Genomic DNA, 288,358 nt, shown 5'->3' with positions numbered 1-288,358 from the left:
TCTTCACATCCCTGATGCTTATCAAGGAGACTGGCATATAATAGATAATTATTATCCAGTCTTGCATTCATCAGATATCTAATCCTTTACATATAAAAATGTTCAATAGTTAACAATCCTTCCTCAACTTGTTTGACTTTTTTTCATGGTATAATAACTAATATAATTTTGTAAACCTAGTACTAGGCACACCAAATGAAAAAATCAATAGTTACATTTATATGGTGCTTCAGAGTCCACAAAATGCTAACATTGCCTTATTCTCAGCTTTAGGCACAATAAAATGATAAATTTGTATGTCTCTTTATGCCTATAATAGTGAGTTCACATAGTAGGCAACTGATATTAATAATCCATTCATTTAACAAGCATTTAAACCCTCAGTTTGTATAACTATTTATACTACCTTTCTCATATGGGTCAAGCACACAATGAGAATTTTGTAGAGACCATGCCTGTCTCACATAAGTTTTGTTCACATAGAAAACATCTAATGTCTTATATTTATACAGCACTTTTTTTTTTTTTTTTTTTTTTTTTTGTGGTACGCGGGCCTCTCAGTGTTGTGGCCTCTCCCATTGCAGAGCACAGGCTCTGGACGCACAGGCTTAGCGGCCATGGCTCACGGGCCCAGCCACTCCACGGCATGTGGGATCTTCCCGGACCGGGGCACGAACCTGCGTCCCCTGCATCGGCAGGCGGACTCTCAACCACTGCACCACCAGGGAAGCCCCTATACAGCACTTTATAGTTAGAAAGCTCAATCTCATTCATTACATTTTCCTGCTACCAGGGAAAATATACTGGTAATAATTTAATTTGATATCACCAGTAAAGTCTTTATTGATTAAAATAAGCAAGATCTAATTCTTACATCTAAATAGTATAGGACATAAACCTCCCTCTTATTACTTGGGAGGATTATCTTGGATTTCATAGTACCTGAAACAATAGCTGGTACATATAAGGCACTTAATACTTATTCATTCATTCATAAACATATAGCCCATTGGTATTTATACAGTGCTTTAGTACAAAGCACTTTAATATGTACTGCCTATCTAAAATTTTTTATTGTTCTATAATGAGAACATTTTTTTCCCTTTGACATCTGTAGTGCCTAGCATGGTATCTGGCACATTATAAGTGATCACAATAGCTTAAATCCCCTGTATTTCCAGTGTATTTTATAGTTTAAAAGCAGTTTTTATGTTTTCTCTTCTGCGACTTGGAATACTGTATTTTTACTCAAAATCACCATAGCCACAGAAACACAATGGCCAGAAATACATGAATTATTCATTTATCAAACACTTAATTCCTAATATCTGTACAGTATTACTTACTTTTGACAAAGCACTTTATTCATGCTTCTTTTATTCCTTGTATCTACAGTGCCTAGAATGTATATACTATGTAATCAATGTTCATTCATCAACTCTGAAACTTGTCTTTAAAGTGCTTTATAGTTTACAACTCATATTCACATATTTTTCTTCAGATCACCTAGATATAATCATAATCATTGCATCTTTAGTGTCTAACACAGGGACAGGCACACAGAAGGAAATTAATATTGTTCAGCATACAGTCCCTGGCAATTACATCAGGGGTGATAAACTGTGGCCCACCAACCAAATTCACTTGCTTTTTTTAAAAAAAAATCAACAGAGACCAAATGGCCCGTAAAGCCTACAATATTTACCATCCGACCCTTTCAGAAAGGGTGTGATGACCCCGATTTACATAATGCTTCACAACTGACAGTGCGTTTTCAAATGTTAGCTGTGCATGGATGCCAATACACCATTAATGAGAATGCCTTGCTTTTTTTCTGTGTTTTACAGTGCTTTCATATATATACTCAATCATTAAAATTATCTTTCCTCATGGTAAGAGGAAAAAAATCAAGGAAGGGATTAAACCTCCTAAATATTCCCAACTTCTCTCACCTTTATGCCTAGAGGTAGGTATTAAACCCAGGGGCAGGATTGGTACAGTTCACCACATTATTAGGCCACTACTATGAGCAGGGAGTTCAGGCTGCCTCCTTGGGGCCTCACTCTTTCCCAGGCCCAATCCTCCTTTTTCGTAACTATCAGTAGGAACCCCAAACCTCAGGAATCCTGCTCACCCAAGCTCAAAGAAGTAATATGTTGCTGGCTGGTGCTTCTCAGCAAGCTGGCACATCTGTGTATTTCTTGTCTAGTTCTTCTCATTGGCCTGAAGCATCTCTTCGCATTTTCTCTAGATAGCGTGGCACTTTTTTTCTACTCAGTAACCTGATGCTTTCCTTCTCTCATCAGCCTAAAGCTTCTGAGGAAAGAGGGGACTGAAATATAATGTCACTTATGTGTCCCTCTCAAGTGGAGAGGAGGTGAAGAGAAATGGAAATTTGCAAAACACCAAAAACTTAATAAATGGCTTAAAACTGTGATTAAAAACTGGCTTAAGACTGGCCCAGGCATAATATTACTGATCTAAAGGTGTGTTTCTTTAAAGTAGCAGCAACATCAAAAAGGACATCTCAAAAGAAATGGGTTTAAATGGAGATACGAGAACAGGAAAGAGAGAACTGAAAATGTCCAAGAGTAGGGAGGAGAACAATAGAAAAGAGCTGCAGTTTAGGCTTCTCATCTTGGAATTTCCTTTGGTCTTTGGGCTTCTATCCTTCCTGGATTCTGGGTCATGGGCCTCCAGCTTCCCGCCTAATTTAGTCTGGAGATATCTGTCTCTCTTGGGCCTTCTGTCTATATAGACAGGCTTGAGTCCTGGGTCTTTATGTGTGCTTGGGCCCTTCCATTTTTGGGTCATAGGTCTTCAAGCCAAGGCTTTTCATCCCATCCTGGGTCTTTGGCCTTCTGTCTCACTGAGACTTGAGTCTTCCGTCCAACTCCAGTCTAGACCCTTGGGCCTTTTATTGGTCTTAGATCATCTCACAGGCGGCCTGGCATACGGAACAGCTCTTCAATGCTTATATTTTGATAGCTGACACTCTTCACCTATTAGGAAGGGGTTAGGAGGCCCCTTTGTTACAAACACACACACACACAAAAGCATGCACACACACATGCACAAAAAATATGCAAGGAGAGAGGACTGCATGAAATCAAAGTGGGGGAGACATAGACTCAAGAAGAGACTGAAATACTCAAAGGTAAGTAGAAAGGCAAAAGCAGAGAAGAAATAAGAGAACACAGAGATGAATGCTGACATGGAAAATCACAAAGAACAAAGAGACACTGGGGCACACAAAGCAGGAAAAAAAGAGAAAATGGCCCAAGAGAGGCAGAAAGAATATGTAGAAAAGAGCAATGCAAGATAAAGAGTAGAAAGAGCAGAAAGGTGGCCAGTATCAGAAAAGGTGAAATGTCAAACCAACAAGGGGAGGGGGTGACAAACAGTTCACAAAGAGAAAAAGAAGAGAGGTAGGCATAGCAAGAAATGAGCAAAAGGCACACAGCATGTGACTCAAGAGACACAAAGAGAAGAGCAGTGAAACAAGAGCCAGATCTAGGAGAGCAAGGAGAATCAGTAACAAAATGAAAAAGCTAGAGAGAAACATCTAAGACAAGACACAGACCACTCAGGTACAAAAAAGAAAATGAGAGAAAGATATACAGAGAAGAAACTAGTAAGAGAATCACGGAAATGGGTAAGACACACTTTAGTTAGAGGAGAAAGACCAAAGACATTCAAAGAAGAAATAGATAAGCAAACAAATACACACTTATGAGTTTAAAAGATAAGCAAAGGCAGACATTCAGTGGAAGAAGGTAAGAAATAGAAGAGACAAAATACAGTGAGGAGCATGGTAGGCACAAGAAGCATCACAAAGAGAAGACAACAAAAGAAAACAAAAAAGTGCATTAATAATTGCAATAATCTATTATTAGTGCCAATACTATTTATATTACCACTAACAATAATAATTATAATAACAGTACAATAACAACAACAATCACCACCAACAGATACTCTTCTACTTAAACTTTTAACTTAGGAATTTCTTACATAGGACCAAACCACACCAACTCTGTGCCACTAGATGGTATTAGTGGTCAGTTGTATTGTGTCAAATGAACTTATGAAACTTCTTAGGTTACCTTTAACCTACCATGTGCTAGGCACTGTACTAAGCTCTTTATATACATGATTTCATTTAACCTTCACAGACAAGTCTAATCAGAATCGAAATTGCCAAAGGCTGTTCACCTAATGAGTGGCAGAGGATTTAAACACAATATGTGCCTCTTAACATTCTGTTACAACCGTTTCCTAGGATTTCCAGTAGAGCCAAACGAGGTGCCACAGATGAGTGAATATTATAATAAAGGGTCCTTAGAGAGCACCTAGTTAACCCTCTCATTTTATATCTTCACCTTTCCCCATCCCTTATAAAACTGACTTGATTTTCACACCGTTCACAATTATAATGGCAGCTCCAGGGACTGGGTTTTCCATAACACTAAACCTTAACTGCAGATTCTCTCAAAAGAAGAGGTGAGAAAGGCCCACCCTTTCAGCAAAAAACAAAAACATTTTTGGTTTAAGTTTCTATATGTTTAGGCCTCTAAGGGTGGCAAAAGTTTTATGCAGTGAAGATAAAGAACAGACAAGGTAAAACTAAATTACGCTGTGACACAACTGGTAGACAGACTATATCATCTTTGAGTTGCTTCAGGGAAACCAATTGGTAAATAGATTACTGGTCATCCTCCCATCTCACATTCAGCTCCCCTTGCACATTAGATCACCATACCCCATCCCATACAAACCTCCAACAAACAGCTATTAGCTCTAAAGTGATCCTCACAGGATTACGCCACCACCAACTTACTTCATTCTGCTATTCTAAAATCCTAGAGTGCCAGGCATGTTGATCTTCCTTTGGTGTGTTCAAATGTCTTGCTCTTTGCACTGCTTCTGGGAAAGATAATGATTGCACAGATATGAAGGGAACAATCAGGAGCTACAAAAAACGAGAAGGAAACCATGTAAATGCCATAAAGAAGTATTACTGTGCTAGAGTTATGGGAAGATTCAAATTAATGAGCTATAGAAACTATCTCTACGGAGCTTAGAAAAGTATAAAGTTGAAGCTTTTATGTCTTTAGAGATAAAACTAACACAACTGCCTCATTCAACAGAATCGGAAACTATGGCATAAATAGGAAAATGTCTTGCCTAATAACACTTGGTGAGCCACTGGAAACAACACCATCAATCACAGCCTTATTCCTTTAGTTGGATAGTAATCTGTACAAAGCCTGTACAATCAGGACTTACTACACTGAACAGTTACCTCTATCTCCCAACCTACATCCCCCTAACCACCCTCTCTCATCACTGACCTAGAATACGCAGGGTGCTAGTTCTTTAGATCCAGCCTGACGATAGATAACTTGGTGCCACTTCTAGTCACATTCCCAGTCATAGTTGTGAAGCTTCTGTCAATTAGCAGGCACAGCATAAAAAGACACAACTCTTATCTTCTCAAACAGTTTGTTTTTTGTTTTGTCCAACAGCTATCCCAAGGCATCTTGAAGTATGTAAATGACTGGCAAAGTTCTCCAACAGGGCCTCAAGGGAGACTTTGGAGACCAGAGGGTCCAGAATGATGATCTGCCCATGATCAATGTCACAGATGTGGCAGTTGTTGTCCATGTTCTCCTAAAAGAAAGAAAATTTAGCTGAAACCCTCTACCACATACTACAGTCCCACCCCAAACACCCTAACTCATACAGCCTGCTATTCTCTTCACATCATCATTTTCACCCATGTCACACCCAGTTGCTTCCCAGGTTAATTAGGAAGCAGTTTTTACCAAAGCAGACATAGTTGACAATGATGAAAATAATCTAAATGGAAAGCTAAGTGCAATGAATACTAAAAAACAAGAAATTAAAGACTATGTATTATGCTTTTAGGGACAGCTTACCCACCTCTGGATGTGTGGTGGTTGTCTTGAGATTTCGTCCTCCTAACTGGGCCCAGGAAAGAATCTTGGTAGAACCTCCTGGCCTAGGGTTGTTGCTCAGTGATAGTGAGCTTTTCCCTTGGAGGATCCTCATGCCCCATCTCCACCTAGGGATCGTCAAAGGGAATGGGTCATTAACACTGTAAAGCAACAAGCCTATTCTTCTGAGGAAGATCTGGAGAAGAGATAAAAGAAAAATAAATTACTTAAATGCAGTACACTGGGAAAGTCTGTCCCAATGAGTAACTAGGGGTTAAATTAAACTATGTCTACCATTTTCTTCAGATGGATTGAGGACTGGAGATTTAGAACTATGTAGAACTCTATTTTCTAGCTACCAGTCTAACAACATGCAAATTCTTCTACTCATTCAAGCTCCATTCCTTGTACTTCCCCTCATCTCCAAGAGCAATTTAGAGCTGAATAATTACCAAAATTCCCGTATTGTGTTTTAGTCGCCAGTCTCCACTGACGAACAGTCTTCTAGAGAGTGTGGATTTTTAATGTCCTGGTATTCTCATAAAATACAATGGAGGTCAAGAAATTAAGGGGCTGAAAATAATAAAAGGAGAAGTTAAAGCTTTCTCAACCAAGAGAGCCATCAAGACACTTTAGAAAAGCTCCAGTGTGGTCTGACTGTATGAGTTCTGTAAGAATTCTTCTTCACATTGCCTCAGGCTTCTTTTATAAAGTACTATCTATCTTAAGAACTGAGCAATCTATCTCAACCAAAGTGCCTCTCCCTCACCTAGTTTTGTAGCATTCCCCTCTTTTAATTCGTGTATTAAGTAGTAAGATGCTGGAGCATTGCCAAGGTAAACAGAACTGTTTTCTACTCAGTCTACATGGTATATTTCTTGAACAGCTTATAAAAATGAGGCACCACCAAAGTGCCAGGATATTCAGAAAAATCAAGAATGGCTACAGGTGTATAAAACCCCAGTTATTACAACAACTAAGCAAATCTATGCAAAAGGAAAAACTAGGTACAGTAGGCTAGGGGTCCAATAAGTAGCTTACACAGGCCCTTGGGTCTCTGTTATTCTACCCTTATACCCAAAAAGAAAAAAAAATAAAAACTGTGTAGAAATTGATGAAAATTGGTCCATGTTCTGCTTTAAAAAGAGAAGTGCAGGAAGTTAAAGCCCTTAAACCCAAAGACAGAATCCACACAATAATAAGCTCCTTACACTACCTTTTTCTCCAGGGAGCCGGCAAGACATCCTCTTAGACTGGTTGGAGCTTATCCAGATTCTCAAAAGGAAAGACCTGTTGAATGTTGGTCCATGTTCTGCTTTAAAAAGAGAAGTGCAGGAAGTTAAAGCCCTTAAACCCAAAGACAGAATCCACACAATAATAAGCTCCTTACACTACCTTTTTCTCCAGGGAGCCGGCAAGCCATCCTCTTAGACTGGTTGGAGCTTATCCAGATTCTCAAAAGGAAAGACCTGTTGAATGTAGAGCTTCTTAAAGCTGCTTGCAGTTCCTCAGGTCTCACATGCTCAGAATGTCCTTGAGAAGAAAGACAGGGCTCAGTAAGATACCAAAACTGCTGAGGAAACCTCAACAACAATAAAACAAAACAAAGCCATTAAGAAGCATTAACCTGAAGCATTAGATATAGGTGTCTCCTGTCTCTCCTCTCTAGCCTGTTGTCTCCTTAAGGTCCTGTAATGGCAAGCACTGGCAGTATCACAGAAGGATTAGGCAAGTATAGAAAAAGAACTAAATGAAAATATGGGTCAAACCAATAGCCACCTTAAGGGCTGACTAAATTTGTGGCCTAAAGATGCTTAAAATACTTCAAGATACAAGGTAGTAGAGCAATTTCTACTACTGCCTGGAAGTACAATTGCCTTGACCATTTTTAATAATTGGCTACCTGCCCTTACTATAGGATAGGAGCTCACTGAAACAGGTCTAAGTCAGGTTTGCAATCTTGAAAGCACTTTTTATGTTATGGTATGGTGTGGAAAGCACAAGGTATGGCTTCCAGATCCCTGATCAAGAATTACCATATTATAAGGACCTTTATGTCAATATCAAACAAATCCTAGTCTGTGAAAGATCACTTATTCAACTCTATTCTCTAGATAAGATGTCCAATAAAGCCAAACTGGTATTCTATGATGTTCCCAATATGAGAACAAGCTTCAAAGTCTTTTGGTAACATCCTTCTCCATCCTTACTTAACCTAAGATTAGATACTTCATTGCTAAGTAAAGACTTCTAGTTAAACATGGCAGTTCATACATATTTATATATATCTACTCTGGCTCCTTCTTGAAACTCCATTAATGATAGTTAAGTGGACAATCCATATGCAATCAAATTTACCCAGAGAATCTTAAAATTAATGAATCCAAGCTCAAATTCATTTATACACTGCTTAGTTAAGGTACCTAAAAGGAAACAACTATTCAGTCTCTCCAGGTCTTCTGAACCACTCTGAAGCATATTTACTGAGTATGGCTACTTTAGCATCAAAGCCCTCTAGTTTTGTTAAATTTAGCATGTCAGCTAAGTTTCATACAAATACTTGAGATCCAACTTGAGTTGGATTTTGAAAGACAGACACCAGTGTAAAGTGCTAATTGTCTGTAGCCAAAAATATGGTAGCGGGAAAATAGTTTTCTTCCAAATGAGTCCTTAAGACTTGAGGCAGAAGAAGGCATTAATCCTGTTTAACCATAAACAATTATACTCTTTGCCATCAGAGCTTATAAGGTTTGGGGAAACAGTTAGTTAAGTTCAGATATCAGTTTCCTTCTCTTTAAGCTGGTAAAAATATTTTCCCAGGATGCTTTCACATATAATATTTTAGCAGCCACCACAAATCAACTTTTAATTCTTTACTTCAAGTTGCAAACTCCCATCCAGGTGTACATTTGATGATCAGGGCCCAGCTACCATGAAAAGAAACTATATCATAGCAGCCCTGGGTCTTAAGATCTTCTATAATTTAGGGAGGTGGTTAGAGAAATGTATAGATAAGCTACAGAAAGATAGTAGAAAAGCTCAAGGGGGATATAGGAAAAGACACACAAAACCAGGGTGAGAAAACTCTCTCTAATCCTATATATTAAGGTTCTATAAGGAGGAAAATCAGAAATCACAATAACCATTTAGAGAAATGCCAAAAAAATTTAAGTGCTTCCTTTCTTGATCCTTTGAAAATGATAAAGTGTAATTTTCAGGGGTTGAGGTATTTAATTCAAGTCCCTGTCTTAATTCATCAGCAGTCCTTGACACTGAAGTTGAGATGGATGGTGATTTGATCCAAAGTCAGAGCCAGGACCAAAAGCTGTGTTCTTATTCTCGGTTCAGAACTTTTTTCATAATCTTGCCAGCATCTCACTCCTTCTGCCCCCAAACCCAAGAAAAAGAATAGTGATTCACTCCATCCAAGAAAACTAGTGCTTCATTAAAATGCATTTGTAAAAAGCAAGGAATACTGGAGTAGTGCCTGTAAGCCCTCAGCTTACACAGCTCCTGACCCAACTGATCAAGGTGCTCCCTAGGCACACCTTGCATTTACCCCTTGCTATCACTTTGCTTAGTAAGAGTGTTTTTCCCCCACTCTTCTTCCTCTATGTCCCACAGAATTTCCCAAACTTTTTACGGTACTCATCAAATTGCCCAACACCATAATGATTTGTTCATTTCTGTATCCTCCATGAGATAGCAAATTCCTGGACAGGAACTATGTCTTTGGTTTTACTATTTATTCCAGTGCCTGGTCCAATAAATATTTGTTGCACGAGGATTATCTCAAGTTTGAAGATGCCCACATTCCCAGAGCATCTCTTTCTACAACTGCTAGAGATTTTATTTCAAGCAATGAACTGAAATACAACTCCAAGATTAACCTTTGGATGCTGTCTAGGGCAGGCTTCAATCCACCTAAAATCGATCCATCCTTCCTCTTGAGTGGGGGTACCAGCTCAGAATTCATCCCTTTAAAAGAAATTCCAATAAATATAGTTGTATATTAATATTGAATGATAATTTGATTAGCAGCAATAACAGATTTCATAAGCATAGACCAGTGTTTCTCAAATTGGGGTGATAAGATCCCTGGGGGTTTATGGATATATTTTCATGGATCCCCAAGTTCTACATAAATTATTTTAAAAATTATATGTCTTTGACAAAGATATCTTGAAATTGGAAAACATGTTTATATTGCAAATAACTTTAAGTCAGTGTTCCTCAAAATACATATTCTTTAGGATCTCAAAAAAAAATTGTTTCTTTAAAAGGTGTTGAATCCTGACAAGTTACTTCAGTTTGAGAAACAATGGCATAGACCACGTTTCCAAGAAGGCTCAGGACCATCCGTATATTACCTCCAGTCGGTCAGAAAAATAATGTCTTTAGGCATTGGCAGGGGGAAAACAAGCTGTGAGGAAATACGGATATGAATTAAAATGGGCAGTAAGAAGCCCAATTCATTAATATGATTCTTCTTGCTCCTGCTGGGATACATGTATATGCACAAAAAAATGCTTCAAATTTGATGTTAATATTTTTCAGCTGGATCTTTGTGTTTGTTTAACATCAAAGAGGCTAAGCTTTTTCGCTTACCAAAGTATCTGTTGAAAAAGGTGAGGGGGGAAGAACATTATATCAACTTCATCATCAAGTAGACGAGGTCATGGTTTTCTTATAAAACATACTTCTCCATTGCCCTCTTGCCAAACAGGTTCCACAAATATCTCAAACTAAAAAGACATTGCTACTCTCATCTGTTCTTGGGCAGAGATCTAGCATATCAGATTTATACCCCCAATACCTAGAGCTTGAAAAGCATAAGCTTCAAACAATTAACAATCAACAATTTGTCAGCCTTGGCATATAGCCAAACACACTGGCTAGGCCTTATCTCTAATCACTTTCCATGCCTCCAAAAGAGGTAAAAACCAAATGACATTAAAATAAACCAATTGTACTACCCAGATGGCTGCAATATTAATCACGTCCTGGACCAAAGACAAAAAGTTAACCCACCTCCTTTAAGTTTATCCTATTGACTTCAAACCCTAGTGTGCTCCCTTTTTAAAGCTCTATAACTTATAATTCACACAAGACAGCACTTGATTATCATATCCTAGAGTTATTTCAAGTGTGCTTATATTAGCTCCTTTAACAAGACAACCATCTTGAGGATGAGATTATATAGGACTATATCATTTCTACCCCTCACTTCAGTGTAACCGAGCATAGGGCCAGATACACAATACTAACTCTGTAATTTTGTTTGTTAACTCATATGGTGATATATAAATTGCAGATGAGGTAGAAACATGGAAGGAGACTTATAGGACCCTCTGACTTTTCTATGGGTAGCATCTAAAAGAAAGAAAACGGAACAAGGAAAAGATTACTTAATAACTACAAAGTAGTACTTACAGTATTCTAAAGAGCCAGAGACTTCTTACAGCTGTCCAAGAAGCTAGTAGTGCAAACAGCACCCTGAGATGGGCGAATCTTTTGACATCCTTCTCAGAGAAGAGTATCCTTTCTCAATGATTACAAAGAACTGCTGTAGTGATAACTAGTTATTTGATCCAGCAGTTCCATATTAAATACTTCTCTGCCACCAAACACCCTGTACACTAGAGCTGGAATATTATTCATTTTTACCAGGCAGCTATCTCACTGTTGAAATTTATATCCGAAAGAATGATTAGATCTTGCCTTATTTTTCTTTTCATATAAAATGGGGAAACTGGTTCCATCATTTCTAAGTCCTCACTTCAATGTGGTGCTTTAGGCTACTTTAAATTAGCAGAATTAAACAGGGGGCATTTTATGTAATAGATTAATCAAATAAATTGATCTATGGTTATCAAAAGCACCTCAGCATATGTTCTCTCATTTTACCCTTTTACAGCAATCTTCTTGAAATAAGTAGGGGCTGGTTGGAGCTCCAGATGAAAAAATTTAAGGATTAGGAGGTTTAGGTAGTTTTTCTGAAAGTGAAAATTGTTAAAGCCCAAACAAGGAATGGTTTGAAAATGGTAGTAGAGCCCAAAGATACTGGTCTTAAGAGTTCCACTCTAGAACTCCTTTGATCATACTAAATATCAAAGTCACAGTGGTCTATCCACAGACCCACCACCCTTAGTAAAATGAGAGACACTGGTCATCAGGTACATGGTATAAATAGGTTTTTAGACTTCAAAATTTCAATGACCAGGTTATCAATTCTACCTTGCAATCTTCCTTACAACATAAAAAATTAACAGCAACTTTTTGGTTGTATTTTGGCAGTTGACACTATACAATGGCAATATACAAGAAGGGAGGAGAGATTCTTAGCCAGGCAATCTGCTTTGAAAGGAAGAATGCACAGATAGTGCTAAACTTCCTTCCTGGGGAGACAATTTTCAATTGATACTTATGTATAATGAAAACCCAAAATAAAGGGTAGCAATCCAGTTCCCTTGGGTCTGACTTGCCTTGGGCATTTTGCCTAGTAAAGCAGTAAGAGGGGGGCAGTAATGGTTCCTGTCCCCAGAATGTGAAAATAATTGGAACTGGGATCATTAACAAATGCAGGAAAAGGAGTGAAGGCCCAGCCACCTAGTTCAGGCCTGCTTCTGGTAGTCAATACTGCACAAACACAGCATCAAAGTGGTAGGGAGATCTGGGGCTGATGGGCTAAAAAATGGGACGATTAATACTGTGTTAATAACACCGAAGTGGTTGTGGGAGGTCAGCACTACTCAGAAGTAATGCAAAGAAGGCAGTGGAAGGGTCTATGTCTAATGGGCTGGACCAAAGAAAGTGCAACCAAGGTATTACAGAAATTCAAAATGGGCAAAACAATGACATCTGAGATTGTTAACGTTTTAAGTCCAAGAGAAAAGCATTTTGCTCAGTCAACATTTCCCAGCAATAATGCAAAAGGGGCAGGGCAGGAGCAGGATGGGCAAGAGACCACAATCTTATCTGGACACATGGACACCTGAAATTGTGAGCATTAATATTCCATAAGAAGGGTCCAAGGGCAGGCAAGGGGTCTGGAGAGGGAAGATAATGGCAAGACTATGACTACTTGGACTTTGATACACTGGAGCCAATGCAAAAGGAGTGGGAGTATGGGTCACTGTTTGATGGACAAGTTCACAGCATACTGCAGTGTTTATACTTTATTATGCCATGGGAAGCTGGAGCTGGGAATGCTTGCCTAACAAAGCCAGGGAGGAAAAACCCATTGCTAATTGCCATTGTGCTCATCAGCAGTCCCAGTAGAAGTTTTGTGTCATTAGCAGCCCCTGCAGTAATGCAAAGACAGTGCAAGGGGATGATATCCTACTCTAATAAGAAGGGAGAATAGATAATTGCAAATATTCACGTTATCAGTCCAAAAAAGGGGCCTTAGTCAGTACCCCTGAGGTATACAGTGAGGGTACAGGGGTCCTATCTAATGATCATACTTTTGATATGTTATTGGTGTGTATTAATTGTCCAAGAGCTGAGGTCATGATAGTTAGCTGAGGGGATATGACATTAGTCTACTGATAAAGACAACAATTTCAATTATGTATATTAACGGTCCACTAGAAGGGACCTTGGGGGAAAACAGTATCCCCTGCAGTATTACAAAGGAGATAAAATAGTCCTAGAAGTAACAGGGTTGTGGAAAACTGCAATTCTGCACATTAACTGTCCAAATAGAAAGGTCTTGGTGGTGGGCACAACCTACTGGAAGGCATAGGAAATGGGGTGGGGGGAGGAGGGGATCCTTGTCTACTGCCCAAAAACCAAATGCAATTATGCACATTAACAGGCCAAGGAATGGGGATTTAGGGGTCAGCAACCCTGATATACTGCAAATGGAGGGCAACAGGATAAGATGAACTAAGTTGCAATTATGTACATTAATGTCGAAGGGACATGGTGTGGTCAATTAAAATCGTATACCTTGTACAAATATAAGGATCTTAAAGTAGCGGGCATTCCCTGCTAAAAGGCAAAGGGAGTGGGGAGATAGGTGTCCCCATCTACTCTACAGGAACATGCACAAATGCAATTATGCACAATAACAAGCCATAAAAAGAGGCCTTAGTGATCAGTACCCCTGCTGTACTACAAAAGGGGTCTGAGAGGATAGGATCTTATCCATATGGGATGAGCCATGTGCAATTATGCACATTAATGTCCAAGGTGACTGGTTGTGGTCAGTTACAGTTGTGCACCTTGACTGTCCAATTTAACAGTCTTGTGGAGGGGGCACTTCCTGCTGGAAGGACAGGGAATGGAGAAGTGTCCTTGTCTAGTGCACAGGAACCCAGACAAATACAATAACAGGACAAGAAATGGGACCTTAGGGGTCAAAATCTTTGTGGTACTTCAAAGGGGTTTGAAGGGGAAGGATCCTAATGTAATTGTCATTACACGTATTTGAGAAAGGGGCCTTAAGTGGACAGTACCCCATGCAGTAAAACAAAGAGAGTGTGAAAAGAGTCAGGGACACAAGTTAACTCAAAGGACCATGGACAATTGTAATTACACATAGTCACAGTCCCAAAACAAGGGCTTTAAGGTAGTAAGTAACCTGTGCTTCAATAAGTGGAGTCCTCATCTAAAAAGCACAGTTGTGGACAACTGAGAATGTGTACAAGACAACTAAGATTGTGCACATTAACTGCAGTAGTGTATAAGATCTTGAGTAGTAGGCACTTCCTTCTGGAATATAAATAGAATGGGGAGGGTCCTTACCTGGTGTACAGGTACAGGAGCAAATGTAAGTATACACATTAGCAGTCCAAGAAAACGAATCTTGGCTAGTCAGAAGCCCCCGCAGTAACGTAAATGGGGCAAGGAAATGGGATCCTAATCTAACAGAAGGGAGCATGGGTTACTGAAATTATGCACATTTAAACTCTAGAGGAAAAGCAGCCACAGTTGATCAGGACCACTGATGCAAAGGAGGTGAAATGGGATGGGATCCTAGTGTAATTTTGCACATTAACTGTCCAAAAGAGAAACTAGTCAGTAGTCCCTCCTATAATACTAAGAACTCAAGATATTAGCTTGTCACGAGGGCACATGCACAATGAGTCCCAAGAGAAGGACTCTGAGTCACTAACATCTCCTGATATAATACAGAAAGGGAGGGATATTAGCTTAAAGAGAGGGGCCTTGCACACTGGAATTTTGCATGTAAATACTCCCAGAAAAAGTAACGGAGGTAATTAATACATCTTCTTATAAAACAAAGAGAGTACAAGGGACTTAAGTGAAAGATTTATTTGTGGTCAATTACCATGGTTCACTTTATTCTAGTACAAAGGTCTTGAGTAAAGGGCATCATCCACCACTGAATACAAGGGAAATTAGTGAGGTCTTTATATACTGCAGAGGAAGAAGGACAAATGCAATTGTGCATTAACAGTGAAAAGAAGGGGCCTTGGTGTTCAGGACCCTATGCTGTAATGCTGACAGGGTGTGAGAGGATGGGATGCACAACAATAGTCCCAAGTACCCTCTGTGGTAAGGCGAAGAGAGTAGAAAGGGACTGGAAACTAGACTAACAGAAAGGACCGTAGTTGCAGTTAAGCATCTTAAAAGTCCCCCAAACGCTCCCATGTAATGCAAAGGGAGTAGGAGGTAACAGGATCCTAGACCAACAGAAGGGAACACAGGTGCAATTACCATCATGACAGTCCCAAATGCCCTCCCAGGTAACGTAAAGGGAGTCATGGGATCCGAAACTAACAAAAGGGACCACATGTACATTTAAACACATTCACAGTTCCAAGTACCTTCTGTGGTAATGCAAACAAAGCTGGGGGGCATGGACCCCAAGCTAAGAGAAGGGACCACAGCTGCAATTAAACACTTTAGTAGGCCTAAGTGCCCTCTGCTGTAATGCAAAGGGAGTAAGAGGGCATGGGAAGTGAGACTAACAGAAGGGACCACAGATGCAATTAAGCACTTCAACAGTCCCAAATACACTCCTAGGTAATGTTAAGGGAGTTAGAGGGCATGGAATCCTAGATTAACAAAACGGATTACAGCTGCATTTAAGCACCTTTCTGTCCTAATACCAACAAGTAATACAAATGAGTAGAAAGGGATGAGATCCTAGAATTACAGAAGGGACCACAGCCCAAAACGAGCACAGTGACAGTCCCAAATATGTTCCCAAGTTACTTGAGGGAATTGGAGTGCTTGAGAAAGTACACTTAACAGATGGGACTACAGCTGCCACTAACCACTTTAAAGGTCTCAAATACCTCTGCAGTCATGCAAAAGGAGATAGGTGGGAATGGGATCCTAGGTTAACATAAGGGATTGTACCTGCATTTAATTAGCACATTAACAGTCCCTTGTAGCCCCTGTGGAAACGCAAATCAAGTAGGAGGGGATGGGATCCCAGACTAACAGAAGGGACAGGAGTCCAATTAAAATAGTCCCAAGTGCCCTCTGCAGAAATGCAAAGGGAGTTAGGTGGGAATGGGATCCTAGGTTAAAAAAAAGGACTGTACCTGCATTCAAGCACAGTAACAGTCCCTTGTACACTGTGGTAATGCAAATCAAGGAGGGAGAGGGAATCTAGACCAACAGAAGGGACAGCAGCTTCAATGAAGCCCATTAAGAGTCCCAAGTACCCTTTGCAGTGATGAAAAGGGAGTTAGGTGGGAATGTACTTCAAGGTTAACATAAGGGACTGTACCTGCATTTAAGCGCATTGAAAGTCCCTTGTAGCCTCTGGGATGATGCAAAGGGAGTTACGTGGGAATGGGATCCCACCTTACAAAGGGACTGTAACTGCATTTAAGCACATTAACAGTCCTTTGTACCCTCTTTTATAATGCAAATTGAGTAGAAGGGCATGGGAATCTAGACGGACAGATGAGACTGTATAGGCAGGTAAACGCATTAACAGTCCCAAGTAGGCTCTGCAAGTCATGCAAAGGGAGTTAGGTGGGAATGGGATCATAGGTAACATAAGGGACTGTAGTGTCATTTAAGCACATTAAAAGTCCCTTGTACACTCTGTGGTAATGTAAATCAAGTAGGAGGGAATGGGATTCTAGACTAAGAGAAACCGTAGTTGCATTACAGCTTGTTAACAGTCCCAATTACCATCTGCAGTCATGAAAAGGGAGTTAGGTGTGATTTCGGGGTTAACTCAAGGCACTGTACCTGCATTTAAACACATTAGCAGTCCCTGGTAGCCTCTTTGGTAATGCAAATGGAGGCAGGTGGAAATGGGATCCTTGAAATCTACCTGCATTTAATCACCATAACAGTCCCTTGTACCCTCCGTGGTAATATAAATCCTGTAGCAGGGGATGGGATCCTAGACTAAGGGACTGTGGTTTCAGTAAAGCCCATTAATAGTCCCAAATACCCTCTGCAGTCATGCGAAGGGAGTTAGGTGGGAACAAGATCCTAGGTTAACATAAGGGACTGTAGCTGCATTTAAGCACTTCAACAGTACTTTGTAGCCTCTGTGGTAGTGCAAAAGGAGTTAGGTGGAAATGGGATCCTGGTTATCATAAGGGACTGTAGATCCATTTAAGTACATTAACCATCCCTTCTACCCTCTCTGGTAATGCAAATCAAGAAGGAAGGGAACGGATCCTAGACTAACAGAAAGGACTGTAGCTGCAATCAATTGCATTTAAAGTCCCAAGTATTCTCTGCAGTCATACAAAGGGAGTTAGTTGGGGGTGGGATCCAAGATTACCATAAGGGACGATAATTGCATTTAAGCACGTTAACAGTCCCTTGTACAGTCAGTGGTAATGCAAAGGGGGTTAGTTGGGAATGGGATCCTAGGTGAAACAATAAAGGGGACTATACCTGCATTTAAGCACATTAACAGTCCCTTGTATCCTCTGTGGTAATGTAAATCTGTAGGAGGGGATGGGAATCTAGACTAAGAGAAGGGACTGTAGCTGTGATTAAGCCCATTAACAGTCCCAAGTACCCTCTGCAGTCATGAAAAGGGAGTTAGGTAGGAATGGGTTCCTAGCTAAAAAAAATAAAAATAAAAGGGACTGTAGCTGCATTTAAGCACATTAACAGTCCATTATACCCCCTTTGGTAATGCAAATCGAGGTCAGCCTGGGAATCTAGACTAATAGAAGGGAAGGCAGTGCAATTAAGCCCATTAACAAGTCCCATGTAGGCTCTGCATTAATGAAAAGGGAGTTAGGTGGGAATGGGATCCTAGGTTAACATAAGGGACTGTAGTTGCATTTAAGCACATTAATAGTTATACAGTTTGTGGTAATGCAAACCGTGTAAGAGAGGATGGGAATGTACACTAACAGAAGGGAATGTAGCTACAGTAAGCTCGTTAACAGTCCCAAGTACCCTCTGCAGTCAGGAACGGGAGTTAGGTGGAAATGGAATCTTAGGTTACATAAGGGACTGTAGCTCCATTTAAGCACATAAACAATCCATTGTACTCCCTTTGGTAATGCAGATTGAGTAGGAGGGCATGGGAATCTGGACTAACAGAAGGGGCTGTAGCTCTAATTGGGCCCATTAACAGTCCCAAGTACCCTCTGCAGTCGTGAAAAGAGAGTTAGGTGGGGATGGGATCCTAGGTTAACATAAGAAGCTGTAGCTGTTTTTAAGCCCATTAACAGTCCCTTGTAGAGCCTGTGGTAATGCAAATCATGTAGGAGTGGATGGGAATCTAGGGTAACAGAAGGGACTGTAGCTGCAATAAAGCCCATTAACAATCCCAAGTACCCTCTGCAGTCATGAAAAGAGAGTGAGGTGGGAATGGAATCCTAGGTTAAAAGCAGGGGGTGGAGATTGCACTTGCATTTAAAAGCACATTAACAGTCCCTTGTGTCCTCTTTGGTAATCTAAAGGGAATTAGGAGGTAATTAGCTCTAATGGGATCCTAGGCTAAGATAAGGGACAGTAGTACAATTAAGCCCATTAGCAAGTTCTATGTAGGCTCTGCAGTAATGAAGAGGGAGATAGTTGGGGATGGGATCCTAGGTTAATATAAGTGACTGTAGCTGCTTTTAAGCACAGTAACAGTCCCTTGTACCCTCTGTGGTAATGCAAAGGGAGTTAGGTGAGAATAGGATCTTACCTTAAAAAAGCGACTGTTTCTACATTTAAGCATATTAACAGTTCCTTGTATCCTCTTTGGTAACCTAAAAGGAATTAGGTAGGGATGGGATTCTAGACTAACGGAAGGGACAGTAGTGCAACTAAGGCCATTAACAAGTTCTATGTAGGCTCTGCAATAATGGAAGGGAGATAATTAGGAATGGGATCCTAGGTTAAGACAGGGGACTGTAGCTGCATGTAAGCCCATTAAAAGTCCCAAGTATCTTCTGCAGTCATTAAAAGGGAGTTAAGTGGGAATAAGGTCCTAGATAAACATAAGGGACTGTAGCTGCTTTTAAGCACAGTAACAGTCCCTTGTACCCTCTGTGGTAGTGCAAGGGAGTTAGGTGGGAATGGAATCATAGGTAAACATAAGAGACTGTAGATGCATTTAACCACAGTAACAGTCTCTCCTATACTCTGGGGTAATGCAAACTGAGTACGAGGGATGGGATTCTAGATGAACAGAAGGGACAGCAGTGCAATAAAGCCCATTAACAAGTCCATGTAGGCTCTGCAGTAATGAAAAGGGAGTTAGGTGGCAATGGGATCCTAGAGTAACCTAAAGGACTGTAGCTCTATTTAAGCACATTAGCAGTCCCTGTACTCTCTGTGTTAATGCAAATGGAGTAGGATGAAACAGATTCTAGACTAACAGAAGGGACTGTACCTGCAACAAAGCCCATTAACAGTCCCAAGTACTCTCTGCAATCACGAAAAGGGAGTTAAGTGGGGATGGGATCGTAGGTAATTGCATTTAAGCACATTAACATTCCCTTGTATCCCCTTTGGTAATGCAAATGGAGTAGGAGGGCATGGGAATCTCTAATAACAGAAGGGATTATGACTCTAATTGAGCCCATTAACACCCCCAAGTACCCTCTGCAGTCATTCAAAGAGGTTTAAATGGGAATGGGATCATAGGCAAACATGAGAGACTGTAGATGCATTTAAGGATGTTAACAGTCTCTACACTCTGGGGTAATGCAAATCAAGTAAGAGGGATGGGCTCCTAGACTAATAGGAGGGACAGCTGTGCAATTAAGCCCATTAACAAGTCCCATATAGGCTCTGCATTAATGAAAAGGGAGTTAGGTGGCAATGGGATCCTAGGTTAACATAAGGGACTATAGCTCCATTTAAGCACATAACAGTCCCAGTTACCCTATGTGGTAATACAAATCCAGTAAGAAGGAAACTGATTCTAGATTAACAGAAGGGACTGTAGCTGCAGTAAAGCCCATTAACAGTCCCAAGTACCCTCTTCAGTCATTGAAAGGGAGTCAGGCAGGAATAGGGTCCTAGATAAACATAAGGGACTGTAGCTGCTTTTAAGCACAGTAACAGTCCCTTGTACCCTCTGTGGTAGTGCAAGGGAGTTAGGTGGGAATGGGATCATAGGTAAACATGAGACTGTAGATGCATTTAAGCACAGTAATAGTCTCTTGTACACTCTGGGATAATGCAAATTGAGTAGGTGGGATGGACTCCTAGATTAACAGAAGGGACAGCAGTGCCATTAAGCCCATTAACAAGTCCATGTAGGCTCTGCAGTAATGAAAAGGGAGTTAGGTGGCAATGGGATCCTAGATTAACATAAAGGACTGTAGCTTTATTTAAGCACATTAGCAGTCCTTTGTGCCTTCTGTGTTAATGTAAATCGTGTAGGAGTGAATGGGAATCTAGACTAACAGAAGGGACTGTAGCTGCAATAAAACCCATTAACAGTCCCAAGTACCCTCTGAAGTCATGAAAAGAGAGTGAGGTGGGAATGGAATCCTAGGTTAAAAAACGGGGAGGGGGGGATTGTACATGCATTTAAAAGTACATTAACAGTCCCTTGTGTCCTCTTTGGTAATCTAAAGGGAATTAGGAGGGGATGGGATTCTAGGCTAAGATAAGGGACAGTGGTACAATTAAGACCATTAGCAAGTTCTATGTAGGCTCTGAAGTAATGAAAAGGGAGGTAGTTGGGGATGGGATCCAAGTTTAACATAAGGGACTGCAGCTGCATTTAAGCACATTAATAGTCCCTGTACCCTCTGTGGTAATGCAAATCCAGTCAGAAGGAAACTGCTTCTACATTAACAGAAGGGACTGTATCTGCAATAAAGCCCATTAACAGTCCATTGTCCCCCTTTTGGTAATGCAAATAGAGTAGGAGGGCATGGGACTCTACTAACAGAAGGGACTGTAGCTCTAATTGAGCCTATTAACAGTCCCAAGTACCCTCTGCAGTCATGCAAAGGAATTTAGACAGGAATGGGGTCATAGGTAAACATAAGAGACTATAGATGCATTTAAGCACAGTAACAGTCTCTCATACATTTTTGGGGTAACGCAAATTGAGTAGGAGGGATGGGATTCCAGACTAACAGAAGGGACAGCAGTACAATTAAGCCCATTAACAAGTCCATGTAGGCTCTGTATTAATGCAAAATAAGTTGGGGAAGATGGGTTCCTAGGTTAACATAAGGGACTGTAGCTCCACTTAAGCACATTAACAGTCCCTTGTGCCCTTTGTGATAATGCAAATCGAGTAGGAATGGAATGGATTCTAGAGTGACAAAAGGAACTGTAGCTGCAATAAAGCTCATTAACAGTTCCAAGTACCCTCCGCAGTACCCTCCTCACTCAAGGGGAGTTAGGTGGGGATGGGTTCCTAGGTTAACATAAGGGACTGTAGCCATATAAGTCCATTATCAGTCCCTCGTACTGCCTGTAGTAATGTAAATCATCTAGGAGGGGAATGGGTGCTAGACTAACAGAGGGGTCTGTAGCTGCAATCAAGCCCATTAACTGCCGGAAGTATCCTCTGCTGTAATACAAAGGCAGTTAGTTGGGGATGGGATTCTAGTTTAAAGAAAGGAGTCATTGGGACTGCAATTTTGCATGTGAACAGTGTCAGGAAATGGCCTTAAATAATTAGCACCTTTCAGAAGTAAAGATGGTGCAGGGTTCCTGATACAAAAGGCTCAGGTGTAATCAATTAGGTTTGTGCACATAAAATGTCCTAGTGCAGAGTTCTTAAATAGTAAGGGTCCTCTGCTGGAATACAAAGCAGGTGGGTGTGACTAATTCACAGGACATTGACAAATGAAACTATGAACATTATCAATTCAAGAGAAGGTTCCTTGAGAGTTTGACCCATCTACCATGCAAATGGGATACAGTGGCCCATTAAAATGGACAGGACTCTGGACAACTGCAACTGTGCAAATTAACTGTCCAAAAGCTGAGTTCTTGAATAATCTGCACAACCTAGCAGTATTCTACCGAGTGTGAGATTTCATTTCTTATTGCATGGGACCATAGATATATTCAATTATGAACATCAATTGTTTAATAAGAGAAGGGACTTTGGGTAATCAGAACTCCTCAGAAGAAATGGCACAGAAGTAAGGGATATCCTAGACTAATGGGTGGCACCATGGGAAATGAGGATTTTACATATTAATGCAAAGTGATAGGTAGTCCGAACTGCCTAGGAGCAATGAAGAGCATGGGTGGGTCTTACCTGTTAGGCAGGACCATGACTAACAGTGATTGTACCCATTAATATGCCAAAGTAAAGGACTTTGAGGATGAGCACTTCTGCTGTAGTGCAAAAAAGTTGCAAAGGACTTGTGTAATGAACGATTGGGATTGTCTAAATCCCTTTGCATGACTGCAGAGTGTACTTGGGACTGTTAATAGGCTCAATTATTATCTCATTAATAATTCAAGGAAGATGGTCTCAGGTAGTCAGCACTGCCTAATAGCAATGCGAATGGGATGGAGGGTCATTGATTAATGGGGAAGACGATGTACAGTTTGGTACTTTAATTGTCCAAGAACAGCAGGACTCCCGAAAAGCAGAGCAAAATTGGTAGGATGCCTTTGTTTAATGGACAAGGCTATGACAATTGGGACTGAGCACATTAACTGTGGAACAAAAAATCTGGGTTTTCTGTGCCCCCTGCTGAATACAAAAGGGTTTTTGACTGGGATCTAATCCAATGGGCAGGATTATGAACAATTAGAATTTCACTCAGTGAAAGAGTTTAGGTGGTCAGCACAGTATATATGCACTGTCCAGAAAACTGGGATTGTGACTACTGCAGCAATGACAGAGGAATGGTTTCTCCTTCCTTAAGGACAGGGGATTGAGAAGATTGAGTAACTAGACTTATGAAAGCTCTCAATTAATTAACATTTCCTAATATTAATGCAAAGGGTGTGTGGATTCTTTGTTCTAACATGGGACAATGGACAAAAGGGATTCTGTACATTAATTGAAAACAGTGACTCGGGTAGTCAGCATTCAAGATCTGCAATGCTAGAGGCAGACAGGGTATCCCAGTCTACTGGGTGAGCCACGGACAACTTATTTTTAGCATTGAATCAATGCAAATTTCACGGGCTTTAGGGAGAAACAGGACTGAGGCTGGGCTGGGGCTGGGGCTGGGGCTGGGGCTGGGGCTGGGGCTGGGGTTGGGGCAGGGGCAGGGGCTGGGGCTGGGGCAGGGGCTGGGGCTGGGGCTGGGGCCGGGGCTGGGGCTGGGGCTGGGGCCAGAAAGGGGGTTGCTGGGAACAGGGCTGGGGTGGAGCTAGAGGCTGTGGAGTCAAGGAAACACAGAAAATTGAAATTATGAGCAATAATACTCCAATATAATAAGTTCGAATAGAAGAAGCAAGTCCACAGCAATTCAAGTTTCCTGCATATAGGTGGATCATTAGTCAATTCGTGCAGCATTAAGGGTGGGAACAAAGCAAGGCCTGGACCAGAGTGGACCTTCAAATATTCCTTTTTACATTCAGTCATAACGTTAAGTTTTAAATTAACTACTTCTGTGCTATAAGACTCTTCAAAAATCCAAAGGGAAGTAGTTTATTAAGTCAGCCCCAAAGTAAAAAATAGTAAAAAATTTAAAATGGCTTATTATTTTACTTTGAATATCTAAAGACAATAAAAGTTTAAGTAATTTGTAGAAAAAGAAACTGAAAACTTTAAGGAATTTTAAGGGAACCCAAACATGTAAACCAATTAAATGTAACTGAAATGAAGTCTACAAATAAAGCCCCTAAATACATTTCCATAGTAGTCCCTTAAGGTTTAAATCGAACACTAGCAAACCACATAATCAAACTATGTATGACTGACATCCAAGAAACAAATAGAAATCAAAATCCGACCCCAGCATTAGCCACGGGGTTGGTGTTCCTCTTGAGGAAGGCAGGGATTCCTCTTCTGCCACCTGTTGGCCAACGATCATCTGCGATCCATTCTGGTCCTTGCCACGACTCACCGCCATTTTCACACTTGGCAGGCATGGAGCACTGCCCCTGGCCAAAGTGCAGAAGAGCAGAGGCGGGGTTGGCGGGGGCGGGTAGTACACTAGCCTTAGGCCACGGCACCAATGCAGAGGAATGGCGTGAAGTTCAGCCCGAACAACCTAATATCCTGCACTGCAAGTGGCAATGCTGGAGGGGAGGGAGCAAGTGAAAGGGGAGGGAGGTGGAAAGGCCAAATGTCCTTGGAAAGACCTTGGTACCACCCACTGGGAGTAGTACAAACGTGGCCCGTCCTGACTGGCTGAATAGAGACGGTAGCGAGGTGCTATGCTAACTCGGTCTAATTCCATCCTCCACTAACTGGCTGCGACCAATTCCACCGTCCTTTCTGATTGGGTGGGTCATGCGGCAATCCAACACTGCCAACCCCTCCTCTTTCACTTTTTCGCGGCAAAGCCCGCCATCTTTAACAATGCGGCAGGCCCTCCTGGTGCAAAGCCCGCCAAGAATGTAACGGTCGCTAACCCCTGCCATGACGTCCACGTGACAAACTGCCATGATAACCACATGACAAGGTCAGCCATATTGTCCCTGCAGCAAAACCTGTCAGGAAATGCACACGGCAAAGACAAAGGCCCGCCATGTTTTAGACTGCGGCAAGTACTTAAGCCGCCATCTTTTACTATGTAACAGAATATTTCCACCGCCATGCTGCACACTAGAACAAAGACACCCATGATGTGGCTTCCCGCCACTGGAGCACTGCGGCAAAATGGATCCGCCATTTTGAACACTCTAACAAAGCAGAGAGCCATGCTAAGCAATGCTGCAAAGTCAAAATCGCCATTTTGAACCCTGCGCCTAGGTCCTCGCCCTCTCATTTTCGATTAGTCTTTTGTAATGTGACACAGGATGATCCTGTTTTTCCACCATGATACCACAATTCATGCAAAACTCCTAACATGACCCAAATCAGCTCATTCAAAACACTTAACTCATGCAATGCATATCATTTCCTCTGCCTGTCCCACTATTCATCTTACCTTCCTGGTTTATACTTAGCACAAACAACTAGCCCTCAGCCAAGCTGGGCGGCAGTTCTAAAGTGGCCGCCATCTTTCCTCCCCAGCCTAACCAACCCCCTAGCCTAACTGCAAAGTCATCTCCCAGCCAAAGCCGTAGGTCCACTCACACAACACCAAACGATTAGCAGCAACATTTTGTAGACATTCCAGATAGTACAACGAACCACAAAACCCAACACTTTTCCATCCATAAAAAGCCCCGATGGGCGATGAAAAAAAAAAATCTAAGCAGGTATCCGCGGCCCCGATGGGCAAGGAAAAAAAAAATTAAAGCAGGTATCCGTGGCCCCGATGGGAAGGAAAAAAAAAAAATCAAAGCAGGTATCCAAGGCCCCGATGGGCCAAAAAATAAATTTAAAAAAAAAAGGCAGGTATCCATTGCCCCGTTGGGCCAGAGGGCTGGGGAGAGAGAGGGTACACAGCAGGTATCCGAGGCCCCGATGGGCTAAGGGGAAAAAAAAAATAAAAGCAGGTATCCGCAGCCCCGATGGGCAAAAAAATAACAATATTAAAACCAGGTATCCACAGCCCCGATGGGCAAAATATAGAAAAGGGGGAGAAAAAGAAAACTAAACCACAAAAAAACAGAGGAGTCAATCAAAAATCATTCCAAAGAAAAATTCCTTTAAAATGGAAAACTGCCTAAAAATATCCCAAATATCTGTAAAATAGCGAGGTGTCAAGAAAATACTAGGAGAATTTTCAGATTTTTAAAAATATTTTATGAATTTTTGGTGAATTTTTTTAAAAGAAATACGCCATAAGGCATGGTTGGGGGCTGGAAAATGTTCCAGAAAGAACCACACGGGCAAAGAGATCCAATATGAGCAAGCTTCTACCCCGGGAAAAGAAGAAATATGGCGGTCGCAGCAAAGTGCAGCGCTTTAAGAAGTGAGAGGGAGGGGACTGAGGGCGGAGGGAGTAGAAGAGGAGTGGCCTAGAAGATTGAAAGCCAGACATATTTGTAGTTTAGCCAGCTCAAAAATTTACCCAGTAACAAGAAAAAGAGAGATTTCAAAAATAAAACGGCAACATACTAAAAAGAACATTAGACTGGAGGTAGGCTTCATTTCTAGTCTAGGAGCCACGACTTCAAAGGGTTTTCAATGGGTTCGCATCTGTAAAATAGGGACGTTGAGTAAATCAAATTAGATAACTGATGTTAAAATTCTCCACAAACAGTATAGCAAATGAAAAGGTTTTACTTTAATTTGGTTTTGAAATAGGAGGAAAGGGGAAGTGGAGCTTTGATATGTTAATAAAGTATTCAAATACCTCATTTAGTCAGAATGTATAACTGCCCCACCAAACGTTTGAACCAAAGAAGCTAGGAAGGGGCAATACATTAAGGTTAGAACCCTCTTCAAGGGACTTTCCCTTCCGTTATCTAATGTGATAGTGAAGGTTTACTCGAAAAAGAGACCCATAAAGGTTACACGATGTGCTCAGAGTCACACCATGATTCTGAGTCAGTGTATTTTCTACTCCAGCACTCTGCCTGTGTGGCCCCTGATAATAGAAGACTGGAAGTGCTTCTAAGTGAACAAGAGAGAGGAAGGAAAAGATATTGAACAGAATGCCGATTTAGCCCCTAAATAATCTATATTATTTGCAATTTTTTAACTGTGAAACCTTAATCTTTAGTATTTTTCTACTTCCTCCATGAACCTAATGACCCCCACAATGAAGCAGTCATAAGAGTAGAGTAGAGAAGTTCACCCGCTGCCAGTAACTGGTAGGAAAATGTTCATATAAAAGCCAAAGCTTCCCCCAGAAAGCTGGCTATTTAGGTGAGAAGCAATTAATCTCCTAAACCATCCTATACGGTTTATCAGAGAAACAATAGAGAAACTGAGGGAGACGATGGAAACTAAGTATTTCTCACAACTCCTAGAAAATCAAAGGATACATTGCCCTCCCAGTGGCTGAACTGGAAAGTGTAACTATTAACCCAAATAGTATCAGGTAAGGATGCCCTCCAGTCTCCAAATAAGTAATAAAGTATGCAAAATTTTCTTCCTTAAAGGACACACTCCATCTTCTAAGTGCTCTTGGTTCACACAAAAAGGTAATCTGACTTATTCCAAATGAAGGATATTGCATTGTAAAAGTAGTATAATTTTCCATAGGACCTTTCCTCAACACTCAAAAAATTAAACTATGAAGCAAACACCTACAAACAAATTTGTTATGCTTTCCAGATTTGGGGAAGGAAATGGGATTCATATATATATATATATATATATATATAAAATATATATTTCTGAAAGTCTTTAAAATTTCACCCTAATTTAGTCTTTCACAAGTTTCTAATGTGACAAATAGAGGAAAAGAAGTCTTTTGTTGCATAGAGCGGTAAATTGAGATTGAGGGATGTTGTTTTCTTTGCTTTTGGTTTAAAAACTAGTGGCAGCAAGAGGATCCCACAGTAGAGGTCCTTGGACTCAGATAATTTTGGTTGCACTTTAGTAAAATATCTCTGTTGAGAAGACTGCCTTGCATGTCAAATCTCTCTAGTGAGAATTGTGGAATTTAAATGGAGTTTAAAATTACTGTAGTGATCACAGTATATTTGAAAAATAACCATACCCGTAAAAGGCAGTAAATAGTGACAAACATTTTGATATCATTTCAGTCAGCAGGAAAAAAAAATGATTATATAAGTGGTTGTTATGTAAGAACTACTGTGATCTCAGCCTAGACTAACCAGCAAGACCTAAAAAGCAAGTCAACTATCGCCAGCAGCAACACTATCAGGTCCTAAGCTCCTTCTCTATAGGCCACAAACTAATAGTATCACCAAGAATCTGATCCCACTATAGAATTTAACCTGTTTCAGCTTATTTTGTCTTTAGCACAGGGTACCAATTATTAGGGTAACTAGGCCTGTCCAATAGAATTTTCTACAATCGTGGAAATGTTCTATACTTTTTAGACCTTGGGTTAGGGAAAATTTTCTAAAATAAGACTCAAAGTGCATCCACTACTAAAAAATTGATAAATTTGAATTTTTGAAATCAAAATATTTTGTTTCACAAAAACACCTTAAAAGGTGAAAAGACAAGTTATAAACTGGTTGTTCCGGGGTTCTGCAGCCAGGCTCTGGTTCTGGGAGGGTGGCCAGACTAGCAGATTACTCCCATTGGCTGTCATAGTAATCTTTCATGGGATCGGGTGAGATTGGGCCGCCAAAATGGTGTTGACATGTTGATTTGGGGTGACTCTCACTCACATCAGACACAGAACATTTTAAGGCTCTAGGCTACCAAGGTCCACTGCCAAGACTTGAGCTAAAAGAACTGCAGAGGATACAAACATTCCAAAGAGCCATTGCATTGGAAATGGTAACAGCGTTGCTACCTTTTTCTAGTAATGGAAGACATGAAATTAGCCAGGTATGGTGCATTTGACAATAAAGAACATGAAGAAATGGTTTCCAGACCTAAAAATGAAGAGATGGTACTCAGACATTATGGAGAATTTCCACATGAACTGTTAAATAAACAAGTGTATAAGTACCTCTTCTCTACCCATCATTCTAAATCTTCATTGCTAAATCACTACACCTCTCATGGGTCCATGACATTTATAGAAAGGGACTACTTATATAGAAAGGCACGCCCCCGAAATGTGAGCCTAGGACCCAGCATGTCCTGCAGCAGCCCTGCATTCTCCTGCTGTTTATCATGTTCAGGCTTTACTTATCCCTTTCCTGCTTCCCCCTCCCTCACTTCAGCCCTCAGTCCTCCACTTCACATTCCTCCTTTCACAACCTGGCTTTGCCTTCACTTCTGCTTGGTTTCATTTTATAAATATGTTGGGATCAAGGTGTGGAAACTGAGACACTAGAAGGAAAAGTGACTTGCTCAAAATTAATTAGTCAGATTTGGACCGAAATGGCATGTTCCCGACATACTTTCTGTGGCCATAACCTAGCTGTGTCCACGCACTCTACTTTGGGCTCCCAAAGTATGTATGCATGACATACAGCAGGAATTATATGAGGGGAAGGAATCAAGTCCTCTTCTTAAGACTCCGCTTATTTTACTTCTTAACCTATAGTTCCTCTCCCCTGCTCCAATAGTTCAAAAACAAACCAAAAAAAAGGCATGAACTACCTGATCTAGCCACCAGATGGCAGCATGGAATAATCAAAGAAACACTGAGTCGCCTGGGGGAAAAGAGTCAACGTCTTATACCAAGCTCGACTAGGGTCTGAGTCAAAGGGGCAAACGTCTTATAGACGTTCAGCATCAGAGGAAAGAGTGAAAGAAAAGTACTCAACTCCCTCTAATTTGAACAGCCCACCTTAGTGGGAGTTTGTCCTTGGCTTCGACACAGTGCCATTTAAAGAAGACTTTGATACAGCATTCCGAGTCGAATTAGCAGGCTGGTGGGTGCAGTGAAAAGCAGTTAAAGGAACCAGGACATATTATGGAGAAGGGAATACTTGGGGAAGGGCTCTTTACAGCTCATAAGGACTGTCTGCAGTGGGAGAAAGATGATTCATCTTGTTGTGTGTAGCTCTAGGATATCTGAATAAGGACGTCTGAATACTCTGAGCTGTCCAAAGATGGAACAGACGACTTCCAGAATTGGTGAGATGCCAATCCCTGAAGGTATAGAAGCCAATAGTGGATTTTGTGGGGATGCTATGGAGAGAATCCTCAGATAGAAAAGTTGGGCCACATGCCCTGAGGATCTTTTAATTAGCTCAAGATCCTACTAACCTCATCAGAGTATTTGGGACATTCCTCAAATGTCAAAGTTACACATGTCAAATCTCAGTGAATGTATACTTAGTAATTGTGTATTTCATCGTAGGTATACTTTACATCAGAGTTTAAAATACTAAAAGGAATATTGAACTCTGTTAATGATATACATATGGAAGTGTCAGAGGGTTTATGGAAGTCTGCAATTTATTTTGAAATGCATCAAAACATAAGATGAGTTAATGGATTGATAGAGGGATTCATAGATAAATGGTTATATGATTAAAAACAAGTATGAAACATGTCTGTGGTAGAATCTACGTGGTAGGTCTTCACTGTACTACTCTTTTATCTTTGCTATGTGATTGAAAGTTTTCATAATCAAAATAAAATGTTGGGGGGAGGGATGACATCACTAAGAATGAAGGAGAGGAAGCTCCAGGGATTCATCCATCCACTAAAGCTACCACCATTAGGCTGGGAAAAACGATCAGAATCAACTTTTTCAGAACTCTGAGATCTAATAAAAAACTAAGAGCAACTAGAGGAGTGCTTAATGAAGAAAGATTGCTAAAGAAAAATACAGTAAGAGAGCATTATGGCATCTTTGGTTACCCACCTACCACTCCCCATTTCTCAGCGGGGCATCTTCTGTGGGGGTGGCAGCATTCACAACTATTGTGTCAGAAGGGAGAAAATAGACCTTGTTTTATAATTTTTAAAAACCTTATAGACATTGCTACAGCCTAACAGAAATAAAAAGACCTTACTTTTTTATGTTTGTAAGATTATAATAAGTGATCACTATTATCATATAATAATGCAATCACTATGGTTACATAGTAATAAGTGATTATTATGAACAACTGAAGACCAAAAATGTAGATAACCCAGATGAAATGGGCAAATTCCAAGAAACACACAAGCTACCAAATCTGGCTCAAGAGGAGATAGAAAACCTTAACAAACCTATACCAAGTAAGGCAATTAAATCAGTAATGTCAAACCTTCCAACAAAGCAAACTCCAGGACCAGATGGCTTCACTAGTGAAATCTACCAAAAGTTTGAAGAAGAATTAACACCAGTTAAAAGAGAAGGAAATATCTCCTGTCTCATTCCATGACACCAAAGCTAGACAGACCCTACAAAAGGCTACAGACCAATATTCCTTATGTACAAAAATGCAAAAATTCTCAACAAAATACTAGCAAACTGAATCCAGCAACATATTAAAAGGATTACAACCACAACCAACCAGAATTTATCCCAGGAATGCAAGAGCGGCTCAACATAGGAATATGAATCTATGTAATACATCACATTGATGGAATGAAGGAAACAACATGATCATCTTAATTGATGCAGAAAAAGCATTTGATAAAATCCAATGCTTTATCATTATAAAAAGTCAGCAAACTAAGAATAGAAAGGAACTTCCTCAACATCATAAAGGGCTTTTTTTTTTAAACTCAGCTAATATCAGACTCAGTGGTGAAATTCTGAAAGCTTTTGCCCTAAGATCAAGAACGAGACAAGGATGCTCACTTCCACCTCTGCTACTCAACATTGTCCTGGAAGTTCTAACCAGAGCATTTAGGCAAGAAAAAGATATAAGGGGGCTTCCCTGGTGGCGCAGTGGTTGAGAGTCCGCCTGCCGATGCAGGGGACACGGGTTCATGCCCCGGTCCGGGAAGATCCCACATGCCGCGGACCGGCTAGGCCCGTGAGACATGGCTGCTGAGCCTGCGTGTCCGGAGCCTGTGCTCTGCAATGGGAGAGGCCACAACAGTGAGAGGCCCGCGTACCAAAAAAAAAAAAAAAAAAAAAAAGATATAAGGGACATCCAAACTGGAAAAGTAGAAGTAAGCTTATTTCTATTCATAGGTGATACAATCTTTTATACATATATATACATAAAGTCATAAAACATTCGGAAAAATAGTGTTAGTACTAATAACTGACTTCAGCAATAGTGCAGGGTACAAAATCAGTTGTGTTTCTATACACTGGCAATGAACAATTTCAGAAGGAAATTAAAAATATTATTCACGATAGCCAAAAGGGAGAAATCTCCATACTGTTTTCCATAGTGGCTGCACCAATTTACATTCCTACCAACAGTGTACTAGGGTTCCCTTTTCTCCATATCCTTGCCAACACTTGTCATTTGTTGTCTTTCTGATAATAGCCATCTGACAGTTGTGAGGTGATATCTCATTGTTGTTTTGATTTGCATTTCTCTGGTGATTAGCCACATTGAGCATCTTTTCATGTGCCTGTTGACCATCTGTATGTTTTCTTTGGAAAAATGTCTATTTGGGTCTTCTGCCCTTTTTTTTTTTTTTTTTTTTTTAGTGGGTCTCTCACTGTTGTGGCCTCTCCCGTTGCAGAGCACAGGCTCCGGATGTGCAGGCTCAGTGGCCATGGCTCACGGGCCCAGCCGTTCCGCGGCATGTGGTATCTTCCCGGACCGGGGCACGAACCAGTGTCCCGTGCATCGGCAGGCGGACTCTCAACCACTGCGCCACCAGGGAAGGCCCTTCTGCCCATTTTTGATATGGTTGTTTGTTTTTTTGATATTGAGTTGTATGAGCTGTTTATTTATTTTTGATATTAATCCATTATCGGACATATGATTTGTAAATATTTTCTCTCATTTAGTAGGTTGTCTTTTTGATTTGCTGATGGTTTCCTTTGCTGTGCAAAAGCCTGTAAATTTAGTTAGGTCTCATTTGTTTACTTTTGCTTTTATTTCCTTTGCCTAAGGAGATAGATACAAAAAATATATTGTTAAGACTTCTGTCAAAGACTCTACTGCCTATGTTTTCTTCTAGGAGTTTTATGGTTTCCAGCCTTACATTTAAGTATTTAATCCATTTTGAGTTCTTTCTTGTATATGGTATGAGGAAAATGTTCTAATTTCATTCTTATACATGTAGCTCTTCAATCCCTGGGATCATCTTGAGGAAAAGAAGAGGAACCCAAACAAAATCTCAGGAGCAAGTTCATTTATTTGACTTTAAAAGTAAATGAATAAGATGGAGAGGAGGAAAAAAAGACCTAAAGACCAATAATGGGGTAATCCCTAAATTACTAAGCAACAGTGACAATTTTAGGGAACCCAATTCTACCTTTTCTGAGCTAAGGGCAGATGTAGTCTGATGAAGAGGCATCCGGTGGTATGAAGGGATGGATCTTCTCAGAGAGTTTCTGCTTCCATAAGAAATAATCAATGAGAGCAGAAAACCACAAACTTTGAAATCAAGAAGTTCAGTAATATAGGAAGAGAAAGAAAAAAAATGCTCTAATTCTCAGCCCACCACTTCTGACTCTTCAAGTATGGGTAGAAGATGCCCTGCCCTTAGAGGTCAGTGCCTGCTTGTACGTTGGGAGACTTGAGGTGAGAAAGGAACCAACAGGAACCAATGTTTTTCTGCATTGCCCTCATTGCTGCTGTTCACACTGTTATTACTGCCTCCTGATCCCCACTGACCTGAGCACTGTGGTTGGCCCTGTCACCAAGCTGAATATGCCTGTGGTCCTCTTCCTGACATAGCTTCTGGAAGGTATGATACATACTCCCTGGCAGAGAGCTTGCTATCCAAGTCACTGGAAACCTGCACAATGTCTTCTGATGACGGGGGGTGGTTCCATAGCAGGTCATCCTTGTTGGCTACCAGCAGCATGGGGATGTTGAGACTCATGTCAATCAAGGAACAGGAGGTACATGAGGTGGTAGATTTATAGTCAGTGACAGAGTAGACACAAACAAAGCCACCAGTCTATGAGAAGGAACAATTGATTTGCTCCAGGAAGATGACACCGTTACTGTTCTCCTGCATAAATAGAAGAAGGTGAGAGTGAGAAGTAGAATGAAATATGGTTGAGCTCCAGATAGTTCGGTTTGTACGGGGAAACCCGAGGGCAGCACAATACTGGCCTGGAGCTCTTATAGGCAAAAGTGTCCAAATACCTGAGTTGGAAAAATTCAGCTGAAGGTAGGGGCAACCTGGGTGGAAATAGTGGGGGGAATAAAATCTGTTGATAGGACAAAGCTGAGTTTACCCTTACCATATTGAAGAAGAAAAACGTCTTACATGTCCATATTCATGTTCTTGCTTACTCTCCACTTCCAAATTCCTTGGCTGAGGAAGATTAGAGGTTGCCACTCGGAACAAACACTGAACAACTTCTCTGAAAAGTCCTTAAGGCTACATTTGCTAATGGAGTATTTTCCACCACTAATACTCTGATCAGCTGTGCATCGTTTTGGAAGTTCTTGGGGCCAATCTCAAGTGTAAATCTCTATTCAAAGACTGCCAAGATCCGTCTAACTCATTTTCTCTTGTTTTGGTTCTTGGGAAAACAGGTGAATAGAGATTCATTTTTTAAAAAATTTTATTTTATTTACTTTTTATACAGCAGGGAGATTCATTTTTGAGTGTGCCATCAAGAACAGAATTCTGAGATGCCAGCTCTTAAGCACACACACGCACACACGAACACATACTTCTGAGCTGCAGTAGCTCAAATGTGCAGTGCTTGGGACTAAAACCTTAGGGCTTCTCCTTCAACACTTATCTCTCCTTGCTCCCCACCTCCCTTCCCACTCCTTGACACTCACCTCAGCACTTGCTTCTATCGTTCTACCCTGATACTTGGATCCTGCTCATGCTCCACACTTGCACCCACACTCACCTACCCCTTATGCTCACTCACTCCTCTTTTCTTTCCTATCTTTTTTCTCTCATCCATTACTTTCCCCCACTGCACAATCCCAAATCTCTAGCCTTATGTGGGAGCTGAACTGAGTAGCAATTTTCTTCTTCATCAGGAAAAGATCAATCCAAGAAGAAGGATAAACACAATTCAAACTCAGTCTCCTTTCCTTTTATCTTCTCTCCTCTGCATTCCTTCTCCAGGTCTCATTTACAAGTGGCATTATTTGTTAAAATCAAGGTTGTGGCATTAAAGACTAAGGAACAAGGAATTCCCTGGCAGTCCCGTGGTTAGGACTCCGTGCTTTCACTGCCAAGGATGCAGGTTTGATCCCTGGTTGGGGAACTAAATCAAAAAAAAAAAAAGACTAAGGAACAATCAAAGGTCTTCTGATGAAAATTATGAGCCATCCACTCAAGCCAAGTGAAGAAATAGCTGGAGAAATAGAAGTTAAGGATAATAGAACAAACACTCAGACATGCATCTCAGTCCTTTTTTTTTTTTTTTTTTTTTTTTTTTTTTTTTTTTTGTGGTACGCGGGCCTCTCACTGTTGTGGCCTCTCCCGTTGCGGAGCACAGGCTCCGGACGTGCAGGCTCAGCGGCCATGGCTCACGGGCCCCCAGCCGCTCCGTGGCATGTGGGATCCTCCCGAACCAGGGCACGAACCCGCGTCCCCTGCATCGGCAGGCAGACTCTCAACCACTGCGCCACCAGGGAAGCCCAAATAAATAAATTTTTAAATGAGTAAATTAGGAAGTAAGCCTGGAGGGAAGTGTGATGTGAATTGCGATTCGGTAGGAAGTGCAATCTCATCCTGTGTCTATAGACAATATACTGAAACTTTCTGGGAGGTTATTTTGTCTTTCATAAAATGAGGTGAACCATTTTTAAAAATAGATTTCAGATATTTAATGACTAAAGACTTTCAGAGCAGCCTCAGAACTAATTATAAAATGAACAAGCTATTATTCATTTTCCTAGATGTTTCTGAAATATCTTTGAATATTTAGCATTATTTTGAGCAGGATGCTGTGTATTAGTTTTATACATTTGACAGGAAATTAAATTTATTAATCAAATGTATTTACATTCATTTTTTCCACTAAATCTTACTTACAGTGATTCAACTCTAGAAGAATTATCTAAAGGAATTTTCTCAAGATGACTGAGACATTATGAGTCTCTGAAATACGATGTCTTGAAAGTCTTAGTGTTAAATATAATACCATTCTTATAGCAAATGCCCAAGAAATAGATGCTTTAATTATTATATAACATTGGTGGGACAACTGGCCATGAGTTTAACTGGATGGTGTAAACAGAATTTGTTTTCATAGGCAGTTAGTTGATCAATGTGGAAATAAACACTAAAATACTTGAATGAAAAGAACCCATCTGATTTTCTTGGCATTACATGGATTCTATGTGGTTTTGGAGGTCTCTCAAAGTGTTCTGATTTTATTTTTCCAAGTAATGGAGAAACTGACTTCTTGGGGTGAAAATACACACACAAATCTGAAGGCCTTATTCAGAAATGTGGGAGGTGTACCATTTTTACACTTTGTGAGATAGGCATAAGGAATAAACAATGCCAAGGAAGTTTCAAACAGGAAATATCTCCTCTTCTCCATCTAGAATCTCTGGACTTGCTGCTCAGTACTCAGCCTTAATATTGAGGTATCTGGGCCTATATATGTGGCTTTCGACTCACTATCTCACTTTTAGTAGTTTCAGAAACAATTGTTCTTTAAGGGACCTGTCCATTAAATACCTAGGGAATCAAACCATGGCAGAGTCCTCCTCCCAGGTTGCCACTGGGAAGCGCTTCTCCTTCATTGTATCGGGCATTTGGGACGTTGACAGGGAAATGACTCTCTTTCATTTAAAACATCAGATTGGACCCATTTCTGAAAGTTACTATGATAGCAGCACAAGTTTTAAATTTCTATTAAAGTTATTTTCTTTCTAGAAATAAGCTTTTTAAGATCTAGGCTTCGTCTTTCCTGATGGATGGAAGTGGAGAATCAAGAAATGACATGGCCTTAAGCCAGTATAGCCTCCTCAGGACAGCCTGGCCAGATGTACTATAGAGACAGGCTTATTCTTCTGAGAGAAAAGTTTGATCCTGCTGTGGTTTTTCCATCTAAAATAGCTACCTAGAGTGAGTATTTCATGAGCAGTGGGTATATTCTTCTCTAAGAGGCCTCGGTGTCCTTTAGAAAGTCATTTCTGGGACTTCCCTGTGGTCCAGTGGTAAAGAATCCACCTTCCAATGCAGGGGACACGGGTTCCATCCCTGGTGGGGGAACTAAGATCCCACATGCTGCGGGGCAACTAAGCACACACGCCACAATTACTGAGCTCGTGTGCCTCAACAAGAGAGCCCGCATGCCGCAAACTACAGAGCCCATGCACTCTGGAGCCTGCGCACCACAACTAGAGAAGAGGAAATCCACAAGCTACAGCTAGAGAGAAGCCCACGCACAGCAATGAAGAGCCTGCACGTCGCAGTGAAATTTCCCGCATGCCTCAGCATAGATCCCACATGTCGTAACTAAGACCCGACACAGCCAAACAAAACAATAAAATAAATAAAATAAAATAAAATAAAATAAGTCATTTCCCACCACTCTCACTCCCTCTCCTGACTCTGATCAGTAGATTAACCAAGTTTTAACTGAGTACTGAGCCAGGCTACATTATGAGAAATACAGAGATTTAAAAATTTAGACTCTTAATCCCCTTAGGATCTTATGGGGAGAAAAGACTAAAGTGAATATAAAAAAAAGAGGTTCCATGAAAAGCAGTTGTATTCCAAGGGTGAAATGAGTTGTACTGATCATCAGTGCTACAGTTCAGAGAAGGGAAAGACTGCTGTGGTCACAAACGTTTTCAAGATGCAAGTCTTGAAGGATGGGTAAAATTTAGAGTGGTGAAGAATAAGGAGTGGGAGACAAGGACAGCCCAGGCAAAAGTAAGATACATAGAATGGGTATGACAGGATACTGTGTAAATTGGTTTTGGTGAAGTGGAGAGAGAGTAAAAAGAGATGAGACTGGAACACACATAGGTACACAGAGGTGGTTTGACCTCTAGGCTAAAGAGCTTAGACTTTATTCAGGAAGCAATGGCAGTTGTTTGGTATTTACAGCCTAGATTGCACTGTTGCTTCTATTGATATATGTTCTGGCTCCTCTACTGAACTCTAAGCTACTTTAAAGTGAGAATGGTATCCTATCTCTTTATAACTCCAGAGTGCTTAGCAGTGTAAATAAAAGGACGAGAAATATGAAGGAGGAGTTGGTAGTTGGTTTATTAGTTGAATTCCTGATTTTGCTTGTGCCATATGTTAAATTAGGTATGTGAGACAGAAATAGGTCCAACTATCCACTCAAAAATTCAGGGTAAGTGAAAAACAACTGAAAAATTGAGTTGAACTTTGAGTGAGAGCAAGAGCAAGAGCAAGAGCAAGGGCAAGAGAGAGACAGAGAGAGAGATCCCTTGCCTTCGTATGAAATCAAAGCCTCTTCAGGGAATGACAAGTATCCTTAAGGAATTCAAACTTTGCTCTCAAGTCCCTAACTAAAGATCTTATGACTTGTTATTCTTGGGCATTTGTGAACTGTTATGTGAAGCCATTGTAGGGCAAGGAGCCTTCCTGCAACCTCTGAAATCATATTTTGTACAGTCTCTAACTTACAAATGCTTGATTCACAAATGACACTTTCATAAAGTCGTCTACTGCCATCTCTGCCCTTCCTTTCTTTTATCTCTCTCCCTCTTCTCCAAGGCTCCTGATGCCACTGGCAGTTGAGCCATAAAGAAGAAAATAAAGTGAATTTGCAGAAAATCTGTGGGAGGAGGGAACAAAGCTGTGATAAATAAGAACAACTTAGGGGACATGAAGAGGGTAGGAGTAAGTTCCCAAATAGGTCCTACCTGACTTCATGATGGCCCTCTGCCCCAAAATACCTTTCACCAAATGGCCTGAATTTTTCTCATAAATTTGTTATACTGCCTGAAAATAAACTATATGGAAATGTGTTTAGATTAATAAGCACCTTCTTTCTATGTATACAAATATCTCTAGGAGGATTAGGGCAGCCACTTGACCTTTACTTACTAGTATTGCTACGCCAAATAAAGGCCCATTGCATACAAGCTAATAATCAGCTTACTTTTCCCCATGACATGTAAATGTTAGGATCTAAGGGACTGGGACTTTGGGTTCTGGTAGAGAGGGTAGGTCACTCTGTGAGGCCTAGCAGACTTCAGTGGCATGATAGAGAGAATTCTAAGATGGCTTCCTAAGATTCCTGGGTTCCTGGTGTACACACACCTTCTGCCAGTTATTCAATCAAATACTAATATAAGTACTGCTGTAAATGGATTTTGTAGATGAAATTAAGGTCCTAAAGCACTTGACCATAAAATAGAGAGATTATCTAGTTGGGCCTGATTTAATCAATGGGTTCTTTAAAAGTAGAATATCTTTTCCAACTAGTGGCAGAACAAGAAGTCAGAGAACTGAAGTACTAGTGGGATTTGATGCATTGAGAAGTTTTCTGTTGTTGGTTTGAAAATGGAAGAGGATATGTGGAAAGGATTGTGAGCAGTCTCTTGGAGCCGAGAGTGGCTCCTGTTTGATGGCTTGCAAGAAAACAGGGACCTCAGTCTTACATATGCAAGGCATTGAATTTTGTCAACAATCTGAGTAAGCTTGCAAGAAGGCCCTGAGCTCCAGATGAGAACTGCAGCCCTGGGCAATAACTTCATTTTAACGTTGTGAGCCCTGAGCAGAGGATCCAGCTAAGCTATACCAGACGCCTGACCCACAGGAACGGTGAGTTAATAAATGGATGTAATTAATATTTTAAGCCACTATGTTTGTGTTATTTTGTTGTGTGGCAAAAGTACATATGTGATCTCCTAGGATGAGCCTGTGGGTTTTGGCACTCAAGAGTCTGGGGGGAGGGGCTCTATAAAGCAAGGGGCTACAAAAAGCAACCTATTTGAATATTTTGCCGATGGACTGGCTCTCTGCTTAAGAAAGGGAAGGTAACTCTCTTCCTTTCCTCCCCCTATACTCCATCCCATGAACAACAGGACCTTCTTCTTCTAATACCTAAGGCTCAGATCGGTTATATTATTTTTATGGTTCAGTTTTCCAAAAGTTAAATAGATTTCTACAGTCTGGCCTGATAACTTAACTATTATGTATAATGTTGTTTCTATGGGAAAATGCATTCTGAGTTCCCAAGAACTTAAAAGCAAGCCTTTGAAGCAAAACCCATTCATTCTGAAAACAGACTGTACTCATTTTAATAGAATATAAAGCCTTAAGCTAAAAGAAAATATCTATATCTATATCTATCTGTAGAGTTCCAGGTACCTGAGAGCTGGTATTTGGGAGGGTGAAGGGACCAGTTTCTTAGCAAAGCCATATATATCATAGTATATCATGGATCTAGATCCTAGTTGCCTGTGTTTAAACACTATCTCTGTCACTTGTTAGTCGTGTGACCTTGGGGGAAGTTGCTTAACCTCTGGTTTCCATCTATAAAATGTGATAATAGTACCAATCTCATAGGATTGCTGCACAAATAAAAGAGCAAATATATGTAAAGCTCTTAAACTAATCCCTGGCGTACTACATAAGCGTTAGTTATTACTGTTATAAATCCTCAGAAACGTTTTTATAGTCTCTTTTGCCCCTCAGCTTCCTTAGCCTTACCAGCTAATGTAATTCAGTGAATCTCTAAAACTTTAGCTATTTTAGCATCCAGGCATTTACAGTCTTGGAATATAAGGGGCATCCTTATACCATACCAGCCAAAGTTTCTCTAGTCTAAGGCCAAATCCTATCTAACTCAATAGAAGCTCAACACCTTTTTGTGTGGTCACTGAGGAAGAACAATTCTTGTGTGTTTGTTTGTTTTAAGTAGAAGAGTGCAAAGATTAGGAGAGTGAACCTGGAGGTGAGTTTTAAAATCTCAGTCTCGAGGGTGTGCCTAGAATCTAAGTTCAGAGTATGAAGGTGATCTGATTGGGAAGCCTGAGATCTGAGTGAGGTTATTATGACTAAACTTAGAATTTTGCTTTTCAATCTTTGGTCAAAGCTTTTGAACCTAAAATTCAAATTGCATAGCCTATTTGAGTCATACTGCAGCATTCTGGCATATCAAAAACAAATAGCCATCCTTGGCACAGAAGGGTCCAGTTTTAAGAATAGCAAAAGATAACTTAGGCTTATTAAGAAGCCAAAAAAGGCATTGGGGCAGCACATAGCTATTTATTTATTTATCTAAATATTTATTTATTTATTTATTTTAGGCTGCATTAGGTCTTCATTGCTGCACGTGGCCTTTCTCTAGTTGCTGAGAGTTGGGGTCACTTGTCGTTGCAGTGCGTGTGCTTCTCACTGCGGTGCCTTCTCTTGTTGTGGAGCATGGGCTCTAGGTGCATGGGCTTCAGTAGTTGTGGCATGTGGGTTCAGTAGTTTTAGCTCAAGGGCTCTAGAGCACAGGCTCAGTAGTTGTGGTATACGGTCTTAGTTGCTCTGTGGCATGTGGGATCTTCCCAAACCAGGGATTGAACCTGTGTCCCCTGCATTGGCAGGCAGATTCTTAACCACTGCGCCACCAGGGAAGTCCAGCACATAGCTCTTTTTTTTTTTTTTTTTTTTTTTGTGGTACACGGGCCTCTCACTGCTGTGGCCTCTCCTGTTGCGGAGCACAGGCTCCGGACGCGCAGGCTCAGCGGCCATGGCTCACGGGCCCAGCCGCCCCATGGCATGTCGGATCTTCCCGGACCAGGGCACGAACCCGTGTCCCCTGCATCGGCAGGCGGACTCTCAACCACTGCACCACCAGGGAAGCCAGCTCTTTCTATAAATATTTTTATGAGGTAAATGCAAATAAATCAGAAACATGTTTTGGATTTCCTTGAAATTACATAGAGTGTAACAGGCAGAGAGATTCAGTTCACATTTGCATAGATTGAGGTGTTTGTTTAGAGATGATCAATAATGCCATTCATTAGTCTACTTGGCAAAGAGCAAGAGGCTGGCACAGAATTCATGAAGGGGAACTCTAGTATATCCCAGTACAATGTGTATATATCTTTTGGCTAAGGACCTGTTCACTCCTGCCTCCCTCATCCTTTTCTAGTGTTGGCTAAGGCTTTGGGAGTATCTGTGAGAGCAGATTTTGAGGGTGTGAAGGAAGATAGAAAATTAAACTCATTCAGTCACTCCTCTTATAGCTCCAGTACAATGACCTGAGGAGAGTAGACAGGGCTCTGTGTGCAAGAATTGCAGGATATAGTGAAAAGATCATGAAACCTGGATTCTCGTCTTGACTACCGTTCAGCTTAACCTCATTTTTTTCATGTGTAAAATGAGAATACCAATCTCTGTTCTGAAAAACTCAGAGGGTTGTTGTGAAGATCAAGCAAGATCATGGGTGAGAAGGTGCTTTGTAAACTATAAAGCACTGTGCAAACCCTAATACTTTCCTTCCTCTGTGCACTATCTCATGCCTTTATCACAGTACTTGGCACTATACAAAATCAGGTCTTTACTGGTCTATCTCACCTACCAGATTGTGAAGTCATTGAAAGCATGGAACCTATCTGTTTTGTTCACTGCTGTACTCCTGTACCTACCCCAGAGCCTGACACAGAGTAGGTATTCAATAAATATTAGATAAGTTAATCATAGGAAATTTATATTAAAAAGGCACAATTTGCTTCTATTGCCCTCAATTTTTTTTCTTGACTTCTCTCATCCCCAGTTCCCTCTTTGTTTCAGAGCCCTAATGTCTCACACTTTCCCATTAAAAAATGTTCTGGGGAAAAGAACCAATAACTTCACTTACAAGATGCGAATGGTGGACACTACTTACTGGGATATTCTCTGCTCCTCTTTCTCTTGGGAAATTAGCATTCTAATAGGAATTAAAACCTCAGGGTAAAGTAATAATTTCTAATGGTTGGAATTTCAGGGATCAGTAGCTTTAGGGCAATGCATGATTTAATGCAAGAATGTCAGAGCCAGGATTAGGATAAGGTATGGCACTTGCCTTTGATGTAAAATTTAAGAAAGCATCAAAAACTCAGTAATAAAGATAAATAATATTTTAATGTATTTGTTTACTTTTTTACAGCTTTATTTTAAATTTAAAGTGCACAATAAAATGGTTTTTAGTATATTTACAGAGTTGTACAACCACCACCATAATATATTTTTACGGCATTTTCATCACCCCAAAAAGAAACCTTGTACCCATTAGGAGTCAGTCCCCACTCCCCTCAACTTCAACCCCTTTCCTCCCAGTTTTAGGCAACCACAAAGCTATTTTCTGTCTCTATGGATTTGTCTATTCTAGACACTTCATGTGAGTAAAATTATACAATATGGGTATTTTTGTGATTGGCTTCTTTAGTATAATGTTTTCAAGGTTCATCCATTCTATGGATATACTACATTCCGTTTATCCATTCATGAGTTGATGGACATTTGAGTTATTTCTACTTTTTGGCTGTTATGAATAATGCAGTTATGAACACGTTTTTGTGTGGACATATGTTTTGTCTTGGGCATATACTTAGGGGTGGAAGTGTTGGGTCATATGGTAATGTTAGGTTGAACTTTTTGAGGAACTGCCAAACTATCCCTCACTGTACATTCCCACCAACAATATATGAGAGTTCCAATTTTTCTACAATCTTACAAACACTTGTCTTTTTTATTACAGTCATCCTTAGTGGACATGAAGTTGTAAATGCAATATTTAAAAAAAATTAAAGTTAGTGCAATAGACCCATGATGAACAGAATACTGAAATTTTAAGTAAAGACAGAAACCGGCAGTGCTGTACTGAGCCATATTAGAGCCTGAAGCAAAAGAAAATATGTGTGCTCAAATATACATATTTCTATATATTTTTAATGCTAATGAAAAAATCAACTTTGAAAGTATGTTTTATGAATGTAAAACTTTATCAACAGATATGAATTTTCTTTCTGAATTTGAAAATAAATGTAAAAAAAGGAAATAAATTGTAAATGTTCAAATCACCAGATGAGAGCATCAATTATTGTGGAGAAAATGCATATCAAATAGAAATTGAGGAAATTATAGATGGCCTAATTTCACATTTGAAGTGGAAATATGAAAAATTAAGTGAAGTACCCTCACAGTTTTCATTTTTAAGAAGAGAAAAATTATTTTCTATGAATACTTCTGACTTACACAAAGCATCCAATGACTTGGCTCATAACTGTTCTGATGACTTAAATCCTGTAGAAATTTCATCTGAAATAGTTAAGTAGCATGCAAAAGGAGAAAACTATCAACAACTGACTCAAGAAGAAATAAAAAAACCTGAATAGACCTTTAAAAGTGAAGAGAGAGAATTAGTAATCAAAGAAAAGCTCATAAAAAGAAGCCCAGGCCTAGGTGGCTTCACTGGTCAATTGTATTAAATGTTTAAAGAATTAACAGTCCTTCACAAACTCTTCCAAAAAACAGGAGAGGAAGGAACAATTTTCACCTCATTCTCTGAGGCCAGAATTACCCTGATAGCAAAACCAGGTAATAACATGTGAAATGGAAACTACTGACCAATATCTCTTAAGAATATAGACACAAAAGTCTTCCACAAAATACTACCAAACTGAACCTGGAAATATAAAAAGAATTATATGTCATGATCAAGTGGGATTTATTGCAGGAATGCTAAGTTGGTTCAACATAGGAAAATCAATCACCCTATTAATAGAAAAAGCACAAAAAAAACATGATCATCTCAATAAATGTAGAAAAACACCTTTAACAAAATCCAAACTCTTTTATGAAAGAAAACACCTAACTAGGAATAGAAGGGAACTTACCCAAACTGAAAAAGGGCATCTTTGGTAGGCTGAATAATGGTCCTTGTCCTAATTCCCATAACCTGTAAACATGTTATTTCACATGGTAAAAGAGACTTTCCAGATGTGATTAAGATCTTGAGATGGGGAGATTATGCTGGATTATTCAGATGAGCCCAGTGTGATCACAAGGTTCCTTATAAGAGGGAAGCAGGGGATCAGAGTCAAAGAGAGAAGATGAGAGGCCAGAAGCAGAGGTGAGAGATTAGAGATGATGGGGCTTCCCTGGTGGCGCAGTGGTTCGGGGTCCGCCTGCCGATGCAGGGGACGTGGGTTCGTGCCCGCGTGCTGTGGGGCGGCTGGGCCCGTGGGCCATGGCTGCTGGGCCTGCACGTCTGGAGCCTGTGCTCCACGGCGGGAGGGGCCGCGGTGGTGAGAGGCCCGCGTACCGCAAAAAAAAAAAAAAAAAAAAAAGAGATTAGAGATGATTGATGTTACACTGTTGGATTTGAAGATGGAGGAAGAGGCCCACAAGCCAAGGGATGCATGTAGTCTCTAGAAGCAAGAAAATGAAAGGAAACGGATTGTCCCCTATAGCCTCCAGAAGGAACACAGGCCTGCTAACACCTTGATTTTAACTAAGTGAAACTGATTTCAGATTTCTGGCCTCCGGAACTGTAAAGAGAATAAATCTGTGTTATTTGCAGTCACTAACTTAGCGATAATTTGTTATAGTGGCAATAGGAAGCTAATACAGCACCTATGAAATCCCTTTCTTCCTTAGATCAGGAACAAGCCAAGGATGCATAGTCTCAGCCTTGTAGTGGAGGTTCAGGGCAATTAGGCAAGAAAAAGAAATAAAACTATATCTATTTTTAAGTGACATAATCTTGTATATGGAAAATCCTAAGAAATCCATAAAAACTACTAGAACTAGAACTAATAAACCATTTTAACAAAGTCGTAAAATACAATACCAATATACAACAATCAGTTGTAGCTTTATACACTTGCAATGAAAACTCTGAAAGTGAAATTAAGAAAGTTCCATTTAAAATAGCATAAAGCCAGGGCTTCCCTGGAGGTCCAGTGCTAAGACTCAGCACTCCCACTGCACGGGGCCCCTGTTTGACCCCTGGTCAGGGAACTAGATCCTACATACTGCAACTAAGAGTTCGCATGCCAGAACTGAAAATCCCACGTGGCACAACTAAAGATCTCACATGCCACAATGAAGATCCTGCATGCCTCAACTAAGACGCAATGCAGCCAAACAAATAAATAAATATTTTAAAAAAACAGTATTAAAAAACTAAATAAAATAGCATAAAACCACTTAGGAATAAATTTAACAAAAAAGTGCAAAGTTTGTACATAGAAAGGTTCAAAATGTCATTGAAAAAATTAAGAAGACCTATGGATCAATATATGGGAAGACATCCATTCCCTGTTCATGGGTTGGAAGACAATGCCAATATTTCCCCCAATTTTCTACACATCCAACACAATCCCTATAAAAACCCCAAAACTCCGCCTTGATTATTTCAAAATTTACCAAGCTAATCCTGAAATTCATAAGGAACTGCAAGAGAGCAGAATAGCTAAAACATTTTGGGGAAAAAGAAAGTTGTAGCACTCATACTTCTTAATTCTAAAACTTACTTCAAAGCTACAGCAATTAAGACTTATGGTACTGATGTAAGGTTAGACATATATTTACATCAATGGAATAGAATTGAGAGTTCAGAAATAAGCTCTCACATTTATGTTCAACTAATTTTCAACAAAGAAAGACTAGTCTTGGGACTTCCCTGGTGGCACAGTGGTTAAGAATCCATCTGCCAATGCAGGGGACATGGGTTTGAGCCCTGGTCAGGAAGATCCCATATGCTGCAGAGCAACTAAGCCCATGTGCCACAACTACTGAGCCTGCGCTCTAGAGCCTGCGAGCCACAACTACTGAGCCTGTGCACTATAGGGTCCGCGCTCTGCAACAAGAGAAGCCACCACAATGAGAAGCCCGCACACTGCAACGAAGAGTAGCTCCCACTTGCCACAACCAGAGAAAGCCCACACACAGCAACGAAGAACCAATGCAGCCAATATATAAATAAATAAATTTAAAAATTGCTTAAAAAAAAAAGAAATAAGTTGGATCCTTATTTCCCACAATATACAAAAATTAATTCAAAATAGATCAAAGATCTAAGTGTAAGTGCTAAAACTGTAAAACTCTTAGAAGAAAACTTAGGTGTACATCTTCACGCCCTCAGGTGAGACAATGGTTTCTTAAATATGACATCAAAAGCCCAAGGAACAACACATACCAAAAAACCCAGATAAATTATACTTAATCAAAATTAAAATTTTTTGTCCTCTAGAGGACACACAAGAAATTGAACACACCCATAGAATCAGATTAAATATTTGCAAACCATATATCTGATAATGGACATGTATCCAGAATATATATAAAACTCTTATGACTCAATGGTAAAAGACCAATAACCTGATCAAAAAATGGGCAATGTGTTTGAATAGACATTTCTCGGAAAAAGATATACAAATGACCAATAAGCACATAAAAAGATGTTCTACATTATTAGCCATCAGGGAAATGCAAATCAAAACTACAGTGAGATGCTACTTCACACCTACTAGGCTGGCTATAATTAAAATGAAAAATGTTAGCAAGGATATGGAAAAACTGGAACCCTGTTCCACTGCTGGTGGGAATGTAAAATGATGCAGTACCTTGGAAAACAGTTTGGCAATTCTTCAAAGGGTTCAACACAGTGTTTCCATATTACCCAGCAGTTCCACTCCTAGGTATATTCCCTAGAGAATTGAAAATATATATCCACACAAAAACTCATACATGAATGTTCATAGAAGCATTATTCATTATAGCTAAGAAGTAGAAACAACTCAAATATACATATTACTATGCTAAGTAAAAGAAGTCAGGCACAAAATGCCACCTATTGCATGATTTACTTTATATGAAATATTCAGAAGGGGTAAATCCATAGAGACAGAAAAAAAATTAGTATTTGCCAGGGACTTGTTTCGGGAAAGAGGGAATAATTGATAATAGTTATGGAATTTCCTTTTGGGGTGATGAAAGTGTTTTGAAATTAGATAGTGGTAAGGATTACACAAGTCTATGAGTATACTAACAACCGCTGAATCATACTCTTTGAAATGTGAATTTTATGGTGTCTGAATTATATCTCAATGAAAAAGGAGTTTCAAATCATTAATCATCAGGGAAATGCAAATCAAAATCACAGTGAGATATCACCTCACACCTGTCAGATGGCTTTTGTCAAAAAGATAACAACAAGTGCTGGCAAGGATGTGGAGAAAAGGGAACCCTAGTACACTGTTGGTGGAAATGTAAATTGGTACAACTGCTATGGAAAACAGTATGGAGATTACTCAAAAAATTAAAAATAGGGCTTCCCTGGTGGCGCAGTGGTTGAGAGTCCACCTGCCGATGCAGGGGACACAGATTCGTGTCCCGGTCCGGGAAGATCCCACATGCCGTGGAGCGGCTGGGCCCATGAGCCATGGCCGCTGAGCCTGCGCGTCCGGAGCCTGTGCTCCGCAACGGGAGAGGCCACAACAGTGAGAGGCCCACGTACCACAAAAAAAATAAATAAATAAAAAATAAAAATAGAACTACCATACAATCCAGCAATTCCACTCCTGGTTATTTAGCCAACGAAAATGAAAACACTAATTCAAAAAGATACAGGCACCCCAAAGTTCATAGCAGCATTATTTACAATAGCCAAGATACGGAAGCAACCAAAGTGTCCATCAGCAGATGAATGGATAAAGAAGATGTGGTATATATTTACAATGGATTATCACTCAGCCATAAACAAGAAATGAAATCTTACCATTTGTGACAACATGGATGAACTTGGAGGGTATTATGATTAGTGAAATAAGTCAGACAGGGAAAGACAAATACTGTGTGTTTTCACTTATATGTGGAATCTAAAAAATAAAACAAATGAACAAAAATAACAAAGCAGAAACAGAGTCACAGATACAGAGAACAGACTGGTGGTTGCCACAAGGGAGAGAGGTGGGGGGAGGGGCAAAATGGGTGAGAGGGATTAAGAGGTACAAACTACTAGATATAAAATAGATGTGTTACAAGGATGTAATGTATAGCACAGAGAATGTAGCCAATATTTTATAATAATTTTTATGGAGTACAATCTATAAAAATATCGATTACTATGTTGTACACCTGAAACTAATATAATATTGTAAGTCAACTATATTTCAATTTAAAAAATCTTTAAAGTGCTTCAGGATAGGTCGACTTTACACATAATGTAAATAGTGTGATTTTTAGATGTCTCATGATATATTTTCCTTCTAATATATTGCACTCATTGGTTTGCAGTATATTCATAGATTTCTTTTTGTTGTTGTTCTTCACATTCGCTGCATCACTTAGTACAGCTTTGCAAAATGTATGACTTTATAAATCATTTTAGGTGTTGAAATATGTGTATTAAATACTTTTCCTCTCCTTGAGTCCCCTAATAAAAATATTACCCAACCTTCAGGTTTTATTTTGCCCCACTAGTCTGTATATTCCCTGAGGCTAACACACTCAAGCCTCACTTTTATTCCCACCTTGTACCTAGTACAGTGCCTGATACAAAGATACTGCTTATAATTCTTTAGAACTCCTCTTATTTTCCCCTCCCCAACTTGAATCTAATCTCCTTGAGGACCAATACTTAGTTTCATTCATATTTGTACTCTCTACTAACCTCTTGTGTAGCCCTATTCTTTACATGTAAGTTCTTAATGAATGAATGAACTGTTATATCTGCTCTCCCATTTGCCACAACAAATTGTACTTTTTCCCAACTCATGTTTCAAATGAATGTATTCAAATCAAATGCAGAGTCTAACTTTGCATGCATCAATTATTTTGATTGTCATTTATAGATCCATTATTCATTTATTTGCCTTAGGTATGAATGCAAAGGTAACAGAAACTATTTTCCCAGAGGTCTGTGCAATTATCTTTGTAAATTCTCCAGCTTAGAGCCCTTTATAAGTAAGTGCCTGCTAAATGTGGCTGGATGATGGTGAAACCCCAACTCTTCTTTTGCCTATTTGGATTTTATATCCTTGCAGGAGACAGTTTTACTACTTTTGGAACAATTACTTATGAAAGAGGAAAATTGGACTCTCATAGAGAATGGAACAGGTACTGACTGCACCAGTAGAGTCCAGGAAGCTAAGAGGATCAGCCTTGAGGAGCAAACGAATCTCTGTCTCTGGTGTTTTCTGGAGGAATTTTTCTTGGGTTGGAATCAAGGTAGGCAGACTAGGGGAAATGTGAGTGGGTGGAGGCAGGGGTACGAAGCTTCCATTTTGGCTGTAAATTAATAGGGCTTTTCTGCTCCTAGGTCTCTGGGTCCAGAACCTTTCAATTTTTTATTTTATTTTATTTTATTTTTATTTATTTATTTATTTTTTATTTTTTTTATTAGTTTCTGCTTTATAACAAAGTGAATCAGTCATACTGCACCTTTCAATTTGAAACACCACTAAATAAAACCAGTGCATCAGTGGTTTTTTTCCCCTAAAATTGACTAGCAGTTTTACAAGCCTATTGTTCTACTAATGCTTCCTGCTGATTATTTATTTATATATATTTCTTTAAATCCAGTCATTTTTACAGACAGAAAACATCCTGAGAGTCATCAGAGCAAAACTGTAATAGGTTTCACTTATTTTTCTCCACCTTTCTACTTACCATTAAATCACTGCAGAGAGATGTTGTGTACCTAGCTTAAAATAAATACATTTTGTAGTACAACCAAGAGATATGCCACTTGATGGGAAAAGATAGTTGAAGTCACAGATCTGCAATACCCAGAATTGACCCTCCATTTACCCTAGGCTGTCTGCCTGACTCCATCCTCTCTTAAAATGAATTCTTTCTCAAGAGTTCAGCAGTTCTTGCAATTGATTTCTGGTGTCTGCCCTACCAACCAGTTTCCAAACTGTGCTCAAACATGTCTAAACCCCAGGAAATGACATACTTTAAGCTAAGCTAAGTCCTTTTCACCTCACTACACACATTACTGACAACACAGGTCGGGTCTATGCAGTATTTTACACGAAAATGGCCACACATCAAGGCCCAGATGTTTATACAGTTCTCTACCATTACTTCCTATTTGAGGGTGACAATATCAACATAAAGAAAGGGAAAGTAATGATGTAAATGAATAGAATAAGAGGTGTTCTATGCTGGGTTCTTGTAGAAAACTAATGATAATTTTAGAATGTAGAAACTAATCCTTTGGAAAGGAATTAAGACCTCTAAATTGTCTTTTCCTTAACTGTGCAGCACGAACCTTCCCCCACTAACCTTCCACACCATTCACATGTAATTTTGCACAAACAAGTTTGAGTCTCAGTTTAAGAAAATGTTTTGGGGGCTGGCATCCAGCTAGTGTATTTTTCCTCATGGAGAGGGACCAAAAAAGATACACGTTTTGATTAATATAGAGGCTTCTTAGAGGAGTCAGAAGTTGAGCGAAGTCTAAAAGAAGGACTTTTGGGCTGGAGAACAGCATCCCAACCACTTTATAAGGACGCTTTCTGTTACAGAATTAAACAAGGAAGCATCTTGTTTTGAATCCAGTTTTGTCATTGATTTATTGTATGAATTTAGGCCTAAACCCTTCCCATCTCTGTACAGTTTTCTCATTTTTTCAATTAGCTGGTTGAAGTAGACCATGATCTATAGGAGCACGGAGCTCAGTGGAATGAAAAGAATTAGGTTTTGTACAGTCTAACACTCACTAGCTGTTGCAGCTTTTGGAAAATTGGTTCATCTCTCTAAGCCTTAGTTTCCTCATCGATAAAACAGGGAACATCAGTTCCCAGCTTACCTTATAATGTTGTGATAATTTGGTAAAATAACAGAAAGATAGGTTTGTCTATTAAAAAATGCTATACACATGTGAGGTAAATGAAAGTTGACTAGAATGAGAGATATCTAGAAATGTGGAAAGGAGTCGGGGCAAAGATAAAAGCAATTTGGAATGGAAAAAGAAGAAAGAAATGAAGGGAAAGAAAATGGGAAATAACGAGGGAATTTCAGCGGAGATAAACGCTGTAACAGGAAGCGCAATTGGTCAGGAACACTGGGGAGGGGCCGCAGGGCGCCTGGGTCACGTTGCTGGGGGAGCCATTTGGGCAGTGCACGGCGGTTCGGTGCCGGCGCTATTTGGCTGTGACGCCCAACTCAGGTTTCTATCGCCCTATCCCTTAGAGCTCATCTAAGACCTAAGATGGCGGCGTTCGCATGGCGTGTAAACGCTGCAGGCGTACCAGATATGGAAAGGCGGCCAAAGGACGAATCTACTAAGGAGAGTCCAAGAACTCGCCGATATTTGTGTTGTGGTGAGTGCTGAACCTCACATCGGGTAGAAAAGTCACCGTTAGCAAGGTTACACACTTCGGGATCGCGTGGCCTGCCTGAGTGGGGGAGGAGCCGGCCTGCATTTTATCTTTCTCTCTCTCCTCTCTTCAAAATATCGGAGAATAATTTCTCTCTCCTTAATCACCTTACTGTCACGGATTAGGATAGGTGGTTGCACAAACTAGCTCCTGGGAGCGATCCTGGGTCGTTTTCCTCTTTGTTTTACTTTTTAAAATGGGTTTTTTTTGACACCATGACGCCCTAAAATGAAAAATTCTGTCTCCCTCGAGCACTTTCAGGAACTGCCTAACCTGTTGGGCCTACCCGTCCTTAATTCCTTCGGGCTGCCTTTCATGTGCAAACTTAGTAGCTTTGACAAACCAGTCAGTTTGTAACATATTCATTGTGGGCTAGATTAAAAATTTTTTTCTATGCCCTTTATATATACCCCAAATAAGGACTTTTGGGCATATAATACTTAACATTTGTTCTGGAAGCATGTCAGAGGTAGAGGTGTGTGTGTGTGTGTGTTTGTGTGTGTGTATAGATAATATTTGTGGGAGTTGCTATGTTATTTTGTGGATTGTTAGTTTGATTACTCAATGAGTAAGAAAAGAGCTAAATTTCCCGTGTTCAGATCTCTTGGTGAAAATAAATTTATGTTAAGCATAATATCATAACATGTTTACTGTATGGGGAAGACAGTAAAACTGAATTTAATCTATTAAATGCTTAGGTAGTTAAAAGAAATTTCACTCAAGAAATGCCCATATCTCACTCATACGTTGCTGGAGAGTACGAATTGCTGTAACCTTTTGAAAAAATAATCTGCCAGTGTTTAGGGAAATAAAAAATACAGATACCACTTGACTAAATACTGGAACCTAATAGTCTGACTTTTAAGAATACATCCTACAGAAATAAATGTACCATTGTATAAGGACATATGAACAAGGATGCCTTTGTAGCTTTGTTTTTGTGACAGGTAACTGGAAACAGCCTGTATATCCATCAATAGGAGGATGTTTGAATAAATTGTGGGGCATTCGTATTATGAAATATTTTGAAGCTGTGGAAACAGATTTACCTCTTTACACTCTTGATTTAGAGAATGCTGTAATGTATTGTTATGTGAGAAAAGTAAGTTGTAGAGTACTCTATCTAGTATGATTTAGTGTTTTTGTTTTTGGTGGTGGTAGTGAGTGGTGAAGGAATGTTAGATTAACTTTCTTTTCTTTGTCTTTTTTGGGGGGCTTTCTATATATGTTATGAAATACTTAAGGTATATACAAACATATAAAGAATAATACAGTGAATCTCTTTTCTCACCAACCAAACATAAAAAATTAAACATTACCATTATAGTTGAAGTCCCCTGTGTACCCATCCCTGATTGCATCTCTCACCTCTTCCCCAGAGGTAACCATTATTTTAAAGTGATTCTTTTTCCCATGCATTTCTGAAACTTTTGTGACATAATGAACTTTTTCTAGCATGCGTTATTTTTTATACATTTTGAAGAGAAAATTTTAAAAGTCAATAAAAAAGATGAATTTTTAAGTGCCTGTTATCTGGGTAACAGTAACAGGGGCCAAGTGAAATTTCTTCTAAATTGAGGACAGAATCTAATTTATTAAAAAACCAAAACCAGGAAACAAGTGCTGGCAAGGAAGTAGAGAAATTGGAACTCTCATACATTGTTGCTGGGATATAAAATGGTGCAGCCACTGTGGAAAACAGTTTGACAATTTCTCTATAAGTTAAACCTAGAATTACCGTACCTCCTTGCCAACACTTATCTCCTGTTTTTGTTTGTTTGTTTAATTTTAAAATTACAACCATTCTAGTGTGTTTGAAGTTATATGTCATTGTGGTTTAGATTTGCATTTCCCTAATCACTAATGATTTGGGGCATCTTCACGTACTTGTTGGCCATTTGTATATTTTCTTTGCAGAGATGTCTATTCAAGCCCTTTGCCCGTTTTTAAATTTGAGTGTTTGTTGTTGAGTTATAAATTCTTTATATATTATGGATAGTAGACTGATCATATATGTAATTTGCAAATTTTTCCCCATTCTGTATATGTTTTTTACACGTTCTTGGTAATGTCCTTTGGTGTACAGATTTTTAAAGTCTGAAGTCCACTTAGTCTATTTTTTTTTCTTTTGTTGCTTGTACTTTTGGTGTCAAATCTAAGAATTCTTTGCCAAATTCAAGGTCATGAAGATTTATCCCTATTTATTCTTCTAAGTGTTCTATGGTTTTAGCTCTTACATTTATGTCATAGATCCATTTTGAGTTAATTTTTATATATGATGTGGGGTCCAACTTCATTCTTTTACATGTGCATAGCCAATTATCCCAGCACCATATGTTGAAGAGACTGTTAATTCCCCCATTGAATGGTCTTGGCACCCTTGTTGAAATCAGTTGGCCATAGATGTATGGGTTTGTTTTTGGCCTTTCAGACCCCACCTGTTTCTATCCTTATTCCAGTGCCACTGTTTTTCTTCGTTTGTTTGGGTTTTTTTGCGGTACACGGGCCCCTCACCACTGCGGCCTCTCCCGCCACGGAGCACAGGCTCTGGACGCGCAGGCCCAGCGGCCATGGCCCACGGGCCCAGCCGCCCTGTGGCATGTGGGATGCTCCTGAACCGGGGCACGAACCCGCGTCCCCCGCATTGGCAGGCGGACCCTCAACCACTGCGCCACCAGGGAAGCCCCCAGTGCCACTGTTTTGATTGCTGTAGATTGTGCTAATTTTTAAAATTGAGAAGTGTCAGTCCTCCAACTTTGTCCTTTTTTAATATTGTTTTGGCTATTCAGGGCCTCTTGTAATTCCATGTGAATTTTAGAATCAGCCTGTCCATTTGTTTTTAAATCATATAGAAAAAAATAAGAGTTACAAACCAAAAGTACAATAATACTGGCTTTTATATTTACCTATGTAGTTACCTTTACCCATGTTCTTTATTTCTTCATATACTTTTGAGTTACTATTATCCTTTCATTTTAGCCTGAAGAACTCCCTTTGGCAATTCTTGTAGGGTAAGTCTGTTAGCAGTGAACTTCCTAAGCTTTTGTTTATCTGGGAATGTCTTAATTTTTCCTTCAGTTCTCTTTTGACAGATGTATTGAAGTATAATTCATAGCATACAATCACCCATAGCATACAATCACCCATTTAAAGTATACAATTCAATAGTTTTTAGTATATGTGCAACCATCACCACAGTCAATTTTAGAACATTTTCATCACTCCAAGAGGAAGTCCATATGCTTTAGCCATAAACCCATACCCCCTTCAATCCCACCTGCCCATCCCTAGGTAACCACTAATCTACTTTTTATCTCTATAAATTTCCCAGTTTTGAGCATTTCATATGAATAGAATCATATAATATATGGCCTTTTGTGATTGGCTTTTTTCACTTAGCATAATGCTTAAAAGTTCATCCACGTTGTAGTATGTATCAGTACTTCATCCCATTTATGGCTGAATAATGTTCCATTCATAGTATGGATATACTACATTTTGTTTATCTGTTCATCCATCTATGGACATTTGGGTTGTTTCCACCTTTAGGCTATCAAGAATAATTCTGGGGCTTCCCTGGTGGCGCAGTGGTTGAGAATCTGCCTGCCAATGCAGGGGACACGGGTTCGAGCCCTGGTCTGGGAAGATCCCACATGCCGCGGAGCAACTAGGCCCGTGAGCCACAATTACTGAGCCTGCGCGTCTGGAGCCTGTGCTCTGCAACAAGAGAGGCTGTGATAGTGAGAGGACTCGTGCACTGCAATGAAGAGTGGCCCCCACTTGCCACAACTAGAGAAAGCCCTCGCATAGAAATGAAGACCCAACACAGCCATAAATAAATAAATAATAATAATAAAAAAAGAATAATTCTGCTAAAACATTTGTGTACAAGTTTCTGTGTAGATACATGTTTTCATTTTTCTAGGTGTATACTTAAGAGTGTTATTGCTGGATCATATGTTAACTCTGTGTTTAATAGTTTGAGACACTGTCAGACTTTTTTCCAAAGTGGCTGCATCATTTTACACTCATACCGGCAGTATGAGGGCTCTAACCTGTCCACATTCTACCAACACTTGTCATTATCTGACTTATCCAATTCTGGCCATCCTAGAGGGTTTGAAGAGGTATCTCATTGTAGTCTCCTTTCCCACAAGGTTAGTTCCCTGATGTTGCTCCTTGGGGAGATGCAATTTGAATATACCCACCACCAACCTAGGATGACAGGGGTTTTGTTAGAGCAGACTGTCTCTCACCACACCCAGCAGCCAAGCTCCACTTACTGTGAACTGATTGTTTAATTGTTTTCCATAATGCCCTAGGGCATAAACTATTCTGAAAACTAATTCAATCAAATAGTGGGTCATTTGAAGAAATAGTTGCTGAAGTTAGTGTTTGATATTTGTTCTGGCTGTAGGAGGGTTCCTCCCATTTGCCTTATTGCCCAGTTCTCACCTGCAAACTAGCTGACCTACAGTTTAGCCTATATTTTGAATCTTCTCCCAATTGCCTTTCTTTACAACCTCACTGTTGTTTCAGGGCTCCTCTAGGCTTGACTTTCTCCGTGGTCTTGCAAATGAAGTCAGTTCAGTTCCTTTGAGAAGAGAATAGGCGCTCCGTTTTAATGTCTGCTTCTTCCCTCAAGCAAAAGCTCTGAGTCTGGTCTCTGGAGGTGGGGGTAGGGACAATAGCAAGTTTCTCTGGACAATGGCAAGTTTCTCTCTGAGAGACAATTCTGCTCGGTTAGCTGAGCACTTAGTGGAGGGGAGGGTGCCACCAGAGGTCCTCTCAGTTTGCCTTTCTCTCACAGCCCAGGGCAAGGATGTTCAGGGTCCCAGTAGTCTCCATGTACCACACCCAATTAGAGTCTACATTCCACCACCTGGGGTTAGGTGGCAGAAGGGAAACCGTTCCTCTAAACCACACTTGTTCAGGACTCAGCCCTAGCAATAGGCAGCTGGTGGCTGGATGGGAAACTCCGATGCCCTGTTCTTCCAGGGAAGAAAGCTCTCTAAATGGGACTGGGGGAGGTGGGTGGGGAGGGTGGAGAGGGAGCCCTGTGTTCTTGGCTTCAGGAGTCTTGAGTAGAGTCTCCCGTTCCTTGAGCTGGGATGGGAGAAGAACGGTGGGAGGGAGAATGTAGTCTTGGTTCAAATACCGTAGGCTTACCTTTCTTAGTGAATTTTAAAAGATGTTCTTGAATAGATGTTTCTTCATTTGTTCTTTGTCCTTAGAACCATTTCCAGAGGCTTTAAATGGTTGGGTTTCTTTTTTTAACAGTTTTCGTCAGTTTCAGTGGGGAGCAGGACACTCGAGCTCCTCACGCTGTCATGCCATAAGTCGATTTCTTGCCCTTCTGTGTGAAAGATTGTTTTGTCAGAAATAGATTTGTTGATTCAGAGCTTTTTTAATTTTTATTTTTCCTTTCTGGCTTCTTCTTGACTTTATTTTTTATTATTTTTTATTATTGGGGTTTAGCTGTTTTACAATGTTGTGTTAGTTTCTACTGTACAGTGAAGTGGAGTTCCCTGTGTTATACGGCAGGTTCTCATTAGTTATCTGTTTTATACATACTAGTGTATATATGTCAATCCCAATCTCCCAATTCATCCCACCACCCCCCTTCCCTCCTTGGTGTTTGGTGTCCATACATTTGTTCTCTACATCTGTGTCTCTTATTTCTGCCTTGCAAACTGGTTCATCTGTACCATTCAGAACTTTTTTTTTGTTCCAGCATTTAAAATATGTCATTCCACTGCCTCTGGCCTCCATGGTTTCTGAGGATGAGTTACTTCTATTTTCTTGCTTTTTTATTTGGCTGCGTCGGGTATTAGTTGAGGCACGTGGGGTCTTTGTTGAGGCGTGCGGGATCTTTCATTGTGGAGCGCGGGCTTCTCTCTAGTTGTGGTGCGTGGGTTTTCTCTCTCTAGTTGTGGCGCTTGGGCTCTATAGTTGTGGCGCACAGGCTCCAGAGTGTGTGCGCTCTGTAGTTGAGGCACGTGAGCTCAGTAGTTGTGGTGTGTGGGCTTAGTTGCCCCATGGCATGTGGGATCTTAGTTCCCCGATGAGGGATCGAACTCATGTCCCCTGCATTGGAAGGTGGATTCTCTCCCACTGGACCACCAGGAAAGTCCAAAAAGAGAATCTTAAAAGCAAGAAAAGAGGGACTTCCAATGCAGGGGACATGTGTTCGATCCCTGGTCCGGGAAGATCCCACATGCTGCGGAGCAACTAAGCCCGTGCGCCACAACTACTGAGCCTGCACTCTAGAGCCCACGAGCCACAACTACTGAACCCACGCACCACAGCTACTGAAGCCTGCATGCCTAGAGCCTGTGCTCCGCAACAAGAGAAGCAACTGCAATGAGAAGCCTGTTCATCACAGTGAAGAGTAGCTCATGCTTGCCACAACTAGAGAAAGCCGGCGTGCAGCAATGAAGACCCAGTGCAGCCAAAAATAAATAAATAAATGCATAAATTTATAAAAAGCGGGGGGGCTTCGCTGGTGGTGCAGTGGTTGAGAATCCACCTGCCAATGCAGGGGACACGGATTTGAGCCCTGGTCTGGGAAGATCCCACATGCAGCAGAGCAACTAAGCCCGTGTGCCACAACTACTGAGCCTGCGTTCTAGAGCCTGTGAGTCACGACTACGGAAACCTGTGTGCCTAGAGCCTGTGCTCCGCAACAAGAGAAGCCAGCACAGTGAGAAGCCCGCGCACCACAATGAAGAGTAGCCCCTGCTCTCAGTAACTAGAGAAAGCCTGCACGCAGCCACGAAGACCCAATGCAGCCAAAAAAAAAAAAAAAAAAAAAGATTCTCTCTTTTTCTTGGGTTTCAACATTTTGATTATACTACAGCTCAATGTGGATCTTTTTTGAGTTTCTTCTATTTGGGATTCATTGAATTTCTTATGCTATGTAGATTGGGCATTGTTTCATCAAATATTCTTTTTTTGTAATTACCCTTTATTCATATTTGAAAACTGAATGGAAGGCATAGGGAATATTGCTTCCTTAGTTTTGGTCTGCATTATGGATAACAAAATAGTATACAAAATATAATTTGGGGACCTGTGAAGAATATTGAAGGATTGGAGAGAACAGCTTTCATTAGACTAAATAAAGAGATTTCTATTACCTTTTCACAGATTGATAGGATGAAGACAAAGCAGACAAAGATAACTGATATTTGGAGATCACTGAGAAAATTGAGAGGGGTCAGGCTGGGCCCATCTTTCAATAAAGAAGTCTCATGGCCCTCTGGCTTGTGCTTCTGAATTGTATTGATATGTCTTATACCTTATAATGAACACCTGAGTTGTACAGAGATGAGAGAGGTTACAACTGCAGATCCCAAGTTATATATGAAGCCTGTTTAGTCCTGCAGGATTCTGAACATTGCTTCAAGGTTCTCTGTCATTTTAATAAAAATAGATCTATCACTTCTATTTATTGAGTATTTGCTACATAGGACGTACTTTACTCATCAACTCATTGGAACTCTTAAAAGTTCTAAATAATTGTTAAACCATTTCACAGATGAGGAACTTGAGGTTTATATGGGGACTGATCCACCCATAGTCATGGTTGAATATTGACAGCTCAAGGATATTGTTTGCTTTATGATGTATCTGTAGGTGTATTTGAAATGGATGGGGAAGACAGTTTTGTTAATATGTTCTCAAAATTTATAACCTGTCTGGAAGTGAGAATTATGACTTGATTTGAACATTTCCAGGTTATTTTGCACCATACCTCATGTGATATTTCTTTTCAGTAAATGTTGTTCAGAATGTGTATATATCCCTGATTATGTCTAAAGGGCACATGGAAAGTCAGCAGAGAGACATATATGCCTGAAACACCAAACTCTATACATATAGTCCCATTCTCCAGCGCTATCATATCAACTACCCTCCCTTGGAACTTTTCCAGGAAGCCCTCTTGGAAGCAGAGTATCCATGATGTTTTAGAAAGCAGTGACCCATGGAAGTGAATGTGGATTTCAGTCAAGAATTGAAGGCCTTGCTGGACACATACCAGAGAAAATTTTTCAGAGGTGTGATGCTGGAGAACATGTCATCTGGTCTCTCAGTGAGTCTGTCAACATTGACTTCCTTTTTTTCCCTTTTTTCTTCAAATATTCTTGATATCCCTTTCTCTCCCTCCTTTTCTTTTGGACCTCTCATTTTGTGTGTTGGTATGCTTGATGCTGTCTACAGGTGTCTTAGTTTCTTTTCCCATTTCTCCCACCCTCCGCCTCTGCCTTTGGCAACCACTAATCTGTTCGCTGTATCTATGATTTTTTTAAAGATTCCACATATAAGAGAGATCATACAGCATTTGTCTTTCTCTGTGTGACTTATTTCCCTTAGCATAATGCCCTCAAGGTCCATCCATATTGTCACAAATGGCAAGATTTCTTTCTTTTTTTTTTTTTTTTTGCTGTACGCGGGCCTCTCACTGCTGTGGCCTCTCCCGTTGCGGAGCACAGGCTCCGGACACACAGGCTCCGCGGCCATGGCTCGCGGGCCCAGCCACTCCGCGGCATGTAGGATCCTCCGGGATCGGGGCACGAACCCGTGTCCCCTGCATCGGCAGGCGGACTCTCAACCACTGCGCCACCAGGGAGGCCCGATTTCTTTCTTTTTTATGGCTGAATAACATTTCATTGTATTTATGTATTCTATATATGCACACCATATATATATATATGGTGTGCATATATATAGTATATATTTGTATAGTATATATTTTTATGTATATATTTTACATATACATAAAATACCACAATTTCTTTATCCATTCATCTGTTGGTGGACATTTAAGTTGTTTCCATGTCTTGGCTATTGTAAATAATGCAGCAGTGATCATGGGGTGTGAATATCTTTTTGAGTTAGTGTTTTTGTTTCCTTCAGATAAGTACCCAGAAGTGGACTTGCTGGATCATATGGTAGTTCTGTTTTTAATTATTTGAGGAACCTTCATACTGTTTTCCATAGTGGCTGTATCAGTTTACATTCCTACCAGCAGTCCATAAGTGTTCCCTTTTCTCTACATACTCAGCAACACTTATTTCTTGTCTTTTTGTTAATAGTCATTCTAATAGCTATGAGGTGATATCTCATTGTGGTTTTGATTTGCATTTCCCTGATGATTAATGATGTTGAACATCTTTTCATGTATCTGTTGGCTGTCTGTATGTCTTCTTTGGAAAAATGTTATTTGGCTCTTCTGCTCATTTTTTAATCGGATTGTATAACTATCTTATGCCAGTAATTTTTAACTACTGATATGTTGGAAAAGAGTGGGAAGGAAACAAAAGTTTTACTTCTGAAAAGTGAATAAAGCAGATTTAAAAAATAGTGTCAGGCTGGCATAGATCCAGAAAATATAAGGAGAAAAACCTATTAATTGAAGCTGACTCTGAAATGACATAGATGACAGAATTAATGTTTTGAGGACTTTAAAGCAGTTGTTATGAATGTAAAGGAATGACTAAAAATGTTATGTTGAAGTATGAAAAATACAAGAAAGATTTCAACTTCTGAGAATTAAAGGTATAATTGTTTTTAAAATTTAAGTTCTTTAGGGAGTTTCCTGTCATCTTTCTGTTATTAATTTCTAGTTGAATTATATTATGGTTTGAGAAAATACTTTGTGTACTTTCAATTTTGCTGCTGTTACTGAACAAGATGCACAGTATTGCAAGGCCAAGCAAGGAGATACAGGTGGCTCCTGCTCAAAAACCCCTGGTTGTCCAGTGGGTAAGACTCCGTGCTCCCAATGTAGGGGGCCTGGTTTCGATCTCTGGTTGGGGGACTAGATCCCACAGGCATGCCACAACTAAGAGTCCGCATGCCGCAACTAAAGATCCTGCATGCTGCAACAAAGATCCAGCGTGCCGCAGCTAAGAAACTTTGCAGCCTAAATAAATAAATATTAAAAAAAAACACCAAAACCCTGAACTCCCCAAATTTTTCAGCAAAGCATTTTTAAAGGCAAGGTGAAGGAGGGGAGTCATTTTTAAAGGCAAGATGAGGGAGGGGAATCCCAGGGTTTGTGATCAGCTCCTGCACAATTCTCTGATTGGTGTTGAGATAACAGGGCAGTTAACATGATCAATCCTTATGCACCAGAAGGTCTGCATGATCATCAAGTCGTTAATTTCTTTCATTTGGTGGTGGTTTTTAGCACCTGAAAAGCTCAGGAAATATGCATGAGATATGGTTATCTGGGTACTTCAGAGAGGAGCTACAGCAGAGGATATGGGGGAGGAATATGTCCTGGGAAGGCCCCTTAGCGTCCTGCTCAGTTACACTGCCTTATACTTCATTGTTTGGATGGACTGTAGTTTATTTAACTAATCTCTGGTGTGTAGGCAGTTAGATTCTTTTTAGTGTTTTCCAATTGTAAACAAGGCTACAGTGAATAAATTTGTGTATATAAATTTTTGTATTGTTGAAGATGTATCTACAGGTGCTCCTATAAGAGTTATTAATTGCTTTTGCTGTCTTAAGTATTGCCAAATATCCCTCCAAAATGATTGTATAGTTTGCATTTGCACCAGCTGTGTGTGAGAGTGCCTATGTCCTCACAGCTTCACCAGCTGAATGTGTTTTCCTTATATATAATATATACATGTATGTGCGTATATGTGTGTATTTGTTTTAAGCAAATGGAGGATCTTACCAACATGCTGTTTAAACCATGGTCATAAGTGCATATATATATGCATACATAATGCATTAGATGCACATATATGCTTATATTTGCAGTGGCTTCTTACTTTCCCTTTATACGTATTTACAACATTTAACCAAACCTCTCTTAATGAAACTTTTTTCAGTCTTTTCACCGTCACATACAGTGGTGTGATTATTTTGGAATAGTTGTAAATTCACATATAGTTGTAAGAAATAATACAGAGAGAGCCCATGTATTATTTACCCAGTTTTCCCCAGTAACATTTTGCAAAACTTGAGGAAATACAACAAGGACATTGACATCGATACAATGCACTGATCTTACTCAGATTTCCCAATTTTCATATTTTAAAAATACTGCCAATCTGGTGAGTAATGACATCCAGTGTTTTTTAAATTTGCATTTTTAAAATTTTTGAGTGAGTTTGAACATTTTCTCATATTTAAATGTCATTTTTATAGGGTTTTTCTTTTGCTAGTAGCTGCTGCTTTTCTCATTTATCTATTGAAGTTTTGGTAATTTTTTGCTGCAGTATCAAAGAATCTTCTATGTGTTTAAATGGATAAATTACAAATATTTTCTCCAAGTTTGTTAGTTATCTTCCTTTTTTTCAATTTAGATATCATTTACAAATAATTTAAAATAGACAGAACCATAGTTTTTTCATTTATTCATTCACTGGTTGAAGGACTTCTTGGTGTCTTCAGTTTTTGCCTCTGAATATTTGCATACCAGTTTTGGTATAGAGATATATTTTAATTTTTATCTTGGGGAAATACCTAGGAGTAGGATTACTCTGTCATGCTGTAGGATTACTGGGTCATATTGTAAGAGTATATCTAACTTTATGAGAGACTGACAGTTTTCCAAAAAAGCTTTACCATTTTACATTCCCACCTGAAATGTATGGGAGTTTCCAGATGTTCTACATCGTCACCAGCACTTCATATTTTTTTCTTAAAGCCATTCTAATAGGTGTTTAGTAGTATCTTGGCATTTTAATTTTCATTTCCCTAGGGACTACGATGTTGAGTATCTTTCCATGAGTTATTTGACATCTATATCTTCTTTGATAAAAGGTCCTAATTTTTTGTTTGTTTGTTTGTTTGTTTGTTTTGGTTGCTCTGTGTGGCATGCAGGATTTTAGTTCCCTGATTAGGGATTGAACCCTCGCCCCCTGCAGTGGAAACGCAGAGTCTTAACGACTGGACCGGACTGCCAGGGAAGTCCTTTTTGTCCATTTTTAATTGGGTTGTCTGTCTTAGTATTGAGGTAGAATGTTTCTTTATATTTTCCATATACAAGTCCTTTGTGAGATATATGTATTGTGAATATTTCCCCCATTCTCTGGTGTGCCTTTTGGTTTTCTTAAAAGATGTCATTCAAAAATCAGAAGTTTTTTATTTTTATTTTTTATTTTTTTTTATTTTTATTTTTTTTTCTTTTTGCGGTATGCGGGCCTCTCACTGTTGTGGCCTCTCCCGCTGCGGAGCACAGGCTCCGGATGCGCAGGCCCAGCGGCCATGGCTCACGGGCCCAGCCGCTCCGCGGCATATGGGATCCTCCCAGACCGGGGCACGAACCCGTATCCCCTGCATCGGCAGGCGGACTCTTAACCACTTGCGCCACCAGGGAGGCCCTAAAAATCAGAAGTTTTTTAGATGAAATTCATTTCATAATTTTTTAATGGTTTGTGCTACTAAGGAATACTTATATTACATCAAGGTGGGAAAAATATTCTATGTTTTCTTCTAGGAGTTTTATAATTTTACTTATGTTTAGGTCTTTGATCCATTTCAAGTTAATTTTTGCATTTGGCATTAAGTAAGAGTCAATGCTTATTATTCTTGCATATGGATATTCAGTTGTTCTGGCATTATTGCTTGAAAAGACTTCCCTTTTCTTATTGAATTGACTTGATACCGTTGTCAGAAGAAATTTGTCCGCATATTTGTTGCTCTATTTCTGTTCCATTGGTCTATGTTTTTTTTCTCTTTTACTAATACCATGCTCTTGATTACTGTAGCTTTTTATTAAGTCTTGACGTCAAGTACTTTATGTCCTTCAACTTTTTTCTCTTTTAAAAAAATTGCTTTAACTATTCTAGGCTCTTTCCATTTCCATCTAAATTTTAGTAGCTGTTTGTCAATTTCATTTAAAAATAATTTCGGCTTTTTTCTTTCATAAAATTCTCACAGATGCATTTGTTTGAGTATTTTAAAGTTGAATAATGACTTTCTTTTGTGTTTGTACTTAAATAACAATGGGCATAATAATTTTAGTTCACATTTTCTTTTCCTCAGAACTTTTTTATACTTGCTCTGTTTTTCTCAGGCATTTCAATATTGCTGTGGATAATTCTGGAGAAAGCCTGTCCCCCTTCTCCCTACTACATACTTAAGTCTCTTTTTTCTTAAACTAAAAACATTTTAAATTAATAGATTTTACTTTATAAAACAGTTTTAGATTTACAGAAAAATCGAGCAGATAGTACAGAGAGTTCCTATGGAAACTCTATGGATAGTATTATGATACTGCCCCCTCTCCCCAGTCACACAGATTGCACTTTTGCTCATCTTGCATTAGTGTGATACATTTGTTACAACTAATGAACCATTATTCATATATTATTATTAACTATAGTCCATAGTTTATATTAAGGTTCACTTTGTGTTGTACATCTCTATGGGTTTTGATAAATGCATTATGTCATGTATCCAGCATTACAGTATCACACACAATAGTTCCCCCTGGGCTCCATCTATTCATCCCTCCCTCTCCTGTGCACCCCACCTCCCAATCCCTCACAAGCACTGATACTTTTACTGTTTCTGTAGTTTTGCCTTTCTTTTCCATGTCATGTAGTCAGAATTATACAGTGTGTGGCCTTTTCAGACTGTCTTCTTGCACTTAACAGTATGCATTTAAGGTTCCTTCATGTCTTTTCATGGCTTGATAGGTCAGTTCTTTTTAGCAATGAATAATATTGCATTGTCTGGACGTACCATAGTTTACTTACCATTCACCAGCTAAAGACCATCTTGGTTGCTTTCAGATTTTGGCAATTGATATATTATTATTAACTAAAGTCCATAGTTTTTTGAATAGAGCTGCTATAAACAGTCCTGTGCAGGTTGTTGTGTAGACAAAACTTTTCAGCTCCTTTGGGTAAATACCAAAGAGCATGATTGCTGGATTGTATGATAAGAATGTGTTTAGTTTCGTTATAAATTGCCAAACTATCTTTCAAAGTGGCTGTTGTATTTTGTATTCTCACTGACAATGAGTGAGAGTTCCTGTTGCTCTGTCCTGGCTAGCATGTGTCTTAAAAATTTTTTTTTATCCATTCTAATAGGTGTGTAGTGGTATTTCATTGTTTTAATTTGTAATTCTCTTACAACATACGATGTTGAACATCTTTTCATATCCTTATTTGCCATCTGTGTATCTTCTTTGGTGAGGTGACTGTTCACATGTTTTGTTTATTTTTTTTTGACTGAGTTTCTTATTTTGTTATCATTGAGTTTTAAGAGTTCTTGGTATATTTTGGGTACAGGTCCTTTATCTGATATGCGTTTTGCAAATATTTTCTCCCAGTCTGGCTTGTCCTTCTATCCTCTTTGTATTGTCTTTCTCAGAGTAGTACTGTTTAATTTTAATAAAGTCCAACTTATTTCTTTGATGGATCATGCTTTGTTGTTGTATCTAAAATGTATTTAAAGGAAATATTTAAGACGATCATGGTATAAATGGGAGAGGGTGAAGGGACATAAAGGAAGGTTGGTTTCTACGCTTGACTTGAACTAGTAAAGTGTTCACAGTAGTAGACTGTGATATGTAATGTATATATAATATGGAGCAACCATTAAAAAGCTATGTAAAGAAACATACTAATAAACACAAGAGATAAATCAGAATTCTAAAAAAATGTTCAAGTAACCCACAGAGAGTCAGGTAAAAGAAATCAGAGAAATAGAAAGCTAAGAGAACAGAGGAAAAATAAAAAAGCAGACTTAAGCCCTAATATATTCGTAATTACATTAGATTTAAATGGCTTAAATGCACCATTTAAAAGACAAGAGATTGTCAGAGTGGAATAATAACCATGACCCGATTATATGTGTTAATAAGAAACTCACTTCAAATATGATTATATAGGTAGATTGAAGGTAGAAGGGTAGGCAGAGATATACCATATGAACCTCAATCAAAAGAAAGCAGTAGTGGCTACATTAATATCAGGTAAAGTATGCTTGAGACAAAAAAAAATTACTAAAGAGAGTGACATTTTATAATGATAAAATTCACTTAGAAGGTATGGCAACCTCAAAGTATATGTACCAAACAACAGAACTGTAAAATATGTGAAGCAAAAACTGATAAAGCTGAAATGAGATATAGACAAATTCATAATTACAGTTGGAGACTTCAGCAGTCTTCTCACAAAAATTGGCAGAACAATTAGACAAAAAATCAGTAATTTTATAGAAGAACAGCACCATAAACCAACAAAATCTAATTGGCATTTATAGAACACTCCACCCAACAACTGAAGAATATACATTATTATTTTTTAATTAATAGGGTTTATTTTTAGAGCAGTGTTAAGTTTACAGCAAAATTGAGAAGAAACTACCGAAAGTTCCTAGGTAACCCTGTATCGCCCCCCCCGCCATAAAACCAGTTTCTTCTATTGCTGTCTTGTATTTACATGGTACATTTATCAGTTGAGCCAATATTGATGTAGCGATATTATTAACTAAAGCTTACATTAGGGTTCACTCTTTGTATTATACATTTTATTTGTTTTTGACAAATGTATAATGACATGCATCCATTATTACAGTATCATACAAGAGTAGTTACACTGCCCTAAAAATCCCTTGTGCTCTACCTTTTCATCCTTCTCTCTCTTCCCCCCCACCCAATTCCTGACAACCACTGATAGTTTTACTACCTCCATTGTTGTGTCTTTTCCAGAATGTCAGACAGTTGGAATCATACATTATGTGTAGCCTTTTCACTTTACTTCTTTCACTTAGCAACATGCATGTTTTTCCTGGCTCGATAGCTCATTTCTTTTTGTTCCTGAAAAATACATGCTATTTTATAGTATATAGTACTTTCCATACTATTTGGAAGATTTACCAAGATAGACCAAACCTTAACCATAAAACAAACCTTAACAAATTTAAAACAATTGAAATCACACATAGTATATTCTGACTACAGTGGATTCAGAGTAAAAACTAGTAACAGAAAACTAACAAGGAACTCTCTAACCACTTAGACATAAAACAACACTTTAAATAATCCATGGGTCAAAGATGAAGTCTCAAAGGGGGAGATTTATATATATATATATATGTGTGTGTGTGTGTGTGTGTATACATGTATATATGCATACATATGTGTCTGAAAGAAAATGTGAGCACAGCTATCAAAATATGTGAGACCCAGTATTAAAGCATAATATGGAGGGGGATTTATACCACTAAATACTTTCATTACAAAAGAGGAAAGGTCTCAATTTCATAATCTATTTCCTACCTCAAGAAACTAGAAAAATAGAGCATAATTTAACCAAAACCAGAAAAAGGAAGGAAAAAATAAGTTAAGAAATTAATGAATCTGAGAATAGGAAAACAATAGAGAAACTAAGTGGAATACAAATTTAATAAAGTTGATAAACTTCTAGCAAGAATAACAAAGTTAGAGTAGACAAGTCATTAATATTAGGAATGATCCTGCAGCCATTGAAAAAATAATAAGGGCATAATACAGACAACTTTGTACTCATAAATTCATCAACTTAGAAGTAAAAGGCTAATTATTCAAAGTCAACAAACTACCAAAATCTAAACCAAGATGAAATGAGCAACGTGAATAGTCCCATAGCAATTAAAGAAATTGAAAGTGTAACTTGAAAGATTCTAAATTAGATATCTCAAGACCCAGATAACTTCACTGTTATATGCTGCGAATTATTTAAGGAATAATTAAAACCAAGTTTACACAATCTCATTCAAAAAATAGAACTCATTTTGATACTAGTATTACCATGATATGAAATTAGGGTACAAAAACATTCAAAGTTAGTACAAAACCCCCACAAAACTACAGACTAGTATCTTTCATCATCTTAGACCCAAAATACTTTAAACATAATGTTAGCAAATTGAATCCAACAGTGTATGAAAAAATTTTTACACAATGACCAAGTGGAATTTTCCCAAGTATGCAAGGCTGATTCAGCATTTGAAAATCAATCATCATAACACACCTTATAAATAGCTAAAGAAGAAAAATCATATGATTATATGAATTGATGACAAAGTCATATGACAAAATCAAATACCCATTCATGATAATTCTTGGAAAATGAGGAATATAGGGTGACTCCCTTGACTTGATAAATAGCATCTACAAAAACCCCTTAGCTAATATTATATATAATGATGAAAGACTGAATACTTACCTCTAGGGTCAAGAAAATGGAAAAGATGTCCTCTCTCACCTCTCTTATTCAACAGAGTACCAGTTCAAGCCACTGTAGTAAGGCAAGAATATGAAGTAAAATGTATCCTAATAAGAAAGAGAGAGAAAAATAAAGAAATTTGTTCCTATTTGCAGATAACATGTTTGTCTATGTAGAAAATCTCAAGGAATCTACAAAACCCCAAGAAACTCCTAGATTTAGTAATTTCAGCAATGTCACATGCTACACGATCAATACAGAAAAATCAATCACATTTCTGTATGCTATCAATGAATGTGTAGAAACCAAAATTTAGAAATACAAAATAATTTACAACTACTCTAAGGAAATATAATACTTAGATATAGTTTTAACTAAACACATACAGCATCTATATTCTTGAAATCACTGAATGCTGATGAAATAAACTAAGGAAGTTCTAAATAATTGAAAATACTTACCATGTTCATAAATTAGATAACATAGTAGTCAGTTGTCCCCAGAGTGATACAGGTTTAATAGAATTCCAATTTAAAACCTAGTGTGTTTTTATAGATATAGACAAGCTTATTCTAAAACATATATGGAAAGGCTCAGGCCCTAGAATAGCTAAAACAATTTTGAAAAAGAATAAATTGGTGGAATCATTCTGTTATTAATGCCTATTATATGCCTACAGTAATCAAGAGAGTATCATTGATAGAGGGATAGACACATAGATCAGTGCAAAAAATCTGAGAACTGAGAAATAGACAAACACAATTATGCCCAACTAATTTTTGAGAGAAGTGGAAAAATAGTTCATTATGGAAAGAGACCCTTTTTAACAATGGTGCTTGTGCAGTTGGACATCCAGAGGCAAAAAAATGAACCTTGATCCAAGTTCTACACCTTATATAAAAATGAACTGAAAAATTACAGACTTGGTAAAACACAAAACTTTTTAAAAAATATATTTATTTATTTATTTGGCTGCTCCAGGTCTCAGTTGTGGCACACGGGATCTTCGTTGAGTCATGTGGGATCTTTTAGTTGCGGCATGTGGGATCTTCTAGTTGCAGCATTTGGTCTCTTAGTTGCGGCATGCGGGATCTAGTTCCCTGACCAGGGATCGAACCCGGGCCCCCTGCGTTGGGAGCACAGAGTCTTAGCCACTGGACCACTGGAGAAGTCCCTAAAACACAAAACTTAAAGCTATAAAACTTCTAGAAGAAAACAGGAGAAAATCTTCAGAATCTTGGGCTAGGCAAGGAGTTCATATACTTGATCTCAAAAGCATGACCTATAAATGGAAAAACTGAATGAATTAAACTTAATGAAATTAAAAACTCTTAGTCTGCCAAAGACTCTGTTAAGAGGATGTAAAAAGAAGCTACAAAGTGGGAGAACTTATTTGTAAACCACATATATCACAAGTTACTAGCATTTAGAATACATAAACTGGAAACCAAACGGTAAAAAACCAAGCAACCAATCCAATTAGAACATGGGCAAAAGACATGAAGGGACATTTCACAAAAGAAGATATGCAGATAAATTAGAAAAAGAAAAGATGTTCAATCATTAGCCATGTTTGAAATGCAAATTAAAACCACAAGGAAATATAACTGTCTACCTATTAGAATGATAAAATGAAAAATAGGGCTAACACCAAGTACTGGTTAGGATGCAGAGAATCTGGATTACTCATACATTGCTGATGGGAATGTAAAATGGTATAGCCATTCTGGAAAAGTTTGGCAGTTTCTTATTAAAACAAACATACAACTGCTATATGACCCAGCATTTACACTCTTGAGTGTAAAAAAAATAAATCCCAGAGCAGTGAAAACTTATGTTCACATAAAAGCCTGTACATGAATATTCATAGCATCTTTATTCATAACAGTAACAGTATAGAAATGCCCAGATGTCTTTTTTATTATAAATTTATTTATATTTTATTTATTTTTGGCTGTGTTGGGTCTTCGTTGCTGTGTGCGGGCTTTCTCTAGTTACTGAGAGCGGGGGCTACTTTTCATGTGGTGTGTGGGCTTCTCATTGTGGTGGCTTCTCTTGTTGTGGAGCACAGGCTCTAGGCATGCAGGCTTCAGTAGTTGTGGCTCGCGGGCTCTAGCACACAGGCTCATTAGTTGTGGTGCACGGGCTTAGTTGCTCCATGGCGTGTGGGATCTTCCTAGACCAGGGATCGAACCCATGTCCCCTGCATTGGCAGATGGATTCTTAACCACTGCGCCACCAGGGAAGTCCCCCAGATATCCTTTAATGGTTGGATAGCCAAATAAATTGTGGCACATTCATTACATGTGGTTGTGACTTTGTTAAATTAACATTTGCTAAGTAGAGCCCCTTAGGGTGTTGGATGGTGAGCCAAGGTTCAACAAGAGACTATACAGGAAAATGAAATAGAGAAGTTTATCACTCACAAGTCCTGGAGGGAAGTACACAACACATCTTGGGCCACGTGGGGGGTCAAGGTCAAGGCAGGGTGCAGGCAGAGAGATCGGAGCAGGACCTAGGGCGTTTGCCTTTATTAGGGTCTGTAGGTAGAGGGCTTTGGGGTTTCTGGGCTAAGGCTGGATTGATCAGTTCAAAAAGAACAGGGTTTTGGTAAGCTCAGGAGTCTAAGGGGTGCACAAGGGAAAAGCCCTGGGAGGCTGGGGGTACTATTTATTACAATGGCCATTGGAGCAGTTTTATCAGGACTTAAATTTACTTGTGACTCCATGGGCTGCTATCTAGAGCATGTTCTTGCATGAGGAACTAATGTCAGTTTAAGGCCCCCTCAGAACTCTTGGCCAAACAAAATGGATCCTGGGGCATCAAACCCATGGAATAGCTTAGCTAAACTCTCAACACATGTAATACCACTCTGGAATAAAAAACCATGAAGTTGGTACACACAGTTCTCTGGATGAATCCCCAGAGAATTAATGCTGAGTAAAAAAAAAAAAATCTAATTTCAAAAGTTTACATACTGTATGATACCATTTGTATAATATTCTGAAATGACAAAATTATAGGAATGGGGAGTAGAGTAGGTTTTAAGTTTCAGGGGTGAGTTTGGATATAGGAGGGTGGTGGATGTGGTTATAAAAGATCACATGAAGTATCTTTGTGTTAATGGAAATGTTCAGTATCTTGACTATCTATCAGTATCCTGGTGGATACTGATGGATCGGAGGAATGTGGGTAAATAATAAAAGGATTATCTTTGCTGTTTCTTGCAACTGCATGTGGATCTACAATCTTAAAATTAAAAAATTATTTAAAAACACTTGTCTTCAATTGTTGATTTGTCAAACCTCTTTTTGTGTGGATTTCAAGTTATCTAGACAAACCTTCATTTTATACACAAGTACAATATCATCTTAATGTCTGGAACTCATCTGTTTAGCCAGCTAACTTGTCTTGCACACAACAGAGATGTAGAATAAAAGGAATTTTGAATAGCTAAAAGAGATACAGCAGTGTTCATGCACTAGAACTCACATTGCTTGCATTTCAGTGTATCCCTCACTTGTAGCCTTTAATACATAATTCTAATAAATCTGGTTTCTAAGTCCATGGCAGATTTAAAAGGTAGAAGAGGGTTGATAGCATGATACATCGATCATTATTACAAGTGGCAGCTCATAGCCTGACTGCAAGTGAGGAGACAAACATATATAAAATAGAGTCATCTGGGACAATTTAATGTAGAGGGCATCCAGAAAAGGTTAAGTTATAGTTATATCTTCTGTTTTGTTAGGTAGAAATGTATGTTATATATTTAGGATTCCCTTCCAGAGGTAAAAAAAAAAAGAAGTTTGCTAATGGTCTAAAACCTTCAGCTAACTGAGAAAACAGCTATTCAGAAGACACAGCTTAAGTTCTTGGGAGGGGTGGGAAACCTTTATTGATTTGGTAATGAAGTGGTTTGTCCGTTTTGGTCCCTTGTTTCCTACAAGACAGTAGGTTAAATTATAGTGAAGTTGTCATTGTTTAGACTGGTTTAGACATCAGTAGTACTGTTGGGAAAGGGCAGTAAGCCATAATAGGGTGGGAGTAGATCTAGGGGAACATCATCTGAGGTGGTGGCCAACAGTATAAAACACTTTTCAGTTTTTCAAAGGATCTGCAAAGTGGAAAATATTTTTTATAATAATACTAAGTTGTTACATTTGTTTTTGCTGTGTTGACATCTGCACTGATGGTGTCAGAACAGCAGAAAATCTGCTTCTGCCTGAGTACGAATCAAGGTTAGTGGCACCAAACTCGAGCAGTAGACATTGTGTTCTTCACCATGCACCTGTAGTTTAAAAAAAAAAAAAAGCCAGTTTCTTTTTTTAAAAAAGTCTTTGAGCAGTAAATGTTACTAATTTTATTAAATATGGACCCTTAAGTATATTGTCTTAATATATATATATATATTTTTTCGGTACGCGGGCCTCTCACTGTTGTGGCCTCTCCCGTTGCGGAGCACAGGCTCTGGACGCTCAGGCTCAGCGGCCATGGCTCACGGGCCCAGCCGCTCCGCGGCATGTGGGATCTTCCCGGACTGGTGCACGAACCTGTGTCCCCTGCATCGGCAGGTGGACTCTCAACCACTGCGCCACCAGGGAAGCCCTTTGTCTTAATATTGTGTGATGAAAAGGGAAGTACACATGAAGCACATCTGCAAACTGAATTGTAATGATTGCCTTGAGGAAAATAGCCTGAAACATTGTCTGCAAATTGTGCTACTCACTTTTTTCATTTTCAGCATTTTACTTATAAGAATAACTAATAGAAAGCTACTGTTTTTCATATTTGGGTATTAGGCGTATTTTTTTTTCTAAATAAAGTGAGCTTATTCCTTCAAGGAAAACAACTGATGGTATTTGTTGCCCATTTTAAATTTGAGCTTTCGAACAAAATTTAGAATTTTTGTAGACTTGTGTCAACCTGTGTGAACTTTATAGCTTCTCAATACTAGAAGACTTTTCTGATGACATGAGAGGAGAGTTTAATGAATGTGATTTTTAAAATATTATTTAATGAAATATGCCAACGTTTTGAAGATCCATGTTACTCAGTGAACCAGTGTTTTCCAAATGACCTCTGTAGAATGTTTCAAAATCATGCATGGGTCAAATATCCATTGAAGGGCAAGACAGATTGGTGCATTTTAATATAACAGGGTATGAGAAGTTTGTTGATATGTTTTCAGATTCCTAAATTTCAAGTAATCTTTGAGAAACTACTACATGTTGAGTTTTGGTATAGTATCAATGAGGACTATTCATAATTACCTGAAAGAATATTAATATATTTCTTTTTCAACTACATATTTGTTACGCAGGACTTTTTTCATATATTTCAACCCAAGGAAAACATTGCATAGTAGTTTGAATGCAGAAGCAGATATGAGGCTCCAGCTGTCTTCTTAGCCAGACATTAAAGGAGATATGCAAATATATATATATTAAACAATGTCACTCATTCCTAAGGCTGTTTGGTTTTGAAAATGCAGCCATTTTCCACAAATATTTGTTATTTATGTTAACATGTAATATATGTAATATTTTTAAATGAAACATTAAATATTTTAATTAAATTAACCAAATTATTGAATTAACAAATAAATTATGAATTAATAAGTATTTTAAACATTTTTTTAAAGCTTTTTAGTTTACTTCCTAATGTAGTAGAGAAATCAACTAAAGCTTTTTGGGTTCTCAATAGTTTTAAGAGTGTAGACTCTTCTAAAGGCTTGAAAACCACTGGCTTGAAGTTCATACTTGAGGGGTAGGGGACAGAGTAAATGTGTGCCTGATCTGGCCTGGCTTTCAGAGGGATGGAATCCAAAATGCTAAGTAGAGCATTTCAGCAGGAAACTTCTGGGTAGTTACGTTATTCAGGTGGACAGATATTAGCATTGTGGTCCCCTGGTGGTTGGTGCAGATTGGAGCAGGACCTGCACTAAAGGCCTGATGTACAGGACAAGACTCCTATTCTAACAGGAATGAGGATTAGTCATATGGACTGACAGTGTCAGTTAGAGGAAGGCTCCAGTTTGGCAGAAATATAGGTAGTTAGGGCCCACCTTTGTTATGCTACATATCAGGTTTCTGTACTGAAATAGTTGCAGTCTTACCCATTGGTAGGGGTGGAACTCCAGATTTATTTCTTCTGTAGACAGTGCCCAGTCTCAGAGAATCCAGCTGATCAAGTTGCAATTTTATACTGGATGGCTGCCTACTGTTTATTTATACTAATGTGTGGACTTAGGAAAGATGCTTTTCATTCATATTTAAAAGTCTCCCCATCCCCATCTTTGTACTTCTTTTAAATAATTCTTACCTTTATATAAAATACGGTTTATAAGTTAACTAGACAGTAGTTTAATGTACCAGTGAACTGGTGGTACCTAACCCTGGTGGTGCAGTGGTTAAGAATCCGCCTGCCAATGCAGGGGACATGGGTTCGATCCCCGGTCCGGGAAGATCTCACATGCTGCCTAGCAGCTAAGCTGGTGCGCCACAACTACTGAGCCTGTGCCCTAGAGCCCGTGAGCCACAACTACTGAGCCTGTGTGCCACAACTACTGAAGCCTGCGCACCTAGAGCCTGTGCTCCACAACAAGAGAAACCACTGCAATGAGAAGCCTGCACACCACAAGGAAGAGTAGCCCCCACTTGCCACAGCTAGAGAAAGACCGTGCACAGCAACAAAGACCCAACACAGCCAAAGAAAAAAAAAAGAAAATTAAAATTAAAAAAAATTTTTTTATTGGAGTATGGTTGCTTTACAGTGTTGTGTTATTTTCTACTGTACAGCAAAGTGAATCAGCTATATATATACATATATAACCTCTTTTTTGGATTTCCTTCCCATTTAGGTCACCACAGAGCATTGAGTAGAGTTCCCTGTGCTACATATATATACTATTGATACTATGTATAAAATAGGAAAATTTAGGGGCTTCCCTGGTGGCGCAGTGGTTGAGAGTCTGCCTGCCGATGCAGGGGACATGGGTTCGTGCCCCGGTCTGGGAAGATCCCACATGCCGCGGAGCCGCTGGGCCCGTGAGCCATGGCCGCTGAGCCTGCGCGTCCGGAGCCTGTGCTCCGCAACGGGAGAGGCCACAGCAGTGAGAGGCCTGCGTACTGCAAAAAAAAAAAAAAAAGGAAAATTTAAATTTAAAAATAAAAGTTCTATATGCATATAGTAGAGTTGTGTAGTTTTATGTTTGTTTTTAAAAACCCGTCTTATTTCCCTTACTCCTTAATTTTCCATTCTCAAAGGTAACTAAATCACTTTGAACTTTGATTTTTCTGTTACTTAGATCCATATATCTAAATAATATGCTAGTATAGCTTTTTTTGTGTGTGTGTTTTTTTTTTTTTTTTTTTTGCAGTACGCGGGCCGCTCACTGTTGTGGCCTCTCCCGTTGCGGAGCACAGGCTCCGGACGCGCAGGCTTAGCGGCCATGGCTCACGGGCCTAGCCACTCCGCAGCATGTGGGATCTTCCCAGACCGGGGCACGAACCCACGTCCCCTGCATCGGCAGGTGGACTCCCAACCACTGCGCCACCAGGGAAGCCCTAGTATAGCTTTTTTATTTTTAAGTTTTAGCCATTATCTATTGATTGCCCACCCTAGATGATGCGGATTTAACTCTCCTTCGTATATATACCCTTCTCACCCCCACCCTGAATTCAGGTATGTTATATACATACTTACTGCTGGTCCTTTCACTCACTGCTGGTCCTTTCCGTTATCTTAATATATCATGATTTTGATTTTCTCACTATGTAGTGTCTGGTTTTTTAAATTTTTATTTAGGTTTTTTGAAGTGTAATTTAAATAATGTAAAATTCACTTTCTTTAGTTTACAGTTCTGTGAGTTTTCACATTCCATAGTATAGACATCACTACAGTCAAAATATTGAATTGTTTCATAACCTAAAACGTTTGTCTTACGCTCTTCTGAAGTCAGCCCATTCCCTCATCCTCTAATAATTCCAATACTGTTTGTTGAATATATGTATGGGTTTATTTCTACATACCCTGTTCTGTTCCACTGATCCACGTGTCAAGTCATTTTGCTGATACTGCATAATAAGTCTTGCAATAAACCTTGAAAACAGGTGGTATGAGTGCTCCAGCTTTAACCTTTTTTTTTTTTTCTCAAATATTCTGGTTTCTTGGTTTTTCTACAACTGCCCTAAAAATCCTCTGTGCTCTGCCAGTTCATACTTCTCTCCTCTTTAGCCTCTGGCAACCATTGATCTTTTTACTGTCTCCATGGTTTTGTCTATTCCAGAATCTTAGATGTTGGAATCATACAATATGTAGCTTCTTGATATTAGCTTCTTTCACTTAATAATATGCATTTAAGGTTCCTGCTTATCTTTTCATGGTTTGATAGCTCATTTCTTTTTAGCACTGAATAAGATTCCATTGTTTCAATATACCAGTTTATTCATTCATTCACTTACAAAGGGGCATCTTGGTTGCTTCCAAGTTTTGGCAATTAATGAATAAAGCTGCTACAAACATCTGTGTGCAGGTTTTTGTGAGTATAAGTTTTCAACTCCTTTGAGTAAATACCAAGAAATGTGACTGCTGGATCATATTGTAAGAGTATGCTTAGTTTTGTAAAAATCTACCAAACTGTTTTGCAAAGTGGCTATATCATTTTGCATTCCCACTAGCAGTGAATGAAAGTTCCTGTTGCTCTACATCCTTGCTAGCATTTGGTGTTATCAGTGTTCGGGATTTTGATCATTCTAAGGTATATAGTGGTTTCTCATTGTTAATTTTTTGTTGTTGTTGTTGCGTTACGCGGGCCTCTCACTATTGTGGCCTCTTCCATTGCGGAGCACAGGCTCCAGAAGCGCAGGCTCAGCAGCCATGGCTCACGGGCCCAGTCGCTCCGCGGCATGTGGAATCTTCCCGGACCGGGGCACGAACCTGTGTCCCCTGCATCGGCAGGCAGACTCTCAACCACTGCGCCACCAGGGAAGCCCTCTCATTGTTAATTTCATTTGCATTTCCCTAATGACAAATGATGTGGAGCATCTTTTTATATGCTTATTTGCCATCTGTATATCTTTGGTGAGGTGTGTCTGTTCGGGCATTTTGCCTATTTTTTAAATTGGGTTTCCTTATTGTTGAGTTTTAAGCATATTTGTATATTTTGGATGACAATCTTTTATCATATATGTCTTTTATAAATATTTTCCTTCAGTCTGTATCTTCTCTCTTTTTGTGACAGTGTCTTTTGCAGCACAGAAGTTTTTAATTTTAATGATGTCCAACTTACCAGTTATTTTTGCATGAATCTTGCCTGTGGTATTGTATCTAGGAGGTCATCACCATACCCAAGATCATCTAGATTCTGTCGTATGTTATCTTCTAAGAATTTCATAGTTTTGAATTTTACATTTATGTCTGTGATCCATTTTGAGTTAATTTTTGTAAAGGGTGTAAAGTCTGTGTCTAGATTCATTTTATTGCATGTGGATTTCCAATTGTTCCGTCACCGTTTGTTGATTAAGACTGTCTTTTTTTCCCCCTATTATATTGTCTTTACTCCTCTGTCAAAGATCAGTTGACTGTATTTATGTGGGTCTGTTTCTGGGCTTATGCTCTGTATTCTGTTCTATTGACCTATTTGTCTATTCTTTCATCAATAGTACAGTGTCTTGATTACTATAGCTTTATAGTAAGTCTTGAAGTCAGAGAGTATCAGTCCCATGACGTTGTTCTTTAGTATTGTGCTGGCTGTTCTGGATTTTTGCCTCTCCATATAAAACTTAGAATCGTTTTTTTGATATCCACAAAATAATTTGCTGGGATTTTGATTAGGATTACATTGAGTCTATTGATTGAGTTTGGAAGAACTGACATGTTGACAGTATTTACTCTTCCTCTCCGTGAACATGGAATATATCTCTGCTTATTTAGTTATTTGGTTTCTGTCATCAGAGTTTTGTAGTTTTCCTCATATAGATCTTGTACATATTTAGTTAGATTTATACCCTCATTTCGGGGGGTGCAAATAGTATTGTGTTTTTAACTTCAAATTCCACTTGTTTATTGCTGGTATATAGGAAAGCAGTTGACTTTTGTATATTAACCTTGTATCCTGCAACCTTGGTATAATTATTAGTTTCAAGGTTTTTTTTTGTTTTTTTGGGGGGGCGGTCAGTTCTTTAGGATTTTCTACAATGGATGAGCATGTTTTCTCTGAACAGAGACAGTTATATTTCTTCCTTCCCAATCTGTATTCCGTTTACTTCCTTTTCTTTATCTTAGTCAATTTTTTTTTTTTTTTTTGTGGTACGCGGGCCTCTCACTGTTGTGGCCTCTTCTGTTGCGGAACAGAGGCTCCGGACGCGCAGGCTCAGTGGCCTTGGCTCACGGGCCCAGCCGCTCCGCGGCATGTGGGATCTTCCCAGACTGGGGCACGAACCCATGTCCCCTGCATCGGCAGGCGGACTCTCAACCACTGCGCCACCAGGGAAGCCCCATTCTTTATCTTTTTTTGCATTAACTAGGACTGTCAGTGCATCGTTGAAAAGGAATGGTGAGAGGAGCCATCTTTGCCGCCTTCTTGATCATTGTGGGAATTCTCCTAGTTTCTGACATTAACTATGTTAGTTGTATTTTTTTTGGTAGATGCTCTTTATCAAGTTGAGGAAGTTCCCCTATGTTCCTAGTTTGCTGAGAGTTTTTTTTTTTTTTTTTTTTTCTTTTTGCGGTATGTGGGCCTCTCACTGTTGTGGCCTCTCCCGTTGCGGAGCACAGGCTCCGGATGCGCAGGCCCAGCGGCCATGGCTCACGGGCCCAGCCACTCCGCGGCATATGGGATCCTCCCAGACCGGGGCACGAACCCGTATCCCCTGCATCGGCAGGCGGACTCTCAACCACTGCGCCACCAGGGAGGCCCAGCTGCTGAGAGTTTTTAGCATGAATGGGTTATTGGATTTTGTCAGATGCTTTTTCTGCATCTATTGATATGATCACGTGATTTTTCTTCTTTAGTTGTTGATGCAGTGGTTAACATTTATTGATTTTCTAATGTTAAACTAGCCTTGCATACTTGGAATAAACCCCACTTTGTCATGGTGTATAATTTGTTTCTTATATTGTTGGATTCAGATTGCTAATTTGTTGAGGATTTGTGTATCTATGTTAATGAGAGGTATTGGTGTATAGTTTTCTTGTAATGTCTTTGGTTTTAGTATCAGGGTAATGTTGGCCTCATAGAATTGAGGAAGTACTCCCTCTGCTTCTATCTTCTGGAAGATATTGTAGAGGATTGTTATAATATGTTAAATATTTGCTAGAATTCACTAGTGAACCCATCTGGGTTTGGTGCTGTTTTGGAAGATTATTAATTATTGATTCCATTTCTTTAATAGATATAGGCCTAATGAGATTGTTTGTTTCTCCTTGTATGAGTTTTGGTAAATTGTTTCTTTCAAGAAATTGATCTATTTCATCTAGATTATCAAGTTTGTAGGCATAGTTACTCATAGTATTCCTTTATTACCCTTTTAATGTCCATGGAATCTATAGTGCCCTCTCATTCATTTCTGATATTAGTAATTTGTGTCTTCTCTTTGTTTAATTCATAGTTATCCTTGCTAGAGGCTTACTGATTTTATTGCTATTTTGAAAGAATCAGCTTTAGGTTTTACTGATTTTGTCTATTTGCTGTTTTTAATTTGACTTCTGCTGTGGTTTTATTATTTATTTATTTTCAGCTTAATTTGGATTTAATTTGCTCTTCTTTTCTAGTTTTGTAAGGTGGAAGCTTAAGTTTTTGATTTTAGACTTTTATTCTCTTCTAATATATGCGTTCAATGTATAAATTTCCCTTTAAGCACTGCTTTCATTGTGTCCTGCAACTTTTGGCAAGTTGTATTTTCACTTAGCTCAAAATTTATTTTAAATTCTCTTGAGATTTCTTCTTTGATCCATGTGCTAGTTAGAAGTGTGTTATTTAAAATGCAAGTATTTGAGAATTTCCCAGTTATCTTTTTGTTGTTGATCTAGTTTAATTCCACTGTAGTCTGAGAACATACAGACCTCAGGAGGGCTTTTCTATCTGTCTCTTTCTCTGGTCTCTGGTAAACTTCTAACTGGTGTTCCTTTAGTTTGTTGCTCTCCTGTAGTTACCAGTGTCCTCTTAATTGTTTACCACCAAAATTTCTGTTCTTTTTGGGAGTACTTTTATGATTGAACTTTCCCCAGTGTGTTCCAAATTAAGTTGGTTCCCTTGGGGATACCTCTGCGCTCTCTGTTACTACAGCCTACCTCTGCCCCTTGGCAAAACCTCTGCACTGCTGATCTGGAGCTGAGGGTAGAGGACGTGGCTTGCATTCCTCAGTGACACCACTTCTTAGTGAGCAGGGTTGCTTACCTTGGGTAGTAGCCTCTGGTTTTCCTAAATGACTATGTCACCCTCAGGTTAAGTTTTCCCTTTGTGCTGTGTCTCTGAGAAGCTCTCTTCCCATTTTATTGTCCCACTCTTATCTACAAAAATATCTTCTAAAAATCCACAAAAAGAGGTTGCTGAGATTTTGATTGGGATGGCTTTGAATCTATAGATGAGATTGGGGAGATTTAATATCTTACTGAATCTTCTGATTCATAGACATGGTATTTTTCCTATTTAGATCTTCTTTGGTTATTTCATTAATATTTTGTTTTTAGCATATAGATGCTGCACATATTTGTTAGATTTATATATAAGAACTTCAATTTTGGGGATGTTATTATAAATTGAATTATTTTTATTGTTTTATTTCAAGCTCCAATTATTTGTAACTCTGTATAAGAATATAGTTGACTTTTGTTTATTGACCTTATATTTGGCAACCTTGCTAAACTCACTTTTTAGTTCTAAGGGTTTTTTTTTTTTTTTTGTAGATTGAGATTTTCCAGATGGACAATTATGTTTTCTGCAAATAAAGGCCTTTAAAATTTCTTTCTTCCCAACATGTGTGCCTTATAATTGTTTTTCTTGCTTTATTGAACTGGTAGGCCTTCCAGTACAGTGTTGAGTAGGGTAGAGAGGGAGGGCATACTTTCCTTCTTTCCAGTATCTGTTACCTATAGGTCTTATATAGATGCTCTGTATTAGGTTAAGCACTTCCCATTCTGTTTATAGTTTTGTGAGAGTTTTTACCATGAAAGTATGAATTTTTCAAGTTCCTTTTTCTAAATCTATTGAGATGACTGTGTGGTCTTTCTTATTTAAATTGTTGATGTGGAATTTCATTGATTTTTGTATGTGGAACTAACCTTACATTCCTTAGATGAACTTGATTGTAATACAGTTTTTTAAATATTACTGGATTTGATTTGCTAACATTTTGTGACAATTTTTACATCTATTCATTAGATGTATTGATTTGTAATTTTCTGGTAGTGTTTCTCTCTGGTTTTGTAAACAGGATAATACTGGTTTCATATTTGGACCATGTTCACTCCTTTTCTTTTTAATGGAATTGATTGTATAGAATTGGTATTATTTCTTCCTTGATTGTTTGGTAGAATTCACTGGTGGAAGCATCTAGGCTTGAAGTTTTCAGCTTTAGTAGTAACATCTCAATCCAATTTATTTGAAAGATATAGGGGGCTTCCCTGGTGGCGCAGTGGTTGAGAGTCCACCTGCTGATGCAGGGGACACGGGTTTGTGCCCCGGTCCGGGAGGATCCCACATGCCGCGGAGCGGCTGGGCCCATGAGCCATGGCTGCTGATCTTGCGCGTCCAGAGCCTGTGCTCCGCAACGGGAGAGGCCACAACAGTGAGAGGCCCATGTACCGAAAAAAAAAAAAAAAGATAAAGGGCTATTCAGGTTTTCTTCAGCAAGTTTTGGTAGTTAGTCTACGTCTTTTAAATAATTATTCCATTTCATGTACTTTATCAAGTTCATAAGCATAAAGTTGTTTGTAGTATTCCTTCATTTTCCTCTTAAAATCTTTGGCATTATTTGTGATACTCATGATTTATAGTTTCTTTCTCTTCTGTGGGTTTTTGTTGTTGTTTGTTTGTTTTGGTCAGCCAACCCTAGGCACAGTTGAAAATCCATGTATAACTAACTTATAGACGGGCTGTCTATATCCACAGGTCCTCCATATCTGTGGATTCAGCCAGTCACGGATCATGTAGTATTGTAGTATTTACTATTGAAAAAAAAAAAAAACTTTGTATAAGTGGAGCCATGCAGTTCAAACCTGTGTTGTTCAATATTTTCAATGAACCAAGTTTTGGTTTTTTTGATTTCCTTGGTATTTTGTTTTGATATCTGTTCTAGATCTTATTTCCTTCCTTTTCCTTGCTTTATTTGCTTTTCTTTCTCTAGTTTCTTTAATGCAAGCTTTGGTTACTGACTTTAGGTCTTTATTATTTTCCAGTATAGTTATTTAGTGCTATAAATTTAGCCATTAGCACTGCTTTAGCTGCATCTCACAGATTTTGATGTATTATATTTTCTTTGTCTTTTAGTTCAGTGTCTTTAGTTTTAATTTCCCTTGAGACTTTCTCTTTGATCTCTGTTATTTAGACATTTGTTGTTTAATTTCCAATTATTTGGGAATTTTCCAGATATCTCTCTGTTATTGATTTCTAGTTTAATTTTATATTTTAGAGTGCACTTTATATTATTAGTTTTTTAAATTCAGTGAGATTTGTTTTATAGACCAGAACATGATCTGTCTTGGTCAGTGTTACACATGTGTATTTTAGAAGAATATGTATTTTATTGTTATTGTTTCGAGTGTTCTATAATTATATCAAGTTGGTTGAGAGTGTTGTTCATGGCTTCCATATTTTTTCTGGTTTTCTGACTGTATTAACTTTTTAGAGAGCAGTGTTGAAATCTCGAACTACTTTTGAATTTGCCTATATATCCTTTCACATCTATGATTTATTTATTTCACATCTATATATCCTTTCACATCTATGATTTATTATTAACTTTTTAGAGAGCAGTGTTGAAATCTCGAACTACTTTTGAATTTGCCTATATATCTTTTCACATCTGTGATTTATTGTCTTCTGTATTTTGAGAATCTGTTGTTAGGTGCATATGCATATGGGATTATTATATCTTTTGGGGGCTGTCACCCCTTTATCTTTTCATAATGTTCCTCTTTATTCTCTGATAATCCTTCTTGTTCTGTTGTTTGTTTCAAATTAGTATAGATTCTCATCTTTTTTCTTTGGTTAATATTTCATGCTATGTCTTTCTTCATGTTTTACTTTTAATCTTTTTGTTTATGTAAAGTTTGTGTGGGTATGTGCTTCACAGTAAGTAGGTTGGTGGTTGGGTTTTTAGGTCAAATAATTAGAGTAAATAGATAGGTGGGTTGGCTTGTGTTTTATCCCATATGACAATGTCTGTCTGTCTTCTTTTGGTGGTGTTTAGACCATTCCAATTTTAAAAATCAACTATTTTTTCAGATAAAACTTACATACCATTTAATTTGCTCATTTAAAGTATACAATTAAATAATTTTTAGTAAATTAATGAGTTCTGCAACCATTACCATAATCCCGTTTTATAACATTTTCACCATCCCAGTAACATCCCTCATACTAGTTTACATTTAATCTCTGTTTCCACCTTTAACCCCAGGCAAACACTAATCTACTTTTGCTTCTACAGATTTGCCTTTTCTGGATCTTTCATACAATTGGAATCATATAACTTGTAGTCTTTGTGTTTGATTTCTTTTACGTAGGTTAATTATTTTGAAGTATTTCATCCGTATCTCATTTGTTTGCAGATAATGTTCAGTTGTATGAGTATACCAGTTTTTGTTTTTGTATTAAACACTTGATGAGAGTTTGGGTCGTTTCTGTTTTATTGGCTATTATAAATTATGCTTCTGTGAACATTCACATGGAAATCTTTGTGTGAGTATGTTTTCATTTCTCTTATGTGTAAATTGTAGGATCATTTGGTAATTTATGTTTAATATTCTAAGAAATTTCCAAATTCTCTTTCAAAGTAACTTTAGCATACTCCATTCCCACCAGCAATGTAGGAGGGTTAATGATTTTTACATTTCTCTCTACATATGATACTGCATTCTGTTGGAATAAAATTGCATCTTATTGTGGTTTCAATTTGCATTTCCTTAATGACTAATGAATTAGGGAATTTTTCCTGTTGTTTTCCCTGTGGCTTGCAGGATATTAGTTCCTAGATCAGGGATTGAACCCACACCCTCGGCAGTGAAAGCGTGGAGTCCTAACCACCGCACCACCAGGGAATTCCCTCCATGTTTTTATTAGCTTTTCATATATCTGTTTTTATGAAATGTCTATTTAAATATTCTGTCTGATTTTTAAGTGGATGTTTGCCTTCTCATTATTGAGTTATAACAGCTTTTGGTGTATTCTGGACACTAGTCTCTTACCAGATACGTGATTGGCAAGTACAGCTGACCCTTGAACAGTGCAAGAGTTAGGAGTGCCAATCGTCCAGGCAGTCAAAAATCCACGTATTAAACTTTTGACTCCTGAAGAACTTAACCAGAAGCCTTGCCAATAAAATAAATAGTTGATTAACACATACTTTATGTGATATATGTATTATATACTGTATTCTTATAATAAAGTAAGCTAGAGAAAAGAAAATGTTACTAAGAAAATCATAAGGAAAATACATTTACAGTACTCTACTGTATTTATCAAGACCATAAGCTTATGTCTTCTGTTTACCAGATGTCTATCAGTACCTCCATCAGTATTATATGATACAAAGCATGTAGATGTTATACATATTACTAACACTACATACCAAAAATGAAAAGATAATGTGAAAAAAGAAATTAACATATATTTACAGGTATAATCATTTATGCATTGACAATGAAGAAGCAGCAATATGATTGCTTTATGGTAGCCTAGTGTAATCAATATGATAGCCTATACAATACTGAATGAAGTGTTATAAAAAGTTCATGGCATATAGTATTACAGTCATATTCATAATACAGTATTTTTTTCATAATACAGTATTGGAAACATTGTTACATTAAAAAAAACACCTGTGATGACAAACTGATGCACAATTTCTCTAATTACAAGAGAGAGAGGTATTCTGTACGGTGATGTAGTTCTTTAAAAGCAGAGTTAGAAAACAGTAAGAAAAGTAACCTCAAAATCTAGAACTAATAAGCAAGGATAAGAAGGATGCAGAATACATTTAGAATATACAAAAGTCAATTCTTTTCTTTTCTTTCTTTATTCCTTTAAACCCTTTTTTGTTTTGTTTTTTTTGAATTCTATTCTTTTTTTATATAGCAGGTTCTTATTACTTATTTTATATATATTAGTGTATATGTGTCAATCCCAATCGCCCAATTCATCCCACCACCACCATCACCACACCTGCTTTTCCCCCTTGGTGTCCATACATTTGTTCTCTACATCTGTGTCTCTATTTCTGCCTTGCAAACCAGTTCATCTGTACCATTTTTCTAGATTCCACATACATGCGTTAATATACGATATTTGTTTTTCTCTTTCTGACTTACTTCACACTGTATGACAGACTCTGGGTCCATCCACATCTCTACAAATGACCCAATTTTGTTCTTTTTTTATAGCTGAATAATATTCCATTGTATATATGGGCCACATCTTCTTTATCCATTCATCTGTCGATGGGCATTTAGGTTGCTTCTATAACCTGGCTATTGTAAATAGGGCTGCAGTGAACATTGGGGTGCATGTGTCTTTTTTTTTTTTTTACAACTTTATTGGAGTATAATTGCTTCACAGTGGTGTTTTAGTTTCTGCTTTATAACAAAGTGAATCAGTTATACATATACATCAGTTCCCATATTCCTTCCCGCTTGCGTCTCCCTCCCTCCCCCCGGCCTCCAGTCGGTCACAAAGCACCGAGCTGATCTCCCTGTGCTATGCGGCTGCTTCCCACGAGCTATCTACCTTATGTTTGGTAGTGTATATATGTCCATGACTCTCTCTCGCTTTGTCACGGCTTACCCTTCCCCCTCCCCATATCCTCAAGTCCATTCACAAGTAAGTCTGTGTCTTTATTCCTGTTTTACCCCTAGGTTCTTCATGACATTTTTTTTTCTTAAATTCCATATATATGTGTTAGCATACTGTATTTGTCTTTCTCTTTCTGACTTACTTCACTCTGTATGACAGACTCTGGGTCCATCCACCTCATTACAAATAGCTCAATTTCGTTTCTTTTTATGGCTGAGTAATATTCCATTGTATATATGTGCCACATCTTCTTTATCCATTCATCCGATGATGGACACTTAGGTTGTTTCCATCTCCGGGCTATTGTAAATAGAGCTGCAATGAACATTTTGGTACATGACTCTTTTTGAATTATGGTTTTCTCAGTGTATATGCCCAGTAGTGGGATTGCTGGGTCATATGGTAGTTCAATTTGTAGTTTTTTAAGGAACCTCCATACTGTTCTCCATAGTGGCTGTACCAATTCACATTCCCACCAGCAGTGTAAGAGTGTTCCCTTTTCTCCACACCCTCTCCAGCATTTATTGTTTCTAGATTTTTTGATGATGGCCATTCTGACCGGTGTGAGATGATATCTCATTGTAGTTTTGATTTGCATTTCTCTAATAATTAATGATGTTGAGCATTCTTTCATGTGTTTGTTGGCAGTCTGTATATCTTCTTTGGAGAAATGTCTGTTTAGCTCTTCTGCCCATTTTTGGATTGGGTTGTTTGTTTTTTTGCTATTGAGCCGCATGAGCTGCTTATAAATTTTGGAGATTAATCCTCTGTCAGTTGCTTCATTTGCAAATATATTCTCCCATTCTGAGGGTTGTCTTTTGGACTTGTTTATGGTTTCCTTTGCTGTGCAAAAGCTTTGAAGTTTCATTAGGTCCCATTTGTTTATCTTTGTTTTTATTTCCATTTCTCTAGGAGGTGGGTCCAAAAGGATCTTGCTGTGACTTATGTCATAGAGTGTTCTGCCTCTGTTCTCCTCTAAGAGTTTGATAGTTTCTGGCCTTACATTTAGGTCTTTAATCCATTTTGAGCTTATTTTTGTGTATGGTGTTAGGGAGTGATCTAATCTCATACTTTTACATGTCCCTGTCCAGTTTTCCCAGCACCACTTATTGAAGAGGCTGTCCTTTCTCCACTGTACATTCCTGCCTCCTTTATCAAAGATAAGTTGACCATATGTGCGTGGGTTTATCTCTGGGCTTTCTATCCTGTTCCATTGATCTATCTTTCTGTTTTTGTGCCAGTACCATACTGTCTTGATTACTGTAGCTTTGTAGTATAGTCTGAAGTTAGGGCGCCTGATTCCTCCAGCTCTGTTTTTCGTTCTCAAGATTGCTTTGTCTATTCGGGGTCTTTTGTGTTTCCATACAAATTTTGAAATTTTTTGTTCTAGTTCTGTGAAAAATGCCAGTGGTAGTTTGATAGGGATTGCATTGAATCTGTAAGATTGCTTTGGGTAGTAGAGTCATTTTCACAATGTTGATTCTTCCAATCCAAGAACATGGTATATCTCTCCATCTATTTGTATCATCTTTAATTTCTTTCATCAGTGTCTTACATGTGTGGTTTTGAATTATGGCTTTCTCTGGGTATATGCCCAGGAGTGGGATTGCCGGGTCATATGGTAATTCTACTTTTAGTTTTTTAAGGAACCTCCATACTGTTCTCCATAGTGGCTGTATCAATTTACATTCCCCCCAACAGTGCAAGAGGGTTCCCTATTCTCCACACGCTCTCCAGCATTTGTTTTTAGATTTTCTGATGATGCCCATTCTAACTGGTGTGAGGTGATACCTCATTGTATTTTTGATTTGCATTTCTGTAATAATTAGTTATGTTGAGCAGCTTTTCATGTGCCTCTTACAATTACTTTCTTATATGCCAGCAACGAACAATTGGAATTTGTAATATTAAAAAAATACTATTTCCAGTTGTACCAAATGAAAATGAAGTACTTAGGTGTAAATTTAACAAAATATGTACAGGGTCTGTTGATGAGAAATATGTACAGGGTCTGTTGAGGTCAAAGAAGATATAAATAAATGGAGATACTTTCTGTTCATGGATTGGAAAGCTCAAGATGGTTAAAATGTCAAATTTTCCTACCTTGAGCTATAGATTCAATGCAATTTACATCAAAATTCCACCAGAAAATTTTGTCAATATTCATAAGCTGATTCTAAACCTTTTATGGAAAGGCAAATTATCTATAATAAGTAACATAGTGCAGAAGAAGCAAAGAGTTGGAGGGCTTATACCACTTGGTTTCTAGACTTACTGTAAAGCTATAGTTTTGACAACAGCATGCTACTGGTAAAAGGATAGGTATATAGATCAATGGAACAGAATAGAGAGTTGAGAAATAACCCATACTAATATAGCGAACTAACCTTTGACAAAGGTAGAAAGGCTGTACAATGGTAAAAGGATAGACTTTTCAACAAATGGTACTAGAACAATTGTATGTCCACAGGCTAAAAAATGAACCTATTTTGAGGCCCTCACCCTTCACAAAAATCAACTGAAAATGGAACACAGCCTAAGTAGAAAATGGAAAACTGTAAGACTGCTAAAAGAAAAAACAGGAGAATATGTGAATTTGGGTTTGGTGATGAATTTTATTTGTTTGTTTTTTGGTTTTTTTCTTTTTTGGTACGCGGGCCTCTCACTGTTGTGGCCTCTCCCGTTGCGGAGCACAGGCTCTGGACGCGCAGGCTCAGCGGCCATGGCTCATGGGCCCAGCCACTCTGCGTCATGTGGGATCTTCCGGGACCGGGGCACGAACCTGTGTCCCCTGCATTGGCAGGCGGACTCTCAACCACTGTACCACCAGGGAAGCCCGGTGATGAGTTTTAGATATGACATCAAAAAAGAAATTGATAAATAGGACTTTATTTAAATTAAAAATGTTTGCTCTGGAATTCCCTGGCCGTCCAGTGGTTAGGACTTGGCACTTCCACTGCAGGGGCCTGGGTTCGATCCGTGGCCAGGGAACTAAGATCCCATAAGCCACACAGCGTGCCCGAAGAATTTAAAAAACAGTTTTCTTTCACAAAACACTGTCAAGAGAATGAAAAGACAAAAACCCTAGACTAGGAGAAAATTTTGCAAACCCCATATCCAATAAAGGACTTTAACATACAAAGAGCTCTTAAAACTCAACAATAAGAAAACAAAAAAAAACAATTAAAAATTGGCCAGAACATCTGAACAAACACCTCACCAAAGAAAATACATAGATGGCAAATGAGCAAATGAAAAGATGCTCATTTGCAATTAGAGAAATTCAATGAAAAAAAAAAAAGATATCCCTATACCCATAATAGAATGATTAAAAATTTTTAAACCTATAAATACCAATTGCTGGTTAGAGGAAATCTCATTTTTAGTGTATTTTTTAGTTTATTTTAAAATTGTTGCTCAAGAGATTATAATATGCATATTAACTTGAAATCATCTACTTTAGATTAATACTGAATTATGTCCAATATTGTATGGAATCTTCCAATAATTCTTTTTTGAACCCTCTCTCCTTTGTGCTGTAGCCATACAAATGAGGCCTTTACATGTTATAACCCAACAATGCTGTTTTATAGTTGTTTTGTATTTGTGTCTTTTATGCACTTCTCTTTTTTTTTAAACATCTTTATTGGAGTATAATTGCTTTACAACGGTATGTTAGTTTCTGCTTTATAACAAAGTGAATCAGTTATACATATACATATGTTCCTGTGTCTCTTCCCTCTTGCGTCTCCCTCCTTCCCACCCTCCCTATCCCACCCCTCTGGGTGGTCACAAAGCACTGAACTGATCTCCCTGTATGCACTTCTCTTTTAAATCATTTTAGAAGAAAAGAGTAAAAAATATATTCTATCATTTATATTTACCCATGTAATAAGTTTTCCTGGCCGTGTTTATTTCTTTGTATGGATTTGAGTTAAAGTCATTTTTTTAAACAGACTTTACCTTTTTAGTGGAGTTTTAGGTTCATAGCAAAATTGAAAACAAGGTACAGAGTTTTCCCATATGCCCCTTCCCCTACACACGCAGTGTTGCCCCCATTATCAACATTTCCCACCAAAGTGGTACTTTTACTACAACTGATGAACCTACATTAACACATCATCATGAAGGGACTTCCCTGATTGCACAGTCGTTAAGAATCTGCCTGCCAATGCAGGGGACATGGGTTCAAGCCCTGGTTTGGGAAGATCTCACGTGCCATGGGGCAACTAAGCCTGTGCACACAACTACTGAGCCTGTGCTCTAGAGTCTGTGAGCCACTATAGCTATTGAGCCCATGTGCCACAACTACTGAAGCCTGCGCACCTAGGGCCCATGCTCCACAACAAGAGAAACCTCCGCCATGAGAAGCCCGTGCACTGCAATGAAGAGTAGTAGCCCTCACTTGCCACAAGTAGAGAAAGACCATGTGCAGCAAACGAAGACTGAATGCAGCCAAAATAAATAAATAATAAATTTATTAGGAAAAAAAACACATCATCATCCAAATCCATAGTTTACATTGGGGTTCAGTGTTGCTGTTGTACATTATATGGGTTTGCACAAATTTATAATGACAATACATCCAAGATTAAACTATTATACAGAATCTCTGCCCTAAAAATCCACTGTACTTTCCCTGTTTATCTCTCCCTCCATCCCTAACCTCTGTCCACCACTGATCTTTTTACTGTCTCTATAGTTTTGTCTTGAATGATGTTTTTTTTCCCTCAGTTTTTCACCTTACTTTGGAGTTTCTGTCAACCTATTTTCGAGTTTCCTGATTATTCATTTGTGTTGAGTTTACTTATCAGCCCATTAAAGGCGTTCTTCACTTCTGCATTTTTAATTTCTACCATTTTTATATGATTCCTTCTTATAGTTTCTACTTGTCTTCTTCTTCTTTTTTTTTTTTTAGTTTCTGCTTTATAACAAAGTGAATCAGTCATACATATACATCTGTTCCCCCATCCCTTCCCTCTTGTGTCTCCCACCCTCCCTATCCCACCCGTCCAGGCAGTCACAAAGCACCGAGATGATCTCCCTGTGCTATGCGGCTGCTTCCCACTATCTATCTACCTTACGTTTGGTAGTGTATATATGTCCATGCCTCTCTTTCGCTTTGTCACAGCTTACCCTTCCCCCTCCCCATATCCTCAAGTCCATTCTCAAGTAGGTCTGTGTCTTTATTCCTGTTTTACCCCTAGGTTCTTCATGACATTTTTTTTCTTAAATTCAATATATATGTGTCAACATACAGTATTTGTCTTTCTCTTTCTGACTTACTTCACTCTGTATGACAGACTCTAGGTCTATCCACCTCATTACAAATAGCTCAGTTTCGTTTCTTTTTATGGCTGAGTAATATTCCACTGTATATATGTGCCACATCTTCTTTATCCATTCATCCGATGATGGACACTTAGGTTGTTTCTATCTCCGGGCTATTGTAAATAGAGCTGCAATGACCATTTTGGTACATGTCTCTCTTTGAATTATGGTTTTCTCAGGGTATATGCCTAGTAGTGGGATTGCTGGATCATATGGTAGTTCAATTTGTAGTTTTTTAAGGAACCTCCATACTGTTCTCCATAGTGGCTGTACCAATTCACATTCCCACCAGCAGTGCAAGAGTGTTCCGTTTTCTCCACACCCTCTCCAGCATTTATTGTTTCTAGATTTCTTGATGATGGCCGTTCTGACTGGTGTGAGATGATATCACATTGTAGTTTTGATATGCATTTCTCTAATGATTAATGATGTTGAGCATTCTTTCATGTGTTTGTTGGCAGTCTGTATATCTTCTTTGGAGAAATGCCTATTTAAGTCTTCTGCCCATTTTTGGATTGGATTGTTTGTTTTTTTGCTATTGAGCTGCATGAGCTGCTTATAAATTTTGGAGATTAACCCTTTGTCAGTTGCTTCATTTGCAAATATATTCTCCCATTCTGAGGGTTGTCTTTTGGTCTTGTTTATGGTTTCCTTTGCTGTGCAAAAGCTTTGAAGTTTCATTAGGTCCCATTTGTTTATCTTTGTTTTTATTTCCATTTCTCTAGGAGGTGGGTCCAAAAGGATCTTGCTGTGACTTATGTCATAGAGTGTTCTGCCTATGTTTTCCTCTAAGAGTTTGATAGTGTCTGGCCTTACATTTAGGTCTTTAATCCATTTTGAACTTATTTTTGTGTATGGTGTTAGGGAATGATCTAATCTCATACTTTTACATGTCCCTGTCCAATTTTCCCAGCAACGCTTATTGAAGAGGCTGTCCTTTCTCCACTGTACATTCCTGCCTCCAAAGATAAGTTGACCATATGTGCGTGGGTTTATCTCTGGGCTTTCTATCCTGTTCCATTGATCTATCTTTCTGTTTTTGTGCCAGTACCATACTGTCTTGATTACTGTAGATTTGTAGTATAGTCTGAAGTCAGGGAGCCTGATTCCTCCAGCTCTGTTTTTCGTTCTCAAGATTGCTTTGGCTATTCGGGGTCTTTTTTTTTTTCCAAACAAATTTTGAAATTTTTTGTTCTAGTTCTGTGAAAAATGCCAGTGGTAGTTTGATAGGGATTGCATTGAATCTGTAGATTGCTTTTGGTAGTACAGTCATTTTCACAATATTGATTCTTCCAATCCAGGAGCATGGTATATCTCTCCGTCTATTTGTATCATCTTTAATTTCTTTCATCAGTGTCTTATAATTTTTTGCATACAGGTCTTTTTTCTCCTTAGGTAGGTTTATTCCTAGATATTTTATTCTTTTTGTTGCAATGGTAAATGGGCGTGTTTTCTTGATTTCACTTTTAGATTTTTCATCATTAGTGTACAGGAATGCCAGAGATTTCTGTGCATTAATTTTGTATCCTGCTACTTTACCAAATTCATTCATTAGGTCTAGTAGTTTTCCGGTAGCATCTTTAGGATTCTCTATGTATAGTATCATGTCATCTGCAAACAGTGACAGCTTTACTACTTCTTTTCCAATTTGGATTCCTTTTATTTCCTTTTCTTCTCTGATTGCTGTGGCTAAAACTTCCAAAACTATGTTGAATAAGAGTGGTGAGAGTGGGCAACCTTGTCTTGTTCCTGATCTTAGTGGAAATGCTTTCAGTTTTTCACCATTGAGGATGATGTTGGCTGTGGGTTTGTCATATATGGCCTTTATTATGTTGAGGAAGTTTCCCTCTATGCCTACTTTCTGCAGGGCTTTCATCATCGATGGGTGTTGAATTTTGTTGAAAGCTTTCTGTGCATCTATTGAGATGATCATATGGTTTTTCTCCTTCAATTTGTTAATATGGTGTATCACATTGATTGATTTGGGTATACTGAAGAATCCTTGCATTCCTGGAATAAACCCCACTTGATCATGGTGTATGATCCTTTTAGTGTGCTGTTGGATTCTGTTTGCTAGTATTTTGTTGAGGCTTTTTGCATCTATGTTCATCAGTGATATTGGCCTGTAGTTTTCTTTCTTTTTGACATCCTTGTCTGGTTTTGGTATCAGGGTGATGGTGGCCTCGTAGAATGAGTTTGGGAGTGTTCCTCCCTCTGCTATATTTTGGAAGAGTTTGAGAAGGATAGGTGTTAGCTCTTCTCTAAATGTTTGATAGAATTCGCCTGTGAAGCCATCTGGTCCTGGGCTTTTGTTTGTTGGAAGATTTTTAATCACAGTTTCAATTTCAGTGCTTGTGATTGGTCTGTTCATATTTTCTATTTCTTCCTGAGTCAGTCTTGGCAGGTTGTGCATTTCTAAGAATTGGTCCATTTCTTCCAGGTTGTCCATTTTATTGGCATAGAGTTGCTTGTAGTAATCTCTCATGATCTTTTGTATTTCTGCAGTGTCGGTTGTTACTTCTCCTTTTTCATTTCTAATTCTATTGATTTGAGTCTTCTCCCTTTTTCTTTTGATGAGTCTGTCTAATGGTTTATCAATTTTGTTTATCTTCTCAAAGAACCAGCTTTTAATTTTATTGATCTTTGCTATCGTTTCCTTCATTTCTTTTTCATTTATTTCTGATCTGATCTTTATGATTTCTTTCCTTCTGCTAACTTCGGGGGATTTTTGTTCTTCTTTCTCTAATTGCTTTAGGTGCAAGTTTAGGTTGTTTATTCGAAATATTTCCTGTTTCTTAAGGTAGGATTGTATTGCTATCAACTTCCCCCTTAGAACTGCTTTTGCTGCATCCCATAGGTTTTGGGTCGTCGTGTCTCCATTGTCATTTGTTTCTAGGTATTTTTTAATTTCCTTTTTGATATCTTCAGTGATCACTTCGTTATTAAGTAGTGTATTGTTTAGCCTCCATGTGTTTGTATTTTTTACAGATCTTTTCCTGTAATTGATATCTAGTCTCATAGCATTGTGGTCAGAAAAGATACTTGATACAATTTCAATTTTCTTAAATTTACCAACGCTTGATTTGTGAACCAAGATATGATCTATCCTGGAGAATGTTCCATGAGCACTTGAGAAAAATGTGTATTCTGTTGTTTTTCGATGAAATGTCCTATAAATATCAATTAAGTCCATCTTGTTTAATGTATCATTTAAAGCTTGTGTTTCCTTATTTATTTTCATTTTGGATGATCTGTCCATTGGTGAAAGTGGGGTGTTAAAGTCCCCTACTATGATTGTGTTACTGTCGATTTCTCCTTTTATGGCTGTTAGTATTTGCCTTATGTATTGAGGTGCTCCTATGTTGGGTGCATAAATATTTACAATTGTTATATCTTCTTCTTGGATCGATATCTTGATCATTATGTAGTGTCCTTCTTTGTCTCTTCTAATAGTCTTTATTTTAAAGTCTATTTTGTCTGATATGAGAATTGTGACTCCAGCTTTCTTTTGGTTTCCATTTGCATGGAATATCTTTTTCCATCCCCTTACTTTCAGTCTGTATGTGTCTCTAGGTCTGAAGTGGGTCTCTTGTAGCCAGCATATATATGGGTCTTATTTTTGTATCCATTCAGCCAGTCTGTGTCTTTTGGTGGGAGCATTTAGTCCATTTACATTTAAGGTAATTATCGAGATGTATGTTCCTGTTCCCATTTCCTTAATTGTTTTGGGTTCGTTATTGTAGGTCTTTTCCTTCGTTGTGTTTCTTGCCTAGAGAAGTTTCTTTAGCATTTGTTGTAAAGCTGATTTGGTGGTGCTGAACTCTCTCAGCTTTTGCTTGTCTGTAAACGTTTTAATTTCTCCATCAAATCTGAATGAGATCCTTGCTGTATAGAGTAATCTTGGTTGCAGATTTTTCTCCTTCTTCACTTTAATTATGTCCTGCCACTCCCTTCTGGCTTGTAGAGTTTCTGCTGAGAGATCAGCTGTTATCCTGATGGGGATTCCCTTGTGTGTTATTTGTTGTTTTTGCCTTGCTGCTTTTAATATGATTTCTTTGTGTTTAATTTTTGACAGTTTGATTAGTATGTGTCTTGGTGTATTTCTCCTTGGATTTATTCTGTATGGGACTCTCTGTGCCTCCTGGACTTGATTAACTATTTCCTTTCCCATATTAGGGAAGTTTTCAACTATAATCTCTTCAAATAGTTTCTCAGTCCCTTTCTTTTTCTCTTCTTCTTCTGGAACCCCTATAATTCGAATGTTGGTGCGTTTAATGTTTTCCCAGAGGTCTCTGAGACTGTCCTCTGTTCTTTTCATTCTTTTTTTCTTTATTTTGCTCTGCAGCAGTTATTTCCACTATTTTATCTTCCACCTCACTTATCCGTTCTTCTGCCTCAGTTATTCTACTATTGATCCCATCTAGAGTATTTTTCATTTCATTTATTGTGTTTTTAATCGATGCTTGATTCATCTTTAGTTCTTCTAGGTCCTTGTTAACTGTTTCTTGCATTTTGTCTATTCTATTTCCAAGGTTTTGGATCTTGGAAATAGAATCTTGGATCATCTTTACTATCATTATTCTGAATTCTTTTTCAGGTAGACTGCCTATTACCTCTTCATTTGTTAGGTCTGGTGTGTTTTTATCTTGCTCCTTCTCCTGCTGTTTGTTTTTCTGTCTTCTCATTTTGCTTATGTTACTGTGTTTGGGGTCTCCTTTTTGCAGCCTGCAGGTTCCTGCAGTTGTTTTTGGTGTCTGTCCCCAGTGGCTAAGGTTGGTTTAGTGGGTTGTGTAGGCTTCCTGGTGGAGGGGACTAGTACCTGTGTTCTGGTGGGTGAGGCTGGATCTTGTCTTTCTGGTTGGCAGGTCCATGTCTGATGGTGTGTTTTGGGGTGTCTGCAGACTTTTTATGATTTTAGGCAGCCTCTCTGCTAATGGGTGGCGTTGTGTTCCTGTCTTGCTAGTTGTTTTGCATAGGGTGTCCAGCACTGTAGCTTGCTGGTCGTTGAGTGAAGCTGGGTGCTGGTGTTGAGATGGAGATCTCTGGAAGATTTTCGCCATTTGATATTATGTGGAGCTGGGGGGTCTCTTGTGGACCAGTATCCTGAAGTTGGCTCTCCCACCTCAGAGGCACAGCACTGACTCCTGGCTCCTCAATTTGGGATGATTTGTTGTCTATTCAGGTATTCCACAGATGCAGGGTACATCAAGTTGATTGTGGAGCTTTCATCCGCTGCTTCTGAGGCTGCTGGGAGAGATTTCCCTTTCTCTTCTTTGTTCTCACAGCTCCCGGGTCTCAGCTTTGGATTTGGCCCCACCTCTCCGTGTAGGTTGCCGGAGGGTGTCTGTTCTTCGCTCAGACAGGACAGAGTTAAAGGAGCAGCTGCTTCGGGAACTCTGGGTCACTCAGGCCGGGGGGCAGGGAGGGGCACGGAGTGCGGGTGGAACCTGCAGCGGCAGAGGCCAGCGTGACGTTGCACCAGCCTGAGGCGCGCCGTGCGTTCTCCCAGGAAGCCGTCCCTGGATCCCGGGACCCCGGCAGTGACGGGCTGCACAGGCTCCCCGGAAGGGGGGCGTGGACATTGACCTGCGCTCGCACACAGGCCTCGCGGCGGCGGCAGCAGCCCCACCGTCCCACTCCCGTCTCTGGGGTCCGCGCTTTCAGCCGCGGCTCGCGCCCATCTCTGGAGCTCCTCCAAGCAGGGCTCTTAATCCCCTCTCCTGGCACACCAGGAAACAAAGAGGGAAGAAAAAGTCTATTGCCTGTTCGGCAGGTCGAAAGTTTTTCCCGGACTCCCTCCTGGCTAGCTGTGGTGCATTAGCCCGTTCAGGCTGTGTTCACGCCGCTAACCCCAGTCCTCTCCCTGCGCCCTGACTGAAGCCCGAGCCTCAGCTCCCAGCACCGCCCGCCCCGGCGGGTGAGCAGACAAGCCTCTTGGGCTGGTGAGTGCCGGTCGGCACTGATCCTCTGTGCGGGAATCTCTCCGCTTTGCCCTACCCAGGTACGTGGGGAGTTTCTTGCCTTTTGGGAGGTCTGAGGTCTTCTGCCAGCATACAGTAGGTGTTCTGTAGGAGTTTTTCCACGTGTAGCTGTATTTCTGGTCTATACCTGTCTTCTGATATTACCTATGTGATCTCGTCTGTTGCCTGTGTTTCAAACATATTATCCTAGTTATTTAAAATTCTCTGTTAGTTCCCACATTTCATATCTGAGTCTGGTTTTGAAGATTGCACTTTTTCAGACTGTTTTTTATCACTTTATTTTTGTTAACATTATAATTTTTGTTGATAGACTTTATATAAGATAGTAGATACGGAAGTAAATATTTTTTATTCTTTGAGAAAAACATACCTTTGTTTTGTCTAGGCTATTAATGTGGAATTTTGTATCCAATTATTGAGAATTGGGTTGGTTTTGAAGCTTGTTACTATGGTTTCCCTCAGTGCACCAGAGATTTTGAACCATGTAATGATACTTTGTTTTCATGTCCCTCCTTGGCTTTGGGTTTCCTTCTTTGCACTGCTTCCCGGAGAGGATCTGTCTCCTTCAGTTTTCCTCCGTGTATTATTTTAATTTTAAGCCGGCACTGTGATTCTGGGTCTTAGAGTATGGCCTTCACAAGTCTTCTTGCACCTTCATATTTAATGCTGTTCCCAGCTTGTATTCCTGTTCCTCCTCCAGGGCTAAAGCTTTGTTTTTTCTCCCTTACCCAGATGTAGTTGGTTTCCACCACTGGGTTTCCCCACGTTGTATATATTTAGGCTTTTGTTCCTTAGAGGAGATAGGCCTGGTATTAATTTTTCTCCGCCCTCTATTCCTCTACCCAGTGCTTCAGGCCAGAGGTTTTAGTGATCTTCCTTTGAGATTAAGAACTTTTTCTTTGGTAAGAGAGATAGGAGAGATGCTTCTGGGCAGGATTTCAGCCATAGTTGCTGCTCCCGTTCCCCAGATAGCACAGAGGGAATCTTTCTGATCTTCCTTGTGGCCACCTGTTGATAAAACTGCAGGCCAGTACAGCCTGACCCTTGTTTTTGAAACCTTGAGGGGCTTTTCCTTCTTGTGGAATCCCACACTTGGCCATTAGCAGTTTATCATAATTTTTAGTTTAGTATTCCTACCTGCTTTTATATGACTTTCTGTGGCATTCGTTCCAGTAATCAATTGCTCATTCTGTCTTTCCCCATAGGCACCTTCCTTTCTCTAAATTTCTTTATAATTCTTTGCCACAATGGCTTAACTTCTGAGGTCAAGAAAGTCAAATTGTCAAGCTTTTTTCTTTTCTTAAGGAACATAGTGATGCTTTTTCTAACTTTCTACATGTCTGAGCTTTGTTGTTTGTTAATTTTGTTTGTTGATGTTTTTCATTTTTTTCTTTTGCCTTATTTGACCATTTTTTTTAGTATTGCGTTTTAATGTTCTTTTTTAAACTTTTGGTTGCATCTCTTAAATTTGTTTTGCTGTTGTTGTTGCTGTAGGGATTACACTATACATACCTAGCAGTCACCTAACAGTTTGTATAGATTTTATGTTTTACCACTTCAAGTAAAACACAGAAGGCTTAACATTCATATAGATCTCTTTATTACTCCCCCAGTGTTTTTTTTTTAATAGTTGCCATGTGTCTTACATTTATATATTTTGAAAGCTCACCAGACTATGTTATGATTCCTTTCATATTTTAGAGTCTTACATATTTTAAAGAATTTAGGAGGAGAAAAATAATCTGTTAGTTATTTACCAGTTCCATTGTTCTTCCTTCATTCCTAAAGATCCTAGCTCCCTCTGGACATTATTTACCTTCAAGAGTAAAGAGCTCTCTATCATTTCATCTCAATGCTGCTTGAGATGAATTCTCTTCATTTTCCTGCATGTAAGAATGTGTTCATTTCACCTTCATTCCTAAAGGACCTTTTCACTGGATAAAGAGGTGTTAGATAATGAAACCATTATTTACTTCTTCTTTCAGCACTTTAAATAAAGGTATTTTTCTACTCTCTATGTCCTCCATCGTTTCTGATGAGAAATTTGCAGTTGCTTGAATCATTGTTTCCCCATAAGGAATGTGTTGTTTTTTGTAGCTGCTTGCAAATTTTTTCTTTACTTTTGTTTTTTAGCAGTTTGACTAATATTTTTGGGTGTGTTCTTCTTTCGGTTTATCTTGTTTGGGTTTGCTGAGGTGGTTGAATATGTGGATTTATCTTTCATTAAATTTGGGAAATTTGGCTGATATTCCTACGAACATTATTTGCCTGCACAATATTTATCTCATTCCGGCATTCTGAAGACTTATATGCTAGGCATTTTTATAGTACCCCATAGGTCCTGAGTCTCTGTTTTGTTTCAGCCTTTTTGTTGTTGTTGTTCTGTTGCTCAGAACAGTAATTTCTGTTGATCTGTCTTCAAATTCAAGTTCAGTGACTTTTTTTTTCCTGTCTCTATTCTGCTATTGAGATCTCAAGTGAATTTTTTTTATTGTAGATGATGTATTTTTTAGTTAAAAATTTTCAATTTGGTTCTTTTAAAGATTATTGAGGTATAATATCATACCATAAAAATTATTCATTGCATTTGCACAATTTACTTATTTTCAGTAAATTTGTATAGTGTGCAGCTGTCACCACAATCCAGCTTTCGGACATTTCACTATTTCCAAAAATTCCCTCAAGCCTGTTTATATTCAGTCCTGTTCCTGTCCTCAGCCCCAGGCTACCACTGATCCGTCTAAAATTAGCCTTTTCTGGATATTTCGTATAATTGAAGTCATATAATATTTATTATACTGAGTTTGTTCCCCTTTCACTTATTAAAATCTCTCTTCTTTTTTTTTTTTTTGGCCGTGCTGCACAGCTTGCAAGGTCTTAGTTCCCCAATACCAGGGATTGGACCCGGGACCATGACAGTGCAAGTGCCGAGTCCTAACCACTGGACCACCAGGGAATTCCCAAAATCTTTCTGAGGTTTATCCTTGTGGTAGCATATATCAGTATTTTATTCCTTTTTTAGAGCTGAATATTATTCAGTTTTATAAATATACTACTTTTTTTTTCCTATTTATAGCACATGACAGAAAGTTAAATTGTTTCCCCTTTTTGTTTTTCTTTTGGCTATTAATAAATGCTGCTGTGAACATTGATGTACATGTTCTTGTATGTTTTCATTTCTCTTGTGTAGAGTTTTTGGAGTGGATTACCTGGGTCATAGGGTAAGTATTTATTTAGCTTTTAAAGAAACTGCCAAATTGTTTTACACAGTGGCTGTGCTATTTTACATTCCCACCTACAATATATGAGTTCACATTTCTCCACATCCTTATCGTCACTTGTTGCTGCCTGCCTTTTTGGTTATAGCCATTTTAGTTTGTGTGAAGTGGTATTTTGTTGTGGTTTTATTTTGCATTTCCTTAAACTCTAATGAGGTTGAGCATCTTTTCATTTGCTTATTGCTCATTCATATGTATTTGAAGGAATAACATTTAAATCTTTTCCATTTCTAATTTTTTTCTTATTGCATTGTAAGAGTTCTTTATATCTATAGAGTTTGGACACAAAGTTATCAAAAATATGATTTTCAAATATTTCCTCCCACTAGGTGGCTTGTCTTTTCATTTCCTATAGTGTCTATCTGAAGCACTAAAATTTTGAATTTTGATGAAGTCCAATATATCAGTTATTTTCTGTATCTAATCTTTTATCAATGTTGCACTGTCTTGATTACTGTAAATTTAAAGTAAGTTTTAAAAATCTGGTAATGAAAGACCTAATACTTTTGTTGTTTTTCAAAATTGTTTCTGGTATTCTGCATTCTTTGCCTTTAGGATCATTTGCCATTTTCCACACAGACACACACACGCACAAAAGCCTGTTGGGATTTTGATATAGATTGCATTGACTTTATAGATCAGTTTGGTGAGTGTTGTCTTCATAATAATATTGCATGTTCCAATCCATGAAGGTAGATTTCCATAAATTTCTTGCCATTTATATATCTCAATTTCTCCAAGAAGTGTTTTGTAGTTTAATGTATAAATCTTTTCTTTTGTTAAATTTATTCCTAAATGTTTTATTCTTTTTCATGCTATTCAGAATGGAGTTTTTTTTTTTACGTCTTTATTGGAGTATAATTGCTTTACAATGGTGTGTTTGTTAGTTTCTGCTTTATAACAAGGTGAATCAGTTATACGTATACATATGTTCCCATATCTCTTCCCTCCTGTGTCTCCAGAATGAAGTTCTCTTAATTTCATTTTTGGATGGTTTATTGTAGTATACAAATACAATTGATTTTTGGGTTTAAATCCTGTATCCTATTGCTTCCTAAACTTCTTTGTTAGTTGTGTAGTTTTATTATGGATTCCTTAGGATTTTCTACATATAGGATTATTTCACCTACAAATAAGGGCAGTTTTACTTCTTTCTTTCTAATCTCATCTTCTTTAATTTTTTCCCCTTATTTACTGCCTAGAACTCCCAATGCAGTGTTGAATAGAAGTGGTAGGAATGGGCATTCAGTCTTTTCACCATTAAGCATGGTAGTAGCTATAGGTTTTTGTTTTGTAGATTTCCTTTATTAGGTTAAATCAGTTTCTTTTCATTCTTAGTTTTTTGAGTTTTAAAGTCTTGAATGAGCTTGGAATTTAGTCAAGTGCTATTTTTGTGTTCATTGAGATGATTATGTGGTTTTTCTTTTGGAATTCAATGTATTTAACTACATTTATTTTTGAATTATGAAACAGGCTTGTATTTCTGGGATAAACCTTACTTTGTCAAGATACATTACCCTATTTATATGTTGTTAGATTAGATTTGCTAAAATTTTGTTAATTGTTGCATTTACTTTCATGAGGGATATTAGTTTGTAGTTTTCTTATGTCTTTGTGAGGTTGTAGTATCAGCCTGATTGTGGCCTAATTCATTAAACTGAGTTGGAGTGTAATACCTCTTCAGTTTTCTGAAATAATGTTTGAAGAATCCATATTATTTCCTCCTTACATGTTTAGTAGAATTCACCAGTGAATTCATCTTAGCCTGATATTTTCTTTTGGGGAAGATTTTTAACATTTATTGTAAGGTCTTTAGGTTATATACATATATTTGAGTGAGCTTTGATAGTGTGCATCTTTTAAAGAATATGTCCATTTCATTTCAGTCATTGAATTTATTGACATGAAGTTCATAAAATTCACTTATCATTTTTTTATATCTATGTAACCGGGTGATGTCACCTTTCTCATTTGTGGTAATGCTGTCCTGCCTTCTCTTTCTCTCTCTGTTTTCTCATCAGCCTGGCTAGAGGTTTATCAATTTTATTAATCTTCTCAAAGATCTACATTTTGGTTTCATTTATTTTCTTTATTATTTTATGTTATCAGTTTCATTGATTTTTTTTTTTAGGCTGATTTTTTTTTTTCCCTGCTTATTACCTTTAGTTTAATTTGCCCTTTTTCTAGTTTCTTAAGGTCAGGTCACTGAGTCAAGACTTTTCTTTCTCACATAGGGATTTTATGCTGTTTTCTCCTATGTACGTCTTTGGTGACTTCCCACAAATTTTGATATATTGTTTTAATTTTTATTATGTTCAAAATACTTTCTAATTTCCATATTGATTTCTTCTTTGATCTATGAGTGTGCTATTTAGTTTGCATACATTTGGGGGATATTGAGGGATATTCCAGAGCTCTTTCTGGATTATTATCTATTTTAATTCTCCTATAGTCAAAGAATATGCTTTATATGATTTGCATTATTTTAAATTTACTTAAGATTGTTTTATGGCCCTGATTATGATTTATCTTAAAAATGCTCAGTGTGTGCTTAAAAAAGAATGTGTGTTCTGCTGTTGGCTGAAGTGTTATATAACATCAGCCAAGTCAAGTTAGTTGATTGAGTTGTTCAGTCTCTATCTTTACTGATTTTCTATCTACTTTTTCTACCAATTATGGTGAGAAATATATTGAAATCTTTAAATATAATTGCAGTCAATCTGTTTCTCCTTGAAGTTCTATTAATTTTTGCTGAATTTATTTTGAGGCTCTGCATAGACTTTTGGCATTATGTCTTTCTTAACCCTTTTATCATTATGAGATGAACTTCATCTGTGGTAATATTCTTTGGTCAGAAATCTGCTTTGTCTGCCCCAAAAGGCCTTGGTTTCTAGCAAATTAAGCCATGACGAAAAAAACTTGGAGAAAACGAGAATATGATCCAAATGATTGTTGATATTAAACTTGTTCAGGCGAGGTTAAGAGTGCAAGAAGTAGGAGAGTTGATGAAAATGTGAGGACTTTAAATTTTTTAATATCTCTGAAAATTCACTTTTTTTTCACTTGAGGAAATTACAGCCTCCAACTAAGGCAGAAACTTTTGAATCCTTTTTAAAGATAAATTTAAGTTTTAAAATAACTTTTATGGTAAAATACACCACAAACAGAATTTGAAAGAAAACTAATTTGTATTGCACACAAAAGGTAAAGGGTTTCTATCTCTGCTATTCTGAAGAGTTAGTAAGAAAAATAGTAGATTAATGGGTAAAAGATATGAATAGATAATTCCATGGAAATGCCTATCCGAATCAATAATAAGCATAGAAAATATACTGAAGGAAATGCAAGTTATAAGTGCAATATCCTTTCTTATCTGCTAGATTGGTATAAAACTAAATAGACAACTACTATTGGCAGTGATGGGCAAAGGATACTTTTGTACGTTGGTTGTGGAACTGGAACTGTGAATTGTCACTCTCTTTTTTGGATCTGTAGGACCTTCCATACAGGAAGCCAAGCTCTTCTACTTTCTGGAGAGCACATTTCTTGCCTAGATATCGCAGCAGTGGCTTTGAGTTCTTTCTTTGTTTCTGGTATCTGAGGAATTTCTTATCTTCTCTTTGATCTTTCTTATGTACTTTTGTCAGTGTGTTCTATTTTATCCAGCATTTCTACTTTGAGTTGGGTGGGGGGAGGTTTCCCATAGCATTCTTAAGTTCACCATAGTGACTGGAATTCATCTAAAAAGTTGTCACCAAACTTGTTACCATATCACTCAAAGAGAGAGGTTGTCTTTCAAGTATTAAGGAGACAGGCAGAAATAATCAAATATAAAATTACTCATGGAATTAGCATTCATGAACGTTTCTTGAAAAAGGTATTTAACAGTGAAATATAGTCAACCACGAAGTAAATAAAAATATAAAAATTCATATAAGGCAAGTCAAGGAAAATTTAAAACTAAAGCTTTTTCTCTGCCCTTTGGCCTCCTGTCTCCCCTCTATTGTGCATTGTGTATTTGCATTATGCATCGACCAATCCTCCCCGCCAGCAGAAATATCTGCTCAAACATAAAGAGCAACCTTCTCCTAGCACCAACAAGGCAATTCCTTAAAAGATAGCATTCCTTCTTAATCTTGTAAGGAGTCACAATGACCCACCACTTTGTACTTGCAGATCTGAATTGTGCAATCTGTCTATGGCATTTAATGTACAGCTTTCTGTCTCAAAAAAACTGCTTTGACCTCTAATGGGTGGAACAGTTCTCAGAGCTTTCTGAGAGGCTGTTCCTCGGTTATAATCCTTAATTTGGCTTGAATAAAATTTTCCTTTTCTTTCAGTAGATTGACTGTTGATTAATTTTTTGTCAATGACAGGAATACAATTAACTGTTATAAAAGGGCTGGCGGTAAACATTGAATCCATGGTAAATGTTGAACTAGAGGAAAAACTGAGGGAGTTAAGGTTACACAACAAAATGTGTTATAAGCCCTGAAAGTAGAAATACACCAGCCACAGAAATTTGTCATTTTGTGAGTTGTAGAAGTAATTATACTCATCCTTTTATTCTCATTCTTCATTGTATGGTGTCAATACGTTAAAATTAACATGTGGTAAGAATATATATAATGTTTTACATGCTAATGATTTTTTATCCAAAAAAACATTAGGGTGTCATTTTGTAAGTTATATTTCTTGTGAAATAGCATGTGCAATTCAGCAAGTCCTTCACTGTCATTTTTCTTTCTCTCCTCTTTAAAACAAGTAAAATAAAATTGAACTATTTAAAATAAAAGCTCATATAATCCCGTTTTAAAACTTTGAGGTATAGTTCACATATATTAAAATCGTTGTCGGGAAGGAAGAAATTTTCCTCTATCCTTACTAGACCTCTGGCTGGTCTAGTAATTAGATTGACATGATTTACAGGAGATTAACAGAAGAAAAATCAAACAAAAGTTTAATAAAATGTATACATGGGGCAGACCCAGGAATGTTAAGTAACTCGCCAGAATGGCTGAAGCCTTCACCTTAAATACCATCTTTAGCTAAAGACAAAAGAGGGTGTTGGGGGTAGTGGTTTGGGACTTCAAAGGGAAGGAAGGCAATTCACATGGAGATGGAAAAGCAAACGTCTGGTATATAAATGCAGAGACAACCTGACACAGAGTGGACTCTTGATCTCTAGGCCCTGCTAAGTTTCCTCCCACCACAGCTAGTTCATATTATTTGCAGATATCTTTGGTGATAGCTCTATTCCAGGAACAGGCCCTTGATCTAAATTCTTTAGGTAGTTTCAGGGTAAGTATAATGAAAGTCTTCCAGAGTCTTCTGTTATTTAAAAATAATCAGCCTAAATTAATCCTCATGCCAAAGAGAAACATTTTGGGGTGGCAAATTTTGCATCCCTAAAGCATTGTAACCCTTCCACTTCCATCACCTGTGAAAGTTTCCTTGTGCCCCTTTCCAGTCAGTTCACCACTCCTTAGCAGCCACTTTGTGATTTAATCCTAGGTTAATGAAATTGTTGGTAACTATGTTTTTAATCTACTTATTTTTTTCTTTTTTTTTAAAATTAATTTATTTACTTTTGGCTGTGTTGGGTCTTCGTTTCTGTGCGAGGGCTTTCTCTAGTTGTGGCAAGCGGGGGCCACTCCTCATCGCGGTGCACGGGCCTCTCACTATCGCGGCCTCTCTTGTTGCGGAGCACAGGCTCCAGACGCGCAGGCTCAGTAATTGTGGCTCACGGGGCCAGTTGCTCCGCGGCATGTGGGATCCTCCCAGACCAGGGCTCGAACCCGTGTCCCCTGCATTGGCAGGCAGACTCTCAACCACTGCGCCACCAGGGAAGCCCTTATTTTTTTCTTTTTAATTTTATTTTTTTGTACATTTTTATTTTAGTTTTATTGAGATATAATGGACATATAGCACTGTATAAGTTTAAGGCACACAACATAATGATTAGACTTAACATGCATCATTAAATGATTACCACAATAAGTTTAGTGAATATCCATATCTCATATAGATGCGAAATTAAAGAAATAGAAAAAAATTTTTTTCTTGTGATGAGGACTCTTAGGATTTACTCTCTTAACAACTTCCATCTATAACATACATCACTGTTAATTTATCATGTTGTACATTACATCCCTATTACATATTTATCTTATAACTAGAAGTTTGTAACTTTTGACTGTCTTCATCCAAACCCCACCTCCCCACCCCATCTCTCGTAACCACAAATCTGATGCCTTTTTCTATGAGTTACTTTGTTTTTGAAGTATAATTGACCCACAGTACTATGTTAGTTCCTGTTGTACAACATACTGATTTGATATTTCTGTATATTTCAAAATGATCTTCATGATAAATCTAGTTACCATCTATCACCATTCAAAGATATTACATACTTATTGGCTATATTTCCCACACTGTACACTTTATAGCAGTGACTCATTTATCGTGCAACTCTTAATCCCCCTCACCTATTTCTCTCCTCTCACTCCCTCCCCCCTGGCAACCATCTGTTCTCTGTATTTATGTTTCTGTACTATGTTTGTTCATTTGTTTTGGTTTTTAGATTTCACTTAGCATAATACCCTCTAGGTCAAGATTTCATTCTTTTTTTATGGCTAAGTAATATTCCATTGTGTGTGTGTGTGTGTGTGTGTGTGTGTGTGTGTGTGTGTGTATCCCACATCTTCTTTATCCATTCATCTGTTGAAGAGACCAGGGTGTCCCAAACCTGGTGTCAGCCAGCTGGTGAGCAGGCTGGATCCTAGGGCAGCTGACTGAGGCGTCCACAGTGTCTCAGAGCTGGTGTTGGCCTGCTGGTGGGTGGGGCTGGGTCCCAGGAATCCTGGGACTAGTGCCAGTCCATTGGTGGGCAGAGCTGGGTCCCGGGGTTTTTGACTGCAGGGCGCTGGGGAATCCTGGAGCTGATGTCAGCCCCTCTGGTGGATGGGGCTGGGACCTAGGGGGTCCCTGGGTTGATAACAGCCTCCTGGTAGGTGTGGTGGGTCCTGACACTGGTAGGCCATGGGGCTGTGGTGGTCCTAGCACTGGTGTCTGCCCACTGGTGGGCACCACAAGGGTCAAGGGGCTAATGGGGTTGGTGCCCACCCACTGGTATGTGCAGCCAGGGCCCAGGGTGTCCTGGGGCTAATGCCAGCCTGCTGGTAGGCAGAGCCAGGTCCTGATGTCTCTGGCTGCAGGGCCCTGGGGGTCCCAGAGTTGGTGTCTGCCCACTGGTAGGTGGGCTGGGTCTTAATGGCTGGCTGTAGGCCCTCAGAGGTCCCTGGGCTAGTGCTGGTGCACTGGTGGTAGCCCGTGTCTGAGGGTGGCTGGTGCTCAAGGGGTCCTAAGGCAGCTGGTCTGCTGGTGGGTGGGTCTGTGTTCCCATGTGAGTAGCTGCTTGACCTAAAGCATCCCAGAACTGATGCCGACAGGCTGGTGGGCGGGGCCAGTTCCATCCCTAATAAGCTAGAGGGAAGATTCCAAAATGGTGTTTTCCAGCACCAGTATCCTCCTGATAGAATGAGCTCCCCAAAATGGCTGCTGCCAGCATCTATGTCCTCAGGGTGAGCTCCAGTTGCCTCCTGCGTCTCATAGAGCCTCTCCAAGATCAGCAGGAGGGTCTGATCCAGGCTCCTTTCAAATTACTGCTTCTTCCCAGGGTCTCAGAGTGTGTGAGATTTGGGGTGTGCCCTTTAAGAGTAGAGTATCTTTTCTATCCTCTGGTTCTCCTGAAAGTAAGTCATCTAAATTTTTTAAATGAAATATTTCAAATGGAATATATTGGGAATGAGAAACTGAGTGCTTGTTACTACTACCCTGCTTTAACAGATCTTAAATGTTATCATATTTGTTTCAGATTTTTCACAACCTTAAACAGTACAGTTGAAGCCCCCTCTTCATCACACACCACAAGTAAGTCCTATTCTGAAGTCGTATATCCTTACCATGTGTTTTTTTAAATACTTTTACTGCTTAGTTATACAGTAATGGTTTTTCCATGCTATTAAACTTTATTAAAATTCTATCATATTTTATGTATTCTACAACTTTGGTTTTTTCACTCATTATTTTTGAGTGATATTCAGGATATTCAGCCACTATGGAGTGGTATAGCCATAGTAGTTATTTACAATGTCTTTTCTGGTTGGTACCAAACTAGTTGTTAAATATATTTAATATCTTACCCTGGGATTTATCTATATTGATAAATATATTAATCTAGCCAATTCATTTCAATTACTGTACCATATTCCACTTGGTGAAAATACAATGGATCTGTTAGCCTATTGATGGATGTTTAGGTTGTTTCCAGTTATTTACTATTAAATACAAAGCTGCAGGGCTTCCCTGGTGGCACAGTGGTTGAGAGTCCGCCTGCTGATGCAGGGGACATGGGTTCGTGCTCTGGTCTGGGAAGATCCCACATGCCGCGGAGTGGCTGGGCCTGTGAGCCACAGCCGCTGAGACTGCGCGTCTGGAGTCTGTGCTCCACAACGGGAGAGGCCACAACAGTGAGAGGCCTGCGTACCGCAAAAAAAAAAACCAACAAAAAACAAAGCTGCGGTAAAATCTTTAGAGGACTTCCTATGCACATATGAAAATTTCTTTAGTGTTTTTATTAAAGTGAAATTATGTGTATGTAAAGTGAAATATGTGTTACTGTCCAGAGTGATTGTTCCAATTTATGCTCTCACCAAAGAGTATGAGAATATTGGTTTCTTAGTAACATTTTCTTTCCTCTCCTTACCCCTTTTCCCCCCTGCTTATGCTTTTCAGCACTTTTGTTATTATTTCTTTAAAAAATTTGCCAACATGATGGATATGAAATTATATCTTGTGCTTTAATTTGCATTTCACTAATAATTGGTGATGTTGAAGATCTTTTCATAGGCTTATTAATGATTCTGGTTTCCTTTTCTTAAGTTTCTTTTCATGTCATTTATTGTTATCTATTGGGTTGTTTTGTCTTTTAATTTTGTTAATTGATTTGTGACAGTATTGTTTTTAATATTCTGGATAAAAATTTACAGTAGTTTTTAAAAAATGTTATGGATGTCATTCCTTTTTTAAAAATTTTTCATTCGAAAATATTTTTAAACTTATGGAAACTTATCAAAATAATATAAGGAACACACGTATTCTCGTATCAGGATTTGCCTATTGTTTACATTTTCCACTACTAGTTTTATCTTTTGTGCTCCTCCCTCTCCACTCTGTATAAATAGTTTTTTTTTCTAGAACATTTGGCCCTTTACCCCTAAATACTTCAGTGGATACTTTCTAAGAATAGGGTTGTTTTTGGTTTTTTTTAATAACCATAATACATTTGTCTACCTCATTTGTCTAAACTATCCTTCATATTTCATAACAATGTTCTTTAGAGCATTTTTACCCCATGTAGTCCTGGATCCAGCCTAGAGATAAATATTATACTTAGATGTGCCAGTTTATTTTCCTAGGAGGGGCTTATCCCACGTCACACATCATTTATTAAGATTCCCCCAACGTTGCTGCCACTCGTTGATCCCTACCTTGCCTGAACTCTTAAAACAGTCAGACCAAAAACTTTGTTTTAGCGCTTAACTATACAAGGTAGTGCCATGAAGAAAGCGTAGACTTTGCTGACAGCCAAGAGAATGCTGAAGTTCTCTCAGGGTAAACTGACAAACTGAAGAAATCAGACCAGTATTTACAGTTGGGAATCTCCATTGAAATGACCCAACCATGTCATTCTACCACAAAGAACAAAGATTAACAAGCCCCACCTATATACCTAAAACTTCCAATCAGCTTTTCATTCCAGTCTCTTAGATATGAACAGAGAACCATGGATCACTCCACATTTGAAGAAAATCTTTAAGCAGAAGGGCAGAGACCAAAATGAACAAACCAACAGCAAGCAATTAAAGACAAACAAACAATGCAGAGAACAGAAGAAAATGTTTTAATTATAATAAATTCCTTTAGAGAGATGAGAGAAAACTTTGCATCCATGAAACGATAAAATGCCAGGACTTCCCAGGTGGCACAGTGGTTAAGAATCCACCTTCCCATGCAGGGGACAAAGGTTTGATACCTGGTCTGGGAAGATCCCACATGCCGCAGAGCAACTAAGCCTGTGTGCCGCAACTACTGAAGCCCACGCACTCTAGGGCCCTTGCTCCGCAACAAGCGAAGCCACCACAATGAGAAGCCCATGCACTGCAACGAAGAGTAGCCCCCACTCCCTGCAACTAGAGAAAGCCCACGCGCAGCAACAAGGACCCAACTCAGCCAAAAAAAACCCAAAAAAAAGCCATGTAAATGAATATTTAGAGGACCAAAATGAGCTCTTAGAAATTAAAAACATGATAACGTAAATGAAAAAGTCCATAAGTGGATTGAAAGATAAACCAAGGAAATGTCCCAGATAGTAGAACAAAAAGACAAAGCTATGAAAATAAGAGAGAAAAGTTAAGAAAATTAGTGGATTAGAAGAGGATATCTAACGTCCAAATAAAGGAGAGAGAGCAGAGAACATGGAGGAAAGGAAAATACTAAAATAATTCAAAAAATTTTCTCAGAAATGTCAGATGTGCATTTTCAAGCTGTATCAGCACACTAAGTGCCCAGCATAGTGGAAAAGAAAGACCAACAGCAAGGGACATAATTGTGACACTTCAGAACAATGGGAGTCAAAAGAAGATCGTAATAACTTGCACGGGGGGTGCGGGGGGGAACCATGTTGCATGAAAAGGACAAGAATAAATATATCTTTGAACTTGCCAGTAAAAACGCTGGAAGCTGAAGGACAATGGAGTAAACGATTTGAAAATATTTTTAACCTAGAATGTTATACTCAACCAAATAATCAAGTGTGAGAGCAAAACAGTTCATTTTCAAACACACAAGTTCAAAAAAATTGTATCTCTTACACACCCTTTCTCAGAAAGCAAATGGAGGCTGTGTCACACCAAAACAAGGCAGTTAATTATAAGAGAGCAACGTGGAATCTCGAAAACAGGAAACAAACATGGGGGTATAATGCAAAAGAGGACATTTCTGTTGGGAATGTGAAATGGTACAGCTACTGTAGAAAACTGTATGGCAGTTCCTTAAAAAATTAAGCAGAATTGCCATATGATCCAGCAATTTCACTTCTAGATATATTTTCAGAATAAGTGAAAGCAGAGACAGGTTATTTGCCCACCAATATTTATAGCAGCATTATTCACAATAGCCAAAAGGTTGAAACAACCTAAAAATTCATCAACAGGTGAATGGATAAACAACATATCATTTATACATACTATGGAATATTAGTCTTAAAAAGGAATGAAATTCTGATACATACTACAACATGGATAAACCTTGAAAATATTATGCTAAGTGAAACAAGCCAGCCACAAAATGGCAAATACTGTATGATTCTACTTATATGCGGTACCTAGAATAGTCAGATTTATAGATAACAGAAGGTAGCTTAGTGGTCTAGGGGTGGGGTGCTGGTGAGGGAGAATAAGAATCATTGTTTAATTGGTGCAGTGTTTCAGTTTGGGATGATGAGATGGACGGTGGTGATGGTTGCACAAAAATGTGAATGTACTTAATGCCACTGAATTGTACATTTTTAAATGGCTGAAATAATAAATTTTATGTTATGGTTTTTATACCAAAAAAATATATTATACTTAGTTGTCATGTCTTTGTAGCCTTCTTTAATTTGCAGCATTTCCACAGCCTTGTAAAACTGTAGTACAGCATGGCAACCAGAATATTCACATTGTTGATGATTCCATCACAGTGTAGTGAGATATTCTGAGATCATGAAAATATCTTGCACCCTATCAAAATATCCCCCTGGACTTAGCCTTTATCCTTGCCCATTCTTTACTGTGAACGTTTTGCAACTCTAGTACTTCCTCCAGATTTACCAGTCAAGCCTCAGCATAATACTATAAGCACAAGACTTACCTTCTCTCTGATTTATTTATTATTATGAGGGATTGAAATTCTTAGCTTTTTTCAATGGTTAATAATTCATTTTGTTTCTTAAATATTTTTTTGCTCAAAATGTTCTAGATATGGCCCATGGGAGCCCCTTAAAACTGTTTCTTATATGCTTGTAACATGTCCCCAACATGTATTCGAACATTTCCTTACTTTTGTCATAAGACTCATACCTATCCTGCCTTATCATGCAATTGTCTCTTTCTTCTAGGAGCCTTGGTTCCTTTTAGTGGAGGAATAGTATTTACAAACCAAGATCTCGGTGCTTGGCTGCTCATTGCTCCTGAGCTCTTTTCTTGTTAGCCCTTCCTACAGAGCTAGGAAGTACATACATATATATACACAGATACACAGATACATATACACTAAACATATACTTATTTTATTTCTGTGTGGGTTCATACTGTACCTTCAGTTCTAATCCATCCCTATAGTGTTCTTTCTTGATTTTCCCCATTCTATAATTATCTCTTCCTTCTATGCACAGTGAGAAAACTGGCTCCCAGCAACATCAAAAATATTTACACAATTGTGCAGTCTTACAGTGTATCTAAAGTATTTTTAAAATTGCTTCACCGAAAAGCCAATAAACAAACCCACTAAAAATAGTTAAGGGTTTATTTTCACTTCTGCTCCTCGCCCCCTGACACCCACCCCCCCATCCCCCAAGACTGAGGGTATACTGTCAGATACTGTGTTTATAAGATACTTGAATGCATCCTTTCTTCTTCCCTCCGTCCCTTCCTTCCATTCTTACCCTTTCCTTGCCTATTTCCCTGCCCCTTCCTCTTTCTCTTTTTCCCATCCTATTTGATTCCTTTTCTTCTCCATATGGTTATGGTGTAAACTCAAAATGTGACTATGTTCATTTGTTTAGTTTTAGTTTTCCTTCCATCACGTTCTTACTGATATAGTTTTATTTTTTGAATATTTAGAGTAGTAATGTGCTTTAATAAGTTAAAAAGTGTACAAAAGGTTACACTCAGAGAAGTGTCATTCTCTCCTGTATCCGTTCTACCTCATTTGCCTCCCCATCCCTTATGGATGACTAAGTTCATTGTTTTCTGGTTTATTCTGCTGACACAGATATATGTTTTCTTATTTTCCCTTCTCACACGATAGGTAGCATGATATATTTGTTCCTTAATGTATTGTATTTTGAGTTTTCCTTTTAATACTACTTTTTGGAACCTACTCCATATCAGTTCATAATATTCCTTTTTTATTTTTTGAATGTATGAAGCATCTGTAGTGATGTTCCTTATTTAATTCCTGATATTAGAAATTAGTTTTATTCCTTTCTTTATCAATCTGTCTAATTTATCAGTTTTGAGATTTTTTGTTTTTTGTTTTCTCTATTTTTCAGTTTTTTATTTCAATGCTTTCTGCTCTTACCTTTATAATTTCCTTTGGCTTGCTTTGAGTTTAACTTGTCTTCCTTTCCTGCTTTCATAAGGTAGAAGTTTAGGTCAGGTGTAGGCAAAGTTTTTGTTCAAGGGCAGCATAGTCTTTTAGCTTTATGGACTGTATGGCCTCTCACAATTGCTCAGTGCTGCCATTGTGGCAGAAGTCAGCCATAGATAATTTAAGTGAATGGATGTGGCTGTGTTCTGATAAAACATTATTTACAAAGACAACACAGGCCTGGGGGCTGTAAATCAGTGAACCCCCCCCCCTCCGGCTTAGATCATTGATTTGAGACTTTCCTTCTTTTTTTTTTTTTTTGGCTGTGTTGGGTCTTCATTGTTGCACGTGGGCTTTCTCTAGTTGCAGCGAGTGGGAGTTACTCTTCGTTGCAGTACGCTGGCTTCTCTTGTTGCAGAGCACAGGCTCTAGGTGCGCAGGCTTCAGTAGTTGCCACACGTGGGCTCAGTAGTTGCTGCACATGGGCTCTAGGGAATACGGGTTTCAGCAGTTTGGTGCGCGGGCTCAGTGGTGGTGGCTCGTGGGCTCTAGAGCACAGGCTCAGTAGTTGTGGTGCAACGGCTTAGTTGCTCTGCAGCATGTGGGATATCTTCCCAGATGAGGGATCAAACCCATGTCCCCTGCATTGGCAGGCAGATTCTTTTTTTTTTTTTTTTAACATCTTTATTGGAGTATAATTGCTTTACAGTGGGGTGTTAGTTTCTGCTTTATAACAAAGTGAATCAGTTATACATATACATATATCCCCATATCTCTTCCCTCTTGCGTCTCCCTCCCTCCCACCCTTCCTATCCCACCCCTCTAGGTGGTCACAAAGCACGGAGCTGATCTTCCTGTGCTATGGGGCTGCTTCCCACTAGCTATCTGTTTTACGTTTGGTAGTGTATATATGTGTGTGCCGCTCTCTCACTTTGTCACAGCTTACCCTTCCCCCCTCACCGCATCCTCAAGTCCATTTTCTAGTAGGTCTGCGTCTTTATTCCCATCTTGCCCCTAGGTTCTTCATGACCATTTTTTGTTTTTGTTTTTTAGATTCCATATATATGTGTTAGTATATGGTATTTGTTTTTCTCTTTCTGACTTACTTCACTCTGTATGACAGACTCTAGGTCCATCCACCTCACTACAAATAACTCAATTTTGTTTCTTTTTATGGCTGAGTAATATTCCATTGTATATATGTGCCACATCTTCTTTATCCATTCATCAGATGATGGACACTTAGGTTGCTTCCATGTCCTGGCTATTGTAAATAGAGCTGCAATGAACATTGTGGTACATGGCTCTTTTTGAATTATGGTTTTCTCAGGGTATATGGCAGGCAGATTCTTAACCACTGCACCACCAGAGAAGTCCCAAGACCTTCCTTCTTTTCTAACATAGACATTTAAAGTCATAAATTTCTCTATTTAGCTGCATCTCACAGATTTAATACATATTTTCATTATTATTCAGTACAAAATGTCATCTGATCTTTCTTGTAATTTTTTGACTGAGTCAATGTTCATTTAAAGGAACGTTTAATTTCTAAATATTTGGGGGTTTCCTAGTTACCTTATGGTTTGTGTTTAATTCTGTTGTGGTTAAAGAACATATTCTTTACAATCTTAATGTTTTTATTTATACTTGTACTCTATTATGGTCCAGAATATTGTCCCTCTTGGTAAACCTACCTTGTACAATTGAAAATAATGTGCGTTATGTCATTTTTGTTGTATTATCTAACAGTATCAATTGAATCTAGGTGATTGATAATGTTGTTCATGTCTTTTATGCATGTATGCATTCCTGAATTTTTTTTTAGGTCTGTGAATTGCTGACAGAGGTTTAAAATTAGCAACTATGAGTGTGGAATTACCTTTTATTTGTCAGTCTTTAGTTCATGTATTTTGATGTAGCTCATGTATTCTGTTACTGAGTGCAGATACGTTTATGATTGTTGTGTATTGTTGAATCAGTACTTTTTTTTTTTTTTGCGGTATGCGGGCCTCTCACTGTTGTGGCCTCTCCCGTTGCGGAGCACAGGCTCCGGACGTGCAGGCTCAGCGGCCATGGCTCACGGGCCCAGCTGCTCCGCAGCATGTGGTATCTTCCCGGACCGGGGCACTAACCTGTGTCCCCTGCATCGGTAGGCAGACTCTCAACCACTGCACCACCAGGGAAGCCCCGAATCAGTACTTTTTTTAGTCTGAGTCCTTCTTGATTTCCAGTAATAAGTTTTGTTTTTAAATGTTTTATCTACTATTAATACAACTATTTTAGTGAACTTACGCTTATCGTTTCCTTCTCATACTGTTTTTCCACCCATTTCAAAGTTCACCTCTGTATTTCATATTTAGTTTATGTTAGTTTTTAAATCCATTTTTAACAGTCTCTGCCTTTTAAGTGGAGCATTTATTCCATTAACATTTATTGGAATTATTGCCGTGTCTCTGCTGGGGTCTGCCATTTTATTTTTTGGCTTTCTATTTGTTTTCTCCATTATTGGTTTCTTTGTTCCTCCTTTCTTGCTTTTCTGGGAGCAGTTGAATTGTTTTAGAATTCCATTTTAGTTTTCCTGTTTACTATTTAGCTTATGTTTTGTACATTATTTTTATAGTGGTCTTCCTATGAATTACAATGTTCATTCTTATGAAGAACCAGAAAAGTGTAACACATTCTCTAGAGAAAAGAAAATTCCAACTCTAAGGTAAACCAAAATTGTAAACTAGCATTTGAGAATTTTAAAGTGGGCAGTTTTATTCTCAATGAAGTGAAACAACATATTTTCTTTTTTATATTTATTTATTTTTTTGGTGTATAGTTGTTTTACAATGTTGTGCTAGCTCCCGATGCACAGCGAAGTGAACCAGCCATATGTATACACATATCCCCTCCCTTTTGGATTTCCCTCTCATCCAGGTTGCTACAGGGCACCAAGTAGATTTCCCTGTGCTATACAGCAGGTCCTTACTAGTTATCTGTTTCATACCCAGCAGCATATGTATGTCAATCCCAGTCTCCCAGTTCATCCCAGCCCTCCTTCCCCCCGCAGTGTCCACACGTTGAAACAACATATTTTAAATGCATGAAAATCTCATCAGAAAAATGGGAACTCTCCACAGGGGACTCATGAAAAGGAAATAAGTGGAAATGCTGGAAAGGAACAATGTAATTTCTGAAGTGCAGAGTTCATTGAGGGGATTTAACTTTGGTATGTGTATAGACGTGACAGAAGAAAGAGTAAGTGAGCTTGGAGCCAGATCAATAAAAATTATCTTAGGTGAGGAAAAGAGTAAAAAAAAGAATGAGAAAAACTGAACAGAGCCACAGAAACCTGTTAGATCACATCAGTCAAACATATGTTTAATTGTGATATCAGAAGAGATGAAAGAGAGAAATGGGGAAAAACATTTTTTAAATGAAAAATTCTCAAACTCCATTAAATGTAAAAATTTGCAGACAGAAAATGCTAAATATGAAGCATGATAAAGGCAAAGAAGGCCACCTTAGGCACATCATAATTAAAGTGTCTGAAGCCAAACAAAAAGTGTAAGTTTAGCAACAGAAAAATGACATATACATGGGCATAATGATCATATTACTTTTTGACTTCTCGTCAGAAACCATTTCAGCCAAACTGCATGGAACAGCACCTTTAAAGTCGTGAGCAAAAAAGAAAAAAAAAAAAAGAAACAAACCTGTCAACCCTTAATGTATATCCAGTGAAAATACTCAAAAATGAAGATGGAATAAAGGCATTTTCAATAAAAGAAAACTAAGAGTATTTGTTACAAATGGATCTATGTTACACCACAAGATAAAAAGTACTTAAGACAGAAGTAAATGAAACTTCTTGAAAACTTGGATCCTCAGAAAAAGATGAAGGGCATTAGAACTGGTAAATATCTGGGTAAATGCAAAGTTTTTTTTTGTTTTTTTTTTTTGCCTTTTCTCTCTTCATAGCTTTATAAAGCAAATACCTTATTGAAAATTAAAATTGTAACATCATTATATTAGGTCTATAACATACGTATATGTATTATATATAAAAAAGTAAAATAAAGAACAGGGGACTATGAGCTTATAACATTGCAAGATATTGTGAAGCAGTACATTATTAACTGCAAATGGACTGTGATGTAGTAAGCTTTTACATATAGTTTTCTGGACTTTTCTGTTCCTTTCCATTGACCTCTCTCTTCAGGGGCTAGTACCACACTCCTGATTATACAGGCTTTATAGTATATTATAATAATTTGTCAGGTTAGTTCACTCATGGAGCTCTTTTTTTTCTTCAGTGTTTTCCTAGAAATTTATGTGGGTTTATTTTTCCAGTTGAACTTCAGGATCGATTTGTGTAGCTCTGTAAAACTAATTTTGGGGGATTTGGGGGGATTTGGGGGGGAGGATTTTATTAAATTTATAAAATTATGTTTATAAAATTTATAAACTTACAAATGATGTCTTGAAGATCTTGGGACATCCTAATTCAAAAACAAGGGATGTCTTTTTATTTATATAAGGCTCTTTTTGAATTTTTAATGTGTATTTTATAGTTACCTTCATATATATTTTAAACAGTTTTTGACCTGCTTATTCATAATATTTTATCCTTTTTGTTGCTATTGTATTTGGAGCTTTACCATAATGCCCTCTAACACAGGGGTCAGAAAGTTTAAGGACCAAATCGAAGGTGTTTTATGCTTTTCAAATCCTGTTCTTTCACACTACTTAACTCTGCCATTGTAGCACAAAAGTCACCTTAGACATTTAATAAATGGATGAGTGTGACTGTTTTCCAGTAAAACTTTATTTATAAAAACAGGCACCAGGACTCCTGTTTCAGAAAGTGTGACATAGTACATTCCATGTTCCTCCACTCTTAAGTACACTGTAATCCCTGGAAATAACTTAAGAGGGAACCCAAGGAGAACTCTGAAAAGTGGAAGAGGAGCTCTGCTAATATGTTGGTAAGGTATGTGGGGAGAGGAGTAGCATTTATATTCCTGTGATTAAGTCTCAGTCTTATAGTGAGCCTGTGCCCCTTGTCTGTGACCTTACCAAGTGATTCTTGGGTTTTTCCCACTTGAGGTGAGACAGGAAGGTTCGAAAGGGCTGGATTTGGGTACTTCCCTTTCTCCTGTCAGAGGCTCAAAGGGACTGGAGTTGGGTATTTTCTTTTCTCTATGTCAAAGGCTGTAGGGAACAGAAGTTGGGATTTCCCTTCCCCGAAGTCTGTTTGACTGTGCTAAAACAAGTTTCCCTTGACAGTGTGCCATTTTTAAGGAGAACAGAATGCTCTGGGTGTATTTGAAAATGGTCTGGTGGGCTTACCTGGTGGCGCAGTGGTTGAGAGTCCGCCTGCCAATGCAGGGGACACGAGTTCGTGCCCCGGTCCGGGAAGATCCCCCATGCCGCGGAGCGGCTAGGCCTGTGAGCCATGGCTGCTGAGCCTGCGCGTCCGGAGCCTGTGCTCCGCAATGGGAGAGGCCACAACAGTGAGAGGCCCACACACCGCAAAAAAAAAAAAAAAAAAGAAAAAGAAAGAAGATGGTCTGGTTCAGAACTGAAAGAGTAATTCAACATTTGGAAGTCAATCATGTAACTAAAAAAGAAAACATTATCTCAATATGTACAAAAAGAGAAGCATTTGACATAATTTAAAACCTATTCATAATAAAAAAAATGCTTAGCAAATTTGGAATAGAAGGCAATCTCATTAATGTGATAAATTGAATCTCCTAAACACTGATAGTAACATCAGTATCAACCATTAAAGACTTAATGGTTTCCCCTTCTATGAACAGGAAGTAGGCAAGTATGTTAGATTTCACCATGACTATTCAATTTTGTATTGGAAGTTCAAGCCAATACCATAAGGCAAGAAAAAACAATAAAGGGCCTGCATTTCAGTATACTAGCTGTGAATATTTGGAAATCAAAATTTAATTAATGGTACCATTTACAGTGGCACCCCACCCCCCAAAAACATCCTATGAAATATAGGCAAGTCTTGCTTTACATAGTATTGTGGGACTGTAAAAATGACTGCCACCTGAAAGCAATATTAATTAATGGAAAAATTACTGTTGCTCCATTACCTTAAAAGTTTTTTGACAAAACATTAAAAATTCTCTTACTGTCAATCACAAATGTATAGGAAATTTAAAGCATTAGTTAAGCTAACAGTTATTTACTATATTTTAATATGAAATGTTAGAAACATTTAGAGTGTTTTATTTTATTATATAAATTATCAATAGTAGATTTAACAGTGCTTACTTTCTTCTCCTTGTATAATTTGTATATTAAGAGTGAGCATCTTTTCTATAGTTCGCTGAATTGTCATTCTTCTTTCTAAATATGGATTTCCATCCAGCATTTCATCTTTCATGCTTTCAATGTCATGAAATATTTCTGAAAGTTTCTTTAATATAAAAATTTTTGCTGGTATGTCACTCCCTATTGGACATCTTCATCCTTTTCAGCACAGTCACTATTCTCATTTGTACTGGTAAGTTACTACAGGTTCATATCTAAAGGTCTCAAATGATATTGTCAACATTTCCATGGTCAGCCAATTATGTTATAACTATGTTTACATTAAATTCAAATTTCCCATCAGTGTTAACACTTTTATCACTGCACTTCTATTTTCTTTCTTGGCCATTTCCTTTTTTGATTATGTATTTTCGAAGATGTCATATGGGTTTATCCCTGGAAGACAAGGAGGCAACATAACTACATTTTTGCATGTAAACTGAATAACTGATATGCAGTGACTGATCACTAGTAGACTTCAAAAGAAGTAAGTGAGGTTTCTAGGTCCACATGTAAGGAGCTTGGAGCCACTCCATCCAAAAGATAAGTAAAAAACTGAACAGACTGAAAAATCACCAGTGCTTCTTGTATCTGTAAAAGAGGAGAGGACACAGGGCAAACTATTGCCCACAAGATTGCAGAGAAGAGACAGGTGAATACAGGGAGTCATGGCTTACTGTAGCAGACGAGCAGAAACCACTGCAGGAACCAGTGCCAGGATAGGAAAACCTGAACTGTAATTGTTAAATTGCTGGAGCCTCAGTGTGGACAAGTCTGAGAGGTAAAAACTCCTTGGGGACCCAGTCATAGAGGGATCTCCACAATATTGTGAGATTTACCTCCAGGAGAAAAATACCCTTGTACTTCTGTCAGGGGGAGAGAAAGGGGAATCATTTTGAAATAAGCCAGAGTACTCTGTTCTTAAGAAGACCTGACCTCAGAGGAAACTGTTTAACCAGAGCCTAACCTGCTGGGATATTATCATAGCCTAACTTAACCTGGGGAAGGGAAATACCCAACTCCAGCTTACTGTAGCCATCCTGTCTCACCCAAGGCAAGAAGAATAAAACTGAGAAGCTGTTGTGAAGTTACATAGTCCAAAGACATACGGTCACTGAAAGATCGAAATCTAATTATAGGACTGTAGAATGTTTCCCCTTCCCTCACGCTTCACCATCCCATTACTAAAGCCTTGTTATAGCAGTTCCTTTTACATTGTATGTCATGTCCAGCTATGAAGAAAAAATTACAAGGCATACCTAAAGGCAAAAAACCCAATTTGAAGATGCAGACCAAGGACCAGGACCAGAGATGGCAGGTATATTGGAATTAGCAGACCTGGAATTTAAAACAACTTTGATTAATATTCTAGGGGCTCTAAATGGGTGAAGTAGACAGCATTCCAGAAGAGATGGACAGTGTAAGTAGAGAGATGGAAATCCTAAGAAAGAACCAAAAGAAGTGATAAATATAAAAAACACTGTAACAGAAATGAAGAATGGCTTTGATGGGCCCCTTAGTAGACTAAACAAGACTGAGGAAAGAATCTCTGAGCTCAAGGATGTAGTAATAGAATTCTTGAAAACCAAAAGCAAAGGGAACAGAAGACTGAAGAAAAAATAGAATATTGAAGAACTGTGGCACAACCACAAAGTGTAACATACATGTAATGGGAATACAAGAAGAAGAAGTAAAGGAACGGAAGTTATATTTGAAGTAATAATGACTGAAAATTTCCCCCAAATTAATGTTAGACACCATAGCACAGATCCAGGAAGCTCAGAGAACACCAAGATAAATGGCCCCAAAACGATGCCTAGGAATATCATTTTTAAAAACAACAGAAAATTAAAGCTTAAAAAAAATCCTGAAAGAAGCAAGAGGACTATGTTAAAGACTCTAGTGGGTGACGTAGACAGCATGTAGGAACAGGTGGGCAATGTAAGCAGAGAGGTGGAAATCCTAAGAACCAAAAGAAATGTTAAATATCAAAAACACTGTAAAAGAAATGAGGACACCTTTATAGAGGAATAAAAATAAGAATCACATCTGACTTCTCAGAAATGATAGTAAGAAAAGCATGGAGTGAAATATTTTAAGTGGTTAGAGAAAAAAACCTGGAAACTAGAGTTCTGTACTTTGCAAAGTTATCCTTCATAAGCGAAGAAGAAATAAAGACCTTCTCAGACAAACAAAAATTGAAGGTCCATTTTTTTGCCAGTAGACCTTTCAGGAAACGTTAAAAGAAGTGCTTAGAGAGGAGGAAAGTGATAAAGATTGGAAACTCAGACCTACATAAAGTATCGAAGAGCCTTGAAGAAGGAATGAGTGAAGGTGAATAAAAACTTTTTTTCTTATTCTTAATTGATCTAACAGGTAATAATTTGTTAATAATAACACTATTCAATCATGTGTACTTTTATATATCATATGCATATATGTTTGTGCTTATGTATACTTACGTATAAGTGAAATTAGTGAAAGCAATGATATAAGGGACAGGAGGGAGGAATTAGGATTATTTTGTTATTAAAAGGTACTCACACTACCGGGAAGTGATATAATGTTGTTTGAAAGTAGACCTGGATTAATTGTAAATGTATACTGCATTGTGGCAAGCACTAAAAAAAAAGTTACAGAAGAAGTATTAGCTGATATGCTAATAAAGGGGAGAAAATAGAATCATATAAAATGCTCAGTTGAAACCACAAAAGGCCAAAAAAATTAAAAGACAAAAACAGGAACAGAGAAAAAGTGCAACAAATAGAAAACAGGAACAAATATGGTAGATGTTAATCCAGCTATATCAATAATCACTTTCAACATCAGTGTTCTAATTGCACAAATTTTGGAGTGTTCAGAGTAGGTCAGATAACAAGAGCCAACTATATGCTTCCTAAAAAAAATGAATTATAAAGACACATACAGATAAAAGTAAATGGGTGGGCTTCCCTGGTGGTGCAGTGGTTGAGAGTCCACCTGCCTATGCAGGGGACACGGGTTCGTGCCCCGGTCCGGGAAGATCCCACATGCCGCGGAGCAGCTGGGCCCGTGAGCCATGGCCACTGAGCCTGTGTGTCCGGAGCCTATGCTCTGCAGCAGGAGAGGCCACAGCAGTGAGAGCCACGCATACCGCAAAAAAAAAAAAAAAAAAGAAAAAGTAAATGGGTGGAAAAAATATATCATGTTAACACTAGTGAAAAGAGATTAGGAGTACCTCTATTAATTTCAGATGGAGCAAATTTCAAAGAAATTAAGGGTGTCAGGGATAAAGAAGGTCATTACATAATGATAAAGGGGTCAGTTTTCCAAAAAGATATAACAGTCCTTCACGTGTATACACTTACCAACAGAACATCAAACTATTTGAGGCAAAACCTATGCAAATTACAAAGAGAAATAGACGAAACCATCTATTAGTTAGAGACTTCAACACCTCTCTTTCAGAAATGGACAAATCCAGCAGGCAGAAAATCATTAAGGACATAGTTGAACTCAACACCACCATCAATCAGCTGGGTCTAATAAATATCTATAGACTACTTCATTGAACAACACTAAGATTACACATTCTTCTCAAGCTGACATGGAACATTCAGCAAAATGGAAAACATTTTGGGCCATAAAACACACCTTAACAAATTTAAAAGAATAAAATCAATATATGCTCTCAGAGTGCAATGGAATGAGATTAGAAATCAATAATAGAAATATATCTGGAAAATCTCAAATGTGTTGAGATTAAAAACACTTATAAATAACACATGTGTTAAAGAAGCAGTATCAAGTGAAATTCTAAAATATTTTTAATTAAATGAAAATGAAAACTCTACTTACCAAAATTTGTAGAATGTAATGAAAGCAGTGCTCAGAGAATAATTTATAGCACTGGATATGTATTTATAGAAAACAAGAAATAACTAAACTCAATCTAAGTTTCTACCTTAGGAAACTAGAAAAAAAGCAAATTAATCTAAAGTAAGAAGAAAAATAACAAGTAGAGCAGAAATTAATAAAACTGAAAACAAGAAATACAAAAAATAAATGAATCCAAAAGTTGGTTCTTTCAAAAGATCCATGAAATTTATAAGCCTCTAGACAGACTAAGAAAAATAAACCAGAGGACACAAATTACTCATATCAGAAATGAAAGGTGGGACATCACTGCAGATCCTGTGGACACTGAAATGATAATAAAGGAATACTATAAACAACTCTGTGCCCACATATTTGATAATCTAAATGAAATGGACCAATTCCTCAAAAGACACATTTTCCCAAAACTTACACAGTAAAAATAGACAATCTCAGGAATTCCCTGGTGGTCCAGTGGTTGAGACTTGATTCTCTCACTGCCAGGGGCCCGGGATCAATCTCTGGTCAGGGAACTAAGAACCTGCAAGGTGCATGGTGCAGCCAAAAAAAAAAAAAAGTATAGGAAAAGTTACATTTAAAAAAAATAGACAAGCTCCTTAGTCCTATATCTATGAAGGAAATTGAATCAATATTTAATAACCTTCCAAAACAGAAAGCACCAGGTCCAGATGGGTTCACTAGTAAATTCTGTAAAACATTTAAGGAAGGAATCATCCCAGTACTCTACAGTCGTTTTCAGAGGTTAGAGGCAGAGAAAATGCTTCCTAACTTATTCTGTGAAGCCAACATCACCCTAATAGGAAAATTAGGCAAAGACATTACAAGAAAACTGCAGACCAGTATCTTTCATGAACATAGATAAAAGTCCTCAACAAAATATTAGCAAATCAAATACAACAATGTATAAAGAATTATGCATCATGAATAAATGGAATATATAATTGGTATGCAAGGTTGTTTCAGCATTTGAAAATTAATTAATGGTCAGATGCCAGTCCCTGCCCCTGCTGTCCTGGGAGTGTGCACAGGCCACCAGACCTGCACACCCCATATCAAGGGGATAATGGCTAGCACACACTGAGGAAAGAGGCAGCACTCATCCAAACTAAAAGCAGCCCCTCCATTCTGGACAAGATGGCAGAGTAGAAGGACTTGTGCTCACCTCCTCTCACAAAAACACCAAAATCACGACTAACTGCTGAACAGCCATCAATAAAAAAGGCTGGAACCTATCAAAAAATATATTTTACATCCAAAGACAAAGGAGAATCCACAATGAGATGGTAGGAGGGGCACTTTCATGATATAATCAAATCCCATACCTGCCAGGTGGGCAACCCACAAACTGGAAAATATATCAGGTTCTCCCACAGGAGTGAGAGTTCTGAGCCCTACGTCAGGCTCCCCCAGCCTGAGGGTCTGACATTGGGAGGAGAAGCCCCCAGAGCATTTGGCTTTGAAGGCTAGCAGGGCATGAGTGCAGGAGCTGCATAGCAGTGGGGGAAACAGAGACTCCACTCTTAGAGGGCGCACACAAGGCTTCATGTGCACTGGGACAGAGCACAAAGCAGTGACTCCATAGGAACCTGGGCTAGACCTACTGGCGGGTCTTGGAGGGTCTCCTGGGGAGGCAGGTGTCAGCTGTGGCTCACTGTGCAGGCAAGGACATTGGTGGCAGAAGCCCCAGGGAATATTGATTGGTGTGAGCTCTCATGGAGGTCACCATTTTGGCACCGAGACCTGGCCCCACCCAACGGCCTGCAGGCTCCAGTGCTGGGATGCCTCAGGCCAGTCAACCAGCAGGCTGGGAGCACAGCTCCACCCATCAGCAGACAGGCTGCCTAAAGTTGTACTGAGCTCACAGCCACTCTAAACCCACCCCTTGAAATGGCAGGTACCAGTCCCTTCCACCAGGAAGACTGCACAAGCCCCTGGACCAACCTCACCCACCCAGGGGGCAGACACCAGAAGCAAGAGGAACTATGACCCTGCAGCCTGTGGAAAGGACACCACAAACACAGAAGGTTAGGACTTCCCTGGTGGTGCAGTGGTTAAGAATCACCTGCCAAGGCAAGGGACACGGGTTTGATCCCTGGTCTGGGAAGATCCCACATGCCACAGAACAGCTAAGCCTGTGTGCCACAAGTACTGAGCCTACACTCTAGAGCCCACGAGCCAAAACTACTGAGCCCAAGTGCCACAATCACTGAAGCTGTGTGCCTAGAGCCTGTGCTTCCGCAACAAGAGAAGCCATCACAATGAGAAGCCTGCTCACAGTAGTGAAGAGTAGCCCCAGCTTGCCACAACTAGAGAAAACCTGCACACAGCAACGAAGACCCAACACAGCCAAAAATAAAAATTTAAATAAATAAATTTATATAAAAACAAATGAAAAAAAACCCACAGAAGTTTGGACAAAATGAGACGGCAGAGAAATGTGGTCCAGATGAAGGAACAAGATAAAACCCCAGAAGAACAGCTAAGTGAAGTGGAGATAGGCAATGTACCTGAAAAATAATTCATAGTAATAATAGTAAAGATGATCCAGGATCTTGGGAAAAGAATGGAGGCACAGACCGAGAAGATGTAAGAAATGTTTAACAAAGAGAAGATTTTTGGTTTGTTTTCAAATTTGCTTTATTATTTTTTTACATCTTTATTGGAATATAATTGCTTTACAATATTGTGTTAGTTTCTGCTATACAGCAAAGTGAAGCAGCTATATGTATACTTATATCCCCATATCCCCTCCCTCTTGAACCTCCCTCCCACCCTCCCTATCCCACTCCTCTAGGTCATCACAAAGCATCAAGATGATCTCCCTGGAGGTAGAGATTTAAAGAACAAACTGTTAAACGGAGATGAACAATACAATAACTGAAATGAAAAACACACGAGAAGGAATTAATGGCAGAATAAATGAGGCAGAACAGATAAGTGAGCTGGAAGACAGTGGTGGGAATCAGTGCCACAGGACAGAATAAAGAGAGCAGCATGAAAAGAAATGAGGACAGTGTAAGAGACCTCTGGGACAACATTAAATGCACCAATATTCACATTATAGGGGTCCCAGAAGGAGAAGGGAGAGAGAAAGGGCATGAGAACATATTTGAAGAGAAAATTAATTAATGTAAACTCTTATATCAACAGGCTAAAAAAAAGAAAAATCACATGATCATAGCAATAGGTGCAGAAAAAGCATTTGACAAAATCCAACACCCATTTGTGATTAAAAAAAACAAAAACCTTGCAATAAACTAGGAATGCAGGGGGGACTACCTCAGCCTGATAAAGATGATCTATCTACATAAAACCTACAGCTTGATACCTAATGGTGAGAAACTAGCAGCTTTCACACCAAGATCAGATAAAAGGCAAAGATGTTCCCTGTCACCACTCCTTTTTAACATTGTACTGGATTCTAGCTAAAGCAAAGACAAGGAAAGGAAATTAAAGGAATACATTTTGGATAGGAAAAAATATAACTGACTTTGGTTGGAAATGACATGTTTGTCTCTGTAGAAAATATGAATTGACAAAACAAAAACCAAAAATACCTTCCCAGAACTGAAACAATTATAGAAAGGTTTCAGGATACAAGGTTTTTCAGTCACTTCTGTAGACACCAGCAACAAACAAGTGGAATTTGAAGTTAAAAATACAGGTCTATTTATGTTCATACTCTCCATAATGAAATTGGTATAAATCTAACAAAATATGTACAAGATCTATATGAGGAAAACTATAAAATTCTGATAATAGAAATGAACTGATTTAATGGAGATAGTATCAATACATGTACATGGGTAAAGAAGACTCAACATTTTCAAGATGTATGATTTTCCTAATTTGATGAATAGCTTCAAGGTAGTCCTAATAAAAATTCCAGCAGGTTATTTTGTGTATATCAACAAACTGATTATAAAGTTTATATGGAGAGACAAAATACCCTGCATTACCAACATGTTATTTGAGAAGAGCAAAGTTGAAAGAGTCACACTGTGCTACTTCAAGACTTATTTTAAAGCTACAGACAGTAATCAAGATAGTGTTGTATTATTGCCCCCAATAGACAAATAGATTAATGAAACAGAATAGGTAGCCCAGAAATAGACCCAAGTGAAAATTTATATATATGACAAAAGAGCATATATATGATATATATGCCAGTATGGTACTGGCACAAAAACAGAAATATAGATCAATGGAACAGGATAGAAAGCCCAGAGATAAACCCACGCACATATGGTCACTTTTATCTTTGACAAAGGAGGCAAGAAGATACAATGGAGAAAAGACAGCCTCTTCAGTAAGTGTGCTGGGAAAAGTGGAGAGCTAAATGTAAAAGAATGAAATTAGCACACTCTCTAACATCATACACAAAAATAAACTTAGTGTTGATTAAAGACCTAAATGTAAGGCTGAATACTATAAAACTCTTAGAGAAAGATATAGCAGAACACTCTTTGACATAAGTCACAGCAACATCTTTTTTGACCCACTGCCTAGAGTAATGAAAATAAAAACAAAAATAAATGGGACCTAATTAAACTTGAAAGCTTTTGCACAGCAAAGGAAACCATAAACAAAATGAGAAGACAACCCTCAGAATGGGAGAAAATATTTGCAAATGAAGCGACCCACAAGGGATTAATTTCCAAAATATACTAACAGCACATGCAGCTCAATATCAAAAAAAAAAAAAAAACCCAAACAAACCAGTCATAAATGGGCAGAAGGTCTAAATAGACATTTCTCCAAAGAAGACATACAGATGGCCACGAGACACATGAAAAGATGCTCAACATCACTAATTATTAGAGAAATTCTATCAAAATTACAATGAGATATCACCTCACACCAGTCAGAATGGCCATCATCAAAAAATCTACAAACAATAAATGCTGGAGAGAGTGGAGAAAAGTGAACCCTCTTGCACTGTTGATGGGGATGTAAATTGGTACAGCCACTATGGAGAACAGTGGAGGTTCCTTAAAAAACTAAAAATAGAGCTACCATTTGATCTAGCAATCCCACTCCTGGGCGTATATCTGGAGAAAACCATAATTTGAAAAGATACATGCACCCTGTGTTCATTGCAGCAGTATTTACAATAGCCAAGACATGGAAGCAACCTAGATGTCTGTTGATGGATGAATGGATAAAGATGTGGTACATATATACAATGGAATATTACTCAGCCATAAAAAAGTACAAAATAGTGCCATTTGCAGCAACATGGGTGGACCTAGAGATTGTCATACTGAGTGAAGTAAGTGAAACACAGACAGGTATCATATGATATTGCTTATATGTGGAATCTGTAAAAAAGGTTACAGATGAACTCATTTACAAAACAGAAGTAGAGTCACTGATGTAGAAAACAAACTTATGGTTACCAGGGGATAAAGGGGGGCAGGGATAAATTGGGAGATACACACTACTATATATAAAATAGATAACTAATTAGAACCTGCTGTATAGCACAGGGAACTCTACTCAATACTGTGTAATGGCCTATATGGGAAAAGAATATAAGAAACAAAGGAGTGGATATATGCATATGTATAACTCATTCACTTTGCTGTACACCTGAAACTAACACAACATTGTATTAATAAAAATAATTTTTAAATAATAATAAAAAATTTAAAAAAAACAACCCAATTTAAATAAATGGGTCAAAGATGTTAATAGACCCTTCACCAAAGAAAATATACAGATCAAAATAAACATGAAAAGACTTAATGTAAAAAACAAATGCAAATTTAACCATCACTGTGATACCTCTGCACACCTATTAGAATGGCAAACTTCTGAAACACTGACCATACCATATTTTGGCAAGGATGTGGGGCAACAGTAACTCTCCTTCATCGCTGGTGGGGATTCAAAATGTTGTAGCCACTTTAGAAGACAATTGGCAGTTTCTTAAAAAGTAAACATACTCTTACCATAAAATCCAGCAGTCACGCACTTTGACATTTACCTGAAGAGTTGAAAACTTAAGTTCACACAAAAATCTGCACATGGATGTTTATAGCAGCTTTATTCATAATTGACCAAATATGGAAGAATTAAGATGTCTTTCAGTAGGTGAAGGAATAAGTAAGCTGTGGTACATTCAGAGAATGGAATATTTAATTCTAAAATGAAATGATATATGAAGCCATGAAAAGACATGAATGATTCCTTCATATGTGCATATTGTAAAGTGAAAGAAGCCAGTCTGAAAAGGCTATATAATGTATGATTCCAACTATATGACATTGTAGAAAAGAGAATACTATGGAGAACGTGAAAGGATCAGTGGTTCTCAGAGGTTGGGGTGGGGTGGAATGAACATGTACAGCACAAAAGATTTTTAGGACAATGAAAATGCTCTGTATGATATGTTAACGATGGATATATGTCACTATACATTCTATGTACCCATAGAATATACAACACTGAGAGTGAACCCTAATGTAATCTGTGGATTTGAGTGATTAAGATATCTCAGCGTAGATTTGTCACTTGTAACAAATGTGCCATTCTGTTGGGGGACATTGGTAATGAGGGAGGATATGCATGTGGTGCAGCTTGTATATGGGAAATCTCTAGTCTCTCCTAAATTTTGCTGTGATCCTGAAACAGCTCAAAAAAATAAAATCAACCATAGGGGAAGAAACAAAAAGAAGAACAGAGAACTACAAAAACAAAAAGGAAACAAGTAATAAAATGGCAATAAGTACATACCTATCAGTAATTACTTTAAATGTCAACAGACTAGATGCCCCAATCAAAACACATAGGGTGGGACTTCCTTGGTGGTCCAGTGGTTAAGACTCTGTGCTTCCACTGCAGGGGATGTGGGTTCGATCCCTTGTTGGGGAACTAAGATCCCCCATGCCACATGGCACGGCCAAGGAAAAAAACACACATAGGGTGGCTGATTAGCTATAAAAGCAAGACCCATCTACATGCTGCCTACAAAAGACTCACTTCAGAGCTAAAGACAGACACAGACTGAAAGTGAGGGGATGGAAAAAAGATATTTCATGCAAATGGAAATAAGAAAGTGAGGGTAATAATACTCAGACAAAACTTTAAAGGGTATAACAAAAGACAAGGGCATGATAATATGATAAAGGGATCAATACAATAAATTATACTTATTAACTATATGTACCCAATACAGGAGCATCTAAATATATAAAGCAAATATTAACAAACAGGGGCCTCCCTGGTGGCGCAGTGGTTAAGAGTCCGCCTGCCGATGCAGGGGATACGGGTTCGTGCCCCGGTCTGGGAGGATCCCACATGCCGCGGAGCGGCTGGGCCCGTGAGCCATGGCCGCTGGGCCTGCGCATCTGGAGCCTGTGCTCCGCAACGGGAGAGGCCACAACAGTGAGAGGCCCGCATACCGCAAAAAGAAAAAAAAAAATATTAACAAACAAAAGGAGGAATTGGCAATAATATAAGGCAAAAGAAATAAAGGAAAAATAAACAAATGAGACCTAATTAAACTTAAACGCTTTTGCACAGGAAAGGAAACCATCAACAGAACAAAAAGATGACCTACTGAGTGGGAGAAAATATTTGCAAATGATATGACCAACAAGGGGTTAGTATCCAAATTATATAAACAGCTCATACAACTCCATATCTAAAAAGCAACCCAATTAAAAAATGGGCAGAAGACCTGAACATTTTTCCAGAGAAGATCTACAGATAGTTAATAGGCAGATGAAAAGATGCTCAACATTGTTAAGTATTAGACAAAGGCGAATCAAAACAACGAGATACCACCTCACATCTGTCAGAATGGCTAACCTCAAAATGTCTGCAAATAACAAAAGTTGGCATGAATGTAGAGAAAAGGGAATCCTAGTACACTGTTGGTGGGAATGTAAATTGGTGCAGCCACTGTGGAAAACAGTATGGAGGTTCCTCAAGAAACTAAAAATAGAACTACCATACGATTCAGCAATTCCAGTCTTGGGTGTATAGCCAAAGAAAATGAAAACACTAATTCAAAAAGGTACGTGCACCCTAGTGTTCATAGCAGTACCATGTACAATAGCCAAGACATGGAAGCAACCCAAGTGTCCATCAATAGATGAATGGATAAAGAAGAGGTAGATATACGTGTGTGTGTGTATATTATACACACACACATATGCATACACACACACAATGGAATATTAGCCATAAAAAAATGAAATTCTACCATTTGCAGCAATGTGGATGGACATTATGCTTAGTGAAATAAGTCAGACTGAGAAAGACAAATACTGTATGGAATCACTTATATATGGAATCTAAAGATCAAAACAAATGTACATAGCAGAACAGAAACAAACTCATAGATGTTGAAAACAAACTAGTGGTTATCAGTGTGGAAATGGAAGTGAGGAGGTGCAAGGTAGGGGTATGGGATTAAGAGGTATGAACTCCTATGTATAAAATATAGAAACAACAAGACATATTGTATAACACAGGATATATAGCCATTATTTGGTAATAACTTTTAATGGAATATAATTCATAAAAATACTGAATCACTATGCTGTATATATGAAACTAATATGATAATTGTAAACAACTGTACTTCCAAAAAAAGTAGAGTATGAAAAAAATCTTATTTTTCAAAAGCGACATGATTAGTTAGTGATCATGATGTGCATTGGTTATTTATGTAATAATTTTTGGAATAAAGCGGTAGCAGGAATTTTTTTTTTTTTTACTTTACCTATTTACTCAGTTTATACATTATAGTAACTAAAATTTGACTGGTGTTATCTGAAGACAGGTATTATTTAACTAAACCCTGGTAACAGAAATTTGTGAATATTGGAACCATGCAAAGAGTGCATTGCCTGTAGGAAAGTAAAATTATAGTGAAAGTTTTGCTGAATCTGTGTGCTGAAAGCAACAAAACATTGCCCAAATAACTGATGCAAAAAAATTGTTCATCAGTTGAAAACACCATATTCTTAATTCTCCCAAATAGATCTATATCTTTAATGGCCATCCTAATTAAGAATAAATTAGGATATTTTTCTAGATATTGACAACATGATTCTAAAATTTATGGAATGGCATAGTCATTGAAACAGCCAAAATAATTTCAAAGTAGAAAATTATAGGAAAGAAGTGCACAATTTCAAATCTTAGTATACTAAACTGTAGTCATGATATCAGTCTGATTTTAGTCTAAGGATTGAGCCATCAATTAATAGAATAGAGGAGAGTTTACAAGTGGGCCCAAACAAATATGGTCCATAGATATTTTACAAAGTTTTGAAGTTGATTTGATGGAAGTATGTTGTCATTTCAACAATTGATGCTGGTAATGATTTCCCATGTATATAATAAAAAATTGACCTCAATGTAGAAAAGATTAATGCACTTTATAAAAAATTAACTCAATGCTGGTCATATGCTAAATTTAAAAGAAAATACGTCTATTGTGCTTTTAAAATAAAACACAAATTTTCTTTCCATGGACTAGGCAATGAATTTGTGGATAGGACACCAAAAGCATTATCCATAAATGAAAAAATAGGTGAATTTGACTTCATCAAAATTATAATTTTTCTCTCAAAGGAAAGTGCTAGGAAAATGAAAAAAATAAGTCATAGAGTGGAAGAGTATATTTCAAGCACATTTATGTAACACATAACATCTATCTAGAATATATGAAATGCTCTTATTAAAAGTTGACAGCGTTAGAAGAAGTAACCCGGTTTTTTAAATGTGCATAAGCTCAATAGATCTATATAAAGCATTTGTCAATATCGAACTCCTGTTCATATTAAAAACATCTCACAAACTAAGAATAGAAGGTTTCTTTCTCAACCAGATAATGTGTATCTAGAAATAACCTACAGCTAACATACTCAGTGACTGAGTACTTTTCCTCTGAATTCAGGAATAAGACATGAATGTCTACTCTTATTTCTTCTATTTGACATTATAGTAGAAATTTTATCCAGATTAATTAGGTAAGAAAAATAAATTGCATTTAGATTGGAAATGAAGCACAAAAACTATATTCACAGATGAAATGATCTTGTGTGTGGAAAATCCTAGGTAACCCACATTACATAATTAGACCTAATACATGATTTCAGAAAGATTGCATGATATAAGATAATATAGGAAAATGAGCTATATTTCTGTGTAGTCGCAATGAATAATCTGAATAAATAAATAAATAAGAAAACAATTCAATTTACAATAGTATCCAAAAGAATAAAATGCTTAGACATAAATTGAACAAAATAAGTGTAAGACTTTTACACTGAGAACCAGAAAAACCACATTGCAAGAAATTTAAGAAGAACTGAGCAATATGAAAGATACCTCATGTTCCTTAATTGGAAGAATTAGTAATGTTAAGATGGTGTCATCAATGGAATTATGTATCCCTAAAAGATAGGCTAATATTCTAATCTCTGCTTTCTATGAATTTGACCTTATTTGAAAATAGGGGCTTTGCAGATGTCATTAAGTTAATCTGCGGTCATACTAGGGAGATTGGGTTTTTAATCCAGTATGACTGGTGTTATTAGAAGAGGAAAGGGCACACAGAGACAGAGATACACAGGGAAAATGTCATGTAATTACAAAGGCAGAGATTAACATGATGTGTCTACAAGAACAGGAGCACTAAGGATTGATGGCCACACCAGGAGCTTAGAGAAACATTGAATATGTTCTCTCCTAGAGCCTTCACAGGAACCACGACTCTATGAATGCTTTGATTTCAGACTTCTATCTTATAGAACTGTGAGATAATTAATTTTACTTGTGTTAAGCTGACAACTTGATTTCAGACTTCTAGTCTCCAGAACTGTGGAAGAACTAATTTTTCTTTTGTTAAGCTTTCCAGTTGTTGGCTGTTAGGCAGCTATAGGCAATGAATACAATTGACAGTAGTCCCCAAATTGATCTAGAGATTTAGAGAAGTCTATCAATGTCCCAGCTGGCATTTTTGTAGAAATTGGCAGGCTGAGTCTAAAATTCATATGGAAATATGGATACAGAATAGACAAAGCAATTTTGAAAAAAACACATTAGAGAACTCATATTTCCTAAGTTTAAAGCTTAGTACAGAGAACTAGTAATTAAGACCTCATTGTAAAATTGTATGGATAGATATATAGGTTATATAGGCATATGGGAGGACGGAAATGGAAAGTCCACAAGTATACCCACAAATACATGATTAATTGATTTCTGTCAAGGGTGTCAAGACACTGCAGTGGGGAACAACAAAATCTTTTCAACAGATAATGTTGGGACAAGTGGATATCCACATACAAATGAATAAATTTGGTCCAGCGACTTCACACTTTGCAAAAATGAATAAACTATGAATCAGAAACCTAAATTTAAATGCTAACATTGCAACTCTTAAGAGAAAACATAGTTGTACATCTTTGCGACCTTGGATTTGATATTAAGTCTAAAGTACAAGCAGCCAAATCAAAATACGGTAACTTTTGTCCTTGAAGAGATACTATCAAGAAAGTGAAATAAAGTACAATTAAAAGCATGAAGTACTGATACATTGTACAAAATGGAAGAATTTGAAAATACTATTCAAATGATGGAATCCAGACCCAAAATGCACCATATTGCATGATTCATTTATGTGAAATGTCTACGATATGAAAATTTATAAAGACAGAAAGTAGAGAGTTGTTTTCAGAGGCTAGAAGGAGTGGTAAGTTAGAAAGTAAAAAGTTGAATTTTATTGTATATGAATTATATCACAATAAAATAAATGTGCAAAAGATGGAAGTATACTTTTTCATTAAAGTGATATATAAGCAAATGGAAAAATACTTAGCATCACTTGTCAGTAAGGAAATGCCAATTAGAAATCACTGTGATATCAATAAATCTCTACTAGAATGGCTGAGTAAAAAACCCCAGCATTTCCAAGTGCTGCTAAAGATATAGAATAAGTGGAAGTCTTAAGCTTTGTTTATGAAATGGAACAGGTACTTTGTAAAAGCAGTTTGTCAGTTTTTTATAAAATTAAACCTATATCTATGCTATAGCCAAGCAGTTGCTCTCATAGTTATTTATCCAAGTTGAAATAATAACCTTTGTTATCATATAGAACTATTCATTAATGTATACCTTCACAACATAGCAGCTTTTTTGTCAGCCCAAACTTGAAAGAAGTTGAACACACATCTTAAGAATATTGTATGTCAGCATTTTCAGTATGGATTCTTTTATTGAATACATTAACAAAATCCATTTGAGATTCATCTATATTGTTAAATGTATTAATAATTCATTATGCTTTACTGTGAAGTAATACTACATTAAATGGATGTAGCACATTTTATTGATCCACTACCCTGTTGGAGGCCATTAAGATGTCGTATAACCCATAGTGATCAACACATTCAGTGCAATTCCTTTCAAAACATGCATAGCCTTTTATGCAGAAATGGAAAAGCTGGTCCTCAAATTCATATGTAATTGCTAAGGTTTGTGAGTAACCAAATCAGTCTTGAAAAAGAGCGAAGTCTGAAGACTTGAATTCTGATTTCAGAACTTACTGCATAGCTTCATTAATCAAAAATGATACAGTCCTGGGGCTTCCCTGGTGGCGCAGTGGTTGAGAGTCCGCTTGCCGATGCAGGGGACACGGGTTCGTGCCCCGATCCCGGAAGATCCCACATGCCGCAGAGCGGCTGGGCCCGCGAGCCATGGCCGCGGAGCCTGTGTGTCCGGAGCCTGTGCTCCGCAACGGGAGAGGCCACAGCAGTGAGAGGCCCGCGTACAGCAAAAAAAAAAAAAAAAAAAAATGATACAGTCCTGGCATAAGTATATACATATTGACCAACGAAATAGAATCGAGTTTCTAGAAATAAACCCATATACCTATACCCAGTTGCCTATTGATAGGTTTCCAAGATCATTTAGAGGAATGAGTAGTCCCTTCAACAAATGGTGCTTGACAGCTGGATTTCCACATGCAGAGGAATGAAGCTGAACCCCTACCAACAAATGGAGCTTGGACAAATGTACTCAGCAATGAAGATGTACCATATACAAAGTTAACTCAATGTGCATCAACATCCCAAATGTAAGAACTGAATCTCTGTAACTTAGTAGAAAACATAGGAATAAATCTTCATGACCTTGGATTTGGCAATGGGATATTAGATGTGATATCTAAAGTCACTAAGTAAATAAATAAATAATAAATATATTAGATGCTATCAAAAATCAACACTTTTGTGCATGATAGGACATTACCAAGGAGGAAAAAGGCAACATGCAGAAGATGAGAAAATACAAAGCATATGCCCAATACGGGTCAAGTATCAAGGATGTGTTATGTATTAAAAACAAAAAAACAAAACTCTTACATCTCAACAAGTAGACAACCCAATTAAAGAATGGGCAAAAACTTGAAAAGACATTTCTTCAAAGAAAATGTATAAATGGACAAAAAGCACATGAAAGATGCTTCATATTATTTGCCATAAGTGAGGTAAAAGCAGAGCCATGAGATAATTTCATATCCACTAATGTGTTTGTAATTTTAAAAGCATGAAAAAGAAAAGTGTTGGCAAGAATATACATAAATTGAATCTTGTCCACATAGCTGGTATTTAAAATGGTTCAGCTGCTGTGGAATACAGTGCAAAATGTCTACAGAGACAGTGAAATTTTGGTATATGCCTACATTGGAGTATTATTAAGCCACAGAAGTCATGAGGTACTTACAACATGATAAATTTGGATGAACCTACAAAGCATTATGCTAAGTGAGTGAAACCAGACACAAAAAGTCACATGTTATATGATTTCATACATATAGACATTACTTTGAGAAAGAATTTTGATTATTTGCTGCCAGGAACTAGGAATAGAGGGAATGTGGAGAAACCGCTTAATGACTATAGGGCTTTACTTTGTAGTGATGAGAATGTTTCCTACTAAATCATGTGAATGTGCTAAATGCCACTTTAAATTGTTATTTTTAAGTTATGTGAATGTCACCTCAGGAAATTATATTTTTAAAAATCTGCCAGTGAAGAAGCCCAGTACTAAGTGGTTTCACTGGTGAATTCTTCCAGATGTTAAGGAAGAATTAATACCACTTTTCAGCCTCTCTCCAAAAATACAATTGAGGGAACATTTTAAAATTCATTTCATGAGATAACATTTCCATGATTCCAGTGTCAGACAAACACAAAGACAAAACCTATGGGTCAGTATACCTTATGAATATAAATGCCAAAAACCTTAAAATACTAGTTAAAAATTGTGACAACATGCTAAAAGGGATTATACACCATGAGCAAAATGGGATTTTGTTTCCAGAATTGCAAAGATGATTTACCATACATAAATCAATCATACCATATTAATAGTAGAAAGGAAAAAAATAACGTGATAATTCATTTCAAAGAAAGCATTAGACAAAATATATACCCGTTCATGATATACAAAGCTCTACTAACTAGGAATAGAATGGAATTTCCTCAACATGATGAAAGGCGTTTATGAATACCATGTAACATAGTTAAAGGGGAAAAGATGGCTGTCTCCTTATGACCAGAAATAAAACTAGGATGCCTCTTGTATTCAACTTTGTACTAAAAGTTTCAGCCAGAACAATTAGCCAAGAAAAAGAATAAAATATATCAAAATTGGAAATGAAGATGTAAAATTGTCTCTATTCTCATGATATTGTCATACATACAGAAAATCCTAAAGAATACATGCAAAAAACTATTAGATCTTAAAAGAAATTCAGCAGTGTTTCAGAGTATACAGAAAAATCAGTTATATTTTTGTGTACTAGCAATGGACAATACATAAAGGCAAATAAGCAATTCCATTTACAATATCATAAATAATAAAATATGTAGGGTACATTTATTCAAATAGATGTGAGACTTGTAAATTGAAATCTACACAACATTGCTGAAAGAAATTTAAAAAATGGAAAGACATCCTGCGTTCATTTATTGGAAAGCATATTTAACATGCCATCAGCCCATAAAGCAATATACAGATTTAATGTGATCCTTATAAAAATCTCAACTGCCTTTTTTACAGAAACGGAAAAGCTGAACCTAAAATAGGTATGAAATTGCAAATAACCTGAATAGCCTAAACAATCTTGAAAACTATAAATTTGGATGATTTACACTTTTTTCAAACCATAACAAAGCAACAGTAATCTTGAACAGTATGGTATTTGTGTAAGGATAGACATATAGGCCAATGTCATAGAAATGAGAGTTCAGAAATACAACTTATGGCTAATTGATTTTCCAGAAGATTGCCAAGACCATTCAATTATGAAAGAGTAGTTTTAGCAGATGGTCCTTTGACAACTGGAGATCAACATATAAAAGAATGTAATTGGACTTTTAACTCATAACCTTTACAGAAATTAACTCAAAATCTATCAAAAGCTAAATATACAAGCTAATACTGCAAAAAATCCATAATTGAAAATATATAGTAAAATTTTCTTGATCTTTAATTTGGCGATCAATTCTTAGATATGACACTGAAAGTAAAATCATCAAAAGAAATAATAAATTACAGTATACCTCATTGCAGTTGGTTTTATTGCACTTTGGGTACATTGTGTTTCTTACAAATTTAAAGTTTGTAGCAACCCAGCATTGAGCAAGTGTATTGATACCATTTTTCCAACAGCATTTCCTCACTTTATATCTCTGTGTCATATTTTGGTAATTCTTGCAATATTTCAAACATTTTCATCATTATATTTGTTATGGTGATCTGTGATCAATGATCTTTGATGTTACTATTGTAATTGTTTTAGAAAACCACATAGCACATCCATATAAGATGGTGAGCTTAATCAATGTTGTATGTTTCTAAATGCTCCACTGACATGCCGTTTTCCTGTTTCTTTCCCTCTCCTCAGGCCTGTCTATTCCCTGAGAAACAACAACAATGAAGTTAAGCCAGTGGATATCCCTACAGTGGCCTCTAAGTGTTCAAGTGAAAGGAAGACTTGCACATCTCTCACTTTAAATCAAAAGCTAGAAATGATTAAGCTTAGTGGGGAAGGCATGCTGAATGCCTACACAGGCCAAAAACTAGGCCTTTTGTGCCAGTTAGCCAAATTGTGAATACAAAGGAAAAATTCTTGAAGGAAATGAAAAGTGCTTCTCCAGTGAACACATAAATGATAAGAAAGCAAAACAGCCTTATTGCTGATACTGAGACAGTTTTAGCAGTCTGGATAGACAAACAGACCAGCCTCAACATTCCCTTAAGCCAAAACCTAATCCAGGGCAAGGCCCTAGCTCTCTTCAATTCTATGAAGGTTGACAGAGATGAGGAAGCTGCAGAAGAAAAGTTTGAAGCTAGCAGAGGTTCATTCATGAAGTTTAAGGAAAGAAGCCATCTCCATAACATGAAAATGCAAGGTGAAGCAATAAGTGCTGATGTAGAAGCTGCAGCAAATTATTCAGAAGATCTGACTAAGATAATTAATGAAGGTGGCCACGCTAAACAACAGATCTCCAGTGTAGACAAAACAGCCTCTATTGGAAGAAGTACATCTAGGACATTCATAGCTACAGAGGAGAAGTCAATTCCTGGCTTCAGAGGACAGGCTGACTCTCTTGTCAGGCTAATGCAACTGGTAACTTTGAGTTCAAGCCAGTTGTCATTTACCATTCTGAAAATCCTAGGGTTCTTAATAATTATGCTAAATCTACTCTGCCTGTGCTCCGCAAATGGAACAACAAAGCCTGGATGAAAGCACAGCTGTTTACAACATGGTTTACTGAATATTTTCAGCCTACTGTCGATACCCACTGCTCAGCAAAGAGAGGTTCCTTTCAAAATATTGCTGCTCATTGACAATGCACCTGGTCACTCAAGAGCCCTGGTGGAGATGTACAATGAGATTAATGTTGTTTTTATGCCTGCTAACATCATCCATCCTGCATCCTGTTGGTTAAGGAACAATTTTGACTTTCAGTTTTTATTATTTAACAAGTACATTTTGTAAGACAATACCTGCCGTAGATAGTGTTTTCTTTGATGTTTTGGGCAAAGTAAATTGAAAACCTTCTGGACTGGATTCACCAATCCAGATGTCATTAAGAACATTTGTGATTCATGGGAAGAGGTCAGAGTATCAACATTAACAGGACTTTGGAGGACATTGATTCCAGCCCTCATGGATGACTTTGAGAGGTTCAAGATGTCAGTGGAGGAGGTAACTCCAAATGTGGTGGAAATTGGAAGAGAACCAAAAATTAGGAGTGGAGCCCAAAGATGTGACTGAATTGCTGCAATCTCGTAATAAAACTTTAATGGGTGAGGAGATGCTTCTTATGGATGAACTAAAAAAGTGATTTCTTGAGATGGAGTCTACACCCATTAAAGATGCTTTTGAATATTGTCCAAATGACAAGAAAGGATTTAGACTGTTACACAAACTTAGTTGATAAAGTAGTGGAAGGGTTCGAGAGGACTGACTCCAATTTTAAAGTTCCACTGTGGGTAAAATGCTACCAAACAGCATTGCATGTTACAGCGAAGTTGTTCGTGAAAGGAAGAGTCAGTTGATGTGGCAGACTTCACTGCTGTCTTATTTTAAGAAATTGCCATAGCCACCTCAGTCTTTAGCAACCACCACCCTCATCAGTCAGCAGCCATCAACATCAAGGCAATATCCTCCACAAGCAGAAAGATAACTACTCACTGAAGGCTCAGGTGACAGTATTTTTTAGTTAAGGTATGTACATTGTTTTTTAGGCATAATGCCACTGCATACTTAATAGACTACAATGTAGTGTAAGTATAACTTATTTTCACTGGGGAACCTAAAAATTCATTTGACTCAACTCAATTTACTGTGATATTTGCTGGAACAATACACTCACTATCTCAGAGGTATGCCCATAGTTGGACTTTATCCAACTTACCAAACATGTGCACCATAGCACACTCTGAGGGAAGTGAAAAGACAGCTCACAGAACGGGAGAAAATACTTGGAAATTACGTATTTGAGAACTTACTAGCATGGAGAATATGTAAAGACCACTTCCAACTAAAAAATGGAAGAAAAGTACAATTTAGAAATGCACCAAGGACATAAATATTTCTCAGAAGTTAATATACCAGGAGCCGTAAGTACATGAAAAGAATTTTAATATTTTTACTTGAGAAATTCAATTCAAAATAACCATGAGTATCACTTAACATTTTGGGTATAAAATGAAAAATGGAAAATAATAAATGTTGCTAAGGATGTGGAGAAGTTGGGATTTTTGTTCTTTGTTATGGGGGATGTCAAATAGGCTACTGTGCAAAACAGTATGGTGGTCCCTCAAAAATTTATAGAATGTCTGTGACCCACAAATTCCACACAAAGGTATATTCCTCAGTTAAAGGAATATTAATGTTCAAGTAGAAATTTTGTATGGAAATATGTAAAGGAATATTAATGTTCAAGTAGAAATTTTGTATGGAAATATGTATAGCCACACTATTTGCCATAGTCAAAGGGTGTGTAAATGGAATAAGACCCTTATGTGTCTGGTTTCTTTTACTTAGCACAATGATTAAGAGGAACATACATGTCATACTGTGTATCCATAATTCATTCCTGTTTATAGATGAATAATATTGCAGTATATGGGCATACTACTTTCTTTACCCATCCGTCACCTCATGGTGATTGGGACAGAAAACATTTGAAGAAATAATAATAATGTTTGGTGAAAGACATAAATGTGCAGATTCAATAAGCATTGTGACCTTGAAGAGAATAAACCCAAATGCATACTGATAACACAATGTAATCAAACTGATGAAAGCCAATGATGAAGAAAAAATTTTGAAAGTTCCTACCAAGAATCAGTTTATTATATATAGGGTAATGGTAATTTGAATAAATAACTGTATTTCTTACCAGATACTACAGAGTCCAGAAAATAGAACATCTTTAAAGTGCTGAAAGTAAAATTAACCCAGAAGTCTATAACTAGGAAAAATATCATGTTAAATGAATTCAAGATTATTCTCAAATGAAGGAAAACCTAGATAATTTTTTATCACAAAAATGCTCTAAAAGAAATGATAATGGTTTTCTTCAGGTAGTGACACCAGAGAGAAACTTGGTACTTCGAAGGGATAAAGTTTGAGCAAGTAATGGTAAATATCTGGGGATATACGATAACTGTTTTTCTCCTAAACCCTTTAAAAAGTACATGACTCTTGGAAACAAGATTATAACATTGCCTGAGAGGAATTTCAATGTATTTAGATGTTAAATTATGGTAACAACATAAAGTAGGTGTTGGGAGGTAATTTTAGCACAGGGCAGGTTTTTTTTTTTTTTTTTTCTTTTTAGGTATTTTCAATTTATTTTATTATTATTTATTTTTGGCTGTGTTGGGTCTTCGTTGCTGCGTGTGGGCTTTCTCTAGTTGCGGCAAGTGGGGGCTACTTTTCATTGTGGTGCGCAGGCTTCTCATTGCGGTGGCTTCTCTTGTTGCAGAGCACGGGCTCTAGGCACGTGGGCTTCAGTAATTGCAGAGCGTGGGCTCAGTTGTGGCACACGGGCTCAGTATTGGTGGTTCGCAGGCTCTAGAGTGCAGGCTCAGTAGTTGTGGTGCACGGGCTTAGTTGCTCCGCGGCATGTGGGATCTTCCCAGACCAGGGCTCGAACCTGTGTCCCCTGCATTGGCAGGTGGATTCTTAACTGCTGTGCCACTAGGGAATCCCACAGGGCTGGTTTTTAAATTTATTGTTTTGCTCTATCCAAATAATAATGTTTCCTTCTGTGACAGAGGATGGCATGACACTTTGCAATCTCTTAAAACATTTAGAATATCCATTTTGAGAAAAAAGGTCCAACAAGCCTTGTTTGTCAGATGAAGTTAGTATTTTTTAATAATACAGAAACATTAGCCACAGGGTAATCTCATCTTCACTTTGAAATGTTGCAGCTTTCCCTCTCTGGGAAACTTTATCTCCTGCTCCACAACCTGAAGCAAAGCTTCAGTGAAAGCACCATGGGGTGCTTAATTCATTAAGGTTCCTCTACCTATTCCTTGAATGCAGTCAAGTCAGCTTCAACTCATTGGCCAGGGTTTGTTTTAGATTATAGAATTGCCCTAGAGTTACAACTTGCAGACAAAGACAGAGCCTCTGCAATCACTAATAGATCCTGTGGTACCTGGATTAATCCTTTGGGCCTATTGGAAAAGTTAATATACAGAGAATCCAAAATATTCAGGTTTCCTAAACTTGGGATTCCTCACTTCTGATGCAAACCCATTACATGTGCAGAATCAACCTAGACCACTTTTCATTGCCCCTTGGAATGAGGTGGAAGGCTTGAAGAACCAATGTGAACTCATGAAATCAATGTGAAGATGCTCATGCTGCTTACTATGTCATGAGTTATAAAATCTTCTGTCATTGAGGCATGATGTTCATGTCTTCTGCCAGAATTCATAAAACTAACAGGCTTACTTTTAGCTTGTATGTATGACAAAATCACAGGACTATAGTTCATTACAAAGCAGATGGTAATGGGACCTATATGGTCCTAAGATTTATAGATTTTATTTAAAGTAGTAATATTTTAGTGTTTAGTAGATGGGAAAATATCACCCATGAACATTTTTTTTACATCTTTATTGGAGTATAATTGCTGAACAATGGTGTGTTAGTTTCTGCTTTATAACATAATGAATCACTTATACATATACATATGTTTCCATATCCCCTCCCTCTTGCGTCTCCCTCCCACTCTCCGTATCCCACCCCTCCAGGCGGTCACAAAGCACCGAGCTGATCTCCCTGTGCTATGCGGCTGCTTCCCACTAGCTATCTGCCTCATGTTTGGTAGTGTATATATGTCCATGCCTCTCTTTCGCTTTGTCACAGCTTACCCTTCCCCCTCTGCATATCCTCAAGTCCATTCTCTAGTAGGTCTGTGTCTTTATTCCTGTCTTACCCCTAGGTTCTTCATGACATTTTTTTTCTTAAATTCCATATATATGTGTCAACATACAGTATTTGTCTTTCTCTTTCTGACTTACTTCACTCTGTATGACAGACCCTAGGTCCATCCACCTCATTACAAATAGCTCAATTTCGTTTCTTTTTATGGCTGAGTAATATTCCATTGTATATATGTGCCACATCTTCTTTATCCATTCATACGATGATGGACACTTAGGTTGTTTCCATCTCCGGGCTATTGTAAATAGGGCTGCTATGAACATTTTGGAACATGACTCTTTTTGAATTATGGTTTTCTCAGTGTATATGCCCAGTAGTGGGATTGCTGGGTCATATGGTAGTTCTATTTGTAGTTTTTTAAGGAACCTCCATACCGTTCTCCATAGTGGCTGTACCAATTCACATTCCCACCAGCAGTGCAAAAGTGTTCCCTTTTTTCCACACCCTCTCCAGCATTTATTGTTTCTAGATTTTTTGATGATGGCCATTCTGACTGGTGTGAGATGATATCTCATTGTCGTTTTGATTTGCATTTCTCTAATGATTAAAGATGTTGAGCATCCTTTCATGTGTTTGTTGGCAGTCTGTATATCTTCTGTGGAGAAACGTTTATTTAGGTCTTCTGGCCATTTTTGGATTGGGTTGTTTTTTTGTTATTGAGCTGCATGAGCTGTTTATAAATTTTGGAGATTAATCCTTTGTCCGTTGCTTCATTTGCAAATATTTTCTCCCATTCTAAAGGTTGTCTTTTGGTCTTGTTTATGTTTCCTTTGCTGTGCAAAAGCTTTTAAGTTTCATTAGGTCCCATGTGTTTATTTTTGTCTTTATTTCCATTTCTCTAGGAGGTGGGTCAAAAAGGATCTTGCTGTGATTTATGTCATAGAGTGTTCTGCCTATGTTTTCCTCTAACAGTTTGATAGTGTCTGGCCTTACATTTAGGTCTTTAATCCATTTTGAGCTTATTTTTGTGTATGGTGTTAGGGAGTGATCTAATCTCATACTTTTACATGTCCCTGTCCAGTTTTCCCAGCACCACTTATTGAAGAGACTATCCTTTCTCCACTGTACATTCCTGCCTCCTTTATCAAAGATAAGGTGACCATATGTGCGTGGGTTTATCTCTGGGCTTTCTATCCTGTTCCATTGATGTATCTTTCTGTTTTTGTGCCAGTACCATACTGTCTTGATTACTGTAGCTTTCTGGTATAGTCTAAAGTCAGGGAGCCTGATTCCTCCAGCTCCGTTTTTCGTTCTCAAGATTGCTTTGGCTATTCGGGATCCTTAGTGCTTCCATAGAAATTGTGAAATTTTTTGTTCTACTTCTGTGAAAAATGCCAGTGGTAGTTTGATAGGATTGCATTGAATCTGTAGATTGCTTTGGGTTGTAGAGCCATTTTCACAATGTTGATTCTTCCAATCCAAGAACATGGTATATCTCTCCATCTATTTCTATCATCTTTAATTTCTTTCATCAGTGTCTTATAATTTTCTGCATACAGGTCTTTTGTCTCCTTAGGTAGGTTTATTCCTAGATATTTTATTCTTTTTGTTGCAATGGTAAATGGGAGTGTTTTCTTGATTTCACTTTCGGATTTTTCAGCATTAGTATATAGGAATGCCAGAGATTTCTCTGCGTTAATTTTGTATCCAGCTACTTTACCACATTCATTGATTAGCTCTAGTAGCTTTCTGGTAGCATCTTTAGGATTCTCTATGTATAGTATCATGTCATCTGCAAACAGTGACAGCTTTACTTCTTCTTTTCCAGTTTGGATTCCTTTTGTTTCCTTTTCTTCTCTGATTGCTGTGGCTAAAACTTCCAAAACTAGGTTGAATAAGAGTGGTGAGAGTGGGCAAACTTGTCTTGTTCCTGATCTTAGTGGAAATGGTTTCAGTTTTTCACCATTGAGGACGATGTTGGCTGTGGGTTTGTCATATATGGCCTTTATTATGTTGAGGAAAGTTCCCTCTATGCCTACTTTCTGCAGGGTTTTTATCATAAATGGGTGTTGAATTTTGTCAAAAGCTTTCTCTGCATCTACTGAGACGATCATATGGCTTTTCTCCTTCAATTTGTTAATATGGTGTATCACGTTGATTGATTTGCGTATATTGAAGAATCCTTGCATTCCTGGAATAAACCCCACTTGATCATGGTGTATGATCCTTTTAATGTGCTGTTGGATTCTGTTTGCTAGTATTTTGTTGAGGATTTTTGCATCTATGTTCATCAGTGATATTGGCCTGTAGTTTTCTTTCTTTGTGACATCCTTGTCTGGTTTTGGTATCAAGGTGATGGTGGCCTCATAGAATGAGTTTGGGAGTATTCCTCCCTCTGCTATATTTTGGAAGAGTTTGAGAAGGACAGGTGTTAGCTCTTCTCTAAATGTTTGATAGATTTTGCCTGTGAAGCCATCTGGTCCTGGGCTTTTGTTTGTTGGAAGATTTTTGATCACAGTTTCAATTTCAGTGGTTGTGATTGGTCTGTTCATATTTTCTATTTCTTCCTGATTCAGTCTTGACAGGTTGTGCATTTGTAAGAATTGGTCCATTTCTTCCAGGTTGTCCATTTTATTGGCATAGAGTTGCTTGTGGTAATCTCTCATGATCTTTTGTATTTCTGCAGTGTCGGTTGTTACTTCTCCTTTTTCATTTCTAATTCTATTGATTTGAGTCTTCTCCCTTTTTTTCTTGATGAGTCTGGCTAATGGTTTATCAATTTTGTTTATCTTCTCAAAGAACCAGCTTTTAGTTTTATTGATCTTTGCTGTTGTTTCCTTCATTTCTTTTTCATTTATTTCTGATCTGATTTTTATGATTTCTTTCCTTCTGCTAACTTTCGGGTGTTTTTGTTCTTCTTTCTCTAATTTCTTTAGGTGCAAGGTTAGGTTGTTTATTCGAGATGTTTCCTATTTCTTAAGGTGGCATTGTATTGCTATAAACTTCCCTCTTAGAACTGCTTTTGCTGCATCCCATAGGTTTTGGGTCGTCGTGTCTCCATTGTCATTTGTTTCTTGGTATTTTTTAATTTCCTCTTTGATTTCTTCAGTGATCACTTCATTATTAAGTAGTGTATTGTTTAGCCTCCATGTGTTTGTATTTTTTACAGATATTTTCCTGTAATTGATATCTAGTCTCATAGCATTGTTGTCAGAAAAGATACTTGATACAATTTCAATTTTCTTAAATTTATCAAGGCTTGATTTGTGACCCAAGATATGATCTATCCTGGAGAATGTTCCATGAGCACTTGAGAAAAATGTGTATTCTGTTGTTTTTGGATGGAATGTTCTATAAATATCAATTAAGTCCATCTTGTTTAATGGGATTTGGAGAATATAGTAGTTGCAGTGGGCAGGGCTGCTGGCTTGCCCTGTTTACAATGTGTACAACTGCATTAAGATTTTATAACAAGAGTGGCATTTATGTTTCTTAAAACTACCTTCTATAGTAGAGTATAATACAGAAAAAAAGGACACTTTAACAAGAGAAATATGGAATGAATCATAAATCCACCTGATGACAAAGGAAATCAAAATACTTAAGGAAAACACAACTACATCAAATACTACCATGCAGTAAAATTAATCTGACAAACTATGTACACTTCTAGTAATTTTTTTAAAACAGTGGTAAATGATATGAAACTCTAGTTCAGTAGGAACAGATCAATCTCTATTTTGCCTGAGTTTCAATCTTCTGACAGCATCAACTATTCCACTATATTAGAAACAGCAAGCAGTCTTACGTACTGCATCCATACATCATGGACTTTCTTGCAATAAAATGCTTTTGTGTTTTTAACTCATTGTAAACAAACTCACAATTAGGAGGGGAAAAAAAAACAACACTTTTCCCAAGTCCCATGTTCTGAATGGGGTTTTAGATAAAGAATCAATGTTTGCCAAAGCGAACAAGAATCTCTGAAGTATTATAGTTTCGATGATATAGAAGCCCTTTGTATACATCCCAGTTTTTATCACCAGGTTATTTTATTTTAGATGACCTACACTATGGCTCAGAAATATGTTAACTTTTAACAGGACTCATGACCTAACTCACTAATTACTTCTATCTGTTTAGTCACTTGTACAATCCATGTTTTCATCTTGGCTTCAACCAAGTCTTATTATTTTGTTGTTTTATTTTTACAGGAGTATTGAATGTCCTATAAGTACCTCTCCCAGTTCTATCTGGAAGCCTGTATTAGAGAACAAGCAACAACAAACTTACTGACTACATACCCCAGGCTTCTCCAATAATACTTAAACCCCTCAACCAAGAATGTCTTTTTATGGCAGGTCTGGCCTGGGGAGATGGTGATGGACCTGTTCTCTAACAGTCCTAACTATCAAAGCAAGGCCCTAAGGGACAACAGACATAAGGAAAGTCAATTTAATTATTCTTACATCTGTCCACTCCCTCTTGGGTCATCAACGCTCAGGTTCTACAGGCTCACTCAATAACTTAAGGTGTCAAAGGGAGTTCCCATGAGAACTAGCCCAACAGTTATCTGCCTTACTTGTCCATAACTGACTAGGCTCTCCAGGTAATTACAAATGCAGTAGAATTCTTAAGACACAAGAACTTCCTCTTTGACTCAGAAGAGTAAGGAAACATGTAAAATGTAATTGTGTAAAGCAATAAATTCTAATCAGTGTTGCAAAAAATGCTGTTATTGTAACACCAATCAGCTCAAACTAACTTTCTAAAAACATTTTTTTAGGATAGGCTGGCTAACATTCAAAAATTGCCCATATAAGTTCTTAGCTTACACTCTATTTAAACATTTCTAAAGCAAGTAGTAACTAGAATAGACACAAAACAGACAATATATCTGGACCTAAACCTAAATGTGAAATTGGGTCCACAGGCACACTCTTAACCATTTTTCCAAAGAAATATGTTTAAACGGCTTTACCATACAGAGCTATGGCTTCCCAGAAGGGTTGCAAATCAGTCTCTACAGATGAGCTATTTTCTGTTGAAGTAGCTCAGTTAGGGGACACTACAGTCAGTCTTGGGGGAGCTCTAGAGTGTCGCGGTGGAGGAACTTTTCCACACAGGAAGCTGATCAAATCTTCTCTACGAATAGTTCTTCTGCGCTTTTTAACCCAAGCCAACACATCCTTATTGCGTCGCTGATAGCCAATTTGAATTCCAATATCAAAACTTTGCTGATGTGTATCCACGCTTTCTTTGTAAAGGTTGGTGACGGCAGTGGCTGCATTTTGGAAGGGAACTCCGAGAGAAAGTCCTGGCTGCTGACACACTCGGTCTTTGTAGAGCTGGGCCACGGCGGTGGCCGAGTTCTGGAAGAGGTGCCACAGCTTCTGCTGCTTGTGCTCGGGCTGCACGGCGGCCACCGCCTCCTCCTGCAGCTCAGGGGGCAACTGCTCGTCCTGCTCGTCCTCGGCCAGGCACTGCTGCTCCCACTTCGAGAACCAGTGCTCAGGCCCGTGCTCCTGGATCTCGGCCTCACCCTCCTCCTTCTGCTCCTCCATCCTCCGTGGCCTCCCGTGGCCTCGCAGCCGCCGCAGCCGCGTCCTGCTCAGGCAAGGCCCCTGCGGGAGCGTCGTCATCAAGCAGCCCAGCGGCAGAGCCCAGCGGCCTGCAGCGGCTCCTCGTGGCGGCCCAGGCCTCCTGCACCCCGACAGCCTGCGAGCTCCGCCCCGTGGCCCCGCGTTGCCCGGGATGACCCCCGCCCTGGTACTCCCCACCCCAGGCCCCTGCCGAAGGGTGCTGCGGACCAGATGAACACCGCCGCCTCTCGCCTCGCCGGCCTGAGCACGTCTACCGCCCTGCCATGGTGCCGCGGCCTCCCTAGGGCCACCGCTGACCGCTCCGCGCAGCCCTGCCGGCGCCGCCGAGCCTACCCTGATGACTTCACCCATGTACATTTTAATCCTTAGGGAAACCTCTGAAATATAGGAAAACCTACTAAAAATTATTAAATTAAAATGGAATACTATAAAATATTCAAATCAAAAGGAATAGAGGAAAGGAGGAAAAGTAGAATTTTAAAAAGAGGAGAGACATAATAAAAAGATAGACATAAATGCATACAAATTAATATCTTAATTTTATATGGCCTAGGACTTTGGGCTCAAGATCAGAGATGCACTTTCATATTTGCCAAAAACCCTGGATATTATATATAAAAGAAATAAAAGAAGAATGAAAAGGGATGGAGATCAGCAAGAGACATTGGCACCCAAGGAAAGACATTACGTTGAGTTTTTTTCTTTTGCCTAATATATCTCAGGTTAAGTGCTGAAGTATCTGGCAAATAGAAAGACCTGTGAGCACAGACCAAAAATCAAAACAGAACAAATCCCTAGAAAAGGATTCTCTAGCCAGTAGCAACCCATCAAATAAGACAACTTTTAGAAAGTATTGCCCTACTACTTCCAAACCTAAGGGTAAAAATCACTGCTCAATCCACACCTCCATCAGCAAAGCCTGAGTGGCATCCTAGCCTTCTCTGTTGCCAATCTACAATGAGACTCTCATCCACCCTCAACCAATGTCAGGGTAGTATGAGAGAAGGCCTGTTGGACAGCAAAACCTTTACTGCACAGTGGCAACACTAATCCCCATGGCATAAATAGAGGCCTTGTGGGCATCTTGGATTCATATCCACATCCAGCAGTAACAAAGAGCACTTCCCTCTCTACATGGGGCTTGTCAGATGAGGCCATGTGGTAAGCTAGTACTTTAATCACTCTCCAGCCCTATTGAGTGCTGTCCCAACCACCCATTCTGATGTCTGTGGAGGACATGGGTGAGGAGCATTGATATAATATGCTGTTCCCTCACACCTACATATGATCAGCAGTAATGAGCTTCCTCTCCCTTCTGGAGTTTAAAGAATGTCAAGGGGAAAACCTGTACATTCACTGTTACCTGGTACTTAGATGGCAGAATCTCCATCCCTCACCAGAGCTGACTCATAGGAGGTCTGTAAAAAGAAGATTCAAATGAATTCCAGAATCATATGCCCAAAATGTCTAGTGTAAAAAAAAATCATAATCATGGGCCAGGAAATTTTCAACTTTAATGAGAAAAGACAATGAATAGCTGCCAACATAGAGATGACACAGATGTTGGAATTACCTATTGAAGACTGTAAAGCAGCCCCCACAGGAGTGTTTTAACAAGCAATTAAAAACACATTTGAAATAGAATATCAGAAAATCTCAGTAAGGAAAGAAGATATGAAGGACCAAGTGTTTAATTTCAGAACTGAAAAACATAAATGAAGTAACTAAATGGATGGTTTTAACGGCACAATGGAGATGACAGAGAAAAGACCCAGTGAACTTAAAGATAGAACAATTAAAATTATTCACAGAGAGCAAATAGACTAAACATTTTTTTAAGCCTCAAGGGTCTTTGGGACAATAACAGAAGTTCCACGATTCCTGTTACTGGGGTCCCAGAAGAAGGTAAGAAAGAAGGTAAGACCAAAATGTGTTTGACAATGACTGAAGACTCCTCCAATTTTTTAAAACACATAGATTCACAAAGCTTAGTGAACCCCAAATAATAGAAACCCAAAGAAATCCATTCTGAGGCACACAATAGTCAAACCATTAAAAACAAAAGATACTCATGAAAGCAGCCAGATGGGGCCAAAAACAAACAAAAACTATTATAGAAAAAAACCACAAATGATAGTAGACTTGTCCTCAGAAAATGTGGAGGCCAGGAAGAGGTGACTTTACATTTTTCAAGTCATAAAGGAACTGTCACCTATATTTTTATAGTGGGCAAAGTTATCCTTTAGGAATGAAGAAGAAATAAACACATTTTCAAAGAAATTAAACACAGGATAAATTGATGCTCCCAGACCTATAAGAATGGTTAAGGAACATTCTCCAAACAAGCGAAATGATAAATATTGGAACACCAGGAGGGACGAAAGAACAGTAGAAGGTGAAGACTGTTTAACACTGTGTGGCATGGTTCTCAAAGCATGTGGTGAAAATATTTAAAACTATTATAAATAGAGGGAAAAGAGACAAAAGTTCTCTGCACTTATTACCAAGAGCAACTAAAGATCTCTAAGAATAGATATACTCAAAAGCACTAGATAAATCAATATGATATCCTAAAACGCACTCAAGTAAAAAATAGTAAGGTAGGAAAGATAAACATAAATGAAAAACAGATGGAGCAAGCAAACAGCAATATAAATTGTGGAGTTAACCCTACCATGTCAAAAGTTATAATAAATGTAATTTTCTAATTATGGAACAATTATAATGTATATAATATACAATAATATATATAACATAAATTATAATATGGGTACAATTATAAGACAGAATGGCATAGAGGATAAATTTACGTGGCCAGTTATACATGCTATATGTCAGTAAATCACTCAAAATATGGTGATATATATATATCTTGGAAGTAGAAAGATGGAAAAAGCTAACCATGCAAATATGAACCTGAAGAAATTAGGAGTTCCTGTAAATTTCACCACAAAAAATCACAAGGGCCAGGAAGAGACAAAACATGATAAAAGAGTCAACTAAGAATGTATAACAATCCTAAATTTTATGCATCAAACAGCAGAGGTTGAAAATACAAAAAGTAGTAATCGATACAAAAATAATAGAGTTGGCAAACACTCCTCTCAATAGTGGATAGAATTAGACAGAAAATTAGTAAGGGTAGAGAACTGATCAAAACTATGAATTACCCAGACTTAATTGACAGAAGAAACAGGCCATCCATGTAATACCAAAGTAAATGTTCTCTTCAGATGAACATTTGAAATAAACAGATGTAGAAATGATACCATATTTTGTGCCACAAAGCAAATCTCAATATGTTTAAAAGCATTTCAACCATACAGAGTGTTTTCTGACCACAATAGTATTAAAGTAGAAATGCATAAGTGAAAGGTAACAGGAAATTTTATCAACACTTGGAAACTAAAAAACATACTTTTTTGTGTGTGTGTGGTATGCAGGCCTCTCACTGTTGTGGCCTCTCCCGTTGCGGAGTGCAGGCCCAGCGGCCATGGCTTACGGGCCTAGCCACTCCATGGCATGTGGGATCTTCCTGGACCGGGGCACGAACCCATGTCCCCTGCATCGGCAGGAGGACTGCCAACCACTGCGCCACCAGGGAAGCCCAAAACGTACTTTTAAATAACCCACTGATGAAAGAAAATGTCTTTCAAGAAATACAAATACCTAAAAATGAATGACAAAAAATATTAAATATGTAAGATACAGGTCAATCAGTGCTGCGAGAAACATACCATTGAATACACACATCAGAAAAAGCAAAAACCTCAAAATCAGTAAATAAAACACCTTAAGAAACTAGGAAAAGAATGGCAAATTAAATACAAAACAAGAAGAAGGGAGAGAATGAAAATAAGACTAGAGACTGATGAAACTTAATGCACAAAACAATAGAGAAAATGAAACATAGCTGTTTCATTGAAAGGCTGGTTGAAATTAACAAACCTCTACCAAGACTGGGAAAAAAGTGAAGCCACAAATAGTTCAATAACACAAGAGAAACAAGATATAACAATAAACTATGAAGACCTTAAAGAAATGAGAAAATATGAATAACTTGCCATGCTTGAGTTAGACACATTAAATGAAATGGACCAATACCTCAAAGAACACAAATTACTGTTACTCACTAAAAGAAGTAAAATGAATAGTCCAATAACAACTTATTTACATTTATAATTTTAAAACTCCTGGAAAAAAGATCTCCAGGCCCACTTAGTTTTACTGAAAAAATGAATTAAATATTTGCAGATTTATCACCAATTTGCATGTGATCTCTTTCAGAAAATGAAAAAGAAAAGCACTTCTTAACTCATTCTATAAGACTAGTGTTGCCTTTATATCAAAGGCAAAGGAACTTAAATAATAAATAAAATACATAAATAAAATACAGACTAATATCAATTTAATATAGATGTACAATTCCTTAACAAATAGACAATTTGAATAAGCCCTTACGTATTACAGAAATTAAATTGATAAATAACAGCCTTCAATAAGGGAAAGCATAAGGCCTAGATGGATTCACTGGGGGATTCTATCAACAATTTATGGAAGAAACTATATCAGTACTCTGCAAAGTCTTCCAGAAGATAGAAGCAGTAGGAATATTTCCTAACTCATAAAATGGGACCACAATTATATATCAAAATCAAAGACATTAAAAGAATACTACAAACCTGTATTTCATGAACACATAGAAAAATCCTTAACAAAATATATCAAATCCAAATATGTATTAAAATTTTTAAGCCATGAACTTACGGAATTTATCCCATGTATGCAACATGGTTTCAACATTCAAAAATCAGTTTCTGTAATCCATCACATCAACAGGCTAAAAAAAGAAAAATCATATGGTCATATAAATAGATGCAGTAAAAATCATTTGACAAAATCCAAAACCCATACATGGTTTGTAAAAAAATAAAGAATAAAGAGTAACATCCTTAACCTGATAACAACTTATTCAAAAAACCTACAGGTAGTATCATTTTTTAAAATTGTATTTTAAAAATGTTTTATTGAAATATAGTTGATTTACAATGTGTTAGTTTCAGTTGTACAGCAAAATGATTCAGGTGTATATATATATATTCTTTTTAAGATTATTTTCCATTATATGTTATTACAAGATATTGACTATAGTTCCCTGTGCTATACAGTAGGTCCTTGTTGGTTATCTATTTTATATAGAGTAGTGTGTATATTTTAATCCCAAGTCCCTCCTTCCCTCTTTTCCCTTTGGTAGCAATAAGGTTCTGTGAGTCTATTTCTGTTTTGCAAATAAGTTCATTTGCATCACTTTTTAGATTCCACAAATAAGTGATATATATCTGTCTTCCTCTGTCTGATTTACTTCTCTTAGTATGATAATTTCTAGGTCCATCCATGTTGCTGCAAATTGCATTATTTCATTCTTTTTTCTATCTGAGTACTATTCCATGGTATATATGTACCACATTTTCTTTATCAATTCATCTGTCGATGGAATCTTAGGTTGCTTCCATGCCTTGGCTACCAGAAATAGTGCTGCAAGAACATTGGGGAACATTTATCTTTTCGAATTAAGAGTTTTCTCTGAATATATGCCAAGGAGTGGGATCACTGGATGATATGCTAACTCTGTTTTTAGTATTATAAGGAATCTCCATACTGTTCTCCATAGTGTCTGCACCAATTTACATTCCCACCAACAGTGTACTAGGGTTCCCTTTACTCCACATCCTTGCCAACATTTATTATTCATAGACTTTTTGATGATAGCCATTCTGAAAGGTGTGAGGTGATGTCTAATTCGGGTCTTGATTTGCATTTCCCTGATGATTAGTGATGTTGAGCATCCTTTCACGTGCCTGTTGGTGACCTGCATTTCCTCTTTGGAAAAATGTCTGTTTGGTTCTTCTGCACATTTTTAAATTAGGTTGTTTGTTGTTTTTCTGTTGAGTTGTATGAGCTATTTATATATGCTGGATATTAATCTCTTATCTGTCATATCACTTGCAAATATTTTCTCGCATTCTCTAGGCTGTCTGTTCATTTTGTTGATAGTTTCCTTTGCTGTGCAAAAGCTTTTTAGTTTAATTAGATCCCATTTGTTTATTTTTGCTTTTATTACCTTTGCTTTGGGAGAGAGACCCCAAAAGATATTTCTACTATTTATTTATCTCAAAAAGTGTTCTGCCTGGGGGGCCTCCCTGGTGGCGCAGTGGTTGAGAGTCCGCCTGCCGATGCAGGGGATACGGGTTCGTGCCCCAGTCTGGGAGGATCCCATATGCCGCGGAGCGGCTGGGCCCGTGAGCCATGGCCGCTGGGCCTGCGCATCCGGAGCCTGTGCTCCGCAACGGGAGAGGCCACAACAGTGAGAGGCCCGCATACCGCAAAAAGAAAAAAAAAAAAAGTGTTCTGCCTGTATTTTCCTTTAGGAGTTTTGTGGTTTCTGGTCTTATATTTAGGTCTTTAGTCCATTTTGATATTATTTTTGTATGTGGTGTTCGAGGATGTTCTAATTTCATTCTTTTACATGTAGGTATCTAGTGTTCCCAGCACACTTATTGAAGACAGTGTCTTTTCCCCATTGTATATTCTTGCCTCCTTTGACATAGATTAATTGACCATAAGTGCATAGGTTTATTTGTTTTTTTATTGAAAAATACTTGATTTATAATGTCATGTTAGTTTCAGGTGTACAGCACAGTGATTCAGTTTTACATACATACATACATGTATGTTTGTATAACTGAATATATATATATATATATTTTCAGATTCTTTTTCCTTATAGGTTATTACAAAATATTGAGTATAGTTCCCTGTGCTATACAGTAGGTCCTTGTTGTTTATCTGTTTTATATATAGTAGTGTGTATATGTTAATCCCAATCTCCTAATTATCCATTCACTCCCCTTCCCTTTGGTAACCATAAGTTTGTTTTCTACATCTGTGACTATTTCTGTTTTGTAAATAGGTTCATTTGTACCACTTTTTTAGATTCTGCATATAAGCGTATCACTTGATATTTGTCTTTCTCTGACTTACTTCACTCAGTATGTCAATCTCTAGGTTCATCTAAGTCACAGCAAATGGCATTATTTCATTCTTTTTTATGGCTGAGTAATATTCCATTGTATATATGTTCCTCATCTGATATATCCATTCCTCTGTCAATGGACATTTACGTTGCTTCCATTTCTTGGCTATTGTAAATAGTGCTGATATGAACATTGGGGTGCATCTACCTTTTCAGATTATGGTTTTCTCTGAATATATGCCCAGGAGTGGGACTGGTGGATCATACAGTAGCTCTATTTTTAGTTTTGGGGTTTTTTTTGGTTTTTTTGTCATGCACTTATTCATTTATTAAAGCAAGAGTTTAAGCAAGATACACCTTGGTTTGAGTTATGGCTCTCACAGAACTAGTTTTGTGAAGTTGGCTAATTTTTTTTTACATCTTTATTGGAGTATAATTGCTTTACAATGGTGTGTTAGTTTCTGCTTTATAACAAAGTGAATCAGTTATACATATACATATGTTCCCATGTCTCTTCCCTCTTGTGTCTCCCTCCCTCCCACCCTCCCTATCCCACCCCTCCAAGTGGTCACAAAGCACCGAGCTGATCTCTTTGGGCTATGCGGCTGCATAAGTGTGTGGGTGTATTTCTGGGTTCTCTGTTCTGTTCCATAGATCCATATGTCTGTTTTTGTGCCAATAACATGTTGTTTTGATTACTGTAGCTTTGTTGTATTCTCTGATGTCTAGGAAGGTTATGCCTCCTGCTTTGTTCTTTTTCTTCAGGATTGCTTTGGCAATTCTGGGTCTTTTATGATTCCATATAAATTTTAGGATTATTTATTCTAGCCCTGTGAAAAATCTCATGGGTAATTTGATAGGGATCACATTTAATCTGTAGATTGCTTTGGGTAGTATGGCCATTTTAGCAATATTAATTCTTTCAATCCAAGAGCATGGGATATCTTTCCATTTCTTTGAATCATCTTCAACTTCCTTTATTAATGTTTTATAGTTCTCAGCATATAAGTCTTTCACCTCCTTGGTCAGGTTTATTCCTAAGTATTTTGTTCTTGGTGGTGTGATTTTACAAGATATTGTTTCTTTACATTCCCTTTCTGATATTTCATAGTTGATATAAAGAAATGCAACCTTTGTATGTTAATCTTGTAACCTGCTACTTTGCTGAATTTGTTTATGAGTTCTAGTAGTTTTTGTGTGGAGTCTTTAGGGTTTTCTATGTATAGTATCATATCTGTGTATAATGACAATTTTACCTCTTCCCTTCCAATTTGGATACCATTTTTTGTTCTTTTTCTCGTCTGATTGCTGTGGTGAGGACTTCCAATACTATGTTGAATAGAAGAGGTGAGAGTGGACATCATTTTCTTCTTCCAGATTTTAGTGGGAAGCCTTTCAGCTTTTCACTACTGAGTATTATATTGACTATGGGTTTGCCATAAATAGCTTTTATTATCTTGAAATATGTTCCCTCTATACCCAGTTTGGTAACAGTTTTTATCATGAATGGATGTTGAATGTTGTCAAATGCTTTTTCTGCATCTATTGAGATGATCATGTATTTTTTGTCTTTTGTTTATGTGGTGTATCACATTGATTTGCATATGTTGAACCATCATTGTGAACTTGGGATGAAATCCACTTGCTTGTGGTCTGTGATCTTTTTTATGTGTTGTTGGTTTCAGTTTGCTACTATTTTGTTGAGAATTTTTGCATATATTTTCATCAAAGGTATTGGTCTGTAATTTTCTTTATTGGTGGGGTCTTTGGTATCAGGGTGATGGTGGCTTCATAGAATGTCTTTGGGAGTGTTCCCTCTTCTTCAGTTTTTTGGAAGAGTTTGAAAATAATTGGTATAAATTCTTCTTTGTATTTTGGTAGAATTCATCTGTGAAGACATCTGGTCCTGGGCTTTTGTTTGTAGGGAGTTTTTAAATTACAGATTCTGCTTCACTTCTAGTGACCATTTTGTTCAAATTATCTATTTACTCTTGATTCAGTTTTGGTGGACTGCCTGTTTCTAGAGCCTTGTCCATTTCTTCTAGGTCGTTGAATTTGTTGGCATAAAATTATTCATAGTATTTCCTTATGTTTATTTTTTAAAATATTTTAATAGTTTCTTTTAAAACTGAACACATGATAAGACTCAGCAATTGCAATCATGTGATTTTTTTATGTCAGAGAAATGAAGCTTACGTCTGCACACAAATCCCTGCATCTAAATATTCACATCACTTTTATTTGGAATAGACACAAACTGAAATCAACCCATACGTGCTTCAGTAGGTGCATGGTTAAAAATTTTGTGGTATATCCATACCATGAAATACTACCAAGCAATAAAAAGGAGTGAACTATTGTTATACACAAAATCTTGCATGGGTCTCACAGGTAGTATGGTGAAGGAAAAACTAATTTCATATTGTCACATATGCATCATTCCTTAACAAAATTATTCAGATGGAAAAGATTATTGTTTGTCATCTTTTAAGCATGTCATAAGGTGGGAGTGATTATAAAGGAGTAGCACAATGGATATCTTTGTAATGTTGGATTAGTTCTGATGTAGATTGTTGTGTTACACTAAACTACATGTGTGATAAAATAGCATGGAATTATACACACACTTTGTACTGATGTTGATTTTCTGGTTTTGATATGCTACTATAGTTACATTAAAATATTACCTTTGTAGAAAAATAGGTAAGAGGTCTGAGCAAACTTATTACTGTCTTTGCAATATCTTATGTCTCCATAATTAAATATAATTTTTAAAAAATACATCACCTAGAAAAATCCCAAAGAACACCCACTTTAAATAGAGTAACAAAGATATGTAATGAGTAACAGGAAGAAAATTATAAACTATGTGAAATGGGTAGAATGGTAAGACTACAGAATGGAGAAAGTTATCTAGATTATTCTTTTTTTTTCCTTTTTAATATCTTTACTGGAGTATAATTGCTTTACAATTATACAGTACTGTGTTTTTTAGATTCCATATTTGTGCGTTAGCATATGGCATTTGTTTTTCTCTTTCTGACTTACTTCACTCTGTGTGACAGGCTCTAGGCTTATCCACCTCATTACAAATAACTCAATTTCATTCCTTTTTATGGCTAAGTAATATTCCATTGTATGTATCTGCCACATCTTCTTTATGCATTCGTCTGTTGATGGACATTTACATTGATTCCACGTCCTGGCTATTGTAAATAGTGCTGCAAATTTGTGTTCAATGCTGAACATTTTGTTACATGTATCTTTTTGAATTATGGTTTTCTCAGGGTATATGCCCAGTATTGGGATTGCTGGGTCATATGGTAGTTCTATTTTTATTTTTTAAGGAACCTCCATACTGTTCTCCATAGGGGCTGTATCAACTTACATTCCTACCAACAGTGCAGGAGGGTTCCCTTTTCTCCATACCCTCTCCAGCATTTGTTGTCTCTAGATTTTTTGATGATGGCCATTCTGACCAGTGCGAGAGGATACCTCACTGTGTTTTTTGATTTGCATTTCTCTTATGATTAGTGATGTTGAGCATCTTTTCATGTGTTTGTTGGCAATCTGTATATCTACTTTGGAGAAATGTCTATTTAGGTCTTCTGCCCATTTTTTGATTGGGTTGTCTGTTTTTTTGATATTAAGCTGCATGAGCTGCTTGTATATTTTGGAGATTAATCCTCTGTCAGTCACTACATTTGTAAATACTTTCTCCCATTCTGAGGGTTATCTTTTCGTCTTGTTTATGTTTTCCTTTGCTGTGTAAAAGCTTTTAAGTTTCATTAGGTCCCATTTGTTCATTTTTTAAACAAATTTTCATTACTGTAGGAGGTGGGTCAAAAAGGATCTTCCTGTGATTTATGTCATAAAGTGTTCTGCCTATGTTTTCCTCTAAGAGTTTTATAGTGTCTGGCCTTATATTTAGGTCTTTAATCCATTTTTAGTTTGTTTTTGTGTATGGTGTTAGGAAGTGTTCTACTTCCATTCTTTTACATGTCCCTGTCCAGTTTTCCCAGCACCACTTATTGAAGAGACTGTCTTTTGTCCGTTGTATATTCTTGCCTCCTTTGTCAAAGATAAGGTAACCATATGTGCATGGGTTTATCTCTGGGCTTTCTATCTTGTTCCATTGATCTATACTTCTGTTTTTGTGCCAGTACCATACTGTCTTTATTATTGTACCTTTGTAGTATTGTCTGATGTCAGGGAGCCTGATTCCTCCAGCTCAGTTTTTCTTTCTCAATATTGCTTTTGCTGCTCAGGGTCTTCTGTGTTTCCATACAAATTGTGAAATTTTTTGTTCTACTTCTGTGAAAAATGCCATTGGTAGTTTGATAGGGATTTCATTGAATCTGTAGATTGCTTTGTATAGTATAGTCACTTTCACAATGTTGCTTCTTCCAATCCAAGAACATGGTATATCTCTCCATCTGTTTATATCATCTTTGATTTCTTTCATCAGTGTCTTTTAGTTTTCTGCCTACAGGTCTTTTGCCTCCTTAGGTAGGTTTACTCCTAGGTATTTTATTCTTTTCGTTGCAATGGTGAATGGAATTGTTTCCTTAATTTCTCTTTCTGATTTTTCGTTGTTAGTGTATAGGAATGCAAGAGATTTCTGTGCATTAATTTTGTGTCCTGCTAGTTTACCACATTAGTTGATTAGCTCTAGTTGTCTTCTGGTGACATATTTAGGATTTTCTATGTATAGTATCATGCCATCTGCAAACAGCGACAGTTTTAGTTTTTTTTTTCAATTTGGATTCCTTTTATTTCTTTTTCTTCTGTGATTGCCATGTCTAAAGCTTCCAAAACTATGTTGAATAATAATGGTCAGAGTGGGCACCCTTGTCTTGTTCCTGATCTTCAGGAAATGCTTTCAGTTTTTCACCATTGAGAATGATGTTGGCTGTGGGTTTTTCATATATGGCTTCTATTACGTTGAGGTTGCTTCCATCTATGCCCACTTCCTGGAGAGGTTTTATCATAACTGGGTGTTCAATGTTGTCAAAAGCTTTTTCTGCATCTATTGAGATGATCATACGTTTTTTCTCCTTCAGGTCGTTAATGTGGTGCATCACATTGATTGATTTGGATATATTGTAGAATCCTTGCATTCCTGAGATAAACGCCGCTTGATCATTGTTTATTATCCTTTTAATCTGCTGTTGGATTCTGTTTGCTAGTTTTTTATTAAGGAATTTTGCAGCTATGTGAATCAGTGGTATTGGTATGTAATTTTCTTTTTTTGTGACATCTTTGTCTTGTTTTGGTATCAGGGTTTTGGTGGCCTCATAGAATGTGTTTGTGAGTATTCCTCCCTCTGCTTTATTTTGGAAGAGTTTGAGAAGGATGGGAATTAGCTCCTCTCTAAATGTTTGATAGAATTCACCTTTGAAGCCATCTGGTCCTGGAGTTTTGTTTCTTGGAAGATTTTTAATCACAGTTTCAATTTCAGTGCTTGTGATTGGTCTGTTCTTATTTTCTATTTCTTCCTAGTTCAGTCTCAGCAGGTTTTGCATTTCTAAAATTTGTCCATTTCTTCCAAGTTTTCCATTTTATTGGCATAGAGTAGCTTATAATAGTCTCTTAGGATGCTTTGCATTTCTGCAGTGTCCATTGTAACCTCTCCTTTTTCATTTCTAATTTTATTGAGTTGAGTCCTATCCCTTCTTTTCTTTGTGAGTCTGGCTAAAAGTTCATCAATTTTGTTTATCTTCTCAAAGAATCAGCTCTTAGTTTTACTGATCTTTGCTATCATTTTATTTCTTTCTATTTCATTTATTTCTGATCTGATCTTTATGATTTATTTCCTTCTACTAACTTTGGGCTTTGTTTGTTCTTCTTTCTCTCATTGCATTAGGTGTAAGGTTAGATTGTTTGAGATTTTTCTTATTTCTTGAGGTAGGATAGTATTGCTATAAACTTCCTGCTTAGAACTGCCTTTTCTGCATCCCCTAGGTTTTGGGCTATCATGTTTTCATTGTCATTTGTTTCTAGGTATTTTTTGATTTCCTCTTTGATTTCTTCAGTGATTTCTTGGTTATTTAGTAATGTGTTGTTTAACCTCCATGTGTTTGTGTTTTTTATGTTTTTTTCCCTGTAATTTATTTCTAATCTCATAGCATTGTGGTCAGTAATGATGCTTGATGTGATTTCAGTTTTTTTAAATTTACCGAGGTTTGATTTGTGCCCCAAGGTGTGATCTATTCTGGAGAATGTTCCACGTGCACTTGAGAAGACAGTGTATTTCGTTGTTTTTGGATGGAATGTCCTATAAATATCAATTAAGTCCATTTGGTCTAATGTGTCATTTAAGGCTTGTGTTTCCTTATTTTCTGCTTGGATGATTTGTCTGTTGTTGTAAGTGGAGTGTTAAAGTTGCCTACTATTATAGGGTTTTAAAGTCGCCTACTATTATTGTGATACTGTCTATTTCCCCTTTTATGGGTGTTAGCATTTGCCTTATATATTGAGGTGCTCCTATGTGGGTGCATAGATATTTACAATTGTTATATCTTCTTCTTGGATTGATCCCTTGATCATTTTTGTCATTTGTGTTCTTCCTTGTCTCTTGTAATAGACTTTAATGTCTATTTTGTCTGATATGCATATTGCTATTGCAGGTTTCTTTTGATTTCCATTTGCATGGAATATCTTTTTCCATCCCCTCACTTTCAGTCTGTATGTGTCCCTACTCCTGAAGTGGGTCTCTTGTAGACAGCATATATATACGGGTTTTGTTTTTGTATCCATTCAGCCCGTCTGTGTCTTTTGGTTGGGGCATTTAATCCATTTACATTTAACGTAATTATTAATATGTATGTTCCTATTACCATTTTCTTAATTGTTTTCGGTTTCATTTTGTAAGTCTTTTTCTTCTCTTGTGTTTCCTGTGTAGAGAAGTTCCTTTAGCAGTTGTTGTAAAGGTGGTTTGTTGGTACTGCATTCTCTAAACTTTTGCTTGTCTGTAAAGCTTTTGATTTCTCTGTCAAATCTGAATGAGATCCTTGCTGGGTAGAGGAATCTTGGTTGTATGTTCTTCTCTTTCATCACTTTAAACATATCTTGGCACTCCCTTCTTGCTTGTAGTGTTTCTGCTGAAAGATCAGCTGTTAACCCTATGGGGATTTCCTTGTATGTTATTTGTTGCTTTTCCCTTGCTGCTTTTAATATTTTTTCTTTGAGTTTTAATTTTTTTAGTTTGGTTAACATGTGTCTCGGTGTGTTTCTCCTTGGGTTTATCCTCTGTGGGACTCTCTGCACTTCCTAGACTTGATTGACTATTTCTTTGCCAATGTTGGGGACGTTTCCCACTATAATCTCTTCAAATACTTTCTCAGACCCTTTTTTTTGTGTGTGTGGTATACAGGCCTCTCACTGTTGTGTCCTCTCCCATTGTGGAGCACAGGCTCCGGATGTGCAGGCTCAGCAGCCATGCCTCACGGGCCCAGCCGCTCTGCAGCATGTGGGATCTTCCCGGACCAGGTCACGAACCCGTGTCCCCTGCATTGGCACGCGGACTCTCAACCATTGCGCCACCAGGGAAGCCCCTCAGAGCCTTTTTTCTTCTTCTTCTTCTTCTGGGATGCCTACACTTCAAATGGTGGTGCGCTTAGTTTTGTCCCAGAGGTCTCTGAGGTTGTTCTCCATTCTTTACATTCTTTTTTCTTTATTCTTCTCTGTGGCCGTTATTTCACCATTCTATCTTCCAGGTCACTTTACCATTCTTCTGCCTCAGTTATTCTTCTATTGATTCCTTCTAGAGTATTTTTCGTTTCAGTTATTGTGTTGTTCGTTACTGTTAGTGTGTGCTTTAGCTCTCCTAGGTCCTTGTTAAAAGTTTCTTGTATTTTCTCTGCTCTGTTTTCGTAATTTTGGATCATATTTACTGTCATTACTCTGAATTCTTTTTTGGGTAATTTTCCTATTCCCTCTTCATTTACTTGCTCTTGTTTTTTTTTATTTATTGATTTTTTAACATCTTTATTGGAGTATGATTGCTTTACAGTGGTGTTTTAGGTTCTGCTTTATATCTTGTGGGTTTTTATCTTGCTCCTTTTCCTATAAGATGTTTCTATGTCTTCTCATTTTGTCTAGTTTGCAGTATTTGAGGTCTCCTCTCTGCAGGCTGCAGGGTCATAGTTCATTTTGCTTCTGTTCTCTGCCCCTGGTGGTGATGTTGGTCCAGTGGCTTATGTAGGCTGCCTGATGGGAGAGACTGGTGCCTGCTTTCTAGTGGGTGGAGCTGTGTCTTTTCTCTTGGATTAGCAGGGCCATGTCAGGTGGTGTGTTTTGTGTTGTCTGTGAACTTAGTATGACTTTAGGTAGTTTGCGTGCTGATGGGTGGGTTTGTATTGCTGTCTTGTTTGTTTGATGTGAGGCATCCAGCGCTGGGAGCTGCTGGAAGTTGGGTGGAGCCAGGTTTTGGCTTCAGATAGAGGCCTCTGTGAGAGCTCTCAGCGGTTAATCTTCCCTGGGGATGGGAATTCTCTAGTGGTGCAGCATCCTGGACTTGATGCTCCCACCCCGGAGCCTCAGGCCCAACTTCTGGTCAAGGGACCAAGACCCTGCAAGTTTCTCATCCCATCAATAAAGGGGATTAAAAAAAAAAAGACTAACAAAACCCCAGAGAAATGGTAAAAAGTAAAATCAAGCAAAGAGAAACAGAAACAAGGAAACACGCACACACACAAAAGAAATGAAATCAGAACCAAAAAAAAATCAAAAAGGAAGAGAATAACCAGACAAACAAAAGAACCCAAGAACAAACTCAAACAATTAAAAGGAAAACTGACAAAAACACAAAACCAGAAAACAAAACCAAAGCAGAGTGCCAACTGATGAATGAAGCAAGGAAATAAAACAAACTGACAAAAATGATTAAAAGAGAAAACGAGAAAGGGGAAAGAAGACAGAACAACAGAATAGCAACGTTGAAATAGAAATATAAAAAAGAAAAAATAAGTCAACCAATACCCAGAGAAATGGTAAAAACAAAATCAAACAGACAAAAACAGAAACAAGGAAACACACACACATAAAAGAAACAAAAACAGAGCTAAATAAAACAAACAGCAAGAGAACAACCAAATAGAAGAATTCAAAAGAAAATCAATTAGGATTAAATCTAACAAAAACACGTAACCTGAAAACAAAACCAAAGCAGTGTCCCAACTGAAGAAAAAAGCAAGGAAACAGAACAAACTGATAAAGATGATTAAAAATAATAAAATAAATGTAAAATAAAAAGGGAAAAAGCACAGAACAATAGAAAAACAAAGTAGGAATAGAAATATTAAAAAAAATTAAAAGCTATGTTATAAAACATGGAGATCCCAAAAGACTAAATAAAAAAATACTAAAACAACAGCTAACAACAAAATAAAACAAAACAAAAAAGCCAGAACCAACAACACAATGAATCAAAACATAATGAAATTAACAGTAATAATTATTTTTCCCTGGGGTCTCTGCTGTAAGTGTCCTTGCACACACTGTGAGTCACAGCCAACCTCCGCCTCCCCAGGATCTCTCCTCTGCCTCTGGGCTGGTCTCTGGACTTCCTGTGGGCCCTGTGGGGACCACTCAGACTCTGATCTGTCCCAATTCCTGTGTCCACTTGCCCCCAATGTCCACAGCTGCCAGAGCTTGACCATTTTCATTTGTGGGAACACTCATTGTCTACTCAGATATTCCATAGATGCAGGGTCTAACTAGCTGATCACAGGGATTTAATCTTCAGCTTGTGCAAGTGATGCAAAGATACTCGATTCTGTTCCTTAGCCGCCCCATCCCTGGGGTTCAGCTTTGCTTTTATTCCCATCTCTGTGTGTGGTCCACCCACAGGAGTCTGGTCCTGTGGATGACTTGGAGCTCTTGGGTCTGCCCCTGAGAGGACCATGCACAGAGGTGGTATGACTGCTTGCATTGCATGAGCCCCAGTGGCACCAAATGCGCAGGGAAGCAGGCAGCCATGGGTGCAAGAGATATGGCCATCTCTGGATTATTCTTAACTTAAGATGCAACTAACTATAGTTTTCAACATAAGTGAAACAAAAAGTGAAAAGAGATATAGAAGCATCCACAATTATTCTTGGAGAATTTAACTTTCCTCTCTCATTATTCATCAATTATTATTAATTCATTATTTTGTTCATATATTAAGACACGTAGATAGAAAATATCATGGATGTAGAAGTCTGAACACTATAAATCAACTTGACTTAGATGACATTTATGGAACAATCCACCTAACAACTGTAGATTGCAAGTTCACTTGAAACATTCAGCAGTATTCACCATATGCTCGGCCAAAAGGAAATTTGTTCAAATGTACTATCATCATAATCATAGAAAGTGTTATTTGTGGCAATAATGGAATTAAACCAGAAATCAATAACAGAAACATCTGGTATGTCCTCTACTCTTTGGAAATTAAGCAACAACCTCTCCAAATCTAATTGGTATAAAAAATTAGATTAGAAATTAGATTTGTATAAGAATTAGATTAGAAAATATTTTGAACTGAATAAAACAGACAGCATATCAAGACTGGGATGTTTCTACACAGAACTTGAAATTTTTAATATTAATTTCTTACATTGGTATTCAAGAAATGCTTTAAATCATTAGAAATTTCCCCTTGAAGCAGGTAGAAAAAGAACAAATTAAACTGAAAGCAAGCGGTAGTAATGAATAATAAATATGGCAGCTAAAGTCAGTGAAATTGAAAAAAGAAAATAAGTAAAATTAGCAAAAGGAAACCTTTTTAAAATCAATAAATTTGATAAGCTCCCTGCCATAACCTCCAAGAAAAAAAAAGACATAACAAAATTATCATTATCATGAATAAAAGATGACATTATTACAAACCCTAAAGGCATTAAAAGATATTAAAACACCAGCTACTATAATTTCCCCAAGAATAGATAATTTGAATAGGCCCATATTTATGAAAGAATTATATAATTTGTATTTAAATAACCTTTCAACTTCAAAATTTTGGTAGAAGAAATCAATGACCTAAATTAATTGAGAGACATACTGTGTTCATGGATTTGAAGACTCATCATAGTAAGGATGCCAATTCTCCTCACATTTATCTGTAGAATTAACAGTATTCCAAATATGATCATAGCAGTTAGTAGTATACTGTCTACCTACTAAATAAATATTTTCAATAAATATTTTTGTATGATTGAGTGATGAAATAAGTGACTAAAATATACATCACAAATAAACTTTTTGTAGAACTTATTTTTCAGCTTGAGACTCTTCTGTGTATCAGTTTTCCATATGTCAAATTAGTGTAACAATTGTGAGATATTAGTTTTTTAAAATGATTCAGTGCAAGGTATCATATGGATATAAAATATATTTAATTGAACTCAGTATGATGACTTACATCATGATATTTCCTATATTTTAAAACGTTTTATATATGATATTCTGTTATACATTTTCTTATTTGGTTCCCCAGAACTTTTGTATTTCTCCATATTCCTACTTTGGGCATATTTTTTTAATGGAAAATGGATGAGAAGTAGTATTATGTAGTTGACTACTGTGAGGATTAATTTTATGTGTTGTTGAGAATTTAAACTACTCCATAATATTGCTACCTTGGCATCCATTTTGTATGTTTAAGTACCCTTCAGGGGCCTTAAGTTGACACTAGCCCCTTCAAAGAATGCATGCCCTATATAACAGCAGGGGCACAAGTAAATGTAAGGTCCTGATATGACTCCCCCAACTGCCTTTGTAGTAAGCATTGTCATCCAAAGCCTCCCCCTTGTGCACCTTTTATATTAGACTCAAGAAGCTTTCCAAAGCCCGATTCTTTTGGGTTTGAATTGACCAATTCAGCCCTAGCCTGGGAACTCTTGTGGTCTTTTGTTGAACTGTGACTCACCATCTGACATCCTGAGGCTCTACTTGACAAATGATAATTTAACAAGTCACAACATGTGTCAGTTTGACTGCACTAAGTGATGCCCAGATAGCCGGTAAAGAATTATTTCTGGGTGTGTCTGTGAGAGTCTATCCAGAAGATTTGTATTTGAATCAGTAGACTGAGTAAAGGATATCCGCCCTCACCCATGTGCCAGAATAGAACAAAAAGGCAAAGGAAGAGTGAATTCTTTCCTGCTGTCAGACATTGGAGCTCCTGGTTCTCAGGCTTTCACACTCCAGGATTTACACCACCACCTCTCTTCTCCCCTAGAGTTTCAGTCTTGGAGTGGGAGTTACATCATTGGTTCCCCTGGTTCCCAGGACTTCAGACTTGGACTGAATTATACCACCAGCTTTCCTGAGCCTCCAGCTTGCTGACAGCAGATCGTGGGACTTCTCAGCCTGTGTTGCCACATGAGCCAATTCCTATAATGAATCTCTTCATATGTTTGTTTTATATCCTTCTGGTTCTGTTTCTAAGGGGAACCCTGACTAATATAACTACTTTATATGAATGTGTAAAGTGAAGGAGTAGAAAAAACACCACTTTGAAATTGAAATCTCAGAATTAGGATGCTCAAATTAATTTTTAAAGACATACTTTCAAGTATTAGATTTAAAATTCTCATGTCTATTTCATAATATTTTCAAAAGTTAACCTTAGGGGCTTCCCTGGTGGCTCAGTGGTTGAGAGTCTGCCTGCCGATGCAGAGGACATGGGTTCGTGCCCCAGTCTGGGAAGATCCCACATGCCACGGAGCAGCTAGGCCTGTGAGCCATGGCCGCTGAGCCTGCGCGTCCGGAGCCTGTGCTCCACAATGGGAGAGGCCACAACAGTGAGAGGCCCGTGTACTGCAAAAAAAAAAAAAAAAAAAAAAAAAAGTTAACCTTAAAATGTTAGAGCAATTATAATTAGAAAAATATACCAGTAGAGCAATTATACCTCAGTATGGGAAATTTATTTGAGAACCATTATAACCACTTGGCAGTGTTTTTAAGCTGAGCCATATTCATGATAACTTATTCCAAAAATAATATATTTTCAAATGTATTTACAAGTGTCATCAAGATTTTTGTAGACTATTAGAACTAAAGTTAATAGTTTTTACTGTAACAATGTTAAACATGCCAATTATAGAAGAGTAAATTGCAGGCATTAATAAAAATATTGAAAAGTAAGTAAAGATAAACTATTATATGTATATATATAGTAGTTGGGTATCTTCTTAGGTCTGGGAAATACCAATTCTAAATAACAGCAACTCTTGGTCCTGTTTTTAAAATAGGTTTGTGGCAGACAAACCATAAGGTAACCCCCAATATTTTCTTGTCTACTAGTGTTTACACCTTTGTCTATTCCCCTCCCCTTGTGTGCACACAGTACCTGTGACTTCCAGCCAATAGCAAACTGTAAACAATGGCAGAGGTGATGGAATGTCATTCACTTGATTAGGTTATGTTATGTGACCAAAAGTCACTTCTATGATTATATCATGTTATGTAAGACTATCTTATATCAGACTGGAGGAAGAAAGTCATTGCTGGTTTGACAATGTAAACAGTTATTTTGGGGGTCACATGGGAAACAGGAACTGTGTGCCTTATTTAGGACCTAAGGGTAGTCTCCTGCTGGCAGCCAGCAAAATGTCAGGAAATTTGGTTATATAGCCACAAGAACATGAATTCTGCCAACAACCTGAATGAACTTGGAAGTATATTCTTTTCCTAACTATTCCTCCAGATGAGAACCCAGCCCAGCCAACACCTTGATTACAGTCTTGTGAGACCCTAAGCAGTAGAGGCAGCTAAGCTGTCCCAGATCCTTGGCCAACACATAACACGATATAAAAAATGTGTGTTATTTAAAGCTGTTAACTTCATGGTAATTTTTAGCCAGGAATAGAAAACGAATATAAAGTTTAATGTGAAGCTGTCTACGTCTACAATCTATTTGAAGTCTTTAACCTGTTCTTCTACAAATATCTTTTTTGATTAGCTTTGGAAAGGATTATCATCTAGTATATTTTTCAGGATCACTCCTAAAATTTTAAAACTTTTGTTTTCTTTACAAGTAGGTTTATGAGATATCTACTGTTGTGTAAAAAATTGGCCCAAAATATGAAGGCTTAAAACTACAAACATTAATTACCTCACAGTTTGTAGGGGTTAGAAATTCAGGTATAGCTTAGCTAATAGTTCTGGCACAGCATTTCTCAGAATATTGGAGCCAATATGGTTGAGACTGGAACCATCTGAAGGTTTGGCTGGGTTGTGGGATTCACTTATAAGATTGCTCAGTCACATTGCTTTTGGTAGGAATATTTCATTCCTTCTATGTGGGCCTCAGCATATAGCAGTTGGCTTTTCCCAGAGTGAACAATCCAAGACAGAGAGCAAGGAAGAAGCCTCCAGTGCCTTTTGTGATATAGTCCTCCTGAGTCGTGTACCATCACTTGTATTTTGTAGCCACCTCCTATTGCTATTGTGGTGAGAGCAAGTGTTGGGAGGATCTGCTTGAAACGCTGTGTGATGTTAATCATCTTTGTGTGAGTGAGTTGTCCCCAGTAAATTGCATAACAGTAAAAAGTGATTTCTCCTTGTTTTTTTTTTTTTTTTGTGGTATGCGGGCCTCTCACTGTTATGGCCTCTCCCGCTGTGGAGCACAGGCTCCGGACGCACAGGCTCAGTGGCCATGGCTCATGGGCCCAGCTGCTCCGCGGCATGTGGGATCCTTCCGGACCGGGTTACAAACCCGTGTCCCCTGCATTGGCAGGCAGACTCGCAACCACAGCGCCACCAGGGAAGCCTTGTATTTGTGTATTTTTCATGTTTAGTGCAATACAGTAAACCTTGTATAACATCATGGGACCCATTCGAAGTGCTACTAGTGATGCTGGAAGTGCTCCCAAGAAACAGAAAAAAAGTCGTGACATTACAAGAAAAAGTTGAATTGCTTGACATGCACCTGCCATTTCAAGATAAATCCAGTATAAGGACCATTGTAAGAAAAGAAAAGAAAACTAATTCATAAAGTCCTTGCTGTGGCTAGCAACAGACCTAAAAACCTTGCACTTTTTGTGAAATAACTTTTTATCTCCTATTGAAAATGCAGCTTCTATGTGGGTGCAGGATTGGTATAAGAAAGTCATGCCTATAGACTCTAATATGATTCAAAATAAAGCAGTCACTATATGGCAAAGCAAAAGGAAGGTGAAGGATCTAAAGCTGGAGAATTTAATGCCAGCAAAGGATGGTTTGATCATTTTAGAAAGAGGTTTGGCTTTAAAAATGTCAGGATAACAAGAGAACCAACTTCTGCTAATGAAGAGGCAGCAGACAAGTTTCCAGATACCATTAAGAAAATCACTGAGGAGAAAGGATGTCTTTTTAAAAAATATGTATTTTATTTATTTTTAATTAATTCTTATTGGAGTATAGTTGCTTTACAATGTTGTGTTCCTGCCGTACAGCAAAGTGAATCAGTTATACGTATACATATATCCCCTCTTTTTTAGATTTCATTCCCACTTAGGTCACCACACAGCACTGAGTAGAGTTCCCTGTGCTATACAGTAGGTTCTCATTAGTTATCTATTTTATACATAATAATATATATATGTCAGTCTCAATCTCCCAGTTCATCCCACCCCCATTCCCCCTTGGTATCCGTAAGTTCTTTACATCTGTATCTCTATTTCTGCTTTGCAAATAAGTTCATCTGTACCATTTTCTAGATTCCACATATAAGTGATATTATATGGTATTTGTTTTTCTGACTTGATTCTGTATGACAGTCTCTAGGTCCATCCACGTCTCTGCAAATGACCCAATTTCGTTCTTTTTAATGGCTGAGTAATATTACATTGTATATATGTACCACATCTTCTTTATCCATTCCTCGGTTGATGGATGTTTAGGTTGCTTCCATGTCCTGGCTATTGTAAATAGTGCTGAAATGAACCTCGGGGTGCATGCATCATTTCAAATTATGGTTTTCTCTGGGTATATGCCCAGTAGTGGGATTGCTGTGTCATATAGTAGTTCTATTTTTAGTTTTTTTAGGAACCTCCATACTGTTCTCCATAGTGGCTGTACCAATTTACATTCCCACCAACAGAGTAGGAGGGTTCCCTTTTCTCCACATCCTCTCCAGCATTTATTGTTTGTAGATTTTTTTGATGATGGCCGTCCTGACTGGTGTGAGGTGATACTTCATTGTAGTTTTGATTTACATCTCTCTAGTACTTAGTGATGTTGAGCTTCTTTTCATGTGTTTGTTGGCCATCTGTGCAACAGTCAGGCATGTGCCTGACTCTCCAGCGCCATCCATTTTCAGGGCTAGTTAATTTGGCAGGTGAGTTGTTACACACTCCTTAGCGGATTCCAACGTCCATGGCCACTGTCGTGCTGAAAGGATATCTTCTTGAACAGGTTTTTAACGCAGACAAAAGTGCCCTATTCTGGGGGGAAAATGCCACAAAGGACTTTTATTAATAAGGAAGAGAAGCAACTATCAGAATTTAAGGCAGGAACGGGGAGGATAACTCTACTGTTTTGTGCAAATGGAGTCAGGTTTATGAACAGGACTGCCTTTACCCTATAGAGCAGCTAACCCCCGAGCCTTGAAGGGAAAAGATAAACACCAGCTGCCAGTCTTTTGGTTGTACAACAAGAAGGACTGGACGACAACCTTTTTTTTCTGGACTGGTTCCATTAATGCTTTGTCCCTGAAGTCAGGAAATACTTTGCCAGTAAGGGATGGCCTTCTGAGTTTCTTTTGATATTGGACAATGCCCCTGGCCATCCAGAACTCCATGAGTTCAATACTGAGGGCGTCAAAGTGGTTTATGCCCCCAAATACATGTCTCTAATTCAGCCTCTAGGTCTGAGGGTCATAAGGACCTTTAAGGCTCATTACACACAGTACTGTATGGGAAAGATTGTCAACGCTATAGAAGAGAACCACGATAGAACATCATGAAAGTCTGGAAGGAGTACACCATTGAAGATGCCATTGTTGTTATAGAAAAAGCCATGAAAGGCATCAAGCCCAAAACAATAAATTCCTGCTGGAAATAAAACTGTCCAGATGTTGTGCATGACTTCACAGGATTTATGACAGAGACATCAAAGAAATCATGAAATAGATTGTGGATATGGCCAAAAAGATGGGGGGAGTGAGTGATTCAAGATATGGATCTATGGAGAAATTCAAGAGCTAACAGACACCACGCCAGAGGAATTAACATGACAGCTTGATGGAGATGAGTGCTTCTGAACCAGTGCCAGACGACAAGTAAGACGACTTAGAAGCAGTGCCAGAAAACAAATTGACGTTAGACAATCTAGCAGTGTTCCAGTTATTCAAGACTGCTTTTGACTTCTTTTATGACAGGGACCCTTATATGATACAGGTGCTGAAACTAAAGCAAATCTTGGAAGAAGGATTAGTACCATATAGAAACAGTTTTAGAGAAATGAAAAGGCAAAAAAGTCAGACAAATTATCATGTATTTCTGTAATGTTGCACCGAGTGTGCCTGCCTCTCCTGCCTCCCCTTCTGCCTCTGCCATCCCTGAGACTGCAAGGCCAAACCCTCCTCATCCTCCTCAGTCTAGTCAATGTGAAGATGATGAAGATGAAGAATTTACGATGATCCACTTTCACTTAATGATAGCAAATAATCATCATTCTCTACAGTTTAGAAACGTATCTATTGTGTATGTCTGTGAGTGTCTTCATATGAAAATCTAATAAACTTCCAGCAAAAACTCTATGAGACCTTTCTAGTCACCATCGTCATCATCATCCCCTAAGAATTCATTGTATATAACATCCCGTACAAGACTTGTATTGAGCTGGGTAACCTATCCTTACATAGGCATAATGTGAGTGACATTTAATATAAAATTAATAGTGGGTTAGTATTCTTACTATTTTATAACTTTACTTTCAAAGAATGACATTACAGTATGCCTCTTGTTATTGGAGAAACTGTGCATCAGCCTTACCACAGATAATTGGTTTTTTAAAAGTGTAATAACCTTTCCAATACTGTATTATGAATGTGACTGTAATATTTTATACCATAAAATTTTTATAACATTTCATTCATTAGTGTATAGGCTATCATATTGATTACACTAGGCTACCATAAAGCAATCTTTGTTATCAATGTGTGAATCATTATACCTGTAAATAAATATTAATATCTTTTTTCACATTGTTTCATTTTTGATGTCTAGTGTTAATAATATGTATAACATCTAAAGTGTTTTGTATCATATAAGAGTGTTGTGGGTACTCACAGACGATTCATCTTGTAAACAAATGATGTAAACTTATGGTATCAATTAATATATTACAGTACTGTAAATGTATTTTCTCTTATGATTTTCTTAATATTCTCTTTTCGCTAGCTTACTTTATGGTAAGAATGTAGTATAAAATACATATAGCATACAAATATGTATTAATTGACTTTATGTTATCAGTAAGACTTCTGGTCAACAGTTGGCTATTAGTAAAGTTTTTAGGGAGTCAAAAGTTATATGCAGGTATTTGACTGAATGAGGGTTTGGTGCCCCTAGCCCCCACATTATTCAAGAGTCAACTGTATTTATGTAATAATGAGACCTCTATAAAAAGAAATGTGTAAAATGAAAGGAATATTGAAATAATTATGCAGCTATGCAAATAACTACTCTGTCTCTTTTCCCTTTCACACACACACACACACACACACACACACATTCATGCCCTTATTCAGTTTTGCTAGTATATTTTTAGTGGTTATTTATATTATTATTTTAAACTCAACAAACTGTGGGATAATAGTTTTAATTGATGGGAAAGAATAGAATGCTTGGTGTAAATTTAAGAAGCATCTCATTATTTAAGTGGTATGCAGGTTTTAGCTTAGGTGATTGAGTAACTTGGTCATTCTAATGTTTTTTTTTTCCATTCCAACTTCAGTTAAAAAGTTTGGAGATTAATAGCAGACTGGTTGTAAGTAACAGCTTACCACATACATTAGTAATGTGGTTTGTAAACTCATTGAAAGATTGTGGTAGCTGAAGTAAAACAGTCGTGTTGCTCTACAGAGTGGTGTTTTATCTTCCCCTTTCTCTAAGTATCTCAGCTTTGAGTCATTCCTGAAGAAGGGCTTAATCACGTTCCAGCAAGTCTCTTCATCTTTGACATCCATCTGCACTGCTGAGCTCTGTGGACCTGGTCTTATACTGGTTCGGTTTCTGTAGCATCTTTATTAAGCTATAAAAAAGGAGAATGAATATTAACAAATCCATTAAAATATTATAGAGGGTTGATAAAAATACAAGTAGACTAAAATGCAAGGACAGAATCCTTCAGTAAAGAACCATGCATGTTAATATCTATGAAGTAAAAGACCACAAGTAGATAGATTCGAATGACTGTTGAGGGGAACTGGGGAAAATACAACAATAATGCAGAAAACGGCTCAAGGACAGTGATCTAAAAACATATTCACTTGCATGGGATTTAGTAAGAAGAAACAACATTATTAAGAAAGCTTAAATTAAGTGAAGTAATTTAGGAAGAGAAAGACAAATACCATATGATATCACTTATATGTGGAATCTAAAGTATGACACAAATGAACATATCTATGAAACAGACTCACAGACAGAGAACAGACTTGTGGTTGCCAGTGAGGAGGGGAGTAGGGGAGGGAAGTATTGGGAGTTTGGGATTAGCAGATGTAAACTATTATGTATAGGATGGATAAACAACAAGGTCCTACTGTATAGCACAGGGAACTATATTCAATATATTGTGATAAACCATAATGGAAAAGAATGTGAAAAAGAACATATATATATATTTATGTATAACTGAGTCACTTTGCTGTACAGCAGAAATTAACACAACATTGTAAATTATACTTCAATAAAATTTAAGAAAAGAATGTATTAAAAGGCTACCATTTAAAATGAATTTGAGGATTTTTTTTCAAAGTCACTAAAAGATCAATAGGCAGCATTAATAAAAACTCCTGGGGAGAGGTGAGAATCTAATTTCTATAGCTGCCATATTATGATATTCAAAATGTCCACTTTTCAAGAAAAATCTAAAAGACATTTTAATAAAAGAAAATGTGGGACTTCCCTGGTGGCACAGTGGTTAAGAATCTGCCTGCCAATGCAGGGGACATGGGTTTGAGCCCTAGTCCAGGAAGATCCCACATGCCATGCAGCAACTAAGCCCATGTGCCACAACTACTGAGCCTGTGCTTTAGAGCCTGCAAGCCACAACTACTGAGCCTGCGTACCACAAATACTGAAGCCTGCACACCTACAGCCCATGCTCCACAACAAAGAGAAGCCACCTCAATGAGAAGCCCACACACCGCAATGAAGAGTAGCCCCTGCTTGCCACAACTAGAGAAAGCCCACATGCAGCAATGAAGACCCAATGCAGCCAAAGATAAATAAATTATATAAAAAATGAAAATATGGCACATTAACAGGAGAAAAATCAATACAAACATGCTTGAGGAAGCACAAATGATGTATTTCTAGACAAAGACTTTAAGTTGGTTGTTTTAAATGAGTTTAATAGAATGAGTTTTGAAGTGTTCAAAGAGCTAAAGGAAACTATTATCTTTAGAAAACTAAAGAAAAGTATGAGAAAATGTCTCACCAAAGTGAGAATATCAATAAAAACATAGAAATTATATAAAGAGTAACTAAATAGAATATTTAAACTTGAAAAGTATAGTAACTTGAATTCCTTTTATTTCTTTTTCTTCTCTGATTGCTGTGACTAGGACTTCTGATACTATGGTGAATAAAAGTGGTGAGAGTGGGCGTCCTTGTCTTGTTCCCAATCTTAGAGAAAATGCTTTCAACTTTTCACTGTTGAGTATGATGTCTGCTGTGGGTTTCTCATATATGGCCTTTATTATGTTGAGGTATGTTCCTTGTATGCCCACAGTCTGGATAGTTTTTATCCTAAATGGAGGTTGAATTTTGTCAAAAGCTTTTTGTTTTGTTTTGTTTTTTTGTTTTTTTGTTTTTGCGGTACACGGGCCTCTCACTGCTGTGGCCTCTCCCGTTGCGGAGCACAGGCTCCAGACGCGCAGGCTCAGCGGCCATGGCTCACAGGCCCAGCTGCTCCTCAGCATATGGGATCCTCCCGGATTGGGGCACGAACCTGTGTCCCCTGCATAGGCAGGTGGGCTCTCAACCACTGCGCCACCATGGAAGCCCAATCATATGGTTTTTATTCAATTTTTTAATGTGGTGTATCACATTGATTGATTTGTGGATGTTGAAAAATCCTTGCATCCCTGGGATATATCCCACTTGGTCATGGTGTGTGATCCTTGTAATGTATTGTTGGATTCGGTTTGCTCATATTTTGTTGAGGATTTTTACATCTATGTCTGTTAGTTATATTTGTAATTTTCTTTTTCTTGTGATACCTTTGTCTCGTTTTGGTATCAGGGTGATGATGGCTTCATAGAATGAGTTTTGAAGTGTCCCTTCATCTGCAGTTTTTTGGAATACGTTAAGAAGTGTGGGTGTTAACTCTTCTTTAACTGTTTCATAGAATTCACCTGTGCAGCCATCTGGTCCTGGACTTTTGTTTGTTGTGAGTTTTTAAATTACTGATTCAGTTTCATTACTGGTAACTGGTCTGTTCATATTTTGTATTTCTTACTGGTTCAGTCTTGGAAGATTGTACATTTGTAAGAATTTGTCCATTTCTTCTTGGTTGTTCATTTTATTGGCATATAGTTGTTTGTAGTAGTCTGTTATGATCCTTGGTGTTTCTGTGGTGTCAGTTGTAACTTCTCCTTTTTCATTTCTTATTTTATTGATTTGGGCCCTCTCCCTTTTTTTCTTGATGAGTCTGGCTAAAGGTTTATCAATTTTGTTTATCTTTAAAAAAACCAGCTTTTAGTTTCATTGATCTTTTCTATTTATTTTAGTCTCTATTTCATTTATTTCTGCTCTGATCTTTATGATTTCTTTAATTCTTTTTTTAAAAACATCTTTACTGGAGTATAATTGTTTTACAATGGTATGTTAGTTTCTGCTTTATAACAAAGTGAATCAGCTATACATATACATATATCCCCATATCTCCTCCCTCTTGCATCTCCCTCCCAACCCCGCATCCCACCCCTCTAGGTGGTCACAAAGCACCGAGCTGATCTCCCTGTGCTATGCAGCTGCTTCCCACTAGCTATCTGTTTTATATTTGGTAGTATATATTAGTCCATGCCACTCTCTCACTTCGTCCCAGCTTACCCTCTCCCCTCCCAGTGTTCTCAAATCTATTGTCTTCATCTGCGTGTTTATTCCTGTCCTGCTCCTAGGTTCTTCATAACCTTTTTTTTTTTGGTTTGTTTTTAGACTCCATATATATGTGTTAGCATATGATATTTGTTTTTCTCTTTCTGACTTCACTCTGTATGACAGACTCTAGGTCCATCCACTTCACTACAAATAACTCAATTTCGTTTCTTTGTATGGCTGAGTAATAGTCCATTGTATCTATGTGCCACATCTTCTTTATCCATTCATCTGTCAGTGGACACTTAGGTTGCTTCCATGTCCTGGCTATTGTAAATAGAGCTGCAATGAACATTGTGGTACATGGCTCTTTTTGAATTATGGTTTTCTCAGGGTATATGCCCAGTAGTGGGATTGCTGGGTCATATGGTCATATCTATTTTTATTTTTTTAAGGAACCTCCATGCTGTTCTCCATAGTGACTGTATCAATTTACATTCCTACCAACAGTGAAAGAGGGTTCACTTTTCTCCACACCCTCTCCAGCATTTATTGTTTGTAGATTTATTAATGATGGCCACTCTGACTGGTGTGAGGTGATACTTCATACTTCTTTTCTTAATTAATTAATTTTTGGCTTCATTGGCTCTTTGTTGCTGCATGTGGGCTTTCTCTAGGTGCAGTGAGTGTGGGCTACTCTTCATTGTGGTGTGCAGGCTTCTCATTGCAGTGGCTTCTTGTTGTGGAGCTTGGGCTCTAGGCATGTGGGCTACAGTAGTTGTGGCATGCGAGCTCAGTAGTTGTGGCTCACGGGCTCTAGAGTGCAGGCTCAGTAGTTGTGGCACATGAGCTTAGTTGCTGCATGGCATGTGGGATCTTCCCTTACCAGGGATCGAGCCCATGTCCCCTGCATTGGCAGGTAGATTCCCAACCACTGCTCCACCAGGGAAGTCCCGATTTCTTTACTTCTAATTTTGGGTTTTATTTGTTTTTCTTTCTCTAGTTCCTTTAGGTATAAGGTTATGTTTGATATTTTTCTTGTTTCCTGAGGTAAGCTTGTGTCAGTGTAAACTTCTCTCTTATAACTGCTTTTGCTGCATCTCGTAGGTTTTGGACTGTTGTGTTTTCATTTTCATTTGTCTGTAGGTAGTTTTTTAAATTTCCATTTTGGTTTCTTCAGTGATCCATTGGTTGTTTAGTCCATATAGTTTTGCCTTCACATGTTTGTGGTTTTTGCAGTTTTTTTCTTGTAGTTGATGTCTAGTCTCATAGCATTGTGGTCAGAAAAGACGCTTGATATGATTCCAATTTTCTTAAATTTACTGAGGCTTGTTTTGTGGCCTAGCATGTGATCTATCCTGGAGAATATTCCATGCACACTTGAAAAGAATGTGTATGCTGCTGCTTTTGGTTGGAATGCTTTATATATATATCGATTAAGTACAACTGGTCTAATGTGTCATTTAAGGCCAGTATTTTATTGTTTATTTTTTGTCTGGATTATCTATCCATTTATGTAAGGAGGGTGTTAAAGTCCCCTACTTTTATTGTGTTACTGTCAATGAGGAAAATGAACACAAGCATACTGATAAAGGAAATCATCAAACTAAATGGGGAGAACCTAAAAGAAGAGGAAAAGAACAGGGAAAACTGGCAAAAATAATCAGAAAACAGGTATAAGTGCATACCTATCAATAATTACTTTAAATGTCAGTGGACTAAATGCTCCAATCAAAAGACATAGGGTGGGCTTCCTTGGTGGTGCAGTGGTTGAGAGTCCGCCTGCCGATGCAGGGGACACGGGTTCGTGCCACGGTCTGGGAAGATCCCACATGCCACGGAGTGGCTGGGCCCATGAGCCATGGCCACTAAACCTGTGTGTCCGGAGCCTGTGCTCTGCAATGGGAGAGGCCACAACAGTGAGAGGCCCGCATACTGCAAAAAAAAAAAAAAAAAAAAAAAAAAAAAAAAAAAGACATATGGTGGCTGGATAAAAAAAACAAGACCCATCTATATGATGCTTACAAGAGACTCACTTCAGAACTAAAGACACATGCATACTGAAAATGAAGCGATGGAAAAAGGTATTTTATGCAGATGGAAATGATAAGAAAGGGGTGGTAGCAATAATATCAGAAAAAATCTTTAAAGCAAAGTCTAACAAAAGACAAAGGCATTATATTATGATAGAGGGATGAATACAAGAAGTGTATATTTTACTTTTTAACATTTATGAATCCAATGTAGGAGCACCTAAGTATATAAAGCAAATACAGATATAAAGGTAAAATTTGACAATACAGTAATGGCAGGGAACTTTAGCATCCCAATTTCATCAAAAGACAGATCATCAAGTTCTAAAGACTTCACCAAAAAACTATTATAAATAAGAGATGGATTCAGTGAAGTTGCAGAATAGAAAATTAATACACAGAAATCTGTTGAATTTCTATACAGTAATAATGAGCTATCAGAAAGAGAAGTGAAGAAGACTGTCTCATTTACAGTTGTATCAAAAAGAATAATATACCCAGGAACAAATTTAACAAGGTGAAATACCTGTACTCTGAAGAGTAGAAGATATTGTTGAAGAAGACACAAGTAAATGGAAAGATATTTCCTGCTCATTGATTGGAATAATTCACATTGTTTAAATGTCCATATTATTTAAAAGAATCTATACATTCAGTGCAATTCCTGTCTGAATCTTAAGGACATTTTTCACAGAAATAGAACAAAAAGATTCTAAAATTTATGTGGAACCACAAAATACCCCAAATAGTCAAAGCAACCTTGAGAAAAAAGTTCAAATCTGGAGGTGTGACACTCTCTACTTTCAAAGTGTATTACAAAGGTATAGTAATCAAAACAGCATGGTATTAGCAGAAACCCAGACATATGTGGACAATTAATTTATGATAAAGTAGCCAAGAACATACAATGGAGAAACAATACTCTTTTCAGTAAATGATGTTGGGGAAACTTGACAGTCACATGCAAAGCAAAAAGAAAAATGAAACTAGATCACCTTGTTTCACCATAAACAAAAATCACCTGAAAATGGATTGTTTGTAAGCTTTGAATGTAAGAACTGGAACCATAAAACTAGAATAAAACATAGGCAGTATGCTCTTTGAAATCAGTCTCAGCATTATCTTTCTGGATATGTCTCCTCAGGCATGGGGACCAAAACAAAAATAAACAAATGAGACTACATTAAACTAAATAGTTTCTGCCTATCAAAGGAAATCATCAACAAAACAAAAAGAGAGCCTACTGAATGGGATAAGATATTTGCAAATCATATATCAATAAGGGGTTAATATCCAAAATATATAAAGAATTCATAGAACTCAAAAACAAAAGCAAGCAGCCTGATTAAAAAGGGGGGCAGAGGAAATGAATAGACATTTTCCAAAGAAGACATACAGATGGCCAACAGGCACATGAAAAAATGTTCAACATCAGTAAATATTAGTGAAATAAATATCTGGTAAAGATAAATAAATGGGAAAATGTGTAATGCCAATTTTTATTTTCTACATGATTGAAAAGATAAATGCATTAAAATTATCATTCTATTTATTGGGCACACAATTTATAAATATGTAGTCTATGTCATCAATGATAGAAGGAGGGAAGGACAGAGCTCTACTGAAGCAGAGGTTTTGTATGATATTGAAGTTAAGGTGGTATACATTCTTTTTTGTTTTTTAATTGAAGTGTAGTTGATTTACAATGTTGTGCCAATCTCTGCTGTACAGCAAAGTGCCTCAATTATACACATATAGACATTCTTATTTATTTATTTATTTATTTATTTATTTTTATTTATTTTGGCAGTATGCGGGCCTCTCACTGTTGTGGCCTCTCCCGTTGCAGAGCATAGGCTCTGGATGCACAGGCTCAGCAGCCATGGCTTATGGGCCCAGCCGCTCCGTGGCATGTGGGATCTTCCTGGACTGGGGCATGAACCCATGTCCCCTGCATTGGCAGGTGGTCTCTCAACCACTGCACCACCAGGGAAGCCCCCTAGACATTCTTTTTTAAAATACTTTTTTCCATTTTGTTTTATCCAGGACATTGGATATAGTACCCCTTGCTATACAGTAGGACCTTTTTGTTAATCCATTCTAAGTGTAATAGTTTGCATCTACCAACCCCAAATTTCCAGTCCATCCCTCTCCCTCCCCCATCCCCCTTGGCAACCACAAGTCTGATCTCTATGTCTGTGAGTGTGTTTCTGTTTTGTACATAGGTTCATTTGTGCCGTATTTTAGATTCCACATATATGTAATATCATATGGTATTTTTCTATTTCTGACTTGCTTCACTTAGTATGATAATCTCTGTTTGCATCCAGGTTGCTGCAAATGGCCTTATTTTGTTCTTTTTTATGGCTGAGTAGTATTCCATTGTTTATATGTACCACATCTTCTTTATCCATTTTCTGTCAGTAGACATTTAGGTTTTTCCATATTTTGGCTATTGTTAATAGTGCTGCTGTGAACATTGGGGTGCATATATCTTTTTGAATTATAGTTTTGTCTGGTTATATGCCCAGGACTGGGATTGCTGCATCATATGATAATTCTATTTCTACTTTTCTGAGGAACCACCGTACTGTTTTCCATAGTGGCTGCACCAACTTACATTCAAGGTTGGTATACATTCTAATTAGACTGTTATAACCTTAAGGTGCTAAATGTAATGATCAGTGTAACCACAAAGTAACTATGTATAGAATATACACTAAAAGTAATGAGAAGGGAATCAAAATGTTTCACTAGAAAAAAAATCATCCAAACACAAAAGATGTCAGTAATGATAGGAAATGAGTTACAAAAATTCCATAAGGCATATAGTAAACAAATAGCAAAATAGCAGAAGAAGTACCTCCTGATTAATAACTACTTGGAATTTTAAAGGAATAAAATCTTTAATCAAAAGACATAGCTTGGGGCTTCCCTGGTGGCGCAGTGGTTGAGAGCCCACCTGCCGATGCAGGGGAGGTGGGTTTGTGCCCCGGTCCAGGAAGATCCCACATGTCGCGGAGTGGCTGGGCCCGTGAGCCATGGCCGCTGAGCCTGTGCGTCTGGAACCTGTGCTGCCCAACGGGAGAGGCTACAGCAGTGAGAGGCCCGCATACGGCAAAAAAAAAAAAAAAAAAAAAGACATAGCTTGACAGAATAGATAAAACATCGTCAAACTATATTGTATCTAAAAGAGACTCATGGGGACTTCCCTGGTGGCACAGTGGTTAAAAATCAGCCTGCCAATGCAGGGGACACGGGTTCAATCCCTGGTCTGGGAAGATCCCACATGTTGCAGAGCAACTGGACCTGTGCGCCACAACTACTGACCCTGCGCTCTAAAGCCCGCGAGCCACAGCTACTGAAGCCCGCATGCCTAGAGCCTGTGCTCCGCAGCAAGAGAAGCCACTGCAATAAGAAGCACACACAATGCAGGGAAGAGTAGCCCCCGCTCACCGCAACTAGAGAAAGCCCACATGCAGCAACAAAGTCCCAATGCAGCCAAAAATAAATAAAATAATTTGTTAAAAAAATAAAAAAAGAAAAGGGACTCATTTTAGATCTAACACACAAATATACTGACATTGAAGAAGACTCCATGCAAATAGTAACTGAAAGAGATCAGGGGTGTCTATACTAATATGAAATAAAGTAGATTTTAAATCAAGAAGTTTATAGTAGATGAAGGAGTTATATATTAATAAAATATTCAATTCAACAAGAAGACATAACAATTGTAAACATTTACAAACCTAATAACAGATCCTCAAAATGTATGAAGGAAACTGGATAGAATTGAAGGAAGAAATAGATAGTTCTTCGTAAGCATGAGAGGCTTCAATACTTCTCTTTCTATAATGGAAATAGCAACCAAACAGAAAATAAGTAAGGAGTTAGAGGACTTGAACAACTCTGAACAAAATACACCTAACAGACATATATAAAGTACATTCTACACAACAATAGCAGATTACACATTCTCTCACATGCACATGGAACTTTCTCCAGGACAGAGTATATTTTAAGCTACAAAACAAGTCTCAATAGATGTAAAAAATTGTTATCATACAAAATATCTTCACTGACCACAACAGGATGAAGTTAGATATCAACAACAGAAGGAACTAATAAAATCACAAATATTTTAAAATTAACACACTCAAACAGCCAATTGGTCAAAGAAGAAATTGTAATGTAAATTAGAAAATACTTAGAGACAAGTGCAAATAAAAACACATTAAAATTATGCTATGCAGTGAAAACAGTTGTTAGAGGAAAATGTATATCTGTAATTATGTAAATCAAAAAAGAATAAAGGTCTCAGATCAGTAACCTAATTTCACACCTGAAGGAGCCAGGAAAAAAAAAAGAAACTATCCCAAAGGTAACAGAAAGAATTAAATAATAAAGATCAAAGTAGTGATAAAATAGAGACTAAGCAAACAATAGAGAAAATTAATTAGAAGACGGTTCCTTGAAAAGATAAACAAAATCACCAAATGTTTAGTAAGACTAAGAAAAAACAGGGAGTGAGAGTACATACAAATAACTAAGATGAGAAATGTAAGTGGTGACACAACAACTGACCTTAACAAAATTAAATGAATTGTAAGAAAATAGTATGAAAAATTGTACAGCAAATTAGATAACGTAGAAGAAATGGATAAATTCCTTGAAATACACAATTCACCTAAACTGACTCAAGAAGAAACAGAAAATCTCAACAGACCTAACAAGTAAAGAGAATGAATAACTAACATAACACCTGACAAAAAAATTAAGTCCTGAATTAATTTTGGTGATTTCCACCAAACATTTAAAGAAGAAATAAAAACAATACTTTTAGTACTCTTTCAAAAAATTAAAGTACTTCCTAACTCATTCTATGAGAACAGCATTACTCTGATGCAAAGCCAAATAAAGACATAACAAGGAAGAAAATTATAGATCAATATCCCTTATTAATATAGATAAAAAAGTCCTCAACAAAATCTTAGAAAACCAAATCCAGTTGCATATTAAATGGATTGATTACTCACCATGACCAAGTCAAATTTATTCCAGGAATGCAAGGGTGGTTCAACATAAGAAAATCAATCAATATAATACATGATGTGAATAGAGCAAAGGGAAAAAAAACCTCATGATCATCTCAATTTATGCAGGAAAGGCATTTGACAAAATCCAGCACCCTTTTTTGATAAAGACTCTGAAAACTGGGAATATAGGGAAAATTCTGCAACATGATACAGGACATTTATGAAAAACCCACAGTTAACATCATACTCATTGATGAAAGACTGCAAATTTTACCCCTAAGATCACTGACAAGACAAGGATACCCACTTTCATCATTTGCCATTCATGTCTTACTGGAATTACTAGCAATAGCTATTATACAGGAAAAAAGGGGGCATCAGCATTGGAAATGAAGGGGTAAAGCTACCTCTATTCACAGATTATATGATCTAATCTTTCGAAAATTCAAAAGAATCCACAAGAAAGCTAGTAGAACTAAAAAGCAAGTTCTTCATAATTGCAGGGTACAAATGAAAACAAAAATCAGATGTGTATCTGTACATGAGCAACAATCCAAAATGAAATTAAGAATGGAATTCCATTTATAATAATATCTAAAAGCCTAAATCCAAGGAGAGAAAGGAAATCTTGGGGAGCTGCCGTCTGCACCTCCATGACCAGCACAGCCATGCCAGAGCCAACAGGAGACCCAGGCCATCACCCCATCGCTGCTGCTTCTATCCACCTGCTTCCACGTCCTTGGACTCCTTCCAACAGCTTGCTAAAACACGATGGATTACTATGAAGTTCTATGCATGCAGAGACATGCTTCATCCAAGGATATTAAAAAGGCTTCTTGGAAACAGGCATCAGCATAGCAACCAGATAAGAATCTTGAGAAGAAAAAGAGGAGAGAAAATTCAAATAGCCAAGGTATATGAGGTGTTTGAGATGTTATCACATATTAAAAAATGGGACATCTATGACAGATATGCTAAAAACAAATGATGGAGGTGGAAGTCATTTTGACAGGCCATTTGAGTTTGGCTTCAGATTCCTTAATCCAGATGTCTTCAGGGAATATTTTGGTGGAAGATACTTTTTTAAATTTGACCTCTTTGAAGACCCACTTGAGAACATATTTGCAGGGGCCCCATGGAAACAAAAGATGGGGCACAGGGTCATTTTTCTCTGCCTTAAGTGGATTTCCATCTTTTAGAGGTATATGTTCTTCTTTTGACCCAAAATTTACATTGTTCAGTTCACTACATCATGGGGGACTCACTTCATTCTCTTCCATGTCATTTGGTGATAGTGGGATGGGCAACTTCAAATCTATGTCAACTTCTACTAAATTAATTAATGGCAGAAAAATCACTACAAAGAGAATTGTCAAGAATGGTGAAGAAAGATTAGAAGTTGAAAAAGATGGCCAGTTAAAGTCCTTAACAATAAAATGCAAGGAGCAGCAGCTATGCTTGGATAAGGAGTAATTGCATACATTTAACTGAAATGTTAAACTATAAATATAGGAACATTTCTTGAAGATTTAAAATGAATTCAACTTTTAGTATAACTGCACCTAATGTAAAGTATTTATAAACAGTTCACTGGAACCCCTATTTGTCATATGCTTTCAAGTTTATTGTTGGGACCACATAACAGTTCCATATTTTTTGGTCTTTAAAATTGTTGTAAATCTGTATATGCACATTGCTTTTTTTATTAAATGTAATCTAAGGTGGCTTTGATTCTTTTGTACACTAACACCAGCACAGACCTTCTTTTGCATTGTGTTTGAAACATGAGCCAAGTAGTGTCAGTCTGCTGTGAAGTCAGTATTGCCAGGATGAATCTTACACACACACACACACATACACAAATTCTATTTTTTTCAGTATTTAGTAGTGAAAGACATTAATGCATTAATGGTAACACACTTTTGATTTAATATAAATTGAGGATGTTTTCTACTTGTGCATGAATGCTGGCCACTTAGTACATTTTGACAATTGTTTAAACATGTAATGATAAGCTTAGGTTTAAAAAAGTAAAGCTGGTAAGCTGGGTCTTTGTCATTTGCTTAAAAAAAAGAATGGAAATGTGAATGTGTTCGATGCATTCCTTCCTGAGTGGGACCTGTAAAAACTTAATTAATTTAATTAATTTATGAATTAAATTCTCAGTAATAAATTTAGGCAAAATGCTAGTACACCAAAAATTATAAAACATTTTTCTGAGAGAAATTAAAGAAGACCTAAATAAATGCAAAGACATCCTGTGTTTATGGATTGGAAAACTTAATACTGTTAAGATGAGAATGCTACTCAAAATGATCTACAGATTCAATGCAATCATCAGAATTTTAATGACATTTTTGGTAGAAATCAAAAAGACCCATCCTAAAATTCATATGGAATCTCGAGTCCATGTTAGCCAAAACAATCTTGAAAGAGATGAATAAATTTGGAGGACTTGCAATTCCAAACTTCAAAACTTACTACAAAGCTACAGTAGGTAAAACAGGATGGTACTGGTGATAAGGACAGACATAGAGATAGGTGGAATAGTATATAAAGGCCAGAAATAAATCCTCACATATATAATCGATTTGTTTTTGACAAATGTGCCAAGACCATTTAGTAGGGAAAGGACAATTTTTTCATAATTGGTGCATGGAAAACTGCATGGATATTCACATGTAAAAGAATGAAACTCGACCCTCATACCATATACATAAATTAACTCAAAATGGATCAAATATCTACATTTATATTGCAAAGCTTTAAAACTCTTAGAAGAAAACACTGCAGAAAATCCTAATGACATTGGATGTGGCAATGATTTCATGAATATGACACCAAATGCACAAGAGATAAATGAAAAAATAATGGGACGTCATGAAAATTAAGAAATTTTATGCATTAAATGATCCTATGAAGAAAGCAGAAAGACAATCTGAAGAATGCTATAGAATATTTTCAAACCATAAATCTGATAAGAGATTAATACCCAGGATACATAAAAACGTTTAAAACTCAACAATAGAAAGACAAACCAACCCACCCCAAATTGGTAAAGGTCTTAAGTACACATTTCTCCAAAGAAGATATACAACCTGCTGATAAGTTCATGAAAAGATGTTGAACATGATTAGTCATCAGGGAAATATAAATAAAAACCACAGTAAGATACCATTTCACACCTACAAAGGATGTCTATAATTTTTAAAAAAAGAAAACAAGTGTTGTCAAGAATATGGAGAATTTGGAATCTTTGTGCATTTCTGGTGGGAATGTAAAAAGGTGAAATTGCTATGAAAAAGTTTGGCAATTTTTCAAAAGGTTCAATATAGAACTACCAAATGATACAGCAATTTCACTCCTAGATTTATATCCAAAAGAACTCAAAACAGTGACTCAGATATTTGTAACAAGTTTCATAGCAGCATTATTCACAATAACCAAAAGGTGGAAACAACCGAAGTGTCAATCAACAGGTGAATGGATAAACTATATGTGGTATATTCATACAATGGAATATCATTGTGTCACAAAAAGGAATTACATTTTGATATAGGATATACCATGGGTAAACCTTGAAAACATTATGCTTAGTGAAATAAGCCAGATACAGATGAAAATATAATAATGTATCCTTTCACTTTTATGACACACCTAGAATAGGCAAATTCATAGAGACAGAAAGTAGAACAGAGATTACCAGAGGCTGGGGGCAAAGGATGGGGTTAGAAGCTCAAGTTTTTGTTTAATGTGTATGGGGGCTTTGTTGGGATGATGAAAATGTTTTGGGTATTGATTTAGTAGTGATGTTTACAAAACATTGTGAGTATATTTAACGCCACTTACAAATGATTAAAATGATAAAAAATTATGTATATTTTACCACAATAAAAATGAAAAAGAAATTAAGGCATTTCCAGATCTACAAAAACTGAGGGTTTTTTTTTTACTAGCAGACCTGCCCTTTAATGAATGCTAAAGAGAGTCCTTTAGTTTGAAATATATGGATACTAGACAGTAACTCAACTCGACATGAAGAAATAAAGAACAGCAGGAAAGGTAACTAAATAGGTAAATGTAAATGCCAGTATTATTGTATTTTTGGCTTATAACTTCTTTTTCGCTATATGATTTAAAAGACAGTTGCAAAAAGCAGTCATTATAAATCTGCATTAATGGGAACACAACATGTAAAGATGTATTCTGTGGCAATAGAAGCATACAGATTGGGAGAGGAATGGAGATATGTAGAAGCAAAATGTATACTATTGAAATTATGTCAGTGTTAATCTGAACTAGATTGTTATAAGTTAAGATGTTAATTGTAATCCTAAAGCAACCAGTAAGATAATGACTAAAAGATATAGTAAAATAAATGACAAGGGAATGAAAATAATACACTAGAAAATATCTATTTAATACTAAAAAAGGAAATAAAATAAGTATGGAGAAACCAAAAAGACATAAGATATGGAACATTAATATCCAAATGCTACAAATAAGTCCTTCCTTATCCATAATTACTTTAGATGTAAGTGGACTAACCTCTCCAATTAAAAGGCAGAGATTAGCAGAATGGATTTTTTGAAAAAATGATCCAACTAAATGCTGTCTACAGATACTTTAGTTTTAATGACACAAATTGTTTGAAAGTAAAAATATAGTGTACGGAAACTACTCACAAGAGAGCTGAAGTTCATATGCTAATATCAGACAAAATAGACTTTGAAATAAAATTGTCACTAGAGAGAAAGGACATTTTTTTTGGCTGCGTTGGGTCTTCATTGCTACACGTGGGCTTTCTCTAGTTGCGGTGAGCAGGGGCTACTCTTCATTGTGGTGCATGGGCTTCTCATTGCGGTGGCTTCTCTTGTTGCAGAGAACAGGCTCTAGGTGCATGGGCTTCAGTAGTTGCAGCACGTGGGCTCAGTAGTTGTGGTGCATGGGCTCTAGGGCACACAGGCTTCAGTAGTTCTGGTGCGTGGGCTCCATAGTTGTGGCTCACAGGCTCTAGAGTGCAGGCTTAGTAGTTGTGGCACACAGGCTAGTTGCTCCATGGTGTGTGGAACCTTCCGGGACCAGGGATTGATCCCGTGTCCCCTGCATTGGTAGGCGGATTCTTAAACACCACACCACCAGGGAAGTCCTGAGAAAGGACATTATATAATGATGAAATCATCAATCCCTGGAAAAAATATAATAAATTAAACACCTCACAACAGAGCACCTCACAACAGAGCTCCAAAATGTATAAAGTAAAAATGGAGAGAATGGAAGGGAGAAATAGGTAATTTAATCATAAGAGTTGGATATTTCAATACCCTACTTTCAATAATGGACAGAAACAGTAGATAGAAGATCAGCAAGGAAATGGAAGACTTGAACATCCCTAATTACCAAGCAGATCTAATAGTTACCTATAGAACACTTCACCAAATTTCATCAGAATATTATTCTCAAGTGAACCTGGAACACCGTGAATGATAGATTGTATCTTAAGCCATTAACGTGTTAATACATTTTAAAAGGATTTAAATCATACAAAGTAAGTGTTGTAACTAAAGTGAAATGAAATATGAAATTAGTAACAGAAGGAAATTTAGAAAAACCGCAAAATGTGGAAATCAAACAACACACTACCAAATAAGGAATGGGTTAAAAAAGAAATCATAAGGGAATGTAAAATGGTGCATTTGCTGTGGAAAATAAGTTTGGCAGTTGCTCAAAAAGGTAAAATAAAGTTGCTTTATGACACAGGAATTCCTCTCCTAGGTATATACCCAAGATAAATGAAAATGTATGTCCATACAATACTTGTACATGACTGGTTATAAGAACATTATTCATAATAGCCAAAAAATGAAAATAACCAAATGTATTCAATACATTAAATGCTGGATGGACAAATAAAATGGATGTGGACAGATAAAATGTGACATAACCATCCAAAGGAATATTATACAGAAATAAAATGAAATGAAGAACTGATATATGCTTCAAGATGGATAAACCTTGAAAACATGCTAAGTGAAAGAAGCCATATGCAAGAGGCTACGTATTCTATGATTCCACTTATATGAAATAATCAGAATAGACAAATCTGTAGAGACAAATCTATAGAGATAGAAATCTGTAGAGTAGTTATTGCTATCATATGGGAGAAGAGACAAACTAGGACTAACTACTAATAGGTATGGCTTGGTTTGGTGGGTGGGGGTATCAATAGAAATGTTCTGGAATTAGATAGTGGAGATGGTTGCAGAACCTAGTGAATGTCCCCAAAACCACGGAAGTGTACCCTTTAAAGTGGTGAATTTTACCTCATGTAAAGTACATGTGAATTTTAAAACCCTATAGGTCCCCCATGTGGCCACAAATTATTTACAATCCTCCCACATGCAAAATATACTTACCCACTACAAAGGCCCACAAAAGTCTCATCTCACTATACCGTCGGCTCAAAGTCTGTGAAATCATCATCTAAATCAGATCCATGCACAGATGAAGTTTTCTCAGGTATACTTTCTTAAGTAAATCCCCTCAAGTATAGTTCTCGATCTGAATTATGTGCACTCCATTTGCCCAACATACAGGGTCGAGAGTGATAAAGAAAACCCCTATGGGTATTCCTATTCAAATAGGGAGAAAATGTGAAGCACAAAGAAGTACATAGAAATTCTGAAATCCAGACAGGAAAATTTTGTAAATTTCTTCATTAAGGACTCAGCCCCATTCCTGCCCAGGAAGGGCTCAGTCCTTACTCATTGTTCTTGGTTCCACCCTTTGAGTCATCCTTCCTTTTATTTGCTAGGTAAGCTATATTTTCAACTATGTAGTTTTTGTGGTTTGCTCCCTGCTAGTAGGTTTCGGAGGTTCAAAGTCCTTTTTTCCTTTTTGTAGTGTTTTTGTCCCTGTCAGTGAAAGTTGGTGGTATGTCTGGAAATGTAATTCTTTTAAAATCATTTTGGTCTCTTATGAATAAACACCACACCCTGAATTTCTTCCAATTAAACCCTTCTTCACCCTGGTCTTATGTCAGGAGGGTTGTATAATAAAGTTTTTATGTTTCTTAGATACTCTTGTTTGATGAAGATACTCTTAGGCACAACCTTAAACTCTAAAGTGCTTTTTTTTGTCCAACTTAATAGTCTAAAGCAGAACATTGTATCTTTTTGATGCCTTAACAAAGGATTTTAGAGCTATACCCTCAGCTTCACCTTGAGAGCATACAGTATTTTTCCGGCAGGACCCTGGGTTTGATCGTTACTTGGAAGCCATTTCTTAACTTCAACATAGCTTGCCTTTAGGAGAGACTGAGAATTTTCCAAACCATTAGGTCTAAACTTGTTCATGTTTAATACTCCTTCTTTTTTTTTAGTTTTTTAAGGAACCTCCATACTGTTCTCCATAGTGATTGTATCAATTTACATTCCCACCAACAGTGCAAGAGGGTTCCCTTTTCTCCACACCCTCTCCAGCATTTATTGTTTGTAGATGTTTTGATGATGGCCATTCTGATCAGTGTGAGATGATATCTCATTGTAGTTTTGATTTGTATTTTTCTAATGATTAATGATGTTGAGCATTCTTTCATGTGTTTGTTGGCAATCTGAATATCTTCTTTGGAGAAATGTCTATTTAGGTCTTCTGCCCATTTTTGGATTGGGTTGTTTGTTTTTTTGATATTGAGCTGCATGAGATGCTTGTAAATTTTGGAGATTAATGCTTTGTCAGTTACTTCACTTGTAAATATTTTCTCCCATTCTGAGGGTTGTCTTTTGATCTTCTTTATGGTTTCCTTTGCTGTGCAAAAGCTTTGAAGTTTCATTAGGTCCCATTTGTTTATTTTTGTTTTTATTTCCATTTCTCTAGGAGGTGGGTCAAAAAGGATCTTGCTGTGATTTATGTCATAGAGTGTTCTGCCTATGTTTTCCCTTAAGGGTTTGATAGTGTCTGGCCTTACATTTAGGTCTTTAATCTATTTTGAGTTTATTTTTGTGTATGGTGTTAGGGAGTGTTCTAATTTCATACTTTTACATGTACCTGTCCAGTTTTCCCAGCACTACTTACTGAAGAGGCTGTCTTTTCTCCACTGTATATTCTTGCCCCCTTTATCAAAGATAAGGTGACCATATGTGCATGGGTTTATCTCTGGGCTTTCTATCCTGTTCAATTGATCTATCTTTCTGTTTTTGTGCCAGTACCATACTGTCTTGATTACTGTAGCTTTGTAGTATAGTATGAAGTCAGGGAGCCTGATTCCTCCAGCTCTGCTTTTCATTCTCAAGATTGCTTTGGCTATTCGGAGTCTTTTGTGTTTCCATACAAATTGTGAAATTTTTTGTTCTAGTACGACCCAGCAATCCCATTACTGGGCATATACCCTGAGAAAACCATAATTCAAAAAGAGTCATGTACCAAAATGTTCATTGCAGCTCTATTTACAATAGCCAGGACATGGAAGCAACCTAAGTGTCCATCAACAGATGAATTCATAAAGATGTGGCACATATATACAATGGAATATTACTCAGCCATAAAAAGAAACAAAATTGAGTTATTCGTAGTTTGGTGGATGGACCTAGAGTCTGTCATACAGAGTGAAGTAAATCAAAAAGAGAAAAACAAATACCATATGCTAACACATATATATGGCATCTAAGAAAAAAAAAAGAAAAAGGTCATGAAGAACCTAAGGGTAAGACGGGAATAAAAACACAGACCTACTAGAGAATGGACTTGAGGATATTGGGAGGGGGAGGGTAGACTGTGACGAGGTGAGAGAGTGGTATGGACATATATACACTACCAAGCATAAAGTGGATAGCTAGTGGGAAGCAGCCGCGTAGCACAGGGAGATCTGCTTGGTGGTTTGTGACCGCCTAGAGGGGTGGGATAGGGAGGGTGGAAGACGCAAGAGGGAAGAGATATGGGATCATGTGTATATGTATAACTGATTCACTTTGTTATCAAGCAGAAACTAACACACCATTGTAAAGCAATTATACTCCAATAAAGATGTTAATAAATAAATAAATTTTTAAAAATGCTAAATAGGACCCCAAAGCATAGTTTAGACAGAGCAACTTAGATTAACCTTTGCCTGCAATTCTTGAGGTACCTCTTTCACTATAAATTCTGTAACAGCTATTGTTAAAATTGTTTAAAATTTAAACTAAGCTAAATATAGGTACATGATTTATCTAGCTTACCCTATTATTCCACAAGAGTCTAGAAAACTTCTTTAGATCTATTGTTTTGAATAATTTATTCCTATTGAATTATAATTTATTTTAAATAATTGCATGAATTTCTTGTGGGGCTGGAGCTGTGGGGAATGGAAATTGGGTAAAACTTGGAATTATTTATAGGACTTATAAAATTTTATTTTGTAATACAATCTGACACGATACTTTCTTAGATGAAAGTACTGAGGCTTGGGCTACATTCAAAGGGAAATAAAGATTTGAAACAGTGAAAAAAAAAAGATGTGGCACATATATACAATGGAATATTACTCAGCCATAAAAAGAAACGAAATTGAGTTTTTTGTAGTTAGGTGGATGGACCTAGAGTCTGTCATACAGAGTGAAGTAAGTCAGAAAGAGAAAAACAAATACTGTATGCTATCACATATATATGGAATCTAAGGGAAAAAATGGTCATGAAGAACCTAGGGGCAAGATGGGAATAAAGACACAGACCTACTAGAGAATGGACTTGAGGATATAGGGAGGGGGAAGGGTAAGCTGTGACAAAGTGAGAGAGTGGCATCGACATATATACACTACCAAACATAAAATAGATAGCTAGTGGGAAGCAGCCGCATAGCACAGGGAGATCAGCTAGGTGGTTTGTTACCACCTAGAGCGGTGGGATAGGGAGGGTGGGAGGGAGGAAGAAACAAGAGTGAAGTGATATGGGAACATATGCATATGTGTAACTGATTCACTTTGTTATAAAGCAGAAACGAACACACCATTGTAAAGCAATTATACTCCAATAAAGATGTTAAAAATATAAAAAAATGATTTTGGCTGTAGTGGATTTTTTAATGTTTTTTTTTAATCAAATTGAGGAAGTCCTTCTCTATTCCTAGCTTTCTGAGAGTTTCTATCATGAATGGCTGGTGGATTTTGTCAAGTGTTTTCTTCTGCATCTATTGATATAATCATATGATTTTTCTTCTCTACTCTGTTAATGTGAGAGTTTACATCATTTGACTTGCAAATGTTGAACTAGCCTTACATAGATGGAAGAAATCTCACTTGGTCATGGTGTATATCCTTTTTATATATTTTTGAATTCTGTTTGCTAATATATTGTTGAATACTTTTGCATATACATTTATGAAGGATGTCATTCTCTGCTTTTTGTTTCTTATAAGAGTTTGGGCAATTTTTAATGCTGCATCTTCAGTTCATAAATTTTTTACCTGTTCTCTCCAATCTCTTGAGCCCACCTATTGAGCTTTTAATTTTTACTTACTCTATGCTTTCCTTCTAAAATTTCATTTGGTCTTTTTTATTTCTTCTATTTCCTTGCTGGTGCTTTCTAAATCCTTAATGAGACTTTCTATTTTTGTTTCAGCTGTGTTTCTAACTCCTCACTGATGCTTATTTATAAGAGTTGATTGAAAATCATTTTCAAATAATTTTATCATCTGTATCATCTCAGTGTTGACACACTTTGATTTTCTTTTTTCATTCAGTTTAAGATCCTCTTTGTTCTTGGTATAAGTGATTTTCAGTTGAAACCTGAACATTTTAATATTATGTTATTAGACTCTGGGTGTTATTTAAATCTTCTGCTTCACCTCGTTTTCTCTCACAGTGTTTTGGCAGTGTAAGGAGTATCACCACCTTGTTACTTCCAGGTGTAAGTAGAATTCCAGATTCCCCACTTGACCTCATTACCGCCTAAGGATGGGAGCTTCTTTGCTTATTTTTACTGCTGGGCCAGAATCAGAATTCTGACTTCCCTCACAGTCTCCAGTGATACTGTAATGGGGGTGCTTTGGTACCATTAGGTGATAGTGAAGTTCCTTACTCTCCACTTCTCCTTTGATATTTCCCCAGTAGGTAAAAAAATGTTGTGCTGCATGGGGCTGAAGTCCAGAGTTTCTACGTGGTCTCCACTGGTATCATGGGGATGAATGGTTTCATTGCTGATGAAGGGGGATGAGAATCCCAGTTATCTACTTAGACCTCTTGAACATCACCCACGCATGAATGTTATGGTGCTCTGCTACAACCTCATGAGAATTCTGTGGTACCCACCTGGATTTTTCTGGTATGGGTAGGGGTGAGGAGCCACAGTTCTTTTCTGTAATGTTTGACTGGAGTAGAGCAATTATTATATAAAAGTTTTCTGCCTTGTTAAGATGCTCCTTTCCTGATCTGTTGCTAGGGAGACCGGGATTTATTGGGACTTTTACAGCAGTAATTGGCAGTTTGAGGTTTCTAGCTTCTTCAGTTCCAAGTCTGGGATACATGAGGCAAAGAGAAACCCCACAGAACTCATAAACATCTCTTCCTTTTGGTCCCAAGGACCCTAGCTGTCTGCCTTCTCTCCACCTTTCATATTCTTATTTTATATATAGTGTCCAGGGTTCTTATTTGTAAGAACGAATAGTGAGAAGAATAGGGAAAAGTATGTCTACTTCATCTTACCAGAAGCTTCTTTTTGGGGAAGGAATCTCCTCTCTACATCAAGTTCTTAAGTATTTATTTGGTTTGTTTTATATGTTTATGTGTGCATGTTAAACCAACATGGAGCAAGCCATTTAACATACCAAGATTTAGTCTCTTTGAGTAAGTACATAAAACTTTGTTCAACTGCTTTGCTAATAGAGAAGAAAGAGAACACTATTAAATAAATTGATGAGTATAAGCATTATGGTATTTCTTCCCCTCAACTCCATTTTCAAACTTTCTCAAGGGCAGCTAATAAAGAACAGAATTTGCTTATTTGAATTATACCTTGTTCCTTTAGTTGCCTAACTTTTGTTATTAATACGATGAAATTTCTAAATGATAAGTTGGGAGTGGAATAAAGGCTCAAATTATACTCCAGGCAGATAATCAGCCCCTTTATACTTGAGACTTAGTTATACTTATAAGCATTATTCATTCTAAAATAAAGGAATAATATTAAAAATGCTCATATTAATAAGATACAGATACAGATTCATAATTTGCGGGAAGAGTATTTTCCCCTTAATCTTAATATAGTACCAAGTAACTCATATTTAAAAAAGGTTTTCTCCCTTTCAAACCCCTTTTTTATATTAATTAGTTTGGCAACATCAGCTATTGAAATGTCATTTTAAAGAGAATTTTTTTCTTTATTTTCCCTTCATTATTTATTTTAATTTTTTACTTGTTTTTATTTTTTTTTGGTTGTGCCACATGGCGTTTGGGATCTTAGTTCCCCAACCAGGGATCAAACCTGCACCCCCTGCATTGGAAGCGCAGGGTCTTAACCACTGGACCGCCAGGAAAGACCCAAAGATACTTTATTTTTGTTGTACATAGTGAAAAAATGTCTTAGTATACATGATCCAACTGTAGAACAAGAGACAAATTTTTATTTGAGTTTGGATATTTTCTTGACAAATCACTTAAAATTTTATTACAAAGTAAAATAAAACCCTCTTCGGAAATGGTTATATTACAGTCAAACTTGCTGTGAGCTCACCTCCAGACTCTTACAAAGTAACCGGCTACAGGCTTAAAAAAAAATGTGTTGATGAAAAGTTAATCAATAGTCAATCTATGAAAGAGATGGAAAATTGTATTAGAGCCAACCTGAGGATTATAACCCAGGAGATAGATTATAACCCAGAGAGCTTTGAGAACTGTTCTGCCCATTAGAGGTCAAAGCACAGTTATATACATTTTTGAGACAGAAGGTTATAAATCACAGGATGTATTGAGAGTGTACACAATCTAGAATTGCACTTACAAAGTAATGGGTCATCCTGACCCCTTGCAGGATTAAGAAGGAATGTTATCTCCTAAGGAATGATCTTGCTAGCACTGGGAGTATATTGCTCTATATGGTGGACCAGGTATTTCTGCCATGGGGGAGGTCTGGTCAATGCATAATGCAGATACACAATGCACAGTAGAAGGGAGAGAGGAGGCCAAAGGGCAGAAGAAAATTTTATGTTTAAATTTTTAGAGAGTTACCTTAAATTACGAATTTTTATTTCATCCATCTCCCCCTTTTTATCATAAATCTTTTGATAAAAAGCATAAGGTGATCAATTATTTCGTCCCTCGGTGCAGGTTGCTTACCTGCCCTGGGCTCATCATGTCCCTTGATGGCTGGGACCTAGTAGCCTGGTTCTCTATTCTTGGGGAGGGGGGTGGTTATACTAATAGGATGTTCAGCAAGGATTGAAGGTCAATTCCAGGTTGTCCAATAAGATTTATGCCAGTTTTGCCTTGCATGTGCATTGTGCATGTCCATTATTTTATAAAGAACTATAGATGTAATCAATAATTTCAAGTTGTTTAGACATCATTATCTTCGTAGGAGTAGGTAATATATAGCATGAAAGGCAAGAAACTATCACCTTACAAGTTAGACAAACTGTAATTAAAATTGCCAGGTGGAGTAAACAACATTATTAGTAAAGTTTTAAGCCAAGATCCTCCTAAACCAAACCATTTTCCTAGTATTTCCCCTAAACTTGGAAGAGGATTATTCAGACCAGAAATTTGAGTCTTCATATGTATTAAGAATGAGTTACATTAGAAGACTTGTCAGGTATAAAGACACAGCATTCAGTATGTATTATAGCACAATTCCCCCTTGAGAAGCAGTTAGAATATCAAGGGCTATGCAATTCTGTAGGACCACTTTTCTCATCATGGAGACTTCTGAATTGAACAAGCTAATGGCTTAATTACTATCATTCAAAGCTTGCTGAGTAAATTTTAGTAAAGCTTCTATGTGAGTAATGATATCTTCTATTCCATGTGCAGGCACAAATATCATGACCAAATGATCATATCATTGAAAAAGTAATCAAACCCAGTGTGCCCACTTTAAAGGCAGGTTGGCAGGGGCTGTTTCCAAGGTTACTGGTAAGTGACCTTGAACCCAAGGGAAAACAATTGTGCATCTCCCTAACCAACCTGAGGAAAGCCAAGGCCACAAATTTGTTCCACAGATCCATTGGATCCCATTAGAAGCTACCCAGTATATCCCTGGTCCTCTTAACCAATTAGTTCCAAACCAATCACTGATCCTCAAAGTTATAGTATATTGACAACTTTCAGGTGGCATCCACCATAACTTATAAGTATTGCTAGTTTGATTATCTTTGGTATGATTGGTTTGTCCCCAACAGAGAGGGTCCCTCATATTCAGGTTGCCATAGGCTGGCATCAGATAAATTCATCCCATAACTGGGGAATAATGCCACCAAAAAGACGGGTTGTTACATTTTGAGGTTTAGCCTTAGCATGCTGCTCTGGTTGGGATTGGGTAACATCTAGTGAAAAGGAGTATTTATGGCCAGGTTCAGAACAGGTGTCATTAATTAACCAGGTAAGAGGGTCCCACTTAGTGATATCATTGGTGGCTTGCATGGTACTAGAATTTCTTTCTTCTAAGATAAAATGCCTTAGGTCTAGCCAGTCTGAACCCTGAAGAGGTTAAACCTACCAGTGTAATCCAGAAGTGCTGGACATGGGTAACTGGTCACAAACCCAGCAATTGGATTGATTTTTGAAATTTTCATATGATTGAGCCCAAGAAATAAATACATTTGGTTCATAAGCAAAAGTGAGCGATTATCAAAGTAATTAGCATACAGACCTGGTCCAGCATCTTGGGTCATCTGTTTACTTCGGATTTCATTGTCTCATCCTGGTCTGGTAGTGCTGGTTTTAGTTAGTCAAAGCTGGGTGTCAGAAACAGGAGTTGCAGTCCATTTAGGAGAGGAGGCTTTTTAAGGTGAGCAATGTGAATCCAAAAGCTTACTCCTTTAAGTTTTGCAGCACAGATTTATTAGTAATATCTGATATGGCCTCTTCCAATGTGGTTGTTAAGAGGCCTTTATTTGATATTTTGTCCAATAGACAAAATCTCCAGGCTGTAACCCGTGGTCCTTAGAGTCTTTGTCTCCCAGGAGCTCGCTGTGAAAGGAATTAGTTGGTAACTTTTCATTTTCTTTAAGTGCTTTAATAAGTCCTTGGCAATAATATGATATGGCACCCTTAAGTAATGCTGGTTCTTACATGCCTTCATCTAAGCACATAGGTCACCCAGTGATTATTTCAAAAGGAAACAGTTGATGTTTCCCAAAAGGGATAGACCTGAGGTTGAGAAGCACCAATGGGAAAGCTTTTCACCATGGAAGACTAAAAGCCTCTGAGAATTTTGCCAATTGAGTTTTGTTGTTGTTGTTATCTTCATGATCTTATGTATGATTTTTTTTCTTTTTTTTTGAATTTATGAATTTTATTTTATTTTTTATACAGTAAGCTCTTATTAGTTATACATTTTATATGTCAATCTCAATCTCCCAATTCATCACACCACCACCACCACCACCCCCACTGCTTTCCCCCCTTGGTGTCCATATGTTTGTTCTCTACATCTGTGTCTCAGTTTCTGCCCTGCAAGCCGGTTCATCTGTACCATTTTTCTAGGTTCCACATATACACGTTAATATATGGTAATGTTACTCTCTATCTGACTTACTTCACTCTGTATGACAGTATCTAGATTCATCCACATCTCTACAAATGACCCAAATTCGTTCCTTTTTATGGCTGAGTAATATTCCATTGTATATATGTGCCACATCTTCTTTATCCATTCATCTGTCAATAGGCATTTAGGTTGCTTCCATGACCTGGCTATTGTAAATAGTGCTGCAATGAACATTGGGATGCATGTGTCTTTTTTAATTATGGTTTTCTCTGGGTATATGCCCAGTAGTGATGCTGGGTCATATGGTAATTCTATTTTTAGTTTTTTAAGGAACCTCCATATTGTTCTCCATAGTGGCTGTATCAATTTATGTTCCCACCAACAGAGCAAGAGGGTTCCCTTTTCCCCACACCCTCTCCAGCATTTGTTGTTTGTAGATTTTCTGATGATGCCCATTGTAACTGGTGTGAGGTGATACCTCATTGTAGTTTTGATTTCCATTTCTCTAATAATTAGTGATGTTCAGCAGCTTTTCATGTGCTTCCTGGCCATCTGTATTTCTTCTTTGGAGCAATGTCTATTTAGGTCTTCTGCCCATTTTTTCATTGGGTTGTTTGTTTTTTAAATACTGAGCTGCATGAGCTGTTTATATATTTTGGAGATTAATCCTTTGTCCATTGCTTCGTTTGCAAATATTTTCTCCCATTCTGAGGATTGTCTTCTCATCTTGTTTGTAGTTTCCTTTGCTTTGCAAAAGCTTTTAAGTTTCATTAGGTCCCATTTGTTTATTTTTGTTTTTATTTCCATTACTCTAGGAGGTGGATAAAAAGATCTTACTGTGATTTATGTCAAAGAGTGTTCTTTCTATGTTTTCCTCTAAGAGTTTTATAGTGTCTGGTCTTACATTTAGGTCTCTAATCCATTTTGAGTTTATTTTTGTGTATGGTGTTAGGGAGTGTTCTAATTTCATTCTTTTACATGTAGCTGTCCAGTTTTCCCAGCACCATTTATTGAAGAGACTGTCTTTTCTACATTGTATATTCTGGCCTCCTTTGTCATAGAATAGTTGACCATAGGTGCATGGGTTTATCTCTGGGCTTTCTATCCTTTTCCATTGATCTATATTTCTGTTTTTGTGCCAGTACCATATTGTCTTGATTACTGTAGCTCTGTAGTATAGGCTTAAGTCAGGGAGTCTAATTTCTCCAACTCCGTTTTTTTTTTTTCCCTCAAGACTGATTTGGCTATTTGGGGTCTTTTGTGTCTCCATACAAATTTTAAGATTTTTTGTTCTACTTCTGTGAAAAATGCCAGTGGTAGTTTAATAGGGATCTCATTGAATCTGTACATTGCTTTGGGTAGTATAGTCATTTTCACAATATTGATTCTTCCAATCCAAAAACATGGTATATCTCTCCATCTCTCTGTATCATATTTAATTTCTTTCATCAGTGTCTTATAGTTTTCTGCATACAGGTCTTTTGTCTCCTTAGGTAGGTTTATTCCTAGGTATCTTATTCTTTTTGTTGCAATGGTAAATGAGAGTGTTTCCTTAATTTCTCTTTCAGATTTTTCATCATTAGTGTATAGGAATGCAAGAGATTTCTGTGCATTAATTTTGTATCCTGCAACTTTACCAAGTTCATTGATTAGCTCTAGTAGTTTTCTGGTGGCATCTTTAGGATTCTCTATGTATAGTATCATGTCATCTGCAAACAGTGGCCATTTTACTTCTCCTTTTCCAATTTGTATTCCTTTTATTTATTTGTCTTTTCTGATTGCTGTGGCTAGGATTTCCAAAACTATGTTGAATAATAGTGGTGATAGTGGACATCCTTGTCTTGTTCCTGGTCTTAGAGGAAATGCTTTCAGTTTTTCACCATTGAGAATGATGTTTGCTGTGGATTTGTCGTATATGGCCTTTATTATATTGAGTTAGGTTCCCTCTATGCCCACTTTCTGGAGAGTTTTTTTCATATTGAGAGTTTTTTCAAATTGGTGTTGAATTTTGTCAAAAGCTTTTTCTGCATCTATTGAGATGATCGTATGGTTTTTATTCTTCAGTTTGTTAATATGGTGTATCACATTGATTGACTTGCAAATATTGAGGAATCCTTGCACATCTGGGATAAATCCCACTTGATCATGGTGTATGATCCTTTTAATGTGTTGTTGAATTCTGTTTGCTAGTGTTTTGTTGAGGATTTTTGCATCTTTATTCAACAGTGATATTGGTCTGTAATTTTCTTTTATTGTAGAATCTTTGTCTGGTTTTGGTGTCAGGGTGATGGTGGCCTCATAGAATGAGTTTGAGAGTGTTCCTTCCTCTGCAGGTTTTTGGAAGAGTTTGAGAAGGATGGGTGTTAGCTCTTCTCTAAATGTTTGATAGAATTCGCCAGTGAAGCCATCTGGTCCTGGACTTCTGTTTGTTGGAAGACCTTTAATCACAGTTTCTATTTCATTACTCGTGATTGGTCTGTTCATATTTTCTGTTTCTTCCTGGTTCAGTCTTGGAACGTTATACCTTTCTAAGAATTTGTTCATTTCTTCCAGGTTGTCCACTTTATTGGCATAGAGTTGCTTGTACTAGTCTCTTAGGATGCTTTGTATTTCTGTGGTGTCTGTTGTAACTTCTCCTTTTTCACTTCTAATTTTATTGTTTGAGTCCTATCCCTCTTTTCCTTGATGAGTCTGGCTAATGGTTTATCAATATTATTTATCTTCTCAAAGAACCAGCTTTTAGTTTTATTGATCTTTGCTGTTGTTTTCTTTGTTTCTATTTCATTTATTTCTGCTCTGATCTTTATGATTTCTTTCCTTCTGCTAACGTTGGGTTGTTTGTTCTTCTTTTTCTAGTTCCTTTAGGTGTAAGTTTAGATTGTTTATTTGAGATTTTTCTTGTTTCTTGAGGTAGGCTTGTATTGGTATAAACTTCCCTCTTAGAACTGCTTTTGCTGCATCCCACAGGTTTTGGATGGTCGTGTTTTCATTGTAATTTTTCTCTAGGTATTTTTTGATTACCTCTTTGATGTCTTCAGTGATCTCTTGGTTATTTAGTATCATATTGTTTAGCCTCCATGTGTTTGTGTTTTTTACGGTTTTTTCCCCCTGTAATTGATTTCTAATCTCATAGCATTGTGGACAGAAAAGATGCTTGATATGATTTCTATTTTCTTAAATTTACTGAGGCTTGATTTGTGACCCAAGATGTGATCTATGCTGGAGAATGTTCCATGCGCACTTGAGAAGAAAGTGTAATCTGCTGTTTTTGGATGGAATGTCCTACAAATATCAATTAAATCTATCTGGTCTATTGTGTCATTTAATGCTTGTGCTGCCTTATTAATTTTCTGTTTGGATGATCTGTCCATTGGTGTAAGTGAGGTGTTAACATCCCCCGCTATTATTGTGTTACTTTTGATTTCCTCTTTTATAGCTGTTAGCAGTTGACTTATGTAGTGAGGTATTCCTATGTTGGGTGCATATATATTTATAATTGTTATATCTTCTTGTTGGATTGATCCCTTGATCATTATTTAGTGTCCTTCTTTGTTTCTTGTAACACTCTTTATTTTAATGTCTATTTTAACTGATATGAGTATTGCTACTCCAGCTTTTGATTCCCATTTGCATGGAATATCTTTTTCCATCCCCTCACTTTCAGTCTGTATGTGTCCCTAGGTCTGAATTGGGTCTCTTGTAGTCTTGTCTTTTTATCCATTCTGCAAACATGTGTCTTTTGTTTGGAGCATTTAATCCATTTACGTTTAAGGTAATTATCAATTTGTATGTCCCTATTACCATTTTCTTAATTGTTTTGGGTTTGTTTTAGTAGGCCCTTTTCTTCTCATATGTTTCCTGCCTAGAGAAGTTCCTTTAGCATTTGTTGTAGAGCTGGTTTGGTGGGGCTGAATTCTCTTTGCTTTTGCTTGTCTGTAAAGCTTTTGATTTTTGCATTGAATCTGAATGAGATCCTTGCCAAGTAGAGTAATCTTCATTTTAGGTTCTTCCTTTTCATCACTTTAAATATGTCATGCCACTCCCTTCTGGCTTGTAGAGTTTCTGCTTGGAAATCAGCTCTTAACCTGATGGGAGTTCCCTTGTACATTATTTGTCATTTTTCCCTTTCTGCTTTCAGTAATTTTTCTTTGTCTTTAATTTTTGCCAATTTGATTACTATGTGTCTTGGCGTGTTTCTCCTTGATTTATCCTGTATGGGACTCTCTGCACTTCCTGGACTTGGGTCGCTATTTCCTTTCCCATGTTAGGGACGTTTTCAACTATAATCTTTTCCAATATTTTCTTGGGTCCTGTCTTTCTCTGTTCTCCTTCTGGGACCCCTGTAATGTGAATGTCTTTGTGTTTCATGTTGTTCCACTGGTCTCTTAGGCTGTCTTCATTTCTTTTCATTCTTTTTTCATTCTGTTCCACAGCAGTGAATTCCACCATTCTGTCTTCCAGGTCACTTATCCGTTCTTCTGCCTCAGTTATTCTTCTATTGATTCCTTCTAGTGTAGTTTTCATTTCAGTTATTGTATTGTTCATCTCTCTTTGTTCTTTAATTCTTCTAGATCTTTGTTAAGCATTCTTGCATCTTCTCGATCTTTGCCTCCATTCTTTTTCCTCAGTCCTGGATCATCTTCACTGTCATTATTCTGAGTTATTTTTCTGGAAGGTTGCCTATCTCCACTTCATTTAGGTGTTTTTCTGTTGTTTTATTTTGTTCCTTCATCGGGTACATAGCCCTCTGCATTTTCATCTTGTCTATCTTTCTGTAAATGTGGTTTTTGTTCCACAGGCTGCAGGATTGTAGTTCTTCTTGCTTCTGCTGTCTGCCCTCTGGTAGATGAGGCTATCTGTCAATTGAGTTTTGATAATACTCTTTATTCTTTCTACCAATACTGAAGATTGGGGGTGGTAAGCGCACTATTGGCCAAATATGGATTTTATTATTTGCCCAGTAAAATGAGTCCCTTGGTCACTGTGCAACTTGAAATGGATCCTCCAAACAGGAATTATTCTTTCCAATAGTAATTTACCTACTGTTAAAGCTGTTGCTGTCCTGCACGGAAAAGCTTCAACCCAGTGTGAAATCATACAGATTATTACCAAAATATATTCATATCCTTGAGATTGTGGCATTTGGATGAAGCCCAATTGCCATACCTCAAAGGGTCCCCTAGGAATGAGAAAGTGACCTTGTGACGAATGGAGTGGTTTTCTGGGATTATATTTAAGGCAAATAATACATCAAGGATATGCCTTTTTGGCTACCATTGGGGAGGGCTTCGAAATTTACTCTTTTCTCCATAGAGTTATTTTTTCAGGAGCCTATTGGGTCAGGGAATGCATGTGCTGGAGTAAGGGTAACTGAACCCCCATGGGCCCTGTAATTCTCTTATTATTTTCCAAATCATATTCGTTAGGTGGGATCAAAGCATCTTGTTTTCTTCTTCCATATTTCTTTTCATCTTTTGGGGCTAATTCTTGAACCTGTAGGGGAAATTTCTTAACAGTTAAACTGGGGTCAAGTTTAAGTAGTGGACATTCTCAGAGCTGGACAGAAATAGAACTTAAAGCAGCTTGTTTAGCTGCCAAGTCCATGAATTGATTCTGTTTAGCCTCTATTGAATCAGATTTGGAATGTCCAGGTATTTTGATAACGGCCAATTGTTTGGGTAATTCTGGAGTCTAGTAATTCTGAAACTAGTTTCCCATTTTTTTTATGAGTTTCCCTGAGGAAGTAAGAAATCCTCTTTCAGGGCTTCCCTGGTGGCGCAGTTGTTGAGAGTCTGCCTGCCGATGCAGGGGACACGGGTTCCTGGTCCAGTTCGAGAGGGTCCCACATGCCACGGAGCGGCTGTGCCCGTGAGCCATGGCCACTGAGCCTGTGCGTCCGGAGCCTGTGCTCCACAACGGGAGAGGCCACAACAGTGAGAGGTCTGCGTACTGCAAAAAAAAAAAAAAAAAAAAAAAGAAAGAAATCCTCTTTCCTTCCAGAGCATTCCAAAATCATGGGCTACTCCAAAATCATAGCGACTGTCAGTATAAATGTTTGCTATTTGATCCTTGGCTAGCTGGCAAGCCCTGATTAGAGCAATTAATTCAGCTTGTTGTGCCAACTTTGGTTCTGGTAAGTAAGAACTTTCAATTATGTCCACAGTGGATGTTATTGCATATTCAGCTCAGTAATATCCGTGTTCATCTTTTAAGTAAGATCCATCTGTAAACCAACTTAAGTCAGCATTATCAATAGGATTTCTTGTAAATCATTCCGAGGAGTAAGAAGATAATCCATTAGTAAAATACGGATGTGGCTGTTTTCTTCCTGTGGTACTGGAAGCAAAATTTTGGGGTTAAGATTATCACATTGAGCCAAAGTATAATAATATTAGACAAAGAAAGCAACAATGCCTTGTAAGAAGTGAGTCTACTCACAGAATAGTGCTGAGTATAATGAGAATTTAAAAGAGATTCCACTGAATGTGGAACATAGACAGTCAAAGGAGACCCCATTATGAGCCCTTCAGTAACTTTGAACGAGAGAGCTGTTGTTGAAACAACCTTCATATAGGGTGGGATTCCTTTTGCCACTGAATCTAGGTGGTGGCTATACTATCCTATGGGTTGATGCTGTTCACCACGCTTCTGAGTTAACACCCCTAGGGCATTTCCTTTATCTTCATGCACAAAGAGAAAAAATGGTAATTTATAATTAGGATGGCCTAATGCCAGAGCCTGAGTCAATGAATATTTTTAAGGCATCTGTAGCCTTTTCTCCTTTTATTGTCCATTGAAATGGGCCTGATCAGTCGTACTTAAGTAACACATAGAGGAGTTGGGAAATGAGAGGAAAAGTAGGTACTTAATTCCTACAATATTCAGTCAAACCTGGAAATCCTCTTAGCTATTTCTTTGTTTTGGGGAGCAAGAAAGCCAGGATTCCCTTAATTCTTTCAGAATCGATTAACAATCCTTCCTTGGATATCAAATGACCCAAATATTTCACAATTGGTAAACAGAATTGCAGTCTGTTTTTAGACACTGTATGTCCCCTAGAGGCTAATTGTTGTTACAGACATATAGTGTCTGTTTGAAAGTCCTGTTTGGGGACTTCCCTGGTGGTCCAGTGGTTAACACTCCATGCTCCCAATGCAGGGGGCCCGGGTTCGATCCCTGGCCAGGGAACTAGATTCCACATGCATGCCACAACTAAGAGCCCACATGCTGCAACTAAAAGATCCTGCATGCCAAAACAAAGGTACCATGTGCCTCAGCTAAGACCCAGCACAGCCAAATAAATAAATAAATAAATATAAAATAAAGAAAGTCTTGTCCAGTTCTAGAACACAAAATCAAATCAGCTACATATTGACTCAAAACAGAGCCATTAAGGAAGTGAACAGCCAAATCAGCTTTAAGTATTTGAGAAAAATAAGTGGGTCCTTCAGTATAGTCTTGCAGCATAACTCTCCAAGTATACTGATTATCTTCCCACATAAAGGCGAAGAGGTATTTGCTTTTGTCTTCCACTGAAATACTAAAAAATGCACTACATAGGTCTATTACTGAGAAATAACAGGTGTCTGCTGGAACGGCTGAGAGCAGGGTGTGAGGATTAGGAACCACAGGGTAGCATGGGATCACAATGGTATTTATAGCTCTCAGGTCCTGAACAAACCTTCAGCCTTTCTCATTTAACTTTCTTACTGGTAAAATAGGGCTATTACAAGGACTGGTACAAGGAATTATAAGTCCTTTATTGAGGAATTCCTGAATAATAGGAATTCCATTTAATGCCTCTGATCTAAGTGGATATTGTCAAATATTGGGTAGAGGCTTGGAATTATCAATAGTTACTTTAATGGGAGTAGCTGACTTGATTTTCCCAATGTCTGAGGAGGAGAATGACCATAGTTCCTCAGGTACTTGTAACAGTAGTTAATTTCCTCTCCATCTGTCCAAACTCTTGTTTTCATTACCATCAATTTCTTGGTAATTATGTTCTGGTCTGCATCTAAGTTTTATAAATCTAAAATAATTTCACCCTTTGGTGGAAAGATAATATGGGTGTTGTATGCCTCTGAAAGTCTCATCCTATTAAATGAATTGGAGCACATTTTACCAAAAGGAAAACATGTCTTCCAATGATAGTTCCTAGCTGAAAAGTTATTGGTGCTGGTTTAAAAACTTGTATAGGTAAATTAGAAACCCCTATCATTTGAATCGACTGTTTACTCTGAGGGAGAGGGCAATGAATAAGGGTAGGGTTAAGAACAGATAATGTAGCCCCTGTGTCTACAAGGGCCTTAGAAGTTTTCCCTCTGATTTTTATTTCAATTTCCCCTAAGGTAGTTAGTGAGAAGGAGGGGGAATGCCTTCTCATAATCCTCAGAGCACTCATATTCCTTGTTAATCCTACCTTGTTCTAAATCTCATTTAAATTTGTGGCAGTCTTTTTTAAAATGCCCAGGTTTTCTGCAATAAAGGTGTTAAACTGAACTCAGGTCTGGCCACTTGCCACTCAAAAATCAATATCAAGAGGCAATTGTTGGTAGAAAGGAAAGTTGCTTTTAATCAGAATGCTGGCAATCTGGGGAGAAGGTGGACTCATGTCCCTCAAAAACTAACTCCCAAGATTCTGCTTTGCTATGAAAGGTTTTAAAGGGAAAAGGACAAGTAATTTCAGTTAATCATTGAGATAGGGGGTCTGAGTCATCGCCATCTCCCACTGCATGCAGGCTTGTTGACTCCTCATGATCTTTCTTTAGATGCTATTTTGTTCACAGTTTGTTCACAAAGTTTATTTGAAAGATTACTGAAGGGGAAGCTAGGGAAACAATCTGGTCATCTGTTAAGTACTTTTTCTTCATTTCTACTTCTTTGATCTATGGAAAGAACCAGCAGGTTAGGCAAAATACTGTGTGATCAAAAGATATGAAATGTGTGCTAGGGCCAGAGGTGAACAGAGCATGGGGGTGCCTGGTTATATTAGTTACAATATAGCTTTGCTAAAGTGACAAAACAAAGGGGCCTCCTGCAGAGTGATCTTTTCTGCAAAGAGCTCTTTCCTGCCAAAAGCTGCTTAGAAATCCCCACTTGTCAGAACATCATTCCATTTTTGTGGGATTATGGGTGAAGGTCCGTCTTCTGTAACTTCTTCCTGCTGACATAGGGTGCCATATTCTTAGAGTGGAAGATGTCAACATAGTTCTGTAGCATCTCTTTGCTGACAGTTTTAGTTGACTATTTACATACATGGGCAGAACAAGCTACAATTATTTTGATGCCTACAAATATATAGATTATTATGAGCAATGGTGTTTTTTCTTTTGTTTTTCCTTTCCTATTTTTAATTGAAGTATAGTTAATTTACTATATATATATATATATATATATATATATATATATTCTTTTTCAGATTGTTTTCCATTATAGATTATTACAAGATATTGAGTATAGTTCCCTGTGCTATATACTAGGTCCTTGCTGTCTACCTATTTTATATATAGTAGAGTGCATATGTTAATCCCAAACTCCTAATTTGTCTTCCCCCAACCTTTCCCCTTTGGTAACCAGAAGTTTATTTTCTATGTCTGTGAGTCTGTTTTTGTTTTGTAAATAAGTTCATTTATATCATTTTTTTAGATTCCACATATAATGATATCATATGATATTTGTCTTTGTCTGACATACTTCACTTAGAATGATCATCTCTAGGTCCATTCATGTTGCTGCAAATGGCATTATTTCATTCTGTTTTTATGGCTGAGTAATATGCCATTGTATATGTATGTATATATATATATATATATATATATATATATATCACATCTTCTTTATCTATTCATCTGTTGAGGGACATTTAGGTTGCTTCCATGTCTTGGCTATTATGAATAGTGCTGCTATGAACATTGAGGTTCATGTATCTTTTCGAATTAGAGTTTTCTCTTGATATATGCCCAGCAGTGGGATTGCAGGATCATATGGTAGTTCTATTTTTAATTTTTTAAGGAACCTCCATACTGTTCTGCATAATGGGTGCACTAGTTTACATTCCTACCAACAGTGTAGGAGGGTTCTTTTTTCTCCACACCCTCTTCAGGATTTATTTGTAGACCTTTTATTGATGGCCATTCTGACTGGTGTGAGGTGATACCTATGAGAAATAGTGTTAATCCCATTCTCTTAAGGACGGTTCTTGGAATTGTGCTAGTCATAGATTCAGCACTGCTCAAGATGGAGCAGCTTATGTCATGGCTGCAATCTGGCCATCATGCAGTTAGCTTTTTCCCTCTGGTGGCAGTTATAGTATCTGTAAAACAACTCAGAAATGTGCATCAGATACTGAATCTGTGACTTTATTGTCCTAATCATTAACTGCTTGAGTCTGCTCTTTTGTGACTCACGGAGGGCTGGGAGATTTCAGCTTTTCTACAAACAAGAGGCAGGGAACATGGAAGGGGCCTTTGTACTTGGAAGGGGGGCCCACAGGGTTCCAAAGGCAGGTGTGGTTGCTTCAAGACTGATTGAAATTTGGGCCAGGTAGTCTCAATGGACCGCTGAGCTGTTGTAACTGCATATTCATAACCTTGTCAGCTTTTTCCTTTTCTCTTTTCTGTAAGGTTTTGGAGAGTTTGTCAGCAATAGTGACAAGTGTATTAGTATACATAGTAGCCCAATCAAGTTCATATCTTTTTATCAGTCATGCCAATTCACCTATTCCTTCTAGGAAAATATAATTTAATATTGGATCATTCTGATGGTTCAAGAAACTCTTTGGGTCAGTGCCAGAGTGGTATTTGACTATATTTTCAAATCTTTTGAAATAATCAAAAAAAAAGTCTCTTCTGGCTTTTGTTTGCATTGATGGATTTTTGCCCAATCTATTTCCTTTGGAAAGATCTTTGGAATAGCTTAATAAAAGTTGTGGGCAATTTCTCTACATTTCTGGCAATCTGCAGCCTTGTTTAAGAAAATCTTCCATAGGTGTCTTCTAATCTATCTCCTGGAGCCATTCTTTTGCTTTATTTTCAGAGACTAGTAATTGTACAAGCTGGTACAAGGTTGAATATCCAGGCTCGTAAGTTGTTACTGTAAGGTCAAATTATTTAGTAAAACCCAAATGATCCTGTAAAGGATCTGGAAAATCCTTAGTTAAGTTCTTAAGTTCTGTCTTAGTCCAAGGGGTATAGGTAAGATCAAGCTCCCCTCTACTTGTGGGTTTCTCCTTAAAGGGAGCAGCTGTTATTTTAGAGCTGTCTTTATCCTTTCCCTTAGACTCAATAAGTTCTTTCTTTGAAATTGAAGGTAGAAGAGCAGGAAGGTCAGGATAGGGAAGCACAAAAAGAAGAGGATATGAAGAAGCTGAAGGAGGAGGAAAGAGGGGGAGAATGAGCAATGGTTTCTGAGGTCTTTTCTAATTAAGCCACTGCTTCTAATAATTTTCAATTTGTCTCTTGTAATGAAGCCACTTTATCATTCTCTTGCTTTGAGGCTTCCAGGTACCAATTAAAATATGCCTTCCATTATGGCTGTTTGATCTTATAGCTGGATATTTTTCTAATTGAGCCTGCAAGTAAACCAACTTAGTTTAAAATCAAAAGTGCCCCATTTTGGCCATCTCAGGCACAAATTATATTTGGTCAGACCTTACCATTTAGTTAAATACTTGCAAGTGTCAGTTCCATAGATGTTATACATAAACCCAGCTGGGTTTCCCATAAGTGGCTGTTTGTCTGGGAGCTTTTTGGCCTTTGAGGCACAATTTCCCTTTATTAATTTGGTAGCCTAATTCAGATATGAGATATGATCTGAACAACTTTCTGAGGATGGTGTGTTTGATTGGATGGGTGCTGCTTCTGAGTCTAGCTCCCCAAGGAATTACCCTTGGGTCAGTTCAACTCTTTCATGTGTCTTGGTTTCTCCCTCTTACAGTCTAAAACTGCCACAGGTGCTCTGATCACTAGGTGATCAGCCTCTGTCACATTTCCCAGAAGAGCAGTATTTACTTAATGGTTGTAGTGGGGCTCCCTTTGGGACCACTACACATCACAAGGATTAATCCTCAGACACTTCTGCTAGGTTCTTAGCCACCTGAGGATGCCTTGTGGCTGGAAGGAGCAAAAGTCCTTTGCGCCTTGGAGCTGAATAATTCAGTCTCTCATTTCACTAGCAAACGGTTTATTCAGGCCATATATCAACTTGTTTTTTCTAAAGTTAAGCCAAATTTAACAAAAAACCAGCCACCTATGGTTCCCTGGACCTCCTACCCAGATCCGCCTACGTCCCTGCCTAGGAAAATGCACCAATGCCCCTTAAGACTCCAAGTCTTAAGTAAAAACAGCTCAAATAAAATTTTTAGCATCGTCACTCAAACAATGAGATCCAACTATCAGGAGAACTCGAGGAGTCAAGATGGCAGAATAGGAGGATGTGGAATTCACCTTTCCTCACAAGTACATCAAGAATACAAACAATCTACGAATGGAACAGTTCTCACAGAGCACTTGCTGAACACTAGTAGAAGACCTTGGACACATAAAAGGACAAGAAAAATCCCCACACAACTGGGTAGGATGAAAGAAAGAAAAAAGAAAAAAGAAATGAGAAGGGACCAGCACTGCTGGCAGGGAGCTAAAGGTGAGGAGAGGTTCCCACATGCAGAAAGCCCCGTCAAGGTGGGAAGATCAATTGGGGCAGAAAGGGACCTTTGGGGGATCAGAGTGGAATGCAACAACCAGTCTGTGGAAGGCAGGACAAAGTAAGAACTGCATGCATGATCCATGCCGCAGCCCTGCACACCTGAGTTGTGTGTCTCCTGGTGTGGAGAGGGGCTGGGTGCTGGAAAGTGGGATTTGGAGAGTGGATCCAGGGAGGGAACAGCTGTTGGCTGTGAAGAGACAGCCTGAAGGGACAGGATTAAAGAGCGCCATAACCGGGAAAGTTTGTGGAAGAAACCCAGGACACTATAGAAGCAAGGCGTCATTGTTGAGTGGTGTGCAAGGGGTGGGGCCGCCATTGCAACCCCCTTCCCCACCCATTGGCTCCTGCCTCCACAGGCACTGGGAGGGGCACCCATCCGAGCAGGCTCACCCACCCTTCAAGCCAAAGCTTCCTCCACCCACGCAGGCTCTGGGGTCCTGAGCACCACCACCGCCAAAGCCTCCTTTGGCTGCACAGGCCCCAGCGGGCCCACACGTGCCACCCATGCCAAAGCCTCCTTGGGAATCAGTCCTGGGCGCCCCAGCCTGAGACAGGAATCCACCAATGCTGGTGGGTGCTGAGTGCTAAAGCATGGGGTTAGGAGAGCGGATTTGAGGAGAGGACTGCTCTTAGCTGTGTGGAGACAACCTAACGGGATGGGAGTGAGGGGCTCCAGCAGCTGGGAATGCTCCTAGAGGAAGGGTGGTCTGCCTTGGAAAGGAGGCACCATTTTTCTGTGGTGTGCAAGGGGCGGAGCCACAGTCACAGACTCTCTTCCAACATGCCAGCCCCTGCCTCCACGGGCACTGGGAGGGACTGCTGCCAAAGCAAGCACACTCCAGTCTATTGCAACTTCCTGCTGGTCTCTGCCGCTGCAGGCACTTCACACACGCCCCAGTTGTGACTGCCTTATCCCTCCCCAGCCTGAGTAAGTGTGCCCCAATCAGCCGCTGCTTTTGTCCCCTCTTGCCTGGGTGGGAGTCAGAGGCCTGAGGGTGCCCTACACACAGAGGTGGGGCCAAAACCAAAGCTGAGCCCCAGGGGATGTGCAACAAAGGAAGAGGAATGGAAATCTCTCCATGCAGCTGCACAAGCCATGGATTAAATCTCTGCAATCAGCTTGGTAAACCCTGCATGTGTGGACTATCTGAATGAACAAGGAGTGCTCCCACAACTGAGACCAGTCTAGCTTTAGCAGCTGTGGACCTTGGGGGCAAGTACATGTAGGAGTTGGCCCCAGGAAAACATTGTTGTTACTATTAAATTTTTTGTTACATTTTGTTCCATTGCTGTTTTTTTTAATTTATTTTTTCTTTTCAAAAAACTTTTAATGTATTTTTTATTTTTCCATTTTTACTTTACTGTTGTTTTTTTTATTGTTTTTCTTTTTGTTCTTTTGTTTGGAACTTTCCTTGATCGTTTTTGTGTGTTTTATGTTTTCTTTGCTTTTTTTCAGTTTGCTTCCTGTATTTTTGTTTTTAGTAGTCTTGTTTTTACTGTTTGTTTTCATTTTGGGGTTCTTTTGTTTGTTTCATTGTTCTCTTGTTTTTTGTTTTCTTTGTATTTTTTTTTCTCTGGTTGTTTTTGGTTTTGTTTTTTTGGTTTTGCTTTTATTGTTTGTCCTGGGTTTTGTTTGTTTTCTTTTATTTTTTTATGTTGTTGTTGATGTTTCTGTTTCTGCTATTTGTCTTGGGTATTGTTTGTCTCTATTCTTTTTTTAAATGTTTTAAAAATTTTATTTATTTATTTATTTATTTTGGTTTCACCGGGACTTAGTTGCAGCAGGCAGGCTCCTTAGTTGTGGCTCATGGGCTCCTTAGTTGCAGCTCACCTGCTCCTTAGCTGCGGCAGGTAGGCTCCTTAGTTGCAGCTAACGGACTCCTTTAGTTGCAGCTTGCCAGCTCCTTAGTTGTGGCATGTGAACTCTTAGTTGCAGCATGCATATGGGGTCTAGTGCGCTGACCAGGGATCGAACTGGGGCCCCCCATGTTGGGAGCTTGGAGTCTTAACCACTGCACCACCAGGGAAGTCCCCTGTCTATTTGCTTTTCCTTCTTTTACCTTCTTTTTTGGCCATGCCTCACAGCTTTCAGGGTCTTGGATCCCAGGCCAGGGGTCAGGTCCGAGCATCTGGGTTGGGCGTGCTGAGCCCAGGATGCTGGAACAGCAGAGAATTCCCAGCCCCAGGGAATATTAATCAGCGTGATCTCTCCTGGAGGTCTCCATCTCAACACCAAGACCCTGCCCAACCCAACTGCCTACAGGCTCCAGGCTCCAGTGCTGGACGTCTCACACCAAACAACCAGCAAGACAGTAACACAGCCCCACCCATCAGCACACAGGCTGCCTAAAGTCATACTAAGCTCACAGACAACCCAAAACACACCCCCTGACATGGCACTGCCCATCAGGGGGGCAAGACTCAGCTCCACCCACCAGAGGACAGGCACCAGTCCCTCCCACCAGGAAGCTTACACAAGACCCTGGACTAACTTCACTCACCACAGGGCAGACACTAGAAGCAAGAGGAGCTACGACCCTGCAGCCTGCAGAAAGGAGACCACCAACACAGTAAGTTAGACAAAATGAGATGACAAATATGTTGCAGATGAAGTAAGTTAAAAGCCCACAAGACCAAATAAATGAAGAGGAAATAGGAAATCTACCTGAAAAAGAATTCAGAGTAATGATAGAATAGATGATCAAAGATCTCGGAAATAGAATGGAGGCACAGAATGAGAAGATACAAGAAATGTTTAATGAGGAGCTAGAAGAACTAAAGAACAAACAGTGATGAACAACACAATACCAGAAATGAAAATACACTAGAAGGAATCAATAGCAGAATAACTGAGACAGAAACACAGATAAGTGAGCTGGAAGATAGAATGGTGGAAATAACTGCCAAGGAGCAGAGTAAAGAAAGAAGAATGAAAAGAAATTAGGACAGTCTCACAGAACTCTGGGACAACATTAAATGCAACAACATTCGAATTATATGGGTCCCAGAAAAAGAACAGAAAGAGAAAGTGTCTGAGAAAATATTTGAAGAGATTATGGTTGAAAACTTCCCTAACATAGGAAAAGAAATAATCACCCAAGTACAGAAAGTGCAAAGAGTCCCATACAGGATAAACCCAAGGAGAAACATGCCACAACACATATTAATCAAAATAACAAAAATTAAATACAAAGAAAAAATATTAAAAGCAGCAAGGGAAACAGCAACAAATAACATACAAGGGAATCTCCACAAGGTTATCATGTGATTTTTCAGCAGAAACTCTGCAGGGCAAAAGGGAGTGGCATGATATATTTAAAGTGATGAAAGGGAAAAACCTACAACCAAGATTACTCTACCCAGCAAGGATCCCATTCAGATTTGACAGAGAAATCAGAAGCTTCACAGACAAGCAAAACTAAGGGAATTCAGCAGCACCAAACCAGCTTTACAACAAATGCTAAAGGAACCTCTCTAGGCAGAAAACACAAAACAAGAAAAAGACCTGCAAAAACAAATCCAAAACAATTAACAAAATGGCAATAGCAACATACATATTGGTAATTACCTTAAATGTAAATGGATTAAATGCTCCAACCAAAAGATACAGACTGGCTGAATGGATACGAAAACAAGACCCCTATATATACTGTATACAAGAGACCCAATTCAGACCTAGGGACACATACAGACTGAAAGTGAGGAGATGGAAAAGATATTCCATGTGAATGGAAATCAAAAGAAAGCTGGAGTAGCAATTCTCACATCAGACAAAATAGACTTTAAAATAAAGACTACTAGAAGAGACAAAGAAGGACACTACATAATGATCAGGGATCAATCCAAAAAGAAGTTATAACAATTGTAAATATTTATGCACCCAACATAGGAGCACCTCAATACATAAGGCAAATGCTAACAGCCATAAAATGGGAAATTGACAGTAACACAAAAATAGTGGGGGACTTTAACACTCCACTTACACCAATGGATAGATCACCCAGACAGAAAATTAATAAGGAAACACAAGCCTTAAATGACACATTAGACCAGATAGACTTAATTGATATTTATAGGACATTCCATCCAAAAGTAGCAGAATGCACTTTCTTCTCAGGTGCACACGGAACATTCTCCAGGATAGACCACACCTTCAATCACAAATCAAGCCTTGGTAAATTTAAGAAAATTCAAATCGTATCAAGCTTCTTTTCCAACCACAAAGCTATGAGATTAGAAATCAATTACAGGAAAAAAAACTGTAAAATAACACAAACACATGGAGGCTAAACAATATGCTATTAAATAACCAATGGATTACTGAAGAAATCAAACAGGAAATCAAAAAATACCTGTAAAAAATGACAACAAAAACACGATGACCCAAAGCCTATGGGATTCAGCAAAAGTAGTTCTAAGAGGGAAGTTTATAGCAATACAATCTTATGTCAAGAAAGAAGAAAAATCTCAAATAAACAGCCTAACTTTACACCTAAAGCACCTAGAGAAAGAAGAACAAATAAAGCCCAAAGTTAGTAGAAGGAAAGAAATCATAAAGATCAAAGCAGAAATAAATGAAATAGAGATGAAGAAAACAATTCAAAAGATCAATGACACTATAAGTTGGTTCTCTGAGAAGATAAATAAAATTGATAAACCTTTAGCCAGACTCAACAAGAAAAAAAGGGAGAGGACTCAAATCAATAAAATTAGAACAGAAAAAGAAGTTACAACTGACACCACAGAAATACAAAGGATCATAAGAGACTCTTACAGGCAACTATATGCCAATAAAATAGACAACCTGGAAGAAATGGACAAATTCTTAGAAAAGTGCAACCTTCCAATACTGAACCAGGAAGAAATAGAAAATATGAACAGACCAATCACATGTAATGAAATTGAAATTGAAACTGTGATTTAAAATATTCCAACAAGGGGCTTCCCTGGTGGCGCAGTGGTTGAGAGTCCACCTGCCGATGCAGGGGACACAGGTTTGTGCCCCGGTCCAGGAAGATCCCACATGCTGTGGAGCAGCTGGGCCTGTGAGCCATGGCTGCTGAGCCTGTGTGTCTGGAGCCTGTGCTCCACAACGGGAGAGGCCACAACAATGAGACGCCTGTGTACAGAAAAAAAAAAAAAAAAAAAAAAAAAAAAAAAAAAAAAATTCCAACAAAGAAAAGTCCAGGACCAGATGGCTTCACAGGCCAATTCTAGCAAAGAAAAGCTAACAGCCATCCTCCTTAAACTCTTCCTGAAAATTGCAGAAAAGGAAGACCCCAAGCTCATTCTACGAGGCCACATTTACCCTGATACCAAACCAGACAAAAATATCACAGAAAAAGAAAATTACAGGCCAATATCACTGATGAGCATAGACACAAAAATACTCAACAAAATACTAACAAGTCGAATCCAACAACACATTAAAAGCATCATACACCATGATCAAGTGGGATTTATTCCAGGGATCCAAAGATTCTTCAATATATGCTAATCAATCAGTGTGATACACCACATCAACAAATTGAAGAATAAAAACCTTATGATCATTGAAATAGATGCAGAAAAAGCTTTTGACAAAATTCAGCACCCATTTATGATAAAATCTCTCCAGAAAGTGGGCAGAGGGAACCTACCTCAATAAAATAAAGCCATATACAACAAACCCTCAGCAAGTATCATTTTCAATGGTGAAAAACTGAAAGCATTTCCTCTAAGATCAGGAACTAAACAAGGATGTCCACTCTCGCCACTGTTATTCAGCATAGTTTTGGAAGTCCTAGCTATGGCAATCAGAGAAGAAAAAGAAATAAAAGGAATCCAAATAGGAAAAGAAGAAGGAAAACTGTCTCTGTTAACAGATGACATTATACTATTCATAGAAAGTCCTAAAGATGCCACCAGAAAACTACTAGAGCTAATCAATGAACTTGGTAAAGTTGCAGGATACAAAATGAATACACAGAATTCTCTTGCATTCCTATACACTAACAACGAAAGATCGGAAAGAGAAATTAAGGAAACAATCCCATTTACCATCACATCAAAAAGAGTAAAATACCTAGTAATAAACCTTCTTAAGGAGGCAAAAGACCTGTACAGAGAAAACTATAAGATACTGATGAAAAAAATCAAAGATGACACAAACAGATGCAGAGATATCCCATGTTCTTGGATTGGAAGAATCAATATTGTGAAAATGACTATACTACCCAAAGCAATCTACAGATTCAATGCAATCCCCATCAAATTACCAGTGGCATTTTTCACAGAATTAAAACAAAAAAATTTACAATTTGTATGGAAACACAAAAGACCCTGAATAGCCAAAGTAATCGGGAAAGCAAAATGGAGCTGGAGGAATCAGGCTCCCTAACTTCAGATTATGCTACAAAGCCACAGTAATCAAGACAGTATGGTACTGACACAAAAACAGAAATACATATCAATGGAACAAGATAGAAAGCCCGGAGATAAACTCATGCACCTCTGGTCACCTAATCTACGACAAAGGAGGCCAGAATATACAATGGAGAAAAGACTGTCTCTTCAATAAGTGGTGCTGGGAAAATTGGACAGCTACATGTTGAAGAATAAAATTAGAACACTCCCTAACACCATAACCAAAAATAAACTCAAAATTGACTAAAGACCTAAATGTAAGGCTGGACACTATCTTAGAGGAAAACATAGGCAGAACACTCTTTACTATAAATCACAGCCAGATCTTTTTTCACCCACCTCCTACAGTAATGAAAATAAAAACAAAAATAAACAAGTGAGACCTAACTAAACTTAAAAGCTTTTACACAGCAAAGGAAACCATAAACAAGATGAAAAGATAACCCTCAGAATGACAGAAAATATTTGCAAACAAAGAAACTGACAGGGGATTAATCTCCAAAATATATGAACAGCTCATGCTGCTCAATATCAAGAAAACAAACAACCCAATCAAAAATTGGGCAGAAGATCTAAATAGACATTTCTCCAAAGAAGACATACAGGTCGCCAAAAGACACATGAGAAGATACTCAACATCACTAATTATTAGAGAAATGCAAATCAAAACTACAATGAGTTATCACCTCACACCTGTCCGAATGGCCATCATCAAAAGATCTACAAACAATAAATGCTGGAGAAGGTGTGGAGAAAATGGAACCCTCTTATACTGTTAGTGGGAATATAAGTTGGTATAGCCACTATGGAGAACCATATGGAGATTCCTAAAAACTAAAAATAGAAATACCATATGACCCAGCAATCCCACTCCTCAGCATATACCCAGAGAAAACCATAATTCCAAAAGATACATGTACCCAGTGTTCATTGCAGCACTGTTTAACAATAGCCAGGGCATAAAAGCAACCTAAATGTCCAACAGAGGAATGGATTAAGAAGATGTGGTACATATATACAAGGGAATATTACTCAACCATAAAAAGATATGAAATTGTGCCATTTGCAGAGACGTGGATGGACTTAGAGACTGTCACACAGAGTGAAGTAAGTGAGAAAGAGAAAAACAAATATCGTATAATATCCCTTATATGTGGAATCTAGAAAAATGATACAGATGAACTTACTTGCAAAGCAGAAATAGAGAACAAATGTATGGATACCAACAGGGAACAGGGATGGGATTAATTGGGAGATTGAGATTGACATATATACACTACTATGTATAAAATAGATAATTAATGAGAAAGTACTGTATAGCACAGGGAACTCTACTCGGTGCTCTGTGGTGATCTAAATGGGGAGGAAATCCAAAAAAAGAGGAGATATATGTATACTTATAGCTGATTCACTTTGCTGTACAGCAGAAAGTAACACAACATTGTAAAGCAACTATACTCCAAAAAAGAAAAAAGAAAACAAATATCAGGAGAACTTACCAGAGCACCTGAGAGATACTGAGAAGCCAGTGAATCTCAAAGGGCCCATGTTGGTACCAAGGGCCAGTTCGGGATGTCCTGCAGGTGTCCTCTAGTGGGTGTTTCTGATATCCTGCCAGCTATGCCATGCAAATGTCAATGAAAAATTAATTAATAGTCAGTCAATCTATGAAAGAAATGAAAAATTTTATTGAAGCCACCCTGAGGAGTGTAACATAGGAGATAAGTCTTTCAGAGAGCTCTGAGAACTGTTCCGCCTGTTAAAACTTAAAAGCCCAGTTATATACGTTTTTGAGACAGAGGGTTATACATCATACGATGTACTGACAGTTTACACAATCCAGATCTGCATGTACAAAATAGTGGGTCATCAAGACCCCTTATAGGGTTAGGAAGAAATATTATCTCCTAAAGAGTCATCTTGCTGACATTAGGAGAGTATTGCTCTATGTGGTTGAGCAGGTATTTCTGTCTTTGGGGAGGTCTGGTCAATGCATAATGCAGATACACGATGTACACCAGAGGGAAGGGAAGAGGTCAAAGGGCAGAGAAAATTTTCATGTTTAAATTTTCCTTGATTTGCTTTAAAATATGAATTTTAATTTCATCAAACTAACTAAACTAAACAGGCAAACAACACCAGGTCAGCAATTATCTAGGGCATTCCCTCCACAGGCTTTTCACCCTTCTCCTCTGGGTCCAAAGCACAAGACACTGCACTGCCTTAGTCTGCTGCTGTGAATCTGAGGTTTAAAATGGCCATTCTGTGTTCATCTGAACAGAACCTATGATGAGGCATTTGCTGTCCCACCCAATTTTTCACCCCCCCCCCCACACCACATTCTGTCACTTGGAGGCAGAGGGATTTAGAAGTCCCTTTGTTCCATAGAGGCCTCCTGAGACTCAGCCATTTCCAGCCCCAGGGCTTCTTCCTCTCCCTCAAGCAAAAGTAAATCAAGAGACCTTGGGGTAGTTATGAATTCTGATACAAATTCAGGATAGCTGGGGGGAAGAAGGGATGGAACCAAGGAAACTTCAAAAACTTCAGCAGTGTTGTCCAGGGGTGAAATGTAACCCTGCTACTACTAATTAAACATTAATTGAGCTTATTAAGTGCTTTGTTTTAATCCTCACAAAAACGAGATGTCATAGATAGGTACTCATATTATTACTCCTGTTTTTCACACGAGGAGAGAGAGGTTCAAGGCAATTACTTGCTCATGAGCACACAGCTGGAGCACAGATATGCCTTATTACACTTGTTAGGGGCAGGGGATATGGGTGCCAATGCTTTTCAAAAACTTGTGCCTCCTGGCTAACTGATGCCTCCAGAGCTCCATCCTATCTGCTCAAATCGTTCCTTGGCCTGGGAAAATATGGCTTCTGTCTCCAAGAGATCAGATGCATTAGAAAAAGCACTAGACTGGAAGTCCAGAAAATGAGTTGCCAGGTAGAAAGTGTCTCTTGTTAGAGCAATGACCCTAATCACCCATGTCACTTCCCCTAGAACCCTAATGAACCCAACCCCATATAGAGCAAGAGTCAAAGCTCACAGAGTGATTGACTATCCACTTGAGAAAATACATTTCAGAAAATTTTTACCAAACATTCAGAAGTCTTGCACCAGAGACCCCCTTTTTGCCACAATATTTAGGTCAAGGAGAGTGTGATGCGTTAGATAGGGCTTGCTGGTGAGAGGTGCTGCTCTCCTGGAACTTCCTGAAAAACAAAGGTATTGAGGGTCCTTGGCTTTCAAATACTCTTTCCTGGGAAAACTGGGAATAATGTCATTGCCTACTCTCAACTTTTTGATTATTAACCCTCCCCTCCTAGAAAAAAGCAATTCCTCTCCACTTTTATCAAACTCTAGCACACCTGATATTTATCATCTGTGAATATGCATATCAGCTTGGGGTCCAGCTTCCTGCCCAGTATTCCTGCTCATTTGTCAGGATTACAAACCTTCAGACTCTGAACCTTTAACTTATGAATGTCAAAGCTCCAAGGCTCCTTATGCACTGCTCAGTCCAACCTCATTATTGCCAAGAGGAAGACCCCATCTCTAGGAGATATGATGCAGTTTGTCCATAGTATGCAGAGCTGTGGTGTACTGGAATGACTCTTAAGGACTCAGGAAATCAGATTGTGTGCATTTATTCCCAACTCCACCTTTAGTGGCGTAAGTCTGTATCTTGAAGTTGGTCATGGTTAGAGTATACACACCGTGGAAATCAGCAATATACATGCCAGAAATTTTTCAGAGTGCTGGTTGTTAAGTCAGCACACCACTGGGGCTGGCTGATATGTTGCCTGGGTGCTCTCTTTTTCTTTGTAGATCCTTCTCAAATGGATAGCTTAAGCCCACATCTCCTCTCCAAAACCCCACCCTCAAGTTCTTAAAAATCACCAGGCCTGCGGCTTGCCACACACAACAGGAGGGGGGTGAGGAACAGTTGAATCTCCAGGAACAAGTAAAGTGAACTTTCCCAAAGGCGATTTTATTAGACATATTACAAGCTGCACTCTGTGTGAGGTCCTGGCATAGTCCCGGCAAACTCCAGGATCATCACAGGCCTCTAGCAAAGTGAAATAAAGAGGTGGGAAACAAAAATCAAACCAGTCATTCATTAGAAAAATAAAGGTGCCCAAGTGATAAGACAAAAAGCAGAATGGCAAATAGAAAAGTGGATGAGGTTTGATAAAGATTAAAACTTTGTGAATTCTTATTTATTTATTTATTAGTGATTCACAAATTTTAAAGGCTATATTCCATTTATAGTTATTATTAAATATTTGCTATATTCCCCATGTTGTACAATATATCCGTGTAGCTTATTTTATATCTAATTTAAAACTTTATGAATTTTTCAATAGTACGTGCAGCATAGAGTTTCAGAGCTCTTAAATGAGCCAGCTGCGGGGAGGGGATGGGGCTACGTCACCTTCTTTGAAAATACATATTATAATGTCTGCATTCAAACGCTATGAAACCTTACCAACACACACACATAGAAAGAAAATGACAGCTATACAGACTCTAGAATCTCATTAAGTAGGCCAATTTTCCAGACAAAGTGCTCACTGCCACTCTGTGGGCTGGCCTTCAATGGCCTGCAAAGTGGTAAGTGAAAACAGCCTTCCTTGGGAAAGAGAAAGTTGCAGGCACACTCTTGGGGTCCCTTAAAATGACCTCTGTGTTCTCAAGGTCATGAAATTGATGCTTTTAGCTATAACTTAGTAGTAGAGGTGTGGGCAGTGTGGCACAGCCCCTTCTCACCCTCACCAGGCCCCCCACCCTTCTCAACCTCGAGGTTTAATACCATTGCATTCAGTGAGGTTACAGAGTGGCCAGAATAGAAATGAAACCTAGAAATGTAAAGGGTACTTCATTTCTATGGCAAAAAGTGTGAGATGAGAGACAAAAGGGGAAGGGGGAGACTGTGAGGAGAGGAGGTTGCCTGATAAGGCTGAGACTTGAAGAGGTTGGTAGAAAGTTATATATTCAATAGATGTCTGTGTATAGTTACGGGTAGGGCTGGTGGGAAGGGAAGGGTAGTCAAACTGAGAATGTTTTTTCTTCCCTGCTTTCTCATTTACTTTCTGCCTTTTCAGCTTGCTTCTCTCCCCTCCCACTCCCCGCTTACTCCTTGAGCCCTGGGCCAGTAGGGGATCTCCATTAAGGATTTCTGATACATTCATGGAGCAGGGGAGGAAAAGCTGAAAGACTCATTCAGGAGGTTTTTTCCACTGTTTTATTTGCTCCAAAAAAGAACACCCTCTGGAAGAGGATGGAAGGCAGTCCTGGGAATCTGATCTTGCCCCTTCTTACGGACTCCAAGAAGGAGCAAATCTTTCAAAGTACTTGGGAAGAAATTTGGATGTAGAGGAAGACAAGTCAGTTCTGCGGTGGCTATTCAGCAGCCTGAAGCCTTTCTTGGCACAGACTGGGATATCTGGGAATGGCTCCCGCCTGTGTCCTCACCCACACCACCATGCTTCAGTCCATCTCTTCCCAGCTGTGAGCTTTTCATTCTGGCTGATGCTGAAAGAGGACACTAGATAAAACTGAAAGTGAGAGCATAAGACCAATAAATACAGTTCTTCTTAAACATTGGAAAGAGAAGGGGGAAAAGGGATAAAAACAATACCACTCTTTGCCCGTACCCCCTCACCCCAGGAATCCCCCAATCATGGAGGCATTCATGTATACACATACACACCCAAACAGCATTTACAATAGGCACAAATACACAGAGACAGAAGTAAATAGATAGAGGATAGAAGCCAACTGGGGCCTTCTCCAAAGCTGTTTTTCTGGACCCAGAGAACAAGAAAGTGAAGGAGCAACATGCTTGAAGAGGAGAGATTCTATCATCTGGAATGTCTCCTTTGCCTCTGCCCAAGAAGATGACTTCTTCCCCACTACTTCCTTTCCATTACCCTTCCCCCTTCCACCTCCTACTCTATTACTCTCTCCTCCTCCTTCTACCCCAGCACTGGTCTCCAGGGACTTTGCCACAGCCTCCTCTCTCACACAGGAGGTGGCTCTGCAGCATGACCCAAATAGCCTGTGTCCCAACCATCTTTGGATTCCAGAACTTATACCAGGCAACCCCTCAACACATTCTGATTTGGTGGAGCCACCAGAAAAATGATTTCTTTTCTTTTTTTTTTTTTTAGTTTCTGCTTTATAACAAAGTGAATCAGTCATACATATACATCTGTTCCCACATCCCTTCCCTCCTGCGTCTCCCTCCCTCCCACCCTCCCCATCCCACCCCTCCAGGCGGTCACAAAGCACCGAGCCGATCTCCCTGTGCTATGCGGCTGCTTCCCACTATCTATCTACCTTACGTTTGGTAGTGTATATATATGATTTCTTGATACCACAAGCTCACCCAGGAACTCTGCATAAAAGGCTGTACAGGTGGATGTAGAAGTAGCTATTGAAGAAATGGATGACTGTCCTCTGGATTTCTGCATTTTGAAATCTGTAGGTGATGGGAATGATGACTGAATGGAAGGTAGTTTTCAGGGCCATAGAGGTGTTGGGAAGCCAGGGATATGAGGCATCTCTGATGAGCAGGACATGTCCATCCAGTAAACAGGCCCAGTACCAGGGAGACAGTGGTGATGCACTTGAAGTTTCAGATGAAGCCACTCTGGCTTGGGCTGTCCTGAACCTGACCTAGATCCTGACACTGACACAGGACCTCCTAGGCTTGGTGATGGAAAGAGTAGGAGATCTAAATATAGATTTGAAGCATGAGAATGAAGACAGTCAAGAAGTACACAACCAAGTATTGTCTTTTCTCAAACAAATGGACACACTGCAGGAATCAGAGTGGTCTAGACAATTCCATCCCATTACTGGAAACAAGCCAAGAGCCACTCAGATAACTGTACCCTGCTTAATATTCCTAAGGTATGGGACATGGTGCAAATCACTTGGTAGGTAAAAGCATTGTGCAGAGGTATGTAGAGGTCAACACTGATGGCCAAGATCCCACTAAACAAGGAGGAGAAAGTTATCTGTTAGAAACATACTTGACATAACCAGCACTGATAGCTTGTTTTTCAATATGGATGTAATCACTTGAGCACTTAATGATCATCAGCCCAATGCATCCCAGGAGGTCAGCAATGGCAAGATTCCCTCTAAGGAAAAAAGTGGGAGAGTATAGGGTAGGGAAAAGGCACACTGCATTCAGTACCAGGGCATTTTCAACCTTGTACCAAAGTGCAGAGTTCCACATATCACCTGGTCATTTTCACAAATTAGCTCTAGACCACTGCAGGGTAAGAAAGGACCTATGAGAGAATCATGGTGTGGTTGTATAACTGCTGTGTGTTGTTCAAGAACAGTGAAGGAGGCAATAGCCGGCCTTTCCCAGGGGAAGGTGATAAGTTTTTTACATTAGTGGGGAGAAGGGATAAAAGAGAAGGGGGGAGATTGAGAAAGAAGGAAATGGAAAGATTGATACAAGTCATAGAGCATGACCTGGTTATTCCAGATGTGCTTAGAATAGAGAGGCCAAGTTATCACTTTCTTGCTGTGCCCCAGAGGTTCAGCCTCTGCTATCTCTGTTTGTGTCAGGCTTTCCAAAAACGGGGACTTCATATTCCCTAGTCCCTGCTAGATATATGTCTCTCAGAGTATAGACATCTCTTCACGCTCTTGGGAGCAATTGGGAGTGCCAGTCCTCGACACTGTTTGGTTTTATGTCTTTCCTTGTTGATGCATTAGAATAATGGATGCCATGACTGCAACAAAACCCCCTAAGTCCAGTTTTCTAAGGGACTTTGAGAGCAAAGCCCAGGTCAGTGCAGCTTGTCCTGCCTTGCTTGGGCTCCCACTTGTGATACCTCTCCCAACTACCCCTCAGGTCCTCTCTCCACCACCCTCTCCCATCCGCAGTTGCCAGCTCTCACTGTTTCTCTGACCTCTTTCCATTCTCCCTCCTCCCCCAGCCTCCACCTCAACTTGATCCCAATCATTCTACATCTCCACTCATACCCCCTTCATACCCGATCGTGCTACCTCTCAGACTCCAAACCAGCCCCAACATCTATTCAAGATACTTCTCTGGAGCTTCCCTGGTGGCGCAGTGGTTGAGAGTCCACCTGCCAATGCAGGGGATATGGGTTCATGCCCCGGTCTGGGAAGATCCCACATGCCGCGGAGCAGCTGGGCCCGTGAGCCATGGCCGCTGAGCCTGCGTGTCCAGAGCCTGTGCTCCACAACGGGAGAGGCCACAACAGTGAGAGGCCTGCATAACGCAAAAAAAAAAAAAAAAAAAAAAAAAAAAAGATACTTCTCTGTTCCTCACTCGTGCTTCCTCTCCAAAACGGCCTCCAATTCCAATTTACCCTCCTCAGCCCCAGCATTACTTCTCTCACCCACCAGGAACCCACTCCTCTCTGGTCAGTGCTACCTCCAGGCTACACACCCCATCCATCCACCGTTCTGTAGCTACTCCTGGGGCTACATCTCTGCTAAGCTCCTGCCGAGATCCCAGCTTGCACTTTCTCTCCAGCCCCGGCTGGCACTACTTCTCTGTTCTGGTTCCCTATACCTGCTTCTGCTAGCTCTCAACTACTATTAGCCTCATCCTGGTTTGCACCACCTGTTAGCTCCCCAACCCACTTCGAACTCCACTTGCACTGCTTCTCTGCTCTGGCCCTCCCTCCAGTTCTTGCTAGTGCTGTCTCTTTCTTCTCCCTTCAGACTTCCATTCCTGCAGCCTCTACAGATCTCTGCTCAGATCAAGGTTACACTACCTTTCTATACTCACTTTCCACCTGCTCTAAATCCCCTGTCCCTGCTCACACTACCTGTCCAGCTCCTCACTTACTCCAAACCCCTCTTGTGCTACCTCTCTGTATGATGCTTTGGAACCCAGAACTCCAATTGCTCAACTCGGGCCAAGAGAACAATTCCCGTAGGCCATGATGATCAACCTTAGAGATCCAAGTAGCTTTTTCCTTAAGGCAAAGTGTAGCCTGTACTGCCTTGTCTGTCTCATTGATCCAAATACAGCAAGTATTAGTGATGACACATGACTAGCCCAAAAGAAATCTAGAGTAATGAGATTGTCACTACTCATGCCAAAATGAGACTAACCTGTATTCTACCTGGGGCAGAGGTGGTATTAATAACTTCTGCCAAAGTTAGTGGTAAGTGTCTCACAGTTTTTTCTTTTTTTTTTAAATTAGTTTCTGCTTTATAACAAAGTGAATCAGTCATACATATACATCTGTTCCCACATCCCTTCCCTCATGCATCTCCCTCTCTCCCACCCTCCCCATCCCACCCCTCCAGGCAGTCACAAAGCACCGAGCTGATCTCCCTGTGCTCTGCGGCTGCTTCCCACACAGTTTTTTCTATTTGTATGATTTCCATTACTGGGTATACTGCTCTGATTATTCACATAAACAATGATTCAGTAATTCCCTCAGGTAGAATGCTTGAATAATCAAGGGTGACCTCATTTTGAAGTTCACATCTGAGTCAGAATTTCAGCCTTGCAGATGTATAGAATTAGGGTCTTTTTGTACAGGCAAGTCTCAGAATACTCTTCCTAAGGTGCATGAGATGTTAGTCTGAGACAAACAGGACCAAGTGTCCTAGCCACAAAGAAGTAATGTCTGTTAGAAGCACATGGAAATCAAGGAAAAAGGAATTGTTCATGATATAAGGTCTGGAAAAGGCCTTACATTAGCTAGGTTACATATATAAATTTCTTTCTTTTTTTACATTTAAACAATTTGTTTAAACTAAAAAGAAAAATTGAATTTCTATTAATTAATTCCAGGTGGTAAGCATTTGGCACATTGTCCTACGATTGTTAAATTCAAATTCATAATTCCCAGGATCTGATCAATAGTTCTAATAATAGTTCTAATAAGTGGTTCTTTTTCTGGGACACAAGCAAAGTCACAGGTCATTTGTTTAAGGTCACTTAACCAACAAACACGGGTTTGACCCCTGCACGTCTGGAGCCTGTGCTCCACAACAGGAGAGGCCACAGCAGTGAGAGGCCCGCATACCGAAAAAAAAAAAAAATTATATGCCCAAAATTGGATAACCTAGAAGAAATGGATAAATTCCTAGAAACATACAACCTACCAAGATTGAAATGAAGAAATAGAACATCTGAACTGACAAATAATGAGTAAGGAGACTGCATCAGTAAACAAAAATCTCCCAATAAAGAAATACCCAGGACCAGATGGTTTCAGACCAGATGGTTTCACTGATGAATTCTACCAAACATTTAAAGACTTAATGCCAATCCTTCTCAAACTCTTCCAAAGAGTTGAAGAAGAGGAAACTCCTAATCTAATTTTATGAGGCCAGCATTATCTTGATAACAAAGCCGGATAAAGACACTACAACAAAAGAAAAGTATAGGCTAATATCCCCAATGATAGATGCAAAAACTCTCAATAAAATACTAGCAAGATGAATTCAACAACACATTAAAAGGATCATACACCATGATCAACTGGGATTTATCTCTGGGATTCAAGGTTAGTTCAACATACACAAATCAATACATGTGATTCCCCACATTAATAGAATGAAAAAAAACATGTGATCATCTCAATAGATACAGTGGGAAAATGACAAAATTCAACATTCCTTCATGATAAAAACCCTCAACAAATTGGGTATAGAAGGAACAGACTTCAACATAATAAAAGACATAAATGACAAGCCCACAACTAACATCATACTCAGTGGTGAACATTTGAATGCTTTTCCTCTAAGATCAGGAGCAAGACATGTGTGCCCACTCTCACCACTCCTATCCAACATAGTATTGGATTTCCTTGCCAAAGCAATCAGGCAATAAAACAAAATAAGAGGGCTTCCCTGGTGGCGCAGTGGTTGAGAGTCTGCCTGCCAATGCAGGGGACACGGGTTTGTGCCCCAGTCCGGGAAGATCCCACATGCCACAGAGCAGCTGGGCCCGTGAGCCATGGCCACTGAGCCTGTGCATCCGGAGCCTGTGCTCCGCAACGGGAGAGGCCACAACAGTGAGAGGCCCGCATACTGCAAAAAAATAAAAATTAAAAACAAAAATAAGAGGCATCCAAATCATAAAGAAAAAAGCAAAATTGTCTAGGTTTGCAGATGGTATGATTTTGTATATAGAAAATCCTAAAGACTCCACCACAAAACTGTTGGAACTTATAAACAAATTCAGTAAATTTACAGGATACAAAATTGACGTACAAAATCCATTGTATTTCTATACATTAATAACAAACTATCTGAAAAAGAAATAAGACAATCCCATTTATGATAGCATCAAAAACAGTAAAATACTTAGGAATAAATTTAACCAAGAAGGTGAAAAATCTGTACACTGAAAACTATAAAACAATGATGAAAGAAATTGAAGATGTAAATAAATGGAAAGATATTCTGTGTTCTTGGATTGGAATAATTAATATTATTAAATTGTCCACAGAACCCAAGTGGTCTATAGATACAATGTAATCCTATTAAAATTTCAATGGCATTTTTCACAGAAATAGAAATAACCTAAAATTTGTATGGAACCACAAAAAAACCTTGAATAGCTAAAGCAATCCTGAGAAAGAACAAAGCTGGAGGTGTCACACTTCCTGATTTCAAACTATATTACAAAGCTCTAGTAATCAACACAGTATGGTACTGGCATAAAAACAGACACTTAAACCAATGGAACAGAATCAAGAGACCAGGAATAAACTCATGCATATATGGTCAACTAATACTTGACATGATAGCCAAGAATACTCAATGGGGAAAGAATAATCTCCTTAATAAATGGTGTTGGGAAAACTAGATATTCACATGTGAAAGAGTGCACTTGGTCCCTTATATTACACTACTCAAAAAGAATAACTCAAAATGGATTAAAGACTTAAATTTAAGGCCTGACACTATAAAAACTCCTGGCAGAAAACATAGGGGAAAATCCTCTTGAAATTAATGTTAGCAATGATTTTTTGGATATGAATCCAAAAGTATAGGCAACAAAAGCTAAAATAAACAGGTAGGACTACGTCAAACTAAAAAGCTTCTGCACAACAAAGAAAACCATCAACAAAATGAAAAGGCAACCTAGAGAATGGGAGTAAATATTTGCAAATCTTATGTCTTAAGATATTAATATAAAAATATGTAAGGAATTCTTACAACTCAGTAACAACAACAAAAATTTAAACAACCCAAATAATCCAGTTAACAATGGACAAAGGACCTGAACACATATTTTCTGAAAGGAGACATACATATGGCCAACAAGTACATAAAAACCCATTCAACATTACTAATGATCAGAGAAATGCATATCAAAACTACAATGAGATATCACCAAGCTCCTGTTGGAATGATCATTATCAAAAAGACAAGAGGTAAATGTTGGTGAGGATGTGAAGAAAAGGGAATCCTTGTGCACAGTTGTTGGGAATTTAAATTTGTAGAACCACTATGGAAAACAGTGTGGAGGTTCCTCAAAAAATTGATAATAGAACTACCATATGATTCAGAAATCCCACTTCTGGGTATATACTCAATGTAAGTAAAATCACTACCTCAAAGAAATATCTGCACTTTCATGTTCATTCCAGCATTATTCATAATAACCAAGACATGAAAACAACTTATGTGTCTATCAATTGAATAATGAATAAAGAACATTCCACACATAATGGAATATTAGTCAGCCATGAAAAATAAGAAAATCCTGCCACTTGCAACCATATGGATGAATATTGAGGGCATTATGCTAAGTGAAATAAGCCAGACATAGAAAGACAAATACCATGGTCTCACTTATATGTGGAATCTGAAAAAAGCAAAGTTATAGAAATATTGGTAGAAGCCTGGGGTATGTGGGAAATGGGGCGATGTTGGTCAAAGGGTACAAACTTCCAGGTATAAGATGAATACATTTGGGTGATCTAATGTATAGCATAATGGCTATAGTTAACAATACTATCTTATGTACTTGAAAATTACTATAGGAGTAGATCTTAAATGTTCTTGCCACAAAAAAAGTAATTATGTGAGGTGATTGTGATGTATTACTAACATTATTGTGGTCATCCTGTCACAATATATATGTGTATTAAATCATCACACTGTATGCCTTAAACTTACATGGTGTTATATGTAAATTATGTCTCATTAAAGTTGGATTACAAAAGAACAGTTCTTCTCTGGTATCTCTTCCAGTAGGTAAACCTCTTGGTTGAAGATCATGAAGAGACTTTTAGGACTGTTTAGGAAGATGTGTGACCTGTTGGTTATAGCACTGAGTACAGTATATGAGTCCCATAGAATATTTTGCCATATATTTATGCAGCAGGAAAGAGTAGTAGTATCAGAAATGAAATTCCTAAATACGTATACCTTCCATTTCATAAGGGGATAATCAATGTGTCCCTGAAGGAGTGGGCCATATGGTTATGTGAGTACATTTGGCTAAGGAAGTTCAACGGTTTCTGAATTTTTTGCAAATTTTAAGGATTCTTCTGGTTATTTCAACCTTACCAGGGGATTTTGTGTGGAAAGAGAATAGTTTTTTAAGAAAGAGTATCACTTTACAGAGCTCTTTTATAATGGTTTCTGTAAAATGTGTGTCCTGGTCACTTGGTATAAAAGTTTACATACCCTAAGTTGAAAACACAAAATTAAGAGGTTTCCCAGCAACCGTAAAGGCTGTAACTTTCCAGTAAGGAAATGATTCAACCCATATAGAAAGGACACACATGATAACTAAAACATATTCAAATCCCATGGAGCATGTAAGCTAGATCAAATCCTTCTAATGTCTTCAAAGAGCCCTTGAGGCTTGGTTCTTGGCCATGTCCCACTTTTACCATTTTTCCAGGATTATGGGTTTTCTTTTTTCTATGTCTTTTTTTTTAAGTTGAAGTATAGTTAATTTACAGTGTTGTGTTAGTTTCAAGTGTACAGCAAAGTGATTCAGTTTTACATATACATTTTTTCAGATTCTTTTCAATTATAGAATATTACAAGATATCAAGTATAGCTCCTGTGCTATACAGTAGGTTCTTGTTGTTTATCTATTTTATATATAGTAGTGTGTATATGTTAATCCTAAACTCCTAATTTATCCACCACTACCACCCCCGCTGCTATCCCCTTTGGTATCTATAAGTTTGCTTCCTATGTCTGTGAGTCTATTTCTGCTTTGTAAATAAGTTCATTTATATCATGTTTTTAGATTCCACATATAAGTGATATCATATGATATTTGTCTTCCTCTGTCTGACTTACTTCACTTAATATGATAATCTCTAGGTCCATCCGTATTGCTGCAAATGGCAGGATTATGTTTTTGACAGGGTACAAATGACCCCGAATAAACTCAGCTGTCTTTTTAAAGTTTCCCCACCAACATTGATTTTAAAATAGTAGCCAATTTGTACCATAATGAGTAGTTTCATGGAGAAATTTTATTAATATCCATTTGAATTCATTTCATGCCACCATGTGATTTTCTTGGGAACACCACATTATCTCATTCAAGGGTACAAAGAGATTTTTTAAAAGATTTCTTTTCCAAATCAGGGACTAAATAAATATTGATATTTTATATTATTTATTTGAATCACTCCAGAAATTTATCCTTTGAGGGTTTAGTTGAAATAATAAATTTGGCTAAGGCTACTTGTTTGGCATAATGATCAGATAGTGCATTTCTTTTAGTTCCATATTACCTCATTTTGTATGGGACTCAATCTTTATAATAGCCACCTCTCTAGGAAGTAAGAGTACATATAAGAGTTCTTCAACTTGTTTTTAGTTTTTGATGGGGGCTCTATCAGAGGTGAGAAACTCCTTTGCTTTCGAAGAATTCCAAAGGTATTCACTGCTCCAAAAGCAACCTTCATTGTGTATATCTTTTTACACTCTGGTCTTCGGTTAGTTGACAAGCTCTAGTAAATACACGTTCTGCTATCTGTGTTGTTTTTGCTTCCATTAGAAGACTGTATTTCAAAGGAAAGCTTAAATTAATGACAACATATGCTGCTTGATAACCGCCAGCTTTCATTTTCAAGTATGATACATCAACACATAATATTAGGTCAGGTTCTCATGAGATTTTCTTTCTTTTATTGAAATATAGATGATTTAACAGACTGTGTTAGTTCCAGGTGTACAGCAAAGTGATTCCGTTATATATACATGTTTTTTTCAGATTATTTTTCATTATAGGTTATGATAAGAAACTGAATATCTTTCCCTGTGCTATACAGTAAATCCTTGTTGCTTATCTATTTTTGTATCTTTTAATCTCATACTCCTAATTTATCCCTTGCCCCCTCCCTTTCCCCTTTGGTAACCATAAGGTTGTCTTCTATGTCTGTGAGCCTGTTTCTGTTTTGCATACAGATCCATTTGTATTATTTTTTAGATTCTACATATAAGTGATATCATATAATGTTTGTCTTTCTCTGACTTACTTCACTATGTATAATATTCTCTATGTCCATCCATGTTGTTGCAAATGGAAATTTCATCCTTTTTATGGCTGAGTAGTATTCCATTGTATGTATATTTCACATCTTTTTTTATATATATCACATCTTCTTAAGCGAATCATTTATTTTTGGGCACTTGGGTCATTGCCATGTCTTGGCTATTGTAAATACTGCTGCGATAAACATTGGGGTGCATGTATCTTTTTGAATTATAGTTTTTGTCTTTTCCAGATATCTGCCTAGGAGGGGGATTGCTGGGTCATATGGTACTTCTATTTTTCGTTTTTAAAGGAACCTCCATACTGTTTTCCATAGTGGCTGCAACAATGTACATTCCCTCCAACAGTGTACAAGTATCCCCTTTTCTCCACACCCTCTCCAGCGTTTATTATTTGTAGACTTTTTGATGATAGCCTTTCTGACCCTTGTGAGGTGATACTTCACTGTGGTTTTGATTTGTATTTCTTCAGTAATTAGTGACGTTGAGCATATTTTCATGTGCTTATTGACCATCTGTCTATTTTGGTCTTCTGCCCATTGTTTGACTAGGTTGGTTGTTTCTTTGATATTGAGTTGTATGAGCTGTTTATATAGTTCAGATATTAACCCCTTATTGGTCACATCATTTGCAAATATGTTCTGCATTTCCATAGGCTGTCCTTTCATTTTGTTGAAGGTTGTCTTCGTTGTACAAAAGCTTGTAAGTTGAATTAGGTCCCATTTATTTATTTATTTATTTATTTATTTATTTATTTATTTGGCCATGCTGCGTGGCTTGTGGGATCTCAGTTCCCCAACCAGGGATTAAACCTGGGCCATGGCAGTGAAAGTACAGAATCCTAACCATTAGGCCACCAGGGAACTACCCCATTTGTTTGTTTTTGCTTTTATTTCTTTTGCCTTGGAAGACTGATATAAGAAAATATGGCTATGATTTATGTCAGAGAATGTTTTGCATATGATGTCTTACAGGAGTTTTATGGTGTCACGTCTTAGGTTTAAGTCTTTAAGCCATTTCAAGTTTATATTTTTAATTAATTAATTAATTAATTAATTAATTAATTAGTTTGTTTGTTTGTTTTTGGCTGTGGTTGGGCCTTCATTGCTGTGTGGGCTTTCTCTAGCTGTGGCGAGTGGGGGCTACTCTTCATTGCTGCGCATGGGCTTCTCATTGCTGTGGCTTCTCTTGTTGTGGAGCACAGGCTCTAGGCATGCAGGCTTCAGTAGTTGTGGTTGTGGCTCACGGGCTCTAGAGCAGAGGCTCACTAGTTGTGGTGCACAGGCTTAGTTGCTCCATGGCATGTGGCATCTTCCCAGAGCAGGGATCAAACCCATGTCCCCTGCATTGGCAGGTGGATACTTAACCATCGCACCACTAGGGAAGTCCCTTAAGTTTATTTTTGTGTATGGTGTGAGGATTGTTCTAATTTCATTGATTTACATGCAACTGTCCAACTTTCCCAGCACCACTTGTTAAAGAGACTGTCTTTCTCCTTTGTATATTCTTACCTCCTTTGCCATCGATTAAATGACTGTACGTGTGTGGATTTATTTCTATGCTCTCTGTTCTGATCCGTTGAAATATATGTCTGTTTTTGTGCCAGTACTGTGCTGTTTGATTACTGTAGCTTTTTTCTATAGTCTGAAGTCTGGAAGGGTTATGCCTTCAACTTTGTTCTTTTTCCTCAGGATTGCTTCAGCAATTCTGAGTCTTTTGTGGTTCCATATAAACTTTAGGATTATTTGTTCTAGTTCTGTGAAAAATGTCATGGATATTTTGATAGGGGTTGTATTAAATCTGTAAGTTGCTTTGGGTAGTATATCCATTTTAACGATATTAATTCTTTCAGTTGAAGAGCATGGGCTGTCTTTCCATTTCTTTAAATCATCTTCAATTTCCTTTACCAATGTTTTATAGTTTTTATCATATAGGTCTTTTACCCCCTTGGTTAAGTTTCTTCCTAGGTATTTTATTCTTTTTGATGCAATTTTAAATGGGATTTTAAAAAAACTTTCTCTTTCTGATATCTCATTGTTAGTGCAAAGAATTGCAACAGGGCCGCTGGGCAGTTGGGGACGGGGAGGAGGTGGGGAGCATGGAAGGGGAAGGAGGCAGTGGCAGTGGCTGCACAGTGGCAGTGGCTGCACCAGGCTGTGTGCTTCTCACCACTGGAGGAAGATGAGACTGAAGATCCAGCTCCTCTTATGCAGTTTGCTGGTGGTGGGTAGCTTCCTGGGACTGGAGGTCCTATGGTACTTCCTGTCCCTGTGGCTGGACAAGCCAAGCCCACTGAGCAGGAAGAGGAAATTTCTTCAGTTTAAGGTTATGTTTTCTGACCTACCACCCTTTTTTGTATTTTCTGTTCTATGGCAGTGAGTTCCACCACTCTGTCTTCCAGCTCACTTATTAGTTCTTCTGCCTCAGTCATTCTGCTATTGATTCTTTCTTAGTGTATTTTTCATTTCAGTTATTGTGTTGCTCATCTCTGTTTGTTCTTTAAATCTTCTATCTTTTTTTTAAACATTCCTTGTATCTTCTTGTTCTGTGCCTCCACTTTTTCCGAGATTTTGGATCATCTTTGCTATCATTACCCTTAATTCTTTTTCAGGTAGATTGTCTATCTCCTCTTCATTTAGTTACTCTTGTAGGTTTTTATCTTGCTCCTTCATCTGCAACATATTTCTCTGTCATCTCATTTTGTCTAACTTACTGTGTTTGTGATCTCCTTTCTGCAGGCTGCAGGACTGTACTTCCTCTTGCTTCTGATGTCTGTCCCCTGGTGGGTAAGTTTGGTTCTGGGGCTTGTGCAGGTTTCCTGGTGGGAGGGACTGATGCCTGTCCATTGGTGGGTGGAGCTGGGCCTTTTCCCTCTGGTGGACAGGGCCGTGTCACATGGTGTGTTTTGGGGTGGCTGTGAATTTAGTATGACTTTAGACAGCCTATCTTCTAATGGGTTGGTCTCTGTGCCTGTTTTGCTGGTTGTTTGGCCTGAGGCATTCCAGTACTGGAGTCTGCAGGCTGTTGGGTGGGCTGGGCCTTGTTGCCGATATGGGGACCTCTGGGAGAGCTCACACTGATTAATATTCCCTGGTGCCTCTACTATCAGTGTCCTTGCACCCACAGTGAGCTACAGCAAATCCCTGCCTCCCCAGGAGACCTTCCAAGACCCCTCGGTAGTTCTAGCCCAGGTTCCTATGGAGGTACTACTTTGTGCTGGGTTCCAGTGCACCTGAGACCTTGTGTGCACCCTCCAAGAGTGGAATTTCTGTTTCCCCCAGGCCTGTGGTGCTTCTGCTCTCAAGCCCCGCTGGCCTTCAAGGCTAACTCTTCTGGGGGTTTTTCCTCTCATTGCCAGGCCCTAAGACTGTCTTGGAGTGCTGTTTTTATGTGGGAAGGTCCCTGTGTAGCCTGTGTGGGTTAAATATGCTTTTTATTTTATTTTTTTGGTGTGAGGGCTGTTTTCTGTATGGATGTCTGCCACCCCTTTCCTCAGTATATGCTGGCCATTATCCCCTTGATAGAGGGTTTGACTGGTGTTGTGGTGACCAGAGCCTGCCCTGGATATTGAGTGGAGCCTCCCCTTGGCTCTGTGGTTGTCACTGCCCTGTCAGGGAAGGGTCTGCTCTCTAGTTGTTGGAGTAGAGGCTCCCAGATATATTTCTTAGCTGTGTTTCTGATCTGCAGTGTGAGGTAGGCAGAACTGGAGCACTCCCACTGGGAGGGAAGTCACTGAGTATTCCTCCTCTGGAGCTGTTCACCTGTAAGTGTGCTCTGCTGTGTCACATTTTGTCCATTGTGTGGGCTCACAAAGTACACTGTTGTTGGCACTGCTCTTGGTCCCACCTTAACCATGGGTATGTTGGCACTTGGCCCTAGTGACTCTCAGGCATTGTTTTCACCAGGCCACTGGTTCAGATCCACTGAATTCAGGTCCCAGGACTGCAGTAGTCATGCACCTGGACCCATTATAGGAGATATGGAGGCAGCTCAGACTCTGGCCTTGCCCAACCCCCACATGTACATGCCCACAAAGCCCATAGCTGCTAAAGCCAGAGCCATCTCAGCTGTGGAAGCACTTGGTTGTCCATTCAAATGTTCCACAGGTGCTGAATTTATGAAGCCATCAGCGAAAGTGTAACTCTGCAGTTCACGCATCTGTGAGGAGAGATTTCAGCCCTTCATACTTAGCCATATGGCCCCTGGGGCTCAGCTCTGATTTCAGCCCCACCTCTGTGTGCAGGCCACCAACTGGCAAATGCTTCCAAGGATGCTGGAGCACACAAGCCTGTCAGGCAGGGAGCGGGGGATGGGAGAGGCGGTGATTGGGGTGAGCAGGCTGCCCAGGTGGGGAAGGGGCGGAGGAGATAATGGCCAGTGTCACACAAACCCACTCCAGCGGGAGCCCTCCTTAGTGACCATGAAGGCAGGGGCCAGCACATGGGCAGAGAAGCTGCAATGGTGGCTCCACCCTTTGCATGTCACTGAACAATGGCGCTTTGCTTCTATGGCAGTCTGGGCTTCCTCCATGAGCATTCCCAGTGGCAGAGCTCCTCACTCCTGTCCCCTCAGGCTGTCTCTTCACAGCAAACAGCAGTCCCTTCCCTGCATCTGCTCTCCAAACCCCATGTCCCAGCACCCAACCACTGTGCACAACGGTGGACACCTTTCTCAGGCTGGGGCATGCAGGGCTGTGGCACAGACCATCTGTGTAGGTCTCACTCTGTCCTGCCTGCCACAGACGGGTTGCTGTGCTCTCCTCTGTGCCCCCGAAGCTCCCCTTCTGTCCCAGCTGATCTCACCACCAGTGAGGGGGCTTCCCTGGATGCAGGAATCACTCCTTTCCTTCAGGTCTCCACCAGGAGTGCAGGTCCTGACCCGCTTCCTCTCCTCTTAATTTTCCTTGTTTCTTTCGTCCTACCCAGTTATGCAGGAATCCTTCTTGTCCTTTTAGGTGTCTGAGGTCCTCTGTTAATGTTCAGCATGTGCTCTGTGAGAATTGTTTCATTTTTAGATGCATTCTTGATGCGTTTGTGGGGAAAGATGAACTGCACATCCTCCTATTCCTCCACCATCTTGACTCCAGCTACATGAAACATAATCTTTTTTTTTTTTTTTTTTTGCGGTACGCGGGCCTCTCACTGTTGTGGCCTCTCCCGTTGCGGGGCACAGGCTCCGGACGCGCAGGCCCAGCGGCCATGGCTCACGGGCCTAGCCGCTCCGCGGCATGTGGGATCTTCCCGGACCGGGGCACGAACCCATGTCCCCTGCATCGGCAGGTGGACTCTCAACCACTGCGCCACCAGGGAAGCCCCCATACTGTTTTGATGACTGTAACTTTGTAGTATAGTCTGAAGTCAGGGCACCTGATTTCTCTTGCTCCATTTTTCTTCCTCAAGATTGCTTTGGCTATTCAGGGTCTTTTGTGTTTCCATCCAAATTGTAAATTTTTCTGTTCTAATTCTGTGAAAAATGCCATTGGTAATTTGATAGGTTTGCATTGAATCTGTAGATTGCTTTGGGTAGTATACTCATTTTGAAAATACTGATTCTTCCAATCCAAGAACATGGTATATCTCCCCATCTGTTTGTCTCATCTTTGATTTATTTTGCTAATATCTTAAGAGTTTTCTGCTTGCAGGTCTTTTGCCTCCTTAGATAGGTTTATTCCTAGGTATTTTATTCTTGTAGTTGCAATAGTGAATGGGATTGTTTCCTTAATTTCTCATTCTAATCTTTCATTGTTAGTGTATAGGAAGGCAAGAGACTTCTGTGTATTCATTTTGTAACCTGCAACTTTAAAAGATTCATTGAGTAGCTCTAGTAGTTTTTTGGTGGCATCTTTAGGATTCTCTATGTATAGTACCATGTCATCTGCAAAAAGTGACAGTTTTACTTCTTCTTTTCCAATTTGGATTCCTTTTATTTCTTTTTCTTCTCTGATTGCCAGGGCGAAAACTTCCGAATCTATGTTGAATAATAGCGGGAGAGTAGCACCCTTGTCTTGTTCCTAGAGGAAATGCTTTTAGTTTTCCACCATTGAGGATGATGTTTGCTATGGGTTTGTCATATATGGCCCTTATTATATTGAGGTAGGTTCCCTCTATGCCCACTTTCTGGAGAGTTTTTATCAAAAATTGGTGTTGAATTTTGGCAAAACCTTTTTCTGCATCTATTGAGATGATCATATGGTTTTTATTCTTCAATTTGTTAATATGGTGTATCACATTGATTGATTTACATATATTGAAGAATCCTTGCATCCCTGGGATAAATTCCACTTGATCATGGTTTATAATCCTTTTAATGTGTTGTTGGATTCTGTTTGCTAGTATTTGTTGAGGACTTTGCACCTATATTCATCAGTGATATTGGTCTGTTATTTTCTTTTTTTGTAGTATTTTTGTATGGTTTTGGTATCAGGGTGATGGTGGTCTTGTAGAATGAGTTTAGGAGTGTTCCTCCCTCTGCAGGTTTTTGGAAGAGTTTGAGAAGGATGGGTGTTAGCTCTTCTCTAAACGTTTGATAGAATTCACCAGTGAAGCCATCTGCTCCTTGACCGTTGTTTGTTGGAAGACCTTTAATCACAGTTTCAATTTCATTACTTGTGATTGGTCTGTTCATATTCTCTATTTCTTCCTGGCTCAATATTTGAATATTTGAAGGTTATATCTTTCTAAGAATTTGTCAATTTCTTCCAGGTTGTCCATTTTATTGGCACACAGTTGCTTGTAGTAGTCTCTTCTGATGTTTTGTATTCCTGAGGCGTCTGTAGTAACTTCTCATTTTTCATTTCTAATTTTATTGACTTGAATCCTCTCCCTCTTTTTCTTGATGAGTCTGCATAAAGGTTTATCAATTTTGTTTATGTTCTCAAAGAATCAGCTTTTAGTTTTATTGATTTTTGCTATTGTTTTCTTTCTTTCTATTCCATTTTTTCCTGCTCTGATCTTTAGGATTTCTTTCCTTCTACTAACTTTGAGTTTTGTTTGTTCTTCTTCCTCTTGTTCCTTTAGGTGTAAGGTTAGATTGTTTATTTGAGGTTTTTCCTATCTCTTGAGGTAGGATTGTGTTGCTATAAACTTCCCAGAACTGCTTTTGCTGCATCCCATAGTTTTTGGTTCATCGTGTTTTCATTGTCATTTGTTTCTAGGTATTTTTTGATTTCCTCTTTGATTTCTTCAGTTATCTTTTGGTTATTTAGTAACGTACTGTTTAGCCTCCATGTGTTTGTGTTTTTTACGTTTTTTTCCCTGTAATTTATTTCTAATCTCATAGCGTTCTTGTTGGAAATGATGCTTGATATGATTTCAATTTTCTTAAATTTACCAAGCTTAATTTGTGACCAAAGATGTGATCTATCCTGGAGAATGTTCCATGTGCACTTGAGAAGAAAGTATAATCTGCTCTTTTGGGATGGAATGTCCTATAAATACCAATTAAATCTATCTGGTCTATTGTATCATTTAAAGCTTGTGTTTCCTTATTAATTTTCTGTCCAGATTATCTGTCCATTGGTGTAAGTGAGGTGTTAATGTCCCCCACTATTATTGTGTTACTGTCAATTTCCTCTTTTATAGCTGTTAGCATTTGCCTTATGTATTGAGGTGCTTGTATGTTGGGTGCATATATATATATATATATATATATATATATATATATATATATATAATTGTTATATCTTCTTCTTGGATTGATCCCTTGATCATTATGTAGTGTCTTTCCTTGTCTCTTGTGACCTTCTTTATTTTAAAGTCTATTTTATCTGATATGAGTATTGTTACTCCAGCTTTCTTTTGATTTCCATCTGCATGGAATATCTTTTTCCATCCTCTCACTTTCAGTCTATATGTGTCCCTAGGTTGGAAGTGGGTCTCTTATAGACAGCATATATATGGGTCTTGTTTTTGTATCCTTTCTGCACATCTGTGTCTTTTGGTTGGAGCACTTAATCCATTCACATTTTAAGGTAATTATTGATATGTATGTTCCTATTACCACTTTCTTAATAGTTTTGGGTTTGTTTTTGTAGGCCCTTTTCTTTTGTGTTTCCCACTTAGTGAAGTCCCTTTAGCATTTGCTGTAGAGCTGGTTTGGTGGTGCTGAATTCTCTTAGCTTTTGCCTGTCTGTAAAGCTTTTGATTTCTCCATTGAATCTGAATGAGATCCTTGCTGAGTAATCTTGGTTGTAGGTTCTTCCCTTTCATCACTTTAAATATATCATGCCACTCCTTTCTGGCTTGTAGAGTTTCTTCTGAGAAATCAGCTGTTAAACTTATGGGAGTTCCCTTGTATGTTATTTGTCATTTTTCCCTTGTTGCGGTTAATAATTTTTCTTTGTCTTTAATTTTTGTCAATTTGATTACTGTGTCTTGGCATGTTTCTCCTTGGATTTATCCTGCCTGGAACTCTCTGTGCTTCTTGGAGTTGGGTGGTTATTTCCTTTCCCATGTTAGGGAAGTTTTCTTCTATAATCTCTTCAAACATTTTTTCGGGTCCTTTGTCTCTCTCTTCTCCTTCTGGGACCCGTATAATGCAAATGTTAGTGCATTTAATGTTGTCCCACAGGTCTCATAGGCTGTCTTCATTTCTTTTCATTCTTTTTTCTGTATTCTGTTCCTCAGCAGTGAATTCCACCATTCTGTCTTCCAGGTCACTTATCTGTTTTTCTGCCTCAGTTATTCTGCTACTGATTCCTTCTAGTGTATTTTTTATTTCAGTTATTGTATTGTTCATCTCTGTTTTTTCTTTAATTCTTCTAGGTGTTTGTTCTTTAATTCTTCTAGGTCTTTATTAAACATTTCTTGCATCTTCTTGATCTTTGTGTCCATTCTTTTTCCAAGGTCCTGGATCATCTTGCTCTCATTATTCTGAGTTCTTTTTCTGGAGGGTTTCCTATCTCCACTTCATTTAAATTTTTTCCTTGGGATTTATCTTGTTCCTTCCTCTGGTACATAGTCCTTTGCCTTTTCATTTTGTCTATCTTTCTGTGAATGTGGTTTTCATTCCAGAGGCTGCAGGACTGTAGTTCTTCTTGCTTCTGCTGTCTGCCCTCTGGTGGATGAGGCTATCTAAGAGGCTTGTGCAAGCTTCATGATGGGAGGGACTGGTTGTGGGTAGAGCTGGGTTTTGCTCTGGTGGGGAGAGCTCAGTAAAACTTTAATCCATTTGTCTGCTGATGGGTGGGCTGAGTTCCCTCCCAGTTGGTTGTTTGGCCTGAGGTTACCCAGCACTGGAGGCTACAGGCTTTTGGTGGGGCTAATGGTGGACTCTGGGAGGGCTCATGGCAAGGAATACTTCCCAGAACGTCTGCTGCCACTGTCTTTGTCCCCCAGTGAGCCACAGCCACCACCCCCTCTGCAGGAGACCCTCCAACACTAGGAGGTAGGTCTGGTCTGACTCCCCTGGGGTCACTACTCCTTCCCCTGGGTCCCGATGTGCACACTACTTTGTGTGTGCCTTCCAAGAGTGGAGTCTCTGTTTCCCCCAGTCCTGTTGAAGTCCTGCAATATAATCCTGCTAGCCTTCAAAGTCTGATTCTCTGGGAATTCCTCCTCCCATTGCCAGACCCCCAGGTTGGGAAGTCTGACATGGGGCTCAGAACCTTCAATCCAGTGGGTGGACTTCTCTGGTATAACTATTTTCCAGTTTGTGAGTCACCCACCCAGCATTTATGGGATTTGATTTTATTATGATTGTGCCCCTCCTACCATCTCATTGCAGCTTCTCCTTTGTCTTTGGATATGGGGTATCTTTTTGGGTGAGTTCCAGTGTCTTACTGTTGATGATTGTTCAGCAGTTAGTTGTGATTCTGGTGTTCTCACAAGAGGGAGTTCCATCCCCTCACTTTCAATCTGCATGTGACCCTAGGTCTGAAGTGGGTCTCTTTTCAACAGCATGTTTATAGGTCTTGTTTTTTTATCCATTCAGTCAGTCTATGTCTTTCTGTTGGAGCATTTAATCCATTTATTTAAGGTATTTATCAACATGTATGTTCCTATTCCCGTTTTCTTAATTGTTTTGAGTTTGTATTTATATGTCTTTTTTCCTCCTTTCGTCTTTTGTTGTCTTCTCTGGTGATTTCATGACCATGTTTAGTGTTGTGTTGGGTTGCTTTCTCTTTTTTATGTATGTATTTATTGTATTTTTGTAGTTTGTATTACCCATGAGGTTTTGATATAGCAGTCTCTATATATACAAGGTTCTTTTAAGTTGCTGGGTCTCTTAATTTCAAATGCAATTCCCATTTCCTGCATTTGTACTCTCCTCAAGGTTGCTGGTATTGATATCATATTTGTGTGTGGATGATTTCCGAAAAACAAACAAACAAAAAAAAAAAACAGTATGGTACTGGCACAAAAATAGAAATATAGATCAATGGAACAGGATAGAAAGTCCAGAGATAAACCCATGTACCTATGGTCACCTAATCTATGACAAAGGAGGCCAGAATATACAATGGAGAAAACACAGTCTCTTCAATAAATGGTGCTGGGAAAACTGGACAGCTACATGGAAAAGAATGAAACTATGACACTCTCTAACACAATCCACAAAAAATAAAATAAAATAAAACGTCAAATGGATTAAAGACGTAAATGTAAGGCTGGATACTATAAAATTCTTAGAGGAAAACATAGAACACTCTCTGACGTAAATCGCAGCAAGATCTTTTTAGGTCCACCTCCTAGAGTAATGAAGATAAAAACAAAAAGAAACATATTTGATCTAATTAAATTTAGAAGCTCTGCACAACAAAGGAAACCATAAAGAAAATGAAAAGACAACCCTCAGAATGGGAGAAAATATTTGCAAATGAAGCAACTGACAAGGGATTAATCTCCAAGATATACAAACAGCTCATGCAGCTCAATATCAAAAAAACAAAAAGCCCAATCCAAAAATGGGCAGAAGACCTAAATAGACATTTCTCCAAAAAGACATACAGATGGCCAAGAGACACATGAAAAGATGCTCAACATCATTAATTAATAGAGAAATGCAAATCAAAACTACAGTGAGGTATCACCTCACACCAGTCAGAATGGCCATTATCAAAAATTCAGCAAACAATAAATACTGGAGAGGGTGTGGAGAAAAGTGAATCCTCCTACACTGTTTGTGGGAACATAAATTGCTATCACCACTATGGAGAACAGTATGGAGGTTCCTTAAAACACTGAAAATAGAGCTGCCATATGATCCAGCAATCCCACTCCTGGGCATATATCTGGACAAAAATATAATTCAAAAAGATACATGCACCCCTATGTTCATAGCAGCACTATTCACAATAGCCAAGACATGTCCCTCAACAGATGAATAAAAAGATGTGATGCATATATAATGGAATATTACTCAGCCATAAAAAAGGATGAAATAATGCCATTTGCAGCAACACAGATGGAACTATATAGACTATCATACTAAGTGAAGTAAGCCAGAAAGAGAAAGACAAATACCATATGATATCACTTATATGTGGAATCTAAAATATGACATAAGTGAACTCTTGTGTAACAGAAACAGACTCACAGACATAGAGAATAGACTTGTGGTGGCAGAGGGGGAAGGGGAGTGGGAAAAGGATGGAGTGGGAATTTGGGGATAGCAGATGCAGACTATTATATGTAGAATGTATAAACAACAAGGTCCTACTTGTTGTTCCCTTGCACAGGGAACTATATTCAATACCCTATGAGAAACCATAATGGAAAAAATATTTTAAAATAATGTACATAATATATATGTGTATATATATCTATATCTATATATCTGAATCACTTTGCTGTACAGCAGAAATTAACAGAACATCACAAATCAACTACATTTCAATTAAAAACTACTATATATTCAATAAAAACTATAATGAACAGCAAAAGGATAAGCATGAAAATGTAAACTAGGACATCAAAATCACAAAATTTTGGGTGAGGTGCATATAAAAGTGTAGATCATTTTGAATATGTTTGAACTTATATGACTATGAGGTTAAAGCAAGTAGATATAGTTTTGAGTCACATACTTGAAACCCAGGGTTACCACAAATCAAAAGCATTCAATAGATTCACTTAAACCAAAAAGAAAGGAACTCAGGCATACTACAAAAGAAAACCATCAAACCACAGCAGGAAAAACAAAAAGAAGTAGAAATTAACAAAGAAGAACTACAAAACAACCAGAAAACAAGGTTTAAAATGGCAACAATTACATACCTATCAATGATAACTTTAAATATCAATTGACTAAATGCTCTGATCAAAAGACATAGGGTGGCAGATTGGATTAAGAACAAGAACGTGCAATATGCTGCCCAAGAGACTCACCTCAGGGAAAAAGACACACATATATTGAAAGTGAGAGGATGGAAAGATAACTCATGCAAATAGATATGACAAAAACGCAGGGGTACCAATACAAATATCAGAAAAAATAGACTTTAAAACAAAGGCCATAAAGAAAGACAAAAAGGACATATCACGATAAAGGGATCAATACAAGAAGAGGATATCACACACATTAACCTATATTCACCCAATACAGACAGGAGACATAAATATATAAAACAAATATTAACAGATATAAAGGGAGAAGTTAACAGGAATAAAATTACAGTAGGAGTGGCTTCCCTGGTGGTGCAGTGGTTAAAAATCTGCCTGCCAGTGCAGGAGAAATGGGTTAGAGCCCTGGTCTGGGAAGATCCCACATGCCGCAGAGCAACTAAGCCTGTGTACCACAACTACTGAGCCTGCACTCTAGAGCCTGCAAGCCACAACTGCTGAAGCCACGTGCCTAGAGCCTGTGCTCTGCAACAAGACAAGCCACCATGATGAGAAGCCCGTGCACCAAAACGAAGAGTAGCCCCCGCTCACTGCAACTAGAGAAAGCCCATGTGCAGCAACAAAGACCCAATGCAGCCAAAAATAAAATAAATAAACAAATTTAAAAAAAAAAAACATTAGGAGGGCTTCCCTGGTGGCGCAGTGGTTGAGAGTCTGCCTGCCGATGCAGGGGACACAGGTTCGTGCCCCGGTCTGGGAAGATCCCACATGCCGTGGAGCGGCTGGGCCCGTGAGCCATGGCCGCTGAGCCTGCGTGTACAGAGCCTGTGCTCTGCAACGGGAGAGGCCACAACAGTGAGAGGCCTGCATACCACACACACACACAAAAACATTAGGAAACTTTAATACCCCAATGACATCAATGGACAGTTCACCCAGCCAGAAAATCAATAAGGCAACACAATAGACCAGTTGGACTTCATTGATATCTACATGACACTACATCCAAAAAATCCCCCTAATACACATTCTTTTCAAGCACGCATGGAACATTCTCTAGGATACACCACTTACTGGGTCACAAAACAAGCCTTGACAAAATTAAAAGGATAGAAAGTATTTCAAGGATCCTTTGTGATCACAGTGGTGTGAAACTAGAAATCAACCACAGAAAGAAAACCGGGAAAAGACTAAACAAGATGGTACTAAAAAACCAACAGGTCAATGATGAAATTAAATCAGGAAAGAAAAAGAAGTAAAAGGTATCCAAATTGGAAGGGAAGAGGTAAAACTGTCATTACTTGCAGATGACGTGATACTCTATATTGAGAATCCTAAGGACTCCACACAAAAAATACTAGACCAAGTAAATAAATTAAGCAAGGTAACAGGATACAAGATTAATATACAGAAATCTGTTTCATTTCTTTTGCTTTATTGCAGTATAGCTGGTTTACAATGTTGTGTTAGTTTCAGGTGTGCAATGAAGTGAATAGGTTATACATATAAATATATTCACTCTTTTAGAATTATTTTTCCATATAGGCAAATAAAGAGTATTGACTAGAGTTCCCTGTGCTATGCAGTGTGTCCTTATTAGTTATCTATTTTGTATATAGCAGTGTGTATATGTCAATCCCAATCTCCCAATTTATGACTCCCCCCGTTTCCCCCCTGGTAACCATAAGTTTTTTTTCTACATCGGTGACTCTATTTCTGTTTTGTAAATAAGTTCATTTGTACCATTTTTTAGATTCCACATATAAGCGATATCATATATTTGTATTTCTCTATCAGACTTCACACTGTATGACAATCTCTATGTGGCTGAGTAATATTCCATTGTATATATGTCCTACATCTTCTTTATCCATTCATCTGTCGATGGACACTTAAGTTGCTTCCATGCCCTGGCTATTGTAAATAGTGCTGCAATGAACATTGGGGTGCATGTATCTTTTTGCATTATAGTTTTCTTCTGAAAATCGGGACATACGTACTTTTCTGTTGGTAATGTAAAATGGTGCTGCCACTGAAAAATAGTTTGGTTGTTCTTTAACAAGGTAATATCAGAATTATCATGTGACCTAGCCATTCCATTCCTAGACTGATTCCCAAAAGAATGGGCAACTGGTGTTCAGACAAAAACTTGTACACAAATGTTCATAGCAGCACTCTTGAGAATAGCCAAACGTTGAAAACATCTGATGAATGAGTAAATAAAATGTGGTATTTCCAGGGAGTTCCCTGGTGGTCCAGTGGTTAGAACTCAGCGCTTTCAGTGCCATGGTCCAGATTCAATCCCTGGTCAGGGAACTAAGATCCTGCAAGCCTTGCAGTGCAGCCAGAAAAAAAAGTGGTATGTCCACACAATGAAATATTATTCAGCAATAAAAGGTAAAGAAGTACTGATACATGCTATGATATGCGTGAACCTCGAAAGCATGCTAAGTAAAAGAAGCCAGACACAAAAGGCCCCATATTTTATGATTCCATATATCTGAAATACACAGAATAGACAAATCCATGGAGACAAAGGGTGGATTAGTGATTTCCATGGACTTGGGGAGGGGATAATATGGCGTGCCTGCTTAGTGGGTATGGGGTTTCCATTGAGATGATGAAAAAAAATTTTGAACTAGATAGTGCTGATGATTTCACCAAAGTGTGAACGTAGTTAATGTCACCAAATTGTACACTTTAAAATGATTAATATCATATTATGTGTATTTTGCCACAATGAAAAAATAAAAATAAAGTTTAAAAAAAGGAGATTCCCAAAATCTCCAAAAACAAAAACTAAGAGAATTCACTGCATGCTGACCTGAATTAGACATAGAGAATGGACTTGAGGACATGGGGAGGGGGAAGGGTAAGATGGGACGAAATGAGAGAGTAGCATTGACATATGTACACTAACAAATGTAAAATAGATAGCTAGTGGGAAGCAGCTGCACCACATGGGGAGATCAGCTCGGTGCTTTGTGACCACTTAGAGGGGTGAGATAGGGAGGGTGGGAGGGAGACGCAAGAGGGAGGGGATATGGGGATATATGTATACATATAGTTGATTCACTTTGTTATACAGCAGAAACTAACATGACATTGTAAAGCAATTATACTCTAATAAAGATGTTTTTAAAAATGACCTGAATTATGTACTGATGTGTGCTGCAATATGTATGAACCTTGATACCATTTTGCTTAGTGAAAGAAACCAGACCAAAAAATGCACATTTTGTACAATTCCATTTACATGAAATGTGCCAAGTAGGCAAATCCATAGAGACCAAAAGCAGATTTGTGGTTGCCAAGGGCTGGGGGGAGGGGAAGAATGATGAGTGACTTTTAATAGGTACAGGGTTTTTTTTTGGAGTGAGTAAAATATCCTTGAATTAGATAGTTGTGATAGTTGCATAACTGTGTGTATGCTAAGAACCAATGGATTTCACATTTTAAAAGAGTAAATTTTTTCATGCTTTATATCTTAAAAAAAGAGAGAAATGACCCAGCTTTGGTAAGACAATTGTGGGGTCCCCCTTCTTCTGTTAGTGGAAGGAGAGTGGCAAGATTCAGGGTTTTGCAGTGGTAAATAGTAACGTGACAGAGAGTGAGAGAGTAATGGAGATTAATTCATAGGTGAAATGTGTTGTTTGTTCTCAGTCAGTAGTAATGTCTTTGCTGCATGAGAAACCAAGAACTGAACTGTGGATCCTAGAACTAATTCAGCAGAAGCATCAGCAAGTTTTACAGTGGCAGCTATTGCCCTATGGCAAAAGTGGATAAACCTTTGCATCTAGGTCCTAGTATGCAATGTCTTTTGGTGGGTCCCATGAAGCCTAAGCATTTGTCTGATGAACAAGTAGACAAAAAGCCTTTTTTGTAGTTAGAGATGCCTAGGAAAGGAGGCTACTGAAGAACTTCTTAAGGTTACAGAAGACCTGTTCATGTTTGGATTCCCAGAGGAGAGAATCTTTTACTATGGATTTAGTCAATTCATAAAGAGGTGTCAAAATATCAGAAAAAACTTGACAACCATAACCTAAATATCCATTGAAATCTAGAAATCCCCACAACTGTCTTACAATATGTGTTTTTTGAGGAATCTGGCTACTTTCATTTAGTATAATGGTATCAAGTTTCATCCTTGTACAATATATCAGTACCTCATTCTTTTTGATAGTTAAATAACATTTCATTGCATGTATGTACCACATATTTATCCACCTGCCATTGATGGACATTTGTGTTGCAAAGAGAAAGAGATGACATAGGAAGACAACTAGAAGGCAAGGAGTGGGAGCACTAACTAGGGAAATGAATCTAGTTTGTTGTTGCTTAACTTTGTCAAATATCTCCCTAGCTTTGGCTAAAGAATCTTTTAGTGATACAATTTCCAAATCAGAATTTTGTTTGAAGGCCTTTGCTTACCAATAAAAAACTGCTTCCCATTGGGCCTGAGAAATATTATTCCTTTTCTCTTCTGAGGAGCCTCACAAATGAATGACTTTGTTCAATTCAAATGTTCTCCCATTGAAATCCCAAACCATCCTTTATGAAGTTATGCCATTTAGAGAAATAAGCACAGTTAAAATTATAATGAGAGGATATATATATCAGGAGTTTTTCCTAGAGGAGGTGAGAATTTAAAAGTATACAGCCCCATGAAAAGTAGCTACTTTTAGTTGAAATTACAATTTGTGTCTCCGGCCCCCCCCAACCTAATGGTTAGCCACCTCTGAACACAGAACCAAGAATTTGTGCCACCAGGCAGATGGAAAGCCAAAGAGGATGTTCTCTCTGAATGAAAGCCAAGCTCTCAGGACAAAAGTATCAGAATTGAAGGAGAATTTTATCTTGTTTTACTGGTGACTCACAGCAGATTTCATCTGGTTGGAACCAGTACATTGAGAATCAAAAACTCACTGGCTTGTGAGGCTTATATGACCTGCTTCAGTGTTCTACCTGTGATTCTCGTTATGATAAATGACACTATTAAAAAACACAACACAAAGTAGAGGCACAAAAGAGAGAAAAGCTGTATGAAAGGAAAGTCATATTTATACCGAGAATGCCAAATAAATGTCAGCTGATATCAAAACCCAGGTAGCAAACTGAGAATAGACAAGGAACTTAAGATACAGACAATGGAGTTCGTATCTGGTACTTACTTACAAAATCTGTGTGGACTTGACATGTAGTGAGCAGAAAAGCACAGGGCCCTACATGGGTGCTGCACATCTAAGGCTAGGGTACTGCGGGATGGGCAGTGTAAATCATGTCCGGGTGAAGCCTCTAGGAAAACCATAGGAATAAACTAAGATCACCCATATGAAAATAAACAGCTATTGTTCAGACCTTGCTATAGCAAGGGAGTCAGCTATTATCACTTATGTTTGGCAGAGCTCAGAGGCTATCAGTGGAGTGGGAAAGCTTTCTCACAGGGGAGTCAAAAAAGAGGAGGCTTCAGGTATGCTCTTTTTAGAAGTTGTTGGCATGGAGAAGCTGGAAGCAGGCTAACAAGAAGCAGGAAATCTTATGTGATTGGTTTGGGGAGCACATTTGATTTTTCCTGGTTGGTCCGGAGTTGGAAGTGGAACAAAATTAAGGAAACTGGCAGTCAATGACCAAGTTATGACCATTCTGTGCCAGTTGCTACAGAGATTATAGTTTGGCTTCCTGGGCTGGTTGCTGCAGTTTATGGTTTGGTTTCCTGGGCTTCTTACCTGTGTCAGAGTTCTATTGACATATATGATCTGGCCATTGTCTGTTTGTATATTCAGTCTCTCAGTGACAAGTACACAAAGCATCAGAGCCCAGATAAATCAGAATCTGGCCATCTAGCTGTGGCCATAGGTACCCAAGGCAGACATTAAATTCTTTGCTCTCAGGGCAAAGTGCAGCCAGAGAGCAAAGCCAACAGGCAGAAGACCAGCAGGGCCCTGTAACACTAAGGTACTTCAGAAGATTGGATGCCCTCTCCTGCTGTGCCTGCCCTGTGAGAGAAAGGAACAGGGAGAGAAGCGGACTTCTCCAGGGTCTTTGTGGGGAGACCACTTGAGGCACCTAACTTAGAGACATCAGAACTGTGGTAGTATCATTGCTGCCAGTTATGGGTTGCTATCAGCCCACCGCCTCTCTGGGACTGAGGTATTAACTCAGAGGGCAAGGGGATGACTTCACATGCTTTGGAAATCCTGCTCAGTTTCCAAGGGCCACTGCTGAGGAGAGGCAGGACAGGGGGACCAACACTGTGTTCTCTTTAGTCTTGCTCCCCGAAGGTTGCCCCTATGTTAATTCCTGGACTATCTCTGGGACTGGTGGGGCTACAACTGTGGGCATGTGGGATCTACACAGGACCCGAGAGAAAGCTCCACTCTGAATGGTACCTTGGCCATTCCAGCCTCCAGGTCTGTCCCTTCATGTCTGCCTGGGACCCCTGCAAGGCATGTCCCCTAGATTCCATGATCCACAAAGGCCCAGAGGTTGCAGGATATCTGTGTCCTCCCCTACTTATGCACTCTCTCCTCCCAGCACATACACTCCTGAATTTGGCGAGCCCCACCCAAAGGTTCAAGGGTGGGATCCAGGCTAGGTCCTTTGGACTGAAGTCGTGAAAATTAATGCTGCAGCTCCCATAGCAGCCTTGGTAAGGAGGCCTACTCTTTGGCTGCTCACATTTTTTGCTTCACGTCTGATAGAAAACAGAGCCACCTGTCCAACTCCATCCCACTCCCCCACCCAATCACAAAAGCTCAGTGTTTCAGACCCGAGGCAGAAGGCAAGAGAGAGAGGAGGGGAGGGGCTACCCACATGCTCCAGAAAATCACAGAGTTTGTCCTCAATGAAAAGCCCTTAGCTGTTCACAGAGAAATGCACAGCAGTACAGTGGTGCTGTATCCTTGGAAATCACAAGTTGCTTAGGGGAATGCAGCCAACTCATTGCCTCCTCTCTACCCGCACTAGACAGTAACCCAAATTCCAATTAGAGAGAAGTAGATTAGACATCCCCAAGAAAGATTTCCATAGAACCTTTGAAAAGATGCAGGATTCAGAAAGACTACAGGAGTTGTAGATGTACCTCAATAGATGTTTCTCCAGGCCTCTGTTCTTCTCCCCGGGTCTGTTCAGGATCATTTCTCTTGTTCAGGTTTCCTTCTTGTTTTAAGTGTTACAGTCCCAGGAACTGTTACACTTATTCTTCAAAAGCACAATAGCTACATCTGGTAGCTAGGATTGGTTGGGCTATGATTATTTTCTGCCCCAATAATTCTTCAGGAGGCTGTTATGTAGGTTACAGCATGCCTGGGCATTCAAACACTTGCTGGGAGTGTAAATTGAAGAACTCTTTCTGGAGGGAATCTTGGCAATGTGAAAATATCAAATGCACATACCTTTCACTCAGCATTTCTTATTGCTAAAAATCTCTATGGATGTTCATTCAACAAATATCTGAATGCCTACGATGTGACAGGCAATCTTCTAGGTTCTGGCTGTACTTGCAAAAGTGCCCCAAGGCATATGGACAAAGATGTTCATTGAATCAGTTTGTAATAGCAAAGAAATAGAAACACGGCATCCATCAGTAAAGGCACAGTTAAATGACACAATATGTCTACATGATTAAACACAAAACTGCCAATTAAAAACAGAGTTTTGGGGCTTCCCTGGTGGTGCCGTGGTTGTGGGTCCGCCTGCCCATGCAGGGGACGCGGGTTCGTGCCCTGGTCCAGGAGGATCCCACATGCCGCGGAGCGGCTGGGCCCGTGAGCCATGGCCGCTGAGCCTGCGCATCCAGAGCTTGTGCTCCGCAATGGGAGAGGCCACAACAGTGAGAAGCCCGCGTACCACAAAAAAAAAAAAAAAAAAGAGTTTTTGACATATACCAGTATATCATGGTATAGAAGGGTCTCCAAGATAAATGAAGTGATTCAGTAAGACACATAGCTGTATGCATAGTATTTTCCTTTATATAACTAAAAATGTATAAGACAATATGCAGGAAAAAAATCCACGTATATGCATATTTTTTTTCCAAGAAATCAAAAGAAACTGTTAACAGTGGTCATTTCTGAAGAGAGGAACTTTAGGGGAAGGTGGCTTTTACTTTTCTTTTTGTAATATTTCTGTATTTTAACCATGTTCATACATTATTTTTACTTAGTAAAAAATGACAATGGGGGAAAAATCAACTGGATAGTGAAATTATGGACGATTTTTTTCTTTATATTTCTCAATATTAGAGAAGAGAACATAAACATTACTTTTAAAGGGGCAGTGTTACTTTATGCCTTTGCACAGAGCATTACTATGCCCACTCAGTGACTATGATGGGTGATCAGCTTCCTCTTAGAACTGTATATGCTCTCTCTGGGATTTGCTTTCCCTATCTGCAAAACAGACTGAAGGTGGGGAAATAAGATGATTTCCAAAGACTTATACAACACTTGAATTTTATCAAAACCTTGTTCTGCCCACAACTAGGCACTGTCCTAGTTGAGACCAAGAGCCCTTTCAGTAACCCCAGAAGGGACTGCAGAAGCCAATGGCTTAGTTCCTAAGGTCTTCCTTGCTCTTCCTGCTGTAGCCCATAAAAAAGTCGAGGTTTAACTCAAGTCGTCTTGGGTTCAGGGAGAAGCAAGGGCTTCTTTGGTTTCCAAGTCAGAATAGGCACAAAGACAGCTGTACATTCTCCCAAATCATGCTTCAGTATTTCCAATATTAATGTTGAAAAGTTGGGATGATAGTACTAACCTGTTTGTAGGTTAGACTCGAGACAGGGAGGAGCAGTCCTTTGATTTAAAATCTGAGAGCAAATTAAGTGTTAATATAAAGGCCTGGAGGCAATGAACCAGAACTCAAACTAATTGTCTGTTATGAGTCCACTTTCAAGAAACCCTTATCATTGATGTGTGAGCTTTGTTAAATGAGCTACAAAAAAAAGGCCTAGGAGAATCACTTGTACACAGTGAATAGTCAATCAATGTTAGGTGAATTTTAATCTGGCTTTCCTCCTGACATAAGTTGAAGACCACTGATAAGTGTTCATGGTTATAGTTCTTAATTTTGTCTTTGTGTAATGAAGCAGTGTAGAGGAAAGTTTGCTTATAAAGGGTTAACAGTTAACCTTTGAACAACATGGGTTTGAACTGCACAGGTCCACTTTCAGGAAGATACTTTTCAATAAATATATACTACAGTACCACACAATCTTCAGTTGGTTGAATCCTTGGATGCAGAATCTCAGATACTGAGGGCTGACTATAAAGTTATACACTAACTTTTGACTGCACAGAGGGTCAGTGACCCTAACCCCTGTATTGTTCAAGGATCAATGGTATTCCTCTTTCTTCTTCTCCCTGGGACATGTGGCCCTTCAGAAGCAACTTTGGATTAATAGATGGTGACAGAATTTTACTATTCTGAGTTTTACAGCTCAGCTTTCTCTTATAGTGAGGTCTTGAGTGTGTAGAATGTCTTTTTCATGACAGTCTCTAAGGCAATTCACTTATATGTCCATAATCTTCTCACTACTCATAGAACATGAGAAGGAATGAGGAGGGAGAAATGGAGGACCAGAAGCTCATACAGCTAATGACTAATCTGGAATAAGCACTTCCCACAGCTATCCCCCTGGACTCAGTGCCGAACAAGAGGCAAAAATGCCCAGCTTCCAGTTTCTCCCTGGAAGAGATCTGACTGCCTAATGTCCCTGTATTTTCAGCTGCTGGCTGAAGGTCAGGCTTCTTATTAGCCTGCATCTGGGAGCTGATAGAACAGGCAATTAATAGTCTTCCAGGAGCCCAAACAGACATGTGGGCACTTCGTGTGCCTTCTCCCACCAACTACCTCCAGTGATAAAACCAAGCCTCCAGTTTCTCCCTACAAGGAGTTGGACCACATATCTAGTGCCCCAACTTTTATATCTGTACCATAGGGACTGGCTTCTAACTAGCCTATCTCTGGGAGTTGACAGGGCCCAGCATTTGCTAGCCTCCTGGGACCACGAAGAACTAAGAGGTGGCTTTAATCAATAATCATTTGTCTTCTGGGAATTTAAACAGCTGGGTGGGCACTTCCTATGCCTCCTCAGCCTAGCTTGTTCAAGAGAGAGAACCAGCCCTCCAGCTAACCCACCTGTCTCTGAGAACTGACACAACCTAGCATTCGCTAGGCCCCTGGGCATGATCAAAAGCAAAACAACAAGTTAAAATAGTGTGTGGTCTGAATGAGAGTGTAAGTATTTGTAATAGATCCTTTCTCTGGCAGAGTGCAGAGTGAGTGGGTGATAAACTCCAGCTCCCAGCTTCTCCGTGAGAAGAGAAGGAATTGGTCCACACATCTAGCACCCTGACATTTCTAGCTGCTACTCAAGGGACTGGCTTCTGTCTTACCTGTCTTGGGACACTGACGGGACTTGGCACATCCTAATTTCCTGGGGCCACTAAGAACAAAGGTGGTGGTTTGAACAAGCACAAAGGTTTGTGAGGCACCCAGAACCTCTGGCTGTTCTGATTGGCAAGATTCATATCTTACATGAGGCCAGTGGTGAGTAAATAACATTTTTTAAAATTTTATAAAATTTTAAAAGGTTACTTTATAGTTATTACAAAATATTGGCTATATTCCCCCATGTTGTACAATAACATCCTTGAGCCTATCTTACACCCAATAGTTTGTACCTTCCACTCCCCCAATAATAATGTAACAGGGAAGAGCCTTTGTATTCTATTACAAGTTAATCACTAAAGGGATGTTGCCTGTAAGCTTAAATTATACATTATAGCCCATCTCTGGGAACCCCGCCTTCCAGTTAATGAGCTTCAACTAAAATACCTTTGTGTAGCTCACAGGAAACATCCTGACCAGGCCCACCTGTGAACCACTGCAGGAAGGGAAGAAATTAACACATCCCCTCCGGAGGCTGACCAGAATCAGGAAATGTTTGACTTTACTCCCTCCCCTTTTAGCATAAAAGAAGCCTGAATTCTAACTCAGGAAAGATGGTTTTTGGGGACATGAGTCACCATCTTCTCCGTCTGCTGGCTTTTTGAATAAAGTCATTATTCTTTGCCTCAACAGTTCATCTGTTTATTGGCCTGTTGTGCGGTGAGCAGTAGGAGCATAGACTTGGTAACAAATTTTGGTACCGCCAGCCAGGAGCCTTGCTGCTCAGGGCCAGCTGGCCCTAGTTGGGGAATTTTGGGATAAGGCCCTAGCAGCTGCCAGGACCACTTGTCCTGAAGATCATCCCTTCAAAATTCCCCAAAGCAGCACCGGCTGCCCCAGCACTAGGCAGTTGGAGCAAGGAATTGACATTTGGGACCCAACAGGCTCCACGGAGTAGGGTAAGTCACTCCAGTGTCCAGTGTGTACAGCCAGAAACTTTATTTCCTTCCATTTGGGGTTTTTTTCTCCAGAATAAGCCGACTTGTTTTGTATTGGAGTGGGGTATCCTGTTGGAAAGAGTTGTTGGACTTCTACCTGATTTGTGAACTGGTTCGTTTGTTTCTTTGGATGCTAGCATTTGTGTGTGCAGCTTGTGTTCTGTTTGTCTTGAATTTCTGTCTCTAAAAATAGGGAATGTTTCAACTATCACTAAAGAAAGTCCTCTGAGGTGCATTTTGGATAAGTACTCTGATCACAGCTATAAACCCATGGGTGAGAGGAAGATATTTTATTGTAACAATATGCGGCCACAGTACCTGTTAGGATCTCCACAAGGGGCTTAGGCAGGTTTATCCTGGGACCCTGTGCACCATGTACTGCTATCCTTACTGTGTTAGCTATGTCATTTATGGTCTCTTGTGTCGTTGGTATATGTAAAAACCCAAGACCAGGGCTTCCCTGGTGGCACAGTGGTTGAGAGCCCGCCTGCCGTTGCAGGGGACATGGGTTCATGCCCCGGTCTGGGAAGATCCCACATGCTGCGGAGCGGCTGGGCCCGTGAGCCATGGCTGCTGAGCCTGCGCGTCTGGAGCCTGTACTCTGCAATGGGAGAGGCCACAGCAGTGAGAGGCCCACAAACTGCAAAAAAAAAAAAAAAAAAACAAGACCAAACTTGAGGGTTTATTTAGGGTTTTCTGTTTGTCCTTTGGGTTTTTTGTTTCATTTTGTTTGGTGCTGTTTCTCCATTTACTGCCAAATCAGTTTTGTGATATTTAAAACTTTTACTGATGTGAAATGGAGGAAAGGAACAGAAAAAAAAAACTGTTCTTGTCCAAGAGTGGGACATTCCCGGGAAGAAAAGGAAGGTTCCAGTTGTTTCCTAAAATCACCAAAAGCTACAAATTGAAATAGAAGTGTATTTTCCATAAATATTAGTGAAAAGGGCTTAGCCATCTAGACAGGTGACCTTGATTTGTCCCATCTGCCAGAAACCCAATTTGAATCCAACCTCTTTTGTAACTGATGGATTTTACAATGTTGTACCTGACTCATGGCTGAAATTTTGGAATGGGAACTATGAGGTCCCTGTGTTTGTACATGTTATAGATGTGTGGCATTGCCAAAATTAATTTTTAAAAGAGCTCTGTTTAACTGGCTTAAAGGAAATTAAGCACTTACACAAATACTCATATATAAAAGAAACTGGCCAGGATTAGTCTTGGGTTCATGTGATCTAGGAAATATTCAGTATTGAATTAATATTTTGTATTAAATTTAGCTTAAGCCTGTTGGTTTGATTAATATAATCATGTCTTTAGAGTTATCAACATTAAGTGTAATACTTTTATTGTACCTAGGTTTACTAGAAATCAAATAAGACTTATTGCTGTTACAAAGTTTGTCAGCAAGAAAAGTAACAATATGACAAAGGTTTTAAGTAAATAAAATAGAGGTAAATGAGGTAAGAGTTTTAGGTAAACTCTATAGGAATAATTATGTTTTGGGAATGTCTATCTAAAATAGTCTCTCTTCTTTTATTTATATATATATATATATATATTTTAAACAATAAAAATTTATTGACTATCTACTAGCCTTACATCACAAGGTATTATGTCATAAGTAGCGTTTGTATATGGAGAAAAATACAATCATTAAAATAAATGCACTGTATTTCTTTTTTTTGAATTTTTATTTCTCCTTTTATTTATTTATTAATTAACATCTTTATTGGAGTATAATTGTTTTACATTGTTGTGTTAGTTTCTGCTGTATAACAAAGTGAATCAGCTATATGTATACATATATCTCCATATCCCCTCCCTCTTGCGTCTCCCTCCCACCCTCCCTATCCCACCCCTCTAGGTGGTCACAAAGCACTGAGCTGGTCTCCCTGTGCTAAAAATAGTCTATCTAGATTTTCATAACTTTAAACTAAGTTAAATGAAGAGAATTTATTGACTCTCTGGGTCATTGCAAATAGGATAAAATATTAGAACGTTCATTGCTGGGCAGGTCTAAGTTTACCTACCTTTGCCTTCTTGAGGGAGGATGACTAAAGCATAAGTTGTCAATCAGGAAATGCTGGTATGACAGACAGTTTATAATTACTTGCTTCTTGGTTTTCACTAGAGATTAAAGTTTTAAGGTTAAGAATTATAAGGGAAACATTTCAGCATGCAAAGATGTAGGATGTGTGTTTTCAGCAAAGAAGGTATGAGGAATGAAATGCATTTTTGTTAAAGGGGAAAAGGTGTTTCTGTCCTAAAGCTGGTTGTTTCTGAATGGAAAAGAAAGTGAGGAACAGATTAATATGGATATAATATGGATACAGAAAATTGTGGAAGGTTTGTGGAGGAGGAAAACTGAAAGATTTGTGTGCGTGGTCAGGATTGGCTAAAATAAGATTGAACTTAATTTAGAAAATGAATTTTAAATTAGAAAATGAATTTTAAAGGTAAAGTGGTACAAAACCTGAATTTGGTTCTCTAAGAGGACAAAGATTTCTTAAAATATTGAACTGCTTTTGGTAATTGTGAATTTCTTTAAGTGATCTGTATTTGCCATTGATCTTTTATTATCACTGGTTAAAACTTTTTGATATTTTTGACAAACTTCCCAAAGATCAAATTCTAAATGAAGTTAATTCAACCTCTAGCTAAATTTGAGGTTTTCCAAAGGGTCCCTGGAACACCTCAGATTGTTTTCTTTCTATTGCTGAGAGGAATATTAAACTAATTAGGCTTATTTGGTATATTAAATTATGTGGGAAGCATTATCAAATAAGTGGTGATAAAATTTCTTAGATTGTATCATATGGGTAAACATTAATATACACATTCTAGAAACTATATGGAACTTCTGGGCTTCCCTGGCGGCACAGTGGTTAAGAATCCACCTGCCAAGGCAGGGGACACGAGTTCGAGCCCTGGTCCGGGAAGATCCCACATGCCACGGAGCAACTAAGCCCGTGGGCCACAACTACTGAGCCTGCACTCTATAGCCTGAGAGCCACAGCTACTGAGCCCACGTTCCACAACTACTGAAGCCTGCACGCCTAGAGCCTGTGCTCTGCAACAAGAGAAGCCACGGCAATGAGAAGCCCATACACTGCAATGAAGAGTACCCCCCGCTTGCTGCGACTAAAGCAAGCCTGCATGCAACAAAGACCCAACACAGCCAAAAATAAAATTAATTAATTAAAATTTATTTTAAAAAAGTATATGGAACTCCTAAAATGCTGATGTATCCTGGTAAATGATCAGTCATAATTTTAGTAATTATCTTAAAATGTTTTATGTCACAGCAGTAACCAAGTTTCTTTTCAATTGCATTGAAATCCTGGTTGGTTGATGCCAAAGCAAAAAGGCATCCTTTTAATGGTTAGAGATGATCAATTGGTATTCATGGTTTTACAGTGGCTTTTGAATAACTCTATAACTATTTGTGAAGAAGCGGGGAAGAACGATGAAATCCTTTGTGTGACAGCATGTGTGCTATTACATCAGGGAAAATAAGAAAATGGAATGAGACTGAGGGTATGTTGCTTCAAATCTTAACTCCTCCGGCTGAGCTCAGGACTTCCCCTCCTTCTAGGGATCAATTAGAAAATCCTGTGTTAGTTTCTGGGGCACAGGGACTTGGTCTGGTATCACAATTTGAGACCCGACAGGGCACCCACTTTGGGCCAGGAGCCACTCCCAGGGCAAGGTAATTTCCATTGCCGTTATCTCATATAGGGGGGCTAAATGCAAATAATCAGCCAGATGGGTTTCTCAGACGTTTTAATTGGAAAGATTGCAACCCTCCTTTATAAGGAGGATCCTCTACACCGGAAGCCCACTTGGCAGTACCCAACCGAACCAAATTAGGACCCCAATGAGGGAAGAATGCCCTTATTAGAGCACTACTTATTAGTGCATCTTGGCAGGGCTTTGAAAAGGGGAACCAAAGCAAAAGAGTTTGAACAAAATTCAAGAGACTCAAAATAAAAATCCTTTCCAAAAATTCAGAGAGGTCTTATCAGGCCTACAGACATCATCTTAATGCAGATCCTGAAGCCCCCTAAAATATTAGAATGGTAAATTTGACCTTTTTTGGGGGGCAAAGTGCCTCAGATATCAGGTGAAAGTTACAAAAATTAGACGGTGCACTTGGAATAAATCCTTATCGATTAGTAGATGTTGCTTTTAAAGTGTTCAACAGGGAGCAACAACAGAAGAAAGAAGACGCAAAATGAAACACCACTTTTTGGCAGTGGTATTGGATTCCTGGAAGCTGAGTAACCGAAGAGAGGTAAGCCACTGTTGGGGAAGGAACAATATGCTTACTGTAAGGAGGAAGAACATTGGAAAACAGATTGCCCTAGGCTGAAACATAAGAAGAAAATAAAAGACAAGAACCTCTCATATGGTAGAAAGAGGAAGATTCTGAAGAATTAAGAGGCCCAGGGGCTCCCTTGGACTTGAGGCAACTAATTCCCCACAGGAGCCCCCAGTAAAATTGACAGTGGAGAATGAGCTGATTAACTTTTTGACAGACTTCACCCTGAAGTTTTTCACCAGAACAGCTTGACAGAGTCCCACCAGAACACACTTTAAGCCTACAGATGGTGTTCATGAAAACTCCAGCAAAGGAAACAGAGCTCTCCCCCACCCCCAAGGTTTACAAAAGGGTAAGACCAGAAGTGTGTGTTAACAGAAGCCCAGGGAAGGCCAAAAACACATGGCCAATAGTAATCCCATTAAAAAGGGATGCTGGGACACCTAATCTAAAACAACATCCTCTGAGGCAAGAGGAGCACTTCTCCCACAGACTTGTCAGTACCAGCCAGTGTATTCCTAGCCAGTGTATTCCTTGTGTCTGCCCCTCCAGGACGTCTACAAAATTGGTGGTATTTGTACTGTTCCTGTGGGTTGAGTGGAGACTGGTATTCTCAAACCTGGCATGGTGGTCACTTTTGCTCCAGTCAATACTACAACTGAACTAAAATCTGTTGAAATGTACCATGAAGCTTTGAGTAAAGCCCTTCCTGGGGACAATGTGAGTTTCAATGTCAAGGACATATCTGTCAAAGATATTCGTTGTGGCAATGTGGCTGGTGACAGCAAAAATGACCACTGATGGAAGCAGCTGGCTGCACAGCTCAAGATATTACTTGAACCATCCAGGCCAAATCATTGCTGGATATGCACCTGTGCTGGATTGTCACACAGCTCACATTGCTTGCAAGTTTGCTGAGCTGAAGAAGGTTGATTGTTATGGGGAAAAGCTGGAAGATGGCCCCAAATTCTCAACAACTGGTGATGCTGCCATTGTTGATATGGTTTCTGGCAAGCCCATGTGTGTTGAGAGCTTCTCTGACTATCCTCCTCTGGGCCATTTTTGCAGTTCGTGACATGAGCCAGACAGTTGCTGTGGGTGTGAAAGCAGTGGACAAGAAGGCAGCTGAAGCTGGCAAGGTCACCAAGTCTTCCCAGAAATCTCAGAAGTCTAAATGAATATTATCCCCAATACTTGCCACCCTAGTCTTAATCAGTGGTGGAAGAATGGTCTCAGAACTGTTTGTTTTAATTGGTCATTTAAGTTTAATAGTAAAAGACCGGTTAATGATAACAATGCATCATAAAATCTTCAGAAGGAAAGGAGAATGTTTTGGGGACCATTTGTTTTGTGTGTGGCAAAGTTATTAGTTTTTAAAATCAGTACTTAATTGGTTAAAGCCCTCCTTAAGGAAATTATCCCCTGATTTAGATTAAGACATTGGAACTACATTCATCCTGGAGCCCACAGTCAACAGGAAAAAACAAGAAAATGAATAGTAAATTAACTTGGGATAAGGCCTTGCCAGTTGCTCTGATATTGATCAGTGGCTCCTTCTAAGAAGCAAGCTTAAATTAAGCCCTTTTGAAATATTGCATGGTAGGCCATTCCAGGTGTCTGCCCAGGTGAGAGAATCTATAAGTGCTCTAAAAGAACTAGCAGTTGCCAAATACATTAAAACTTTGGGCACTATACTATCCTCTGTTCATGAGTTTGCCTCCAACAAGTCTGCATATCCAACTGAAGTAGATGGTAATTTCATTGCCGCTGGAGAAGGGTTAATCAATTTGTTTAACTTTGTCCAGATAATTACAACAGGAATTTAGTGTATGTATTGGGAACTGGAACCAACACCCCAAGTTCAATTACAAATTAGACAGAGTGCTAAGGGGTTTCATCAGGTTCAAAAGGTTGTAGCTAAAAAAGGACTGACTAAAGATTATAAGGAATATTTGTCACCTCCATTCAGCAGGAAGTAGCCAGAGTGGTCTTTGTAACTTTTCCCACAAGATTGTGGAATGGACATTGACAGTGCGGAATTGTAACAGGGAAGAATCTTTGTATTCTATTACAAGTTAATCACTAAAGGGATGTTGCATGTAAGCTTAAATATACATAATGGCCCATCTCTGGAACCCTGCCTCCCAGGTAATGAGCATTAAGCTAAGCTACTTTTGTTTAGCTCACAGGAAATATACTGACCAGGCCCACCTGTGAATGACTGCAGGAACACATCCCCTCCAGAGGCTGACCAGAATCAGGAAATATTTTACTTGATTCCATCCCCTTTCAGAAGAAGCCTGAATTCCTGAATTCTAACTCAGGCAAGATGTTTTTTCGGGACATGAGTCCACTATCTTCTTGGTCTGCTGGCTTTCTAAATAAAGTCATTATTCCTTGCCCCAACAACATATCTCTTGATTTATTGACCTGTTGTGAAGCAAGCAGTATGAGCTTCCACTCAGTAACAATAACTTTTAATTCTACTATAAAAGATTAAAGTATTAAAAACAATTATAAATTATGTTAATCATACATATCAATAGTATATAATGAGTGAGGAGGAGAGATAAACCTGAGACTTTCTGTATGCAAGTGAAGTTGTTATCAACTTACTTTAAGTTGTTATCAGCTTACTTTAAGTTGTTATCAGCTTGAAGTAGACTATTATAGCTCTAAGATATTTTAGGTAAGCCCCTATGTGACCACAAAGAGAATAGCTATAGAAGTTACACAAAATAAAAAAATTAAAAATCAAAATCTATCAATACCAAAAAAAAAATTCCAATGGGAAGACAAAGGAAGATAGGAAGAGAGAAAAAGAGGGACAAAAGAATCACAAGACAAACAGAAAACAGCTAACAAAATGGCAATAGTAAATCCTTTCCTATTAATAATTACATTAGATGTAAATGGACTAAATTCCCCAATAAGGAGAGTTACTGAACGGATTAAATAAGAAAGATCCAACTTTATGCCATCTGTAAGAAACTCACTTTAGATTTAAGGATACACATAGGCTGAAAATGAAGGAATGGAAAAAGATATTAGCCACTCCTGCTTTGTTTTCTTTTTATTATGAGACACAGACTTTTAGTCAAAAACTGTTTCTAGAGGTAAAGACATTATATAATAAAAGGGTCAATTCAACTGAAAGATATAACAATTCTAAATACATACGTGCTCGGATGTTGAGTGCATAAGTACACTGACAAACTGAAAGGAGAAATTGACAATACAATAATAGGAGATGTCAATAAACCCACTTTCAATAATAAATAGAACATCCAGACAGAAAGTCAATAAAGAGCAGAATTGAGCAATGCTGTAGACCAAATGGACCTAACGGATATATACAGAACTTATCATACAACAGCAGAAGAGTACATTTAAAGTGCACGTGGAACATACACTAGGATAGGTCACAAGTTAGATCACAAAATAAATCTTGACAAATTAAAGAAGATTAAAATCATACAATGAATCATTTCCTACCACAATGGAATAAAACTAGAAATCAGTAGTGGCAAGAAAATGGGAGAATTCACAAATATGTGGAAACTAAATAGCACACTATTTAACAACCACTCGGTAAAAGAGGAAATCAAAAGGGAATTTAAAAAATATCTGCAGACAAAAGAAAATGAAAACACAACTTACCAAAACCTACAGGATGCAGCAGAAGAAGTACCAAAAGGGACTTCTATAGTAATAAAGGCCTACATTAAAAAAGATCTCAAATAATCTAACTTTATACCTTAAGGAATTATAAAAAGAACAAAATAAACCCAAAGTTAAAATAAGGAAGGAAATAATAAAGATTTAGCAGATTTTTTAAAACTAGAAAAACAATAGAAAAAGTCAACAAAACTTTGATTCTCTGAGTATTGATATTCATTGGACAGTTAGATGAAAATGAATTGTAAATTGTTAATGAGTCACAAATAAGACCTATTTCTTGAAAATGGAATAAACATCAACTGTTACTCCTATAATAACTATTACACTATTAAAAGAGGTAAGGCCCCTGGAAAAAAAATTTTGGAAGAGATGGATTTTAGAAAAAAATGAACAATAATGACAAACCCTTAGCTAGATTAAATTAGAAAAAGAGAGAAGACTCAAAATCAGTTGGAAATGACAAAAGAGACATTACAATGGATGCCTCCAAATTTAAAAAGATCATAAGGAACTATTATGAACAATTATATGCCAACAAATTGGATAAGCTACAATAAATTGATAAATTCCTAAAAATGTACAACCTAACAAGAATGAGTCAAGAAGAAATAGAAAGCCTGAATAGACCAATAAAAATATAAGGAGATTGAAGTAGTAATCAAAAGCTTCCCAAAAAAGAAAAGCCCAGGCTCAGTTGGCTTCACTGCTGAATTCTATCAAATATTCAAAGAAGACTTAATGCTAATTTTTCTTAAATTCTTCCAAAAAATAAAAGTAAAAGGAATACTTCCAAATTTATTTTATGAGGTCAGCATTGTCCTGACACTAAAGCCAAAGATATGACAAGAAGAGAAAACAACATCTCTGATGAATATAGATGCAAAAATCCTCAATAAAATACTACCAAACTGAATTCAACTCATCAAGTAGATTACACACCATGACCAGGTGAGGTTTATTCCTGAGATGAAATGTTGGTTTAACGTATGAAAATCAATCAATATGATATACCATATTATCCGAATAAAGGATAAAAATCAGACAATTATCTCAATAGAAGCAGAAAATAGTTTGTTCAACATATATTCACAATAAAAATTCTAAACAAAATAAGAATAGAAGGAACTTTCCTTAACAAAATGAAAGCCATTTAGAAAAGCCCACTGATAGCATCCTAATCAATGGAGAAAAACTGAAAAGCTTTTCCTCTAAGATTGAGTACAGGGCAAAAATCTCCACTTTGCCATTTCTATTTAATATAGTACTGAAGTACTAGTAAGAGCTAGACAAGAAAAAGAAATAAAAGGCCTTCAAATCAGAAAGGAAGAAATAAAATTATCTTTGTTTGTAGATGACATGATCCTATATGTGGAAAACCCTAAAGAGTCCATAAACAAAAACTGTTACAACAAATAAATGAATTCAGTAAAATTGCAGGATACAAAAATCAACATATAAAATCAGTTGTATTTCTTCATGACAACAATGACTAATCTGAAAAGGAAATAAAGAAAGCAATCCCATATACAATAACATCAAAAAGAATAAAACATCTAGGAATAAAATTATCTAAGGAAGTGAAAGATCTGTACACTGAAAACTATAAAACATTAATGAAAGAAAATGAACCAGACACAAATAAATGGAAAAATATCCTGTGTTCATGAATTGAAAGAGTTAATATTGTTAAAATGTCCATACTACCCACAAAGACCTAGAGACTCATTGTAATCCCTATCAAAATTCCAAAGGTGTTTTCACAGAAATAGAAAAAAACAATTTAAAAATTGGTAGAGAACCACAGAAGGCCCTGAATAACAAAAGCAATCTTGAGAAAGAAAAACGAAGTTGAAGACATCACACTTTCTGATCTCAAATTATATTACAAAGCTATAGTAATCAAAACAGTGTGGTACTGGCATAAAAAGAGGCATGTAGACCAATGGAACAGAATAGAGTCCAGAAATAAACCCAAGTACATATGCTCAATTAATTTTTGACAAAGTTGCCCAGAACACACAATGGAGAAAGGATAATCTCTTCAATGAATGGTATTGGGAAAACTGTATATCCACATGCAAAAGACTGAAACTGGGCCCTTTCTTATACCATACACAAAAAACCAACTCAAAGTGGATTAAAGACTTAAATGTGTGACTTGAAAGTAATAAAACCACTAAGAGGGAAGTTTATAGAGATAACCACCTACGTTTACAAAGAAGAAGATTTCAAATAAACAACATAAGTTTACCCTCAAGGAACTAGAAAAAAAGAACAAAGCCCAAAGTTAGCAGAAGGAAGAAAATAATAAAGATTAAAAATAAATAAGAAATAGAGAATATTAAAAATTGACAATCTAAAATATGATACAAATGAACTTATTTACAAAATAGAAACAGACTCACAGACATAGAAAACAAAATTATGGTTACCAAAGGGGAAAGGGTGGGGAGTTTGTGATTAGCAGATACAAACTACCATATATAAAACAGATAAACAACAAATCCTAGTGTATAACACAGGGAAGTATGTTCAATATCTTGCAATAACTATAATGGAAAATAAAACGAAAAAGAATATATATATAAATCATTTTTGCTGTACACCAGAAACACAACATTGTAAATCAACTATACTTCAATTTAGAAAGATAAAATGTAGTTTAATATATGCATAAATAGAATATTATTCAGCCTTAAGAAAAGCAGGAAAGCCTGCCATTTGCCACAACATGGATGAACCTGGAGGACATTATCCTAAGTGAAATAAGCCAGACACAGAAGTACAAATACTACATAATACCACTTATGTGAAGGATATAAACTAGTCAAACTTACGGAAGCAGAGAGTAGAATGCTGGTTTCCAGGGTCTTGGGGGAAGATGGAAATGGGGAGATGTTAGTCAAAGTGTATAAAGTTTCAGTTATGCAAAATGAATGATTCTTAGAGATCTACTGTACAACATGGTGCCTAGAGTTAATACTGTATTGTATACTTAAAAATTGTCTAAGTGGTAGATTTTATTTTAGGTGTTTAAGAATAATAACAACAATAATGATGGTGGTGGTGGTGGTGGTAGTAATAGTAGGTAAAGAAGGCAAGATGAAATTTTTGTAGGTATGTTTATTGACATAGATTGTGATGATGGTTTCACAGATGTATCTCCAAACTCATGAAATTGTGTACATTAAGTACAGCTATTTGTATGTCAATCATACCTTAATAAAGTGGTTAGAAAGGAATAAAAGAAAAGGGAAAAAGGAAACCTATGAGAATTTGTTACTAGCAGACCTGCACTTAAAGAAATGCTAAAATATCTTCTTCAGACTGAAGGAAAATGACACCAGGTTGAAACAGAGACACTCAGAATAGAATGAAGATTATTGAAAATTATGTCTCTGGATAAATAGAAAAGATAATTTTTTTCTTTGCTATTTACCTTTTTTATGAGTCACACACTAATTATAGCAAAAAGTATAATGTTCACTTGTGGGATTTATTATCTATTTATAAGTAATAAATATAACAATTGTAATATCAATGAGGGGAGATGTCAAGCATATGGACTTATACAGTTGCAGAGTTTCCATTTTTTACATTAAATGGTATAACACTAGCCATAAGTGTATTGTAAAATGTTTAGAATGTATATTATAACGCATAGAGAAACCTTTGGATATTTAAAATAAAAAACCCAAAGGTAAATTAAGTGATGCTAGAAAATATTCAAATAATCTAAATAAAGGAAGGGAAGGAGGAACAGAGGGAAAAAACAGAGGAGACATGTAGAAAATAAATAATAAGATTGTAAGAAGATGTCCAACCATATAATAACACCATTAAATATTAATGGATAATGAATTTGTATACTTTTAAGACACTAGTTTTGTGGTAATTTGTTAGAGTAGCAATAGGAAAGAAATACAACTTATATCAATGAACAAATTTAAATTGGTAAAAATATTCTTCCCACAAAGGAAAGTCCAGGCCAAGATGACTTCACTGGTGGATTATATCAAATATTTAAATAAGAAATATTAACAATCCTACACAAATATTAGAAAATAGAGGAGGTGGTAACACTTACCAACCCATTTCATGAGGTATTACTCTGATACCACATCACAAGATTATAGAACTACAGAACAATATCCACGATGACCAGAGATACAAAATTCCAATAACAATTTAGTAAATTATATCCAATAATATATGAAAAGCATAATTCATTATGGCCAAATGGAATTTATGGCAAGAATTTAAGTTTAGCTAGTTCAAGATGGCACCATAGAAAGATCCTGAAACTCCCTTCTCACTCAAACACTGAGTCTACAGCTACATATGGAACAATTTCTTCCTAAAAAGACAAAGTCTGGCTGGGTGATGACTACACATTGGGCAAAGGAAAAGAAAACCACATCAAAACAGGTAGGAGAAGCTGGGACACAATCTTGCCATAAATCCCTCCCCTGGCATAGCAATCCACAACTGGAAGGGAACCGAAATCCCAGAGCTTCTCTCTGAAAAGCAGAGGGTTGAGACCCCATATTAGGCACCCCAAATTTTAAGATGTGCACCTAAGAGACAAGCCCCCCAAACATCTAAATTTGAAAACCAACAGGGCTCACATACTGAGACCCACAAGACAGTAGCAATCTGAGAAACACATCTTAAAGGACACATGCACTCAGACTTATCTGCCCCACGGCCCAACTCAGAGACAGCTAATAGTGCCTAGACTTAAAGTGAAAGAGGCTCACCTACTCATATTGAAACCTCGGCCTGAGGGCCAGGCATTTAATTTAACACACACATCTAGGAGCCTGCTGGTAAACTCTCCTGGGATGGAGATTGGTGGGTGCCATCTTTGTGCTCTCCCTTTACCATGTTCCAGACTTCACATGCATCTCATGTCCCAATTTTTGGCAACTGACACCCAGGGAATGTCTCTTCATTGCCTGGCTCTGGAGGCCAGGGGAGTTACCTTTTCTGATACCATGAGACTGTAATAATTTGTGTCACCCACAAAGAAGCTCATACTCTTATTTAGCACCCCAGGTTTTGTGATTATTGCCTGGCTCTGGTGGCCAGTGGGGCTTATGCTCCTGGGTTCCACTGGACTGTAACCAGTGGAAAAAGAGTTCATAAACAGCTACCACCTCCAGGGCACAGCAAGAGACAATAAACCCAAGAGCTTGGTCTTTCTGTGAAAGAGGCCTATTAGCTAATCATCATGACTGTGACCTGAGGGACAGGGTTCTAATTAAACATGCATGTAGAGGCTGACTGTAATCCTCTCCAGAGACCTTGGAGGGCAGGCACTATCTTCACACTCACCTCTGCCATGCTCCAGAGCACCAGTGTCTCTTGGAGGGGAGCTTTACATGTGTCTGGTTCCTGGATCTTATGGTTGATGCCCAGAGGATAACCCTTGATTGCTTGGCACTGGTGGCCAAAATGGTTTGCATCCCTGTGTCCCACAGGACTGTAGCAATCAGAGGGACAGTTCTCAGCAGGCTACCACCCCAGGGCATTGCACAGACAGCAGAATTAGACACACATACTCCCCCTGTCTTTCTGTGAAGGAGGCCACTTTGCTTGTCCTAGAGCTCCAGACTGAGGATCAGCCTTCAGGTTTGGCCACACTTAGTGGCCTACAGAGCTGCTCTCAAGGAACGTAGATTGTGGATGCCATCTTGGCACTCTCCCTTTGCCTTATTTCAGTTCACTGATATCTCCCAGAAAGGAGCTTATCCACTCATCTGGAGCCACAGTTTTTGTGACTGCTGCCTAGGAGACACCTCTAGATTGCCTGGTTTTGATAGCCAGTGAGGCTAATGCTTGCAGCCCCTCGTGACTGTGGATATAGATAAAGATATAGATATAGATATAGATACACTTTTAAAAGCTACTGCCTGGGGGTCTGTCTTCCAGTCACCCTGAATCCAGATGCTGAGATTCTCCCCTTTGTGACACTAACAAATATTGCCACATCCTCAACTACTGGGAGCTATTACAAATATAATAGACTGATTGGATAAGTACAGATGGTGGAGAGATGAAAAAAGGCTGGGGCAGGAATGAATGAAAAGTTTCATTTCCTACATGAAGCCACTCCTTTAAGACTGGGAGAGGTGGTTGTTTCATCTACTGTAGAGCAACCAACACAGAGTCAAGCAAAATGAAGAAACAGAAAAATATATTCCAAATGCATGCACAAAAGGAAACCTCAGAAAAAAAAACTTAATGAAACAGATATAAAATTTACCTGATAAAGAGGTCAAAGTAATGGTCATAAAATATACTGGACTGGGTAGAAGAATGGATGAACACAGTGAGAACTTCAACAAAGAGGTGCAAAATATAAGAAAGTACCGAATAAAAGTCACAGAGCTGAAGAATACAACTGAAATGAAAAATACACTAGAGGGGTCCAAGAGAAGACTAGATGAAGCAGAAGCATCAGTCTACTCAAAGACAAGGTAGGGGAACTCATCCAATCAGAGTAGCAAGAAAATTTTTAAAAAAACAATGTGAAGACAGCTTAAGGGACTTAAAGAACAACATAAAGCAGACTATCATTCACATTATAGGGCCCCCAGAAGGAGAAGCAAAAGAGAGGGAAAGAGGCAGAAATCTTATTTGAAGAAATAACGGCTAAAAACTTTCCTAAATTGGGGAAAGAAACAGAAATCCATATCCAGGAAGCCCAGAAAATTACAAATAAGATGAACCCAAAGAGACCCACATGAAGACACATTATATTTAAAATGACGAAAGTTAAAGACAAGGAGAGAATATTTAAAGCAGCAAGAAAAAGACAACCTGTTACATACAAGGGAACCTCCATAAGGCTATCAGCAGGTTTTACAGTACAAACTTTGAAGGGAAGAAGGGAGTGACACAATATATTCAAAGTGCTGAAAGAAAAAATTTCCAACCAGGAATCTTCTATCCAACAAAGTTATCATTCAGAATTGAAGAAGAGATAGAGTTTTCCAGACAAGCAACAATTAAGGGGTTCATTACCACTAAACCAGACTTACAAGAAATATTAAATGGACTTCTTTAAGTCAAAAAGAAAGAGTGCTAACTAATAACAAGAAAACATATGAAAGTATAAATCTCACTGGTAAAGGTAAAGATATAGTAAGTGTAGTGTATTAATCACTTATAAAGCTAGGATTAAAGCTAAAAGACAAAAGTAGTAAAAATAACTATACTATAGTTAGTTAAGGGATACATAAGATAAAAAGATGTAAAATGTGACATCAACAACATAAAATGTGGGGAAGAGAGTAAAAATGTTGAGCTTTAGAATGGAATTAAACTTAAGTTGTTATCAACTTAGAACAGACTCTTATAGATAGGAAACAATGAACAAAATGGCAATAAACACATACTAATGAATAATTATTTTAAATGCAAATGGACTAAATTCTCCAATCAAAAGACATAGAGTGACTGGGTAGATCAAGAAAAAGACCCATGTATATGCTTCCTACAAGCGACACACTTTAGATAAAAGGACACAAAAAGACTGAAAGTAAAGGGATGGAAAAAGTTATTCCATGTAAATGGGAAAGAAAAGAAAGCTGGGGTAACAATACTCTATATCAGACAAAATAGACTTTAAAACAAAGACTGTAATAAGAGACTAAGAAGGACACTACATAATGATAAACGGGTCAATCCAACAAGAGGACACAACATTTGTAAACATTTATGCACCTAACATAGGAGCACCTAAATATATAAAGCAAATATTAACAGACCTAAAGAGAGAAATAGACTTCAATACGATTATAGTAGGAGACATTAATGCCCCACTTACATCAATATGTAGATCATCCAGAGATTCCTGAGAATCAATCAGGAAACACTGGCCTTAAATGATATTTCAGACATGATGGACTTAAAAGATATTTACAAAATATTCCATCTAAAAGCAACAGAATGCACATTCTTCTCAAGTGCACATGGAACATTTCCCAAGATAGATCATATGTTAGGGCATAAAACAAGTCTTTATACATTTAAGAATATTGAAATAATGTCAAAAATCTTTTCTGACCACAGTTGTATGAAACTAGAAATTAAGTACATGAAGAAAACTGGAAAATTCACAAATGTGTGGGTATGGAACAACATGCTACTGAATAACCAATGGGTCAAAGAAAAAGCTAAAAGAGAAATAAAAATTACCCAAGATAAATGAAAATGGAAGTGTAACATACCAAAATTTATGGGATGTGGCAAAACTAGATGTAAGAGGGAAGTTCATAGCAAAAAATGCCTGCTTCAAAAAACGAGAAAAGACTCAAACAACAAAACCTTTCACCTCAGGAAACTAGGAAAAGAATGTCCAATGAAGTCCAAAGTTAGTAGAAGGAAGGAAATAAAGATTAGAGAAGAAATAAATGAAATAGAGACTAAAAAGATAATAGAAAGGATCAATGAAAGTAAGAGCTGGTTACATGAAAAGATAAACAAAATTGACAAAACTTAGGTAGACTCACCAAGAAAAGAGAGAGGAATCAAATAAAATCAGAAATGAAAGAGGAGGAGGACCAAGATGGCAGAGGAATAGGAGGACATGGAATTCATCCCTCTCCACAAATGCATCAAGAATACATCTATGGATGGAACAGTTCTCACAGAACACTGGCTGAAAGCAGAAGACCTTGGACACTGGACACCCGCATAACCAGGTAGGATGAAAGAAAAAAGGGAAAAAGAAGAGGAGAGGAAGTGGGATGGGATCTGCACTGCTTTGGGGGGAGCTGAAGCAGAGGAGAGGCTTCTACATCCAGGGAATCCCCCTCACTGATGGGGAAATCAGCTGGGACAGAAGGGAAGCTTCTGAGGCTGTGGGAGCAGCGTGAAATGGCCGGTCTGTGGCAGAGTGAGACCTACACAGATGGTCCATGCCACAACCCTGCGTGCCCCGGACTGGGAAGTGTGTCTGCCGGTGCACACGGGGACTGGGAGATGGAAGGTGGGGATTGGAGAGCAAACCAGGGTGGAGGACTGCTTTTGGCTGTGAGGAGACAGCCTGAGGGGATGGTAGGGAGGAAATTCATAACCAGGAATGCTTGTGGAGGAAATCCAGACTGCCATAGAAGCAAGGCACCACTGTTGAGTGATGCACAGGGGTGGAGCCACCATTGCAGCCTCTCTATCCATACGCTGACCCCCTGCCCTGCCAGGTGCTAAGAAAAGCCCCCAGCAGGGTTGACCTCATGCTGGCTGCCAGGCACTAGGGCTGGATCTATCGTGCCCATGGCCTCTGGCTTTCCCACACACCTGTTGCCAACAGGGCAACCCAGGCAGTTGTGCCATCTCTGTTCCCTGTCCTCACTGGGGAAGAACCGAGTACTCCAGGGCAGCCTGGCCCACATGCAGAGGTGAGTCTAAAACCACAGCTGAGACCAGGGGCAGGGCAACTAAGGAACAGGAACAAAAGTCTTCCCATGCAGCTGCACAAGCCACAGATTGAATCCCAATAACCAGCTTGGTAAACACTGCATCTACGGAATATCTGAATGGACAATGAGTTTTCCCACAAATGAAACTGGTCTAGCTCTAGAAGCTGTGGACTTTGGGGACTAGTACACATGGAAGGTGGGCCAGGACAGAGTCTGAGTTGCCCACACAGTGGCCACAGGGGGACCAGAAACCTACCTAGAGGTTTTGGAGGGCCTCCTGGAGAGGCAGAGGTTGGCTGTGACTCACAGTGGGGGCAAGAACACTGACAGCTGAGACCCCAGGAAAATATAATTATTACTATTTTTTTGGACTATTGCTTTGATTTTTTTTTTTATTTTAAGTTTCCATTATTCCCAAGTGATCCATGATATAGTTTTTTTTTCCTGCTTTATAACACATTTAATCAGTTATACATATACATATGTTCCCATATCCCCTCCCTTTTGTGTCTCCCTCCCACCCCTCCAGGCGGTAACAAAGCACCGAGCTGATCTCCCTGTGCTATGCGGCTGCTTCCCACGAGCTATCTACCTTACATTTGGTAGTGTATATATGTCCATGCCACTCTTTCGCTTTGTCACGGCTTACCCTTCCCCCTCCCCATATCCCCAAGTCCGTTCTCTAGTAGGTCTGTGTCTTTATTCCTGTCTTACCCGTATGTTCTTCATGACATTTTTTTTCTTAAATTCCATATATATGTGTCAACATACAGTATTTGTCTTTCTCTTTCTGACTTACTTCACTCTGTATGACAGACTCTAGGTCCATCAAACTCATTACAAATAGCTCAATTTCGTTTCGTTTTATGGCTGAGTAATATTCCATTGTATATATGTGCCACATTTTCTTTATCCATTCATCCGATGATGGACACTTAGGTTGTTTCCATCTCCGAGCTATTGTAAATAGGGCTGCTATGAACATTTTGGTACATGACTCTTTTTGAATTATGGTTTTCTCAGTGTATATGCCCAGTAGTGGGATTGCTGGGTCATATGGTAGTTCTAGTTGTAGTTTTTTAAGGAACCTCCATACCGTTCTCCATAGTGGCTGTACCAATATACATTCCCACCAGCAGTGCAAGAGTGTTCCCTTTTCTCCACACCCTCTCCAGCATTTATTGTTTCTAGATTTTTTGATGATGACCATTCTGACTGGTGTGAGATGATATCTCATTGTAGTTTTGATTTGCATTTCTCTAATGAGTAAAGATGTTGAGCATCCTTTCATGTGTTTGTTGGCAGTCTGTATATCTTCTGTGGAGAAATGTCTATTTAGGTCTTCTGCCCATTTTTGGATTGGGTTGTTTGTTTTTTCTTATTGAGCTGCATGAGCTGCTTATAAATTTTGGAGATTAATCCTTTGTCAGTTGCTTCATTTGCAAATATTTTCTCCCATTCTGAGGGTTGTCTTTTGATCTTGTTCATGGTTTCCTTTGCTGTGCAAAAGCTTTTAAGTTTCATTAGGTCCCATGTGTTTATTTTTGTCTTTATTTCCATTTCTCTAGGAGGTGGGTCAAAAAGGATCTTGCTGTGATTTATGTCATAGAGTGTTCTGCCTATGTTTTCCTCTAAGAGTTTGATAGTTTCTGGCCTTACATTTAGGTCTTTAATCCATTTTGAGTTTATTTTTGTGTATGGTGTTAGGGAGTGATCTAATCTCATACTTTTACATGTCCATGTCCAGTTTTCCCAGCACCACTTATTGAAGAGACTGTCCTTTCTCCACTGGACATTCCTGCCTCCTTTATCAAAGATAAGGTGACCATATGTGCGTGGGTTTATCTCTGAGCTTTCTATCCTGTTCCATTGGTGTATCTTTCTGTTTTTGTGCCAGTACCACACTGTCTTGATTACTGTAGCTTTGTAGTATAGTCTGAAGTCAGGGAGCCTGATTCCTCCAGCTCCATTTTTCGTTCTCAAGATTGCTTTGAAAAAAAAAAAAAAAAGATTGCTTTGGCTATTCAGCGTCTTTTGTATTTCCATACAAATGGTGAAATTTTTTGTTCTAGTTCTGTGAAAAATGCCAGTGGTAGTTTGATAGGGATTGCATTGAATCTGTAGATTGCTTTGGGTAGTAGAGTCATTTTCACAATGTTGATTCTTCCAATCCAAGAACATGGTACAGCTCTCCATCTATTTGTATCATCTTTAATTTCTTTCATCAGTGTCTTATAATTTTCTGCATACAGGTCTTTTGTCTCCTTAGGTAGGTTTATTCCTAGATATTTTATTCTTTTTGTTGCAATGGCAAATGGGAGTGTTTCCCTGATTTCACTTTCAGATTTTTCATCATTAGTATATAGGAATGCCAGAGATTTCTGTGCATTAATTTTGTGTCCTGCTACTTTACCAAATTCATTGATTAGCTCTAGTAGTTTTCTGGTAGCATCTTTAGGATTCTCTATGTATAGTATCATGTCATCTGCAAACAGTGACAGCTTTTCTTCTTCTTTTCCAATTTGGATTCCTTTTATTTCCTTTTCTTCTCTGATTGCTGTGGCTAAAACTTCCAAAACTATGTTGAATAAGAGTGGTGAGAGTGGGCAACCTTGTCTTGTTCCTGATCTTAGTGGAAATGCTTTCAGTTTTTCACCATTGAGGACGATGCTGGCTGTGGGTTTGTCATATATGGCCTTTATTATGTTGAGGAAAGTTCCCTCTATGCCTACTTTCTGCAGGGTTTTTATCATAAATGGAATTTGAATTTTGTCAAAAGTTTTCTCTGCATCTATTGAGATTATCATATGGTTTTTCTCCTTCAATTTGTTAATATGGTGTATCACGTTGATTGATTTGCATATACTGAAGAATCCTTGCATTCCTGGAATAAACCCCACTTGATCATGGTGTATGATCCTTTTAATGTGCTGTTGGATTCTGTTTGCTAGTATTTTGTTGAGGATTTTTGCATCTATGTTCATCAGTGATATTGGCCTGTAGTTTTCTTTCTTTGTGACATCCTTGTCTGGTTTTGGTATCAAGGTGATGGTGGCCTCATAGAATGAGTTTGGGAGTGTTCCTCCCTCTGCTATATTTTGGAAGAGTTTGAGAAGGATAGGTGTTAGCTCTTCTCTAAATGCTTGATAGAATTCACCTGTGAAGCCATGTGGTCCTGGGCTTTTGTTTGTTGGAAGATTTTTAATCACAGTTTCAATTTCAGTGCTTGTGATTGGTCTGTTCATATTTTCTATTTCTTCCTGATTCAGCCTTGGCAGGTTGTGCATTTCTAAGAATTTGTCCATTTCTTCCAGGCTGTCCATTTCATTGGCATAGAGTTGCTTGTAGTAATCTCTCATGATCTTTTGTATTTCTGCAGTGTCAGTTGTTACTTCTCCTTTTTCATTTCTAATTCTATTGATTTGAGTCTTCTCCCTTTTTTTCTTGATGAGTCTGGCTAATGGTTTATCAATTTTGTTTATCTTCTCAAAGAACCAGCTTTTAGATTTATTGATCTTTGCTATCATTTCCTTCATTTCTTTTTCATTTATTTCTGATCTGATTTTTATGATTTCTTTCCTTCTGCTAACTTTGGGATGTTTTTGTTCTTCTTTCTCTAATTGCTTTAGGTGCAAGGTTAAGTTGTTTATTCGAAATGTTTCCTGTTTCTTAAGGTAGGATTGTATTGCTATAAACTTCCCCCTTAGAACTGCTTTTGCTGCATCCCAAAGGTTTTGGGTCGTCATGTCTCCATTGTCATTTGTTTCTAGGTATTTTTTAATTTCCTCTTTGATTTCTTCAGTGATCACTTCGTTGTTAAGTAGTGTATTGTTTAGACTCCTTGTGTTTGTATTTTTTACAGTTCTTTTCCTGTAATTGATATCTAGTCTCACAGCATTGTGGTCGTTAAGATACTTGATACAATTTCAATTTTCTTAAATCTACCAAGGCTTGATTTGTGACCCAAGTTATGATCTATCCTGGAGAAAATCCATGAGCACTTGAGAAAAATGTGTATTCTGTTGCTTTTGGATGGAATGTCTATAAATATCAATTGAGTCCATCTTGTTTAATGTATCATTTAAAGCTTGTGTTTCCTTATTTATTTTCATTTTGGATGATCTGTCCATTGATGAAAGTGGGGTGTTAAAGTTCCCTACTATGAATGTGTTACTGTTCATTTCCCCTCTTATGGCTGGTAGTATTTGCCTTATGTTTTGTGGTGCTCCTATATTGGGTGCATAAATGTTTACAATTTTTATATATTCTTCTTGGATCGATATCTTGATCATTATGTAGTGTCCTTCTTTGTGTCTTCTAATAATCTTTATTTTAAAGTCTATTTTCTCTTATATGAGAATTGCTACTCCAGCTTTCTTTTGATTTCCATTTGCATGGAATATCTTTTTCCATCCCCTTACTTTCAGTCTGTATGTGTCTCTAGGTCTGAAGTGGGTCTCTTGTAGACAGCATATATATGGGTCTTGGTTTTGTGTCCATTCAGCCAATCTGTGTCTTTTGGTGGGAGCATTTTTTCCATTTACATTTAAGATAATTATCAATATGTATGTTCCTATTCCTATTTTCTTAATTGTTTTGGGTTCGTTACTGTAAGTCTTTTCCTTCTCTTGTGTTTCTCGCCTAGAGAAGTTCCTTTAGCATTTGTTGTAAAGCTGGTTTGGTGGTTCTGAACTCTCTCAGCTTTTGCTTGTCTGTAAAGATTTTGATTTCTCCATCAAATTTGAATGAGATCCTTGCTGGGTAGAGTAATCTTGGTTGCAGGTTTTTCTCCTTCACCACTTTATATATTTCCTGCCACTCCCTTCTGTCTTGTAGGGTTTCTGCTGAAAGATCAGCTGTTAACCTTATGGGGATTCCCTTGTGTGTTATTTGTTGTTTTTCCCTTGCTGCTTTTAATAGGTTTTCCTTGTATTATTTTTTGACAGTTTGATTAATATGTGTCTTGGCGTATTTCTCCTTGGATTTATCCTGTATGGGACTCTCTGTGCTTCCTGGACCTGATTAACTATTTCCTTTTCCATATTAGGGAAGTTTTCAACTATAATCTCTTCAAATAGTTTCTCAGTCCCTTTCTTTTTCTCTTCTTCTTCTGGAACCCCTATAATTCGAATGTTGGTGCATTTAATGTTGTCCGAGAGGTCTCTGAGTCTGTCCTCAGTTCTTTTCATTCTTTTTTCTTTATTCTGCTCTGCAGTATTTATTTCCACTATTTTATCTTCCAGGTCACTTATCTATTCTTCTGCCTCAGTTATTCTGATATTGATCCCATCTAGAGTATTTTTAATTTCATTTATTGTGTTGTTCATCGTTGTTTGTTTCATCTTTGTTCTTCTAGGTCCTTGTTAAATATTTCTTGCATTTTGTCTATTCTATTTCCAAGATTTTGGATCCTCCTTACTATCATTATTCTGAATTCTTTTTCAGTTAGACTGCCTATTTCCTCTTCATTTCTTAGGTCTGGTGGGTTTTTATCTTGCTCCTTCATCTGCTGTGTGTTTTTCTGTCTTCTCATTTTGCTTATCTTACTGTGTTTGGGGTCTCCTTTTTGCAGGCTGCAGGTTCATAGTTCCCTTTGTTTTTGGTGACTGTCCCCAGTGGTTAAGGTTGGTTCTGTGGGTTGTGTAGGCTTCCTGGTGGAAGGGACTAGTGCCTGTGCTCTGGTGGATGAGGCTGGATCTTGTCTTTCTGGTGGGCAGGTCCACATCTGGTGGTGTGTTTTTGGGTGTCTGTGGACTTATTATGATTTTAGGCAGCCTCTCTGCTAATGGGTGGGGTTTTGTTCCTGTCTTGCTAGTTGTTTGGCATAGGGTGTCCAGCACTGTACCTTGCTGGTCGTTGAGTGAAACTGGGTGCTGGTGTTGATGTGGAGATCTCTTGGAGATTTTCACCATTTGATATTTTGTGGAGCTGAGAGGTCTCTTGTGGACCAGTGTCCTGAAGTTGGCTCTCCCACCTCAGAGGCATAGCACTGATTCCTGGCTGCAGCACCAAGAGTGTTTCATCCACACGGCTCAGAATAAAAGGGAGAAAAATTAGAAAGAAAGAAAGAAAGAAAGAAAGAAAGAAAGAAAGAAAGAAAGAAAGAAAGAAAGAAAGAAAGAAAGAAAGAAAGGAAGGAAGAAAGGAAGGAAGAAAGGAAGGAAGGAAGGAAGAAAGGAAGAAAGGTGGGGGGATGGAGGAAGGAAGGAAGGAAGGAGGGAAGGAAAGAAAGAAACAAAGAGAAAGAAAAGATAAAGTAAAATAAAATAAAGTAAGATAAAATAAAATAAAGTTATTAAAATAAAAAATATTTATTAAGAAAAAAAAATTTTTTAATGGACAGATAGAACCCTAGGACAAATGGTGGAAGCAAAGCTATACAGACAAAATCTCACACAAAAACATACACACTCACAAAAAGAGGAAAAAGGGAAAAAAATCATAAATCTTGCTCTCCAAGTCCACCTCCTCAATTTGGGATGATTTGTTGTCTGTTCATGTATTCCACAGATGCAGGGTACATCAAGTTGATTGTGGAGCTTTAATCTGCTGCTTCTGATGCTGCTGGGAGAGACTTCTGGTTTTGGGGAGATTTTTAAATTACTGATTCTGTTTCATTACTAGTAATTGGTTTATTCAGATTTTCTATTTCTTCATGATTCAGCATTGAAAGTTTATATGTTTCTAGAAATCATCTGTTTCTTGTAGGTTGTCTAATTTGTTGATATATAATTGTTCATAGTATTCTCCTATACTTTGTTCTTCATCTGTGTATGTTGTAATTTCTCCTCTTTCATTTCTGATTTTATTTATTTGGGCTCTCTCTATCTTTTTCCTGGTGAGTCTGGCTAATATTTTGTCAATTTTATCTTTTTGAAGAATTAACTTTTAATTTCATTTATCTATTCTGTTTTGTTTTGGGGATTTTTATGTCTCCATTTCATTTATTTCTTCTCTGATCTTTATTATTTTCTTTCTTCCACTAACCTTGGGCTTTGCTTGTTCTTTTTCTAGTTTCTTTAAATATACATTTAGAGTTTTTGCTTGAGATGTTTCTTGTTTCTTGAGGTGGGCCTATATCACTATGATCTTCCCTCATAGAACTGCTTTTGCCTCATCCCATGAATTTTGGAAAGTTATGTTTCCATATTCATTTGTCTCAAGGTAATCTTTTATTTCCTCTTTGGTTTCTTCATTGACTCAATGATTGTTTAGTAGCATGTTATTTAGTCTCCACATGTTTCTGTTTTTTTCTAGATTTCTTCTTGCAGTTGATTTCTAGCTTCATGCCATTGTGGTTAGAAAAGATGCTTGACTTGATTGCAAAATTTTTATATTTTGTTTTTTGGCCTAACATGTGATCTATCCTGGAGAATTTTCCATGTGCACTTGAAAAGTGTGTTTTGCTTCTTTTGGATGGAGTTTGCTATACATATCTATTAAGTGTATGTAATCTAAAGTGGATTTTTTTTTGTTTGTTTTGTTTTTTGTGGTACACAGGCCTCTCACTGTTGTGTCCTCTCCCGCTGCAGAGCACAGGCTCCGGACACGCAGGCTTAGCGGCCATGACTCACGGGCACAGCCACTCCGTGGTATGTGGGATCCTCCCGTACCAAGACACGAACCCATGTCCCCTGCATCGGCAGGCAGACCCTCAACCACTGTGCCACCAGGGAAGCCCTAAAATGTTTTTTAAGGCCAATGTTTCCTTACTGATTTTCTGCCTGGATGACCTATCCATTGATGTAAGTGGGGCATTAACATCCCCTACTATTATTGTATAGCCATCTATTTCTCACTTTATTTCTGTTAATATTTGCTTTATATATTTATGTGAGCCTATGTTAGGTGCATAAATGTTTACAAATGTTGTGTCCTCTTGTTGGATTGACCCTTTTATCATTATGCAATGTCCTTCTTTGTATTTTATTAGTCTTTGTCTTAAAGTCTGTTTTTTTCATATATAAATTGTTGCTACCCCAGCTTTCTTTTATTTTCCATCTACATAGAATATCTTTTTCCAACCCTTCACTTTCAATCTATGTGTGTCTTTGTATTTTAGATCTATTATGAGCCTCTTGTAGGCTGCATATAAATAGGTAGATGGGTCCTTTTTTTTTTTCCAGTCAGCCACCTTATACATTTTGATTGGGACATTTAGTCCATTGAATTTAAAGTGATTATTGATAGGTTATTACTTATTGCCATTTTGTTCATTCTTTTCAGTTTTTTTGTAGTTCTCTTTTATTGTCTTCTCTTGGTTTCTTCCTTCTGGTTTGATGGATTCCTTTAGTGTTATGTTTGGATTCTTTTTTCATTATTTTTTTGTGTTATTCATTGTAGGTTTTTAGTTTGTGGTTACCATGAGGTTCATATATATTGACCTTTATATATACCTG

The 288,358-nt window shown here is 38.2% G+C and overlaps 1 protein-coding gene, 1 long non-coding RNA gene and 2 pseudogenes across 3 annotated transcripts; 3 read left to right on the top strand and 1 right to left on the bottom strand.

Annotated features, from left to right (window-relative positions):
* Positions 1-52,045: 52,045 nt before the first annotated feature.
* LOC132482484 (uncharacterized) lies at positions 52,046-171,937 on the top strand. 2 transcript variants are annotated; one of them, XR_009530924.1, is made up of 5 exons: positions 52,046-52,211; positions 60,205-60,363; positions 109,934-109,989; positions 141,605-143,434; positions 171,483-171,937. It is a non-coding gene; the product is annotated as an uncharacterized LOC132482484 (long non-coding RNA). The 2 variants fall into 2 exon arrangements; XR_009530923.1 differs by lacking the exon at positions 171,483-171,937 and having other exon boundaries at positions 141,605-143,905.
* LOC132482483 (HUWE1-associated protein modifying stress responses 1-like) lies at positions 151,672-152,259 on the bottom strand. Its single transcript, XM_060087807.1, has one exon. The coding sequence runs from the start codon at positions 152,257-152,259 to the stop codon at positions 151,672-151,674; it is 588 nt and encodes a 195-aa protein (XP_059943790.1).
* A 17,400-nt stretch (positions 171,938-189,337) lies between the features above and the next one.
* On the top strand, positions 189,338-190,039 carry LOC132482399 (dnaJ homolog subfamily B member 6-like; annotated as a pseudogene).
* A 76,724-nt stretch (positions 190,040-266,763) lies between these two features.
* On the top strand, positions 266,764-268,035 carry LOC132481638 (elongation factor 1-alpha 1-like; annotated as a pseudogene).
* Positions 268,036-288,358: the final 20,323 nt, after the last annotated feature.

Source organism: Mesoplodon densirostris, chromosome X, assembly GCF_025265405.1.
Source record: "Mesoplodon densirostris isolate mMesDen1 chromosome X, mMesDen1 primary haplotype, whole genome shotgun sequence".
NCBI lineage: Eukaryota > Metazoa > Chordata > Mammalia > Artiodactyla > Ziphiidae > Mesoplodon > Mesoplodon densirostris.
Note: the sequence above shows the minus strand (reverse complement) of the source record. Positions and strands in the feature narration are given on the sequence as shown.

Bases quoted from the DNA above. Each gene is read 5' to 3' on its own strand.
- LOC132482483 (XM_060087807.1), bottom strand. From the start codon at position 152,259: ATGACGACGCTCCCGCAGGGGCCTTGCCTGAGCAGGACGCGGCTGCGG.